The sequence below is a fragment of the Rhineura floridana genome, chromosome 4 (genome assembly GCF_030035675.1).
Source record: "Rhineura floridana isolate rRhiFlo1 chromosome 4, rRhiFlo1.hap2, whole genome shotgun sequence".
Lineage (NCBI taxonomy): Eukaryota > Metazoa > Chordata > Lepidosauria > Squamata > Rhineuridae > Rhineura > Rhineura floridana.
In genome coordinates, this window is record NC_084483.1 from 17,462,700 (window position 1) to 17,751,057 (window position 288,358).

General features: G+C 41.7%; 5 protein-coding genes across 19 annotated transcripts in view; 2 read left to right on the forward strand and 3 right to left on the reverse strand.

The window, feature by feature from the left end:
* Positions 1-25,528: 25,528 nt before the first annotated feature.
* On the reverse strand, positions 25,529-151,811 carry TASP1 (taspase 1). 9 transcript variants are annotated; one of them, XM_061622575.1, is made up of 15 exons: positions 151,045-151,747; positions 147,223-147,272; positions 143,262-143,478; positions 136,649-136,716; positions 131,869-131,937; positions 100,678-100,798; positions 99,548-99,632; positions 96,400-96,479; positions 83,226-83,332; positions 78,535-78,654; positions 76,958-77,036; positions 59,067-59,177; positions 42,283-42,393; positions 40,572-40,645; positions 25,529-26,919 (listed from the first exon to the last, which is right to left on the reverse strand). In XM_061622575.1, the coding sequence occupies exons 3-15, from the start codon at positions 143,404-143,406 to the stop codon at positions 26,827-26,829; spliced, it is 1,263 nt and encodes a 420-aa protein (XP_061478559.1). In that variant the 5' UTR covers positions 143,407-143,478; positions 147,223-147,272; positions 151,045-151,747; the 3' UTR covers positions 25,529-26,826. The 9 variants fall into 9 exon arrangements, with proteins under 9 accessions (XP_061478559.1, XP_061478556.1, XP_061478561.1 ...); XM_061622572.1 differs by lacking the exon at positions 151,045-151,747 and adding an exon at positions 149,485-151,036; XM_061622577.1 differs by lacking the exons at positions 147,223-147,272; positions 151,045-151,747 and adding an exon at positions 151,790-151,811.
* A 31,023-nt stretch (positions 151,812-182,834) lies between these two features.
* Positions 182,835-232,292, reverse strand: ESF1 (ESF1 nucleolar pre-rRNA processing protein homolog). Of its 4 annotated transcripts, none has more exons than XM_061622583.1 (14): positions 232,067-232,292; positions 229,374-229,993; positions 225,984-226,387; positions 224,443-224,556; positions 222,266-222,366; positions 218,719-218,871; positions 216,455-216,569; positions 214,068-214,209; positions 206,965-207,126; positions 197,300-197,421; positions 194,718-194,808; positions 189,224-189,291; positions 186,117-186,263; positions 182,835-183,699 (listed from the first exon to the last, which is right to left on the reverse strand). In XM_061622583.1, exons 2-14 carry the CDS (start codon positions 229,957-229,959, stop codon positions 183,418-183,420), a joined length of 2,487 nt encoding a protein of 828 aa, XP_061478567.1. In that variant the 5' UTR covers positions 229,960-229,993; positions 232,067-232,292; the 3' UTR covers positions 182,835-183,417. The 4 variants fall into 4 exon arrangements, with proteins under 4 accessions (XP_061478567.1, XP_061478566.1, XP_061478565.1 ...); XM_061622582.1 differs by lacking the exon at positions 232,067-232,292 and adding an exon at positions 231,612-232,020; XM_061622581.1 differs by lacking the exon at positions 232,067-232,292 and adding an exon at positions 231,557-232,019.
* Positions 231,930-247,076, forward strand: NDUFAF5 (NADH:ubiquinone oxidoreductase complex assembly factor 5). Of its 2 annotated transcripts, none has more exons than XM_061622586.1 (11): positions 231,930-232,007; positions 234,075-234,115; positions 235,764-235,827; positions 237,637-237,684; positions 237,788-237,891; positions 239,241-239,280; positions 241,448-241,645; positions 243,637-243,697; positions 245,613-245,696; positions 246,512-246,594; positions 246,747-247,076. In XM_061622586.1, the coding sequence occupies exons 7-11, from the start codon at positions 241,490-241,492 to the stop codon at positions 246,834-246,836; spliced, it is 474 nt and encodes a 157-aa protein (XP_061478570.1). In that variant the 5' UTR covers positions 231,930-232,007; positions 234,075-234,115; positions 235,764-235,827; positions 237,637-237,684; positions 237,788-237,891; positions 239,241-239,280; positions 241,448-241,489; the 3' UTR covers positions 246,837-247,076. The 2 variants fall into 2 exon arrangements, with proteins under 2 accessions (XP_061478570.1, XP_061478569.1); XM_061622585.1 differs by lacking the exon at positions 231,930-232,007 and adding an exon at positions 232,061-232,362.
* Positions 247,077-253,908: 6,832 nt separating this feature from the next.
* SEL1L2 (SEL1L2 adaptor subunit of SYVN1 ubiquitin ligase) overlaps positions 253,909-288,358 on the reverse strand; it is a 73,854-nt gene continuing 39,404 nt past the window's right edge. For 2 of the 3 annotated variants that reach the window (XM_061622589.1, XM_061622587.1), the window contains 10 exons: positions 287,800-287,868; positions 285,984-286,061; positions 273,343-273,405; positions 271,369-271,456; positions 271,119-271,267; positions 261,536-261,701; positions 261,374-261,448; positions 259,001-259,170; positions 256,446-256,574; positions 253,909-254,029 (listed from right to left, as the gene is read on the reverse strand). In XM_061622589.1, coding sequence (XP_061478573.1) covers positions 253,910-254,029; positions 256,446-256,574; positions 259,001-259,170; positions 261,374-261,448; positions 261,536-261,701; positions 271,119-271,267; positions 271,369-271,456; positions 273,343-273,405; positions 285,984-286,061; positions 287,800-287,868 — 1,107 coding nt within the window. In that variant the 3' untranslated portion in view covers position 253,909. The remainder of the gene's footprint in view (positions 254,030-256,445; positions 256,575-259,000; positions 259,171-261,373; positions 261,449-261,535; positions 261,702-271,118; positions 271,268-271,368; positions 271,457-273,342; positions 273,406-285,983; positions 286,062-287,799; positions 287,869-288,358) is intronic. The other variant, XM_061622588.1, reaches the window with a different exon arrangement.
* LOC133382922 (uncharacterized) lies at positions 265,296-270,316 on the forward strand. Its single transcript, XM_061622590.1, has 3 exons — positions 265,296-265,486; positions 266,551-266,882; positions 266,988-270,316. The coding sequence occupies exon 3, from the start codon at positions 267,060-267,062 to the stop codon at positions 267,891-267,893; it is 834 nt and encodes a 277-aa protein (XP_061478574.1). The 5' UTR covers positions 265,296-265,486; positions 266,551-266,882; positions 266,988-267,059; the 3' UTR covers positions 267,894-270,316.

Below are 288,358 nucleotides of genomic sequence, written 5' to 3' on the forward strand. Positions count from 1 at the left end.
TCCAAAAAAAGTCCAAACTGGGAAAGCTATAAAGCTTGTTTATTTTGCCTTACTACCAAAATGTTAAACCATATTGTCAATTACATTCCCCACACCTCCACTTTTTCTTTGTCAGCTGTAGGCTTAATTGACATGCCTTCCCTCACCCCTTCCCAGAGCTCAAAAGGGGGGCACAGGCACTGTCCAATCAAATTGCTATTTTAGCCCATTAGCAGGACAGTCAGTTATTGGATGTTTGAATCATTACAATTTTTTTTAATGACAAAACTTCTTAAATCAAAATAATGAATACCTCTACTTTAATAAGTAATAGATAAATTGGCAATGAGAACACAGCAATTTGAAAAATCACCAACACCCAAATATATTGTTTATTCAGAATTTAACATTACTCTCTTTGCCTAGAATTTGCTAGGGCCTCATGGAGAAGTCTCATCTTTCCAGTGTTTATTTCTTCTACCAAATATCACCACCACTCTTCTCTTTAAAATAAAGGCCCCTTCTAGCAAGAAGTGGTTCACAGTTGGACATGGGACTTGCATTCCTGACTGGCTAGTGCCTTTCAGAGATGTAATGTTTATTTTTCATAAAGAGAAAGCTTTTCCCCACCTCCACACAGATGTCCATCCGGACAAAGCAATGTGTAAGCAAAAGGTGCGACAGGGTAGTCTCCTCTAGCAATTGTCCTCTTGCCAAACGTTACAAGTAATACACAACCTGATGATTCAAAAGCTTTGGCCTAGTGCAACTTTGAAATAATTTACTGCCTAGATCTGTTTAACATTTTGGCTGGACATGAGATATTATGAAGACATGATATATGTCTATTCAGATGTAAGTTCTACTGATTTCAATGGGGCTTACTTCCAGATAGGTGGGTATAGGCTTGAAGCCTAGAACTGAGCACTCACATACTTACTTTCTGTCCCAGAAATCCTCCAAATCCCTCTCCCTACTTTCTGTGAGCGCTGGAAATTATGGGTTGTATACAGCGAGAACTTTGCGCTAGTGAAAAGTGATCTGGTCATACAAGGCAAGGCACCAAATTTACCCCAATACCTCCTCCACCTAATGCAGCCCTCTATGCATTCTGATCCAGAGGCCCACCCCCAACCCTCAGGAACAACTTTTCAGGAGACACAGGGGCTGCCATGGGTAAGAAGGATCAGTGAACACTGGATGCTCAGTCCCACGCAAGCAGAAATGCTTTGCATTAGTGAAAATCCAACACTGGATACAACCCTATGAAAGTAGATGGGGGGAAATACCAGGAGGGGTTTTCAGTCAAAAGCAAAGAAAGTATCCTTGGGCTCCTACTGGAAGGAAGGTTGGGATATAAATTAAATAAATATATAAAAATAATATCATCTCTTGCTTTTCCAGTATTACAGTATCGTTGTTCTTTTATATACCACACACAAAGAGAGACAGAGAGGCCACCATGTACAAAGGACCAACTACATCAAACCAGCAAGGAAGGGGTGAGTTATAAACACAAATGAAAGCAACCATTAACTTTCCTTGTCAATAGTAGTCCATTTTCAACTTGTTCTTGCTTATAAATTATTTACAAAGGAAGCTGTTTTAACCTCTGCTCTCTAAACTTTTTCATAATCTAAACCAGGTTGGCTAACACAATTTCTATGTTTTACCTTATTTTTAAAAAGGTAATAAGCAAGATGCACATCAATTTTCCAGTACAGACACATATATATCTTATTTTTGCTTATAATCAAATAGCCCATGATCATATCTACAATATGATTTTAATTATAACATGCCCCCTTTTCTACAAATACCCATCAATGCCCCCAGTGCTCACCACTTTACTGACACTTAATTTCATTTTGTTCCCCATCCACCCAGTTTGTCCATTGCTGCCTTCGTTATTTCACCACCATAAATTCAGTATTATCTGAAACCTTGACTATCGCTGACTCTAAATCATTTATGAATTTAAAATAGCTCCATTCCAAATACAGATCCAAGCATTGGTATTGCCAACTGGCCCCTGTCGGGAACAAGCCTCCCCACAGTGGTACTGCTAACTCCCTGCCATCAGTTGGGTGTTGCATCTTGGGGAATCTAACATGATGGCTGCCCACCACAGAGTGGAGTGTCTCAGCCAACGTTTACAGGGGGAGGAGAGGGGAACATGGTGGCAGCAGCTAGAAACTGTGTTGTGTTGTGTGGGGACTCTGATGGCACCAAGTGCAGCAGAGACATCAGGCAGGGGTCTGGCAACAGGCCCTTCTGAACCCCTTCTGCTTCCTTTCCCCCACTGTGAAAACTGTTTATTCCTGCTTCCTGTGTGTTAATTAATTACTAATCCATAAAGGAACTTGCCCTCATTCCAGGAACAGTCTTTGCAGAGGGACTTTGTCATTTTTTTTCAGCATCCAAGTAGGTTGTATCTACTGAATTGCTATTCTGGGAGTACTCCTGACCCTTCGGAGCAGATTTAGGGAAGGCAGGGGCATGCAGGAGGAGGAGAGGAAGGGAAATGCCCATTGCACACTAGCAGAAATCCTTTTGCTGGCTTTAGCTAGTACAAGTTGGTTGAGTATGTCCCCAGATATTTCACTGATCACCTTCCAATTCTCTGATGAGGATGACTGTGTGATCACGTGACAATGATCATTGTGTCATTTTAAACAGATCATAGAATTATCTTTTAGGTGTGGTAGAAGGGGATATCCTTGAGCCTTTTCTTTTTAATATGTACATAACTATGATGTACATATTTAAAACTGACCAGCCCGTCTATTTTCTGTTCCTATAATACTGCATTGTGGTGGATTAAGCATGAAGACACAGAGTGGTATCCACCTAAGTCTTACTCAGAGTAGATCCATTGAAATCAATGGACTTGACTATTATTATTTATTAAATTTATATCCTGCCCTTCCTTCCAGCAGAAGCCCAGGGCAGCAAACAAAACCACTAAAACACTCTAAACATCATAAAAACAAACATTAAAACATATTACAACAAACCATATTTTTAAAAATGCTTTAAAAACCTCTTAAAAAGCAATTCCAGCGCAGACGCAGACTGGGATAAGGTCTCTACTTAGAAGGCTTGTTGAAAGAGTAAGGTCTTCAGTAGGTGCCTAAAAGATAACAGAGATGGCACCTGTCTAATATGTTAGAAGAGGGAATTCCAAAGGGTAGGTGCCACAACACTAAAGGTTCACTTCCTATGTTATTTGTAACAGACCTCCTGATAAGATGGTATCTGCAGGAGGCCCTCATCTGCAGAGCATAGTGATCAACCGGGTATATAAAGGGTAAGATGGTCTTTCAGGTATCCTGCTCGCAAGCCGTATAGGGCTTTGTACACCAAACCAGAACCTTGAACTTAGCCTAGTAGCTAATATGTAGCAAGTGCAATTCTTTCAGCAGTGAGACGACATGTTGACAATACCTTGCCCCAGTGAGCAGTGGCACCATTGCATTTTTGCACCAGCTTCCAGACCAACCTCAAGGACAGCCCCACATAAAGCGTATCACAGTAATCCAACCTGGAGGTTACCAGTGCATAGACAACAGTGGTCAGGCTATCCTGTTCCAGAAATGGCCACAGCTGTCTTACTAGCCAAAGCTGGTGAAAGGCACTACTAGCCTACTGTTACCTGAGCCACTAGTGACAAAGATGGATCCAGGAGCACCCAGACTATGAACCTGCTCTTTCAGAGGGAGTACGACTCCATCCAGGCAACTGACCAATTATCTGAACTTGAGAACCACCAACCCACAGCGCCTCTGTCTTGCTAGTATTCAGTTTATTAGCCCACATCCAGCCCACCACCAAGTCCAGGCACTAGTCCAGGGCTTGAATGGCCTCTCCTAATTCAGATGTTACAGAGAAATAGAGCTGGGTATCACCAGTGTACTGCTGACACCTTGCTCCAAAGCTCCTGATGACCACTCCCAAGGATTTCATATAGATGTTAAACAGCATCAAGGACAAGATGGTACCCTGTGGCACCCCACAGCACAACTGCCAGGGTGCTGAAAGACAATCACCCAATGCTATTATCTGAACAAAACCCTGGAAACAGGATCAGAACCGCTGTAAAACAGTGCTCTCAATACCCATTTTACCAAGTTGGATCAAAAAGATACCATGGTCAATGGTATCAATAGCTGCTAAGAGATCAAGTAAGAGTAACAAGGTCGCACTCATTGTTCTCCTGTCAGATCACCGCCTCTTTTTATTTATTTATTTAAAATATTTCTATCCCACCCTATAACAGGGCACTTAGGGCGGCTTACAATAAAACTGAACATGTACATAATAAAATTGTACACAATAAAGATCACAAAAACGTTAAAATAAATTAAAATACATAAAATGCAATTAAAATACATAAAATACTATATATATATATATATATACACACACACACATATATAAAGGGAATGGTACTGAAGGGACTACAGAGGTAAAAATTAACATAGAAGACATAAAATCAGTGTCAGGCTCTACCCTTAGTCCCTCCCAAAGGCTCTCCGGAACAAGATCATTTTCAGAAGTCTCCAGAAAACCATCAGAGAGGGAGCAGAGCGGGCTTCTTGGGGTAGGGTATTCCAAAGCTTGGGATTTCAGGGTGGCTGGAACCACTCTCTCCCGCAACGACGTGTTGACCACATCCTGGATCCATTCGGTCAAATTCTCTCAGCAAGCTTTAGTAAGCCAAGAAGGGCAAGAGGACACGTTGCTGGTTGCATCGTAGCAAGCACCTTGTCCATATTATCAGACTGCATCAACTGAAACTCATCCCAAAAAGTTGCAGCAAACGTTGCACTGGATACCTCACTGGGGACTATAGTAGATGTGCATGGGGCATCAAGATTGCTACACAGGCAAGCAACTTTACCCTGAAAGTGCCTTGCAAACAATTCAGTGGGCCTTTGAAGGGTCTAAAACTCCATTTCATGGAGTTGATGTCAACAGACCCCTGACAATATGGAAAAGCTCCACTGGACAGTTACTTGAGAATGTGATGGTGGCAGAGAAGTGGGTCTTCATTGTTATCCTCACCACCACACAGTAGGCAACATTATGTTTTACTCGTGCCTGATTAGCCTCACAGCATGTCTTTCACCACTCTAGCCATCATCCAGACTTTTTCATTGCCCTTAGGCTCACTGGTATACCAAGGTGCAGACCAGGCTCCACAATGCTGGAGAGGGCGCTCAGGAGCAATCATGTCAAGAGCCCAACACATGTTGTCATTCCACAGCATGACAAGAGTTTCAATAGGGTCACCTAGGAAACTTAAGTTTGTTGATATCAATGAGTCTATTTCAACCCATACTTCTTGTTCTACCCACCAGTAATATAAGGCAGCTTTTATTAGCAACAAGAACTAGGCCTCAGTCACTTGAGAGAATGGGGTTCACTGACTAGTGGAAGATCATGAAGTTGGATCAGGTCATCCTGGGATAGGTGGTTCACTGTACCCTCAACTAGCATTACTACTGATCTTTGATGGTGATAAGAACTTACCATATGAAGATATGTTCTTTATGGTTGCAGCAAGACAACTGCTTTAATTAACAGAAGAGGGCCTGTCCTGGACAAAAAGGTACAGAAATGTTTGGCAAATTGAAGTGTTAGAGAACATACCAGGCAATTAAAAGAAATGTGTGGGATTGACGATGTCTTTGCAGAATAATGCTATTGTTTCATTATCTTTGTGGAAAAAGAAGACAGAACTATGGCGTCACCAGACATTCATAGGCTAATAATGCATAGTATGTTTGGAATGTATGATTATGCTTTGGGATGTACAGTATGTGTTTTCTTTGGTTGTTATTAATATTTATTAATGAAAATGCTTAAAAAAGAGAGGGAAGCATTACTTGACCTTTGTGAGATATTAAATGCTCTACTTTATATACCACTATAATCCAAATAGTTTCACATCATGTCAGGATCTATTAGCATTTTGGTCATTAGAATAATAGTTACCATAAAATAGAGAAGATTCACACAGCATTTCCAGAAAGAGAAACATGTAGATTTTCTTCTTCTTTTAAACAGCAACTGCAATTGAATCCTAATTAAAGCTACAGGTCATATTAGTCACATCCACACCATATATTGAAAGCACATGGCTTGTTCCCGAGAATCCTGGGAACTGTAGTTTACCTTCTCACAGAGCTATTCCCACTATCCTTAAACTACAGTTCCTAGAATTACTGGGGCAAGACATGTGCTTTAAATGTATGGTGTAGATGTGATCTAACCTATATAAAACACAAATGTGGCTAAGCAACAGAAACCAGACGAGTGTTTTGTCCTAAGTTTCATTAAAACTCTCTTTCCTCAATTTGTGAGCTAGGCAACTGCTCAAATCTAACTAAAATATGTATGTGGAAAGTATTGGATGGAGCCCCATTGTAACAAATCAGGACTGCAATCCTGCACAGCTGTAGCTCGGGCAGGGGAAATACATGCAAACAGACTTGTTTTGAAAATTTACACTGATTAATTTACACCTAAATATCTCTGTGAAAAGTGTCTCTATATAATTTTATCATGCTGATACAAAATGCATCACAGCCCATGCATGCTTTGAGAAGTTTGCTTGTATGCTTCATAATGCAATGAACTTCTCTCAGCAGTGCTTTGGGTTGCCATTCTAGAGAAATAAATTAGCATGTTTCAATGCGGTATAGAGTATTTCCGAGGGTGGCAGTTTTAGGCAACTATGTTATGCACATGTTGAGAAACCAAAATATGAGTGCCAAGAAAGACACTCTCAATCACCTCTTACATCGTCTTATATGCCCAAACTGGGTGTTTTAAGGATATGACTCCATTATACGGCTTTAAACATGAACAAGCCATCTGCTTGCATTGCCATTAGTCACACTCGTTGTGGAAATATATAGGTTACATTTTTAACCCATATGAAAATTCTATGGATTTCCTAAGTATGACTTTTCAGGACTAGTGAAAAGGCCAATGGCCAACTGGCAGTCAGTCATTATTGCTCTTGGCACTTGGCTTGAAACAGAAACCAAAAATGAGGTGGCAATGGATGTATGTTTATAAGAACTCAATTCACTGTCCAAGTTAATGTTTTGCTTATTTAATACTGATGAGAATTTTTTCAACATATATGCAGCCAGTAAGACACAATGAGTTTTGAAAGCTTAATTCAAATTCCCTATCATGCCAACTTATAGTTATCAATGTTTCTAGGCAAAATTTTATATTATTCTATTATATATTTTAATCATTTCTGTACCATATTTTTTTTAAGTGTCAAAGCAGTTTGCAACCTAAATTAAAGCATCAAATAAAGAATTACAAAACATCAAAATAAACCGTTACCAATGAAGGTCCAATAGAACATTAACAATACATGAAAAGGAAAATCAGCAAAACATCATGGAAGTAGAAGACAAAATAATTTATTGGAAAAACAGAATATATGTTTAAAGACAGTATATAACATAGAAGCTTCAAAAGGCAGCTTTTCCATGGAAATCATGTACCTTAATTTATTTATTTTTAAATTCTGAAGGAAAATGCTTTGTTGATTTTAGATAATCTTAGGTGTGGCATTTTTATTTGGCTGCTTTCATGAGAACACACACTTCAGGTGAAAGGAAGCGCCAACAAATTATCATGTCCATAGTCTGAAGCTAACATGGCCATCAGAATCCCGATCAACTCCCTGAATGCTTCAGCTGCAATCCTCTCTGGCAACTTGGGTGCAACAAGGCTTTCTTACATTGCCTCAACATCCTTTACATTGCCTCAAAAGCAGTGAAGAGCTGCCTTGCTTCAATATGGTAAAAATGTGCGACCTTCTTTGTACTCATTAGAAATTCTTCAAGTGATACATCAGTGTTGAGCCTCCGCTGCCCCATGAGGGCCAGGGAGGGGGGAGACATGAGTTCCAGGTTTCCCAGCTGTCAGAGGGTGCGGAAGACCAAGGAATTGTTAAGTCTGAGCAAAACCTTGGGAGGGGGAGTGAGTTTGACTCCGGGCCAATTCCCACGGATGGCACGGTCTCGGAAGCGGAGAGCATGCCGCCCCCAGTCAGGTTGGAGGAGCCGCTGGAAGATGTCACCCTTTACCAAGCGGTTCTCGAGATGCCCCGAGTGCATCACCACCCCCTGACCTCGAGCCAGTTGCTAAGGAGACGGTTCTTTCAGACGAGCTGTTGGAAGCACACACCCCATCACCCCGCTCTCGACGCCGTGAGAAGCTGACAGGACAGAGGCAGGACTTGCGAAGGAGTCAGAGATTACTATCTAAAACTTTCCCTACTTAACACTGCAGCTCTCTGGGTTACATTGCTGAGTCAACTTTCTACATGCGTTGCAGAGCATGTCTAGAGTGCAGTTAGGGACTTCTAGTGAGCTAGCTTAGAGATTTCTATGAAGTGCACTGCTTTTGATGTATCCATTACTTTAATAAAACAAGATTTGATTGCACCTGCGTCTCACCCTTGTGAATCCCGCTCTGAACAGGACAAACACTGGTGGACACAGTTATTATACATGCAAAGCTACCAACATGATTACACATTACTATCCAGTGCAGGACTAATAGGCACAAGCTTAGCTTCCTGCACCAGATCTAATCCATCAAAAGATTCCACTCCTATATATAAGGCACTATCCTAGATTATTCCTCTTGGTTGGCTTTGCTGCTTCCATGCTGGTGCTGTGTTTTGAAGACTTAACAGAGTTCAACTGGTCTTAGCAATGTCCTTAATAAGATACAATCTTTGTTCTTTTTATTAACAAAATCAGGAATTTTCCTTAAAGTTTTTAAAATTCATCTGATTATATCTTTGTGAGCAGGTCTCAAAGTGGATATGAAGACAAGGTGTTATTTTAAAGTGACGAGTGCACAATCACGTAGTGTTTTATGACTATGCTAAGCAATTTCAAAACATAACAATTAAATATTAAGAACCTAAGAACATCAGAAGAGCCTGCTGGATCAGGCCAGTGGCCCATCTAGTCCAGCATCCTGTTCTCAGTGGCCAACCAGGTGCCTGGGGGAAGCCCGCAAGCAGGACCCGAGTGCAACAACACTCTCCCCTCCTGAGGCTTCTGGCAACTGGTTTTCAGAAGCATGCTGCCTCTGACTAGGGTGGCACAGCACAGCCATCATGGCTAGTAGCCATTGATAGCCCTGTCCTCCATGAATTTGTCTAATCATCTTTTAAAGCCATCCAAGCTGGTGGCCATTACTGCATCTTGTGGGAGCAAATTCCATAGTTTAACTATGCGCTGAGAAAAGAAGTACTTCCTTTTGTCTGTCCTGAATCTTCCAACATTCAGCTTCTTTGAATGTCCACGAGTTCTAGTATGAGAGAGGGAGAAGAACTTTTCTCTATCCACTTTCTCAATGCCATGCATAATTTTATACACTTCTATCATGTCTCCTCTGACCCGCCTTTTCTCTAAACTAAAAAGCCCCAAATGCTGCAACCTTTCCTCGTAAGGGAGTCGCTCCATCCCCTTGATCATTCTGGTTGCCCTCTTCTGAACCTTTTCCAACTCTATAATATCCTTTTTGAGATGAGGCAACCAGAAGTGTACACAGTATTCCAAATGCGGCCGGACCATAGATTTATACAACGGCATTATGATATCGGCTGTTTTATTTTCAATACCTTTCCCAATTATCCCTAGCATGGAATTTGCCTTTTTCACAGCTGCCACACACTGGGTCGACATTTTAATTGTGCTGTCCACTACAACCCTGAGGTCTCTCTCCTGGTCGGTCACCGCCAGTTCAGACCCCATGAGCATATATGTGAAATTCAGATTTTTTGCTCCAATATGCATAATTTTACACTTGTTTATATTGAATTGCATTTACCATTTTGCCATTGCCATTGAAAACCCAAAGACAATTTGAGAGGCAAAGGTATATTGTTGGAATCCCTAACAGTTGTAGATGTCTACATTACAGAATGCTAGTTTGTCCAGGGCCTTGTAAAAGACTGCTGTCAATTACAACCCTGAGAAAACACAGATCTTTCAAGGCACAAAAAATGGCTAGCCTTCATTTAAACTAGCTTCCTTTACTATGGTTTCAGCAATTGCAGCTGGTTTCCCTCCCATTGTGGTCGCTTTCCTCTCACAGTCATTACACAATGGTCACAGAGAACCACGCTCAGCTTAGCTTTCTAGAGTACTGTAAACACTGACATTACAATCCTTCAGTGAGCTTCCTCGCCATTTTTTAAAAGAAAGTTTAAAGCTCCGAAACAGCTTTCATTCTCTGTATAAAACCGCAATAGGTAACTGTGTTTCATCATTGCTTATTCATTTGTTTTCCAATATTATGGGTTTTTTCTATTTTTTCCCTTCTCAGACTGGTATTAATCTTATTTCAAACTACTATCATATCTTTGCTCAAACTCATTATTTACTACTACATCACGCAATATTAAAAGTGTGCTATTTTGTTTTCCCCTCTCCATTCCTTACCTGTTCCCTCCCCTCCTCCACACCATTATTTTCCTTCATATTTTTTCTATCTTACTTCATTCCAGAGCAAATGGGTATTTACTGATCAGATCCCTCTACTCCTGAAAACAAATTGTGTTAAATTGAGTAATTCATAACAAAAAAAATGAAAAAAGGGGAAGAAACAATTTTCACATCTGCAAAACAAAATTATATTGTGCAAAATAAATTATATTATATTAATAAATTAAGGTGTTGGACTACGACCTGGGAGACCAGGGTTCGAATCCCCACATAGCCATGAAGCTCACTGGGTGACCTTGGGCCAGTCACTGCCTCTCTCAGCCTCATGAAAACCCTATTCACAGGGTCGCCATAAGTCGGAATCTACTTGAAGGCAGTACATTTACATTTTAAAGCAAATAGATTATAAAGAGGAATATTTCCTTCAATTTTCTCATCCCAAAAACTTATGAAAAGGGCCAACCTTTCAATTAACCAGTTCACTTGTAAGTTAATTAATGATCTCATTTGGTAGGTTACCTTGGTTAGTAAAGCAACTTCCCAATCTTTTTTTCAGCCATTCAACTGTAGTTGGAGCATTTTTACTTTGCCACAATTTTGCAATGCAGATCCTGGTTGCTGTTAATAAACTTATCTCAATTTCTGTTTTTAACATACCCAACAAAATAATTTCAGGATTTCTAGGTAAACTGTATCCTGTCTTCTCTAATATTATGTCAAGAACAGACTTCCAGAACTTACTTTATTTATTTATTTATTACATTTATTTATTTATTACATTTATGTACCGCCCCATAGCCGAAGCTCTCTGGGTGGTTTACAGCAATTAAAAGCATTAAAAACAAATATACAAATTTTAAAACACACACAAAAATTAAAAACACAATTTAAATTTTTTTAAAAACAATTTAAAAACACATACTAAAATGCCTGGGAGAAGAGGAAGGTCTTGACCTGACACCAAAAAGATAACAGTGTTGACACCAGGTGCACCTCGTCAGGGAGATCATTCCATAAATTGGGGGCCACCACTGAGAAGACCCTCTCCCTTGTTGCCAGACTCCCATCTACTCTCCGAGTAGGCACCAGGAGGAGGGCCTTCTTGTCGGGAGAGTTGTTCCATCAGGTATTGTGATCCCAAGCCGTGTAAGGCTTTATAGGTTAAAACCAGCACCTTGAATCGACCTTGGAAACATAGCCAATGCAAGTGGGCCAGAATCGAACCGTCTGGTCCCTGTTACCAATCTGGCCGCTGCATTTTGCACAAGCTGCAGCTTCCGAACCGTCTTCAAAGGCAGCCCCAAGTAGAGCTCCTATCCCTGTCCAGATAGGGGCACAGCTGGGCCACCAACCGAAATTGGTAAAAGGAACTCTGTGCCACCGAGGCTACCTGAGCCTCAAGTGACAAAGATGATTCCAGGAGAACTCCCAAGTTATGAACCTGTTCCTTCAAGGGGAGTGCAACCCCATCCAGGACAGGTTGGACATCCACCATCCTGTCAGAAGAACCACCCACTAGCAGCATCTCAGTCTTGTCTGGAGTGAGCCTCAGTTTATCAGCCCTCATCCAGTCCATTGTTGCAGCCAGGCACCGGTTCAGCACATTGAAGAAGATGAAAAGGAGAAATAGAGCTGCGTGTCATCAGCATACTGATGGCAACGCACTCCATAGCTCTGGATGACCGCACCCAAAGGTTTCATGTAGATGTTGAACAGCATGGGGGACAGAACTGACCCCTGCAGAACCCCATACTGGAGAGTCCAGGGTGCCAAGCAATATTCCCCAAGCACCACCTTCTGGAGCTGACCCAAGTAGGAGCGGAACCACCGCCATGCAGTGCCTCCCACTCCCAACTCAGCTAGTCTCCCCAGAAGGATACCATGGTCGATAGTATCAAAAGCCGCTGAGAGATCAAGGAGAATCAACAGAGTCATACTCTCCCTGTCTCTCTCCCGACAGAGGTCATCATACAGGATGACCAAGGCTGTTTCCGTGCAAAAACCAGGCCTGAAACCTGACTGAAATGGATCCAGATAATCTGTCTCATCCAAAAGGGTCTGGCGCTGGCCTGCCACCACTCGTTCAAGGACCTTGCCCAGGAATGGAACATTTGCTACCGGCCTATAGTTATTAAGATTTTCTGGGTCCAAGGAGGGTCTCTTCAGGAGTGGTCTCACTACCACCTCTTTCAGGCAGCCAGGGACCACCCCCTCTCGCAGAGAAGCATTAATCACTTCCCTGGCCCAGCCAGCTCTTCCATTCCTGCTAGCTTTGATTAGGCAAGAAGGGCAAGGAACCAGCACAGAAGTGGTTGCACGAACCTGTCCAAGCACCTTGTCAACGTCCTCAGGCTGTACCAACTGAAACTCATCCAAGAAACCAGGACAAGTCTGTGCTCTGGATACCCTACTTGATTCACCAGATATAACAATGGAGTCTAAGTCCTGGTGGATGCTAAAGATTTTATCCTGGAAGTGTCTAGCAAATTCATTACAGCAGGCCTCAGATGGTTCTACCATGTCCTTGGGGCCAGCGTGTAATAGCCCCCGGACAATTCTGAAGAGCTCCGCTGGGCGGCAGATGGATGATTTGATAGTGGCAGCAAAATATTGGTTTTTTTGCTGCCCTCACTGACCCTAAATACAGCACTTACTAATATAATATAATATAGGCACTTACCAGTGTGTAACTGCATCCACCAGGAGTTCGTCTCCATCTGCACTCAAGCGTCTCCTATATTGATTCATCGCTGTCGGCTCTGGGGTATACCATGGGGACGTATGAGCTCTACACAGGAGAGGGTGCTTGGGAGCCATCATGTCAACCGCCCAGGTCATTTCTGTATTCCACAGTTCAACCAAGGTTTCAACAGGAGTGCCAGCCCTATCAGCCAGAAAACTCCTCAGAGCCCTTTGGAAACCATCCGGATCCATTAGTCTCTGGGGGCAGAACAACTTAATAGGTCCCCCACCCTTGCAGAGGGGAAAAGCCGCTGATGGTCTAAACTTCAGCAAGCAGTGATCTGTCCATGACAGAGGGACTGATGGAAGGCCCCCCACATTCAGATCACCATCTCCATGTCCAGTTGCAAAACCCAAGTCTAGAGCATGCCCTGCTACATGAGTTGGGCCAATGGCGTGCTGGGACAGCCCCATGGTTGTCATGGAAACAATGAAATCCTGAGTTGCCCCAGATAAAGTGGCCTCAGCATGGATGTTGACATCCCCCAGAACCAACAGTCTGGGGGATCTCAACAGTACACCCGAGACCACCTCTGTCAGCTCAGCTAGGGAGTCTGTTGGGCAGTGGGGTGGGCAGTACACCAACAGAATTCCCAGTCTGTCCTGCTGACCCAACACAAGGTGCAAACACTCCAGACCAGTAGTCACATGGACAGGGTGCTTGCAGAGGGAGATGGAGCTCCTATAGACTACAGCAACACCCCCTCCCCAACCCTCAGGTCTACCCTGATGCTGAACCAGGTACCCTGGCGGACATAGCTGGGAGAGGCTGACTCCTCCCTACTCACTCACCCAGGTCTCGGTTATACATGCTAGATGGGTTGCCTCATCCAAAATTAAATCATGAATGAGGGAGATCTTATTATGTACCGATCTGGCATTTAGGAGCAGCATCCGGAGGTCTAAGAGCTGGCTGATAGGGCAACCGACAAAATTGCAGGTGTGGGGAGGACCGGAACAAGGCAGTCATTAACTGCCTGGGCCGCGTTCCCCTTACCTGGCAAGTCATCCTCACAACACCATATCTCCCTCTACCCGTCACTACGCCAATTGGGGCCCCTCAAGTCTCCCCACTTGGCTCTGAGTCCTCTCTCCCAGGCACATGACTCAAGACCTGCAAAAAGCCAGGCAATCTGCAAAGCAGGAGCCACCTCAGCCAGCAAGAGCTGGCTGAGTACCTAGGGGCCTGGTCCTGCAAGGCATGGCAACCTGCAGCACAGAATCCAACAGGGAGAGGGCAGTGGTGGTAGCTGAGCAGCAGCAGCAGCAGCAGCAAGCAGGCAGGCAGACAGCCGCAGCAGATAGCTCTCCCTCTTCCCTGGGCGATGGTAGTCCCCTTCTTCCTGCAGGCACTATTCTCCTTCAGCCCCAGAAAATATGGAGGTAATTTGCTCTTGGTTTACTACATCTCCAAAGGAGCTATTAGTGCAATATGTTTTACTTAATATATGTGATATAAGATACCACTGGAATATAGCTTGTCAGAAGTCATGACACTGTTTCAAAAAGCCAATCCCATTCAGTTTCTTGCATAGAAAGATTGAAACTGTTCACATCCTTGTCCTATTTCTTTTTATAAGAAGCTTGTAATCGAATTTAATTTTTGAAAGTATCTTGCAGATCTTACTGATTTCTGAGATGCAGAATTATAAAGAAGGTTTTCATAAGCAATCAAATTTCTAGGCTCATCATATTTGGACACTATTTGCTCGGCAATGTGCCATAATTGGTGAAACTGAAAAAAATTGCAGTCTAAACTCGTTAAATGTAAGTTTATAAGAAATTTAAGAAATTAAGTGTCCATTATCAAACCCATTTGAGAAATAGAGCATTAGTTCCCAACTCACAGTATTGATAGTATCATATTGGTCCAAATCTGCAAATTCTCATTTAAGGTTAATACGTGGAAATCTTGACATGTTCTTATCTGATCTATTCCAGATTTTTACAATAGCTTTGATTGAGGTTAACAACCCTGGAACCAAAAGGAGTTCTCTAGGTTTGTACCACAGCAAGTCCAAAAGGTGTGTCTGATTTAAATCTTGGTCTACTGAAATTAAGTGATCAGGCTATACCAATTTGTTATTAATGATAATTTTTTTGCAGTATAATACTGGGTGATGTTGGATACTCCCAAACCTCCTCTGCTTCTTTTCTGGTACAAGTTTTCTTATGTAGTCAATGTGTTCATTGCATAGTCAATGTGTTAATTTTCTTCTGCCATCCTGTTAAGATAATATGTTCTATGCCTAATGGAAAGGTAGTGAAGAAAAACAGAATCCTAGGAAGTATTTAATTGTTACAGCAGAAAGTCAACCAAGCCAAGATAATGCATAGTTATTCCACATATCAACTTCTTTATCTATTAAAGTTATCTGTTTGCAATTATATTCATTTGATGTTTTAGGTCTGGATGTATCCAGATACCTATATATCTCACTGGCATTTTCTCCCACTGCATCTTAGTTTTTCTTTCAATTCCCCTTTGTTTTTTTTAGAAGAAATATTAATTCTGAAGCCCTCAGATTTTGTAATATTAATTTTATGTCAGAGGCTTCACTGAACACATTGGAGGATATTAAACACTGTCTCAATGATTTGTCTAATTTATTCAGGAAAAATGCTATATTATCTACCTATAAAATTTTACATTCTGTATTACCATAATTAATTCCTGTAATCTGGTCACATTCCCATATTAATTTAGCAAGTGGTTCTAGACAAAGTGCAAATAACAATTTATTTATTTATTTGGGGACAAGCCTTGATGTCTTCCTCTTTCGATCTTAATTGCTTTAGGAAAATTGTTATTATATAGCCACAAGAATGGCTGCGTATACTATAGCCAGCATGGATTTTTCGCATTCTGCCATGCTAAATTAAAAATACCCCCATGCCATTCTGCTTCTTCCCATACACTCATTTCAAAACAAAATCTTGCAAAATTTATAGTCCTGAAATCAGAAATGCTTGCTTAACAACACTATGTTTTCATAGCGATACACAAAATACTTAGAGACAATCCAGATGTCAAAGTCTTTAAAAAAAGTAAAATAATCCAGACCCTTGTTGGACTTTTTTCTGTCAGCGGTCTTGTAATTTGTTGATATTAATTAAAAAAACACAGCCATGTTCACAGAGTACATGTAATCCTATTACTGACCTTGCCCCATACTCTGACCTTCATCTTCGGCAGTTTAAACGTTAAAAAAAAGCATAGCTGATTAATTTAATTTTAGAAATTTAACAGTGGAGTCTATGATAGCATAGGCATGCTCAGTAAGAACCAACTGTCAGTGTTTTAAAAGCCAGACTCACAGCTGTTTGGCTTGGCTTATCAGGGGTCATATCCAGGGCAGACATTTATTCCACTTTAAACAGTCATGGCTTCCCCCAAAGAATCCTCAGAAGTGTAGCTTATGAAGGGTGCTGAAGCTGTTAGGAGACTCGTATTCCCGTGACAGAGCTCCAGTGATCTCCAGAGTGGTTTAACAGTCAGCCCCTCTTCTGGGGATTGTAGCTCTGTGAGGACCTCTGAGCACATAATGAGCGGTGGCAACACTTGCAATCAGGACTGCATCTCCAAAGATGGAGAATTACATTTTTTGTATGTTTGTTGGCGTTCTTCTTTTCTTCTTTTCTGTGTTACTACTGCTTCTACAGAGAATATGACCTAGAAAATTATATTTCACTCATTCATCCTAGAAATCTGTGTCAAAGTTATTGTTATTATTTTCAAAGCGTTTTTATTGGTCAATGTCATATCATGGTGAAGACAGCTTTTTGTGTTTCAAACTGGAGGTTATGTTTTATTTCTATTTTGGGTACATAAACTGTTGAATCTAAAACTGCAGTTTGATGTAAAATTAGACTGATTACAATACATTACTACTTAAGCAATGAATCTAGCTGTTGGAAAAAACAACTTGGCCTGCCCAAGACGCATGTATTCAGCCTGCTATGCTTAAAGCACTCCACTTAAGGAAAGGTGTGCATGGTCAATTAAAAACATAGATCACACCTACAAATTTGCTAGAATATATTTCACCTCCTGCTGTTTTATCTTCTGAAAATTGAGACAATCCTCATGGAGTCTATTCTGCAGAATAGTCAGTGCATTATTGTACAACTGTTTTTGGAGCTTTTTTTAGTGAAAATTATGCAAAGTGTTACTGTAGTTCACATATTCACAGAAACAGAAGCAAAAGAAAATAATTTACCATAGGAAACTTCACTAAAATTGCAAAGTAAACCAAACATAGTTAAAGTGACTATCTGAACTATATCAACCGTTAATATTGTTGCTTCCTCCCTGATAACACAAGATCAGCACAGCCTATGTCTTGGTTCTGTTATTTGGGCTGATTGCAGGTGTTGCCACCATTCGCCTTATGCTCAGAGGCACATGTTACCAAATTCATCTGAACATTACAGGAAGTGGATTGGACTATGAAAGAGGAACCAAAACTGTGTTTGCATTTTTACAAATTTGTAGGGCAGTACAGTATCTCAGAGAGGAGGTCAGGTCTCTAGCTCCCCTGGTGGATCCACTATAGCTGCCTAATTTCCCTGCATTTAAAAGTTTGATAGATATGTATGTTGGCTATAGGTACATTCTTAAACCGCATGGGTTTTTTGCCTTTAGTGCATTTATATAAAAGTTGGGGTGTAATAAAGATCAATCCAAGTAGAAAATAATCCACCCAAGTTATTTGTTGTAATGTTTTCTTTAAGAAGCTCCATTTCACCCTATCAAAGGCTTTCTCTGCACCTAAAAAAGCAACCAGAGTAAGAGCACTAAGAATCCTATATATTAACTTATCTTTAATAACAACCAATTTTAAGGTATCTGTCCACATTTTGACAAAAGTTTGTCAAGAAATATGGAAAACTAAACAATGGCCCACAGACTAGAAGCGTTCAATATATATCCCGATTCCAAAGAAAGGGGATTCCAGGGAATGCAGTAATTATCAAACTATTGCCTTAATATCCCACACAAGTAAAGTAATGCTCAAGATCCTACAACAAAGGCTCTTACCATATATGAAACGAGAAATGCCAGATGTCCAAGCTTCATTTAGAAAGGGAAGAGGCACCAGAGATCATATTGCAAACACACATTGGATAATGGAACAGAGCAAGCAATTTCAGAAGAAAACCACAGATTACAGCAAAGCTTTGACTTAGATCATGAAAAACTATGGAATGCTTTAAAAGAAATGGGGGTGCCACAGCATCTGATTGTCCTGATGCACAACCTATACTCTGAGGCTACAGTAAGGACAGAATAAGGAAAAACCGACTGGTTCCCAATCGGAAAGGGTGTAAGACAGCGGTGTATTTTATCACCCTATTTGTTTAATCTGTACGCAGAACATATCATACGGAAAGCAGGATTGGACCAAGAGGAAGGAGGTGTGAAAATTGGAGGGAGAAATACCAATAATTTAAGATATGCAGATGATACCATACTACTAGCAGAAACCAGTAATGATTTGAAACAAATGCTGATAAAAGTTAGAGGAAAGCACAAAAGCAGGTTTACAACTGAACATCAAGAAGACTAAAGTAATGACAACAGAAGATTAATGTAACTTTAAAGTTGACAATGAGGACACTGAACTTGTCAAGGATTATCAATACCTTGGCACAGTCATTAACCCAAATGGAGACAATAGTCAAGAAATCAGAAGAAGGCTAGGACTGGGGAGGGCAGCTATAAGAGAACTAGAATAGGTCCTCAAATGCAAAGATGTATCACTGAACACTAAAGTCAGGATCATTCAGACCATGGTATTCCCAATCTCTAGGTATGGATGTGAAAGTTGGACAGTGAAAAAAGCAGATAAAAGAAAAATCAACTCATTTGAAATGTGGCATTGGAGGAGAGCTGCGAAAAAGACAAGTAATTGGGAGTTAGAACAAATTAGGACTTCCGGGAAGGGTGACTTAGCCTGTGCCTGCTTTTGGGACGGGCTCCCGCCGCAAAAGAAGCTTATTCAGATATAAATCAGTCAAAACTTTTTTTTTTGACTGATGAAACTTCTCCCGGGCAGGGAGAAACGAAGAGATTAACCTCAAAGCCTATTTTTGTTGGGAGGACTAGATTTCATTGATTTATGAGACGTGGTCCAGCCGACAAAGGAGGACGGATTTTCAACAAGCTCTATCTGATAAAGCGACACGTTCATCTTTTCTTTAGAGAGAGAACGGACTAACAGGCAAGCACCCTTCTTTCTATATTTTTTTACTTGACTTAAACTGTTGCAGTAAAAGGAGATTTGCCAGATTGATCGGCTTTGGACATCTTTCCGGTGAGCTATAACTCTTCTCTGCTATGCACTAATTAACAGCTTATCTCTGTTTTTGTTGCAAAAAGCTGTCCTGGATTTGCATTCTAAAGATATACACAGAAGAGAGATTTCTATTCCTGATTTCTATTCTGAAGAATATTATATTGTCTGAGACTACTCTCTTTTTGGTTTATTTTATTTTGACGAATCTGTTTCCTGACGACGCCATTAATTGTTTCGATCCTGGGAACTACATTTTGTTTTCCTAAGCATAGTGAGATAAGGCTGGCTGCTCTGTTTATACTGTGATGTCATCAAGTTTGGAGTATTAACCCAATTGTTGCTGAAATAAGAAGTGGTTCTCTTATATTTTTCTTTTAAAATGGCAATCAAGAAAGTGGCTGAGAATCTGGAAGTAACTAGGTTTCAGAAAATAATGGATGAGATTGAGATAACGAAACGAACCCTGCGACAGGGTTGTAAGGAGCTGAAAATTGAATTGTGCAAAATGATCCAGGAGTTTAAAGAAATAGGGGTCCCTGTGAGAGAGGAGACCCTGGAGCCTGGAACAAACGTGGAACAGGAAAAAGATTTGGAATTTATGGATTTTAGAAATAAAATCTACTGTTTGGAATTCAATGTTATCTCTGAAGAAATTAATGAAGATATTAGAGATAAAGTTATCAATGGCATGGACAATCTTCTGGACTGGAATGATGTGATGGAGCCTAATATAGAGAAAACCTATGGAATTAACTGCAGCCATGTGACAAGGGAAAAACTTTCAAGAGATGAGCCAGTACATTTTGTAAAAAAGAACAGAGATATGATTTTACTGCAGTATTCCAGCAACCTATTCAGAATGGATGGCAAGAAAATATTTGGGATAGAGGAAATTCCCATTAGACTCTTACTATATGACTATGGTTATGACAGCAAGATTATTACGGAATACTGATAATGGAAGATTGGACACTGAAATTACTGGAGTTAACAAGACTATTGAAGATGGAAGATGGAAGATGGAACTAATAGGGATAATAGAATAATGGCTATTGAAATTATTGAACCTAACAGATTCTGATGAGATGGATTAATCGAAATGTTTATTTTGACTATGGTTATGACAATAAGATTATTATAATTATTAATGAGATGGATTAATCGACATGCTTATCTGGAGAAAAATTGATAGATATATTTCTTAAAGAATTGAAACCTCTCTTTGACTTTTTGTGGAAAGAATAAAGTAATGTTTATGAGATTTGATGATTAAGTAAGATAACTACTGGAGGAAAGTGATTTTATAATATGATTTAAGAGACAGGATTGTTATATATTGTAGACCTATAACTGATTTGATCTGTGACAAATGGGAAGTTAATATTTCTATGGTTATGACAGCAAGATTATTACGGAATACTGATAATGGAAGATTGGACACTGAAATTACTGGACTTAACAAGACTATTGAAGATGGAAGATGGAAGATGGAACTAATAGGGATAATAGAATAATGGCTATTGAAATTATTGAACCTAACAGATTCTGATGAGATGGATTAATCGAAATGTTTATTTTGACTATGGTTATGACAATAAGATTATTATAATTATTAATGAGATGGATTAATCGACATGCTTTTCTGGAGAAAAATTGATAGATATATTTCTTAAAGAATTGAAACCTCTCTTTGACTTTTTGTGGAAAGAATAAAGTAATGTTTATGAGATTTGATGATTAAGTAAGATAACTACTGGAGGAAAGTGATTTTATAATATGATTTAAGAGACAGGATTGTTATACATTGTAGACCTATAACTGATTTGATCTGTGACAAATGGGAAGTCAATATTTTACTTTTTATTTTTTTTTTGTCTAACTATTTTTGATTTTGTTTTTTGTCTTTGAATGTTTTATGGTTTTGTTATGTATGTTTTATGAAAATCTGAATAAAAATTATTGTAAAAAAAAAAAAAAAAGGAGTTAGAACAAATTAAACCAGAACTGTCACCAGAAGCTAAAATGATGAAACTGAGGTTATCATACTTTGGACACAATCTGAACAGATGCTCTTGGAGGGCACTGATTCTTAGGGTCGCCATAAGTCGTAATCGACTTGAAGGCACATAACAACAAAATTTTAAGGCAAAAGAAGAAAAATAGAACAGAAGGAAAAAACAGCTGAAGAAATTAGAGAAGAAATAGGGGGAGGGGAAGAAAAGAATTGGGGAAAAATAAGAAATAAATTACTTATCTATAGGAGAGTCTACAGTCGGAAGTGTCATCTTTACTCTCCAACTCTGGTGGAGGGCTGATGCCCTTCAAGCATTGCTGCTAGCAACTCGCCCAGTTTCCTGTCCCTCCACACCTGCTCTCTTCCTTCCCTCACCCATTTTACATTTAATCCTTCTTCCTCTTGTAGGCTTTAGACCCGTGGCGCAGAGTGGTAGCTCTGCTCACGGTTGGAGTTCGATTCCAATGGAAGGAGGAAGTCGAATCTCCGGTAAAAGGGGTCGAGGTCCACTCAGCCTTCCATCCATCCGTGGTCGGTAAAATGAGTACCCGGCATATGCTGGGGGGTAAAGAAAGGCCGGGGAAGGAACTGGCAAACCCACCCCATATATACGGTCTGCCTAGTAAACGACGCAAGACGTCACCCTAAGAGTCGGAAACGACTTGCACTATAAGTGCGGGGACACCTTTACCTTTTTATGGAAAGGTCAAGGGGAAGGAAGTAAATTGGGTATTGAGGGAGTAAGTTAGCCTGATGGACTTTAACTACAGTAGGGCCCCGCTTTTCAGCATTCTGTTAATACAGCACCAGCGGGGTGATCAGCTGGAGGGGGCTGGAGCTCCCCGCACTCCAGCTGATTGCGCCCCAGGCAGGAAAGATCAGCTGCAGCTCGCTACAGCCGATCTTCTCCTCTTCTGGCGCGATCAGCTCAAGACTTCGGGGGTGGTCAGACTCACGCACTCCAGCTGATCGCGCCCGAGGAGGGAAAGATCAGCTGTAGCTCGCTACAGCCAATCTTCTCTTCTGGCGCGATCACACCCCTGCTCGAGCAGATTACACCCAAGGAGGGGAAGATCTGATCTTCTCTTCCTCTGGTGCAATCAGCAGGTTAGGTTCCAGACCCCCACACTACAGCTGATCCGCTTTCTGGCAGTTTTCGCTTTCCGGCAGGGGTCTGGAACCTAACCTGCCGTATGAGTGGGGCCCTACTGTACACTGTTATGAAAGTGAACCATCTTTTATAATTTCTTGTGCAGGAAAAAAGTCTCTGTGGTTTTTTGGGGAAAGGAAAACTAAATAATAGACTTTGGAACCCAGACATGCTGATGCAAAGTCACAGATTAAAAAAAAGATTTAGTTGACACAACAGCCATTAATATCAGTGCAGATTGTCTACAAGTACTCCTCAGTCTAGATAGAACTCATGAAAAATGCTAAGTCATCAAACTGCAGGTGATCAACTTACATACTGATGGTAATTTCAAGACTACAAACCCCATAAGCCATTACAATTTTAGAGCTGATGTTTTTTCCGTCACAGTATCAAGGACCAACTCACTGGTTAGGAACTCTCTGGTCATTCTACTTCATCTACCTCCAACCAACAGGGGTACACAGCTGAGATAAACGAACTGCAAAAAATATTCCCAGACTAATTTAAGGCAACACTATTTTTTAAAGAGTTTCTCAAGAGAATGTAGCGATCTTACATTTGCTGGAAAAAATATACATCAGCCCCCCCATCTGCATTTTTTCACAAGTAGCATACATTATCACAAACCTCAAGCACGATCTTAACTGCTATCTCCCTTTCATTCACATAATACAAAGATTAATATTAATCCTAAAATCCCCTTAACGTTCTATATTACTTCCTTTTTATATCTTACATTATTACTGAAGATGTAAAAACCAGTTGGAAATTATGGCTCCTATCTGTCTACTGCCAAATCGGTATAATTGTGTGTTTGATTAACATACATCAACAGATTACAAGCAATTTGTATTTACATGCACTTCATCTATTGCTCTTCCTTTATAATTTCAACCATCAAGTGTGTAATTTCTCCTTGGACACTAACAGTTACCGCCTAGAGTCAAAATTATACGATGCCAGGGACTTTGTGCCTCATTTCTGTTGGAATTCATTTATTTTTAATAATCCTTTTTTTCTTCTTAAAGTTAGAAGGCACACTCTGGGCCCACTTCTGAGGGAAAATGAAGCTAATGACAATTTACCCAATATTCTAGTAGGAGGGTGTAGGTGAGGAACCCTGGCCTACTCATTAAGTTTCTGTTAATCTCCACAGCCCCTTTGACATTCTGACAGTGGCTGTGAAATCATCAGACGCAAGACTCAAACATGTAGTCTTCAAATCCCGCTGTGCTAAAGATTTGGTTTTTATTTCTCAGAATGCTATACACGCCAGTTTTCAGTTGAGTGTGAAGTGGATCACTTAGAGGCTTATATAAAACTAAAATATTTTGCCCATCAGATCCAGACCTTCTATCAAAATCAAAGAGGACAAAATCTTGCTAATGCCAGGTTAACTTTGTGCTATCTTTATCTATTCTCTATGTATTGATCTTTATTAGGATCTTTATTAGGAAATAGTCTTATAAGATTATTGTAAGAATGAACAAAATTGTGGAGCACTTTGTACATTAGGAAGTGTAGCAATATAACTAACTTGTTTTATTACATATTACATGGCTTGATGAGACCAAATTATGTTCTCTCTCCTGTTGGGAATCTGACCACTAGAAATAAAGGGCATTTGGAATTATGAGGCAGAGAACAGATCTTACTCCTTTTGTCCAGAAACAGAGCAAATGTCGGCAATAAAAATACTAAGCCTACACAGATACACTTGGAAGAAAGGGTTATTTTTGCTGAACTGTGAGCTTCCCCCCATCTTTGCTTCTCAGTTGCCACAGTATCTGGCTCCAGACTGAAACGATTGTCACCCTTCTCTTTAAAACTTTAGGCAGGCTACTTGCTTTGCATTTTCTGTTTTGTTTTGATGTGTGTTTTATTTTTAAAAGGGTTTCCATCTCTCTCTCTCTTTGTAAAAAATACACTTTCAAGTTGGTTCCAGTGATCAACAAAAAACTCACCAATTAGCACCATGCATGGCTCTGATTTGACGAGGGAGAGTTAGCTTTGTGACTGACAGAACGTTTAGTGGAATCAGTGCTGTGAAAACCCAGCCTCTCCTCTGGCAACTTCTCAAACTGAAAAAAAAAATGGTGCATCCTAAACCCAATCTGGATGAGAAGGCTAATGTGTGGCATGGATGCAGTAAATGTGTGTGTGGAAGGATGCTGTGTTTGAGAGAGTCTGTGTGCTGCTGCAGCTGTGGCCACTTACTCCACTTACTCCACAACTCTACCATCCTGTTTTTTCTCTGCTCCAGGTATATAAAGGAGAGGGGCTGCCTGAGGCAGCGCCTCAGTGTGCGCCCCAGCATCGCACTTGGAGTCGCCTTGAAGTTACCTTGGAGAAGACGACCATGGAAGATTCTTTGTTTTTACTGCTTCGTTGTTTTGTTTTTATTATTATTTTTTGCTGACTGTTACATTATGATGCAGGAATCACCTTATTTTGTAGTTAGTTACTGCAAATGTTATTTGTTATTTAATTCTGAGAACTGTTATTTAATTTTGAGAACTGTATTATTTTATTGATGTATTATTTTATTGAAGTATTATGTTCATGTTTTTTTGTAAGCCGCCTTGAGGGCCTTTGGGCCATAAGGCGGGGTATAAATTTAATAAATAAATAAATAATGCACTTCCAAATAGGCTTAGTGCTGAAGTTTCATGCATCCAGACACAATCAACTACAGCTATTGTAGTACAACTTGAAGCCTTCTGTGTTTGAACTTAGAGAACCAGATGATGTCACACTCAAATGTATCACTGAAAGAATAAAAGATCAACAGATAGTTTCTTACCACTGAGAGTTCATACTTGACATCTAATAGAATGCATTTGATTAAAACCATTTTTTAATAATGTTTTAACTGTAATGTCAAACAAAGTAGCAATACATCACTTATGGAAGACAAGTTGGTTGTGGGATTAAGAATATGTTGCAAGATATCGAGCAGGTGTTTCTGCATACAAATTCTTTCAACACAACATAAAAAAAACCTTCAGATGAACATCCCTTAATCTATTTGGACAGTTCACAAAGTACTCAACAAGATTGTTCTACAGCCATTACATCCCTGTAAACATCAACACAATAAAAATGCTGAAGATCTTGAAACAATAAGAACAATTAATTCATAGCTAAAAATAAAGTACATAAAATTACATATCATCATAGATTTCGGCTGTATAAAATTATTTAAAAGGCCACTTATAATTCTACATGCATAACATGTGAATATAATTGCAAACATTTATACACCTTTGCTACAAAATTGGAATTTAAGGAACTAAAGAAGAAGGTTAGAATTAGGGTCCTTTTCATCGTCATCATCAGTTTAATACACTTTGCATTATTTATCCAATAACAGCATGTTTATTTCTACACCATTCTCTTAAAATATATATTTTAACCAAAGAATAATATTGACTCTTCCAATAAACTTTGTTCTTATTTACATTCCAATATACCATTATACACAAAAGACTTCTGGACTGCAAGTTATCTTTACAAAGCCTTTCATAATACATAACAGCTTGAAGTATGCAACACTTTAAGCCAGAAAAAGTACCATCAATTGAATAATTAAGAACAAAAACTCAGGCCATAACCCTCTCCTAGATTATTTCACTGAAACCAACCACTGTATATGTATGTTATATGAGAAAAGAGCATGTTTAAGTTACCACTGGACCCATTGAAACGATGAAATAATGTAAAGCACATTCAGTTGCTTTTGTATTCCAAGGAGTTCTGAATCCTCTACCTTCCTAATGTGAAACAATAACATTTGCTACTACCACACAATTTTCCCTTGGAATTTCAGGGCATTATTGTCTTACAGACTAATCAAGTAACACATAAAAATGTTCTGTAACATTAAATAATCCGTACATTATCTTCATTTGCACAACTGGGAACAGAGTTTCTATTCCACTGGGAGACAAATTCTTATATACATTCAAACCAAGTAAGAATATAAAGCTACAGCAGCACTTGTTTCAAGTTAGGGTTCACGTGGTTGCAATAAGGAGAATAAAATGAGAATACAATCTTCAACATCTGTTAAAACACAAAGGAGCTTAATATACGTCATGGTTTCATGCTCAGCTCGCTGACCAGACAAGTAGTGGTTCAGCTTGCTGGGCTCTCCAGCCGGCAGACTCCTCCTTCAATTGCCACTGACTGCCCTGCCACAGCTCCAGGGGGAAGTCTTGAAATGTGGGTCTGTAGAGAAATGGGTGAGAATTGAAGAAACACAAGGTAGACAAAAAAAGGCACTGGATAATAAAAACAAAAACCAACACAGAATAAAGCCTTAGGTGCCAATGTAAGAGAATAAGTTTAACTGAAAAATAACATGTCCAAGATGGCATATAACTGTGGTTATGAATGACATATATAAGACCATTTATGGTTTAATACAAGGGGTTCCCAACTGCAGTTTTTTCAGGGGGTCTGTGGAAAGTCTGTAAAACTAAAACTGAAAATCATACAGCATCTAGCAGAGTGCTTTACAATCGCTACAAGCTGAAAAATAATTCAGGGGTTCACCAAGACCCTTAGCAATCTTCAAGTGGTTGGGGGTGGGGTGAAGTTTAGTAAATGCACTGGTTTAGTAAATGCTATAATACTCAACTGAATTTGTATTGGAAAAATATAATCTATTTTTAATATTACAGTGATATACAATCATTATAATGTACCATTACAGTGATACAATGTCTACAAACACACACTCCACTGGCATAGGTTTATTAAATATTCATTAATATGAGGAAAAAAAACGTGCGGTTTAAGAACCTACCTATAGCCAACAGATATTTCTGTCAAACTTTAAAAAGCAGGGAAATTGGGCAGCTATAGTGAATGCACCAGGGGAGCAGGAGACCTGATATTCTCTCTGAGATATTGTACTGCTCTACAAATTTGTCCAAATGTAAACACAATATGGGTTGATCTTTCACAGTCTAATCCACTTCCTGTGTAGAATTGGAATAATTTGGTAACGAAGTTTTTCAGGAGCAGTCGGATCACTGCCTCTTTCAGGGCGGCTGGAACACTTCCTCCTGCAATGATGCACTGACCACACCCTGGATCCACTCGGTCAAACTTGAATAAGCCAAGAAGGGCAAGGGTCTAGAGGACACGTTGCTGGCCGCATCATCACAAGCACCTTGTTTACGTCATCAGGCCGCATCAACTGAAACTGTTCCCAAGAAGTTGCAGCAGTTGTTGCACTGGACACATCATTGGGGACTACAGCAGAGGTGGATGGGGCATCAAGACTGCTACGGAGGAAAACAACTTTACCCTCAAACAATTCACAGTGGGCCTCCAAAGGGCCCAAGACTCCATTTCCTGGAGCTGATGTCAACAGATCCCTGACAATACGGAAAAGCTCCACTGGATGGCTACTTGAGGATGCGATGGAGGCACAGAAGTGGGCCTTTTTCGCCGCCCTCACTGCCACACAGTGGGCACAGTTATGATGCTTTACTCGTGCCCGATCAGCCTCACAGCACGAATTTCACCACTTGTGCTCTAGCCGTTGTCCAGCCTATTGCATTGCCCTTAGCTCACTGGTGTACCAAGGTGCAAACTGAGCTCCACAATGCTGGAAAGGGTGCTCGGGGGCAACTGGGTCAAAAGCCCGGCGCACCTCACTGTTCCACAGTGTGACAAGGACTTCAACAGGTTCACCTGCTCTATCTACTGGGAACTTCCCCAGGGCATTCAGGAATCCAGTGGATTCCATTAGTCTCCAGGGGCGGACCATCTTAATCTGTCCACCACCCTTGCAAGGATGGACTGGAGTTACAAGTCTAAACTTCACCAGGAAGTGGTCTGACCATGACAATGGGGTGACATCCACCCCCCATGTCCAGACCACTCATTCCTCCATCTGGAGAAAAAAACAAGTGTGCCCTGCCCTATGCATCAAGCCAGTGACAACTTGAGACAGCCCCATGGTTGTCATGGAGGCTATGAAGTCCCAAGCCGGAACACTAGAGGCAGCCTCAGCATGGACATTGAAATCATCCAGGACTATCATTCTGGGCTCCTCCAATACCACAACCAAGATGGCCTACACCAGCTCAGTCAGAGAAGCTGCCGGGCAGCAGGGTGGACAGTACACCAGCAGCAACCCTAGTTTCCTATCTCCTTGGCCTGACATCAGGTGCAGGCCCTCACAGTCAGCTCCAAGACAGAGTGGTTGCCTGGTGACAGAGATGGAAGTTCTGTAGACCACAGCAACTCCTCCCCCCCATCCCTGCATTCTGTGCTGGTGATGCACTGAGTATCCAGGTGGGCAAAGCTGGGCCAGATCAACTCCTCCCAGCTCACCCACCCAGGTCTCAGTAACACACACCAAATCAGCACCTTTACCCACAATCAAATCATGGATGAGTATGGTCTTATTGTGTACCGATCTGGCATTAAACAACAACATACACAGACCAGTGGGCACAGCAGATGCACAACAAGGAACCCATCCATGAGAGGAGTGGGAGCAAGAACAAGGCATAGACAGCATTGCCCTCATGTTCTATGGTAATTCACCATCCCCCCATGGCTATATTTCCCTCTACCCATGATCACTGAAATTGGGGTGGCATCACCCATGTCCCTCCTTACTAAGACTCCTCCTAAACACCTGATATAGACCCAACAAGAGCCCACCAACAAAACCTGAGCCAATTATCCCAATAGGCCTCTGCGAGAATTGGGAACAGTCAGACCCACTGAATATTTATCACACAGGGCACATCTACTCCCCCTCTGTCTCACACCCAGGGTGGGCCAGCCTTCTGCCCGTTACAAACTCCCACACTGAAGGCGTCTGGAAACTTTCTCCTATCATTCAGTTCACTGCACAGGCTCTCACCCTGCGTAGGAACTACACATGAGCCATACGCCCTCTCCACTACCAACCTCCCCCAGATTGGTTAGGAAAGAAAGAAAGCAATAGAAGAGGATAGCGCCGTCACCCTCAGGACTCCCTAAGGGACTCTCCAAGGGGCAACCCTGGCGGCAGCAGACCCCGCCAAGGGCAGTCAGGCTTTTTTGCTTCCTAACTCAACCAGGAGCTAATGCAAGAGGCTGCAAGATTAACTGCAGCCTCTCTCTGGAGCCAGGGTGAGGCAGGGGGTCCCAGTCCTTGCAGCACTTACCAGGGATGTCAGCTGTCTCAAAAGACAGCAACCCAGAGGAGCAAGCAGCAAGCACCCAGATGCTCAGAGACTCACTCCTAGGGCAGGTCTTCTTCAGTCCCTCTAGTGCTACAGCTGTTCAATGTCACCTTACTATACAATAATTGATTTTGAGTTTCAGTGCTTCAAAATAAAATATCATACAGAAGAAAATTACAATGTACCATTTGTAATTCAGTAATATGAAAGCATTGGTCAGGGTTCTGAGTACTTGCAAGGCACTGTATATCAAACTATCCACCTAACACCACTGTATGCAAGGAGTAGCCAATGTGATGCCTTCCAGATGTTGTTGGATTATAACACCCATTATTCCCTGATCATTGAGCATGCTGTCTGAGGCTGACAGAGTCCAACGTCTGGAGGACACCATCTAGGCTACTGCTTGTTTACAGTGGGGGTAGGTGGATTCTCCTAGTAATCTTCACAATCAAACTCTCTACTTTAAGGCTAGAAAGGAGTCTAGAGATGTCTCAACACAATGAAAAAAATCAGGAGAATATATTACTCAAATCCTGCAAAAATTACACCTTTTGTCAGTAGTAGTGTTCTGGCTTTCACTACACTAAAATGGGGCATTTAGAGAGGAAATTTGTGCATAGAAGACATCTACACATTTATGGTCTGTTGAGGGATAAATAGAAGGTCACTCCAACCAATCAGTGATACAAATTATATACCAGGGAAAAGGTCATAGAATAGATCTGGATGATTACTGTAACATAAGGCTTTTGCTGTACCTTGGAGAAAGGAAAGTCTGCAGAACTGGAGACAGATCTGTGCTGCTCTCAGCCCACCACATTCTTCTCCACAGATCCCTAGCTATCCACACAGCCATCTTCCAGCCAGGTTCACACAATGCCTGCCACATTTGCACTCTTAATGACAACATAATTATGTACTAAGCACTTTCTCTGTAGTAGTTAGACTAGGAGCTAGGTTCAAATCCCCATTCATCCATGAAGCTCAATGGATGACCTTGGGCCAGTCACACACACTTGCCCAGTAAGAATTAGGAAAGGGGGGGGGGAAGAGGATTATATATGAGCTTCTTGGAAAAAAGGAGGGATATAAATGAAATAAATGAAAAATATTATCTGTAACACTTCCATTTCTCTCTACATGGTTTCTTGGACATTCAAAACATTTATACACATCACAGGAAGAGATGTGTAGCAATATGCTTGGTGATATTTAAAAGGCTGACATTTCCTCCCTTGCCTCCTTCCCAAATACACAATGGAAACAGTTCATTTTCTTCAAGTGAAGAAGACATTTAGGTTACCTCTACAAACACCGTTATGTATTTTCTACTGTGCTTGTTACACCTTTATGACACTTTAAAAACCCAATGCTTTATGAACACTTCACTACATGACTGATGTTTTTGTACTTGGTGTTATGGACATTCCAGTACAGCACGGGTCACCAACACAGTATCTGCGCATACCATGGCTTCTAGGAAGGCCTTCATTGGTACTCCCAGACACTTGCGGCAAGAGGCCCAGCCTCTGAGCTTTCCTTTTAAAAAATGTTTCTAGTCCTCCTAGAATGAATATCATGAAGCAAAATGTGCAGGTACACTTCTAAGCAATATTGTGGTCCTAAAGAGTTGCTGCTACTGCTTCTCCTTCCCCTTTAGTGGACTTTTCCTACTTCTGTCTTATTTTATAGTGGTCCTTGGAATTTCCATAGTTTGCCCTTCCTTTTTCCTAGCAATCAGAATGCGTATTTCTTGTGGGTTGGTCTGCGATCAGGTACTCCTTAGAGTTTATTTTTTTGAAATACTACTGCACATTACTTGCAGGTGGATGTTAAAGTATCCCTTTCCGAAATGGGTAAATGTAAAATGCGAAAAATGCAGAGAGACTTAGGAATGCCTCCTACTGTGCAGGACCAAAAGCCAGACACTAACTAAGAATTCACTGTACAGGTAATTTACAGTATAATGGTTTACATGTCTAATAGGTTTTTGTGTTTAATAGGGCTTACTTCCATGTAAGCAGGGACAGGATGGCAACCAAGACTCTGGTTTAGGATTAGCATTGGGGGGAAACAGTTATTATGCCTTTAACAGGCATAAGTCAACAGGTTAAGCCTTTTCTATAGTATGGAAATATTATTATGGAAAAAGTGTTACCTGTTCACATTCTGACTGCAGAATGTGACTGAAAAAAACACGTTATTTCATGAGTGTCCATTGATTTATTTTGCATACAACATAAACCATATGCAAATTTTATGCAAATCAGCATCCTCTTTTGCTAGTCAGTCAGAGGGTTCAATCCTGTGGGGGTTTGAGGGGTGTGGGATCACCTTGTATTTTTCCTGGTACTGATGAATGTTCTGTTATTAAACAGCAACACTTCTGTGGTGTGTGTGTGATTTCCACAATCAGGCCTCAGCTGACTTCCCATCGTAAGCATGAGTCTGTCCAGTGGGGGAGGGGCAGGGAGAAGCCGCAATGACTGTACTTTCTCTAATTTTGTGTTAGGCCATGCCCCCTATGACAGCCATGTTGTGTTATGCCCCTCACTGCAGCCATCTTGTGATTGCCCACAGTACTCTCTCAAGATGATGCCCACTGGTCCAAAAAGTTGGTGACCCCTGCAGTAGAGGTACCAGCAGGCCACAACCTGGCAACCTGGTTATCCAATTTTCATCCTGCTACCATAGTAGGCTCATGATCTAAATGGTGGGAAGAGGTGGTGATGTTGTGAAAACTGTTCGTGCTTAATTTTATTAAACAACTAGAAAGAACTACAAAGAACAGTATTGAAATGAAAAATCCATTATGCTTCTTTACAGCTGCAATAAAATAAATCACGGATATGTAGCAAGACAGTTGGGATCATTTTACCAGAGTAAATGGGTCACAAAGCTCATTGAAATCAAAGATGCACATAAGCGTCTCCAAAATGGAGATCTGAAGCTTTTAATTTTTAGACAATGATGTTTGTTATATATAAATACTGGCTCATTATTGACAGCATAAATACATTTTCAGACAATATGGAAAATAAGCTATAAGAAATGGAGCACTGCATAAACATATTACACAATAGTATATGCACATTTCAGCAGTCTAGTTGCCATTTGGCAGAAATGTGAACACCACATTCTACACATTTTCTTACAGTTGTTTACTACACAAAGATGCTGGGTTTCAGAAAAATATTTAGAGCATAAGAACAAAACATTCCTGCATAAACTAATGCCAGTACATTGCTTAGAGTTGGCATAGTGTCATCAAAAGAGAATCCAGAATAGAACAGGCGTATACTTTCTTTTAATTTAGAGATGAAAAATGTAGCCACACTGATGTATTTCACAAACACACATATAAATACCAGAAAATAATAAGGATGGAAAACTAAAAATGAACACACACCCTTGCATTTTAAGAAGTTTAGCAAGGGAAATGAATATATAAACTTGAAGGTTTATATTTGAAAAAGCTTAAGCCATCACAATATTAACTATCATGCAAATGATTATTTTGCCCAGTTTAAATTATCAGAGATAAGCGGGAATGTGGGTTGTGTCCCACCAAGTTGTCCCATTTGCACAAGGACTTCCGCTCGCACAATGGAACTTCCTTCCCCTCTCCTCCTCCACACCCTCCCAACCTGTTCTGGGTTTCCTCCCAACCCTTTGGAGGAGATTGGGGGGTGGGGGGATGAGAGGGAGGGGATGTTCCATTGCTCAAGTAGAAGTACTTGTGCGAACAGGGTGATTTCACTGGATACAACTCTATGTTGATATAAAAAGATTTATGACTCATAATTACCATTCTGTAGCCTAAAGTGAGAATATAAAACTAATAAGAAATCCTCAAGATCAGTCCTCAAGACCTGTTTATTTATTTATTACATTTGTATACCGCCCCATAGCCGAAGCTCTCTGGGCAGTTTACAACAATAAAAAACATTAAAAACAAATATACAAATTTAAAAACACTTTAAAAAATACAGTTTAAAAACACATGCTGAAACGCCTGGGAAAGTCTTGACCTGGCACCGAAAAGATAACAGTGATGGCGCCAGGCACACCTGTTATGCTTCTGAGAAATTTCCCATTTCTACAACCATTTAAAATAATGAAATATGTTATGTTATCCACAATGACACAAGTGTCAGAGCTACAATCTAACAAGAATTGCTAAAGCTCACACAAAAAAGTATTACATAGAGGCCTAGGAGCTGCATATACTCAGGATGTGCTTTTTTGCCTAGTTTCCCCCCAAAAGAGAATTAAAACAAAGTACTCATAAGAATGTTAGAATGCTCTGCTGGATCAGGCCAGTGGTGCATCTACCCCAGCTTCCTACTCTGCCAGTATCCAGCAAAATGCCTACGGAAAACCGAAAACGCACAACCAGAGCACAACAGCCCTCTCCCCATTTGTGAAGACAGAGAAAGATTCAGAAACCAAAGAAAGAGATGTATTGAATGCAGTACCAATGCAGGCATGCTCAGAGAGCCTGAAGAATGCCCACCCTTCCCCCTTTTAACCCCTGTGTAGATGTACAGAGGCTTCAGGCCCCCAATACATGACTGGCATCAAAGGAAGAGGAGGGAGCCAATGTCTCCTTTCTTCCCCCGGGAGGTGATCCAAAGCTTCACTCTGAAAATTGGCAATTGCAGTCTGCTGAGAGGTAACAAAACAGTACTGGAGCCCTGCACAGGGAAGGTCCTTGATGGATGTGGGAATTTCCTCCACGTCTGCCTTCTGCACTCATACTGCAGCTGCTCTTTCCCTGGAAACCTCTCTGCTGTCTATAGTCTCAAATATTTCTCCTGAGGGTACAAAATCCCTTAGGAGGGGGCAGGGTCACACAGGCATCCATTGCAAACAGAGTGGCAAACACATATTTCTTTATATGTTTTCTACCATTATTAGAAAATAGAAAAAAATTGCACATTTAGCAGTGTAATGTTGAAGTAAAGCCTAGGGAAGATTCAGGCTTCATGGCACAAATTCAAAGTAAAAGGAACAGGTTTAAAATTTGCAGTTGAATTTGTGGTGCCTTCACTGACTCACTCAGCATTCAAAAATTAGACTTCATACTAGACTCCTTTCAAACATAAATCCTCTTAGACTAGATTATATTCTAACCTTGGCTGTGTAAAAAATGTCAGATCCCTAACATCTCTGGAGAACAAACATTTGCAAATAAAGTTATCTGCATACCAGGTGTTAGATGTTATCATGTCAAAAACTGTCTTTTGCTCTACAACATAACAAAATTATTGTCTCTTTCCAAAACACATGCTCTGCATATTGGGGTGGGAGGACACACCCAACTCTAGGCTTCTTATGTTTTTAGATTTTAAACAAGCGCCAAGGTGTTTTATGGGGAGGGAGAAGGAAAGGGGCATGGAAGACAAATATTTTGGAAAACTGAATATTACAATCCAAAGAAGAATATTAGACATGATCATCATATACGTACTAATACTAATTTGAGTCTTCTCATACTCTGGCTTATGTAGACAAAACCACACCAGCCACATACATGAAAAAGGTATTGGCAGACTTGGGGTAACCACAAGGTATGCAGATGTGCAAAAAATCCTAAATGGGTGAATTCCTCTCCCCTGTCCCCAGCCCCGTAATAACTTAATGACATAGAATGCTGTGTTAGAAGGAAAAATACCTGATAACTGTGTGGGAGGGAGGAATAGAGTGGAGTAGCTGAAAAAGAAAACGATGGACATATTGAATTTCTCCATTGATGTTGGTGGGGAACTCCCCCTCATCTCTCAAGACTTTTTTTTTTAAAAAAAGGCAGTGTGACCTAGGAAATAATTATATATCTATATATAGGTATATACCATTTATATTTATATAAAAATAGAATCAGTCTCACTGACAAGCTTTTTTTTTTAAAAAAAAAGATCTAGAAATGGTAGACAGCGTTTTCCAGATACATCAATGGGGAAATTAAATAATTTAATATTGCTGAGTTTAGGCAAAATTAAGGCCACCCCCCCAAAAAAAGCCCCTCTTGAAATCTGAGTAAAACAAAATTAAGAGGAACCCTGCCTGCCAAAACAGCCCTATGAAGTCTAAGCATATTCAGCGGTCACAGAATTTTATTTGGGGGGCGGCATGGGGAGTGAAGGAAAACTGGTGTGAGGGGGAGGAATAGAATGGGAGAGGAGTTGCTAGAAATCTGAACAGTCCTTCCTGCAAGAAGTTTGCAACAAGACCCCACTTGTATATCCTTAAAATGTCTTTTCAGAAATCTCTCATCTCTTCAAACAAGAGAGCTTCAGCACACACAAAGGGTACAGTCCTAAGCATACACGCTTGGAAATAAGCACCACTGCAATGAACCTACAAACATGGGTAGGAGCAGACTGAAAGCGTTAAAGCTTTGATGAAGCTGAGCTAGGTCCACTACAAAATGCACAAAAGTAGGGTGTTTATTACATTTCTACTATTGGCAACCATGTAGTGCATTTAACACAAAGAACAAGAGCCCACCCCACAATAATAAGCACTTGCATTCCTACCACCCATGCATGAACCCACAGTGAAACTGCACCATGAATGCCTCCCTCAGGCACTCAAAGTCTCTCTATAATCTCCAAGAAGATATGAATCAGACTTCTTCTACATGCCTATTTCAATGCTGTCTTCAAAGAAACACAGCGCTAATTTTAGGAAGCATCACACTGAAGGGCAGAAATGGCACGAAAGAGAGCCGTACTGAATTGTGGCCCAAAATAACATTTCCACAGGCAAATAGGTTGTTTCCTCCTAACCAACCATTTCCCATCTTCCTCCTCAAAAGTGTATTTTAAGACACAACTAAATACGGTTGATGGAAAAGAGAGCAGTTACAAGCTCAGGGAGCTAGTATTTTTTAACCCAAACCCTGATCATAAGCCAGTTATGGCCAGCCAGTTCTTGCTGTCTACTTCTATTAAGCCTACCCAGAAATCAACAACTGCCACTGGACAAACAAGGTCCAATGTTTCTATTGTTAGGTGCTGAGTCAAAGGAAAAGACAGCAGGCCTATGGAAATACACCTCACAGGGGGAAATGCTTTTCTTGAAGGCAAGCCTCCAGATAAAAGGGGGAAATTCATCAACAAGATCTTGTAGCACAATTTGTTGCTTGTTTTAGCATAAACAAAAGTAACTAGACATTCTTTCAGACGTGTGGCAGCTAACGTCAGAGGGCATGTATGTTAAACAAGTTACATACTGAAGAGAAAAATGTTTTAGCAAATCCCAGTTATTATTTTAAGGACAGGTATCCTGGCAAAACAGATGCAAGAAGATGATAAGGGACACTAAAAAAGAATTTGAGGAGAACATTGCTAACAACATAAAAACGAACAAAAAAAATTATGTAAATACATTCAAAGCAGGAGACCGTCTAGGGAGGTGATTGGACCCTTAGATGATAAGGGAGTCCAATGCGTACTAAAGCAGGATGAGGAGACTGCAGAGAAGCTGAATGAATTTTTTGCATCTCCCTTCACAGTAGAGGACATAGGGCAGATCCCTGTGCCTGAACTAACATTTGCAGGAAGCGAGTTAGAGGAACTGAGACAAATAGAGGTGACGAGAGATGAAATTCTAGGCTTGACAGACAAAATAAAAACTGACAAATCGCTTCATTTGGATGGTATCCACCTGAGAGTTGTCAAAGAAATGTGAAATTGCTTATCTTCTAACAAAAATATGTACATTGTCCCTCAGATCTGCCTCCATACTTGAGGACTGGAAAGTGGCCAATGTAATGCCAATCTTTAAAAAGGGATCCGGGGGGATTCGGGAAATTGCAGGCCAGTTAGCTTAACGTCTGTCCCAGGAAAACTGGGAGAAACTATTATTAAAGACAAGTTAACCAGCCATATAGAAGAACAAGTCTTGCTGAAGCACAGCCAGCATGGCTTCTGAAAAGGAAAGTCTTGTCTCACTAATCTATTAGAATTCTTTGAGTGTGTTAACAAGCATATAGATGGAGGTGATCCAGTGGACATGGTGTACTTAGACTTTCAAAAAGCTTTTGGCGAGGTACCTCACCAAAGACTATTGAGTAAGCTTAGCAGTCATGGAATAAAAGGAGAGGTCCTCTTGTGGATCAAGAATTGGTTAAGAAGCATGAAGCAGAGAGTAGGAATAAATGGACAGTACTCCCAGCTGATGCTAAACTCTTTCCTAGTACCTGTTGGTTACAGGTGAAAATGGCATTTTAAAAATAATTGCTGAGCATATTTTCAGTACTCTTTATGGCATTTTCACTGGACTTGACCATAATTTTATAGATGCTTCTTTGAAAAATAAAGGCAGAGTGTAAGTTTTAAACAAAATGAAGTATATTTCATTTATACTGTTTCATGATGGCAATTATTCTGCTATTTGATCTGTAACAAAAGAGATGAACCTTCATCTATCTGCACATCATAAAGTGTTGTCCAGATACTCAGCTGCTAAATATAAGCACAAGAGAAGTTTTAAAATTATACATATTTTAAAAATATTTTAAATATTTTTAAAAAATATTTTAAATTTTAAAATATTTTAAATTTTAAAAAATAATTAAATAAATAGCCAGATTCCATCAATGGATGTGACCAACACAGTACATTTGCAGAGCCATGAGTTAAAGATGACTGAGAACGAAATCTCCTCCAGTCCTAGACTTTTCAGAATAGACTTAAATGCTCATTGCTGATGAAAGAGTAAAACAAATATTTAAGTTGGTACACTTTAAAGAAGGAGAAAACATATACCTGCTATCTTCTTTGTCCTACTTGATTTTTTGCAGAGTAGGGATTGTATAAATGGGCACTAGGTTCTTTTTCTTTCCCCAAGAATGCAGTGTTTGTCTGCTTTGTTTTATTATTTACTTGCCATCTTTAAGTTAGGCTGTCAGCACACTAGTCAACTATAGCAAAGCATTTCCACTGGCCACACCTGGAGGGAAAATGGGTTGATCTGCAGATCAGTTGTGAAATCTCTTTAAAGTGATTGTTAACAACACTCTCAAGCTGAGGTTTTCTTATCAGTTTTATAGTAACAAGGGGTATGACTAGCTGTATGTGTCCCCATTTTCAGAAAAGAGAGGTGGAGACGCACTGGAACCGGCAGAACAGTAAGTGTGTCTCTACCCTTACTCTCAACTTCCAAGAACACAGAATTCCACCTTTCACAACAGCAGTTGATTTCTTTAGCATTAGCAGTGAGCAGTCATGGCATTTGTGGTTACTTTCTGGAAAACATTTGCAGCCATAGACTCAAAAGAAAGAGAACGGGAGAATGATTAACTCTCCTAAAGGAAGGTCACAAAGATCATTTAAAGAGTGAACCAAGAAGAGCAGCTGTGTCTGTCAGCCCAATCAAGATTGCCAGCTAATTTTCCAGCATTATGAAAACAATGCACACCAGATGTTCAACAAAGGTTCTGCAAGTCGAAAAAGATCTCTGGGCATACTGAACTATTAGCCTTGTCTCATAGGTCACATCAGGCCACATAGAACACAAGTACTACATAACCCTTTGGATTATATTACTTCTCATCTAACATTTAACTTGCCTAGCAACAGAATATTAGTAGCACTCCTCTCTTCCAACATACTGACTCCATGGGAATGGGGGATAAGTCGTTTTTCTTGACGTAAAGACATTTGGATATAGTAAACTGGATACTAAGAGGTACCATAAGGAGCAAGGGTACAGAGTGCAAGCTAGAGGATTGCTGTTATCTGCTTTTTCTGGATTTAAGCCGAATGGCACAACACAAACCCAGAATACCAAGACATCTAAATGGCAGATGTCTGGATAAGGAATGTTTTTATTGTATTTTTTTTCACAATTCTATTGAGATGTTCACATATGACTAAATGAGTTAATCAGCAACTGAACTGTCCTAGCCTGAATTGCAATATGACTATTAAAATAAAAGCTTGCAACTCCACTGTCTCTTTAATCACACTCTCCCCAAAAAAATATCTGATAACAATAAGGAACACTTGCCATAATTGCCTTGTTTTTATCTTGGTCATTCAGTGGACAAGTTTATTCTACCACAGCTTTCTTAGAGCCAGGATTCACTTTCCCTCCACTGAAACCCCTTGACCTCACTTTCACCTCATTTGAACATCTACTGTTGATTAATTCCTTCACTCTGATCCATAAAGTATTTAGTGGTCAAAGTTCTGGGCACAACTTTCAACTTGACCAAATAGCAAATAGCAACACCAAAAGGAAATGCTCTTCTCAAAACTTTTTTGGTGGAATTGCTGAAGAACACTATTCTTTCTCTATTGTTTATTGTAGCTATTTCAGGTATACTACACCAGGAAAAAAAGCCCTCGAGACATCATGGCCAAACATGGTTTGGTAACTGGGAGCACCCCATGGGCTATGGTACAAGCAAACTAGAAAGGGAGGAAGGGGTGCCTGAGTACACTGCACACCTGCAATCAGCAAATAATGGCTTGGCCATGAGATCCAAAGTGGACCTAGGTTAGAGATGGACATGGGCAGTCCGATTCCAAATTCAACCATGAAATGTACTACACTTCAGGCACTCTTATTTTTGTTTTAATAGGAGAAAAGGGTAGGGAAGAAGTCTTAGTGATTAAAAAAAACCAGGGGTTACAATAAATATTGACAAGCTAAATATTCTTTGCTACTTACCTTAGCTTTGCCATCCTGTGCTGACATATATCCAACACACATGCTCTCTGTCGTATGACTCCACAGGAACTCTACTGCGGATTTAAACACAACAATAATACTTTATTTATAACTCTGAATGTAAAAGGGCCAAAGTTTGGGAATCAGAGATTAGTAGCAGGAGTTCCAAGTCTACACTGGAGTTGTGAACCAATGATTTCCCCCGTCTACCCGCCAAGCTTTTAAGCAAAAGTAGAGAACGCCCAACTACTCGCAAGAATCCATACTTGTGGGAATCCCTGGCCTACAAGTGGGCACTCAGAACTCCACTTTTCTCTTGATGCACCGCCTCTCCCTGAGAGAGCGCTCCAGACCTGCCTCCCCCTCTGAATCCTCCCATTCTGTCAGTACAGGTTGTGCTTCTGAGCCCTCCTTGTCCTCCATGGGGAAGAAGCAGCCCCTGGGTCTCCTGCCTTGTCAGTAGTTCTGGGGACAGCTTTAAGAAGAGGATTCTGCTGCATGTCCCCTTCCTCCCATTCAGAGTCCTCGACCCCAAATACCTTGTACTCCTGGTATGAATCAGGGTGTTCAGAGGGAACCATGCCAGTCTTATAGAGCTGTCACAACATTGCATTCCTCAGCATAAACCTGAGGCCAGTATTATACTACCAAAAAATGATAGTGCTTTGGGGACTACTAAATTCTCCAGTAAAACCAGGTCAAGTCCAAAGCCCCATGGTCAAAGTCTTCAACATTAAAGGTCCTCAGGTATCTAAGGATTTCAGTAAAGTATTGGCAAGTACAAAACAATCCGAGCTTTCAAAGGGAAAAATAGCCATGGCAGCAGTTGAATGCTCCATTGTGACAGCAAGGGCAATTTGTACCCATGAACAAGCCCATGTAAACTGCCATTCTACTTATTTTTTCATTTAAAAGTATATCTGCAGAAACAGATCCTCTTCCAGTCCACTTTCTGCAAGTTTTTTTCCAACTAATTTTTTGGTATAAGGGCTTCCAAAGCACAGATATTTGCAGAACAATTAATAAGTAAACTTATTTGCATTGAACTTGATTTAAGGGAACCCGGTTTGTCTTCAGAGATGGAGTCATGCTCGCTGATGGCAAGTGAAATCGATCTAAACTAGAGGCAGATAGCTAGGATTATCCATGCCTCCCCTTAAGTAGTTCCTAAACTTCAATACGTGGAACCTAATCACCTACTATCCCATATTCAATCTCCCCCTTTTAGCTTATTTTAGAACTGTCATTATTTTTGTTGCAAATTTAAAACAGTCTAAGCAGAAGCTTTAAGTGAATGGAAGGGGGAGAGAAGAGGCAATTTTCACTGATTCCCCCTTCAGTCCCCTGCACACATACACCAGCCACAATCTGCTCCAGGGGCTTGGGGAATCCTGTGAAACAGTCAGGAAGATGGCACTGAGGGGGCAGGGCTGCAGAAGAAAAGTGGAATTGGCAAAAATGGCTTCCATTCATGGAAACCTCTAGTGGAATAAAGAGCCTTCCTTGGGTGAAGGAACAAAACTGGATACAACCCATAGTAAATTCTGTTTTGCAACAGTTTTTCGGGCTATAATTGACTGATCTGAGTTTTAAATCTTGGTTGCCTGCCTTTAATTATTTTATGCTCTCAGAACCTGTAATTTATTTAATGTATCTAAATTAAAGAACTTTGAAATGACCTATTCATGCAGGGCTTTCTTCACACTCTCACCTAGTAGAGATGACTTATCCTGCGGAGAGTTGGGCTCTACAGAACACCTACAACATCGAAGAACTATCACACCTCCAAGAACACCATCCTCATTGGCTAAAAAAGGTGAACCTGAATAGAAATAGGGGGGTGGGGGTGGAGAGAGAACCATGAAAAATTAATACACAAACTGATTTTTTAAAAGTCTACTGCAATCTCTTTTTGAAGTGGATATTGGTTGTCCTCATTCCAAAGGCAATTACCAGAGTTACCAATAGATAAACCTTGATACAACGTGACAATATTGACTTATGTCTTCAGCCAATTTGATGTAAAGGTGAAGTATTCCTTATTTTTGTCATATAAGTAGAAGCACACGGACCTAAAATAAAATTATTGCTTTTCTTCTCTAACACACGTCTGCAAAACTACTCGAAGACAATGGGTTGTATTCAATACTCCTGAGAGTAGTCCCATTGAAGTTAATAGGCATGACTAACTTAGGTTCATTAATTTAATGGATGTACTCTGAGCAGGACTTAGTTGAATAGAACCCAAATAATTTGGTATCTTTTTTGTACATTCTTTGAATAACTTGCTAGTTTACTTACAATAAAAGAATATTCTGAATTATGTGATATGTTTTGCAACTTTGGGTAAATTGCAGGTGTAAGCCACACAGCAGCCCAATTCTGCCTTATCTAAAAGCAACTTGTGCTAACCTTTTCAAGGGCTGCTGTGATTTAGGGTCTCACGAAAGTAAAAACATTACAGTGCCTGTGAATTGTTCAGTAGAAGTATAGCACAGCATAACAATACAGATACTGGAAACAGATGCGGGAATTTGGCTAACATATACTCAGGGGTTTAAAATTTTTAAAAGCCTGAGGGCCCTCAAAGACCTACAAGAGCATCCCATACTCCCTTCTTCCCAAATCCAAATAAACTTTATTGCAGAGCCGTAGGCCATCGCAAATACAGCACAGCCCACATTAAAATAGTTAAAACCAATACTAAAAGGGCATTTAACAGAGTTATCACAGGGCATTTTAGTCATAACCCATTAATACAATCATTAGTAAAATCATTATAAAATGAGCAAACAGCTCAGCGAAGCGTACAAAATTTATCAAATCAAGGGCTTATACAAGAGCATCCCACACTCCCTTCTTCCCAGAAGGGATTGCTGGGGATGGAAAAAGTGCAGTGGTAGTGATGGTAGTGGTAGGACAGTGCATGTGGCCTCCATCCTGAGTACAGCACAGGAATGGGGGTTGAAGCCTGTTCCACATGCTGGATCAACAGCCCCAACACAGAGTACTAGAGCACTGTAGCAGTTTAGGGGGAGGAGCCTCAGGGGCAGCCATTCAGCAAGCTCCCAACCTGAGCAGTACAACTGGGGAAATCGTGTGTCGGTGCCCCTTATCACACCGTGTAGGAGATATCCTGTTTCCCGTGCATGTGTCTGGGGGTGGGGCAGGGCACGGCAATCCAGGGGAACAGCTCATTTTCTTTATTGAATCTGCGCAGGGAAATTGCCCCACACCCTCACTTTCATCATTGCTTTTAGCAGCTTCTAACATTCTATTCCTATTGGAGTGCCTTGTTCTTCATGCACCCTTATCAGAACTTTTCTTGGGTTTGTTCTATTTTTTTATCCAAGTAATACTTTTCTGCATACCTGCTGGTCAACATAGGGCTATTAAGTTTCCTGTTAGAGGAAATGATTAAGAAGTACAATTTATGTTTGGCCAGGAGTGCCAGGCACATGCCGTTACCTTCCCCAAGAGACCCCCGTGTGCCTCTTATATGTAGATCCAACCATCCCACTCCTCTCTCAGGCTGTGCAGTGCAGTGCAGCTTACTTGTTACACACTGACGGTTACAGCTTGGTTGTGTGCCAGTGTACTCTGCACCATATGCGATGGGGGGGTGTCCAATTAAGCTCTACAGCAGGGTAGGTAACCTTTTCCAGCCTGCGGGCCTGAGCAACCTTCTAGGGGCTGTGTTCAAGGACATATCACAGTCAAGCAAAAGCACATGGAGAGAATGGATCAGGGCTGTTGATAGGTGTGGCCCATATAGCTACAGCAGGTGTGGGCAGCTTTTGGCTCTCCAGATGTTAATGAACTACAACTCCCATCAGCCCCAACAAGCATGGCCAATGGCCAGGGATGCTGGGAGTTGTAGTTCAGCAACATCTAGAGGGCCAAATGTTCCTCCCACCCCCCACCTCCAGGCCTAGCCCTAGAGGAGCCATCCCACACTGGCAGAGGAATGGATCACGCACTCTTCAAAGCATTTTGAAGCATTATTTTTAAAGAAGAACAAGCACGCAACGACTAAAGTGACATTTCATTTGAAGTTAAACAGTGGATCATAAAATATTGAGCCTTCTAGAGTTACAGTACCCACTACTAAAGAAAGCTGGCCAAAGTTAGTGCTGTTTGTATCCTGTGTCTTTTGTGCTGAGAAGCCCGTTAGAAACATTGGCAAGAGAGCAGAAAACAACTGTCTAACAAATGTTTCCATTAAAATTCAAAACATACTTTTTAAAAAAGGTGCTATACCAGAAGCTGTAATTATTTTTAAATTAGCCAAATAAAACTTAAGCATTCCTTTTTTGAGTGACTTGAAATTAATGTCATACGTTTTAAAATGTGGAAAGTATTTAATGGTTTAAATATGACCTAAACATCTTAAGCCACAGGATTAAACGCAAATGTAACAAGTTAGTTAAGGCCAAAGAGTCTTTGATCACACATTTGCTAAATGTTTATTGTCCTACATATTGAGCAACAATGGTGGAAGACAACCATTCATTTTATTTGAGAAAAACGTATTTTTGACAATTTTTTAAAACCTCAAAAACATATTTTTTTCATCCTAAGAGCTCTGAGCACTTTGTACAAAGACGGTACAAAACAGAGAATGCTGCTCTCATACAAATACTATTAGAGACTAGAAGGACTTGAGTAATAGCAGTGCCCAAGACTGAGTTCATAGTCTTTACACCCATCCATGAAGGTACTCAAAGCTTATGGTATCCATTTCACAGACTGTCACGCTATGGAAGAAATGTTCCTGTGATTCCATAAATCAATTAGCAATTACAGATGGGGAATCTTGAGCAATCTAAATATTAATTCCATGTGATAGAAAAAAACAGCTAGAAATGTCTAGATAAAGGCCTCAATCCAACCTCAGTCCTATTAAAATCAACTTGTTTGACTAACTTGTCCATTTGATTTATAGGAAACTTCAAGCGCAACTAACCTGCATTGAGGCCAATGGACAAAACATTCCTAAAAGAGTGTTTTACACCTCACATTAGAATGCTGCACAAGAAAAGTAAAGCTTAGGGCCAAACTAAAAACAACTGTCATATGGTTAGTTCTAGAGTGTAGGCTTAAAAAAAAAAAAGACAGTACTTGTGGATTGGCATCAACCTTTTGCTCCCTGCTACAACTCCATTTGTATTGTATTTGCATTCTATTTGAAAGGGGAACAGAGCTCACATTGGAGCTAGTCCTAAACTTGTTGGAACAAATCACAGTTTAAACTAACTAGAGTTCCAGCTTTTGATCTCTTCCCCGTGATGGAGGAATTAGAGTTTTTAACTTCAAACCACCAACTAGAATAACCGAAATATGGCACAACACTCCATCATTCTAAGTCATTCTAAGCCACGTGTTATCTTCGGGAAACAAAGAAATTAAGCTTTAAGTGGCATGCCACCAAAAAGAAAACGAACATTTATTTCATGATTACTAGAACACATAGCTGCACAAAGCTGTAACTAAAGACATAAAGGTAACAGAACAGTAATTCTATGGATTTGTTTATTTATTTATTATTACATTTATACCCCACCTTTCTTTTCATGATAGAAACCCAAGGCGGCTTACCTATGGTTCCCAGGCAGTCTCCCATCCAGGCACTGACCAGACCTGCTGGCCTATTGTGTCTTCAGACCATAGCCTGGGATACAGTTCAGTCTATTCCACAAAGTCATGCGTTAATTACTACACTGAGTAATACCTACAATTAGTTTTGTGCAACACTGGTATTTAATTTTTGAAGAGCCCAGTAATCAATCAGTTAAACACAAAATATTTAACTGATAAACTATCTTTTCCAAAGCTGGTAAACAGAAGCTAAGAATCAATGCTAGACTGGCTCACAAACAGGAGCATAGAGGCTTAACATGACAAGCACTCCAGGCTCCATTATTTTTAAAAACTGGTGATGAATACCACCCACTGATTGATCAGTGAGCCCCCAGGAGCCCCCTGACCCTCTCAGAGAATATCAAAGAAACCTAGAGGGAATGTCTGCCATTTTAAGTAAGCTACCTGGCACTGTATTTCTAGCCAGCTTTATGAATCCCAGCGGCTGCCCATCCCTTCTCCAAAACTCTCAGAGGGGCTGCAGTAGCCTGCTCATGAGCTTTCCCCCCCCTTCCACTATACAAGCCACAGCAGGCGGTGAACTGGATTCCCCAATCTGAAACCAAACTGGAGGGGAGTCCACGGAGCCAAAAAATGTGCGCTACAAATAATTAGGCAGTTTCTCAAGCAGTTGGCAACCCGGTACAGGGGATGAAATGTGCTATTTTACTGAACGCATCTACCACCACCAAAATAGTCATCTCCCCTGGGAAGCGAGGAGATCCGTGATGAAGTCAAGAGTCACCATTTGCTATGGCCCCTTGGGCGTGGGAAGGGGCTCTAACAAGCCTGCGGCTTGTCCCTGCATATGTTTAGCCATTACACAAGTGGGACAGGATTTGACGTACCTCTCTACATTATGTTTAATTTTTGGCCATCAAAAGTCCCTTGTGACTGTCTGCAAGGTTTTAAAACCCCCAAAATGTCCAGCAGTGGGGGTGCCATGGCACTGGTGGAGGACTTTGGATAGCAACTCTCCAGAAGGCACGTACAAAGCCTCATAGCAGTAAAGCAGCCCTCCCCTCTTAGAGAATCCAGGTTCACAGTTCTGCGTTACTTGCTCCGATTCTCATATCCGCTCCTGAGCATACAGGTCTTTGTCTTCAGTGCTATACAACTCCTCACCCCAAGAGTCAGGACAACTGGCCACCACCAACTTATTCAAGGGTATAGTGTGATGTTCTGAAGTAGCAGGTTGCTCCTCCTTGAACTCTGGCTTGCGGGACAACGCATCCGCCCGATGGTTCTGTGCTTGAGAAATATAGTTAATGCCAAAGTGGAATCTAGCAAAGAACTGTGCCCAACGCATTTGACGCTGGTTCAGTTTCTGGGCTGTCTGAAGGCTCTCCAGGTTTTGATGATCTGTGTGGACTTCCACTTGGTGTCACGCCCCCTCCAGAAGATGACACCAGGTTTCAAAAGCATCCTGAATGGCCAGGAGTTTTTTCTCCCACACCATGTAGTTGCGCTCGGCACTTGTCAGCTTTCTGGAGAAGCAAGCGCGGGGTCACAAGCCCCCCCCCTTCTGGGCTGGCTGCAAAAGCTCCAATAACTATGTCTGATGCATCACTCTCCACCACAAAAGGTTGCTGTGGGTCGGTGTGCTGGAGTACTGGTTCTGAGGTGAATGTCTACTTCAGCTCTTCGAACACTTGTTGTGCAGAGTCAGTCCAATGAAGAGATCTCGAACCGTTTAAACAGTCAGTAAGGGGGGCTGTCTTGTTGGAAAAGGCAGTGATGAAATGGCAGTAGGAGTTAGCAAACCCCAAAAAGCACTAGAAATCCTTCTTGGTTTAAGGGGGGTGCCATGACAGCACACAGCGCACCTTCTCAGGATCCATCTCGACTTCTGCGGGGGAGATGTGATAGCCCAAGACATCCAAAGAGGTCAGGCCAAACCTGCACTTCTCCAGCTTGGCGTACAGGTGATGTTCTCTGAGTCTCTAGCACAGCCCTCACGTGTGCCTCATGCTGTTCGCAGGAGTCCAAGTAAATGGGAATGTCACCTAAATAAACTATCATGAAGCTGTCCAAATAGTCCTGGAAGATGTGATTCGTGAGAATGTGAATGACAGCTGGAGTGTTCGAGAGTCCGAATGGCATGACTAAGTATTCAAAGTGTTCATAACGTGTCTTGAAAAAAGTCTTCCACTCATCCCCATCCTTGATTCTGACCAAATTGTAAGCTCCGTGTAAATCCACTTTGGTGTAAATTTTAGCCAAATGCCAGCGCTCCAGCATTTCCCCAATTAAAGGGAAGGAGTACCAGTTGGGAATAGTGCTCTGACAGGAAGTAGATGTGTCCCAATGGAATACTAGCTCCCGGCAACAAGTCTATGGCGCAGTCATAGGGGTGGTGAGGGGACAGTTGGTCAGCTTCCTTTTTATCAAGTACATCCTTGAATTCCTGATACTTTGTGGGTAGGTGCATCTCTTCAGTTTGGGACGTAGCAGCCAGCGTTAAAGGTGTAGCATTCTTGGGGGGTTGACAATGCTGCTCGCAATAATCCGACTCACAGTTGCCTCCTTCTAGGAAATAACAGGATCATGTTCAGCCAGCCAGGTCATACCCAGCACCACCGTAAAATGTGGCAAGGTGGCTAGATAGAAGGACAGCCATTCCACATGCACAGGCACTTTCACCCTCAGCAGCTCTAGCTCTGGTGACCACTCCAGATTTCAGTGGCCACCCATCTATGGTCTCCACCGTGAGGGGTGACTCGAGCTCCACAATGGGCCCTTTGTACCTCCAGGCAAAGTCCAAGTCCATAAAATTACTGGAAGCTCCTGATTCCACCATGGCAAACACCTGAACCTCTCCCCCTGCTGGCAAGGCTAAGTGAACAGTAGATGTAAGGCTGATCTCAACGGGAGAGGCTTAACTTGAGGTCGCTGACTTGCAGACAATCCCAGCTCTTGGACCTCTACAAGGGCTGGGATTTGTACTTTTCCTGCACTGGCACCTTTTCCGACTTGGCAGAGCAAGATTTGGCCACATGCCCCACCTTCTTGCAATATACAACATAGGCCCTCCTTGCGCCTCTTCTCCTTCTCCTCCTCTGTCAGCTGTGGCCACGCCCCTCCTATTTGCATGGGCTCCACCCCCAACTGCAATAAGGTTCCTACGCTGGGTGGATTGTGGATGTGGGGGAGCAGTAAGGGGGGCAGGGTCAAGCTGTCTCAGCCCTGCATTCCTGGCGGTGACGCTCAAGCCTGCTGTCGATCTGTAGGCAAAGCTAAACAAGTTCTGAGAAAGTGCTCAGTGGAGGGGATTCAGCCAGCTCATCCAAAACCTCGAAGCTGAGCTCCTGCCTGTATAAACACATCAGCCCAAAGTCATTGAAATCTGTCTCTTGAGCCAGGATGCAAAAAGAGTTGTGTTGCAATTGAGTTTTTCCCTTGTTTCAAGTGCCCCAACTGCCTGGACACTGTTTCCTTGCACTGGGGGTCCCAAAAGATCTCGGCCACGGCATTAACTAAGGTGGTATACTGAGCCAAGACCGGATCATTTCAAAGCAGCAACGGGGTGGCCCACTGGGCAGCCTCTCCCTCCAACAGGCTGATGATGAATGCCACCTTCACACTGTTGTTAGAGAATTCCAACTGTTGCACTCTCATGTACAGTTCACACTGGACTAAGAAAGTCGAGAATAGCTTGACTTTTCCCCCATAGAAAAGGGTCCAAAAGGTTACAAGTGTCCAAAAAGGTACAGCATCTTGGAGACCCATTTGAGCAAAATGGCAAGGCAGAAATTTTGGGGCAAATAAAGCAAAACAAATCAGTAGTCCTAATGGCATCTCCACATCCTGATGGAGCTAGGTCTATGGATGGCAGCCAAAACATTGTTTTCCCTGATGGATCAATAGAACTGGCATTTTGTTTCATCTGATAAGTTTCCCCATCATATTAACAGAAAATTAGTTCTTCGTTTTGATGCAATTCTGCATGTATCATTTAGTGGGCGCACACATAAAACCAGTCAATTTATTACACTGGTCAACACTAATTTTATTGCCAATGATGTTTGATCGATTTTAGGGTAACTTTGTGTCGCTGATTCCGAATATGGCATCGGTTTTACTAGATTGGCTCTAATTTTTGAGATAATGGATGCCCCCATTGAAAAACATAACAAATTCAAAAAAATTAATGGTCAAACATAGCCTACCCACAAATGACATGGAAACTGTCTCAAATCATACAAAAGTAAACACATGAAATACCTAATGGTGTAGTATTTAGTACAATAACATTAAAACAAAGCAAGCTGATTCAGATAATCACAATTAATGCATAGAAAAACACTTTGTGTACAATTTTCTTCTATGTGGGGCATCAGGACAATCACGTTGGAGGTTCCAGCAGTAGTCTGCCATCATGTGTCTGTCCCATCTGCCTTGATACCTTTCCTCCATCACCTTTATATCCTGATGGAACCTCTCCCCTTGTTCCTCACTAAAATCACCAAGATTATCCGGAAATCTGTCTAAGTGGCTATGGAGATAGTGTACCTTTATGCTCATATTAGTACCCAAATGTTTAAAGTTACCGAGCATGTTTTGCACCAATTCTTCATAATTGTCTGCTTTGTGGTTACCCAAGAAGTTCTTGACAACTGCTTTTAGTTTTTCCATAGTCAGTCCAAGGAACGATCTACAAATGTATTTGCAGCAATCACCATCTCCGTCCAAGGCCTTAACAAATTGCTTCATCAGTCCAAGCTTGATATGGAGTGGTGGGAGAATTATTTTTTCTCTGTCAACCAATGGCTTGTTAATGATGTTCGCTGCACCTACAGTCATGTGTTCCCTTGAAGGCCATGTCACTTTTTTCCAATGATCTCGCTTTGCCCTACTATCCCACAAGCAGATGAAACAAGGGTACTTCGTGTATCCACTTTGCTGCCCAAGCAAGAATGTCACCATCTTTAGATCAACACAAATAAACCACAGGTGCTCATGATAGCAGAGCTTCTGCAAGACCATTTTGATATTTTCAAATTCTTCTTTAAGTTTTGTTGAGTGAGCAATTGGAAGAGATGCATAGCGGTTACCATTGTGCAATAAAACACATTTCAAGCTTCTGGTGGAGCTGTCTATAAAAAGCCGCCAATCTTCTGCTCGATATTCTGGTAGTCCCATTTGGAGAAGAAGTCCAGGAACGTTATTGCAGTATACAAGTTCTTCATCTTGGCTGAAGTATGGAAGAAGTCCCTCCTCTCTTGTCCGATAAGCTGTTATGTTAGCTTCCGGCTGTAGACAGTTCTTTTCCATTAGCCTGGATGCTAAAAGTTCAGATGCTTGCTTTGACAGACTGAGGTCTCGTATCAGATCATTGAGTTCTTTTTGGGAGAACTGCTCAGGTGTTGAAAAGCTTCTTCATATCCACTTCCAGGGCTACCACCTGTGCTACACTCCACGTCCAGCATTTCTTCAACATCTGACAATGGAAAGTCAGGCAGTGAGGTAAACACTGGTATGGGAACGTCTTCGCTGTGTGGCACAGGTCACCTTGCTGAGTCCAAATCAGGATACTCCCACTTACGTTTCTTGTAGTGATTGAAGCCTTTCACATTCGCAACACAAAAATAACAATCATCGTGATGGTTTTGCGGCTCTCTCCACACCATAGGCACATCAAAGTTTAAACATTTCCTTTCTCCATTTTTCCACTGTCGTAGGCACTCTACACAGGTTTTGCAAACCTTATGGGGAGCCCATGCTTGTTTTACAAAGTCAGTGATGTTTTTTCTTTGTTTTTGCAGACTGTATTTGTACAGTAGGGCCCTGCTTATCGGCGCTCCGCTTACCAGCGTTCCGCTAATGCGGTGGCTTTCGTTTTCAATTTTGAAGCCACTTTTGCGGCATTTTTGCATCATTTTCACTCGACGCGCCCCATTAAAGTCAATGGGGTTCCGCTTTACGGCGTTTTCCACTTTACGGCGGGGGTCCGGAACAGAACCTGCCGTATAAGCGGGGCCCTACTGCAGCAGAATGCATTAGGATTGTTTAAGCAGCTTCTTCGTGACGAACTCATATTCCTCTTCAAAAAAAAAGTATCAATATGATATTATATGCAATGGATAAACTTGCAAAACAATGTTCAAGAGTAAAAAGACAGACCAAACCCTGCTGCATATGTCAGCAGCTACAGGTCGTATTGGGGTACAATCGTCATTTGAGAGGTATCCATTATCTCAAAAACTAGAGCCAATTTGGCAAAACTAATGTCATTTTTGGATTTAGCACCCCCAAAATACCCTAAAGTCATTCAAACATCCTTGGCAACTAAAAAAATTTTTGTTGTTGTTGGGCTGTGTTATGTTATGTGACTCCTTGATATGTACAGTAGGCACAAACACCACCCCATTCAGTTTTGCAATTCTCACACACAAATCTTTTTTCCGATACCAAGTTTCTGTCTTGACTTCCCACACTTATGAAACATGAATGTAGATCAGCATACTTTAATATTAAAAGGTAGTAAAACAAATGCATGCATAAACAATGTTCTCTCACACATTTGTAGTCTCTTAAAGGCTAATTCATGTTGTATCTGCAAAGCACAACTATATCTGCAAAGCAGCGTTTGTACTAAAAACTGTTGGAAACTGTTTTAAAATGCGGAGCCCATTATAGCATCAATGGATCACTAGCAGTAGAGTAGTGGCAAATTCAGAGGGTCCCTTCATGATAGTCACAGCCACACCCCTTCTATTATTTATTTGATTTATATCTTGCCCTTTCTCCCAGTAGGAGCTCTAAGATAATAGAATTGTCTGGCCAGGTTTGAATACTGCTTTGTGCTTCTCTATCCTTGTAAATGCCTTTTCCCACCACAACAGATGTCCCTAGGAGATAATCAGCATGAAAGGGGAGTATGTTAGCTTCTGAGAAGAGTTTTCTCAGTGGCTGACTCACCTCTTTTCACTTTGATTGGCTCCGATCAGCGGGAAAGGACAAGGAAGCATGTAAGGAAGAATCTTCTCAGTGGCCAACACACTCCCCTTTCATGCTGATTGGCTCACGGAATGCTGGAGACATAGGGACCCTGCTGGGACCCAGCTCCCAAAAAAGTAAAGGGTCTAAGACCCTCTGAGACCCTGGATGACTTACACCCCTGATCACCAGGGTAGTTTTCACTCAACAGAATAGTGTACAAATGTTTTCTTTAAAATAAAAAGTGGTTGGCTAAGTGTTATCTATTATCACACATACCAAAGTATCCACACACACAGTAAGCTTTTATGCAACAGAAATATTTAGTTGGGACAATGCACTGTTTTGATGGCAAATGCTCAAGGGAGACAGAGGATCATGCCAATAATTTTGGTGCCAATTATATAGTTAAGTGTATTAATCAGATTCCAAGCTAAAACAAAATCAGCCTTTAACCCCAGTTAGATGGAAATCATCCAAAAATTCAATAGACCTTTGGCTCCACTTGCAAGGCAAGAAGGAATGGGATACAACAAGGAAGGTTGGTTATGGATTTGGAGATCTACTTCCCATTATGTAGAGGGGGGGGGGATTGGAACAGCTAGGTCTCCGCTGAAAAGGTTTTTCCTTTCCATGTTAATGATGTGAATGCATGTGTTAGTGTTTCTAGGTCACAAGTGGAAACAAAGTATACTTTTTAGTAGACTTTTATAGGGTTCTAACATTCCGTAATCAAACTAGCTAATGAGTTTCATGGGGGGAAATGAAGAAATTTCCATTTTCCTCTTTAAAAAAATTCACTTTCATGCCCATGATAATGTTGAAAAGGATGCCCACTTCTGCATACATGTTTCAGTATGCCCAAAGTTCTATATTTAGAATTTTAACACATTTTGTACTGGCAGAGTATATTGAAGAAATATAAGCATTTCTTCCAAGAAAAAAAGACTCAATTTCCTGTTAGCTATTGTTCTTCAAGTGTCCTCCACAATAACAAAAAACAACCACTTTCCCTGCCACTGAATCACATTTCCTCTTTTTCACATCATCAAGAAGGTAGACAACACAAAAAACAGAGTGAGCACTTTAGGACTGCACAGAGGCCAGGAAGAAGAGTTCTGAATGACAGACCACTAGGATCATATCCAAACCATACCTTTAAAGCACTCTCAAACCACTTTAATGGTTGTGATTTCCCCCAAAGATTCCTAAAAGCTGTAGTTTAAGGGTGCTGGGAATTATAGCTCTGTGAGAGATGTCTTAAGAACTCTCAGAACTCTTAACAAACTACAGTTCTCAGGGTTCTTTGGGAAAAGCCATGACTGTTAAAATGCTGTAGAACTATACAATGTAGAACTATACAGAAGACACTCTGAGGTCAAAAACCTAGCTCTCTGCTTCTTGGGCTCTGCCCATCTCATCTATGGGAGGCTATGTTACCCAGAGGTTCTTATGACAGCAGCATCCAATCTCCTTTGTTTGTATGACAAAGGCTGCAATGCTTCATAAATACTGACTTGAAAGACCAGGTGGTGGTCTTAGAAAGACTGATTAGAACACTTCTTCTCACCACCATGGAGGCCAGGTATATTCAAGTGGAATTAAATTGTTAGGGGTCCAGCAGATTTGCTGCTTTATTAAACTGAGTTATAATTAATACACTGACTGCCCCTAAACCCTTTCTTGAATGGCTGTTGTCAACAAATAAGTAATCACAGACCTGTTTTATTCAATCGAGAGAGACGGGGAATGCCTACATACATCTAAGTAGTGCAGGGATGATAAGGCCACTGATTTGAAGAAATTAGTGCTAATCATTATATTCAGCTGCCATTGATGCTGTGGAATAGCTGGAAGGTATCTGAACAATGAGTATTTTGGGATTGTTCAGTCTGGTAGCTTGGAATCCAATGGCAGGTGCAGTTTTCTGTTCCAAGCACACTTGTCTAGCCGCTTCAAATGAAGTTGGAGCTTTTCTGACAAGACTAATTCCCATTCTTAGAGTTCACATTGAAGTTTAAGTGGAAGTTTTCGCTGACTCTTCTTAGTAAATCTTTTTCTAATTGTGCAGATGGCTATGTTATAGGTAGGACCAGGCATAGGTAGTGAACATCTGATGAGAATATAACCTGCCAAGGCTCTCTTGAGTTACTGTGAAGTAACTTAAAGAGAATAACTTTGCTCCTTCTGAACTGCAAAGTACTTAGAGAAAACCTGAATGTGAAGGTATCTGCCACAATTCCTGTCTCATGGACAAACAGAGAAACATACCAGTGGGGTATCTTAAGCATGAGCATTCTCTCTTCTTGAAAAGTTTCCACAGTGTGATCTGTATAAGCATACACTGAAAGAAGGGACTCTGTAGTGGGTGGTGCCCATTGGAACTGGAGGAGTAGAGGGCAGAGCAACTAAAGTGGACAGGACTAGACATGCACATAGTCACACATCCTTACACACGTGTATGCATGCAGCACACAAGAGTGGGAGAGAGTGAGGTCAGGGTCAAGGAGGAAAGATAAATCCTGACTCTTCCCCTTCATAGCCCCTAGCCTCACTCTATCAGGCTGGGGGACAGGGAGTTTCTGCTGTGAGAAAGAGTACAACACAGAATCCAAAGGATTTGCTCAAGGGGAAGGTGAGGGATCTCCCTCTGTTTCCTTGTCAGCAAATGGCATTATTTTCTCTTCTGGGGTGTGGGAAAGGAAGCGTTTTTTTCAAGGGTGCAACACAAAAATCAAAGGATTTGCTTCTCGTAAGCAAATAGGATCATTTCTGTGCTGTACTGTGAGAAAGGTAGGCCCTTTTTTATGAGCAGCACAGAAGACAAAGGCCCAGCTCAAGAGAAACAGACAATGTTGACTACAATGGCCTTCTAATTGGGGTTCCCCCTGCACTTCCCAGAATATCATAATCAACTGCCAACACCCTGCCAAAGAAAGAAAGAAAGAAAGAAAGAAAGAAAGAAAGAAAGAAAGAAAGAAAGAAAGAAAGAAAGAAAGAAAGAAAGAAAGAAAGAAAGAAAGAAAGAAAGAAAGATTACTTGAGCTGATGTTTTTCCTTTTGTCTACTCACTTTGCCCAGGCCTAGGTGGTCTGACTGAAGCTGACCATCTTGCACTGGCACATAATGGATTAATGGGTGTTTGCAAAAGTTCTTGTAAGTGGACTGCTTGTGGGCAGGGGTCACCAATGCTTATCTTTATGCAAATAAAGGTGTCCTGACTGGCTAGGTGTTGCCAACCCTAAGGAAAGGAGGCTAGCTTGAAGCTCTGTGAAGATTTTATGGGTTTGTTGCCCTCCTCAAGGCTTCGCTATAGGAATTTGTTAGATCCCCTGCCCTGGAGATTTATGGGGTGGTTGTCTCTCAGTAAGAAAAGTATATTTAAAGGAACAGAACACTTTAAAAGACTTCCATTTGTCTGTGGCTGATGAATAATAATAGCATGGGGACAGGGAGATATTTTGGCTCATTCTGGAGGGATGCTGTTCTTCTCGTTCATAGGAATAGCCACCACTGATTAAAGTTCAAGGAAAGGATTAAATAGAAAACTTTTTTGCAAAATAACACATTTAAAAAAACACTATCTGTGGTTTCCAAGGTTCAAAAGTACTTTACATGCAATTGTACACATAGTTCTGTTGCTAGCCTCCCAATCTGCCTGCAAAACAGGATAAACATTCCATAAACTGCATTCCACAAACTTGGCTGATTTTGAAAGGACTAGATGAGTTATAAAATCTACTTTTTAAATGATAGATACTTATGTTTACAGAACACCATTTTCACTCCTGCATCAGACCATTGTGTACATCATTCTACATCTTCATCAAAATCACTGTGCTTACAAAAAGCAAACACGAATACAGGTATTCTACTAACTCAGGCATCATTTGTATAATCTATGGTTCTTGCTATAAATATCAGATGAAGAAATCATAACAAAGTCATATTTTCAGTTCTGACTATCCCTTTCTGTTCTTTCTTGCCATGCTATTATTTCTGGAAAGATCTGTACTGTTATATTAGACATTTTAATGATACCACAAACATGCTACTTTTTTATTTAAAAAATCAAGAGAACAAGTCATACTGTCATAAGCAGGCTATTACCCTACTTTATTCACAGTTATTTCATAGGAGAGGGAAAACCTACATCATACATTACAGCTCAAGCAAACTTTTGTATCATTTAAATCAACAGCAGGAAAGTTCTCAAGAAAAGAGCTATTCAGCATATGCCCAGTATTTTCGCAAAACTTCTTAGATGTACTTTTGCAAAAAGTTAGCTGTGCTGATTTCCAAGAAATGACGGTGTTTAGCAAACCGCATGGTGGGGTTTCAGGATCTTTGGGCCCAATACTGAAATATTCTATCTGTAAAAAGTTCCCTTTCAACAGAAACACAGGAGGGCTCCCACACACACACACACACACACACACACACACACATGATTATCAGCCTAGAAAGGCATGTGTTGTACTTTAATAAGTCTCTAAACAACCCTTTACAAACATTCTTATAAAAACACAGTAGTGTTTTGTAGCGTTTTGTGAAGTAGTTATTGCAGAGGGAAACTATTCAGGATGTTGTTAAAATTACATCAAGATCTTAATTAAGTTAAACAGCCATTCACTTTTCCATTGTTTGTTTTGGTGACTAACGTGACAGAAGATAAAACAAAGGTTAAAACTATCTGAGATTTTGCAAAGACTGCAGCTTTCAGTAAGAACCCTCACAACAAAAGAAAAGCATTAATGTCATTTTAATCATAAATTCAACACATATTTCCAGGAATAATGAGACTCAACCCAACAATAAATTTAGATAAGATCATTCTAATTTGAACAAGAAATCCCTTCATTTTGTCACTCTTTAATGACCCTTTTCTGCATGAAAAACTACTAGCAAACTTTCTACAGAAACATTGTCATTTACAACTTTCTGTAAAATTCCCTTTCTATTAAGAGGTTTTGTTATGAACCTCTTACATTCAGCCACATATACATTTGTATTTTCATACATACAGTACACACAACAAAGGGGGGGAGTCAAAGAAGCAGAAGAGTAGGACAGAAGGAAAAGAAAAAAGGGTGGGGAACACAAACCTCAACAAATGTTCCTCAATATTGCCTCACTCTTTTGCGGCATTTCTCTCTATAAAAGTTTATTTATACTTTTCTTCCATACCTTGTAGTACCAACAGATATGTTATCAAGATAATTTCTTGCCCCAGTAGTACTTGAGTTTTGCTGCCATTTTGATTATCTCCTTAGTACCGTGATTCCAAAATTTGCATTATTGTCTAGGAAGGTAGGCTAAGCTGCAACTTAGGTATCCAAAACAATACAGCAACAGATAAACACAACCTGGTCTCAATTAACAGACTTCAGGCGTGGCTTTCAATATCATGTAAGACCTCCAGAATTATACTGTCCTCCGTGCCTGCTTCCTAATGCAATCAAGTCATGTGGGCATATCCACTGATTCCCTGGAGAGAGAGCTCTATGCATGAGGCACAGCAAAACTCATTAGTGAAACATGCAACACCCATTAAAGTTAGGAACCTTCATCCCAAAGTGTGCACATAAACCCTCTTGAAACAGTGAAATAGCTTGCTCTGAAGATATGCATGAAAAAAGAAATGTGGACCAACACCTGTCTCAATCTAACACTGAAGGCCAAAATTTCTCCATTAACACCAATAACTAGCACAAGATTGGCTTCATGAAATGAGCATGGGAAAATTCTAAGAGTGCCCACTCGAAGCAAAGCTAGGAGGTTTGTCAGCTAGAACACTGATAAGAGTCATTTGGGGAAGGATGAGAAGACAGACAGAGAACTGGGGGGATAATGAAGCCAGCTCTTAGCCAATATCAGGGAAGACATTAGATATTTCATAACCAATTTTGTACTTACTAATAAACTTGTTTTGCATAGTTTCTAGTAGAGCTTGATGGGCATCTTCATTTTGCAAAGCACACGAACATTCTCTGGCCAATAAGGTCCGTACAAGGTGCTCTCCACAACCTACACAAAACATTAACAAGCATGATTAACATCTCTACAATGAAAAAATCAGTATCTTAAATAGGATTTGGGGAGGAGGGGAATAGTTATAATAGTCTTTTCTCTGTGTAAATCCCACAAACGTTTCTGTAAGTTAGACACATGCAGCAAAAGAATGCAGAGTAAAAGAACATTTAAAAAGTGAATATATGTTTTATTCTTTATTACCTTTATTACCACAGCATAGTGAAGGCTGTCGTTTCAAGTACAATCCATGGGCTTTACTTTCAAGATAATGTCAATACATTTAGCACTCAAGTGGCAACATGCAAAGTGCCTGACAACCCTTCTCTCATCCATGCTCACCCAAACCTCGTTATTATTTTTTTACAGATTAACCACCAAGGCCACTTTACTTAGGCACTCAAGAAACATATTGTGTATCAGTTAACGATATATTTTAGATAACATACATAACGTATTTTAGAAATACAGCAACAATTGTATGTATGAAGCTTCACAGATGGGTTGGGGGAAGGGTCAGTACAACTAGGTTTAAGGCAACATTTAAGTCTCTTCCATACATGTTATGGATTATACATGGGGCTGCCTTTGAAGATAGTTCAGAAACTCCAGCTAGTGCAGAATTCAGTAGCGGATACAGTAGGGTCCTGCTTTTCGGCATTCCACTAATATGGCGGCTTTCGATTAGAGTAATTAGAGTAAGGCCCAACTCATACAGCGCTTGTTTCGCTTTTACGGTGTTTTTCGGGCATCAGGTGCCATTTTATTGATGGAGTTCCGCTTTTCAGTGGGTTTCGCTTTTAGGCGGGGGTCTGGAATGTAACCCGCCGTATGAGTGGGGCCCTACTGTAACACCAATTCTGGTATGCGACAGAATTGTACAATGGCTACAGATTAGTTTCTGGACTCAATTAAAAGTGCTGGTCTTGATCTATAAAGCCTTATGTGGCTTCAGATCTTAATATTTCAAAGATTGACTCTCCCCGTATGAACCAATCAGGACCCTGTGTTCGTAGTCAGAGGCTCTTTTTTGTGTGCCCCCTGTATTGAAGGCTCGGAGGGTGGCAACACAAGAAGGGGCCTTTTCAGTGGTGCCCCCTGTGATGTTCCTGCTTATATTGTAAATATGGTAAGCGCTGGTTATATAGAAGACATATGGTAAGTGGAGTGAAAGAGGAGGGGGAGTACATGAGCGGTAGAATGCTAGATAATTGGCTGAGTGTTTGAATGGCTGGGAGTATAAATGGAAGAATGACAGTTGAAGCGGGGGGTGGATGTTGGAGGTTTAGAGAGGTGAAAGAGAGGTTTTGGTGCTGTTTGGAGGTTGGTGTTGTTGTTGAGAGTGAGTCGGAGTTCTGAGGCAATTAATGAGAAGTAAAGTACATGTCAGAACATATATGAAACCATAAACTTGTCAACAAAGTAATTAAGTAATCTTGTTATTTTTAGTGTTCAATAAATATTTCTTGGTTTGCAAAAAGCCTGATTCTTCAGCTGGGATACACAATCCAGGGGGGATGGAAGAGTAACCAAGGCTGAACAGTAATTGTATCAAATGGTGGCAGCGGCAGAGGAAGCTTCAATGCAAGAGGCTGCAGGGGGGGTTGGGAATTACCTATACCCATAGACACAAGGTATTGAGATAGCCTGGCAGAGACTAAGGCACAGTCTAAAGGATATAAGAGATACAGAGTGTTGGGTAGTAAGGCCTAGCAGGGGGATCTTCTGAGAACTGTGCTAGAGCTGTAAAGGGTAAGAACAAAACCTGACGTTCCTGTCTGCTGGTAGCCACAAGTGAGAGCTTCACAGGTGGTGCCGGGGAAGGACGTCACACACACACACACGGCTATGGCATGCTCTTCCCAGGGAGGCATGCCTGGTGTCTTCTTTATCCATCTTTAGGTGCCAGGCAAAGGCCTTTCTTTTCACTCAGGCCTCTGGCCCTTGGTGTATGCTGTCGTAGTTTCAGCTTTAAGTTTTCATATTGTATGTTTCTAAATTTGTTTATATTGTATATTTCATAATCTGCTGTAAGTCACCTGGAAACTGCTGCGTATGGGGTGATTAACAAATCACATCATCATCATCATCTCCTCCTCCACTCACCTCAACCAGATGCCAGGAAAGCCAATAACTAGAAAACCTCTAATATTATCCAACTATACAATGTCATTTTCAGGTAATCTTATATGATTTTTAATATTTTTTTGCCAAGGGCTCTGAGTCGCCTGAACTGAGATAGAAAACCACCCTTTCTGGTTATACTTTTCCTTGCTACACTTTTCTCAATTTCTGCTTCATCTGAGGGACTGAATGCAGCAGAGGCAAAAGAAATGGGCAGGTAGAGTGATCAGAGGTAAAACATCAGTAGGGCTCTTGTTCCTTTGACAGCTGTGGAGAAGAGGTCATTTTGGCAGGAAAAGCTTTTTCCCTCCTGCATGGCAAGATGAACCTGCCCATATTCCCTCTCCTATGCATATAAAAAGTTCCCAGTCATTATTAAAGTTATTTACAATATTACTGCAATATTACTATCCATGCTAAAACAGTATTTTACAGAGCAGTCCTATGTAGGGTGGGAAGTGAAGTGGCAGACAATCTGCCACTTCTGAAGTCCTGCTGGGTGTGTGTGTGTTTTATTAAGCCCTCCATTGGTTTCAACAGGTGGAATTTGCTATGCCAGCTTCAAACTAGACTAGCCCATGGGCCTGATTCTGGAGCCTCTTGGGGAATGGAGGCACTGTGGATCCAATGGGTCTTAGGCCACCTCCAGCCTGGAAAGTCACATTTTGGGGCCTGCCACATGCTTGTTTAGCTTTCTCTGGATCTACCAGGTGCCATGGAGGCAGAGGTTCCACACACAGAGAGACGTTGTTCTTCTCCACCAATGGAGGGGAATATCCAATTCATCCTCTCTCCAGCTAGCAGCCCTTGGAGTCAGAATTGTTCTGTTGTGTTAGCTTTGTTTTATTTTTTTCCTAATATGTCTGATCTTCTGTTTGACTAAAAAATGTTCTTCCTTAAGTATTCCCAAATTTCCCAAAATATTTTCTCCAAGATGCTTTGGCTAGCTAAAGTGGCTTATACTAGTGGTAACTTCCAATAGGAGCAAAAACACCAGTGTTAACTACTAAAGACATAAAGCTAGGTTGAGATACTCTGGTCCACATACTCAGGGAAAGCTACCTTCCCTGGTTGTATGTGGCTAAGATTGTGGCAGCCAGCCAAGACTGATATTGGGTCAGATTTGTCCTTTTAAAGGGTTAAAAAGTTACCCTAAATCTGTGCCTTAATGAAAGTAGAGCAGAACTTTTGCTTAGTCTCCGACTCAAGCACACCCCACAAACACTTCTGATTTGTCATTTTAATAATAATAATAATAATAATAATTAATGTTTGTCGCCTATCTGGCAATTAGCCACTCTAGGCGACGTACATTAAAAGAGATAAAATACAATAACAGATGTAATCACATTAATAACAATAGGTAAAATACTGGACAGTCATCAATACATATAAAAGCAATTATAATAACAACATACGATAAATGACAGAAATGGTGATTTACCCAATGACCTCAAAGGCTTGCTGGAATAGCCACGTCTTCAGGGCCTTGCGGAATACATCTAGGGAAGGGGCATGTCGAAGATCATATGGGAGGGAGTTCCAGAGAGTGGGGGCCACCACAGAAAAGGCCTTCTCCCTAGTACCCACCAACCTAGCTGTTTTGGTTGGAGGGATTGAGAGAAGGCCTTGTGTGGCTGATCTAGTTCGGCGGCATAATTGGTGGCGGTGGAGGCGCTCTTTCAGGTAAGCTGGGCCGAAACCGTACAGGGTTTTAAAGGTTAAAACCAACACCTTGAATCGGGCCCGGAAAACAACCGGCAGCCAGTGTAGGTCAAACAACACTGGCGTGATGTGATCCCATCGGCGGCTGTTGGTAAGTAAGCGCGCCGCTGCATTCTGTATAAGCTGTAATTTCCGGGTCGTTTTCAAGGGTAACCCCACGTAGAGCGCATTACAGTAGTCCAATCGAGAGGTGACCAGGGCATGCACCACGAGCGGGAGCTGTTGAACAGGGAGGTAGGGTTGCAGCCTACGTATAAGGTGTAATTGATACCAAGCTGCCCGGCTCACAGCCGAAATCTGAGCCTCCATGGACAGCTTGGAATCAAGAACAACCCCGAGGCTGCGGACCTGGTCCTGTAGGGGCAACTTCACCCCACCAAACACCAGGTCAACATCTCCTAACCCTCCCTTGTCTCCCACAAGTAGTACCTCGGTCTTATCAGGGTTCAACTTCAACCTGTTCCTGCCCATCCATCCACTCACGGATTCCAGGCACTTGGACATGGTCTCCACAGCCCTCTCTGGTGAAGATTTAAATGAGAGATAGAGCTGAGTGTCATCCGCATATTGGTGACACTGCAGCCCAAATCTCCTGATGATCTCTCCCAGCGGCTTTACATAGATGTTAAATAGCATGGGAGAGAGGATAGAACCCTGTGGCACACCACAATTGAGAGGCCAAGGGTCTGAAACCTCGTCACCCAATGCTACCTGTTGGCGCCTATCAGAGAGAAAGGACTGGAACCACCGTAAAACCGTGCCTCCCAATCCCAAACTCTCCAGGCGATCTAAAAGGATACCGTGGTCGACGGCATCAAAAGCCGCTGAGAGATCCAGGAGGACAAGGAAGGTGAATTCTCCCCTATCCAGTGCCCTCCTCATATCATCTACCAGAGCGACCAAGGCTGTTTCAGTTCCACGTCCAGTCCTGAAACCTGACTGGTATGGATCTAGATAATCCGTTTCATCCAAGTGTGTCTGCAACTGATTTGCCACCACTCTCTCAATGACCTTGCCCAAGAATGGTAAGTTTGAAATTGGGCGGAAGTTGTTTAAAATCTGGGGATCCAAGGAGGGCTTCTTTAAGATGGGTTTAATAATAGCCTCCTTGAGGGCTAGTGGCATAACACCCTCTTGCAAGGATGCATTAACCATTGCCTTGATCCCCTCACCCAATCTCTCTTTGCAGCTCATAAGGAGCCACGATGGGCAAGGGTCATTTAGACAAGTGGTAGGCTTTACAGATGAGAGCACCTTGTCCACATCCTCAGCAGGATTTGTCATTTTAACATGCTTTATTACTATTACTGTGGCCTTAGGTCCACAGATGCTCTTTCATCAACTTCATTCTCAATTCCTTTCTGAAGACACAACTTTCACTCAAGGAGACAGATATTTTCAGTATGAATGCTGGCAGCCACAATGATAGCCAACTAACATACTTAGTGCTTGTGGGGCTAATTCAACAGCGGGCTTGGACAGAGCAAAGGTAAGACTGTTTCTCAAACTAAACATCAGAGACAGGATCCCGGAAATTTAGCCAGTTGTAAGCCATGGATTCCAGAGTTAGGAATTTGCCAGCTGAGATACACTCTGTCCTTTTTACCTTCAAGGGATCCCAGAACACAGCTGGGCTTCAAGGACCACCCTCTGACCTTACCAGCAGATGACTGATAAATGGAAAACCCTTTTATGTTGATCATTTTTACACATTTATTAGCCAAATATAAGGCTAATAAATAAAAAAACCGTGTGCCACAGATAACAGATGCTGTAGCTTATTCCCTTGTAAATGCTCTATCTGTGCTTTGACTCACTTACGTTTTGACAACAAAAATGAACCTTGCATGATAGCTTCTTTCCACTGTACCCGATACCCAAAGAGCCAAAATACTGGCCTGGGTCTGACAAATTGTATCAAACCTGTGTCTGAGCTGTACCACTTTATATTGCAAGTGGGGGCTCACATAAGTGAACGTTCCCCCAGACAAAAAAGAAGTTCTCTCCACACAAAAAACTAGGGTTTTAGCTTACCCTTTCCTGATGTGTTTGTTTTCTTTGTGCAGTGAACTTTCTTTTGCATGGGGAAGAATTCATTCATGGGAGTCCCCATCTGTAGCCTGAAGTGTCTGCATAACTATACTGCCTATTTTCAGTACAGTCCTGAGTAATATAATAAAAATATGTTATTAAGCAAGAGACAAAAAAGAGAAAAGAAACACCTTCGAATTAATTCTGCTGAAAACATACAAGGCTAAAAGAATACACACCAGGCTATTTAATCCTCACAAATTTGGCCAAATCCTCATCATTCCAATTTAATTCTAGCCATTAAAACAGATTCAAATAAGGACTTGCACAATACCAGAAGAAAGGCTCTGGTTCTCTTTCCATAAATGATCATAATGTGCACATAAAAGCTAAGAAATCACAAGGAGAAGTCGTCTAGCTTTGAAAATGATCATATGCTTTTGGGAATGGTACCTGAATGAGATGTATTCACATTGCTCAGAAGTGCCAATTTTTATTTAGCTTTTCTTCCCCCCCCCGCTTACTATTCCAAGGGCTCTGGGCAGGTTGCCACCCTGGGCTCCTACTGGGAGGAAGGGCAAGATATAAATCTAATAAATAAATAACAAATAATATCATATAATTCTCTTATTTCAATCCACACAACAATCCCATGAATTCAGAATTTGGCCCTTCATCTCACCTGTTATTACTGCTTAACAAAGACAGCAATGCTAGGCACACATACCTGGTAATAAACCCCACTGAACATAATGGGACTTCCTTCTAAAAAATATGCTTAAGAGTGTGCTGAAAGTTACATTATCTTCAAATATGGTGGGTATATGAAAAAGGGAACAGATTGTGCAGAAGAGGGAATTTTAGCAAGTGTAGCATGTCATGCAGGTATCCTGCCTTTTTTCATCTGAACACTCTAACTTCAAATAACATGGAGGGTTTTGCTTGGATTTTAGTTTGTTATACTGCAAATGAATAATTTTGCTGTGAGGTGTGGGTGCATACATGCACTGTGTGTAATGTTACGCAATTCTATACATAATCCAGTCTGCACCAGTAAGGTATCATTTGGAAGCACACAGCACACTGCTTTAGATCAGAGTTGGGGAAGCCATAGCCCTCCAGATGTTGGAATCTGAACTCTCATTAGCCCCAGCCAACATAGCCAATGGTCAGGGATGGTGGGAGATAGAGACCATCATCTGGAGGTCCACAGGTTCCCTGTCTCTGGCTTGGATGAAGACATTTATTTTACCAAAAACTGCTCATAAACCTTTTAAGATCTCAACAACCCCTTAATGACTCAACTGCAAGGTGGATACAAATCAATTTTAATATATATATTGAAAAAAATGAAAATGGTCTGCATTCAATCCCGATTTATGGCGACCCTATGAATAGGGTTTTCATGGTAAGCGGTATTCAGAGGGGGTTTACCATTGCCTCCCTCTGAGGCTAGTCCTCCCCAGCTGGCTAGGGCCTGCTCAGCTTGCCACAGCTGCACAAGCCAGCCCCTTCCTTGTCCGCAAATGCCAGGTGGGGGACAAGTGGGCTCCTTGGGACTATGCAGCTTGCCCACGGCTGCACAGGTGGCAGGGCACATAACCCCTGAGCTACTCACTGTGGGGGTGATCTTTAAGCTGGCCCTTGACACCCAGGAGACACGAGCGGGGATTTGAACTCACAGACTCTGGACTCCCAGCCAGGCTCTCCTCCCCACTGTGCTATACCAGCTCTTCAATATATATAATGAGTTTTATTTTACTTGATTAAAAAAATATTTCAGTTACATTTCTTTTAAAAGTTTTAAAACAACCTGGTTCAAAATGGCATCTGAAAACAAATACATTGAAGGCTATATTCAGTATCTATTAAAAGAGTTGGACAGTTAATTTAAAATTAATGGTCTAAAAGGGCATTTATGGTGATTTAAATCAATTATTTCATCCATCCTGCTCAGCTGGTTGGCTCCAGACTACTCCATCCTCTTTTGAAGCCAAGGCAACTGGCCCCTGACGCTCCCTGACAATATAAGCTCTTTATGACATCACAAGCAGTTAGTCAACAACACAGAAGATGTGTGAGGCAGGCAGAGTGCTCAGAAGTCAGAGGGGAGACTGAAAGACTAAGAGGATAGAGATAAGGATGTAAGGACCATGAGGAAGTAAGTGTGATAACGCTTGCAGCCTGTTCTGTCAGGATCTTTTCTAGATATGCTTTACTAGATAGGCTTGTAAGAAACTTGTAAGATGAAAAGCAAATCTGTTTTTTTTTAAAACAACAAAGGCAGGCATAGGCTACAACTGAACTATGGCAGATATGAATGTGGGTATTGTCAAGCTCATTGAACCCCATCCAGGACAGGTTAGACATCCACCATCTGGTCAGAAGAGCCACCCACTAGCAGCATCTCAGTCTTGTCTGGAGTGAGCCTCAGTTTATTAGCCCTCATCTAGTCCATTGTTGCAGACAGGCACCGGTTCAGCACATTGACAGCCTCACCTGAAGATGATGAAAAGGAGAAATAGACCTGCGTGTCATCAGCATACTGATGGCAATGCACTCAAAGCTCTGGATGACCACACCCAACGGTTTCATGTAGATGTTGAACAGCATGGCGAACAGAACTGACCCCTGCAGAACCCCATACTGGAGAGTCCAGGGTGCCGAGCAATGTTCCCCAAGCACCACCTTCTGGAGCCGACCTGCCAAGTAGGAGCGGAACCACCGCCATGCAGTCCCTCCCACTCCCACCTCAGCCAGTCTCCCCAGAAGGATACCATGGTCGATGGTATCGAAAGCCACTGAGAGATCAAGGAGAATCAACAGAGTCACACTCCCCCTGTCTCTCTCCCGACAGAGGTCATCATATAGGGCAACCAAGACTGTTTCCGTGCAAAAACCAAGCCTGAAACCCGACTGAAATGGATCCAGATAATTGGTCTCATCCAAGAGGGTCTGGAGCTGGCCTGCCACCACTCGTTCAAGGACCTTGCCCAGGAATGGAACATTTGCTACCGGCCTATAGTTATTAAGATTTTCTGGGTCCAAGGAGGGTCTCTTCAGGAGTGGTCTCACTACTGCCTCTTTCAGGCAGCCAGAGACCACCCCCTCTCGCAGAGAGGCATTAATCACTTCCCTGGCCCAGCTGGCTGTTCAATTCCTGCTAGCTCTTATTAGCCAAAAAGGGCAAGGATCCAGCACAAAAGTGGTTGCACGAACCTGTCCAAGTGCCTTGTCAACATCCTCAAGCTGTACCAAACTGAAACTCATCCAAGAAACCGGGACAAGGCGGTGCTCTGGATACCCTACTTGATTCACCTGCTATAACACTGGAGTCTAAGTCCTGGTGGATGCTAAAGATTTTATCCTGGAAGTGTCTAGCAAATTCATTACGGCAGGCCTGAGATGGTTCTACCATGTCCTTGGGGCCAGCGTGTAATAGCCCCCGGACAATTCTGAAGAGCTCCGCTGGGTGGCAGATTGATGATCTGATAGTGGCAGCAAAACATTGATTTTTTTGCTGCCCTCACTGCCCCTAAATACAGCTTACCATAGGCACTTACCAGTGTGTAACTGCATCCACCAGGAGTTCGTCTCCATCTGCACTCAAGCGTCTCCTATATTGATTCATCGCTGTCGGCTCTGGGATATACCATGGGGACGTATGAGCTCTACACAGGAGAGGGTGCTTGGGAGCCATCATGTCAACCGCCCAGGTAATTTCTGTATTCCACAGTTCAACCAGGGTTTCAACAGGAGCGCCAGCCCTATCAGCCAGAAAACTCCCCAGAGCCCTTTGGAAACCATCCGGATCCATTAGTCTCTGGGGGCAGAACAACTTAATAGGTCCCCCACCCTTGCAGAGGGGAAAAGCCGCTGTAAGTCTAAACTTCAGCAAACAGTGATCTGTCCATGACAAAGGGACTGATGGAAGGCCCCCCACATTCAGATCACCATCTCCATGTCCAGTTGGAAAAACCAAGTCTAGAGTATGCCCTGCTACATGAGTTGGGCCAATGGCATGTTGGGACAGTCCCATGGTTGTCATGGAAACCATGACATCCCGAGCCGCCCCAGATAAGGTGGCCTCAGCATGGATGTTGACATCCCCCAGAACCAACAGTCTGGGGGATCTCAACAGTACATCCGAGACCACCTCTGTCAGCTCAGCTAGGGAGTCTGTTGGGCTGCGGGTGGGCGGTACACCAACAGAATCCCCAGTCTGTCCCGCTGACCCAACACAAGGTGCAAACACTCCAGACCAGTAGTCACATGGACAGGGTGCTTGCAGAGGGAGATGGAGCTCCTATAGACTACAGCAAAAAACCCTCCCCGACCCTCAGGTCTACCCTGATGCTGAAGCAGGTACCCTGGCAGACATAGCTGGGAGAGACTGACTCCTTCCTGCTCACCCACCCAGGTCTCGGTTATACATGCCAGATCGGCTGCCTCATCCACAATTAAATCATGAATATTAATGTCACCTTGAAAGGGAGCTGTCCTACCTACTTTCAACAGGTGGGTTAGGGACTGCTTCTAAATACGTTTTGGAATGGAAACTGCCTTGGTCAGCCTGCTAGATAACCTGTGCCAGAGAAAGGCAGGTGTACTATGACCCTCCTAATACTGAGACATTTTTCATATCATCAATACCTTTTGTAGACTTTGATATGGGAAACAAGAACACAATGCTTTGAGGTTTCTATTCCTGTTTCTCCAATTGCTCTATGCCATGGCATCTATGCTCTAATATATGATGCTGGATTACATCTACATAAAATTGCTGGAAGATGTAACCCAAGGTGCTGTCTCATTCATCTTCTCTATCTTTGATACTTCTCTATTTCAGGTGCCCTGGACTTTGACTCAGTGGCAAAAACGGAAACTATCTGTTCTGATCTCTCTTCCTCTTCTCTACCCTTCTCACCTTCGCCTCACTTGACCCTTTCCTGTTCCTCACTTGAGTTGACTTGAGTTGACTGCCCTGTTGTCTTCATCTAACTCCATGTGCCCCCTGGATCCAATCCTCTCCAATCTCCTGGTAGTCATCTCCTCTGTCATTATCCCTCATATCTGCCACATGAACAACCACTCCCTTCCTCCTAATGGTTCCTTTTGTACTACATTCAAAAATTACCTGTATGATGAATCGCCCTGTATGATGACCTCTGTCGGGAGAAAGACAGAGGGAGTGTAACTCTGTTGGTTCTCCTTGATCTCTCAGCGGCTTTTGATACCATCGACCATGGTATCCTTCTGGGACGTCTTGCGGACTTAGGAGTTGGAGGCACTGCTTGGCGGTGGCTGTGCTCCTACCTCAAGAATCGTCTCCAGAAGCTGGTGCTTGGGGAGCATTACTCGAGTCCCTGGATACTCCAATATGGGGTCCCACAGGGTTCAGTTCTGTCCCCCATGCTCTTTAATATCTATATGAAGCCGCTGGGCGAGGTCATTAGGAGATTTGGAGTGCGTTTCCAGCAATATGCTGATGATACGCAGCTCTACTTCTCCTTTTCATCTTCTTCAGGTGAGGCTGTTAATGTACTAAACCACTGCCTGGCCGCGATAATGGACTGGATGAGAGCTAATAAACTGAGACTCAATCCTGACAAGACTGAGATGCTGTTGGTGGGAGGGCTCTCTGCCCAGATGGTTGATGCCCGACCTGCCCTAGATGGGGTTACACTCCCCCTAAAGGAGCAGGTCCGTAGTTTGGGGGTCTTATTAGATCCGCTCCTGTCACTGGAGGCTCAAGTAGCCTCGGTGGCACGGAATGCGTTCTACCAGCTTCGGCTGGTAGCCCAACTACGACCCTATCTGGATAGGGAGAACCTTGCCACAGTTATCCATGCTCTGGTAACCTCTAGATTGGACTACTGTAATGCACTCTACGTAGGGTTACCTCTGAAGACGGTTCGGAAACTTCAGCTGGTGCAGAATGCTGCGGCCAGAGTTCTTACTGGGACAAAAAAAATTGATCATATAACACCTGTCCTGGCCCAGCTGCACTGGCTACCAATATGTTTCCGGGCCAGATTCAAAGTGTTGGTTCTTACTTATAAAGCCCTTAACGGCATCGGACCGCAATACCTGGCGGAACGCCTCTCCCACTATGTACCTACCCGGTCGCTGAGCTCGACGTCGAAGGCCCTTCTCCGTGTCCCAACGCATAGGGAGGCACGGAGAACGATAACTAGAGCTAGGGCCTTCTCAGTGGTGGCCCCCGAACTATGGAACGCCCTCCCTGATGAGATACGCCTGGCGCCTTCTTTGCTATCTTTTCGGCGCCAGGTAAAGACCTATCTCTTCGCCCAGGCATTTTAAAAATTTTAAAATTTGAATTTAAAATTGAAAATTTTTAATTATGTTTTATTGTGTTTTTGTATTTTAACCTGTTTTATTATGCTGTGCACCGCCCTGGGAGCTTATTGCTATAGGGCGGTTTAAAAATGTAATAAAATAAAATAAATAAATAAATTACCTCTTGATCCATGTCCAGCTATTACCCCATCTCTCTCTCTTACCCTTCACTTCCAAACTCTTGGGACATGCTGCCTTCTTCTCTCCCTGTCTCAAGGTTTTCTCCAATACAATTAGGTTTCCAGTTCTAAAACTACAAAACACCAATGCTGTAAGCACACAACTGGAAAATCTCTCTCTCTCTCTCTCTCTGAGTGTGTGTATCTCTGAGGCTGGTGTACAGCCTGCATTTCAGTGTACTGTATGTTAGGCTGCCTTTGAAGACTGTTTGAAAACTTCAATTAGTGCAGAATGAGAAAACCAAACTCTTGGTGTTAAGCCACAGGGAACATATCTCACTTGCAGTGAAAAAGCGTCACTAGTTTCCTATTTGTTTCTGGGCATCATTCAAAGTGCTGGTTTTAACCTATAAGACCCTTTATGGCTTGAAACCTGGGTATCTAAAGCACCACCACCTACTCCTATATAAACATGCCTAAACAAGAAGACCTTCACCCAAGGTTTATCTTCAGATTCCTGGCCTTCTGCCAGGTTAGGATCTCAGAAGAGGCTGGGCTGAAGCCAAGGCACTCGCAGTGTTTGGAGGACAGGGACACGGCAAGTCTGGTTGCCTAGTGAAGCCCAGTGGTAAACTCAAGTCCGGTAGTCCAGCTGAAGTAGGCAATGCCAGATATAAGGCAAGGCAAAGCAAGAAATAGCTGGTTAGGATCCTAGAGAGCTTCCTGTGGTCAATGGCTAGAACTCCAGAGAATTGTTCCTTCACTAGGATGCTGAAGCCTTCTGAGGCCAGACAGCTTATTAGCCTCCTCTGAGGTGTGTTCATTTAAGGGCCATTGCCCTATGCTAGCACCACTGGTTCCAATGGCATGAAATTGTTACATTGGAGTGGCATCCCCTTAGCATACAGAGGAATCAAGACAAGACCACATCCTCTGGCTGTATGGTCCAGGAGCAAGGCTGATGGCTCCCCAGGTGATTCCTCCTCTTTTACTGTCTGCCTTTGAGCCTTATTGCTCGAGGCTTCCATGAATTGTGAATATTTTATGCTATTATTGTTTTCCCATCTGTTGTCTTTATTGGCTGACTTACTGTGTTTTATTTTACTTTATCTGTTGCTGAATTAATTGCCTTATCTGATGCTTTCAGTATATCCCATGTACAAAATCCTCCAGATGATTTCACATTTCCCTCAGGGGCAAGCAACAGCTGAGTATCTGTCTGTCTGTCTGCAGTGTATTCAACATCTCCTCACCTAGGCACTGCTCAGACTGGCAGCCCCATGTGATTGCAACACAATAAAAGAAAAGAAAATATTGGGAGATCCAATCATGGATCTCCTGCATAACATGGAGTTTGGCTCTCATTTACTCATGAGTTTTCAAAGGGGCAGAACTTTTACAGATACAGTATACAGTACAGGAATCCTTAAAATATTTCCAATATTTTTTGTTTTGCCATTATTAATCCAGGAAATTGTTTAGAGGGCACACAATTCTTATGTTCTGGCAATATTTCAGGAATCTTACAATGAAACATTAAAAACATGCACACTAAGTGTTAGCATGCAACTCCCTTTATCAGTTTACATTACCTTTTACTACTATATGTATTGTTTCTCATTTGAGTTTGTCATAAAGCCCAGCACCTACACCATGGTCTGTCCTAAGTAGATTTGTGAAGTTTAAAGTAACCACCACAAGAGCCTTAAAAAAACTCAGCATAGGATAAAGTAAAACATTACTTATTATTCCAGCCTTGTATCTCAGAATAATCTAGCAATGGAACCAAGATGGCATAGCAAAGAACTTCTGTAAAGCAAAGAACAGTGTGTCACAGAAACTTTCTGCTTCTTTTTATGGGCTTGCCTTTCAAGTCAGGAAATTAGAAGCAGGTGTGTCAGAGGGCACCCACATTCATACACCACACTGAAACACACCCGTTTTCAATTTTCAAACTTGAAAGCAAGTCCTTATTAAACAGAGGAGAAACGAAAACCCAGCCCCTCTTTCTGCAAGCCATATGCAAAAGGCTATGAGAGAGAAAGTCAAGCAACATGTTAAAGCTCATGAGCTATTGTTAGATACTCTTGCTACAATAGTAAAATGGCTCTGAGATCTAAACAAAAATGGAACTTCTCACACAGACACTAGAATTGTTATCTGCAACACAACATTATAAAAAATAGCTTTGTTTGCTTCTCCCGAAGTGGTGTTCAATTAGTGTTACAAAACTTGCTCTGCAGTAACTATTTTGAAAAGCATTTTTCAACGTAGCATTTTAACTTACAGAAAATGACTCATCATACATAGTGATCCCTGTAGTTAAATAAATAAATAAAACCCACATATGTGTATATATTATCGTTTTTCCCAGTACTGACTGCTGTGTAGAAAAGAAAAGCAAAGACACCTCAATATACAAAACTTTGTCATTCACTCTAATTGCTTATGTGCCTAAAGTTTTGAAATTAAGTCTAGAATACAGAACCACGGCCTATAATTCTGAAGAGCTTTCAGAAAGACAAATTTCATAATAATGTAATGAAGAACTAGCATGCTAACTTTAAAACCCTGACAGGAAGACAGCATGGTTTAGATAATTCAACTGTCCTTTTATTCCACTGTGAGTTGCTCCAGAAAGGGTTTGCCTATCATTACTATTTATGCAGCATAAGGAAAAAAGACTGGTCACTGTCTTAACAAGTTTAAACTCTAGCGTTTGACAGTAAGGAGGGAAGCAAGGGAGGTGGGAGAGAGGTAACAAACAAGTGATTGATGCGAGTCCCAAATACTGTAGCCTTTCCTTGTAGGGAAGCAATTCCAATCATTTTAGTTGCTTTTATTAACATATAACATATTAACATATAACTCTCGTTGTGCATAGAGACTTAGAGAGTACAAGGGGACAGGTACCATCCTTTTTGAGAAGGAGTAACCAGAGCTATACATAGTATTTTAAATGTTTATATAAAGGCATTATGATATTGTCCTGTTCCTAGTAAACTCTAATACAGAATGTGCTTTTTCACTGTCACTGCATACCAAATTAAATTTGTTGAGGAGTTGCACACCACACTCACAAGATCTTTCCTGGGCAGACAGAGTCAATTCAGACCTCTCTAGCATATGCACAAAATTAGAATTATTGGCCCCAATGTGCATCACTTTGGACTTATTTAAGCTGAACTTAATTTTAAATTTTGTTGACCATTTATGTATGGAGAGCTCTTTAAAGTCTGCTCAACTTTTCACCATTCTGAAAAACTGAGTGTCATCTCACTACTCATCCCTAACTCCAGATCACTGATGTAATTAAATTAAGCAGCCTGGTCCAGGTGCTGGTCAGATACAAAGGCAATACAAGCTCTGCTAGCCAACACGGGGCAAGACAGAAACCAGGGTGTACTACTCAATCCAAACTGAATTTAACAGAGAAACCTAACAAGCAGAGTGAGATAACACATGCTCCGGGGGTTGCTCCCTATGAATGATATCCAGCCAAGTCAAAGAGCAGACCCATTGGCGTCAACAGACCCTTAAACATTACCTTAAGAAAATGGCAAACAGCAAAATGTCTCGAGCTGGCACTGTCCAGGAGCTCCACACAATTTTGACACTAGACTTAACTAAAGACCCAGCAACAATGTCTAAATCCACTATAGTTTATCAGCTTGAGGCAATGTCTGCTCTTGTCAACTTCTACATGCTGTGATATATGACCAGTTGAAGTAGCACAGTTTAACGTATAAAGTAAGAAGTCACCCACTTTCTATTCTAGTCTTGCTACTTAGAGAAAAAAAGCAAACATCTGCCAAATTTACAAGTTACAATGAAATGAAAAACAATAATAAAATTAACTTTAAAGGCAGTTTATGCAAGACCACAGAAATATTTAAAAATTGCTTCTTACTGATTCCAAACTTTTTATTTGATTTGGTAGATATGGTTTTTGTATATGTTAATAAGTGAGAAGACTGTTAAATAAGGAGACAACAGCCTACTTTTCAAAACACCCTCTAAATGTATCATTAAAATGTGCCTTTAAAAACTTTTTTGCCATGATTATTATTATCTTTATTTATACCCCACCCTTTTTCCAAGCTGGAACTCATAAGTAATCACAGCTAGTATTCTTTATTTTTACAATTTACAAACTACCCTTCATCCAAAAATGGATTTTAGTGTGGTGTAGAAACAATTTAAAATCTAAAAATATTATTTAACGTATTAAATCCCCTCCCCTGGTATATTACAAGGCATACCCTTTTCTTCACATGAGTTTTAAAGAATAAAACTTTGCCATGAAGAATAAAAACTACACATGAAGCCTCAAAAACAAAGAAGTTACTTGTCAGCAGTAGTTTAAGAAATGTAAATCCAGAACAGATTTTCTATCACACAACCTCCAAATTTTCAAACAAGCTTATTTGTAACTACAGATAAAGCTCTATAAATACTCAATGCATAAATAATTCTCATTGCATCATTGTTCCCTGAAATCTGGTTAGGACTCATAGAACGATCACATTTATACAATCATCCACAGCTTCATAAACCATGGTCATGGCTATTATCCTAGTTTGATATCCAGCATTAAACCATATTTCCCCAGTTGAGATGTAACAGGGACCTCTGGCTTAATATGAGTCAGTTTCTCTGCATTGAAGTCAGCACACAATAGGAGGAGAGAGGAGGAATGCATGGCCATGTTGCTCATTGATGGCTTTATAAACCATGGATGACCATCTGAACACAGTCAATGAACCCATGATGCAGCTCGACATGCCTAGACTAGCCTCTAAAGAGCATGCATAACAGTTTCCAATGAGACCTCTTTGAAGCATAATATGAATAAGCCTCAGGCTTGTGAGCTTCCCCTTCCCTTCTAAACTGCTGTCACAAAGAGAAGACTGGAAGAGTCTGCATCCATTTTAAATTAACTGTAGTTACACAGAAAAAATCATGGTAAGTATCTGTTATGTCATAGGGAAACAAGTCAACTTCCAACCATGGTTTACAATCCTAGCTTGTTTCCCTAAACCATAGTTAAGAATAACTAGTATGGGGTTCCGACATATCCAGAAAACGGAACGTTCCAATCTCCTTCTTATGGTCACACTTGAAGATGGGAAGAGTGGGGTGGAAGAGCTCATGAGCCCAGGCTTGTTCATTCTGTAGGTATCTGTATATCAAAGTTAAACTGTACATTTATGATTAGTGTAACAAGATAAGCTATCCATCAATATAAATCTGCTTATTTAAGATAATGGTAACAGCATAATCTCTCCTAGTAGTAGCTGAAATAAAGTACTTCAGATAGGGTCACACACATATAAGCATGCACAACAATGTACCTCAAGTAACTGTATATTATGGGGAAATAAACTCCAGTGAAATATTTAAAAGAACAGCAAATACCTGAGGTACTCACAGCTGTAGAATAAGGGTTCTGCATTCCCAAGTTTTCAGCCCAGCACCCACATCCATAAAGAGCTGCCTGACAGAAGAAGACGACGACGGTTTTACAAAAAAGGAGAGCTTTTGTATCAGGTAATGCACGAAAATGCATGCTATAACACAACAGATAAAAAGGGAACATCCTCCAAAGAAGCAAGAGGAGGGATACAATAAAATTTGAACATCTGTTGTACAATTTCAGAATAAAATCCACAATAAGAACACTGAGGAAATGCATTGTAAATGGGGCTACCTTTGAAGACAAGTTTGGAAGCTGCAGTTGGTACATAATACAGCTACTAGGTGGTGAAACAGTTCACCTAGTGCCCCAGGAAGGTTCACTTAGTGCCTATTTTGAAGTCATTTCAATGCCACGCAAAGTCTCTTATTTTCCCAGCCCTTTTTATTTTCTTAATGTTTTAGCCTTTTAAGCAGATGAGGCTTTATCCTGTTGTACTTTTGGAATATGAGTTTGACTGACTCATTGTGCTTGTACTTTAATGGTTGATGATTTTAGGTTTACTTTGATTTTTAATGCAATTTGTTCTAGGAACAATATGTATTGAGGGGCAGGTTACAAATCAAGGGGGGGAAATTCTTTCTACAGGTATATCAGCAAATATAGCTTCATTACACTTGCAATATTGGGATATGTCTTCCCTAAATAGACAGAGGAAGGTTTCTTTTCCAATGACGTCTGGAGGCACGTTCAATGCTCAAGAATGTTAGGTGAGAACTGAGGTAGACCTTACAGCACAGTACAGTATGGATTATCATGAACTTATCTTCTACACTGTTGGGCACGTTTGGAAGATTTTCCAGATAATATGATGAAGTTGGTAGGCACCATGAAAACATTTTTTGTCCTCTCGTTTGAACTCTTTCCAACAACTGATGTTTCAGTTTGGACTTTGCATAACAATTACAGTAGAGAAAGAAGATTTTTGTACATTTCCTTACTGCATTCACTATTGTCACATAGAAAAGTTAGAAACTTAGCCCAAACTACTTTAAAAAATATAAATCTAAAATTGTATCGGCAGGTGCCCCTAAAGCAGCACACACCATATAAACAGTAAAGGAAACAGTGGAAAACATAGTGCCCGCAGGAGGAGGTCAACACACACACTATTGGGATTTTTTTGGGGGGAGGGATAAGTTATCTCAAATCAAAGCCCTGCCTATATAAGGTGGTCTTCACTAACCTGATAAACAGAAAGGAAAGCAACTAAGTGGGCTTTCCAGGTGAGGGACTTTGGACACCACAGTCAAGAAAGCCCTGCTCCATGTAACCACAACAGCACATTTCTGACAGCAGCGGAATGTGACACATCTCAATAAGCAAGTTGCCAGCCCCTTCAAATATCCTTGAATCAGACCCAACTTTGACCCACTCAGAATGGTTTATCACATTTACAGCAATTTCTCATACACGCCAAGTTGTAAAATGCATCAAGCAGCCAGTTCTCTTTTTCACAATGAGTTTGGTAGAAGGAGGGTAAGATGCCATTGAATTTGTAAGCCCTAATCAGACCTACCTGACCAACTCTTCCAGGATGTTTCAAAGCTAAGCCTCCACTGGACACTGCAGCAGCAACATTTCCTTCTTGATCAACAACAACTGCTCCAACGGTATCCAGTGTTCCTGAGTCATTCTCCTATGCGGCAGGTAAAAAAAGGACTGAAAAAGTATAGAGTCGACAGCATGTTGATGTTTCCACAGATGAAGGCCTGCCTGGTTTACAGAGCCAATACCATATGAGACCATTTATACCTTTTTGCTCAATCTGTACACATTCCATACCCATTATTTAAAATCACCTGCCAAGGCGATTGCCATGTACCTCTTCTATCAGAGGTATGGAAATCTACAAGGAAGAGGATTTTTTCAAAAGTGGCACTGGTGTTAAGGAATGCCTGCCCTTTTATCTCTGCCCAATCCCTGAGGACCTCAAGGGAGTCATTGTTAGTGGTATCCCATAGCTCAAATGCATGGCTCATAACAACCAGGAGCAATGCCTTCAGTATTATGAGCCCAATTTTGTGGCCCTCCTTTCCAGCTGAGATCAAACAGGCCCCCTTCCTGTTAACCTTCCAGCACCTACTAAAGACTTTATTTCAGCAGGCATTTCTGATTTTAACTGATTCTATCACTGTTGTATTTGTTGAGCAAACCATACAATGCTTAGAGACAATTGTAATTAAGTCATATCTAAATTGCAAAAAAAATACAATAAAGAGGTTTACTTGGTGCCAACATTACTATCATTTTTCTTTATCCAATTATTAACAAATTTTACTGATTTTAATAGAGCAAGTTTTAATCTATTTCAATTTTTTGTGTCATTTTATGGTTCTTTTGTATTTGTTTTATGCTATATACCAGCCCCAAATCTGATATGATGTATAGTATAAATAAGATAATTTAAAGATAAATAAATAAAACAAATACCTAAGAGCTGTTGCCTTTATTTAGGGCTAAAGGAAGTGCATCAATTCACAAAAAACTATAGAGACATTCCCCTTTACTTGTCAAGCAGGCCCTCCTCAGAGACCTTCTGTTTTCCCACCGAAAGGCAACAATTCACCCATGTTCCCCATCCAAATTAATACACTCAGGAGAGTTGTGTATACCTTCCCCTGTCCCACTGTTTAATGTTAGAGTAGAGATGGGGAACCTGTAGCCTTCCAGATGTTATTGGACTACAGCTCCAATCAGCTCCAGCCATCATGGCCAACGGTCAAGGGAAACAGGAGCCCAGCAACATCTGGAGGACCGAAGGTTCCCCACTGGTCAAGCAGGCAACCCCCTGTTCTTGGTTGGCTTTAAGCTTATTAGAATAGAAACACTCCAAAAAGCAACCCAAGCTCACCACCTTTCTTTGATCTGAATGACATCAGTGCCAAGTGAGAATAAAAAAACCCTGTACAACTATACCATTCTATTTTGCCAGGAGATGGTTCAAATAGGTTTTTAAAAGTTAAAATGTTTATTATGAAATCATTTGTGAATCATCAACTGAGATTAAAGCTCTTATAGTCTGTGGGCATAATTACATTCCATTCAAAAGAATACACTCTGCCAATTAATTAATTAATCAATCCTGATCACTCAGAAATTCTGACCTCACAATCACTAACAAAAAATCAGGATCACCAATTTGCTCACCTACATTCTTTGAAAGCATGTAAAAAGAAGGTCTCCCATTTAGAACTGTTTAATCACTCTATGTGGACAAAAAGGATGAACTTGCATGATTTTCAGAATGTCCTCAAAGCAATAATTGTGACTAACCATTATTCAGTCTCACCATGATAGCTAATTAGGTTAAGTGGAGGAGGTTTTGGCTCTACAGATGGCTAATCTAGTTGATGCCAAAAGAGAAAAAAAAGACAGTTTTGGACATCATCTTATTCACAAACTAAGGAAAAACAAGTGGGTTAGATACAATGATACGTAGCACAAGTGAAAGGGGACTTGAATTTTAGTGGCAGCTCCTCATTTGCCCCAACCTGCACTGGTTCTAAGGCTCCCCCAACTCTCAAGAGTTGCTCTGTGGGAGGCACACAGAGAGAAGGGGTAGAAAAGCCATTCCATTTGCAGGAGAGCAACATTGGATCGAGCCCTGTATCAGTTCTGTAAGAGAAGGATTCTCCCCCACCCCATAGTCAGAAGAAATCACTAATATTTCAGAAGTTATGGAAGTCTAACTCACCCATTAAAAGATTCAGCTTTGATTGAATGTTACGAATTGTTTGATATACTAACAAAAACATTTGGAATCCAGTTACATTTAATCATCTAAATCACAGCTAGTAATAGAGCTATATATTTACAAGACAATATTAAAAGCTGGCTTCAATGTAAAAATCATTCTAATTGGAACATAATTATTTCACTATGTAAATGAATGTGTGTACACTCCAATTATTAAGCACTGGAGAAGCTATTGCACAATACAACAGAAGTTATTCTAGGCTTTGCTAGAAGTTGGTCCCGTTCGCACTTAATGGTAAGCCATAGTTAGAAACACACAATGGCTTATGGTGAGCAAAAAGTGTGCTGGTGCATGCTGCTCAAACTGAATCTGTTCTACTCCTCGCTTTGCCAAGCCTAGACCTCCTCTTTTTCAAATGGAAGGGAAGTTACAGAGATGCACATCACAAAACCCTCATGCTACCTCCCTTGCTCTTTTTTGCATTACTCAAATGAATGCTGCACTCAAACTCTACTACCTTTTCTGCAGCAGATGGAAGAATATCCTCACCTTGTTTCACACTATTCACTGGTCTGCACCCTCAGTTACTGATCTCTACTTCAGAGTATACACTAACATTTAAGCATTTATCAAATCAGAGATTTTAGAAATGGATTACAAGATATATTTCCATCACAACAAAAACTATTTTGCGTGAATCCTTGCTTTAAAAGTGGAAGATTTCATATTAAGAGCTGCATTAGAAATAAAAGTTGAAATTAGAAAATATACAGAAGAGATTTTAAATTTTGGTATCTACAGCATAAATATCTTTAAGTAGGCCTTCCCAACATAGGCAACTCAAGGAATGAAAAACTTTTAATTAAGATGTTCCTCTATGAGCAATAGGCTACTCATGAACAGTAGAACAAACCAACACACAACACACTCTTCTTGAGAAATGAAATTGGAACATATTTGATTAGCACTATGTTTGGTTTCTTCATGCCATAAGAAGTTTGAGATGCTGAATCTGACACTATGCAAATAAGAATATAATCCTCAACCCAGTTAACAGGAAATAAGTCTCACTGAACTCAGTGGGACCATCCCACATAAAAAAGTTTAGGGTCAGGCTAAGCTAGTCAGACTCACAAGAACATAGGAAGCGGCATTATACCATTGGTCCACTTGGTCAGCATTGTCTGCACTGACTGGCTGGAGCTCTTCAGAATTTCAGACAGGAGTGTTTTCCAACCCTATGTGGACATGTTAGGGACTGAACTAGAGACCACTGGGCTTCAGTTGCTCCCCTAAAAACATTTACTGTATTGATTTCTAAAACATTTGAAAATTATTCAGGGGGTTATTAGGATTTGCTATTAAATGTGATGATCAATATGAAACACTTCTCTTCCTAGTACCACTGGTCTTGGGTCATTTTTCTTCAGGTACTACGAAAAGACCCTCGAAATCTCAAATAGCAGGTTGGTAAGTCCATGTACTGGTACATGTAAGCATTGACTTGCCCTTTATATATGAGTAAATACCATGTACAGATGTCCTCCTTCCCTCAGACACATTTTGAATGCCCTAGACTTTTTAGACATAAAACTTAAGCATTACCAAAAAAGACATGCTTTTCTTATCCATGCTACTGCAGTTTCAATACAGGTTTTTTTGTTTTTGATTTTGCTGAGTGACCCTCTCCATAAAAGGAGGAATGGAGCACGTAGTTCTACAGTACACCACATTTTTTATTTTTAATTCTTGGTCTCAAAAACTACTCAAAATATTTTGCAGCACGGAAAAATGAGTGCTGAAATGATGCTTAGTAAAGAAAACCCCAACTGTGATTTTTCAATAAAGAACCATTTTGGGCCAGGTCAATGCGAGGTAAATGCCCAGACATGTTTACCTACCTGATATTTCAAATTTCATCCCCTTCCAGGTCCACAGAAAATGCTTTAAAGTGAGAAATGTTCACCAAAATCTTAAACTGGAGAAAATGTTTCAACAGATATTTATGTTTTCATGTTTGCATTTGTCATGCACATTCTGAAAAAGTGAAAACGAATAGTAAAATATCTAATCAAATCATAATAGTAAGGTACACTTATTTGTTCTGCAAACAAGACAGTATATTCTCAAATAGTTCCATTTTAATATTTTTTCCCCAAAAAATCAGAAAAATGGTTACACTTATTAAACATATTGGCTATGACTACATGTGATTCATCCTTTGTGCAGAGGGAATTTTTACATAGACACACCATAAAGATGCTCTCAAACATCACAAAACTCTCCAGGGAAGCCTTCAATTAGCCAGAAGGGGCAGCTGCTGGAAGGGACATACCACACACATGTATGTGCGCCTCTTTCCTGGCCATTAAATTATAAAAAATATTACAACATCTCATCTAGCATCAGTACACAAGAGAAATAAAGAGTTCCTAGAATTTCCAGTTCTTAAAATTGTTGGAACCATAGTAATTTAAAGGTAACCGATAGCTCTCTGAACAGGTACCAACCTTTTCACTTGATTGTCTTCTTTTCTTCAACTGAAAAAGATCAGTTTCCACCTTTTCTGCCAATTCCAGTTTCCTCTTGTTCCTCTTAAAAGCTGCTAAACTAAGTCCTATAAAATATTTAATAGCATTTACGTTACATAAAAATTAAACCATACACTAGCAATAGCTCCTACTTAGATCTATGTACTGATTATATATCATTTTTCTCCACTGAACAAGTGTGGATTCCTGAATATCAAACACCAATTATCTGTAACTGGCCTAGGTGACAAGTCACATTAAACCAGTTTATTTTTAACAATGGAGGAGGCGTTTATATTGTTGTAAGCGGTCTGCTCATTTGAATTTCTCGATAGCCTGCAATCCCCTGATGAAGCCCTAAAAACCTATAGGCTGAAACGAGTCGGGTATGAGCACACAATAAATTCCTATTTTTCTAGCATCTTGGCTTTTGCCCTCTATTTTTTCACATATAACACATGCCAGCTTCTGGTGACACAATGCCAGCTTCCTCTCCCAGTGCAGTGAAGGTTAGCAGGGGGAGCAGTGAAGTGGGAACTTTTGAGCAGCGTGCACTAGTGAGCTGTTCAGTTCCATTAAAGCCTAGTTTACAATGTGTCATTGATGAAATGCTGATAAAAGTATTCACTAATCTTATTCTCAAGGAACTCAAACTTGCTGTCTGTGATGTTGCTGGGGTCCCCATAAGGCCCTGGTTCTGAAGCATCACTTAGTAAGTCAAAGTAGCTAGTAGTTCAACCTAGTACACAGGGTTCAGGCTCGCTATAAACCTATCCAAAGTAAACCAGTTCCACTATCTACTGAAGTAGACAGGACTTCAGGGGAGTAGCAGGACTCCCTTTAAAATACAGCTGACTGTGCAGATAGAGGAAAGGAGGTGGGTTAGATTCAGTACCCTTGGATCCATCTAGACCAGAAGATCTTAAGTATTTGAGTGAATTATTGTATTTAGGGAACAACAAGGTTACTATAATCATTCCACAAAGAATAGGAATCATTTTTCTACTTAATAAACTGACCCAATGTATCTGACTCCCCTTTCCACCAGCTAAATCAACAGCCTCTTGTCATGGTCCCTTCAAGTGACTCTCCCCACTTAGAGTCAGCCCATAATTTCTTCTCATTTTGTTGCTATTCTTCCCTCATTTGCTCATCTGTGATACTATCCAGTGTTATTTGATAAAAAGACATTTCATGACTTACCTGGAGCGACTCCCTTATGAGGAAAGGTTGCAGCATTTGGGGCTTTTTAGTTTAGAGAAAAGGCGGGTCAGAGGAGAAATTATAGAAGTGTATAAAATTATGCATGGCATTGAGAAAGTGGATAGAGAAAAGTTCTTCTCCCTCTCTCATAATACTAGAACTCGTGGACATTCAAAGAAGCTGAATGTTGGAAGATTCAGAACAGACAAAAGGAAGTACTTCTTTACTCAGCGCATAGTTAAACTATGGAATTTGCTCCCACAAGACGCAGTAATGGCCACCAGCTTGGATGGCTTTAAAAGAAGATTAGACAAATTCATGGAGGACAGGGCTATCAATGGCTACTAGCCATGATGGCTGTGCTCTGCCACCCTAGTCAGAGGCAGCATGCTTCTGAAAACCAGTTGCCAGAAGCCTCAGGAGGGGAGAGTGTTCTTGCACTTGGGTCCTGCTTGCGGGCTTCCCCCAGGCACCTGGTTGGCCACTGTGAGAACAGGATGCTGGACTAGATGGGTCACTGGCCTGATCCAGCAGGCTCTTCTTATGTTCTTATGACTAAGAGTGCAATCCTATGCAAGATTAGTCAGAAGGAAGCTTTACTGTGTTCAATGTGATGTACTCTTGTGTGCATAGGACCACACACTCCAATTTACCGGATTTATGAACAAAATACTTGATATATGAATGTCAACTCTCAACAGTGTTTCCAAGCATGCAACAGCATCCACTAAATACTTCCACTAGCACATCCTTTTAGTTGTGCAATGAAATGTCTTCTCTCTGTGCAACCCCTAAATCTGTCCCCCAACTTTCCAGAGCAGATTTAAGGGTCAGAGAGAGAGAGAGACAGAGAGGATGGGGAAGTTCCATTGCACAGCTGAAAGCCCTTGCACAAGCAAAACTGTTTAGTTGGATACCACCCACATGGAAAGGCAGCAAACATTACATACTCTACTAGGGATGAGGGAGATACTTAGTTTGGGTTGGTTAATGGAAGGCTTCCAAATACACACATCCCAAAACAATATGTGAAACAAAGTGCAGCTATCCTGAAATATTTGCACATCTCAGAATCATATGTTGCACTTCCTCAACCAAACAATGTACACAAAAATGCATTATATTAAGGAAAAGTGTATATAAAGAAAGTATATGTCAGTGAAAACATACAAACTGTATTATATTAGGGCAGGGGTTCCCAAACTGTGGTCCATGGACCACCAGTAATCATGAGCTTCATTCAGGTGGTCCACAGTATGTCTGCATTAGATATATTGATTTTAATTGCATTTTTATTACTTCTTTTATTTCTCATATTGTATTTCTTTGTATTATAATTTGAATTCTATGGAATGCAACCTGTAAACAGTAAGATACAATATAATAAAAGAAGCAGAAAAAGAAATACAATTACAAAATACAAATTACAAAAACAAAAAAGAAATGCAATTAAAAATTGGATACCATCTAGCACAGCACATTACAATTGCTATAACAGGCAGACAAATAATTAACTGGACAGCCAAAAATCGATGGATATATTTCTCAAGGACTGGAAACCTCTCTTTGACTTTTTGCGGAAAGAATAAAGTGATGTTAATGAGATTTGATGATTAATTAAGATAACTACTGGAGGAAAGTGATTTTGTAATATATTAAGAGACAGGTTTGTTATATATTATAGACCTATAACTGATCTGCGACAAATCGGAAGTCAACATTTTATTTTATTGTATTAGTTATTAATTTGTTTTTGTTTTGTTTTGTTTTTTGAAACTTTGAATAAAAAATTAATGAGGAAAAAAAAAAAGTAACTCAAAGCCACAAGATGAAAGCAAAGTAACAATAAGGCAACACAGGTTTGATTTACATGTCAAACCCATGGTATCCAATTCTGGTTTGAAGGGAAAGTGCATACATCTGAATGGGCATATCAGGATTATAGCAAACTATGGTTTGTGCTCAGTAGGCATAGAGAGAAAATGTAGTAGAAAGAGGGAGCCTATGAACTTGACACTCTCATGTAACCAAACCATAGGCTGATGCATTTAGTAAAATGGAAATAAAAACCACCAGGTATCATAGAATCATAGAATGGTAGAGTTGGAAGGGGCCTATAAGGCAATCAAGTCCAATCGCCTGCTCAATGCAGGAATCCAAGTTAAACCATACCCGACAGATGGCTGTCCAGCTGCCTCTTGAATGCCTCCAGTGTTGGAGAGCTCACCACCTCCCTAGGTAATTGGTTCCATTGTCATACTGGTCTATTATTTATTTTACTATTTATTTATTAAATTTATATCCTACCCTTCCTCCCGGAAGTTAGGTTTTCCTGATGTTCATTCAAAATCTGGCTTCCTGTAACTTGAGCCTATTATTCTGTGTCCTGCACTCTGGGATGATCGAGAAGAGATCCTGGCCCTCCTCTGTGTGACAACCCCTCAATCTTCTCTTTTCAAGGCTAAACATGCCAAGTCCTTTCAATCTCTCCGCATAGGGCTTTATTTCCAGTCCCTTGATCATCCTTGTTGCCCTCCTCTGAACCTGTACCAGTGTGTCTGCATCCTTCTGAAAGTGTGGTGTCTAGAATTGGACACAGTACTCAAAGTGAGGCCTAGGCACTGCCAAATAGATGGGAACTAGTATTTCACATGACTTAGAAACTATATTTCTGTTAATGAAGCCTAAAATACCATTTGCCTTTTTTGAAGCCACATTGCACTGGCGGCTTATATTCAGCTTGTGATCAAGAACAACTCCAAGATCCTGTAATATTGTATGTAATATTGCTGAGCCAAGTATCCCCCATCTTATACCTGTTCATTTGGTTTCTTTTTCCTAGGTGTAGAAATTTGCACTTATCCCTGTTAAATTTCATTCTGTTGTTTTCAGCCCAATGCTCCAGCCTATTAAGATCACTTTGAATTTTGTTTCTGCCCTCCAGAGTATTAGCTATCCTTCCCAATTTTGTATCACCTTCAAATCGGATAAGCATTCCATTCACCTCCTCATCTAAGTCATTAATAAAAATGTTGAAAAGCGCTGGGCCCAGGATTTAGCACTGCGGTACCCTACTTGTTACCCCTCCATTTTGAGAAGTACTCTAGAATACGATTCCGTAGCCAACTGTGGATCCACCTGACAGTTGTTCCGTCCAGCCCACATATAGCTAGCTTGCTAATCAGCACATCATGGGGTACTTTGTCAAAAGCTTTGCTGAAGTCAAGATATATTATGTCCACAGCATTCCCACGGTCTACCAGTCAGGTTACCTGATCAAAAAATAAGATTAGTCTGGCAGGATTTGTTCTTGATAAATCCATGTTGGCTTCTAGTAATCACTGAATTGTTTTCAAGGTGCTTATAGAATGACCACTTTATAATCTGCTCTGGAATTTTCCCGGGGATTGATGTCAGACTGACTGGTCCGTAGCTCCCAGGTTCCTCCTTTTGACGATAGTGACATTAGCCCTCCTCCAGTTATCCAGCACTTCACCCATATTCCATGATTTCACAAATACAATAGACAGAGGTTCTGAGAGTTCTTCAGAAAAATTCCTTCGTTGTTCTAGGATGCAGTTCATCAGGCCCTGGAGATCTGAACTCGTTCAAAGTAATTAGGTATTCCTTAACCATATGTCTATAAATCTCAAACTGCAAGCCTGTCCTTTCAACTTGTACTTCACATTTGCCAGGAGGGTCACAATCCCTCTTTTGGGAGAAGACTGAGCCAAAGTAGGAATTGAGCACTTCTGCCTTTTCTTTCTCATCCATTCTCATTTTGCCATCCTCATTGAGTAGGTAACCAGTTTCTTTTTTCTGTCTTTTGCTATGCATGTACCTGAAGAAAGCTTTTTTGTTGCTTTTAGCATTCCTTGCTAACCTCATCTCATTCTCAGCTTTGGCATTCCTGACACCATCCCTCTAATTCTGTGCTACCCATCTGGACTCTTTGTGGCCTGGCCTTCCTTCCACTTCCTTTTTTGTTTTCAGGCCATCTCTTTGTGAAGCCACATTGGCTTCTTCTGCTATCTTCCTTGTTGGAACTGTTTGCAATTATGCCTTTAGAATTGCCTTTTTTAAAAACTCCCACCCATTTTGGACTCCTTTTCTCATTAGGGTTGCTTGCCATCAGACCTTAATTATCATTGTTTTGAGTTTATTAAAGTTGGCTTTCCTGAAGTCTAGGGTATGCGTATGGCTATACTCAGCTTTTGCTTCCTTCAAAATCAAGAACTTAAGTATAACATGGTGGCTTTTCTCCAGAGTTCCTGTAACTGCCATTTCATCCACTAAGTCATCTCTATTGGTTGGAATGAAGTCAAGGATGGATGATCCTCTAGTTCCTTCCTCCACTTTCTGTAAGAGGAACACAACTCAGGAATTACTTTAGAGGGGCCATGTTGGGCAGAATTTGTCTCCCAACAGATATGGGGATAACTGAAGTCCCCCCCTTACTACTACATCATGCCTCCTTGTAACTTTGGCAATTTGCTTTTCAAAAGTTTCATCCTTGTCTTCTCCTTGATCGGGTGGCTGGTGGTAGACTCCAACCACCATGTTCCTTTTAGTTTGTGCCCCATTTATTCTAATCCAGATGCTGTCAACTGAGTTACTAACCTCATCCTCCTGTATTTCTGTGCAAGGACATATATTTTTAACATGCAGTGCAACTTGCCTCCCTTTCTATTCCTTCTGTTCATTTTGAACAAGTTATATCCTTCAGTTGCTGTAGTTCAGTCAGAGGAATCATCCCACCAAGTTTCAGTTATCAATTCCTGTTTACCTTTCTGTACTAAGAGTTTAAGTTCATCCTGTTTCCCACACTCTGGGCATTAGTATACCAACAATGAAGACTATGTGATTTATGGTCTGGCTTCCTTCCTACATTTTTATTAAGACTATTATTGGGCCCCATTACAGCTGTTCTCTCAGTTCCTGTAACCATGCATTAGCCTTCATCAATGGTTACATCCAAGTTTACGTCTCCCTCCCCCTTAGGATTCAGTTTAAAGTCCTCCTGATGAAGTTCTCCATGCTGCAGCCAAACACATTCTTCCTAGTCATTGTGAGGTGCAACCTATCACTTGGCAACAGTCCATCTTTCAGGAAGAGTAGCCCGTGGCCCCAGAATCCAAATCTCTGGCTGCACCACTTTCGTAGCCAGTCATTCACCTAGAGAACTTTTCTTTCCCTTTCTACTCCTCTTCTAAGTACTGGAAGGATGGATGAGAAAACTATCTGGGTCTACAAGTCCTTGCATTTTCTTCTCACAGCTTCAAAGTTTGACATGATTTCCTTGTAGCTCCACTTGGCAGTATCATTTGTCCCCAACATGGATGAGAAGAAAGCAATACATGTCAGTGAGCTTAATAGGTGTAGGCAATGCTTTAGTCACATATCTAATCCATGCTCCAGGGAGACAGCATTACCTGGCAAGTCCATGGGTCCTCCCGGCATACTTGGGTTTCAATCCCACGCAGTAGGGAGTCTCCCACTACTGCTACTCTTCTCTTCTTGTTTTTGTAAGTTGTGGTTTCATTGCCTCTGCTTGACTGAGCCTCAGCCTCTCACTTGTTGTCCTGCAGGCTGTCCATCAGTCTCATCCTCAAGTACTTGAAAGTGGTTCCATAGTTGCATTGGTGCAGAGTATCTTCTAGCTCTTCTGCTTCTGCCACTCTTTACCACAGAGTTTTCTCCTTTTCATTGTTCCTCTCCACAACACTCACATCTTCTGCTTCAACTTGTTCATTCTTTCTTAAATTTATATCCCACCTTTCCTCCCAGAAGGAGCCTTTACTTCTCTTTGCTGTTGTTCTAGCATTCTGTCTAAGAACTCTCGTCTAAGAACTCTTCATCTTTTCTTATATCCTTGAGTGTGGCCACTTGCCACTCCAGGCCTCTCACTTTTTCTTCCAACAGCGCAACAGCTTGCACTTGTTGCACATGTATGCCCTGTTATTCTCAGGAAAGAAAACAAACCTTGCAGATTACCATCACTTGAATGTCCTTTCCGTCCCAAGTCACTATTACCTTCCGTTTCTATCTTCCCACTTGTATTAAAACGGCCTGTACTTTGTTCTGTCCTCCTTAACCGTTTACAGGAGAGAGGTAATAAAGAGAGGCAAGCTAGGATGCAAGTGTCCAGAAATTTAATAAGCTGGCTAGTGAGACTGAAAACCAGAGGAAAAGGGACCACAAAGATAATAACTTCTCAAAATGTTCTAGGTATAATATGTTGTGCTAGATGACTTGTGGCATTCCACCCAGTTCTGATCCTGGACCTTTCCTGCATTTTAATCAACTCTAAAATGTGACCTGTCCTAAACCTAATTGTTCTCAATTTCTCTATTTCATAAATCACAATGCAGTATGAGAATAATGCCAGCCAATATACAATCAAGAATCTGCAAAAATGCTGTGCTTTGCATAGGATTCACTTATAGGAATCCCTCTCAAGATTCAAGCTGCCACATCTATATCCATGTATCATTTCTATACCCCACCTTTCTTATTTATTAGATTTATATCCCACACTTCCTTCCAGTAGGAGCCCAAGGTGGCAAACAAAGGCACTAAATACACTCTAAAACCTAATAAAAACAGACTTTATAATATATTAAAACATCCTGAAAAACATATTAAACCAAACATGTTTAAAAACTTCTTTTTTAATAAAAGTTTTAAAAACATTTTTTTAAAAAAGCTTTAAAAAGTATTAAAAAGCAATTCCAACACAGACACAGACTGGGATAAGGTCTCTATTTAAAAGGTTTCCATAATGGAACTCAAAGAAGCATATATAGGACTCTGCAACAATCTCCTATCAAGGTACTAACCAGACCCCAGCCTGGTCAGCTTCATCATGTGCCTCCAGAACATGCACTGGGATCATGCCCCAGCCAGCACAGCCAATGCATAAAGGAAAAGGCTGCTATCTACCAAACTCCAAGCTTTGTGGCTGACTATAGGGTAGTGAAACTGGTGCCTTCCAGATTTTGTTGGATTACAACTCCCATTATTCCTGACCATTGGCTATGCTGGCTGAGGCTGACGAGAGTTAGCCAACAGGTGGAGGGTATTACACTGGCTAGCCCTGATGTTTCGACCTTGTATCTCAACACAATCTCGGCTTTCTTCTCACAAAAGTCTGGATCAGCAATCATGGCCACACTGTCTAGCGATGTTAACAAGATTCTTAAGATGCAATTCCCTTCGCATGGTATTTAAATATTACGTAAATGAATGCATAATTGCTTGTTTTTAAATATATTACCCCACACAGCCAAGAAGCTCACTGAGTGAGCCTGGGCCAGTCACTGCCTCTCAGCCTCAAAGGAAGGCAATGGTAAACCCCATCTGAATACCGCTTACCATGAAAACCCTATTCATAGGGTTGCCATAAGTCAGAATCGACTTGAAGGCAGTACATTTAACATTTACTGTCTTTAATAAATACTCAAAGCAACTTATAACCTAACAACATTTGTAGCAGCATTCATAAAACTGTAACATCCATAAAACAGTGAAGACTTCAAAGGATGCAAAGGATAATCTCTTTGTGAGCGATGTGATGTCACTCCATCTTCAAGGGAATGCTTCTCCTGATAAGAGACCTGTTCTGTTCAAAGTTTGGTGTTGACTGACTACTTTGTGGATGCATACTTCTTCTGAAAACATTGGCCAAGATCAGGAGGGCAATCTTTTTGCTCTCCACAATGGACAAGGTGCCTATCGATTCTCTATTAGTATGTCACCTTAATCTATTGCACATATTGTTTATGCAAAAGACAAAGTAAAAGGGTGAATGCTCTTTTTATGTTTCCTTTGATAAAGCTTGAAACAAGAAAGTCCCTAAATAAATCTCTTTGCCCCTAAATACTTCAGAACTGTCAAACTCCTTGCTTAATAGCTGGCATCTGCTGCAGTTGACATAACATTGGACAGAGACGTAGAAGGTGCAAAAGCTACCTGTATGCAGCAAAGAAGTGTGCACACACACATCAGCTGAATCTGACTGTTGTGGATAAGCAGGAACCACCTATATTTCTGGATACTTGTGAGGGGAGAATGGCAATTATAAACAGTAGGTCCTTAAGTGAAAACTGGCTGGTCTACGTCACAGGTATTATACAATCTTTCCATGAGTGATCTGAAAAATTAAATCTCAGGGAGTCACACAGAACATCCACAAAGTAGTCAGTCAACACCAAACTTTGAACAGAACAGGTCTCTTATCAGGAGAAGCATTCCCTTGAAGATGGAGTGACATCACATCGCTCACAAAGAGATTATCCTTTGCATCCTTTGAAGTCTTTCACCTTTGAAACATTTATATTTGGCTAATGAGAAGACAGCAATAGTATTATTATTAGTGTAGAGTAGCAAACTTTCTTGATCCATGAGGTTGGCCTCTGGTATATTCTTCCCAATGACTTATTTTATGCAAAAACAAGAATAAAAAAATCTCACTACTTCAGTTTGCGTGAAACTTTTTTTTTAAAGAGATCTTCAACTAATGTATAAATGGTATCTAATCCATACTTTTTTTAAAAATAAAAGAATTAGTTTTGGCTAGCTGTTGGAAATGTGATCCTGCAACTGATGATTACAATTTAACTTTCATATTTTAACTTTTTAAAAAACTTTTTTGCAACCCCAACATTCTTCTTCTCCTCTCCCCTGGTGCTCCCTACATGCTCCCAAAATCTGCTCCACAGCAGTCTGTGTTGTGCACGGACATTGTTAGATACAACCCTGTAAGTTAATGTTGCTATCAATATAGATATATTTAAAATATGTAATGAGGAGGGGTAGGTAAAGATTATATGTCTTTTATCTATGGTATTTTGGAGAGACAGTTCAGAAAGCAGGACTGAAGGACAATGCTTATCTTAGACCTCTAATTTTTGCTTAAACACATGCTGGATTCCTATTCCATTCCCTTTATCAAATTTAGCAGTGGATCTTTTGAGAAGAATTTACTATCAAGTCTATCCATGTTTCCCGGGCAATTGAGTATTCAGTTTAATTAATTACACTTCTAAATTTTTAGAAATGCTAATCAGATTCATTCTATCTGCAGTAAATTGAAATTTGGCAGAATAGGCTTTACTAGATAGCTAACAATTTCACAGGCTGTGAGCAGTCACCATGTCTATTTTACCATCAGCATTAACGCAAAAATATCTCTGCAGTCAGAAAACATACAAATTTAAACACATTATAAGTCCTAGAAAACAGTTTTTCTGTGGGCAAGAGAGAGAGACTGCACTTAACAGGATTATTACAGCACCCTCTAGCAGTCATTTCATGGAGTGCACTGAAAAAACACCAAGGATGACGAGCTACTGCAGTTTCCCTTCTAAAGCAGGTTGGTCAAAAATGATTAGCAAAAGGTTAGATTACAAATTGTTATTACTAGAAAGTTATCCCAGACAGAGTAAGCTTGTTTAGCACAGCAATCAGCTCAGCAGCTTATACATTGTTCTGTAACCAAGGAGAGAGACAGATGAAAAATAATTAAAACTAAGTATCTGAAAGTGAAACTGATATTACACCCATGTGATTCCCACCCTATTTCTAAGAATTAAATTTTAGATATCTCTATATATGGTTTACTTCAACAAGGACAGAATCATATTGAATCAGCATGCAGTTAATTCTTGTTTGTCAAAATGAATCAGTTTCATACACGAAAGGTACAGACTGTATAGTCTGCCTTAAAAAATGGAAGTCAGCTACAGCAGACAAAAAAACAGAGGAAATTATCTACCAATGTTTATGTAAAAGGGACAGAGGAGGCAGACAGTAATTATTTCCAATGCAACTCACATAAATCCAGGTACAAACTCTGCCCCACCTCACACATCATCTGGGTTACACATTTTAGGTTTTGGTGTCAAAGACTTTGCCATTGCTGCCCTGGGCTCCTGCCAGGAGGAAGGGCAGGATATAAATCAAATAATAAATAAATAAATAAATAAATAAATAAAAGCTCCGTTCAGACATCATGGTAAGCAATAAACCATGGCTTAGCATCCCAATTTGCTCCACTCTGTCTGGAGTTGAGAGAAACAAACCACAGAGCTTGGATTAGCGTTATATGCAAAGCAGTGCTTATGGCTTATTTCTCCCATAAAAAACCCAAGTGCTAAGGCCGGAATAAAACCATGGCTTCTGCTCATGGTTTATTTGGGGGGGAAACAAACCACATCTGCTGGTTAGCATGCAACACTAAGCCAAGCTGTATATTCTTTCTCCTACCTACAGACAGTGTGGAACAAAGTAGGAAGACTGAGCAGCATACACTTGCACACCACTCCTCATTCATGCTAAGCCATGGTTTATTGCTTACTGTGACATGCAAACCAGCTCAATGAGGACTTCAAAAACAAACATGCACCACCTCTTTATATTTAAAAACTAACTATAAACTATTTCCAGCTTTATGCTCCCAATACAGCTTACAAGAGGGATGAGGATCCTGAGGCCCTGCAGATGTTACTGGACCACAACTCCCATCAGACCTAGTCAATATGGCCAATGGCCAGGAATGATGGGAAGTAAAATATGGAGGGCAACAGATTCCCCATCCTCAGCTTTCAACAAACAAAACAATGTAAGTCTCTGTATTACTAAAAATGTGTAAAATCCACAAACAGCAAGAGTGGCAGACCATCAAAACAAAGAAACTACAGTATCAAAAGCACATTAGGATAACAGTCATGACAATGGCCTGTTTCGCACGTACACTAAGCCATGGTTTAGTGCGGGCATGGGGAACCTCTAGCCCATGGGGCCAAATTAAGCCCAGCACAAGTCTTAATTTGGCCTCCAAGGCTGGTTTCCACGCCATGCCTATCTGCCCCATACCTGTCATATATGATGGTGGGTGTGGGACAGGTAAAGACATGCAACGGAACTGTGAGCCTTAAATTGCACTTCCAGTCATTCCTAGGAAAGTGGGACTTGGGAACTCTTGAATGTAGCTAATCTCTGCTAAAAGTGGGGTTTGCAGTCAGTTAATCAGCACTGACAGCAAGCCCCTTTCCACAAGGATCTTACTATGCAGCCCAAGTTGAAATCCTTTGACGATGGGTCACTTGACATCATTGTGATGTCAGGTGAGTGACAGATGGGCAGCCCCTCCCACTCCTCCAAGTGTGGCAGCTGAACAATGATGAACCTGAACAAGTCCAAGCTAAATGTAAGGCTTCTATGTTCCTCTCCTGTTGTATAGCCAGGAGGATCTCTTGTCAAGTTTAGTCTTGCAATTAAATAGTCTCAGAATAATATTACATATGAACCAGGGATTCTTACTTAAAAACAAAACTCTGGCTAGTTTAATATACTGGTTTCATAACCTATATGGTTCGAAGTTGGCTTTTTATGCAACTGAAGGTGTCCCTTCCACTAGTGCTTTTTCTTTCCCAAGTTGAATCCTCCCCAACACAAGTACCAACGCCATTTCCATTGGTGTCATACATGTGCTGAAGGTTGTTCTACAAGACATTTTACTGGGCCTTTTACATCTGTAGCACATCAAAGTATCTGTACCAAGCTGCAACTCTTGCATGTTTCTTCCCTCTCCTTAACATCCTCAAATGCTTCTTGAATAGTACTAGCAGAAGCTTGTTGTGAATGCTCAAACCTATTATCAATTATTTTTTACCATTAGGTGTTAGCTGAAAATGAAGCTGAATGAAATTGAAGCTGTTGAATCTATTCAAATGCTACACCACCAGTCATAAAACCTTCTTGGAAACCAATTGCAGCATATCAGCTCTAGGCATAGAGTGTTATCCAGGAACAAAAACAGGGTGGCTATGATTCTTTAATTTGAACAGTGTCCAAGTGCTTAACTGCTTAAATTCTATTATTTTAATATTTTCTAGATTTTGTGCCTCACATATCTCAAAACAATAATTCCTTGCAACCGTTTACTTACTTGTTGCCATGACACCTGGAGGACAGGCTGGTATCCCATGATCCACTGCCCATCTGAAAGCTCCTTCACCAACTAAAAAACTAGCAACAGGGAAGGCAAAGACAGACTTTAAACAAAAGGCATTGATTTGGAACAAATATGTTAGCTGCAGTTTAATTGTAAGGTTTTATGAAAAGAAGTAATCAGTCAGTGGCAACTATATAAGTTTCTAGCATTTTAATGCTGTAATCATGTCAAAACAATATGTCAGAATACTACACAAGCATAATGTAATATACAGGTTCAGGTTAAGGGAATAAGCCAACACTTGAAAACATATGCAGTACAAGCCATGTATGTTTACTCAGAACTATGCCCCCTCTAAGTTGACTGGGACACTCTCTAATATGTCCTTCCCCAGCCTGGTGCCCTCCAGATGTTGCTGATTTTCAACATGAGCCCCAACCAGTATGAGCAGGGGTCAGGAATGATGGGAGTTGTAGTCCAACAACATCTGGAGAACATTAGGTTGAGGAAAGCTACTCTAATGGTTTGGATTATAGCGTAAGCCACACCTTTCATCAAGTTAAGAGACTCTGGCCTTTTCTTTTTTTTTAGAATACTTAAACCAAGACATAACCTAGAGATTAACAGTAAAGAATAACTTAAGAATTATTATGAGACCTTCTACTGTACAACAGGTATAACATGGCCCTAAGTAATGGGTTGAACATGTCTAAACTCTGAGATAGTTGGGGAAGGCCCACCTCCCAGTCTCACCACCCTCACAGGCACATCTGTTGGGAACATGGGAGAGGACCTTCTTGGTGGCTGCCCCCAGGCTCTGGAACCACTTTGGCGGTTGAAGACTTTTCTGTTCTGACAGGCTTTTGGGAACTGACTGCAAGGGCTTTTGATAGGATGCTGTTTTACTGATTTTTGTTTTTTCCATTGCTATGTTTTAAATGATTTAAATTTTATAGATAGCTTAATTATATTTTAATGATAACCTGTATGTTTTACTTATATGTTTTAACTGTATTTATTTTAATTTTTGTAAGCTGCCTTGAGTCCCAGGAGAGATATAAATGAATAAAGTGTTAGGAGGGGAGGAACAATATCAGCTCCCAGGATGGAAGGCTCCAGAAAGGAGACTAATGGGTCCTGGATATTGGATAAGTCCCCCCCCCCGCCTCTCCACCAACATGCCCTCGGAATGTCCCTTTTTGCAGGCCACCCTGAAGGCTGGGCTTCTCCAGTGGACCTCCAGCTGAGCCAGCTGGGTTCTAGCTTAACCATGGCTGAGCCAAGATGAGGGACTTGTGCGGCATAGCCCGGCCCAGGAAATCCACCATATCTAGCTCCCCTCAGCTCAACATAAACAGCAGTTGGATTGCACCCTTAAACAAATAAATTTAACACACACATTAACCTAAGTGCGCAACAGCTGGTATAGCACAGTGGGGAGGAGAGCCTGGCTGGGAGTCCAGAGTCTGTGAGTTCAAATCCCCACTCATGTCTCCTGGGTGTCAAGGGCCAGCTAAAGATCACCCCCACAGGGAATGGCTCAGGGTTTGCGTGCCCTGCAACTTGTGCAGCCGTGGGCAACTGCATAGTCCCAAGGAGCTCAGTTGCCCCCCAGCCGGCAGTTATGGACAAGGAAGGGGCTGGCTTGTGCAGCTGTGGCAAGCTGAGCAGGCCCTAGCCAGCTGGGGAGGACTAGCCTCAGAGGGAGGCAATGGTAAACCCCCTCTGAATACCGCTTACCATGAAAACCCTATTCATAGGGTAGCCATAAGTCAGGATCGACTTGAAGGCTGTCCATTTCCATTTTCAACCTAAGTGCAGCTACGTGAAAAAGCAGTCTTGGAAGTACACGACCACAGCCTGCATATGTCTTTTTTAAATATATATTTATTGATTTTACTGAATATGCAAGAACTCATTACTGAAATCACAATGAAACAAACACATATATTTGTTGTAAACTGCCCAGAGAGCTTCAGCTATGGGGTGGTATACAAATGCAATAAATAAATAAATAAATAAAAATATCCTTAAAGCACAATTTGTCTATGTCCATAATGGCAATTGTCCATTTATTTCTATTTTGTTTTTCCATGTAGTACTTATTTATTAACTTTAAAAGGCCCAAGGTATAATGAAAGCCCTAAGAATACATATAACACAGGCGGTCAAAATTTCTGTTTGCAGTAGCTGCCTTCCGCTTGAAGGCAGTCCATTTCCATTTTCCAATTGACTGCTTAAACCCATGCTCCTGCCGGCTCTTTTTGTGTTGCTCTGTTCTTGTTCTGCCTCTTCCCCCCAAGGCCACATAGTTCTTAAGCAACCTGCTGGCAGTAGTTAGGGGAGGAAGTGGCAACCTCAGTTGGAACTACCAAGAAATGGATCATACAGGATAAAAGATAAATGAATTTGGTGAGGAACTTGACCAAACTTTTCTTTAAAATCCAAGAAAACTATGCCTACACGGTGCCTTGGAACTAGTGAAGAATTCCATCAGGTTGATAAAGCACAGCCCATTTAAAGTCTTCTACTTACTTACATAATAAATATGGAACATATTTGTAGGTATGTGATATATCCTTTGAGTTAATACATTTGAACAGGATGTTCAGAACGTAATTTGGCAAATATAGTGTCCTTATTTTTCCACATTTGAAAATTATTACAACTGTAAAGAACAGGCATAATTATAGTTTATCTTCAACTCTATACAAACATTAAATCAACTTGGAAATATTTTTTCTCAAGAAAAATGAGAGCATATGCTGAAAGTTTAAAAATCTGGAAGGAAAAGCAGAGCACAAGTGTAAGATTTCTGAACAATGAACTATGTTTAGCTTTGAGGTCTGATTTATTGGGTTTTTTAATATTTCAAACCCCAAACATCAGAAATAAAAGCTTAGTAGTGTAAATATCTATATAAACAATGACAAAGAAGTTCAAACTCAGCATCTTTGCCTTTTATCGTTAATATTCCATTGTATTTACAGCTGTAGTAAGTACACAAGATGTTCCAAGATCAACCAACAAAGTCAGTCCTCATGTGCACTAAAAAGCTTCAGCATCTTTTAAATAAGAATAACTTTCAAATATTGCATGCATTACAGCCCCAAAAGAGAAACAAACAGAGTAAAGTAATTACCAAGGTGGAATTCTGCCAGCAGAGAGTTTTCCTTTCTGCCCTTCACACAACAATCTATTTGCCACAGAAACAGGATTTTTGATTCCTAGGAAGAGGGGGGGGAGTCATTTAAGCAAACAGCCAGACTACTACAGACAGTTTTGACTAGCTTGGATTTAAACTAGTTAATTTAACAAGGTATTCAGTTCTTCAATTTTTTTGGTTTCAACATTTTGGTAAAATATCTCCACTAAAGGACTGCTATACAATACCTAAGAAGTCAATAAAGAGTAAGTAGCCACTTTTCCCTCCCTCCCTCCTGCTCAAACATACCCTCATTCAAAGGGATGAGGTGAATTTTCAAAGTGCAGGCTCCTTCATTAAAAGGTAGAGTGGAGAATAGCAAAGCGAAGGAAGATTAAAAATGCACCTTTCCTAAATAAGGTCTGCAGTCCTACAAAGATTAAGTCCCACTCCCAGGATTGCACTGTAACAGACAATGCTGGATTTAATGTATCCTGGCCATACGTTATTTAGCACATCGCAAAGCCTGACAAAGCTATTCATGTTTGTTTTCAAAGTCATAAAAATAAGTGTTATATGTTACAATATCAGTGTGACACAGAAGGTAACAGTACTGACTCTGGACAAGGGAAATCTTATTGATCAGTTCATGAGACAACTCATAAGAATGCTTAAGATAGCGCTATACCCCAGCAACACATTTTTCAGTCCATGCTTATTGAGACAGTGTCCAACAAGCAGGGGGAACATTTATGTTATTTTAGTCTTTGGCTTTGCAATTAACATCTCAAAAATAAGCCATAGTATGGTAACCAAAACCCAGAAGATAACAAATTAATTCAAAATAGAACAGAGTCTAGAAAGATGGAAGCAAAAACCTCAAAATAATATCACAGAAGGGGTGAAAACAATAAATGGCTAATAGCAGTCAAAATATTATTTTGCACGATAATGGCGTGCTTGCTCTTTGCCCCGTGCAAGCATATCTATGCAACAGGAACTGAAGTATCAATGCGCATCATTTTTAAAGCCTTTCAGTGTGATGCAACACAATATTAATAATCTGTAACTACTCACATGTATTTTTGAATGTAAATGTTCCATCTTTTAGAGCTTGATCTACATACCACTGAGCGCGCCAACTGCTCCAAAAGTTAGCGACTTTCCATCCATAATACTGGCATCACATTCTATTTCACCCAAAAGGTTTAGATTAGACCCCATTCCTGCATTTGTAAAGGGTGAATCCTATAAAGAAATTGAAATAAAAAATGTATAAAGGCAAAGCCATCCATAATTACACCTAGCATAGCATAGCATAAGTGTTAAATGATGATGACTGAGACCAATTGGTAGCCCAACATGTGCTGCTCAGCCCATCAGCTGCAATTCAAGTTTCCTTACAGGAAAGAAGCCGTGTAGGGGGCCAGGGTGAATAGGAAAATGCAAAAGGCACAGAGGATGATTGGCAGTGTAAATGAGTAATATGAAAGTGGGGGAGACCTCTTCTGGGCAAAAGTACGGTAAATGTAACCTAAATAAATATGGGGAACAAAATATGCAAGTGCCTGTGAAGAGAGACAAAGAAATATGCATACAATTTACTACAGACAGAAATAACCGGATCACTGAAGCCAAAAAAAGATGACAACCGTTTATCAGTATAGCAACAATGACCCTTACGCTGCTTCATTTGGATTCTTATAAATGCACATAAGCTTTACATATATAAATAAAAAAGTAACATGCATATACACAACGTAAATATATATTTGATGCTGCGTAGCATGGGAAAGGCGGTTCCAAAGTGAACTGGCTAGATTAAGTTGTGCAACCAGAAACTAAATATGTGGCTAGAATAATAGAAATTAGCCACATCAGTCCATATTGCTCAAGATCCTAACTGTCACATGTGGTGTTCCATGTTCAGTTGGGGGCTTTTCAGCAGCAGGTAGTTGGCACCCTATGAAATACAAAGAGCTGCCCACCATAAGGAAATATTGTCCCTCCCCTCCTAACGCACGAGAAGTGCTTTCCACTACCACAGAGGGAGGCTTTGAACTCTCCCATTTAATCCAGCTGTGCAATTAATTTTGATGTTTTTACTGTATCAACCAGGGAAGAGCAAAGAAGTGTGTGAGAGAGGGGAAGTGTCTGGAAAGCAGACACGCCTCAGACCTGTACTATATGAAGGCCATTTCTTAGTGTACTGAACTAACTTGAATCTCCATTTAAGTATTCAGAAGTAACTATTCCCACATTTTCAGGTTTCTCTTTCTAAGCCACCAAGGTTAGACTGCAAGTTAAAAATCACAGGATTCTTCAAGAACTGATTCTGTGTTAGTGACTACATTCCATTGCAAGGCTGAGCCATTTCTTGACCTTAACACATACCTTCAATCAAAGGTATATTTTACACCATCTTCCTTGACAGCAATTCTCCTGAGCTAGTATTTACAATTATGAATATTTTACATCAAGGAAGAGAGATCTGACTGCCAGCTATGAATTGCCAAGAAGAATCTAAATAAAGAGCCAGTAAAGTGCACAGCTGAATGTAAGACTGCGTGAAATATTTGGGGACTTACAAGCCGGATGCTCTTTATTAAAGTCATGTACTTAATACCCCTAAAATAAAGGAATAAAGTGGTTTCTTCCAACTCTACACATTCACTACCCTAGTATCTTTCTTAGTTAGCTATTTTAGTGTCACATGTACACATCTTATAAAGGCAGTGTGGCTTGAGAAGTCTGTCAAACCACTCATATGGAAGAAATTCTCTGGTTTCCCCAGTAATACAAAGCTTCTTTGAAGTGTGGAAATAAAGGAGTATTCACCACCATAACCCTTGTGTGGACGAGCAGAAACTGAATAATCCACAGCTATGATTCAAGTACTTGGGCTAGATCCAGAGCAAGTTAGTTTAACTCTTCCTATTTAAATCAGTTGGACTTCACTTAGTGACGCCTAACTTTTTTCACAGATTTCTGTGGGACGGACTAATAGAACAAGCTTGCTGGTATTCCTTTTAGTACACAAGAGATTGATAATAAACTGAATTAGACAGAATAAGCAGCTTTAGGATGTTAATTATCTGGACTACAAACATTCAGTTGTACAAGAGAACTGCTAAAGCCTTGAAATCAAGGCTATTTTAAAGAAGTGGCCATCAATCTGCCATTTCTTTTCCTTCTCATACACAGGAATTAACATTTAAGGACATGAGTGACTTTATATTATTATAATAATTATTAAATTTATTACCTGCCCTTCACCAGCAGGTCCCAGGGTGGATTACAACAGCTTAAAATTCAATGTTAAAAACAATTAAAACAGATTACAATCACAAGAATACGGTGGGTCCTGAAAGCATACGCCTCAAGTGTCAAAGGCCAGAACAAAGAGGTATGTCTTTACCATTCACCAAAAACCATACCGTGAAGACGCCAGATGCACTGCTGTGGGGAGGGAAACCTACAACTTAGGGGCTGCCACAAAGACTGCCCTCTCCCAGGCCACCACTCTCAAAGCTTCCGAGCGTGGGAGAACGACCAAGAAGGCCCCCTGTGCTCTTCTTAACACCTGAGTGGGTCCGTAGGGAAAGAGATGGTCTCTCGTATATTTGGAGCTTATCTTGTTTAGGGCTTTAAACACTAGCATGAGCCCCTGGAATTGGGCCCAGAAACAAACTAGAAACCAATGCAACTGTTTTAGAATTAGCGTTATATGACTTATAATAGCAACCCTTGCCAGTGATCTGGCCGTTGCATTTTGGCCCAGTTGAAGTTTCCCAGTTGTCTTCAAGGGCAACCCCACGTAGAGTGCATTGCGATAATCCAATTTGGAATTTACCAAAGCATGGACTACTGTGACCAAGTCATCTCTGACCAGAAGGAGTCAACCACATCTCCCAATTCAGATGGAACAGAGAGACAGAGCTGGGTGTCATCCACATATTGGTGACACTTCACTCTAATATTCGTGATGACGCTCCCAGCAGCTTCATATAGATGTTAGATAGCATGGGGGACAAGAAGGAACCCTGCGGGACAGCACAAGAAAGTTCTCATGGTGTCAAACACTGCCTCCCGTAACTACTTTCTGGAAACATCCCTGGAGATAGGAGCAGAACCAATTCCCACCTCCCTGAGCTCTTTTTAAAGTCTTTTTTTAGCATTTCTTAAGCAGTTGCAAAGACACATACACACCAACAAAATCCAAAAATGATATCACCACAGGCTGTTCTGGTGAATGATCAAGACCAATCCATTACAATGAGAGAATAAAGATAAAAGAACATCTATCCAAAGCATTTGTCAACCAAGTCTGCATACCTAAAGTCAAAATGTAAAACACTGAGTGAATGAAAATTATGTTACCATTGACTTATTCCCATAGCAACTGGAGTTCGTAATTCTAATTATAGTGTCAAAATAATTTTCTCATTGAGGGTACTCACAATTTCACTTCAACATTTTACTTCCAAGATGCAAATATATTGGCAGTTTCACAAGCACACAGTATTTTCTAACTACGCTCAGTCACTGCTGAAACACCTCAAGAAGCTCCTGAATTCTGATGTTCCAGCACAGTTTTATATTGGTTACAATGCTCTGCTTTCAGTAGCTGCATTTGCATACCATTGTAAACCATAATTGTTTACAATGAGCACGGAGATTGCCTTCCCTAGTGCAAGTGGGAGCAAAAAACTATGATTCCTACTTTAGCGTTCTGTCTGAAATGGAGATGATGGTTTTTTTGCTTCAAGCAAACCATAACATGTAGCCAAGGTTTCTTCTTGGCTTCACCCTGTGGTTTGTTTGAAGGAACCCAAAACCACAATCCCTGGTTCAGACAGATTGCTAAGCCACAAATTGTATTTTGCTGCTTGCACTAGGGAAGGAGCAAGTGGGAGCAATCTCCACTTTCACAGAACCATTAACTACGGCTTACAATGATGTGGAAACTGAGCCAGTATGTGCTGAATAACTTTTCAGTGATCATGGATATAGTTTGATTAACAATGGCTTGCTCATACATGGGGCAAATATTTATGATGCAAGTGAGGCTGCCTGCAAGCCAACCATTACAGAATTATAGTTGTGTATGAGGAGGATTTTGATCGCCACTCCCTGTAAGCAGGGGAGTCACATAAACAATAGTGAAGAGAACTCCTATAGCACATTGCATGTTGCCAAGGATACCGATATCGCAGGAATGCACGGGGAGGGTGACTGGTACAGGGGGCAGAGCATCCCTGTAGCACAGAATAATTGGATGAGACTGTTACTATGGCCATGAAAAATGTAGAGGTATATATATGTCTGTATCTAACCACCATTTTAGTTATGTACTTTGCTCCAGTGTAGCTCTTTGCTGAATAAATAACCTTAAACCAGGCTTTGGCTTCGTTCTTAAGTCTCCTCAAAAAAGAACCTAGTTGTAAATTCCACGACATTTACTGGTGTCAGTAGTGGGATGTGAGGGTCTCCTGTCTGGGTCACCCCGAAGAGGGGAGGTTGGAGTGGCAGACTGCGTGCACCCCAAGAGGTAAGAGGACCTAATTTTGATCAAACCCTCCTTAGCTCCCACCTCCAACCCTGGGACTTCTAGTAAGAACTTCCCACAGTTTCTTGAAGCCCATGAATTAAGGTCCCTCCCTGGTCCCTGGTACAACGAAGGGTAAGTGGTCCAATTGTCACTGTTTTGAGTGTTAGGATTGGTTTGGCGGATGTCCTAATGAGCCACGACTGAAACTAATACTGTTCCAAATTTTTCTCTCTCTCTGTTGGGAAAGCCCAGCTTTCCAAACTGTTCTTTTCCACTGCTTGATCGGTTTCAGCTCTGGACAAAACACTGGTGTGTGTGTGTCTTGTCCCAATGAAAGAACCCCTTTGGGGTACATGTGCCAAAACTACAGAACCCGTGTGGGTCCAAAAACTGGTCAAAAGCTGGTGAAGCTGGCCCATTGGTGGAATGGGTACACCTTTGACCAGTCAGAGCTCCAGTTTCTGGAAAAAGGCACTATCGACATCTACAAGCTCACCTATTTATGGGGAATTCTGGAAACCACAAAGCCTAGGCAGATAGATTTCTGGTTCTTGTGGGAAGAAGAGGCAGAGCGCAGGAAACAGAAATCTATAGTTGCGAGTCTTCAAGACTCTAACAAAAAGTTAAAGCACAACTGGAGGAAAAGAAAAAGGAAATGAAGAAAGAAAAACAGAAAAACGCATGCCAACGCTCCTTGCAGTCTTTGTACCCAAGCTTGCCAGCTGCCGCCCACTTGCCACCATATTAGGAAGAACCGGAGGACATTTTGGACACAAAGGCCCCAACGCCAGAGCAGGCTCAGCCTCAAGCTCAAGCAACTGCCATTTTACAGCCAGAGCAGGCACTGCCCTCCTCAGCACGAGCTGGCGCCATTTTAAGCTCTGAAACGCCTAAACGCTCTGTAGAGAAACCGATGCCAATGTTAGAAACGCCCCTCCATTCGAGTTAGCTAACGAAATATGGCCATTGTCTTCTTAAGAATTAACTCATAAGGAACAGTTTTCCCAATTGTCGATGCAAAAGTTACAAAAAGGGCTTGTGCCAGAATTAAGTGCAAAGTTTGAAATTGTAGCTACTTCCACCGATTTCCACAAATTAAGTTGAAAAAAGACAGCGACAAAGGAGTTGCCTCTATCCATTTTAATCCAGAAAACTTCCCTGGGTTTTCCCCCCAAATTCAGCCGGCCAGCATGTATCTGCTTCGTCAATATCCTCCATCAATTGCGGGTGGGCAAACCACTTTTGTACATATCCCTTGGACAACCACAGACCTCCTTATGAACTGGTCCAATACCTCCCCAAAATTCCGAGAGGCTCCCAATGAGTTTAAAGAAAAACTCGAACAAATTATTAACATTTATAATCCAACTTGGGCTGATATGAATCAGCTGTTCTCCGGACTCCTGTCCCCAGAACAGAAGGCAGCCTTAGTAGCCCAAACGGGAGTAGGAGAGGGCAATGAGGCACTTGCATGGCCATCCGATTCCATGCAAGCAGAGAGGACACATTTAACCAACTTGCGCACCCGACTAGTTAATGCATGCCTGGAAGTACAGCCAACAAAATTAGATTGGACTCAGGTAAAACTCTGCAAACAGGGACAGAAAGAGAATCCTGGAGATTACTACACCCGCCTGTGTATGATCCTTTGGTGCCACAGGAGGTCAATACAACAAATGCAGACTTGAATGGCTTAGTGGTCGGTACCTTTGTAAATGGGCTCCAATCCGCTGTGCGCAAACATCTTGAGATTGTTATGTTGGAATGGGATTGGGATGCCCGCAACGGCAGTAGTTAATGCCACTACCCACATTTTTGATCAGCAGCAGGCTGATCAAAGTAAAAAGAAGAAATCCCTTTTAGCTCTCCAGCTCTATCAGCGCTCCAGCCGCAGCAGAGGGCAAATGGCTCAATGCAGAAATTACAACCAACCACCTTCTAGTGGGCAGGGACGGGGAAGAGGAAACATCCCCTCCACCCCTCCCGTGTGACACATGCGCATACTGTTGTCAACCAGATCACTGGGAAAATGAATGTCTGCTTCATCCAGCAGGTGGCGCTCCAACATCAAAATTCCCAAATATGGATGCTAAGCCATTCCAACCTCAGGAAATTCAACAGCAATGACGGGACGATGGGCAGAGCGTTGGTTCTTTTTAATGTCTTTCTATTTCCCCTGCTACTTCTGATGCTTTTATTAATTTAACTGTTGCTGGTAAAACTCTTCCTTTTCTCATTGATGCAGGTGCCTCCCTCTCAACTGTTCGTACTGCTGACTGCAATCTCCCTGCTTCTGGTGAAACAATTTCTGCTATTGGAATTTCTGGCAAACCTGATACTTACCAGCTCTCTGCCCCAACAGCTGTAACTTTGGGACCTCTTCTTGCTGATCATGTTTTTCTTCTATCTTCTAGCTTTCCAGCAAATTTGTTGGGATGAGATCTCCTTTGCAAACTTAGAGCTACTATTTACTGCTTCCCTGATGGGGTGTATCTGGACGTCCCTGCGCCCAATGTGCATTCTTTAGTTGCCCTCCTGACCACACCAGCTGAGATATCCATTTATACAGCTTTGGATAATGATGAATCTGTTCTTTTAACCTTACCACTTCTCTTTGGGCTACAGATGCCAATGATGTTGGGAAAGTCCTGTCTGCTGAACCATTTGTAATCCAATACACCCAAAACCAACCCTTTCCCTCAGTGAAGCAGTATCCCCTTTCTTTAGAAGCAATTTGATGGTATACGTCCAGTTATTGTATCTCTCAAGTACCAGGGTATTCTAGTCCCAACATCCTCTGCTTGTAATACCCCAATACTTCCTGTTCGCTTTGATGCCCAGGGGAAACCAGTCTTCCGCATTGTACAAGACTTGCGCATTATTAACTCCTTCATTATTCCTATTCACCCTGTCGACCCAAACCCTGCTACTATCCTAACCTCTATCCCTGCTTCAGCTACGACCTTTACAGTGGTAGATCTTTGTTCTGCTTTCTTTTCTATACCTCTGCACCCTAATTCCTGGTTCCTGTTTGCTTTTTCCTGGGAAAATTCTCAACTTAGTTGGACTAGGCTACATCAGGGGTACAGAGATAGTCCATCCTGGTTTGCTCAGGCATTAAAGGAGGATTTGGACACCCTTAATTTCCCCTCCAACTCTATGCTGATGCAGTATGTGGATGACTTGTTACTTGAGTCGCCAACGCAACAGGACTGCCTCAATGACTCTATCTCCTTCAGCAATTAGCAGCAAAAAGACAAAGTTTCACAGGCCAAGCTGCAATTCTGCCAACCTGAGGTTCTCTATTTGGGACATCACATCTCCCAGGGCCAGTATCAACTTGCTCAGGACCGCATCTCATCAGTTTTGGACATCTGCAGACCACAGACCAAACGTCAGCTTTGTGGGGTTTTGGGAGCTGCTAATTATTGTAGACACTGGATACCTAACTTTTCTGCCCTTACTAAACCTCTGACTGTTCTTACAGCAGGAGAACTTCATGGCCCCCTCAACTGGACTGCAGACTGTGAACTGGCTTTTACTTCCCTGAAGAAAGCACTGTCTCAAGCTCCTGCTTTGGGCTGCCCAGACTATGACAAACTTTTCTCCCTCTACAGCCACGAACGGGAGGGCTTTGCTTCTGGAGTACTCTGAAAAACCTTTTGGGTCTAAGTTACACCCTATTGCTTACTACAGCACTGAACTTGATCCTGTGGCAAAAGGCTTTCCTCCTTGTCTCCGAGCTCCTGCTGCAGCTGCTACTCTACTCCAGAAATCTGATGACTTAGTCTAATGCCATCCCCTTACCCTGCTGGTTCCTCATTCTGTGCATTCTCTTCTGCTACACAGAAAAACTCAGTTTCTTCTCAACACCAAACCTCCCATGAAACCATTCTGCTAACCCCTCCTAATCTGATCTTTGAACACTGTCCCCCTCTCAACCCTGCTACCCCTTCCTTCTGATGGAGAACCTCGTTCTCTCCCTCCCCATGATTGTTTGCAGGTCACTGAACACCTTTCCACCCCTCGCCCTGATCTTCGTGATGCTCCTCTAGATAACCCTGATCTTATCCTTTTCACAGATGGCTCCTGCTTCAGAGATGATACAGGAGTTCTCAGAGTTGGTTAAGCTGTATGCTCTCCGCATGAAGTCCTAGAAGCCTTTTCTCTGCCTGCTCTCTGGTCTGCCCAAGCTGCAAAGCTCATGGCTTTACAGAGGGCCTGCACTTTGGCATCCAGTTGCTCTGCTAACATCTATACAGACTCTTTCTATGCTTTCAAGACCTGTCACTTCGTGGGTCAGATCTGGTTGCACAGAGGATTCCTGACCTCAACTGGCACACAAATTTCCCATTCAGCTCTTATTTCTGCTTTACTGTCTGCTCTTCAACTTCCTGATTCTGTTGCCATTATGCACTGTACTGCTCACACCACTGCAACTGATCCTGTTAGCTGTAGCAATCACATGGTGGATGCTGCTGGTAACACTGCTGCCTTTAGTGCACCTTGTTCTCCCCACCTTTTCTCTCAACTGATTCTTCTCCCTTCATCTGTTCCTGAACTACCTGAACTTGCCTTGCTTCAAGAAGCTGCCCCAGAGCATGAGAAACATCTTTGGGTCTGCTTTGGCTGTTGCTTACATCCTGATTCTGTCTGGAGGGATGTCTCAGGCCGCCTTGTGGCTCCACAGGCATTTCTTTTCTCTCTTGCTCAGGCAACTCATCACTCTTCTCACCTGAGCAAAGGGGAGATCCTATTGCAGATTTCAACTTTCTGGTTTGCTTGTAAGATCACACAAGTTTTGGCCCAGGTAGCATCCACTTGCTCAGTGTGTTTACAGCGCAATGTCAGTAAGCCAGAACATCCTCTTACTGGCACCACACCTTGGGCCTATGGACCATTTCAACATGTTCAACTGGATTTCATTGAAATGCCAAAATGCCAGAACTACCGTTACGTATTAGTTACAATCTGTCACTTTTCTGCCTGGGTAGAAGCATTCCCATCACGACATGCAGATGCAGCAGCTGTTTCCAAGGCACTGCTTAAACACATCATTCCTCAATTTGGCTTACACGTCCAATTGGATTCTGATCAAGGTCCATGAAGCCGCTCCTGTTCCGCTAGATGTGCCTGCCCATCAGTTTCAACCTGGCGATTGGGTCCTGGTTCGGGAATTTCGGAGAAAAGATTGCCTACACCCTCGATGGGCAGGTCATTTCCAGATTCTCCTGACAACTCTCAAGGCTGTGCGCATTGCTGAGAGGACAGCTTGGATACACGCGTTCCACTGTCGAAAGGCCCAGCCGCCCCTAGAGAGTGAGGGAGGCCAGCCGGATCCTGACAGAGCATCAGAAGAAGAGGGCAAGAAGAAGGAATCCCTCCCCAAGGACCACCATCCCTACAATCTGAGGAAGGGCCCCCAACTTGCCAGAGGACTTCGTGAGTGAGATCCTACCTACTTGGGAGAAGACTACGAATCTGAAGCGTGCCTGAGAAGGCAAAACAAAAAATATCTATCCATTCTGGAGCCAATGAGGTGCAGCCCCTTTGGCAGACCAGCTCCCGAGGTTGATTTTGAGCTTGTCGAAGTAGGGCATGGCCCATTGGACTCTTTTGGACCTTCTCATACTGAGGTGGGGAGGCCAGGGACTTGTTTAAGTAGGGAAAAGTGAGGATTTATTGCTGTTTGCTTGCTATTCCTTATTAACAGTGCCATAATATGGGTCCTGAGGGACTTAGGCTTGTGCCCCTAGTACTGTGCAGCCTTTTTAGCATAGTGCACCCAGATTGGAGTCGGAACACGTATTTAAAGCTAATGATAGATCTTGCTAGAGGAATGAATAAGAGTACTTGCTGGGTTTGCATGCGCACACTTCAACTTATGAAAAAGAAGGTCTCCCACTGGTTGGGGTCCCTTTGAATTCAACTGGTCTTGTCTCAAATGCATGGCTTAAATGTGATGACTCCCTGAAAAGTCTTAACACTACTCAGTATGTGGCCCTGTCCGGATGGACAAAAGAGGAACTTTGTTTAAAGTTCATGGGAAAAACATTTGTTGGGAGTAGCCAATGTGACTGGGTCCTTCATCAAACCAAGGGTAAGTGGACTCTCAGCAATTCCACAGGGCAGGTCATGAAGGACAGGCAAAGGGTATGGGAGCCATGGTGTGCAGCTCTAAGGCCCCAATGGCAATCGTATTATAATGAAAACTGTACCCAAAAAGAAGCTACTTTAGCCATGCTCATGTATGGGGAGGAAGGGGTAAGACATGACAGACCTGCCCACTTCCTTCTTCCCCTACTGGGAACAACACATAGTTACTAGTGCATCTGTGGACAGAAGGCTTGAAAAAAATTACCTGTTAATGCAAAAGGAATTTATTATGTTGGACTCCTAGCCCCTGGAATCAGAATCATGGACACTTTTCCTAAGGGATTGATAAGAAATTATTGTAAGGCAGCCCCTAGTAATAAAATTCTGGAAGATTATAAAGATCTTAAAACTCCAGGGGAGTCCTGCCTATGAGGTATCTTCCCTTCTTATGGGGCAGAAGCCAACCATATGGATATTTTAAAGATTTGTACTCTGCTTGAGAACTTCATGAATGAAACTGCCAGCGCTCTAGCTATGGTTAACACTGAACTCCAACAAATCCAACAATTTGCTTTACAGAATCGCATAGCTTTGGACTACCTCCTCGCATCACAAAGGGAAGTCTGCAGCCATATTTGGCTAGAATGCTGCACCCACATTGTTGATGGTTCTGTGAATATCACTGGGTCAATCGAGAATATTTGCCTGTTAGCATCCAAGGTGTATGAGGTTAGGACTTCTGGGTGGCAGTGGAGTCCGGGAGATTGGTTCAGTGGGCTAAAAGGTTGGATAAAATCAATCCTCTTAGGGCTATTGTTGGGTATCTTATTTCTCTATGTTTTATATATCGTGATTAATTGCGTGTTACTTTGCTTAAAGAGCACCATGCAGAAGACCACCCAAATGCTAACACCCGCTGAAGTGAAGCATATGTACTTGGAATTTGATAGACAGCGGATGGAGGAGAAGGAGGAGGTGTTATCTATTATGCAAATTGGGATGGGACTTTAAAATTGTCCCAAAGGGTGGAATGAGGAGGATTTTGATCGCCATTCCCTGTAAGCAGGGGAGTCACATAGACAATAGTGAATAGAACTCCTATAGCACATGTTGCCAAGGATACCAATATCGCAGGAATGTACGGGGAGGGTGGCTGGTACAGGGGGCAGAGCATCCCTGTAGCGCAGAATAATTGGATGAGACCATTACTATGGCCATGACGAATGTAGAGGTATATATATATGTCCATATCTAACCACCATTTTAGTTATGTACTTTGCTCCAGTGAAGCTCTTTGCTGAATAAATAACCTTAAACCAGGCTTGGCTTCGTTCTTAAGTCTCTTCCAAAAAGAATCTAGTTGTAAATTCCACAACATGTATCTCCCTGTATATTAGGCAATCAAAATAGGTCCAAAGCAAAATTTCAAGCTTTTGGAACACACATAGGAGGAGGAGGAGGAAGAGGATATTATTATGCAAAAAATAAATTATGCAAAAAAAATTATTATGCAAATAATATTTATCCAACCTTCGCTATAAGGTCCTAGAGCATATAATAACCTTTTAAAATTCCATAATAAAAACAGTCACAGGAATAGGATGTGTGTCCTGCAAATGTACATCTCAAAGGCAAGGATAAAGAAGTACATCTTCAGCATACGACAGAAAGCATAGAACGAAGGTGCTAAATACACCTCTGTGGAGAGGGAATCCCACAGTCTAGGAGCTGCCACAAAGAATGTCCTCTCCTGGGCCGCACATACACACACACAAAAATTTCTGAGGATAGTCCAACTACCACGAGGGTACCCTCTCTGATCTTAACACCCAACACGGGCTATAGAGAAGACAACATATATTTGAAGCCTAAAGTAATTTAGGGCTTTAAATACTAATTTGAGCATCATGAATTGGGTCCAGAAATAAACTGGAAATCAGTGCAGATGTCTCAAAACAGAAGATCTAAATGGAACACCAGCCAATAATATGGCTACTGTATTTTGCAACTGTTGAAGTTTCTGAGTTGTCTTTGAGGGTAGAGTACATTGCAATAATCCAGGCTGGAAGTTACCAAAGCATGAAATACCATGGCCAAGTCACTTCTGTCCAAAAGGGCCAAAGCTGATGAACCAGGCAGAGATGGAAACAGGCATTCCTAGCCACCTGAGCCACCAGTGACACCATTGCAGAGCCTGGAAGTAACTTGTTATTTTTAACGAGTTACTTGTAATTAGTTACAATTTTAAATAACGAGTGGGTAATTCCATTACATTTGGCAAGTAAAGGAACGACTAGTAATTTCCCTACTTTTCAGCTGCAACTTTAACGTTTCCACGTTAGGTTGGATGTTACTTGGGGGCGGGAACAAGGGGAAGTCAGCTCCTGGCTGTGATTGGTTAACACAAGACATGTGCCTCACACTGATTGGACCTCTGCGCAGACTCTCTCTTCCCTCGTGATCTGTGTTAGGAGGCATGAGGGAAGAGGTGAATAGGCAGGGCCTGCTGCTAGCGTCTGAGAGGACAAAATGGACGCCGGAGGAAAAAGCCAGTTGAAGGACAACGGAGAAGGCAGCAGCAGAATGGCGAAGAGCTGTGGAGGTGAGTGATGATGATTTGTGTGTGTGTGTGTGCCCCGGTGTGTGTTTTCGGCTGGAGTCTCTGGTTTTGGGGGGGCCTCCGGCTCTCTGGCTACCACCCCTTACTCTCCGGACTCTCAGCTTCAATTTAAAAAAAAAAGTAAGTTTCTAGGTGGTCTAATTCCCGAGAAATACACCAAAACGTAAACCCCCCCACACACAACTTTTTCTTAAACAGATCCATGCTCTAGCTACAACTCCCATCAGCCCAATCCAGTGGCCATGCTGGCTGGGGCTGATGGGAGTTGTAGTTTAAAAAAGTAACTTTTCAAAGCTCTGGCTGTAACCCCGCCCTTTCATGATTGTAGCCAATGACACCAGAGTTGTGACTTGTTGATCCAGGCATGCCTAGGCTGAACGTCAGAATATGGTGGCTTTGAGTTTTTTGCAATTTGCGTAAGTAATATGGCTTAATGTTTTTTTTCCTCTTTTGTCCAAGAGTCAGACCCTGGGCTATGAAATATGAAAGTATTTAATCCAATATCTGCTTTTCTGGGAGTAAAGCCATTTCTGGGAGTAAAGCATGTACCTGGAGTAAACCCCACTGAACTCCATTAGGATTTGCTCTTGAGTAGACATGGTTAGGATTGTGCTGTAAATTAATGGGACTTGTGAGTAAACATAGTGCAGACTTGTGTTTGTGTTGTAAATCTCTCTCCCTCCAACCCTATTTTTAAAGAAATTAGGCAGGGTTTATCACAGTTTTTATTATGTAGGAAACTAATACTCATTTTTTTAAAAAATGAATGAAGTTTATGTATTTATTTATTTTTATTATTTGATGTATATCCCACCCTTCCTCCCAGTAGGAGCCCAGGGCAGCAAACAAAAACACTAAAAACACTTTAAAAATCATAAAAACAGACTTTAAAACATATTAAAACAAAACATCTTTAAAAACATTTTTAAAAGCTTTAAAAACATTTTTTAAGAAAAAGTTTAAAAACATATTAAAAAGCAATTTCAACAAAGACGCAGACTGGGATAAGGTCTCAACTTAAAGGACTTGTTAAAAGAACAAGTTCCTTATCACTTGAGGCTGCAGTTTTCCCTGGTTGAGTAAGCCCCATTGAATACATTAGGACTTGCTTCTGAGTAAACAAACATAGGATTGCACTATAAATATCTTTACAGGTTATATAATAATAATAATAATAATAATAATAATAATAATAATAATAATAATAAATTTAATTTCTTCGTCGCCTATCTGGCCGATGGCCACTCTAGGCGACTTACAAAATTGTTAAAATACAATTGATAAAATACAATAATACAATATAAAAACAATACATCTGCAGCAACAATATTAAAACTGGGCAGGAGGCATTACAATTATAACAATTAACCCTCCCCGGATACCCCGAAGGCCTGCTGAAAGAGCCAGGTCTTTAAGGCTTTCCGAAACACATTTAGGGAAGAGGCGTGCTGGAGATCTTGTGGGAGGGAGTTCCAAAGAGTGGGGGCCGCCACTGAGAATGCCCTCTCTCTAGTACCCGCCAATCTGGCTGTTTTTGTTGGCGGGATTGAGAGAAGGCCCTATGTGGCCGATCTTGTCAGGCGGCATAATTGGTGGCATTGAAGGCGCTCCGTGAGATAAACTGGGCCAAAACCATGTAGGGATTTAAAGGTCAATACCAACACCTTGAATTGGGCTCGGAAAACAACTGGTAGCCAGTGTAGGTCGAACAACACTGGTGTGATGTGATCTCGGCGGCGACTATTCGTAAGTAGTCGAGCCGCCGCATTTTGTATCAGTTGTAATTTCCGGACCGTTTTCAAGGGTAACCCCACGTACAGCGCATTACAGTAGTCCAAACGAGAGGTGACCAGGGCGTGTACCACTAGTGGGAGCTGGTGAACAGGAAGGTAGGGTTGCAGCCTTCGTATGAGGTGTAGTTGGTACAAGGCTGCCCGGCTCACTGCCGAAATCTGAGCCTCCATGGACAGCCTGGAATCAAGCACAACCCCAAGGCTGCGGACCTGGTCCTTTAGGGGTAGACTCACCCCGTTGAACTTCAGGTCAATGTCGCCCAACCTTCTCTTGTCCCCCACAAGTAGTACCTCGGTCTTATCAGGGTTCAACTTCAGCTTGTTCCTTCCCATCCATCCACTCCCGGATTCCAGGCACTTGGACAAGGTCTCCACAGCCAACTCTGGTGAAGATTTAAACGAGAGATAGAGCTGAGTGTCATCCGCATATTGATGACACTACAGCCCAAATCTCCTGATGATTATATAAATAAACATATTTGATAGTCATGCTTATATAAATATTTTCATAGAATCATAGAATAGTAGAGTTGGAAGGGGCCTATAAGGCCATCAAGTCCAACCCCCTGCTCAATGCAGGAATCCAAATCAAAGCATTCCCGACAGATGGCTGTCCAGCTGCCTCTTGAATGCCTCCAGTGTCGGAGATCCCACTAGCTCTCTAGTAATTAGTTCCATTGTTGTATGGCTCTAACAGTTAGGAAGCTTTTCCTGATGTCCAGTCGAAATCTGGGATCGAGAAGAGATCCCGGACCTCCTCTGTGTGACAACCTTTCAACTACTTGAAGAGCGCTATCATATCTCCCCTCAGTCTTCTCTTCTCCAGGTTAAATATGCCCAGTTCCTTCAGTCTCTCCTCATAGGGCGTTGTTTCCAGTCTCCTGATCATCCTTGTTGCCCTCTTTTGAACCTGTTCCAGTTTGTCTGCATCCTTCTTGAAGTGCAGAGACCAGAACTGGACACAGCACTCAAGATGAGGCCTAACCAGTGCTGAATAGAGGGGAACTAATACTTCACATGATTTGGAAACTATACTTCTGTTAATGCAGCCTGATATAGCATTTGCCTTTTTTGCAGCCACATCACACTGTTGGCTCATATTCAGCTTGTGATCAACAACAATTCCAAGATCCTTCTTGCATGTCGTACTGCTGAGCCAAGTATCCCCCATCTTATAACTATGCATTTGGTTTCTTTTTCCTAAGTGTAGAACTTTGCATTTATCCCTGTTGAATTTCATTCTGTTGTTTTCAGCCCAATGCTCCAGCCTATCAAGGTCCCTTTGAATTTTCTTTCTGTCTTCCACGGTATTAGCTATGCCCCCCAATTTTGTATCATCTGCAAATTTGATAAGCATGCTCTGTACCTCCTCATCCAAGTAGTTAATAAAAATGTTGAAAAGCACTGGGCCCAGGACCGAGCCCTGTGGTACCCCACTCATTACTTCCACCCAGTTTTGTCATGCTGTGTCCCTATAAGTATCCAATTGCATACTATGGTTGTACAATACTTCCTTTACATTTTAAGTATGCCTTGGGGTACTCATGGTTCTCCATTGTTTTCATCCTGAGGGGCAGATAGGCTGAGAAATGGTGAGTAGCCCATGGTCACCCACTACACTTTATAGCTTATTTCCATTTTGAAAAATTAATTAAAACAATTTACATGCAGGCGAAATTTATTAAGCGGATTCACACAATATGTGTAAAGCACATCCAACTCACATTTAAAGCGCATGACTTCCCCTAAAGAATTCTGGGAAGTGTCATTTCCCCCTCACAGTTATAGTTCTCACCACTCTTAACAAACTGCAGTTCCCATGATTCTGTGGTGGGATTCACGTGCTTCAAATGGGTGTTGAATGTGCTTTAAAGGAATGGTGTGGATCTGCCCTAGGTATGATGTGCATTCAAGAGTGAATTGAAAAGAACAATTTTAAAAGATACTTCTTACTCTTACTCATTTTTCAGACCTCTTTCTGAAGTAAAGGGTCAAATCTGTAAAAACATTTGGAGCAGCCACATTAAAAGATAAGGGCAGGGTATTCCAGGCAGGGGGTTGCCAACCCTGCTTGGATATGGATGTCTTTGCAGAAGAACCCTAGTCAAGGTTTACCAACAGCACAGTCCAAACTATATCTACTTAGAAGTCAGTCCTGTTGAGTTCTATGGGGCTTAATCCCTTAGTAAGTGTGTTTAGAATTGCAGCCTTCAGGAGCCTCCATCTTTACTCCCCAAAGCTCCCATCTAACATCTCCACAACACTAGGCTCCTTTGTCTCTGCTGTGGCCTTCTGGTGACTGCCCTAGCCTGAAGGCACTTAACCCTTCTTGCTGAAAGCAAGTAGGCTAGATTAAATGTTCCCTACCCAGGCTCATATATATAAAAGATAAACGGCATTTTGTCAAAAGTATTTTTGTCTACATTTTATACCTCATCCTTGGTTTTCCAAGCTTGACATGGAATGCTTCTCATACAGAATTAATTTGAAATGCTGCATATTTATTATCATAATCATCATATTCAAAATAAAAAATATGTGTACCGCCTTCAAGTTGATTCCAACTTATGGTGACCCTATGAATAGGGTTTTCATGAGGCTGAGAGGCAGTGACTGGCCCAAGGTCACCCAGTGAGCTTCATGGCTATGTGGGGATTTGAACCCTAGTCTCATTTTGTTCTCACAACAACCCTGTGAGATAGTAGGTTAGACTGGCCCAGGCAGGGTTATTTAGTGAGCAAAAATGATGCAAATAGGATCTCTTTTAATTGTGCTATCGACCTGCTTACTTCCACTCTGACTGGGGGATCTTGCAGCATGGGGAAGAGATGGGGGCACATCACAGCTGAAGTTCACCCATATAGGAGCATTATCTCTTGTTTATTACAGAGACGCCTGTTGCAGGTTTTGCTGCTGAGAGCAGCAGTCAGTTAGTGCGGCCACTTGAGTCACAGCTTGTTGATCCTGAGGAGGCAAAACTAGAAAGTGAGGTTCAGAAAGGAGGCCCTGTGCACGAGAAGGAGGAGGGCATGAAGCAGTGCCAGTTGCCCACAGCCACATCTGCAGAACAGCAAGTACCATGGTTTGGCTTTGAGAAAGCTTGTACATTTGTGAGCCAGAGTGGGAAAAATGTTGTTGTACGATGCAATTACTGCCTTCCAAGGATCAAAAATCTGAGATCAGCTGTTTCCTCCTCATCCAATGTGAGGAAACATTTTGAGGTAAGCCTTTGTCATGCTGGTCCTCAAAGAGTGTCCATTGTCTATTTATGTTTAAATTGTGACGTTTCTCTTCCATTTTTTCTTGGATTCATGCTTTGTTCTTCTTCCTCAGAGGGCACACCCTGAGAAGCTGAGAGCAATTGAAGAAGCAATAAAGGCAAGGAGACGTGGCCTTCCTGAACCAATGCATGACACCCCTCCTCCCAAAATGCTGAAGCAGCAGCAGACAACCCTTGAGAGGTGGGGATCTGGCAAGGAGCCTGTCACCCAGAGCAATCTCGACAGGGGAATCATTGATTTCATTGTAGAGGAGACATTACCACTTCAGACTGTGGACAAACCATCATTCATTAATCTGGTTCGCATTGGACTTCCCAAAGATCTCACCATCATATGTGCCAAGACTCTGAGAGACAGAATTGAGAAGAGAGCATGCCACATGAGAGAAACTCTTGCAAACCGAATGGGTGCTGTGGCATATATAATAACCACTGCAGATTGTTGGACCAATGGCAAGAAGAGTTACTTTGGGGTAACAGCCCACTGGATCAACCCAACTACCCTGAAATGTGAGATCGGGGCCTTGGCTTGTAAGCGTCTGAAGGGGCGCCATACATACCATGTCCTTTCAAAAGCACTGCATGATGTACATGTGCAGTACAGGATCCACAACAAAGTTATGTACACTACTACAGACAATGGCTCCAACTTTGTGAAAGCGTTCAGAGTTTTCATGGCCAAAGAACCAGTGGAAGCTGCAGGCACCAGTGACGATGATGGTGATAACCAGGAGGAGGAGGAGGCTGAGGTGGAGTTTGTGCCTATCTGTGAGATCCTGGACACAGGACCTGAGGCAGAGGAAGAAGCTGCAGACTCAGGAGAGGATTTTGTTTTACCACCGCACCAGAGATGTGCTAGCCACACCCTCAACCTTGTGGCAACACAAGACATAGAGGCCATGCTTTCTGACTCCTCCAAAAGTAGTCTTCTTGGTCCTTTCAAGAAACAGTTTCGTTCCTTGATGGGAAAGTGCAGCAAGTTGTGGTCCAAGCAGAACCAGTCAGCCCAGATTGCTGAGTATATCCATGCGCAATGTGGTGTGTATCTGAAGGTACCAAATAAGACCAGGTGGAATTCCACCTTTGATGCGTTGAAGCAACTACATGAGCTCCTGTCAACTGTGCCACTAAAAATGCATGCCATAATGGACCGCTGCTCCTTGTCCAGGATCACAGCTGCTGAGATTGAAGTGGTACAGGAATACACAGAGATTATGGAGCCACTAGCCCAGTCCCTAGATATCCTGCAACGGGAGAACGGCATGTTCATGGGGTATGTGCTACCAACGCTCTGCAATCTGGACCGCAAGTTAGAAGGACTGGAAAACAAACCTGAGAGGTACACATACTGTTTTCAGCTGCTGAGAGGTGTGCGTGAAGCCCTAAGAAAGCGGTTTGCAGCTATCTGGGAGGACAAGAGGCTTCTTCTGGCAGCCTGCCTACACCCTCGCTTCAAACTAGATCGGCTGGAATCGTGTCAGGCCGCCACCCATACCAACAAGTAAGAACATTAGGGAAGCCCTTTGGGTGGATTACTCCAAGGGAAATGTTGTCTCAAGGGAGGCATCAGAGGGCTTAAGGTGGTAGGCAGGGGCTGGGCCTTTTCTTCCTGGGGCTCCTCATCACAACCTTGGGTTGCTGCAGGTAATCCTTAAGGGTCTGCTGTGCTGCCCCATGAGTGTGGTGACTTGGTCACCTTCCTACCTTCCATGTCATCATCCACAGGCTCAGGCTGGACCCTGAACCAGGGGACATGACAAGCATCAGGAAATGAAGAGCAGATGATGGTTTCCTAACATATATGTGTTAACATATCCTCTCTCTTTCTTAGATACACAATGGAAGCCTTGTTGAAAGCTGAAATAAAGATGGGTGTACTTAATGAGGACAGTGATCAGTCTTCAGATAAAGACCAGGAAGGAGATGACTTAGAAGATGACTTCTTTAACTTTCTGCCCCAGGGCAAGAAGTCAGCAGTGGACACTGCTGAGGAGGAACTGGTGAGGTACCTGAGGTCTCCCAGCAGGGAAGTGTCATCACTCCATGGCTTTCCACGTGTGCTGTGGTGTTTTTTGCAGCACAACACAGGCATGCCTTCAAGCGCCGCAGTAGAACGCCTGTTCAGTACTGGTGGCAACGTAATGACTGTAAAAAGACATTCCTTGTCTGACATGCTCTTTGAGCATCTTGTTCTTTTGAGACATAACAGAAACATATTATAAAAGCATTTCAAGTGTAAAATTTGATTTCAAGAGTTGGGGTATCTTCATTGCTTGGGGGGATGTGAGATTCTGTTATGCCATTATGTTAATCTTATGGATAAATTTTTTTATTCTACTACCCCGTATGTGTGTGTTTATTTTTAATATTGTTTTAGGCTTCTTAGATGTGCAGCAGCCAAGGCCAGCACCTTGTAGGAGTTTTTTAAAAAAAGTAACTGAAATGTAATTGTAGTGATTACTTTTGAGAAAAAGTAACCAGTTACTTTCAGAGCAATTGTAATGGTAATGGTAATTACTACTTTTTGGGCCAAGTAATTGTAACTGTAATTTATTACTTTTTAAAAGTAATCTTCCAAGCTCTGCACCATGGACCCAGGAGTACTCCCAAGCAATGAATCTGCTCCTTCCAGGCGAGTACCACCCCATCCAGAACAGCCCATTTTCCCACCACCTGGACTCGATAACACATAACACCTCTGTCTTTTCAAGATTCAGTTTCAACTTGTTGGCCCACATTTGGCCCATCACTGCCTCCAAGCACAGGTCTAATACCTCAGCCCCCTCTTGTGATTCAGATGGAACAGAGATGACAGCTAAACAAGAGTGTGTATGTGAGAGATAAGACTAGAGAGGGGGGCAGGGGATGAGATTAGAGAGAATGAAAGCAGGCATTAAAAAGATAACATAGTTCTTATGGAGAAAAATTAGTTATGTGAGGATACTAGAACTATTCTCTATACAGTGATGCCTTGTTCTGGATATTATGTTCGTTAATTAAATAGATGATGTGTTGGACTGGATGGATTCTAAGGTTAACATATCTCACACCATGTGTTTTGTGTAAATGTGCTTGAGTAGGAAGATAAATGGACAGTTCTACTGCTCTCTGTAAATCATTAGGTAGCGGTAGCAGGCATTTTAAGTAAAGTCTGGACTAGGGATGTGCTAGAATACTGCCCAATTCAGATTTGGTACCAAATTTTTCATTAATTTGCTTATTTGCTATCATTGTAAATAGGATATGTAGTGATTTTCTGCAGCTATTTTCAGATTTTTTTAAAAAAATCCATGTCTAATGGTGATACTAATATAGATATTTCCTTCAAGTTATTGATATTTCCTCTACTTTGTCAATATTTCCTGTCAAAAGTTTGATATTTATATAAATATTTTTTCTGAGGGGAGAAAAACAGATCAGTAAAAGCAGCAGCTAGTGGACAAAGAATGGACTTAAATCCAGACCAACCTGTAAGACTGATGGATTGCTTCGAACCAGCACCGGCCAACATATCCCATTCCTAGTGTATACTCAGTAAAACAGCTGAGGAACAGACAAAGTGACTACCTGGGGACAGGCCCTGGATAACATCACCAATACGCTTTTAGGCTCAGCAACAACAATGCATTACAGCACCATACGAATGTCAGATCTCTTCCTGTTTCTCTTCTGCCCAAATTACCACTTTCAGTTATCTCTCTACTCCTGTTGAAAGCAAAACCTTCCAGAAAACCAGGATACCTTCTCAGAGAACCTAACTGCAAATCAAAGACTAAGTTCAATCACAGTATAACATGATTATTTTCCATGAATGCACTGATTGCTCCTTTTTTGCTTCTCCCCACCAGCGAGCAGGAGCAACAAACCAGGATCCTTGCCTTAGCATTCCATCCAAACCAGGTATTATGGTTTGTTTCACTTCAAGCAAACTACAATCAAAAGCCAAGATTTATTCTTGGCTCACCCCTTGTGGTTTGAACAAAACAAACCACAATCCCTAGGTTTTTTTCTAAGTCTAGGATTGTGGTTGTTGCTCCCACTCACTAGCATGGAGGAGCAAGGCCGGAGCAATTTCCATGTTCACAGTGAACCATTAACCGTGTGCCTTCTGATGTTATGTGAATGCAGTCTATGTCACTAAATTAGGCACTTGCATTATTCTGTCCGGATCACATCCACTGAACACCTGGAATCTGCCTCTTTCCTCTGATCGCTCTCTTCTCTCACAAGAGTTCCTATGCAATAGTGGTGATTTGCCCTTTCTACCGATAATGTCACCCCAGTAAAAGGCAATAATCTAGAAGCTGGATGCCTTATAATAATGAGCTGTTGTGGACAAACTGAGTAGCAGGCCTACTATACTCAACAAAATAGAATATTTTGGTACTTTTAGGCTATGCTTAAGTTTAGGCTATGCTTAGAAGCTACTGTGATTATCACACACTGGACGTGTAAGTGTTACAGCACAGTAGGAAAAACTGACAGACCTCATTCACACAATCCAAGATATTCAGAAAAGCAAATGCCTGGGAAAACTGGCCTTTTTTCTAACCTTTGTCTATCATTGGAAGAACAGACCCAAATGGTTAAGTATATTGCTTACAGTAAATACCAGTGATGTTAGTCTAATGTTGAGGAACTAGCTACGCCTGTGAAAAAGGGAAGAGAATGGTTTGCCACTCAGAGAGTGATGCAATTGTTAAAAGAAAAATCACATTTAAAACACAAAACATCTGCTAAGAACTTTGATTATTCTTTTACAACAGCCATGCATGTCACTGCTTTCTCTGTTTTTCAGGTTAGATTCCACAGTCATCCAAAATGTGTAAATTAAAATAGTCTGTTAAGAAAACAGATAGCGTGTTCTCTTTAGCTTAGAAAGAAGGAGGGAGGGAGAGCTAAGGGAAATTGCTAGCAATCTCCAAAACTTAGCTCAGAACATTTTTTTTCAAATAGGCTAAACAACGACCAAAACAACACACACTGCAATGGAGAGGATTTTTTAAAAAATCAAAGGTATTCCAACAGAGAAACGGTATAACCACAGTTTTCTTCAAAGTTAACAATACTTATCTGATTTAATACTGTATTCATTTGGTTTTTATTTCACTTGAAATTGTCTACAATTCCTCCATTTTAGCACTTCAACTACCGAAACATTTTGGTTGTAGTTAAGTAACAGCAGATAACTGCAAAACACTAACCATATTTATCTTCTCTAACCATTCTCCAAAATACCATGAGCAAGGCAAAAGCTGGTAAGTGATGCATGTGGGGTTCCCAAGAGAAGTGCCCAACTTACAGAGACTGTCCTGGGCATTTGCACTCTGGGAACAACACAGAGAAAACTGCATCTGCTCAAGGTCCAAGTAAATCAATAACCTAATACTTTGTTTCATGTCATAGAATCATAGGATAATAGAATTGGAAGGGGCCTATAAGGCCATCAAGTTCAACCTCCTGCTCAATGCAAGAATCCAAATCAAAGCATTCCCGACAGATGGCTGTCCAGCTGCCTCTTGAATGCCTCCAGTGTCGGAGAGCCCACTATCTCTCTAGGTCAGCCTTTCCCAACCAGTGTGCCTCCATATGTTGATGGACCACAATTTCCATCTTTCCTGACCATTGGCAATGCTGGCTGAGGCTGATGGGAGTTGTGGTCCAACAACATCTGGAGGCACACTGGTTGGGAAAGGCTGTTCTAGGTAATTGGTTCCATTGTCGTATGGCTCTTAACAGTTAAGAAGTTTTTCCTGATGTTCAGTCAAAATCCGGCTTCCTGCAACTTGAGCCCATTATTCCATGTCCTGCACTCTGGGACGATCGAGAAGAGATCCCGGCCCTCCTCTGTGTGACAACCTTTCATGTACTTGAAGAGAACTATCATATCTCCTCTCAGTCTTCTCTTCTCCAGGATAACATGTCCTTGTCAGCAGGACTTAAGACTTTACTTACCGACCAGTATGTTGGCTTTCTCATCCACAGTATTAATATTTGCAGTTTGAGGTGCCCTGTGAAGTTTCCATCACTAACGTTCAAGATTCCTTCATGCAGTATTTACAAATACTTGTCACACCTTCTGTCCACACAGAAGGAATAGAAAAAGACTGAAACTCAATTCCCATCTGGCAAACACCCACGATCAGCATCAGCCACCTTTTTCTATACTATCTTCTATACATGCAAACTGCTCTCTCTGATTCAGAGACAAAGTAGCTGGCAGCAATTCTAGGAAGCCACATCGTCTGGCAGAAGCAGCCTGCCTTTCCACACAGAAAATGAACAAAAAACAGCCAGCATATAACAAGCAAACTGTCCATTAGCTCATAAAAGTTCAATAGAAACTCCTGCTCCTTGACAAGTCTTTGAAGTGATGCCTCTTGGACTGACTGGAAACCTATGTACAGGCATACCCCGCTTAACGTCACTTCAATTAACGTCATCTCGCTATAACATACATGCTCCATACGCCACCATACCCTGCTTAACGTACGCGTGCTTCGCAATTACGGACACTTATGGCATGACGCTGCTGCCATCTAGTGGCGATTGCCATGCAGTACATGCATAGATAATTGCTTCACTTTAAGTACATTTTCACTTTACATACACGCTCCAGTCCCATTGCATATGTTAAAGGGGGGTATGCCTGTATTAAGCAGTGTGTAAATTTCAGCAGAACTGAGTGGGGAACAGATGGGAGGACACAACTGCCTGAAAAAGTACCTCTTCATTCCCCTTCACTGATGCACCCCAGCAAAATCAGATTATTTGCAGTCTATTCTGTAGATGCCTAGATATGAAAGGTTTTAAAAATTAACCTCATCCAGGAGCTTCAGAGCCTTTCTTATCAACATTACAGGTGTGTATGTGTGTTATGTGCCTTCAAGCCGATTACGACTTATGGCGACCCTATGTATCAGTGACCTCCAATAGCATCTGTCATGAACCACCCCGTTCAGATCTTGTAAGTTCAGGTCTGTGGCTTCCTTTATGGAATCAATCCATCTCTTGTTTCGCCTTCCTCTTTTTCCACTCCCTTCTGTTTTTGCCAACATTATTGTCTGTTCTAGTGAATCATGTCTTCTCATGATGTGTCCAAAGTATGATAACCTCAGTTTCATCATTTTACCTTCTAATGAAAGTTCTGGTTTAATTTGTTCTGACACCCAATAGTCTTTTTCGTGGTCCATGGTATCCGCAAAGCTCTCCTCCAACACCACATTTCAAACAAGTTGATTTTTCTCTTATCCACTTTTTTCACTGTCCAACTTTCACATCCGTACATACAGATAGGGAATACCATAATCTGAATGATTCTGACTTTAGTGTTCAGTGATACATCTTTGCATTTGATGACCTTTTCTAGTTCTCTCATAGCTGCCCTCCCCAGTCCTAGCCTTCTTCTGATTTCTTGACTATTGTCTCTCATTTGACTGTGCCAAGGTATTGATAATCCTTGACAAGTTCAGTGTCCTCATTGTCAACTTTAAAGTTACATTAATCTTCTGTTGTCATTACTTTAGTCTTCTTGACGTTCAGCTGTAGTCCTGCTTTTGTGCTTTCCTCTTTAACTTTCATCAGCATTCATTTCAAATCATTACTGGTTTCTGCTAGTAGTATGGCACTGTCCGCGTATCTTAAATTACTGATATTTCTCCCTCCAGTTTTCACACCTCCTTCATCTTGGTCTAATCCCGCTTTCCATATGATATGTTCTGCATATAGATTAAACAAGTAGGATGATAAAATATACCCCTCTCTCACACCCTTTGCTATTGGGAAATGATTGCTTTCTTCATATTCTGTCCTTACAGTAGCCTCTTGTCCACAGTATAGGTTGCGCAACAGGACAGTCAGATGCTGTGGCACCCCCATTTCTTTTAAAGCATTCCATAGTTTTTCATGATCTACACAATCAAAGGCTTTGCTGTAATCTATAAAGCACAGGATGATTTCCTTCTGAAATTCCTTGCTCCGTTCCATTATCCAACGTATGTTTGCGATATGATCTCTGGTGCCTCTTCCCTTTCTAAATCCAGCTTGGATGTCTGGCATTTTTCGCTCCATATAAGGTAAGAGCCTTAGTTGTAGAATTTTAAGCATTACTTTACTTGCATGGGATATTAAGGCAATAGTTCGATAATTACTGCATTCCCTGGGATCCCCTTTCTTTGGAATTGGGATCTATATTGAACGCTTCCAGTCTGTGGGCCATTGTTTGTTTTCCATATTTGTTGACAAATTTTGTCAAAACTTGGATAGATTCAGTCTCAGTAGCTTGTAGCAACTCTGTTGGTATGCTATCTGTTCCTGGTGATTTGTTACTTCCAATATTTTAAGAGCAGCTTTCATCTCACATTCTAAAATTTCTGGTTCTTCATCATACGGTTCCTCCGTGAATGAATCTGTCATCCGTGCATCTCTTTTGTAGAGTTCTTCAGTGTATTGCTTCCATCTTCCTTTTATTTCATCTCAGTCAGTCAGTGTGTTCCCCTGTTGATTATTCAACATCCCTACTCTCGGTTTTAATTTCCCTTTGAATTCTCTAATCTTTTGGAATAGGGCTCTTGTTCTACCATTTTTGTTGTCCTCTTCTATTTCTATTCAATACCTATTGTAATAGTTCTCTTTGTCCCTATGTACTAGTCGCTGTATTGTTGCATTTAAGGTTCTGACCATGTTTCTGTCTCCTTTTGCTTTTGCTTTCCTTCTCTCTTAACCATTTTAAGTGTTTTGTCAGTCATCCATAGAGGTCTTTGTCTCTTTTAATTAGAGGTATTGTCTTTTTGCATTCTTACCTGTTAATGTCTCTGACTTCACTCCATAGTTCTTCTGGTTCTCTATCAGCTAGGTTTAAAGCCTCAAATCTGTTCCTTATTTGACCTTTACATTCTTCTGGGATGTAATTTAGATTGGCATTATGATTGGTTTGTTGTTGTTCTTTAGCTTTACTCTGATTTTCAATATTACCAGTTTATGATCTGTACTGCACTCTGCTCCTGTTCTTATTTTCACAGAAACTATGGAACTTCATCTTCTGCTTCCAATTATATAATCGATTTGATTCCTATATTGACCATTTGGTGATGTCCACATGTACAGTCATCCTTTCAGTTGCTCAAAAAAAGTATTTGCAAGAAACAAATTATTAGCTTCACAGAATTCAGTAAGTCTCTCTCCTGCTTCATTTCTATCTCCTAAGCCCCATTTCCCCACAATTCCTAGTTTTTCTCTGTTCCCTACTTTTGCATTCTAGTCCCCCATGATTATCAGAGCATGCTGTTTTGGTGTGTGATCAATTTCTTCCTCTACTTCTGCATAAAATCTCTCAATTATCTCTTCTTCTGCATTTGCTGTTGGAGCATAGACTCGTATGATGCTTATGTTGATATGTTTCCCGTTAAGTCTCATTGATACCACACACTCAGACCTTATAGCTTCTAACTGCTTTTGCTATATCACTTCTCACTATTAAAGCAACCCTATTTCTTGTTAATTTCTCATTTCCTGCTTAAAATATTTTGTAGTTGCCCGACTGAAAGAGTCCCATTCCCTTCCATTTTAATTCACTCACGCCAAGTACTGCAATGTTGATACATTCCATTTCTTGCTTGACAATTTCTAACTTTCCCTGGTTCATGCTTCTCACATTCCATGTTCCTATTGTGTACGTTGTACAACTCTGGACTCTCCTTTCGCATCTGTGTGCATCAGCCTCTGGGCTTCCTTTCAGGTTTGACCCAGTTGCATCATTAGTCACAGCAATACTCGTACTTGTCTGTTGTTCTTCCCCAGTAGCTTGATGAGTGCCATCTGACCTGAGGGTCTCATCTTCCAGCACTATCTCATGTTGCATTTTGGATAGTCTATTTATAGGGTTTTCATGGCAAAAGGTATTCAGATGTGGTTTACCATTGCCTTCCTCTGAGACTGGATGCATCTTGGTCTGGTGCCTCAGCTTTGACCATTCCGCCTTGAGTGACCCTGCTAGGAGACTTGGTCTAGACTCTTGAATGGCACTGCTCTCAGCTTCTTCAACACTCTCAAACCCCCTCACCATGTTAAGGTGTGCATCCTAGAGAGGGGCATTACAAGTACCAGTAGCAAGATTGATAAAGGCCTGACCTGCTTCTATGCAGAGAAAGGTCCTTGCAGATTCAAGTCCGTTGAGAGGTCATAGGATATAGTTTGGCCAAAATGGGGAGGGGGGAGTCATAAACTGTTCTATTCAAAGCTTCCAAGATCCCTTTAGAACTTAGGCATTTGAGTTCTTTCAGTTTGTGATATTTTATCTGTATTGCTTTTCCCATGGTCTCAGATCTGTCTAAATTTTTCCAGCCTAAAATGTACTTTGAAGATAATCTTCAATCTGCTGGTTTTCACTATTTAAATTAATTTTCAACTTTGATGTTTCAACTTGTACAACCACCAAGCCTCCTTATTATGGATATCAAGCTATTTGTCACCCTAAATAGAAACATGAATCAGATGGGGGGGGATGACGATTATGATTAAATTACTTCTGAACAAGTTTAACACAGTTTATTTTTCTTGGTTCCAGTTTGAGAAAGCTCTCTCAGGTATCTTTCACAAATTTGCTGAAATCTCCTTGAGCTAGTCACTATCTCCCTGGCTATCTTGGTTTCCAGAGTCATAATAAAGATACTTTTAATTTTAATTAGGATAATAATCTCTTTAATAATGTTCCAGAACTCTGCACACCTGCTCCTCCCAAATGGTGTCACCATTACAAGCAGAAAAGACACTATCAGAAAGGTGAGAGCGGTAGATAGTGCTTAAGAAACCTGTCATTTGGGAGAGTACCACTTATGCTACAGCAAGAAAAAGAATGACAAGTTAGGAGCCACTGTGACACCAGCAGCCAGCTGCAGACTGTGATGTCCCTATAGTTTGATAACTGTAAATATGGTAAATGCGGGTTTATTAAGCGATATATGGTAAGAGAATGTTGGATGATGATTGGCTCAGTGTTTGAATGGCTGAAGGTATAAATGAGAGGATGACAGTTGAGTCAGGGGAGTTGATGGAGAGAGGGAGTGGAGTTGAGTTCTGGGGAGAGGAGAGTTGTTGAGAGGAGTGATTGGCAGAGTTCTGAGGGAGGTTTGGATTATATTTGGCTGGTACTTAGACAGAATATATATGACTGGAAACATAAAAAGTGACACTAAATGAAACTATACGCTAGTTAAACATTCCTAAAGTAATCTTGTTATTTCCTGGTGTTATCAAATAAATACTTTTATTGGTTTACCAAAAGCCGGATCCTTGGCTGGGGATACACAGACCAGAAGAGAGGGCAGGGTAATTACCAAGGCTGGAGGGAAACAGTATCAAATAAATGGTGGCAGCGGTGAAGGGAGATATTGTGACATCGTCAAGTATCCAGAGCAACCCAGGATTGTATGCTTTATAGACAAAGATACAAGGGGGTTGTGGACAGCAAGGGCACCCAGACACAAAGTAACAATAAGCCATAAGTAGACTAAGGCGAAGTTTCTAGCAGTATTGTTTACAGGGAGTGGCTGGTGGTGCTGCCTAGCAGTGGGATCTTGTGAGATCTGTGCTAGAGTGTGTGAGAGAACAAAAAAAAAACCCGAGATCCTGACAGGTGGTGGCCCTGGTGGGAGTATCACAGGTAGAGCCAGCTGTGGGATCGTTACACAGACCACTCCTCTCCCTGTATCCCCTCTCGTTATTTGGATGCTTAACAATTCAGAAGACTAAAGAGCAAGCTGGCGCATTGTGCATGTTTCAACTGTCACATTTCAGCATTCAACTGAGTTTTTAAAGGCTCAAAAGACTTGCGGGGGGAAAGGCAAAAAAAGGTAAAGGAAGCAGATTCCATAGGGAGTTTGGGACAAAAGCCTTTTTTATGTGATAGCTGATTGATAGGCCTACAAACAAATCTGCGATAAGACTTCTAGTATCAGTGGCTATTGCTTCCCCCCAGTTCTCTAACAAACATGGCCACAAAGGTGGGCTACTACTGAATAAGACGAAAGATGGAAGAACAGGATACAGGAGAGTAGATAAGGTGAGGCAGAACTATCAAGGGATGGAGACAGGGAGGAAGAGACCAATGAAAAGAAAGGTGGCTGGGAAAGGGAGCTATGTCTGGCACTCACCCATCCATTCAGATCAGCCCCTCATTAATGATATTACATTTCCATATACATTCCAACCATTTCATGGGATCTTGCACATAAAACAGATAAAGATTTACAATTTAAGATTTCAAATCATAAAATTTAAGTCAGGGAAGTACTTACAAACCCTATGAAACTGGAACTAAGCTAAGGACTGATGTCAGAAATCATCTGATTAGGGGCCGATTCACTATATATTTACCCTGCACACAATCACAGGGACCCAGCACATTTTCACTTTCAAATACAAGAACCTAACCTATGGGTCAATTTCAGCTACACTACTGTCATCTGTTGGTGTTTCTGAGTGACTTCAAAGGCATTCATAACCAAAGTGACATTCTAATGCCGTTTTTAAACTTGCCTATTGTTATTTTTATACCAATTTTTTAGAGTAGCAAAATTAGTTGTTGCAAGTCTTAACTAATGAGTCAATCTGGTGTTTTCATTTCATGAAAACAGATGCATGTCTTACTGAAAAAAATTACAGATCACTAATGAGTCCCCATGAGGATTAAAGTAGTCACTAAGGAAGCAAATGTTAACTGCCAAAGAGAAAAACAAAAGGCTGAAATGCACTTAGAGTTATCAGCTCAACTATCTTCTTTTCCCACAGAAGGTATAAAATCTGCAGCAGAGCAGAAACAAGTGAACAGAAAATAAGCTTTGTTAAAATATGCCTTTTAATATATGAAAGACTTCTAGTATGGGTTGCAAAGTTAAAACATTTAATATAGGACAGCTGAACAGAAAAATGTGGACAACACAATGCAACCAAAGGAGTGAATGCCTGAATAAACAGAAGTACCTCTAGTTCAACTAGCGCTGCAGTCACTGCATCTGTTACAAGAGCCCCAGCCTGTAGCTTTTCAATTGCCTAGAAGACAGAAGTTTTAGGGTATAAATTTTGCCTCTTAAATGTTTACATACTAAATCTTCTACACAATAAGAGAATCACTTGGTCCTGAAATAATAATAATAAAATATTAAGACATGTGTTGGGCATGGGTGGGGAACCTGTGGTCCTCCATGTGTTGCTAGATTCCATCAGCCCCAGACAGCATGACCAATAGGCAAGAAGGAAGGAGCTGTAGTCCAGCAACATCTAGTAGGTTCCCCATCCCTTGAATAGAAAGCACTCTGAGAAGCAAATAGAGGAAAAGCAAACTTACTTTGCCATTCTTAAATTATGGAGCCACATAAAACTAAGAGCTCTAACCACATCATGAACATTCATACCACACATATTAGGATAGCTCTAGGACTGTAAAAATACCAAAGCTAACATATACACACACAGAAAAAAGGAATTTCCCCCATGAAACAGGAAGCAAAGCAGAAAGTTATTTTCTCATCATTGACTAATTATGAGTTTTTAGAGAAAGCATACTCTATTCCTAAAACAGATTCCCTCAGCAAACACCCTGGACTAACCTAGCACCACACTTTGGAAAATAAGATGTTGTAAGGCTTGCCTTCAGACTGGCTATTTGTCCAGGAGACAGCACATTCCAAGCACAGAAACTAAAACCAACTAAGACATTTCATGGAATAGGAGGGAGGTCCCACAGTGAACAACTTACACTGGTGTTGTTTGCATTGACTTCCGAGAGCACAGAACTCACATTTGAAGATGCCAGCTTTGAGACTGATTTACAGATTACCTCCTATCTCATTTCCTATTGTGATTTCTACAGGCTATTGAGTGTAGCCTCCTATCAATATCACACAAGGAGATATTCCCAATTGTTGTTCCCCAGTTTAAGAATTTTTTCCCTCCAAAGGATTCAAGAAAGCCAAAGCCAGAAGCAACACAAGATCCTACTTTAATTCAGAAAAAAAACATTTTAATGGCTAGGTCTAAGCAGGTTGTAAATAAAGCTTAGACTTTAAAATATTTAAAACAGATTATGTTGTAACAAAAATGAAGTTGAAACACAGTCCAACAAACAAGCAAGCTGGCTATTCTTTAGTGCAACACCATCTTGGTCAGATACTGTACTTAGCACATGAAGAGGAAAAATGAAGTTAAAATGGTTAAATAGTGCAACTCTATGCAACAAAGGGCAAGTACGAGTAGCGCTGTGACTAATGACACAGTTGGGTCAAAGCCAAAAGGAAGCCCAGAGGCTGATGCACACAGATGCGAGAGTCCAGAGTTGTACGACTCACACAATAGGAACATGGAATGTGAGAAGCATGAACCAGGAAAAGTTAGAAATTGTCAAGCAAGAAATGGAACATATCAACATTACAATACTTGGCGTGAGTGAATTAAAATGGACAGGAATGGGTCATTTTCAATTGGGCAACTACAAAACATATTATGCAGGACATGAGAAATTAAGAAGAAACAGGGTTGCTTTAATAGTGAGAAGTGATGTAGCAAAAGCAATTAGGAGCTATAACGCAAGGTCTGAGCAAGTGATATCTATGAGATTTAGCGGGAAACCTATTAACATAACCAACATCCAAGTACAACGGCAACCACAAAAGAGGAATAGGAGAGATTTTATGCAGAAATTGATCACACACCAAAACAAGATGTGCTGATAATCATGGGGGACTGGAATGCAAAAGTAGGGAACAGAGAAAAACTAGGACTTGCGGGACAATGGGGCTTAGGAGATAAAAATGAAGAAAACCTTATTGAATTCTGTGAAGCCAATAATTTGTTTCTTGCAAACTCATTTTTTGAGCAACTGAAAAGACAGTACACATGGACATCACCAAATGGTCAATATAGGAATCAAATTGATTATATAATTGGTAGCAGAAGATGGAGAAGTTCCATACTTTCTGCAAAAACAAGCCCAGGAGCACACTGTGGTACAGATCATGAACTGGTCGTATCAAAAATCAGAGTAAAGCTAAAGAACAACAACAAAGCAATCATAATGCCAAAATACAATTTAAATAACATCCCAGAAGAATATAAAGATCAAATAAGGAACAGGTTTGAGGCTTTAACCTTATTTGACAGAGAACCAGATGAATTATGGAGTGAACCCGGAGACGTTATCAGGGAAGAATGCAAAAAGATAATACATCTAGTTAAAAGAGAGAAAGACCTCTATGGATGACTGACAAAACATTTACAATGGTTAAGAGAGAAGGAAAGCAAAAGCAAAAGGAGACAGAAACATGGTCAGAACCTTAAATGCAACAATACAGCGACTAGTACATAGGGACAAAGAGAACTATTACAATAGGTATTGTATAGAAATAGAAGAAGACAACAAAAATGGTAGAACAAGAGCCCTATTCCAAAAGATTAGAGAATTCAAAGGGAAATTAAAACCGAGAGTAGGGATGTTGAATAATCAACAGGGGAACACACTGACTGACTGAGATGAAATAAAAGGAAGATGGAAGCAATACACTGAAGAACTCTACAAAAGAGATGCACGGATGACAGATTCATTCACGGAGGAACCGTATGATGAAGAACCAGAAATTTTAGAATGTGAGATGAAAGCTGCTCTTAAAATATTGGAAGTAACAAATCACCAGGAACAGATAGCATACCAACAGAGTTGCTACAAGCTACTGAGACTGAATCTATCCAAGTTTTGACAAAATTTGTCAACAAATATGGAAAACAAACAATGGCCCACAGACTGGAAGCGTTCAATATAGATCCCAATTCCAAAGAAAGGGGATCCCAGGGAATGCAGTAATTATCGAACTATTGCCTTAATATCCCATGCAAATAAAGTAATGCTCAAGATTCTACAAGTAAAGCTCTTACCTTATATGGAGCGAAAAATGCCAGACGTCCAAGCTGGATTTAGAAAGGGAAGAGGCACCAGAGATCATATCGCAAACATACGTTGGATAATGGAACGGAGCAAGGAATTTCAGAAGGAAATCATCCTGTGCTTTATAGATTACAGCAAAGCCTTTGATTGTGTAGATCATGAAAAACTATGGAATGCTTTAAAAGAAATGGGGGTGCCACAGCATCTGACTGTCCTGATGCGCAACCTATACTCTGGACAAGAGGCTACTGTAAGGACAGAATATGAAGAAAGCAATCATTTCCCAATAGCAAAGGGTGTGAGAGAGGGGTGTATTTTATCATCCTACTTGTTTAATCTATACGCAGAACATATCATATGGAAAGCGGGATTAGACCAAGATGAAGGAGGTGTGAAAACTGGAGGGAGAAATATCAGTAATTTAAGATACGCAGACAGTGCCATACTACTAGCAGAAACCAGTAATGATTTGAAATGAATGCTGATGAAAGTTAAAGAGGAAAGCACAAAAGCAGGACTACAGCTGAACGTCAAGAAGACTAAAGTAATAACAGAAGATTAATGTAACTTTAAAGTTGACAATGAGGGCATTGAACTTGTCAAGGCACAGTCATTAACCAAAAGGGAGACAATAGTAAAGAATTCAGAAGAAGGCTAGGACTGGGGAGGGCAGCTATGAGAGAACTAGAAAAGGTCCTCAAATGCAAAGATGTATCACTGAACACTAAAGTCAGGATCATTCAGATTATGGTATTCCCGATCTCTATGTATGGATGTGAAAGTTGGACATTGAAGGGGATAAGAGAAAAATCAACTCATTTGAAATATGGTGTTGCAGGAGAGCTTTGCGCATACCATGGACTGCGAAAAAGACAAATAATTAGGTGTTAGAACAAATTAAACCACAACTATCATTAGAAACTAAAATGATGAAACTGAGGTTACCATACTTTTGACACATAATGAGAAGACATGGTGCACTAGAAAAGACAATGTTGGGAAAAACAGAAGGGAGTAGAAAAAGAGGAAGGCCAAAGAAGAGGTGGATTGATGCCATAAAGGAAGCCACAGATGTGAACTTACAAGATCTGAACAGGGTGGTTTATGACAGATGCTACTGGAGGCGATTCATAGAGTCGCCATATGTCGTAATTGACTTGAAGGCACATAACAAATGCATGGCTACTCAGAAGTACGTCTCACTGAAATCAGTAGAAATTACTCCCACGAAGCATGTAGAGGATTATAGCCTAAGTAAAGCTAGTAAGGTGCAGTTTGAAAAGCCTAAGCTTATCAAAACCATCTTCCAGAACTGAAAAAATTAAGAAGAGCAGAAAGATCAAGACATTTCAAGGCACTGAAGCAGATGCCTTAGCGGGCCTAACACCATATTCTGGACTTTCAGCATGGCTCAAGCACTGTACAAGTAACATTAGTATTTCAATTTTTTTCTTGCATTTTTAGAAACACAACTCACCCAAATTCGCAAGTTAATTTAAAAATGTTCAAAGTTGCTGTCATGCTGATGAGATTTTTGCATTTACTATGTATATATTTACTATACATATATGTGCATGTGCATGTATGCACAGAGAGAAAATTAACTAGTCTTGTATTCAATCAGCTATGCATTTCAATTTCTGAACTTTGAGACAAAATGCATTCACATATCCCAAAATATTAAGCACATCATATCTATGAAGATTGAAAACCACGTTCCACTAAAAAAAGACACCAAATAAACCATGTTCCAAAACTCCTCTTAAAGGTAAAGTAAAAGTAAAAAGGTAAATAAAAGTACTTGCAACAAATCTAGCAAACTCTTACCTTCCGACAGGCTCTTTTGCACACATGCTTATATTCTTTGGCTTTGGATTCAGAATGATACCCTGCACCTAATATTAATGATGATTGGGCAGAGGGAGGGAATGAGGAGAGGGAGGGGGGAAAGAGGGGGGGAGGGGGAGAGAGAGAGAGAGGATTAAGTCCAGTAGTTCAACACCCCCTCTTAACTAGAGTTAACAGAACTAACATTTCCCCCAAAAATAAACTATAGTCCAACCGCTTCTGGTAAAAAAAATCTGCTAATGAGCATCCATCTCATTAACACCCCTTTATGCACACTACTGGCAGTGGGGGAACTGCCTCCACATGATGCAACCCCACACTACAGAAACATGAATGTGCACAATGCAACCTCAAGGACAAGGGCTGATCATGTAGGTCTTTGGCACTCGATCAGCAGCCTGCCACGCAGTGGAGTGCCAACTGCATGAGAAATACCCACACACAATGTTCACATGCCTACTGCTAAAGTGTGAGATTGCACAAGGCAGAAGCAGCTCCCACACTGTGGGACACGTGTGTAACAAGGGCCCAGTATAGTTTTTGTTTTTAAATGGGGAAGGTAACTGCTGGGGAAGTCTCAACTGTGCTTTTCACATGGCAGATTCCTCTGCCTCCCCTATGACAACTCACAAGCTCCAACCAAAAAAGGTGACAGAAATCTATATAGCTATGCGCATTTCCCCCTTCTCACTGGTGCCTAATTTTTTATTTTGTTCTTTCAAGAATTCAGATTCTGCTGTTTAATGCAGAAAATGTAAAAACAGATCAGCATACAAGGAGCACAGAAGTAATTTGGAATTTGTCACTATGTGCTCTACGTGGGGCTTCCCACAAGATGATTCAGAAACTTCAACTGGTCCACAATGCAGCAGCCAGATTACTGGCTGGGGTTCCTTTTAGAACTCACATAGCTCCTGTTCTAGAATAGTTGCATTGGTTGCCAGTTTGTTTCCAGGCCCAATTCAAGGTGTTCACGTTTGTGTGTAAAGCCATAAACAACTAAGGCCCCGAATATCTCAGAGACGGTCTCCTTCCCTAAGGGCCAACATCAGGCATGACTGGGCCCTTGGGCACCAGACTGCCCCAGGCCTGCAGCGCTTGCACACATGTCCCACCTACCTTGTCTCACATCATGTCACATAAATGACTGCATACATAGCAAGTATGCCTGCCATCAATCAAGATGGTGGCAGGGGCATGAGCCCCTTAAGGAAGGCTCAGCCACCATCTTAGTTGATGGCAGGCATGCACACACAGCATTTTCCGGGACAAGAGAGGTAGGTGGGACCTGATGCTGCCTCAGATTGTGAAATGGGAGCACTACCGTCCGGAGGGGCCTTCAGGGACCTCTCTGGGCTGCAGGGGCCCTTGGCCAGGGGCTGGCTCCAGCCCTAACTTCGCTATCGACCAGCCCTTCCCAACCAGTGTGCCTCCAGATGTTGCTGGACCACAACTCCCATCAGCCTCAGCCAGCATTGCCAATGGTCAGGAAGATGGGAGTTGTGGTACAACAACATCTGGAGGCACACTGGTTGGGAAACACTGCTATAGACCCTCTCAGGGGTTAAGATCAGCAGAGGGGCCTTCTTGGTAGTTCCTCTACCCTCAGACCTATTGATGAAGGGCAGGCAATTACTACTAATAGTAATTGTAATAATATTTCCATGAAATGGGGAGCCCCAGCTGACTAAGTATCTCTTCCCCAGACACAAAGCAGTACGCTAAAAGATGAGTTAAGATACAAGTTGTGAGCGTGAGGTGGGTGCAATGAACTCCTGGCCCTCAGGGAATGGGTTTGTTCCCTTGAAGCCACCTTGGCTGACCTGGAGAAGCTCAGAGAGACAGGCAGGTTGGAGAATGAGGCCTTCCAATGGGTATCTGGTTGGCCACTGTGAGAACTAAGTACTGGACAAGCAAACTCTTTTTATGTTCTTATGCACTGTGTTATTCTTTAGTAAAATATTTTTCATTCTACAAAGTGGTGCAGCTTCAGTTGTAAGCCCCAACTGACTATAGTGTATATTCACTAATAGGCAAAAACCCTTGCAGTTCAAGAACGTACCTGTAGCCCACAGATATTTCTATCAAACTTTTAAATGCAGGGAAACTGGGCAGCTATAGTGAATGCACCAGGTGAGCAGGAGACCTGAACTCCTCTCTGTGATATTGGACTACCCTACAAATTTGTCAAAATGTAAACACAATTTGGGTTGGTCTTTCACAGTCCAATCCACTCGCCGTGTAGTTTGGAAGCATTTGGTAACATGTGCCTCTGAGCATATGGTGAGTGGTGGCAACACCTGCCATCTCCAAAGAAGGAGAATTAAATTTTTGTATGTTTGTGGGTGTTCTTCTTACATTGCTTCTTTCCTGTGTTACTAATGTTTCTACAGAGAATGTGAACTAGTAAATTTTATTTCCCTCATTATTCATCCCAGAAATCTGTGTCAAATTTATTTTTATTAATTTCAAAGCCTTTTTATTGGTCAGTGTCATATGATGGTGAAGACAGCCTTTTGTGTTTCAAATTGGAGGTTATGTTCTATTTCTATTTTGGGTGCTTTAACAGTTGAATCTGAAACTGCAGTTTGATGTAAAATCAGACTGATTACAATATGTTGCTACTTCAGCAATGACTCCAGCTGTTGGAAAGAAGAGGATGCATGTTTTCAGCCTGCTATGTTTAAACCATTTCATTTAAGGCAAGGTGGGCACGGTCAATTAAAAACATAGAACACACCTAGAATTTTGCTAGAATATATTTCACCTCCCACTGTTTTATCTTGTGCAATTTGAGACACAACTGAGGTCCACTGGAGACTATTTTGCAGAAGTCAGTGCCATTATTCCACAATTATTTTTGGAGTGTTTTTAGTGTAAATTTTGCAAAGTGTTGCTGTACTTCACATATTCACAGAAATAAAAGCAAAAGAATTCCTATAATGATTCCTATAATCCTAAAATGATTTCCTATAGGAAACTTCACTAAAATTGCAAAGGAAATCAGACATATTTAAAGTTACTATCTCAACTCCGTCAGCTGCCTTAATAATGTTGCTTCCGCCCTGCTAAAACAAGATCAGGACAGCATATGTCTTGTTTCTATTATTTGGGCTGATTGCAGGTGTTGCCGCCACTCACCATATGCTCAGAGGCACATGTTACCAAATGCTTCCAAGCTACACAGGAAGTGGATTGGACTGTGAAAGATCAACTCTAATTGTGTTTGCATTTTTTCAAATGTGTAGGGCAGTCCAATATCTCAGAGAGGAGGTCAGGTTTCCTGCTCCCCTGATGCATTCACTATAGCTGCCCAGTTTCCCTGCTTTTTAAAGTTTGATCAAAATATCTGTGAGCCATAGGTACGTTCTTAAACTGCAAGGGTTTTTGCCTATTAGTGAATTTCTCTGCTATTTAATCCGGGAGGTAAGAAATGGGATCCTGTGCAAGCTTGCTGAGAATGGATCAATCATTTGCATGCTTATTGAGTTCAGTGAGATTTACTCCCCTGTAACCATGCTTAGGAGAGGTGAAACTGACCACAGGGGATGGGGAGGGGAGGAGGGAGGGGAAGAAGGGCGGAGGGGGAGGGGAGTAGGAAGGAAGGGAAGGGGAGGAGAACAGGTTTGATCATTAGCATGCATATTGAGTTCAATGGGATTTACAGTCGGGCCCCACTTTACAATGCTTCGCTTTACGGTGCTTTGCTAATGTGGCAGTCTCATACCGCCCCACTCATATGGCGCTTGTTACGCTTTTATGGTGGTTTTCGGGCATCATGCGCCATTCTATTGAATGAGTTCCGCTTTTCAGGAGTTTTCGCTTTTTGGTGGAGGTCCGGAACGTAACCCACCGTATGAGTGGGACCCTACTATACTCCTATGTAATCATGGTTAGGATAGGTAAAATTGACCATGGGGAGAGGAGAGGGAAGGAGAAAGGAAGGGGAGAGGGGAGCAGAAGGAGAGGGGAGGAAGGGATTGGAGGGGGAGGGGCAAAGGAAGGGGCAGGGGAGAGCAGGTTTGATCATTTGCATGCTTATTGAGTTCAATGGTATTTACTCCCGTGCAATCATGCTTAAGATACCTGCCATGGGGAGGGGATTGGAGGGGCAAGAGGGAGGGGATAGGAGGGAGGAGAAGGAAGGGTGGGTTAGATCAGTGGCATACGTTTTGAGTTCAATGGGATTTATTTATGTGGAATCATGTTTGAAAATGGAAATGGACTGCCTTCAAGTTGATCCCAAATTATGGCGACCCTACAAATAGGATTTTCATGGTAAACGGTATTCAGAGGGGGTTTTACCATTGCCTTCCTCTGAGGCTGAGAGACAGTGACTGGCCCACGGTCACCCAGTGAGCTTTATGGCTGTGTGGGGATTCCAACCCTGGTCTCCCAGGTTGCAGTCCAACACCTTAACCACTACACCTCACTAGCTCACATAGACATTTAAAAATGGCATCTTGGGGTGAATAAAAAAACTACCTACCTATCTAGAGAATGAAAGGGTTCTCACATTTTTATATATCTGTGGTACATTGCTTTCAATTAGACAAACAAGTGATTTGACTTCTTGGAAGAGTATGGCTATGTTGGACTTTCTGGACAAAATTCCACTTGCATCTCTGTTAAATTTGATAACGTATCTCAGAGCTAATCGTAGTCCAACAATGAGCTGGGAGAGGGGCAGGGAGGATAGGAGATTGGGTGGGTGGGCACTGGGCAGAGAGGAAGCCCCTTCCTTTCCAAAAAGAAAATCCTGTGAACAGTATCATTGCTTTTCAGGGTTTCCCCCTCCTTTTTATTCTACAGCAGGCACATGTAGCCTCCCACCCAAATTTAAACCAAAGCTGTCCCTGGCCACATCCACACCAGGCCTTTATTTCACTTTGGACAGTAATGGCTTCTCTCAAAGAATCCTGGGAAGTGTAGTTAGTGAAGGGTGCTGACAGTTGCTAGGAGATGCCCTGTTCCCCTCACAGAGCTTCAGTCAGAGTGGCTGACTGTTACACCACTCTGGCCATTGGAGCTCTGTCAGGGGAATAGCAGTCTTCTCTCAGCACCCTTCACAAACTACACTTCCCAGGATTCTCTGAAGGAAGCCATGACTGTCTCACGTGAAATCAAAGTCTGGTGTAGGTGTGGCCCCCAGATTAGGCAAAGCCAGCTGCTGTAAGTCTGGCTTTTAGAACACTGACAGCTGGTTCTTACTGAGCATGCCCGACATTATCATTCAGTTCAATGCAAAATTTATTAAATTACTTAAAAATCAGCCAGGCATTTTTTAAACTTTTAAACTGCAGAAGATGAGGTCAGAGTATGGGGCAAGGTCAGTAACATGATTACAGGTACTCTTGTGGCTGTATAATTATTTCAGTCAATCCAGCCATAACCTACGAATAACTCAAACTGTTAACATTTACCTAAACTTCCAGGCTCCTATCAAGAACACTAAAAGCATGGGGGTTCCACTGCCAAATAGACTTGCCTAACTACATTAAGCTGTGTTCCTGCTGTGCCTGGCAATAGGTAAACACCACTTGCACCTGATGGACTCCCTCACTGGACTGTGGCCTTAGGAAGCATACTAGAAATCTTACTGCCAATGTCCATTGTGATCCTTGGTTATTTGTAACACAAGGTGATGATGGCACCTAAAATTGCAATTTTTTATAAATCTGGAAGGTTCTTCTCTCTGTCCAAGTCCCCACCACTTGTCCCACTGCTTTATAACAAAAAGACTACCAAAAGTTATTTTAGTATTTGTATTTATGCACGTCATACTGCACACATGAGATAATGCAGATTATAAAAATTCATGGAAAAACAATAGATTAGAATGTTTTGATCTAGGCACATCTTGCTTAGCTTTCTGGCAAAAGAACTAATTAATAAGAAAATCTGCTAAACAGAGCAGCTAGATAGATCTAACGTGAAGCAGAACATGAAACTAGATCTGAGCTATCTAGAGACTTTAAATTAACATGCAAGCAAGATGCAAAATTAATGAATGTGCACATTAGTTTAATTAATATGCAAACAAGCTGCAAAGTTTGTTCAGCTTGCCATAAACTTTGCAGCTAAGCTGAGCTGTCCTTAGTCAGGGTCTTAGTCAACTACCTTCATTCTCAGTGAATGGGCAATGGGCAACAACCAACTGACATAGAATAGATTCAGTGAAATCAATCGACTTTGATTTCAGTTGGTCTGCTCCAAGTATGACTTAGCTGGGCATCATTCAATGTTATTATCAATTAGAGTAAAGGTGAAAATAGGCATCACAAAGGCAAAGGCAAGGGAACACTTTTCAAAAGGAGAAGACCATATTACACTTAGATGAGATGACTCCTGCCCAAATGAGAAGTGCAAAGATCTATGCATTGTACTTCTTATCCTTCACTGAGATGCTTGGATAAAGGATAATCATGAACAGGCTACAATTCAAACCAACAGCCCATTGCAAGTTTGAAAACATGTCCCATGATAGATTGCTGCTTATCCACCTCTTCCTTATTCCCAATTTTTCCTTAAAATACGACACAGAAATATGCTATGGCACATACCACATACTGTTAACATGTTGTGTCTTTACCTGCATGGACAAGTACAAATCCCACTCGTCTCCCTTTCTGAGCTTGCTTTGCTTCATGTTCTTTCACCATCTCCCTTACTACAGTGGCATGAGAAGATCTGGAGGGTAGAACTTCTACTGAACTTATCCCCTTTTCCATGATCATACTTCAAGGTTACCATCTTCTATAGAAATGAGCATGCTTCCATCCAAGGGAAAACACAGTACAGGACTCTCCCTGAAAAGATAATCATATACATATACTATAACTTTTTTTTTGTCCATGAGAGATTTCACGCAAGTTATTTTTGTGTAGGTTTCACCACTGCTGCTCTACTCAAGAGAAGCCACCCAACTCCACATTATCCAGGTCTACATGATCACGCTCCCCTCAGTATAAAAAGCGTAACAGGAAACTCTAGATAACAGTACATTTTTGTATATATGGCAAAACTGTACAGTATAGTCATTTCATATACCTAGTCTATTGTGCCAATCAGTTGATCTTTAAGTAAAAATAGAAAAACAAGGAGAGAGCAGTCAGCTTTTTAAAACCTCCACAAAAAGCTCTGAGGAGTCTTTTACTTGGACAATTCTAAGGGGAGGGCAACCTTTTGCAAGGGGAGCATCACCATTCCCTCTAATAGCAAGCACAGGTGATTGAGTACCTATCAATTTCCAAATGGGTCATTCCAAAAATAGGGGTCTCCCCCTTCTGAAACTTCCCCTCTCCCACAAGATCTGAACAGTACTACAAGATTACTGCTCCAGTATGTCTTTTTAGGGACTCAAGATCTATTGCAACATTTTGTTAATAAAGTGCAGCAAAACATTACTAATGCATAAACACCAGCAAATTTTATTTAAACATTTATATACCACTTTCTATATTAAATCTCACGTTTCTTCCCACTATGAGCAACACCAAGTTCCAGATTAAGGCAAAAATCACATATGCACGTTTACTTGTTAGCAAGTCCATCTCCTCCACAGAAAATAGACACAGGGTTAGAAAAAGTGATGGTAAGTGGGGCAACAACACTGCACTGCCAAAGTCTCATACCGAAGGCAACAGACAAGTAAACCCTTAACTCATTTGCAGCAACTTGTCTTACTCAAATTCAGAAAAGCAGCAGGATGAAGCTGGATTCTAATCAGTAAGCACAGGCTCAAAAGGTGATGGTTGTTCCACATTAATCATGACACACAAGACAAGGTTCCTTAGTCACATAGTAGGAGAAGTGCCAGCAGTCATCTCTGCCGAGACGGTAATGACAAGAAGTAGGCAAGGGGAAGGCTCATCCACACATCACTATAGATACAAGCAAGATGATGGGCTGGGACAACAGAATCTCTATCTTGGCTCTGTTATCCAAGGGAATACCCGGTGTGAAGGGGTGACCCAAAGTTTCACGGCTGTGGCCACCTTTTTGACATTCTCTAGGAAAGGTCGACTCTTGGCACAAGGCCCCAGAATCAAAAGGGAAAACTATTTTTTGCTTGGCTTAAAAGGTTTCCCTATTATTTCTCAGCCTTCACTCACAGCCAGGCTCTGCCCCTTGACGAACCAGGTAAGGTCCTCTACCCCGACCTAACCCTACTAAACTCCATCCTTCAGCTCCCAAACTCTATCCTCCTCCACCAACGTTTGAAAACACAAGCGCCCCAGCTGCAGCTCTACAAAGGAGCGCCGAGGAAACCAATGTGATGAAGTCGCATTCTCATGGCGTCACGAACACGCATCTAGCGTCAACTTATGACATCACATGAACCACACCACTGGCACCTAAGGGGTGCATTGAGAAATCTGTGAAGCCTCCAGCGCGAGCCACTCACTCACTCACTCACCAGCCAGCTCTGATCAGGTGCCGTTAATAAGCTCGTGTTTTTTCTGGCGCGCGCATGGGCGCGCACCTACCACACATATTTGTCATCACCCAGGCGCCTGCCTCGGAGGGAAGAGGAAAACGCAGAGAGATGCGGGCAGTAAAACTACACCAAGGCTTTAACACTACCTTAAGTTCCGGTTCCTATTAGAATGTTTACACCATGTGCGGGGCCAAGAGTGGCGGAAGCGCCGGGTAAATCAATGTACAACAAAATAATAGCAGCAGGGTTGTTGTTTTTTAAGGGAGGGGCTCTCTTTCATTACACGAACTCTGAAAAAACGTTCCTTCTCTTCCAAAAGGCAAAAAGAGGGGAACTTTTTCTCATTGGATAAACCTGTTCCCTCATTAGCTGATAAGGTAGAGCTGGAGGGGGTTGTTTTGGGGGGAAAGTAGTTGGGCTTTTGTTGTTTGTGAAAAGGAAGAAAGCAAAGATTAAAAACTGACAGGTTTATATGCAGAGGAGCTCAGTTTCAATATCCCACGTCTCCAGGGAGGGCTGGGAAAAGCTCCTGCCGCTAGAGCCTCGTTGGGTGTAAAAGTCAGAATGCGCCATTTATAAAAGAAAGCGATGCAGAAAACAGTGGAATGCGTTAGAGATTCTTGAGAACAACTTTTAAGAACCAAAACCATTTTGGTATTATACCTTATTAACCCTTTAACAACCAAAATGTCATATGGAACAGAACAGAATGGCCCGGAACACAACTTCTGAGCAAGCCAGGCCTACCAAATTCACCAGATGCACGTGGCTAGGTGGGAGTCATGCAGTAAGCCACAAAAGTTCCATGCAAACAATGTTCTGATACAGTTTTGGGCTATAATATGTTTTACGGGAAACAGCTGGGAACAGCAACTACCCAGCGAGCTAGATCTACCAAATTCACCAGTCACACATGCCTAGATTGGATTCATGCAATAAGCCCCAAAACTTCCACATAAACCATCTAGACATAGGTGACTAGTGAAATTAGTAGGTTTGGATCACTGGGAAGTTGCCATTCAGGGGTGTATTCCCATTTGCGGCCTATTGCCGAAATAAAACACAAACACCATTCATTGGGTTAAATCATGGGCCACTTTATTAAACGGAATCAATTAGAATAATGAACCTGCAGAGGGGAAATCAAGTGCGGGAGCATTCTGATGATCCAGGCAAAGCCTGCTTGCAGCCATAGGGTGACCAAACCTTGCCTGAGCCCGGGGCTGCCCTGTGCCAGACCCCCAGCTCAGGCCACACCCAGAAGATGTGTAGGGGGTCCAACCCGCATCACCGCCCTCCGGAGCCGTGAAACTCCGAGCGGATGAGGCACGTTGGCCCCAAAGGCGGCCCGTGTTCTGCCCCCCGGGCCGTATAGCCCTGAGCTGCAGGCCCCCGGACCGCCAATCGCCCCCAAAGGTGCCTAAAGGTGTCACCTAGCTGCCCTTTCCCTTTAAACCTTTTCCCGCACTTCTTTGCCACAAAAGGGGGACAAGCCTCTGCTTAGTCTCCCTTTACCCCACACCCGATAAGAATCTCATGCAGACCCCTCTGCAGGTCCATCAGGAGGATGGCATCGTTGCCTCCCGAACTGCATGTCCAAGCATGTCTGCCACTGAGGGCCTTGCCCTCCATGTCCGACCACAGCAGACAACCCAAGGCTACCGAGGCCTCAACTGCATGTCCTCACATGCCTGCCACTGAGGGCCTTGCCCTCCATGTCTGACCACAGCAGATGACCCAAGGCTACCGTGGCCTCAACTGCATGTCCTCACATGCCTGCCACTGAGGGCCTTGCCCTCCATGTCTGACCACAGCAGACGACCCGAGGCTACCGAGGCCTCAGCTGCATGTCCTCACATGCCTGCCACTGAGGGCCTTGCCCTTCCTGTCTGACCATAGCAGACGACCAGAGGCTATTGTGGCCTCAACTGCATGTCCTCACATGTCTTGCCCTTCAGTAACCTTCTGCCCTGAACCCTGCTGGAACGACATGGGTAGGAGACCATTCCAGCGCATACTCTGTCGACCCAGCCACCAAACCGTGGCCCACCATCAGAGGCCCAGCTGTGAACCAATGTGCGTTTGCGGCCCCAAGGCCAGCCTATGAGCTCACACCATGGCTGCAGAGTAGACTGCGCATCTGCTCCATCCCCGTCCAGCAACCTGCCAAAAACAGAAACAATCGTGAACAGTTGGGTCCCAGACCTTCAGACTCGCCCCTGGGGTGAATGTATTCCATGCGCCCCCTACTTCCACCTCCCGACGGCCTGCACCTGCATATACAAAAACCAAATAGACCGTCCCAGGTAGGCAATTCCACTGCCGGGTAGGCAACCCCAATTCCGGAGGGGCATGACCCTCAAACCCCCATGGGTCCGCTCCCAGGCATCGCGACACTAGACCGAAACTTTATGAGGGAAGATCCCTCCCCCTGAATATCAGGCAACCAGGCCTATAGCTTCTGGCCAAAAACACTATGTCGCCGTCATAGGGAAGTGTCCAGTCCAGGGGAGGGTAAAATAATGTGGAATGACTCTTGTACCCCTGGTCTGCCTGGAAACAAACCTTGGACCCCAGGATGGCTCGAAGGGAAGTCTGACCTGGCCCCAAACACCCCCACCCCCCATCCGGAAGGCTCCAAAATTAAGTGTGAGGGGTGCTACATGTAACTGCTGAGCTTTGAAGCATGATGGTCACAGGGCACCTCCCTGATCAACAATCCCTGGCGGGTCAGGTGAACATGGAGGGTGAGGATAAGGGGTATGGGGGTGTGCATGGGCCAGCTGGCCAGCACATGACATATCCCAAGACATGTGAATGGTCCTAAAGGCCCCCTGCAAGCCTACCTTGCGACACACTGACAGACAAGTTTTACTCCTACCATCTGTGATGAATTCCAAGACGTGATTCCTAGGAATAGGCCACACTTTGCATAGCCCCTGCCATCCCCCAACTCCCAGGAATCCCCTCCTGCCCTGACCATCTCTGACTCTCCTCCCCCATCTCCCAGTATGCGGTATGGGACTAGCAGAGTCGGTCCTTCCTCTAACTGAAACACCATTGACGCACTGCAGGAACGGAGGGGGCCACACCGCAGGTTGGCGCATAAGGCAGCCAAAACCCTGAACCTGTGGTAAGGCTGTGAAATCCCTGTTATGGCACTATAAACCCCACCGCAGAAGGCCCCCAATACCTGAAGGGCAGAAAGCAAACACTTTCCCAGCCCCTGAAAACTTCAGGATCTTGATCTGCAACAATTCAAGCTTTTCCCAGGCAGCCTGCAGCCCTGGGTCCAAAAGTCAATTTTAATACCCTGGAAGGTGAACACTGGGGCAGGATCCTCCACTTTCCCAGCTGCCAAAAGAACTCCCCAGTTCATAGCTACGCTATAAACTGTGCCATCAAGCGCTAACATGCACCCAAAGTCTGCCCTACCCGAGAACTGTAAATCATGAAAATAGTGCCCCACCGCTTCTGGGGCCTCTCGTCTCCTGGCTGTCCCTTCCAAGAAGGGGCTGAAGTGCTCCATGCAAGAATACAGCAGCCCATAGGTAATGCTCTGCTGCATAGTTGACCTAAAAGGCAAAACTCAGCAGCTCAAAATCCACCATGTGTAACAGCTGGCAACGCAGGCAGATTAGCTGCCACACTTGCCCATAAGGCATCTCTGCCACAGGTGCGCACTATATTGAATGAAGTGTAGTGCACTGTGCATAGACTATCTGGTATGAAGCCATCACTGACTGACCCCACTTGTATGACGGATGGTGAATCAGGTAGACTTTGTCCACTGCCACTTTGGGCACTATACGGGGGGGCACTGAGAGAGCAGAGGTAGGGGATGATGGGAAGGGGCCAATAACCCTGCCCAACTGTATGTCTTCATCAATTGTCCCCTGGACCAGTGCGTCCATAGGATCCGGAAAACCGCATAATAAAGAAAAACCACATCATAAAATGAGTCTCCCCATAACTGGGCAGTCTGCAAGCAAGGTCCATAGCCCTCGAGCGTAGCTGGGAAGGGACACTTTTCTCAAGCAGCCTCTGCTGGGGGCTGCTTCCCACTCCTTTGGGGGGTCCTGGCCCCACATATCCTTCTGGCTTGTTGTTGTGCCTTTAATAGCAGGTTCGTATTCAGCAGTTATTAGATGGCATGGAGTTAAGCAATGTCATCTTCTAATGTCTGCAGATCAAATGACTCTTAAAAGCACAGGACTAGAGGCCTGTAAAAAAGGTGGGCACCTTATCTACAGACCAGTTTGTAAACTAGCTAAAGAGAAGATGCAAGCAAATGTGCAGCCTGCACGTGATTAATTCCATTATGTTTAAATTTACTCAGAGAAATATGAATTGGACCAATTCTATGCATACTTACTTATGAGAAAATCCCCGAGTGTATCGTTACTTCTTCCCCCGGAAGGGTGCATGTGATTGCACACATACAGCAGAATCCTATGTGTGTTTACTCAGAATACCACAGATTAAATGGGTCTTAGGACAGAGGTTTATGGGACTTAACTGATGGAAAGGTTCATATATTTTTACCTGGGTTTTGAAGAACGTATTTGGGGGGGGGGAGAAGCTTGACAGTGAAAAAAGGGGGGATGAGTTCCCTTTGCATTTGGAGTTGAGGTAGTTTTGGAGGTGAGGTTGCAGCACTAACTGGGGGTCCCTACTGGCTCCTGCAGCCTCCTTTCTGTCTCCAGCTGCCCCCCACCCTCATCAAAAAGCCTCTGCTCTTTGTAATTACATTGCATTGCTCCAATCCAAATGGCCGCTACGTTATGACAGAGCATCTTTCTAGGTTATTCTGCAAAAGAAGTGGCGGCCACAGGCAGCAGGAGGGTGTGGGAGTGCAGGCAATTTTTTTTGGCCCTCTCATCTCAAGTTCTCCCTAATTGACTAACCCCTTCTCTGAACTTTCCTGGTTTGCAAAACAGTGAGGAAGTGGAATGGCCTTCTCAGTACATCCCTTAATAAAAGCATCCCCTCTCCAGCTGCCCCTGGAATGCCCCCAGTGTCAGATAGCCCACTACCTCTCTAGGTAATTGGTAACTGAAAAGTAACATTTAGTTTAAACTAAAAATACACTTCAGTATCAAGAAAAGGAGTCTATTCCTATTTTGCTTTCTGTAATGGGAAGGGGACCCCAATAGAAGTATCTCCTGGCCCTAACTGGAGGTTTGCCACCCATTACAGCATTGTGAGAGACATGTAGTGAGCAAGCGGCAATGTCAATTGCCACATAAAGTGTGGAACTGGACCTAAATACATAAAAGAGGAGAGAGACAGCTCTTCGTCTATGCATCATCCCTTTACCTGCTGCATTACTACGCTTAGAGAAACAGACAGGAGCTCTCCATGAATACTTGCCTCTATGTTCTGCGCAGAAGCCTGCCTGCATAAATATTTTGTTTAGTTTAAATAGAAAATCCTTAAAATAACCTTTTCCCCTACTGTTCTTTTCAAATTATATTTAATCCATAAAAATGCTGACTGTAATTCACCTTCAGCTAAAGTAAACATTTCTCTCTGCATACTTAAAACACACACACACATGCCCTGGGTTGCAAGACATATTTGGCCTTTTCAATCTCTCTTTTACTATCAGCATAGAATTAAATTTTAAACATTGTCTCTCCCCCTACTCCACATATTCCAGGTTTATGATAGAAAGTCTAGGGTACTATTTAACTAGAAGTAGCTTGTTGTGTTTCCCTTAATCCCAAACATTATTTCTATGATAAATGATGGAATCAGAAGGTGATAGTTTGAAGGAAAGAAACAGGAGAGAGCAGAAGAGAATCAAAGGTGCCCCCACAGCAGTGCAGTTTGTTTAGGCCTGACATGTTCTGAATTAAAGATTCTTCCTCAGGGGTAACTGAAACTGAAACTGGAAAGCCACCCGTGCCCCGCCGCGGCTAAAAGTCCTCACGCGTCTCGTCGCAGCCGCAAGGCCGGCCCATCAAAGGCCTTGCCGCGGCTGAAAGTCCTCCCGTGCCTCGCCGCCGCTGGAAGTCCCCATGTGCTTCGTCGCAGCCGCAAGGCCGGCCCATCAAAGGCCTCGCCGTGGCCGGAAGGCCTCCCGAGCCTCGCCGCGGCCCGAAGGCCCCTCGCGTCCCGCCGCCGCCGCTGCCCCCGCTAGGCCGGAGCACCAAAGGGCCCGCCGCGGCCGGAAGGCTCCCCGCGGCGCGCAGCAGCCGCCGCCACAAGGCCTCCGCCGCCAAAATTCAAAGGAGGGTGGGAGGCCCTCGCGTCCCGCTGCCGCCGCTGCCCCCGCCAGGCCGGCGCACCAAAGGGCCTGCCGTGGCCGGAAGGCTCCCCGCAGTGCGCAGCAGCCGCTGCCACAAGGCCTCCGCCGCCAAAATTCAAAGGAGGGCGGGAGGCTGGTGGAGTGAGTGAGTAGGTTTCCCTATTATTTCTCAGCCTTCACTCACAGCCAGGCTCTGCCCCTTGACGAACCAGGTAAGGTCCTCTACCCCGACCTAACCCTACTAAACTCCATCCTTTAGCTCCCAAACTCTATCCTCCTCCACCAACGTTTGAAAACACAAGCGCCCCAGCTGCAGCTCTACAAAGGAGCGCCGAGGAAACCAATGTGATGAAGTCGCATTCTCATGGCGTCACGAACACGCATCTAGCGTCAACTTATGACATCACATGAACCACACCACTGGCACCTAAGGGGTGTATTGAGAAATCTGTGAAGCCTCCAGCGCGAGCCACTCACTCACTCACTCACCAGCCAGCTCTGATCAGGTGCCGTTAATAAGCTCGTGTTTTTTCTGGCGCGCGCATGGGCGCGCACCTACCACACATATTTGTCATCACCCAGGCGCCTGCCTCGGAGGGAAGAGGAAAACGCAGAGAGATGCGGGCAGTAAAACTACACCAAGGCTTTAACACTACCTTAAGTTCCGGTTCCTATTAGAATGTTTACACCATGTGCGGGGCCAAGAGTGGCGGAAGCGCCGGGTAAATCAATGTACAACAAAATAATAGCAGCAGGGTTGTTGTTTTTTAAGGGAGGGGCTCTCTTTCATTACACGAACTCTGAAAAAACGTTCCTTCTCTTCCAAAAGGCAAAAAGAGGGGAACTTTTTCTCATTGGATAAACCTGTTCCCTCATTAGCTGATAAGGTAGAGCTGGAGGGGGTTGTTTTGGGGGGAAAGTAGTTGGGCTTTTGTTGTTTGTGAAAAGGAAGAAAGCAAAGATTAAAAACTGACAGGTTTATATGCAGAGGAGCTCAGTTTCAATATCCCACGTCTCCAGGGAGGGCTGGGAAAAGCTCCTGCCGCTAGAGCCTCGTTGGGTGTAAAAGTCAGAATGCGCCATTTATAAAAGAAAGTGATGCAGAAAACAGTGGAATGCGTTAGAGATTCTTGAGAACAACTTTTAAGAACCAAAACCATTTTGGTATTATACCTTATTAACCCTTTAACAACCAAAATGTCATATGGAACAGAACAGAATGGCCCGGAACACAACTTCTGAGCAAGCCAGGCCTACCAAATTCACCAGATGCACGTGGCTAGGTGGGAGTCATGCAGTAAGCCACAAAAGTTCCATGCAAACAATGTTCTGATACAGTTTTGGGCTATAATATGTTTTACGGGAAACAGCTGGGAACGGCAACTACCCAGCAAGCTAGATCTACCAAATTCACCAGTCACACATGCCTAGATTGGATTCATGCAATAAGCCCCAAAACTTCCACATAAACCATCTAGACATAGGTGACTAGTGAAATTAGTAGGTTTGGATCACTGGGAAGTTGCCATTCAGGGGTGTATTCCCATTTCCCTAAAATACGTATTATAGCCCAGAATGGGTATTAGAATGTGGTTTGGGTAGAGATGTTGCAGCTTACTACATGAATCCCATCTAGTCATGTGTGACTGGTGAATTTGGTAGGTCAGACTCACTAGGAAGTTACTGGTCCAGGCTGTTTTCTGTAAAAACATACTATAGCCCAGAATGGCTATCGGAAAGTGGTTTGCTTGGAAGTTTTGTTGCTTACTCCACCAATCCCATCCCATGTATGAGTGGTGAATTTGGTAGGCCTGGTTTGCTTGGAAGTTGCCATTCTGGACCATTCCATTCCATATGGCATTTTGGTTGTTAAAGGGTTAATAAAATAGAATATCTGAATGGTTTTGGTTCTTGAATGTTGTTCTCAAGTGCTTCTAACACATCCGAGAGTTTTTGCATCAATTTTATTTATAAATGGTCCATGATGGCCCATTCAAGTTTTTACACCATCCCAAAGTACTTGGCCACAAAAATGAAAGACCAGTGGCAATTGAAAGGCTGTCTGGGAAGTAAGTCCCATTTAACTTAACAGGACTTACTTCCTAATTCCTAGTACACGTGCATCAGAGCGATCTGAAAGGTGGGGTATGTGTTTGCCAGGATGGGCCCACCAAGAGTTTCTTAGAATGTATTTGACTTGACAGATACAAGAGTCAGACCTCTACTCGGGAAACCTCCTGTAGTTCAAAAAGGCTACATAAATTCAGTGCGTGCGGCTATCCATAAAAGGGAGGGCTGTACTTGAGGAACTCCTGCCTCTCAGGTTTTAAATTTTAAAACATAGTTGCACTAAGTACGTTGCTTGCAAAGCATAGCGACAAAAGGGAGCTTGCAAATTACTACTGTGACATTAAAACCTCGATGAGTGCTGGAAAGTCAGCCAGCAGTCTTTTTCAGCGCTGCATCTCCACCTGTTGAATTTCTGCTAGTCGTGAGGCGAATCGAGTCCTTCCTGCGTCGAGTTTTCGCATTATCATCTCAGTCTGAACTTTCACCTCTCTCTTGCCCCGCAGTTGAAAAATTCTATTAACTGCAAACAAGAACCCGAAGTCCTATTGGACGAACCTGTAAGGTCTCAACCCCTTGGGGGAAAATGCCTTGTGTCTTTCGCATTGGCGAAAAAGACGGTCACGGGATCGGAAGTATATGTGCACAGTTAATTACATCCCCCAGCAATATGAAAGGGTTACAGAGAATTCTACAGAGAGTTTGCGATGTGAATATAGTTATTTATTTATATCTCGCACGGTGGAAGTTAATGCAGCCAATAAAAACCAAAGGAGCAATCAGAATTTTTGGTGTATTTGTGAGTGGCCGGTAGGTGTCTCCCCTAAAAACAAAACCGAGCAAAGATAGTCGCCCTCGCTCACGCTAACTCGAGTGTTCCTTCCTGAGAGCTTCATTTTATTTTCGTGTTTAGTGTTTTTTTGTGTTTAAAACGACCTCTTTGCATGTATGCATGCAAGTTATAGAACGTGAGTCCTTCGCATGCAAATAACAAACGATTTTGGTCTGAGAGGAAGTCTGATGGAGCTGTTTAAATAGATCATACTCTGTATGGAGACAGAGGAGACTTTTGGCTGGGAATCCAGCCACTTGTGACCTACAAAATAAACGGTCTATATTGCAGGGCTGTGGTAAGCTACACACTTAACACAACCCGGTCCTCAGGGTGTAAGCAGGCCCTTTCTTAGCATGTGTGGTGCCCGGGGCAAAAGCATAGTTGCCTCCCCACACACATTCTCTCTCTCTCTCTCTCTCTCTCACTTTCTATTTCTTTTTTCTTCTCAGCCTTTTTTCTCTTATGAGCACCACTTTCGTATTTTCTGTTTTTATCTCAATCTCCACTTGCATTCATTATAAATATCTAAAATAATATTAATAAATTATAGATAGATCTACAAAATTAAAATGAAATTATCACAACATAAACAAAAAATGAAATAAGAAAAAAGGAGATGCAGTGGTACGTACGTTTTTAATACTGTGTTTTTATACTGTTGTAACAATATATTATTGTAACCCTGGATATGAAATCCTAATCGCAACAACAACAACAACAACAATAATAATAATGGCAACAAGAGTAGATGCACAAAGATTACTTCAAGTACAGCCCTGTAATTTACCCTAGAATAGACATTGGCAGAGTAGCTAACAGCACAGAGTCTGAGCTGTGTGTATGGAAGGAGGAAAGATGGGGAAACCAGAGTCAATGATGGGTGGAGCTAGAGCCAATGACAGGCAGAGCCAACTCATTCGAGTTTTGTCCCTATTGCCTTTCCTGCTTAGTTCAACAAGGGCAAAAATGACACGCAGCTCTACTTCTCCTTTTCATCTTCTTCAGGTGAGGCTGTCGATTTGCTAAACCGTTGCCTGGCCTCGACAATGGACTGGATGAGAGTTAACAAACTGAAGCTCAATCCAGACAAGACTGAGATGCTGTTGGTGGACGGGTTCTCTGATCGGATGGTGGATATATACCCTGTCCTGGACGGGGTTACACTCCCCCTAAAGGACCGGGTTCGTAGTCTGGGAGTCTTTTTAGACTCTTCCCTCTCACTTGAGGCTCAAGTAGCCTCGGTGGTTAGGAATGCGTTTTACCAACTTCGGTTGGTAGCCCAGCTACGTCCCTATTTGAGTAAAGAGGACCTTACATCAGTGGTACATGCTCTGGTAACCTCACGTTTGGATTACTGTAATGCGCTTTACGTAGGGCTACCTTTGAAGACAGTTCGGAAGCTACAACTAGTGCAAAATGCGGCGGCCAGATTGCTGACAAGGACCAAGCGGTCCGAGCATATAACACCTGTTCTGGCCAGCTTGCACTGGTTGCCAATATGTTTCCGGGCTAGATTCAAAGTGTTGGTATTAACCTATAAAGCCTTATACGGTGCGGGACCACGATACCTTGCGGAACGCCTCTTCCGATATGAACCGGCCCGTGCACTACGTTCTGCTACGAAGGCCCTCCTCCGGGTTCCAACTCACAGGGAGGCCCGGAGGGTGATGACAAGATCTAGGGCCTTCTCAGTGGTGGCCCCCGAACTATGGAACAGTCTCCCTGAGGAAGTACGCCTGGCGCCGACTCTGCTTTCCTTCCGGCGCCAGGTCAAAACCTTCCTATTCTCTGAAGCATTTTAAGTTACATTGATCTAATTTTAATAATGTTTATTGTATTGTTGATTGTATTTTAATATTATTTTGTTATTCATTGTATTTTTATACTATTTTATGTTCACCGCCCAGAGAGCTATCGCTAGTCGGGCGGTATATAAATTTAATAAATAAATAAATAAATAAATAAAAATGAGATTGAGGAGGAAGCTGACAGGCAGGTCCACCCATTGGGCTAGTTTAGTAAGTAAGAGGACAGGCAGCTGGGGACTGGCTGAGGACAGACTGAGGATGGTGGGGCAGTGCCCCATTCACTCAAATGTACCAGCCTTCACTCTTCAACCTCCCAGGACTCTTTGCCACTAACCTTAAGGTAGCCATTCTTAAACAACAAGACTTCAGTGGAACGCTACAACATGAAACCGGTGAATTGCAATTTATGGAGGGAATGAATGCTATCAGTTGTGGTTTGAATCGGAATAGTGATTTCTTATCACAGTACTGTGAGTTAATTAACTTACCAATGCTAGGATGTTTGTGTTATCAATATCACCTACACTGTGACTGGTTGCTTCCAGACCTGTTTATTGAGCCTTTATCCTCATCTGCTTACACAAAGCTTCTGGCAAAGTTACATCTCACATTTAACTGAGCATTCATTCGGATTTGTTTGCCAGGAGCCTACATCATTTATTTATTTATTTCATTTATATACCATGTCAAACAATTGCTTCCAGGGCATTTACCCCTCACTTTCCTTACTGCAAAGATTCCATTTCTTTAAAAGTGAGCTTGTTCCACAAGGGTGCCAAGTCCATTTCAACCTCACCTCTTCAATCTGCCTGCAACAAATGAGCTCCAGTTGCAAAACAACGGCCTGGAAGTGGCCGCTGTTAACACCAAAATTGTGGCAGTCCATAGGACTTGTGTGCCTTTCACTTCCCTCAGTTTTACAACACCCCCTCCCCAAGTGCTATTTACACCACCAACTCAGGACAAAACTTGACGCATCGGATAAAGTGGACTTTAGTCCTGTCAGGCCATAATAAATTGGTTCGCCTTTACTGTGCCACAAGCGGTTTTTCCCAGTAAAGAAGTCACACACAGCCTGTGGGTCCTCTTCCAATTTGGCAGTTACAAAACTCTCAAGCCTCCGCTGCTGAGTGGACATGGTGCCCACACTCAGCTCCCTTGCGATTAAAAGAAAGAAAGACACAGTTCCTCCTTTCTTTTGGGTGGAGGGCTAGGATAATCTCACATGACATAATCTGCAGGAGCCAAATTCTGCTTTTGCAGCCCGGAGCACCTGCGATCCGGCAAGCACAGTTTACCTGGGCAGAAGCCACCACTGAAGAGACTTTCTCAGGCTGCGATCCAGTGTGTGCCATTTCCCTGGGAGTAAGCCCCCATTGAACAGAGTGGGGCTTCACTTACAGGGATAAGAAAATATTGCACTGCAAGAAGGGCACGTTCGCATCCGAGGATGCAGATCTCACCCCCACCCCAACCCCCTTGGCAAACTTTGCCTTTGCAAGGGACTGGAAACGTAAAAGGAGATGGTTTCTCTGCCACCTCCCCATTTTCCTTCCTTCCCTGTCGTAGATGAGCTCATCGTCATATGACAAGTAAACCCTTAACTCATACAGACAAGTAAACCCTTAACTCATTTGCAGCAACTTGTCTTACTCAAATTCAGAAAAGCAGCAGGATGAAGCTGGATTCTAATCAGTAAGCACAGGCTCAAAAGGTGATGGTTGTTCCACATTAATCATGACACACAAGACAAGGTTCCTTAGTCACGTAGTAGGAGAAGTGCCAGCAGTCATCTCTGCCGAGACGGTAATGACAAGAAGTAGGCAAGGAGAAGGCTCATCCACACATCACTATAGATACAAGCAAGATGATGGGCTGGGACAACAGAATCTCTATCTTGGCTCTGTTATCCAAGGGAATACCCGGTGTGAAGGGGTGACCCAAAGTTTCACGGCTGTGGCCACCTTTTTGACATTCTCTAGGAAAGGTCGACTCTTGGCACAAGGCCCCAGAATCAAAAGGGAAAACTATTTTTTGCTTGGCTTAAAAGGTTTCCCTATTATTTCTCAGCCTTCACTCACAGCCAGGCTCTGCCCCTTGACGAACCAGGTAAGGTCCTCTACCCCGACCTAACCCTACTAAACTCCATCCTTCAGCTCCCAAACTCTATCCTCCTCCACTAACGTTTGAAAACACAAGCGCCCCAGCTGCAGCTCTACAAAGGAGCGCCGAGGAAACCAATGTGATGAAGTCGCATTCTCATGGCGTCACGAACACGCATCTAGCGTCAACTTATGACATCACATGAACCACACCACTGGCACCTAAGGGGTGTATTGAGAAATCTGTGAAGCCTCCAGCGCGAGCCACTCACTCACTCACTCACCAGCCAGCTCTGATCAGGTGCCGTTAATAAGCTCGTGTTTTTTCTGGCGCGCGCATGGGCGCGCACCTACCACACATATTTGTCATCACCCAGGCGCCTGCCTCGGAGGGAAGAGGAAAACGCAGAGAGATGCGGGCAGTAAAACTACACCAAGGCTTTAACACTACCTTAAGTTCCGGTTCCTATTAGAATGTTTACACCATGTGCGGGGCCAAGAGTGGCGGAAGCGCCGGGTAAATCAATGTACAACAAAATAATAGCAGCAGGGTTGTTGTTTTTTAAGGGAGGGGCTCTCTTTCATTACACGAACTCTGAAAAAACGTTCCTTCTCTTCCAAAAGGCAAAAAGAGGGGAACTTTTTCTCATTGGATAAACCTGTTCCCTCATTAGCTGATAAGGTAGAGCTGGAGGGGGTTGTTTTGGGGGGAAAGTAGTTGGGCTTTTGTTGTTTGTGAAAAGGAAGAAAGCAAAGATTAAAAACTGACAGGTTTATATGCAGAGGAGCTCAGTTTCAATATCCCACGTCTCCAGGGAGGGCTGGGAAAAGCTCCTGCCGCTAGAGCCTCGTTGGGTGTAAAAGTCAGAATGCGCCATTTATAAAAGAAAGCGATGCAGAAAACAGTGGAATGCGTTAGAGATTCTTGAGAACAACTTTTAAGAACCAAAACCATTTTGGTATTATACCTTATTAACCCTTTAACAACCAAAATGTCATATGGAACAGAACAGAATGGCCCGGAACACAACTTCTGAGCAAGCCAGGCCTACCAAATTCACCAGATGCACGTGGCTAGGTGGGAGTCATGCAGTAAGCCACAAAAGTTCCATGCAAACAATGTTCTGATACAGTTTTGGGCTATAATATGTTTTACGGGAAACAGCTGGGAACGGCAACTACCCAGCGAGCTAGATCTACCAAATTCACCAGTCACACATGCCTAGATTGGATTCATGCAATAAGCCCCAAAACTTCCACATAAACCATCTAGACATAGGTGACTAGTGAAATTAGTAGGTTTGGATCACTGGGAAGTTGCCATTCAGGGGTGTATTCCCATTTCCCTAAAATACGTATTATAGCCCAGAATGGGTATTAGAATGTGGTTTGGGTAGAGATGTTGCAGCTTACTACATGAATCCCATCTAGTCATGTGTGACTGGTGAATTTGGTAGGTCAGACTCACTAGGAAGTTACTGGTCCAGGCTGTTTTCTGTAAAAACATACTATAGCCCAGAATGGCTATCGGAAAGTGGTTTGCTTGGAAGTTTTGTTGCTTACTCCACCAATCCCATCCCATGTATGAGTGGTGAATTTGGTAGGCCTGGTTTGCTTGGAAGTTGCCATTCTGGACCATTCCATTCCATATGGCATTTTGGTTGTTAAAGGGTTAATAAAATAGAATATCTGAATGGTTTTGGTTCTTAAATGTTGTTCTCAAGTGCTTCTAACACATCCGAGGGTTTTTGCATCAATTTTATTTATAAATGGTCCATGATGGCCCATTCAAGTTTCTACACCATCCCAAAGTACTTGGCCACAAAAATGAAAGACCAGTGGCAATTGAAAGGCTGTCTGGGGAGCAAGCCCCATTTAACTTAACAGGACTTACTTCCTAATTCCTAGTACACGTTCTTTCCAGGACCACTCTGTGGCAGTTCCACCCATGCTCCCTGAATCCCGGGTCTCCCACTTCCATTCCATCTTTGGAAGTACCACACACACCCTCTCGGCTCCACCTGGTGACCTTTCTTCCGCCCCTCCCTGGCCCCCCGTCACCACCTCAGACATAGGGGATTTAATTCTGTCTCTTCGCCCCGGCAAGGCCCCAGGGGAAGACATGATCCCCCCTGAGCTCTGTCTGTTGGATCGCATTTGGTGGGCTCCTATTTTAGCTATTTTATTTACACACATCAATTTGACTGGGGACATTCTGCCAGGATGGCACTCCAGTATTGTTGTGCCTATTTTTAAAAAAGAAGATGCATCAGACCCATGAAACTACAGACCTATAAGCCTTCTAGATGTTTCATCCAAACTATATGGGCGTTACCTCCTAAATAAGCTTCTTGCATGGGACTCTACCCACTCCATCCTCCATGAGGAGCAAGCCGGGTTTAGGAAGGGTAGGAGCACCATTGATCATGTGTATGTCCTACACCACTTACTGCAAAAGTCTGTCATGGGCCCTAACAAGTCCCTTTTTGTGGCCTTCATAGCCTTCACCGCGGCCTTCGACCTAATAGATAGGGACTTACTGTGGTGGAAACTGAGCCAGACTAATATTGACAAAAGGCTGCTCTGGCTCATCCAGTCTCTCCACCAGGTCAACACCTTGCAGGTACTGTTAGGCCCACAGGGCACTCTATCTCAACCAATCCAGATCACGAGAGGAGTAAAGCAAAGCTCCATTTTGACCCCCTTTCTATTCAATTTTTATATCAATGACATTATTCCAGAGTTGGCTTCCCCTTCCTTTTTCCCACCATCGGCTGGGAATCGTAAGATCTCGTCCTTTATGCCGACGATCTGGTTTTACTCTCTCTGAATAAAATCGGTCTAAAAAAGGATGCTCACCAGGCTGGGGAATTTCTGTAAAGAGCAGCACCTGACCATTAACCATTCCAAATCTAAGATTATGATCTTTGGCAAGAAGAGCCCCAAGTCGACCTGGTCTCTGAATGGGCACAAATTAGAGCAAGCGCACTCATTCAAATACCTGGGCGTGCATTTCAGCGAGAAACTTTCATGGAAACACCACCTGGTGGCAACTAAACTCTCTTGCTCCAGATCAATCGGCCAAATTAGAAGTTTCTTTTATACTCGAGGTGGGCAACTAATTAACCCCATGCTTAAAGTCTACGTGGCAAAAATCCTACCCCAAATCCTTTATGGGGCCGAACTGTGGGGGGAGTCGGTAAAGCAGGTAGTGGAAGTCCTCCAAAATAAGTTCTTACGGCAGATCTTGGGTTTGCCTCAGGGGGTCCCAGCAGCCCATCTGAGAGCGGAGCTTGGCTTACCCTCCCTCACACCAAGAATAGACCTAGCACATTTCAGATTCTGGTGGAAACTACTTAGGTTGGATGAATGCTCCTTACCCAAACTTTGTTGGACGGAGCAACATAAGACCAGGGGATGGGCACACATGATCCAAAACTAGAGATCTATAATCTCTCCATGGAGAAATATCTGAGCCTCAGCCCGCACGCGCTCAGAAACTGGGTCTTCAATCATGACACGAGTCAGGATCAGGCAGTAATTGCAGTAGCCCCTTTCTCCCCCTGGTTCCCCCTAGTCAAACTCAATCATGCTAGACCCTTTTATTCTGAAGTCTTGACGCAAGCCCATCTGCGCAAGGCGTTCACGGAACTCAGGTTCCAACTGATGCCCTCGGCCTATTTGGGTGGGAGATACCTGGGCATCCCAGTTAAGGAGCGGAGATGCATCATTGGATGCAACTGGTTAGAGGACATCACCCACTACTTGCTATTCTGCCCCCTATATGAGGACCCAAGAAGGAAATTCCTAGCTTACCATATCCACTTGCTTATGCGCGCAGGGAAAAGCCCCCGAGATATGGTCGTTGAATTACTGGCCGATAGCAGTAAACAAACAACAGTTGCAGCAGCCAACTTCACCTTTGCTGCTAGGAAATTACGGGCGAACCACATTAAGACTTATAACATCTTGTAATCATTTTAAATTTGTACAAACCTTTTAGCCTTTCGATGTGTATTTGTGTTATGTCGTATTTTGCAAAGGCCTATGGCCATACACAATAAAGTTTTGTTGTTGTTGAATATGGCTATGTTGGAGTTTCTGGACAAAATTCCACTTGCATCTCTGTTAAATTTGATAACACATCTCAGAGCTAATCCTGGGCACCACCCCTTTAGCCTTCTCTCGTTCTAAGGGCATAGCCATTTGTTGCACCTAGACATCTTGTCACCTATATGTACGTGTATTCAGCCAATGTGAGGGTAGCTGAAGTCGCCTGTTATAACATTATCTGCTTTGGTACCTCCCTGATTTCTTTTTTCATGTGCCAACATCACCCTTAGCATTTTGGTCAGGGAAGTGATAGTATGGCTCCACAGAGCATTGTTACAGGGACGTTTATTGTTGGGCATACGTTGTTGTTGTTGTTACTGTATAGTAGTAGTCGTAGCAGCAGCAGCAGCAATCATTATCATCGTGTCCTGCCTTGCAGTGGCAGTGATTCTATGAAGAAAGTTGTTCCTGTCAAATCCTCAGGCAGCTACACTGGATTCAATCCTAGGAAGACGGAGGCACAGTGGGTTGGTGCTTCCCAAGTTCGAACAATTGATGAGTTGTATGCTTTGGATGGGGGTCATGCTCCTCTGAAAGAGCAAGTTCGTAGTCTGGGGGTGCTCTTTGATCCATCTCTGTCGCTAGAGGCCCAGGTGACCTCAGGTGAAGGCCTGCTGCAGATACCATCTTATCAGGAGGTCCATTTCACACAACTTAGGAAGAGGACCTTTAGTGTTGTGGCACTGCCACACTGGAATTCCTTCCCTTTAATTGTTAGACCAGCACCATCTCTATTGTTTGTTTTTGGTGCCTACTGAAGACTTTCCTCTTTCAACAAGCCTTTTAAGTAGAGACCTTATCCCAGTCTGCGTCTGTGCTGGAATAGCTTTTTATGATGTTTTTAAAGCTGTTTAAAAAAAAAAAGATGTTTTAAAATATGTTTTGTTTTAATCATAGAATCATAGAATAGTAGGGTTGGAAGGGGCCTACAAGGTCATCGAGTCCAACCCCCTGCTCGATGCAGGAATCCAAATCAAAGCATTCCCAACAGATGGCTGTCCAGCTGCCTCTTGAATGCCTCCAGTGTCAGAGAGCCCACTACCTCTCTAGGTAATTGGTTCCATTGTCTATGGCTCTAACAGTTAGGAAGGAAGTTTTTCCTGATGTCCAATCGGAATCTGGCTTCCTGAACTTGAGCCCATTATTCCGTGTCCTGCACTCTGGGACGATCGAGAAGAGATTGCGGCCCTCCTCTATGTGACAACCTTTCATGTACTTGAAGAGTGCTATCACATCTCCCCTCAGTCTTCTCTTCTCCAGGCTAAACATGCCCAGTTCTTTCACTCTCTCCTCATAGGGCTTTGTTTCCAGTCTCCTGATCATCCTTGTTGCCCTCCTCTGAACCCGTTCCAGTTTGTCAGCATCCTTCTTGAAGTGCGGAGACCAGAACTGGACGCAGTATTCAAGATGAGGCCTAACCAGTGCTGAATAGAGGGGAACTAATACTTCATGCGATTTGGAAACTATACTTCTGTTAATGCAGCCTAATATAGCATTTGCCTTTTTTGCAGCCGCATTGCACTGTTGGCTCATGTTCAGCTTGTGATCAACAACAATTCCAAGATCCTTCTCACCTGTCGTACTGCTGAGCCAAGTATCCCCCATCTAATAACGGTGCATTTGGTTTCTTTTTCCTAAGTGTGGAACTTTGCATTTATCCCTGTTGACTTTCATTTTGTTGTTTTCACCCCAATGCTCCAGCCTATCAAGGTCCCTTTGAAATTTGTTTGTGTCTTCCACGGTATTAGCTATGCCCCCCTTTAATATGTTTTAAAGTCTTTTATTTTTAAGATGCTTGAGTGCTTTTAGTATTTTTGTTTAGATGTTTTAGAGTGCTTTTAGTGTTTTTGTTTCCTATTTCTGGGAGGAAGGGCAGGATATAAATTTAATAAATAAATAAATAATACACGAACTGGGGCACCTTTTGTATGTGAAACAAAACCACCAATGCTAACGAGCTCACAACTGGAGAATGATGTATACACAAATACATAGTTTGTAAAATATGGGGAAAAGTAAACAACCAACAAAGTACTGGACTAGTACATGGCAGATGCTGGTGGAAATTTCACAATTAGGCAACAAGATTATAACATGCTATTACAATAATTAAATATGCTATATACAGAGATGTAAACAAAGACTCCTGTCCGAAACCCTGCAGAGCTGCAATCAGTCATTGACTTCAGACAATAGTGAGCTAGATGGGCCAATAGCCTGACTTAGTACAAGGCAACTTCCTGTATTCCTAAGTGACGAACTTCTCTTTGGTACAAGTTCAGCTTGCTCGTAAATGTTCCTAAGTCTAAACATATCTTAATCATTTCTTCAGTGTCTTCCTACTGACAAATTAAGGATTTGGGAGCTGTATATATGAAACAGTCATCATGGGGTGATTGCTTTACATTGCACCCTAGGCTTAGTGCCTTCATAAAAGGAAAACATTAGCGTGCAGTAGTTCACTATGCAGATGGAGCAGTATTTTTCCCCATATTTCTTCTGTTGCAATGGTGCGGAGAAAAATAATCTCACTTGCTTTACAGAAATGTGAAACTGCCATGGAGGGTTTGCTTTGTTTAATCCTGGCAAGGGAAGAGCCACAAAAATTTCCGAAGAACTTCAGCAAATGCTGGTTGATCCTCCACACTCTAGTACTGTAGGCACTCTGGGACAGGGTGCAAGGAAGACAGAGCCAGATAATCTGAATCACATGGTTCAGTGAAGTTTGCAAAGAAGTAGATTAGCAGAGAAATTAAACTCTCATGGTGAGAAGGTGAGTGAGGGGAGGGCACAGAAGAAAGATCATGCATGCTGCTGTAATCATAACACTTACTGAAAAAAATGCAGAAGAGCACTATAGTTCCAAACAGCTGTGTGTGCGTGCGTGCGTGAGAGAGAGAGAGATGAATGCTGGCAGAAGCTGAATTGTAACAGGATCCCTGTTGAAGGAGCACACTTTACCCTGGATGCAATCACAGTTTGACTCTGGCTTTAGGAAAACAATAAAATGGCATTTATTAAAAGAAATACATGTTTGATATGAAAGATCCCTTTTTCTGGCTAACTAAAAATATGAGAGCCAGTGTGGTGTAGTGGTTGAGGTGTTTGACTACGATGTGGGAGACCAGGGTTTGAATCCCCACACAGCCACGAAGCTCACTGGGTGACCTTGGGCCAGTTACTGCCTCTCAGCCTCAGAGGAAGGCAATAGTAAACCCCCTCTGAATACCACTTACCACGAAAATCCTATTCATAGGGTCGCCATAAGTCGGGATCGACTTGAAGGCAGTCCATTTCCATTTTCAAAATTGGAGATGCAAAGAGCCATGCTTACGCTTTCATCTCTGTAGGAGAGAGAGGCCCAAAATGTCTCCTCTTGAAGGGGGGAGTGAAGAAGAGAAGAGGGGAGCAGGAAATGAGGTCATCAACCTTAAGAGTATCAGTCTAGCACCTGAAGGAAGATCAGCACAGGTTGGGTCAGAAAAACAGTCTAGTAAGCATGGAGGTTTCCCTCTCTATCTACTCTTCCCCATGCAACCAGCAGGTTGAGCTGTAAGCCCACACTTCCAACAGAGATGTCTCCAATGCAACATCTACATCTCAAGACCTGTTTGTGATAGGCACTGTATTTCTGGGTTCCTTTTCAGATATTAGGGTGAGTGTTAGGTTAATTTCTTTAATGCAGATGTTAATCACCCCCACAAATGTTTGGACAGACACTCTGAGGAACATAACTACATCAGCTCATTGAGTCATTTTCTCACAAGTAGCTATGACAATGTGCTGCTGGAGCAGCAAAGCTATCTAGAATGGCCATATGTCATACTTAACAGAAGACAGACCTCTACTTGAAGGGCTGCCAGAGGACCTCTGTTTGAAGGACTGCCAAGTCTAAGTCCAGTTTAAAGATAAAGAACCATAAGAAAGGAGAGCAAGGGCCTTGAAGTTGCCCATCAACAGCACCCTGGCAGCAGACTGAGCAGGCACACAGATAAACTAGTCCTAGTTCTCCCACCACCACACTGAGATTATTATATATTATTATACATCTATTTGAATTACAACAATTAGTTCTAAATTTGCTTCTATACATATAAATATAAACATGTGCAAATGTCATGCAAATATGTGCCTCTTTTATCTTCCTTTCTGTTGCTCATTTCTTCTTTTGGCAAAGCATAAGTGGCCACCCTAAAGCTATTAAGCCTAACCAAACAAGCACTTTCATATGTAGCTTCAGCAGTGTGCCTTTTCAAGAGGTATACTGCCAAAACCATTTGCAGGTAAATTTACTCATAGCTACATGTGGCAGGATACTGCTTGAGGAGCAATGGCTTACCCTCTGTCCTTTGTTGCTCCCTCCCTCTCTCCCTCCTCCTCTTTACTATTTTTAAGCTTGGTTGTGTGCACAGTTCAGTGTGATATGGCTGCAAAAACAGCAAATGCTATTTTAGGCTGCATTAACAAAGGTATAGTTTACAAATTTTGTGAAGTATTGGTTTCCCTCTTTCGGCACTGCTTAGGCCTCATCTTGAGTGCTGTGGCCAGTTCTAGACACTGCGCTTTAAGAAAGATGCAGACAACCTGGAAAGTGGTTCAGTGGAGGGCAACAAGGTTGATCAGGGGACTGGAAACCAAGCCCTATGGGGAGAGACTGAAAGAACTAGGCATGTTTACCCTTGAGAAGAGAAGACTGGGGGGAGATATAGCATTCTTCAAGTACTTAAAAGGTTGCCTCACAGAGGAGGCCAAGATCTCTTCTCAATCATCCTAGAGTGCAGGACACGGAAGAATGGCTCAAGTTACAGGAAGCCAGATTTCAACTGAACATCAGAAAAAAGCTTCCTAATTGTTAGAGTGGTATGACAATGGAACCAATTACCTAGGGAGGTGGTGGGCTCTCCAAAACTGGAGACATTCAAGAGACAGCTGAACAGCCACCTGTCAGGTATTCTTTATCTTGGATTCCCGCATTTAGCAGGGGGTTGGATTCGATGCTTTTACAGGCCCCTTCCAACTCTACTATTCTGTGATTCTATGGAACATCCTGACCCTGGTCATTGCAAGGGCCTAAGTGTCAGTGACGTTGTTAACCTGCAAGCAGGGACTGATGTGATTCCATGCTCTTCCATACAAAAACATTATCTTGATATGGAAAACTACATCTTCAAGATAAGGGTTCTAGCCTCACCTTTTCCTTGGCATGCTCATTGTCTGAGTACAGGATTCATTCATTTCTTTGTTTATATATTTGTAGAGAGGAGTATGAACTCATACAATGATGGGACTTTATTGTATATTTTCTCTCTTTCGCAGACTAGATTGATTTGATATTTCAGCCTGTTTTGTGATATTTTGTGGTGTTATTTATTGATACTTTTGTAGTTTTTTTATTATGTTCTGAATTATTTTTATAATATTGCTTTGTTCTTGCTATGGAAGCTGCTTTGAGGTCACCTGGTGATGGAAAGCAGCATACAAATATACTAAATAAATAAATAAATGTGAGCTTCCCCCTTCAGTGTGAAGTGGTACAGCCCAGACACAGACTGATCACATCATCACATACGTACAGGATATATACAAATGGGGGCTTTAGCTCTCAAACAATGAGAAATACTGCTAGTGGTACTGGTGTGGCCATAGTCTGTTGGCCTTGGGATGAGTGTGAGTTTAATAAAAAAAACACATATGGACATTTTTTGCATATTAATTTTAAATTGGAACCCACTAGAGATGGGGCAAGCTGGAAAGACAATGAACTGAAGACAGCAACACACAAATGCAGCTGGAAAGGGGGGGAAGTGGCCCACTTGTTAACTAAAGCAAAAGTTGATCCTCCCCAGCAGCTTTAAAAAGTCTGGAGGGCATGTTCTTTCTCTACATGAAAGGGTCCCTTTCCTGATATTCCGCCAGCACAACATGCTTTCTTTAGCTAGTCGCCTTCTTGACATGACCAAAACACTTCAGCCTGCTTCCCTGGATCAGTCTAAACAGCATTCTTTAGATGTTGTTTAACACCCACTCACTAGTCCTTCCAGTGCACGAACCGCAGCATGGCAATGAGTTTCTAAGTAAAATGTAATCTTGCTCTACCCTTGCTTTCACAACTCTACCTCTTCTATACATAGGCCAAAAAAACAAAAAGAAAAATTCAAAATGCTTGAGGCTGGAGTTCTCCTTTATTTCCATCCACTGACATTAGCAAAAATGGCTGCATGCATGAGACATCTAACCACAGAATGTCTGACAGTCCAGTGCTCAATTTTCATGCTACTATTTTTGTTCATGAGAATGCTCCCGCAAATCACTTTCTTTCATGAGAGCCATAGCAAGGGAAGGATTTATGCTCTCATGTATCAGGTACACCAAGCCACCCTCTTTATCTCAACATGCCAACATAACGATTCTTCGTTTTTGAAATATTTTGTAGGAGCAGGAATTAAAATGGTGGGAAGGGCTGTAGCTTAGTGGCAGAGCATTTGCTTTGCATGCAGAAAGTCCCAGGTTCAATCCTTGGCATCTCCACGTAGTGCTGGGAGAGACCCTTGTCTGAAATCCTGGTGAGCCACTGCTGCTCAATGTAGGCAATACTAAGCCAGAGAGACCAAGGCTGTCACTCAGTATAAGGCTGCTTCCTACGATTGTAAGGTTTCAGGAAAGTACATCAAGGTGGCTTACAACTTAAACAAAAATTAAAAACCAATAAAAACGTAATTAAAAACAATGATAAAAGCACCAGCAAATACTGCATTGGTGTGTGTGGGGGGGGAATAATGTTAAAAAGCCTGTTCAAAAAGTTTGGTTCTCAAGAGACACATGAAAGAAAGAAGGGATGGTTCTTGCCAGAGCTCTATTGGTAGGGAGTTCCACAAGGCAGGGCCTGCCATACTAAAGGCTTGGTTCCTGGTGGAGGCCAAACGAACCTCAGGGGCATGGGGAACCACCAAAGTGCCCTTTAAAAAGATCTCAGTGATCCAGATGGAATGTAGGGAGTCAGGCGGAGGTCCTTACGGTACTTTGGGCCCAAGTTGTTTCAGGCTTTGTGAATTAACACAAGTACCTTAAACCTGGCCCGGTAGCAAATTGGCAACCAGTGCAGCTCTTCCAGTGGCTGGGTAACATGCCAGTAATCTGCTCCTGTGAGCAGTCTGGCTGCCGCATTCTGCACTTCTTGCAGCTTCCAGACTAGATGCAAGGGCAGCACATTACAGTAATCTAGTATTGAGGTTACATATTCATTAGACCACTGTAGTCAGGCTATCATGGTCCAGGAATGGTTGCAATTGGCATATCAGCCAAAGCTGGCAGAAAGCACTCCTGGCCACAGAGCTCACTTGAGCCTCTAGTGACAGGGGTGGACCAAACTGTATACCTGCTCCTTCAGAGGGAGTGCAACCCCATCCAGGGCAGGCAATTGACCTATTGCCCTGACACAGGACCCACCATCAGGCCTCCATCTTTCGAGGATTCAAGTTCAGTTTATTTGCCTTCATCCATGCCACCACTGCATCCAGACACTGGTCCAAGACTTGCACAGCCTCTCCCTGAATCAGGTGTAATGGAGAAATAGAGCTAGGTAGTATGAGCGTACTGATGGTACCTTGCTCCCAGTCTCCTGATGACAACTCCCAATGGTTTCATGTAGATGTTAAAATGTATTGGAGACAAGACAGTACCCTCACATTCCATAACGTAAACACCAACTGAAGAACACTCTCCCAATACTACACTCTGGGCATGATCCTGCAGGTACGAACAGAGCCACTGCAGCACGGTGCCACCATTTTCATCCTGCAGAGCCAGTTTAGAAGGATACCATGGTTGATGGTATCAAAAGCCACTGAGAGGTTGAGCAGGAAGAGCATGGTTGCACTCCCCATCCTCTCTATAAAGGTCATCCATCAGGGAGACCAAGGCTGATTTGGTCCCAAACATATAGACCTGATTCCAGACCAGAATGGATCCAAATAATCAGTCTCATCCAGGAATGCCTGCAGCTGTTCTGTCACTTTTCCCAGGAAAGGAGTATTTGCAACCAGGCAATAGTGGTTACAATCCATTGGGTCCACTACTGTTTTTTTTTTCAGTAATGGCTGCACTACCACCTCTTTTAAGGTGGCAGGCACTAGTCCCTCATACAAAGAGGCATTTACTGGACCGACCCAGTCAGCCCTCCTTGGCTTGATTTCAATAGACATGATGGGTAGGGATCGAGAGGAAATATAGTGGATGCATCCCTGCAAACACCCTGCCCGTGTCATCAGGCCTTATAAACTTAAATTGATCCCAGAAAGTCAGAGAAGACATAGCATTGGACACCTCAGCTGGAACTGTAGCCATAACAGTAGCATCAAAATCGCTGTAGAGTTGAGCAACTTTATTTCCAAAATGATGGACCAAATGGTCACAGCAGGCTTTCATTGCCTCCAGTGGTTGAGACCAGATTCTAGACAACCCGGATTACTTGGACACAATAGTGGTCGTGAAGTAATCTTTCTTTGCTGCTCTTGATGTCGTTATTAGGTCTAACCAGTGTTCAGTCATCCTCAGAGTGAGTTCTACTCCATTGGCACTCTACCCATTGACCAGCCTGTTTGATTGCAGGCAGTTCCCTAGAGTGCCAGGGGGCATTGCCACAGCACCAGAGAGGGTGCTCAGGAGTGATCATGTTGATAATAGCCCTCTGCATCACACCATTACACAGTGAGACAAGAGCCTTGACAGGGTCATCTGCTCTAACCACTGGAAAGTCTCCCAGAGCATTCAGGATCCATACATCTTGGATGAAGGACCATCTTAATTGGTCCCCCACCCTTACAGCAGGAGATATTTATCCAGCACTATCTCCTTGTCTTCACTTTAAAAGCAACCCATGAACTTTGCTTCCAGTTATATCCTCCCTACAGATATGCTCCAACTGTACTACCCTAATGATTTCTTGCTTTCTAAGATGACTCGGCCCATTCCCTTGCTTCCCCTATGCATGGAACAGTTTCCCTCAAGAGTTATGTGGTGCCACTCTCCTTTCCCCCCTCAAATTCCTCCATAAAACCTTTCCTTTCATCGTGATATTTGGTTTTAATTCTCCTTCCCAACTATAGCAAAGTAGTAAGTGTAATTGCACTTGCCCAAATTCCACACTCCTTATGGTTGTCTCTCCTTCCTTCCTCTGTTTCCCCATTGTGTATTTTAAATTGTAAACTCCTTTGAGGAGGGATCTGTCTATTTTTGTCTATGTAATTCTGGAAGCATTAAAGGGTCCTGTACATGCATAGTATGCACTGTAGGTGCATTGTGGCTTCTATACAATCTGGAACCTTGCACAACTGGCATTCCAGATCATTGTCAGCTCTGCACCAAGACAGCAGTGCAGGCGGGGCTGGAAATTCCTGGGTATTTACCAGGGCAAGAAAGTCCTTAGCTGGCAGCCTGGTCGTAAATCTGCCAGGCTAACAAGGATGAAGCATGATAAGGGCAAGGCCCTTTCCAAGCTTACGTGCCAAGCCAGGAGTCCAGAAGCGAGGTCAGTAGAGGTCCGGGTTCAAGTGCCAAGGGGTCAGTCCAAGATATGGTTCAGGGAATCTGGAAACACACGAAGCCACGCCTGATGTTGTAGTCAGCAACAAGCTGAAGCCAAGGTTTGTCTTTTAAGGAGCAGGTTTGTCAGCAGGTGTGAGCCATCAGCGTTTTGGCCTTAAGTGGACAGGCCTGCCCCTCTTCTGCTTGACCTTCTGCTGTCTACGTTCTGCAGGTGAGGGGGGAGTATCCTGTTCACTCTCTGCGTCTGGCTGAAGGGCTTCAGCCGTGTCTGGGGTGCTCTGCAGCTGAGGGGGAGAAGGAGCTGGGTTCTCAGGAGTTTCCTCCGTTTCTCCTTCTGGGTCTGCTGCTTCTGGGTCTGCTGCTTCTGGGTCTGCTGCTTCTGGGTCTGCTGCTGTTACTCCCGAGTCATCCTCGTCTGATGAGTCCTCCGACGGGTCCATGACAATCATGTGACAGGGGCCTCTGTGCATATACTATATATGTGTGGGAGCAACTTTCATGCATTTAGCTCAATGCACAGATGCCAGGGGTGTGGCCATTGGGCACACAGACATTGAGGCAGAGGCGTTCCCCCAAAGCATTAACTGTAGGGGTTTGTCTGATGAGGCCTATAGTATTCACTCTCCATCATAGCATGAAAAGACGCTTGGAAAGAACCAAAATAATGTATATACAAGGGTTTTTAATGTGTCATATATATGACCTAGTACCCATAGCTGTGCATATCATTAGTAAATCTTAATTATATATCATCAACAATGAGAAAAGTAAATATGGAGTGGGTATTTGTCCATTGACAAATTTCTCATCCAGTCTTGTGGCTCCACAGGGAAACTCTTAACACGCACAAGAGATTATCGCTTAACTCTTTTAAGGTCAACTTACCATAGTGTCAAATATTTTGAATCCCATTCGGTTGTTCTAGTAGCCATCCTGATTACAATCACAGTTACATTTTTTTAAATGAAGTGTGAACATTTAAAGTGAATATAAAACAGTTCTAGTAATTTAAAGTAAAACTATAGCTAAACATAAATGCAGGTTGCCTGGTACTGTAACATTTTTAGCTGCTTGTGGGGTTTTTTAATATCTTCAATAGCACTGTTTATTTAAACTATGTGTCCGCATGGCTTAGCTATGTTATTTTTGGAGGTTATAGGAATATGAAAGGGAATAAAAACCAACTGTCACTGTTGATTGGAAATAATAAATTTAATTCTGGAGGGCAGAAATAATAAAAAAACATGTGTTCCTGTTTATCTCTGCTCGTCTGATCTTTTTCTTTGTGTTATTAAACAAATCAAAACCTCTTGTGGTTCGAACCTGTAACAAGATCTTTAAATGTCTGACTTACACATTCAGTAATCACCATAATGGCTGCCAACCTTGGAAATGGCTTGATACTAAATTGTCTTTTAAATGTGTGCGCACACGCATGATTACTTTGTACTGAGTTTTTATAATATTTATTCATAGGGCCATGTAGCCACTGCCTGACTTATAAAAAAAAACAAGAGTCCACTTTTTATAGTGTGGGGCAAAGGTGTGTGTAGCTTTCTTGTTTAAAAAAATGTCACCTGTCTGGACCATTCCTGTCAGGATCCCACCTCAGGCCACCACCTGCTAGGATCCTGCCTGTGGCTACTGCCTTGTCACAGTCCCACACCTCAGGGTCCTGGTTTTTAAATGGTTCTCTCATAGGCTCTAGCAAAGATCTCTCAAGATCCTACTGCTAGGCAGCACCACCAGTCACTCCCAGTAATTCAATATTGTCTTGAGACTGTGCCTTAGTCTCCTCCAGGCCTATTGATACTTTGTGTCTGGGTGCACTTGCAGGCCACAACCCCCCTGTATCTTTGTGCCTATAAAGCATACAGCCCTGGGTTGCTCTGGATACCTGATGATGTTACACTATCTATTCACCGCTGCCACCATTGATACTTGGTTTATGCCCTGCCCACCCTTCTGGTCTGTGTAAACCCAGCCAAGGATCAGGTGTTAGGTAAACCAAGAAATATTTATTTATATACACAGGAATAACAAGATTACTTAAAGTTATAGTTAACAAGCATATGGTTTCATCAGATGCATTTCTCTTTATGTTTCTAGTCGTCAATAACCTGCCTCACTACCAGCCTAATCCAATCCAACCCACAAAACCAACTCCAACCTCCCTCAGAACTCTCACCAACAGAACTTCCCTCATCACCTCTGTCATCCTCTCATTTATACCTTCAGACACTCAAACGCTCAGCCAATCACAACGTTCTCCAGCCTTCCAGCCCATGTACTTCCCCTCTCACTCAGTCTACTTACCATATATACTCTAATAAACCTGCACTTACCATATTTACAGTATTATAAATACAGGGGCATCACATCACCTACCTTGTTGACTTAATGACAAGAAACTCATCTATGCCAGGGTCAATAGGATTTTGAGGCTGTAAACAGATCCTGCAGAAGAATAACAAGGGATTTGAAGAACAGATCTTCCATCTATGGAAGACAACAGCTCCTGAGCCCAAATGACTCGAGAACAACTTTTTCTCTCACTTGTTATGTGGTCTACTTGGGGTCAGACCTCCTGGGATTCTGTTCAATGTCTTACATCACAGTGATCTCTAAGGGTGTATCTACACCGTAAACTTAGATCACTGTGATGTAAGATGTGAGATATACTGAGGTATCTTTAGTTGTTGTTATGTGCCTTCTTAAACACACACACACACACACACATTTCTTAAGGTCTCTGGGGAGAGGGAAAGAGACGACTGTGGTGGAGATACAACCCAATAATTTATTCCATTGATAACATTGTTGTGTGACTTAACACAGTACTTATAAACAAATACAAGCTGCCCGTATAAGGGTGAGTATAATGTAGAGTAATAAGTATGCCAGTTTGCTGAATGCTGGAATGATAAAGAAACAATGTGAAATAAATAAATCTACACATACTCAGAGGGGATAATCACCAGCACAGGCTGCAGGGACAGGGGGGAGGAGTTGCTGTGGTCTACAAAACTTCCATCTCTGTCACCAGGAAACCACTCGACTCTTGGAGCTGGCTGTGAGGGCTTGTACCTGGTGTCGGGTCGAGGAGACAGTAAACTAGGCTTGCTGCTGGTCTGTCATCCATCCTGCTGCCCGGCAGCTTCTCTGACCGAGCTGGCGGAGGTCATCTCGGCTGTGGTGTTGGAGGAGCCCAGAACAATAGTGCTGGGTGATTTCAATGTCCATGCTGAGGCTGCCTCGTGTTCTGGCTCAGGACTTCATGGCCTCCATGACGACCATGGGGCTGTCTCAATTTGTTACTGGTCCAACACATAGGGCAGGGCACACCCTCGACTTGGTTTTTGCTCCAGATGGAGGAAGGGGTGGTCTGGAGATGGGGGTGTGGATGTCACCCCATTGTCATGGTCAGATCACTTCCTGGTGAACTTTAGACTTATGGCTCCGATCCTTCCCTGCAGGGGTGGTGGACAGATTAAGATAGTCCATCCCCAGAGACTAAGGGAATCCACAGGATTCCTGAATGCCCTGGGGGAGTTCCCAGTAGATAGAGCAGGTGACCCTTTTGAAGCCCTTGTCACACTGTGTAACAGCGAGGCGCATCAGGCTCTTGACACGGTTGCCTCTGAGCCCCCTCTCCGGCATTGTGGAGCCCGGCTTGCACCTTGGTACACCAGCGAGCTAAGGGCAATGAAACAGGCTGGATGACAGCTAGAGCACAAGTGGCGAAAGTCGTGCTGTGAGGTTGATCAGGCACAAGTAAAACATCATAACCGTGGCTACTGCGTGGCGGTGAGAGCGGCAAAGAAGGCCCACTTCTCTGCCTCTATCGCATCCTCAAGTAGCTCTCCGGTGGAGCTTTTCTGTATTGTCAGGGGTCTGTTGATATCAACTCCAAGAAATTGAGTTTTAGACCTTTTGGAGGCCCACCATGAATTTTTTGCAAGGCACTTTGAGGGTAAAGTTGCTCACCTCTGTAGCAGTCTTGATGCCCCATCCACATCTACTGTAGTCCCCAATGAGGTGTCCAGTGCAACGTCTGCTGCAACTTCTTGGGAACGGTTTCAGTTGATGCGGCCTGATGACGTAGACAAGGTGCTTGCAATGATGCGGCCAGCAACATGTCCTCTTGACCCTTGCCCTTCTTGGCTTATTAAAGCTTGCCGAGGGGGTCTGACCAAGTCGATCCAGGGTGTGGTCAACACATCATTGCAGGAGGGAGTGGTTCCAGCTGCCTTGAAAGAGGAGGTGATCCGACCTCTCCTGAAAAAGCCCACCCTGGACCCATTGGTTTGTGACAACTACCGACTGGTTGCAAATACCCTCTTTTTAGGGAAGGTGATTGAGAGGGCTGTGGTGCAGCAATTGCAAGTACTCTTGGATGAAACAGATTATCTTGACCCATCCCAGTCTGAGTTCAGGCCTGGTTATGGGACTGAATCAGCCTTGGTCGCCCTGATGGATGACCTTTATCAGGAGGACAGGGGGCATGTGACCCTGTTATTCTTACTTGATCTCTCAGCGGCTTTTGATACCATTGACCATGGTATCCTTCTGGGCCAACTTGGTGAGATGGTTATTGGAGGCACTGTTTTACAGTGGTTCCAATCCTATCTCCAGGGTCACTCTCAGAGAATAGCATTGGGTGACTGGCAGTTGTGCTGTGGGGTGCTGCAGGGTACCATCTTGTCCCCCATGCTGTTTAACATCTATATGAAGCCCTTGGGAGCAGTCATCAGGAGCTTTGTGGTGAGGTGTCAGCAGTATGCTGATGGTGCCCAGCTCTGTTTCTCCATAACATCTGAATCAGGAGAGGCCGTGCAAGCCCAGGACCGCTGCCTGGACTGGGTGGTTTGCTGGATGAGGACCAATAAACTGACTCTGAATCCTAGCAAGCTGGAGACGCTGTGGGTTGGTGGTTCCTGAGTTCGGATAATTGGTCAGTTGCCTGCTTTGGATGGGGTTGTACTCCCTCTGAAAGAGCAGGTCTGTAGTCTGAGGGGTGCTCCTGGATCCATCTTTTTCACAATAGGCCCATGTGACCTCAGTGGCTAGGAGTGCCTTTTATCAGCTTTGGCTGGTAAGACTGCTGTGGCCATTTCTGGACTGGGATACCCTGACTCTGTTGTCTATGAGCTGGTAACCTCCAGGCTGGAATACTGTAATGCGCTCTATGTGGGGCTGCCCTTGCCCGGAAGCTGCAGCTGATGCAAAATGTGGCGGCGAGACTGCTCACTGGGGCAGGGTATTGCCAAGATGTCACCCCGCTCCTGAAAAAATTGCACTGGCTGCCCATTTGCTACTGGGCCAAGTTCAAGGTTCTAGTTCTGGTGTACAAAGCCCTATACAGCTTGGGACCAGGATACCTGAAAAACCGTCTTACCCCTTATATACCCAGTCGATCACTGCACTCTGCAGGTGAGGGCCTCCTGCAGATACCATGTTATCAGGAGGTTTGTTCTGCACAATATAGCAAATGGCACCTTTAGTGTGGCAGCACCTACCCTGTGGAATTCCCTCCCCTTGATTATTAGGCAGGCACCGTCTCTGCTATCTTTTCAGCGCCTTTTGAAGACTTTCCTCCTTCAACTTTTTTTAAAGTTGAGACCTACCCCAGTCTACGTCTGTGTTAGAATTGCTTGTTAATGTTTTTCAAATAATGTTTTTAACCCTTTTTTAAAAGATGTTTTTAAAGCTTTTTTTAAAAAAAGTTTTACGTTTTGTTTCAATGTATTTTAAGGTCTGTTTTTATGTTTTAAAGTGTTTTTAGCACTTACGTTTGCCGCCCTGGGCTCCTGCTGGGAGGAAGGGTGGGATATAAATCAAATAATAAATAAATAAATAAAATAATCAGGCCCAGTACAAAGACAAAGCAGTAGAGGGAGAGGTAACAAGTTTTCCTTCACCCAAAGTTTTTCTCCCCCTAGCCTTGGATCCACCAGATGTTGTTGAATGACATCTCCCATCAGCCCCAAACAGCATGGCCAATGGTCAGGAATGATGGAAATTGTATTCCAGCAACATCTGGGCACCCAAAAGTTGGGGAAGGCTGCAGGCCCAGACTGTTCAAAGCTCTAGCAGCAACTATTTTCAAGTAAATTTTCTATTGGAATAAACATATGCATGCCAGACTAACAGTAACAGGGAATTTTGAAACCAAGTAGCTGCTTATTTCTGCTAAATATTTCTGTCCCAAATCCAAGTACAATGATGCAGATAATCTGAGCCCAATCCCCACTCCCCAAAAGGAAATCCAGAGAGGAGGTCCTTCTCCCCCGTAAAGTGAACATGAAACTGACATCTATCAGCTGCCTTAAACTTGAATGGGAAGGAACCAAATCTCTTGACACAAAAAAATGATTGCCAGTTCAAAATAAGTGATTCAATAATCCTTCAGCTCGAGAGAGATGAGCAAAACCACTGGAGAGAAATTGAAAGAGGAGCTTTGAGAGTCTGGTAGTTCTCTTGTCTGCTGCAGTGATTCGATCCCAAGTACAAATTACTTATTTGATCCCAAATACGAATTGGAGAAGGGCCATCATTCAGTAGGAGAGCCTCCCAGGTTTGATTGCCAGCACTGCCAGGTAGGGCTGGGAGAGACCCCTGCCTGAAATCCTGCTGAGCTGCTGTCATGCCAGTCAGTGTAGACCAGCCTTTCCCAACCAGTGTGCCTCCAGATGTTGTTGGACCACAACTCCCATCAGCCTCAGCCAGCATTGCCAATGGTCAGGAAGATGGGAGTTGTGGTCCAACAACATCTGGAGGCACACTGGTTGGGAAAGGCTGGTGTAGACAATACTGAGCTAGCTGGACCAATGGCCTTACTCAGTATTAGGCAGATTCTTATGTTCCTCTCTAATGAGGACAGAGAAAAGGCCAATGTAAGTAAATGGTGGGTTAATTTGGAATTTCTAAGTCCACATTTGCAGCTTGCATTTAAAGTAGTAGTATACCACTTTAAACAGCCATTGATTCTCCCGAAGAATCCTGGGAATCCTGGGAAAGTTATGCCCCTCGCTAAGCTACAGTTTCCAGAGTGGTTTTTTAACAATCAATCCCTCTTCCTGGGGTACCTTGGTAACTGTAGCTCTATAAGTTGAATAGGGGTTTCCTAACAACTCTCAGCACCCTTAAACTACAGTTCCCATGATTCTTTGGGGGAGGCCATGACTATTTAAAGTGGTATAACACTGCTTTAAATGTAAGGTGCAGGTGGGGCCTTATATTCCAGAAGATCAGGGTCACCCCCAAAACATTTTGCTGCCTGAGGCGGTGCAGCAAATGGTGTTCTCCAATCCCCAAAGTCAAGCAGCACAGTATCCATGGCTAGCAGTTATTTTAGCACCGAAAGCAGAAAATCACACAAGCATCTCTCCCCTGCACTGTCAATAATAATAAAACAACAAAATAACAACAAATTAAATAATCATTTGCTGCTCTGCCACACCCCAAAGCAGCTGCTTAACCTTAGGGCCAGCTCTATGTGATGAACCATGTGTGGCTGAGAAGTGGCTGAGTAGTTCAGATTATGAACTTGAGCAGGACATGGTAGATCACAGTATCATCAGGAGCCTTCAAGTTTTTATGGTTCTGGTGGTTGGTTTTCTTGTAGGTGGTTCCCACGATATGGAAATGGCTCAATTTACAAAAAATAGATTAAAGTTCTAAATCTCGTAACAGTAAACGGCAGCATTTTCAGGAAAGCTGCAAAATTGGATGGGTGAATGAAAAGTAGTAAGCAGGAGACACTTGCGCATCAGGAACACCCAGTGGAAAGCCCAGGAAGAAAATCCAGGTCTTATAATGGCACTTTTACTAATTTATTCTGATCTTCTTCATGGTACATTCACAACAGGTCAAGACTTTCCTCTTCTCCCAGGCATTTTAGCATGTGTTTTTAAATTGTTTTAAATTTTTAAATTGTTTTAAATTGTTTTTAAAAAATGTGTTTTAAATTTGTGTATTTGTTTTTAATGTTTTTAGTTACTGTAAACTGCCCAGAGAGCTTCAGCTATGGGGCGGTATATAAATACAATAAATAAATAAACTGAAAGCTATACAGGCAGGCCCCGCTTATATGGCAGGTTCTGTTCCGGACTGCCGCCGTAAAGTGGAAATCGCCGTAAAGTGGAACCCATTGAGGATAATGGGGCGCGTTGTGCAAAAATGATGCAAAAATGGCGCAAAAGCGCAAAACTGCCTTTAAAACAGGGAATTTCCCCTAATTGAAAGCCACCGCATTAGTGGAGCACTGGAAAGTGAAGCGCCGGTAAGTGGGGCCCTACTGTACTCAAAATGAAGACAACTGCACAGCTAGTGTTGAGATTAGATAGTTTCCAGGCTCACTTCAAAGTGCTGGTTTTGACCTCCATAGCTTGACTGAAGTGTATTTCAAGAACCACTTCCTGTAGCTGAGGCTGTGCAAGAATTTCATTCCATCTCCAATTTCCTGTCATCAGATATATCAGGGGCTGCTCATGAGCACATTATCTTGAGACAGGGCGCTGTCACAAAATGGTTGTTGGGTGTGTGTGTGTTGCACTGCCCATTCATAGCTACCATCTGGTAGGTGAGCACTAGAGATGGTATATTTTGGGTTGGGAAACCCAGAATGTGGAATACCCTTCTAAGACAGAGATGGCTAGCCCAAACACACTCACTATTAAACTAGCAGTAAAGATGACTGTATTTCAGCAGGCCTTTTGAGGATCCTGCTTAAGGTTTTTGCAGCTGCTGAATAGTAAACTTTTACAGATTATTTGAACTCTTATTCTATTGTTGTTGATTGCTTTATTATTTGTAAGCCACTCCAATCCTGTTTAATGCAGAAAAGTAGGGGAGACGTGTGGAAAAAATCAATAGTGCAAGACAGCTTGACTATAAAGTGACCTCTTCAAATTTCCAAGAGGAAAAGGACTTTTTATAGCATGTGGAATGTAACTTGAGTGTTTTATGTGTTTCCTCATAATAATGTTTCTTCCTAAAGCTTTGCCATGAAAATATTCCAAATAAATTCTAAGCTGGCCAAGTCCAAATATCTGTGGTTGCTCCATCATCCTCTTATTTCAGATATGAATGATTAAACCTTGCCCAGAATTTCCACAAGCTAGTGCTTTTAAAATGAAATCTTCCAAGTGCTTTGCTATGTACTGTAAAAGGTGTGATTTCAGAGCACACTTGAAACCAAATCGCATCCTATGTGGCCATTTGCCGTGACCCCCCACCCCCCACACTTAGTTGCATACACACACATAAACACCCCTACCTCTTAATATAGGCCAAAACAAATATACCATGAACAGAAGGTTCAGCTCCAGTTGGGATGCCCATCTGGGCAATGTCAGAACAAGTTAGGTAATGAAGAAAGCCTGGATGGAAGCAACTCTGCTATCAAGTAACAAAAATGCAACATTGCAACTTACCTGTGCATATATAGACAATAATTCCAAAAGTGTGAGTTGGGTCTCTGCAGAAAAGTGTGATTAATGGAGAGACAAAAACCCAGGCTCTCTTCTACCTGGGACTGTTCTTAAGGGCAGGAGAGCTAATATATCAATGTTACACTGTAGAATGAGCCCCCCTCCTTCCATTCTTTTTAAGTACAGGGCTATCCTTAACCTATTATTCTCTCACACAAGTTGCTTTGAAGCTACACTCCTATTTCCCTTTGATCCACTACCTGTAGCCTGAGGATAAGAACTAGCGCAGTTGTTCCCAGTACAACAGAATGTTGGGGTACTCTGCACTCCCCCTAAATCTGTTCCAGAGGTTCCCCTAGAGAAACTGCTGAAAATCAACGAACAGATTCCCTTCTGTGAACAGTAATCCCAAATAAAAAAAATAATCCAGTTTGGTCCTGAGCACTATAGTAAACTGAACCCTCAAGTATGGGGGTTCAGAGAAGATCCAGGCAAAAAAAACCTCTTAAATTATTTATTTATTAAATTTGCATCCCGGCCTTTCTCCCAGTAGGAGCCCAGGGAGAAAAACAAAACACTAAAAACACTCTAAAACATCTTAAAAAGAGACTTTAAAATGTATTAAAACATATTAAAACAAAGCATCTTTAAAAATATCTTTTAAAATATCTTTAAAAACATTATGCCAACCCAGACAGACTGGGATAAGGTCTCCAGTTAAGAGGCTTGTTGAAAGCGGAATGCCTTCAGTAGGCACCGAACAGTAACACAGATGGTGCCTGTCTAATATTTAAGGGGAGGGAATTCCAAAGAGTAGGTGCCACAACACCTAAATGCCTGCCATGTTTAGCTAAATTGTTGCGTAGCTCACTTACAAGTACCCTCTCTGGTTATGACTTATGTGGAAACAGGAGACAATTACAGCTGTGAACACCTGCTCTATCAGGACCTGAGAACAGCAGATGCCATTTATTTACCTGAAGAGGGGAAAGTGGAAGACAAAATAGACAAAAGGATAGTGTAGCCTGAACCTTTTTAGCTGGCAGTCAAGTCTGTTAGGGGGATTGGGGGTCAATTAGACGTTCCAATTCCACCAATGGATTCAGGATTCAGCCAATTACATGTGGTAGTACAATCAAGTCCCTTCAGTGGAGACATGTATCCAGTGAGTCTCAGCCAAGGGAAAATTTAACTCTTTAAACTTGGAAGGGTATTCCCTTTCTTTCATGCTATGTCATGAGCCAGTCACCCATCCCTGTAGAATCCCAGAGTAGCATAAGCTCTACAGATCTTATCTGTGTATTAAAAGTAGAGTCTTCCTTGAAGCACAAATCATTCTGTCCTCATACAATTTTTATCTGGCACTGTCAAAGTATTAAAGGTCGTGTGTGTGTGTGTGTTTAAAAAAAGACTGGATTAAAATATTATGTGATAAAACACGTCATCCCAATTTTAGCCTTTCAAGTTTACAAATGTCAAAAAGGATATAATATAGAAAGATTACAAGCTATCCTAAATCTTAAAACACACAAAACAGGTGAAATTAAAATGAAATAAAATGATAGACTGTTTTTTTTATTTATAGTAGTACAAATCACATATTCATGGTAGTCATACAATGTTTTCAGTTAATCCATTTTGCTGACATGCTTGCAGATCTCCAAAATATGAAGTACATCATATGAAGAAAAATCTTGTCTGAAGCTTTTACCATCTCAGTATCAGTTGCATATTATAAAAATGACAAACACTTGGGGCCCTATCTGAGAATTCTGTCAATATGTTTGATAAACAATCCCATGAGGGACAGCAGAAGTGCGCTGCCATGCCCCCACTCCCATCTTCTGACGAGTTGGAGGGCAAATGTGTGACATGAGCAGCCTCCTCTACTTGTGGAGGCTCCCCATGTGATCTAAAACCCTGCTCTCTCACACAGGTATGGACAGATTGCCCAAATAAGGATTTTTTTTTATTAAACCAAACTCCGTCAACAATCTTCACAGCATGTTACATTTGTTTTTAGGGTGAAATTTCTGAAAATCATCGGTCAACTATTTTTTGCAAGGACGTAAGCTTGAATTAGCAAGTAAATTAACATTAACTCTGATTTCTTTAGAAGCCCAGAGTTTTCATCTTCACTAAAAGAAAGCTGCTTATTTGACTTTCTGTTTTTTCCTTGCTTGAAATTGTTCCGTTTTATTCTTGACAGATTTAATCAACATTGACAATGCAGAATCCACAGATTTCCTGGCTGCAGTCTCTGCCATACTGTCCTCCCTCCCAATTGCCTCAGTAAAGCCCTTCTCTCTCCGGCGAGCTTTCTCCTCCAAAATCTTTTCCACTGCTTTTGTTTTCTTAAAGTTCGGATCTGAAGGATCCAAATTAAACAGATGGGAAGTGTACATGGCTTGGAATCTGGCATCAGCAACATTAACCTGAGAACAGCAACAAAGGATGCTTTAATTGCAGCAGCAAAAAATTATAATTTTTTAAAGCTATATAATGCAGGATAGTTGTTCATCCAGAATCTGGATCTTAATAAGGGAATATGAAAATGCAACAGCCTGTTTTGAACCGTAGTTTCCAGCCCACTTAAGGTAAATTAAAAGAAACCAACGTATATAATTTACGGTAGAGGCAGGGAACCTCCAGCCCGTAGACCAGGTGCGGCCCACCACCTAACATGATCCAGCCCACACTGGCCTGCTGTAGCAGAGAGAAAGCAGAAAATGATGGCCAACAACCAGATTTCCAAAGCTCTCTTCAGCTGCCCAGCATTTGGCAACATCCCTTCCCCTACCTGAGCAGAGACACCCTTGAAAGCATGGATCAGGCAGCTGACAGCTGGCCAATCAACAGCTTCAAATCTCTTTTTGCAGAGGTGGGATACCTTAAAAAGAGTGGATAGGGGAACTCTTGGGCAACTCACCCGCAGGGGAAAAGTTGTTTCTTGCTCATATCTAAAGATGAAAAGCTTCTAGAAATGTTCCCCCCCCCTATGGCTTCAACATTTTCCCCCCAGGGTTTGTAAGAAAAAAACAGAAATTTTGGGGAAAATATGCAATAGAGGATTTTTTAGCACCCTTTACAGAACAAAACCCACTTCGTTACTTTACTAACATAAAATGTATTATATATAAGCTTGGTTTGCCATGAAATTCTCATGTTTAGTATATTAAAAGTTGCTGCCCTGGGCAGGGCCGTCTCCAGGAATGCAGGGGCCCTTGGGCATTAGCTGCCCCAGGCCCCTCTGCTTCCCTTCCGCGATCCCATGGATCGCAAGACGAGCTTCCAAACCGCCCGCCATCCTCCGCGCTTCACCTACCTTTCTCTGCTGTTCGCACAGGGTTGCCATCAATAAAGATGGCGGCCGAGGTTTCCGTAAGGGACTGAAGCCTTTGTCGCCATCTTGGTTGATGGCATGCAGCGCGCACATTGCTGCCATCAACCAAGATAGCGGCAGAGGCTTCAGTCCCTTACGGAAACCTCGGCCGCCATCTTTATTGATGGCAACCCTGCGCGAACAGCAGAGAAAGGTAGGTGAAGCGCAGGGGATGGCGGGCGGCTCAGAAGCTTGTGTTGCGACCCACAGGATCGCAGAAGGGGAGTGGAGGGCCCCTCAGCGGCTCCTAGAGCTGCGGGGCCCTCGGGCCAGTGCCCAACCTGGCCGCCCTTTGGAACTGGCCCTGACCCTGGGCTCCTGCTGGAAGGAAGGGTGGGATATAAATCAAATAATAACTAACTAAATAAAAGTACAGTTTATTCAGACTGCAATTACAAAATGAATTTAGTTTTAATTTTTTTTGTTACAAATTCAGCCAAAAGCTGTTGAACTGTAAGGGACCTAGCATCTCTTTGTTTTTGCCAATTAATGAACAGGCAAAAAACAATAAATTGTTTGGATTGAAACAAACCCTTTTATATGTCACAGCCCAACGTTTTTCCAGGTTTTTTTGGGGTGGTGATGGAGAGGCTTTGGGAAAAAATGGAAAAACTTTTTTAAAAAAAATTCTGGTGATTTCCCCCCCACAGACCTTCACAGCTCTACTTTTATCCCACTTTTCCTTCATGAGGAAAGCCCAACGTTACTAAAAATCAGTTGGGAAAGGGTGTGTATGTGCAATTACGTAGCTCCAAATGAATTTATTTTCTGTGAGTCAATGGTCTATAATAGGAAATTGCCATAGTGTGCTATGGTTACTTCAGAATTGAACAACATGAAGATAATCTCCATACATCATCATGTACAGTATGCAATGAACATGTTTATTGTGCTTTACTTTGCTTGCCTAATACATGTACTCACAGAAAATATATACTTCTGCTGTGTCATGCTTTCCTATAGAGAGATCACCACATTGAAAGAAAATGGATAACAAATGAATAAATATGCAGAAGGACAGCTGTGCAATTCTCCTTGCACTGAGAAACAACCTCTCGTTACAAAGTGGTACTTCTCATTGGAAGCTTACTAATCTTTTCGTGCCACACTCCTTTGGAGATGAGTGTTCCTTAAAAATAGCAAGGTTAAGTGTAAAAAAATCACCAGGCAAAGTGGCTACATGAAAGGCCATATATTATAACAGTGATAGAAGGAAGACTCACATGTAAGGATCTTTGTGGCTGTGCGTGTAAGTAGACAAAACCAAGTGGAATGAAAATTGGAGTCAAAGAAGAGAAAGAATAATCTCACATAACAAAAAATTTGCAACTCAATCCTTTAAGTGTCGCTTTTGAAAGAACTGTAAAAATGTGCTTTTGTGTAAATGATAATGTAGTTGTTGATCTACTTTATCTCCAAATGGCCAGAATTTTTTATTACATTTCAGAAGGAGGAAGCCCATAGCGTTACCTGGAAATCGTCTGTCAGCAGTTCCTTCTTTTTCATTAATAGCTTCTTTTTCTTTTTGCTCAGGTTCTGCTGTTCCACTATCTTGTCATAATTGAAGTGTCTCCTTTCATCTTCCTCATCATCCATCACCAGCAGAGCCATTTCAGCCTGTTACAATCAGAATTGATAGGATCTGTTTGCACAACATTTAACAAAATATGGGTTGCAGATGTTTCTGTGTCTCATCTACAGACTGAGTTGCTAATGCACAACAGGACAGCTATAACTGCCTATCTATTTGCAAAACATTTTTATTGGCAAGAATGAGAATACTTCATAATAAAAGCAAAGGCAATTCAGTGTATCACTCTCACTCCAATAAGGCTAGACTAAGTATTCTTGGGTTAATCACTATGGTTTGTTTGTTAAACTTTTATCCCATTCTCTTTGGAAAGCTTAGCATGACTTAAGTGGAACTCCCAAGGCAGTCTCCCACCAGACTGAGAACTCTCAGCTTTAACAGTGTAACTTTCATTATATGGCCCTAAGACCTTCCTTTGAGTGGTGATTGTTAGGGTCGTATCCAACAATGTCACCCCACATGCGCCAGGACTTTGCTTGTGCAGCAGAATTCCCCTCCTTTTCCTTTCCCCATGTGCCCTTCCCCAAAGTGCAATGTAGGGTTGCAATCCCCCCCCCAGAACAGATTTGGGAGAGGAAGGTGAAATTCCTTTGTTCAAGTGGATGTCTTTGCACAAATGGGATGACTTTGCTGGATACAACCCACAGATTCTACACATGGTGAAGCCAAGGAGTGGCTCTTGGGCACACGTGTGTGCAATATTACATGTGACCAGATTATGTGTATTCCCTAGGTCACGTGTGGCATTACACATATGGAGGGGGATGCATATGCAAGCCCAAGAATAGCCCCCCCCAATGCATGGAGTCTCCATGATGTGGGGGGTGGGTCAGTTTAAACCAGCCCAGAAATTATACTCATAAGGGGTAAGAAAGGCAGGGGTTTACGGCATAGTGGGAGTAAGATCGCATTGCACCAGTGGATGTTTAAAGCAAGTGTCTAATTTTCCATTGTGCAGGTCTCATTAATTCCCAAGGTCTTAAAAAGGAAAACAATGAGCCATTTTTATTTTAGAAATGTGAAAGTGGCATGTATTTAGTATCACATGTTCACTGATCAAGCAGCTGAGCTTGCTCACAGTAGATCCAAACTTGCATTCCAAAGGATTTTCCAGTTCAGCTTTTGAACTCTGTATTAAAAAAGAAATAATTAAAAACAAGGTTCCTAGAAACTAGCTCTGTAGCTAAACAGAATCTGATTTACTGCCATCTTATTCTCAGCTGAAGGTGATCAAAAAGGAGTTTTGTTTTACAACAAGCATAAAAAGATTCATGCCATTATGGTAAAAATGGTGGTAACAGACAGGGGAGATAAAAGTATGACAAATTCATGTATAGAAAATGCAGCTGCAGAATAATTTTTAATTGGATAAACAATCTGGTCCTGCACTGAGCAGGAATTCCAAGAATTCCATATACCCTGTACATAAAGCTCAAAGCACACAATTTTGAGCACAGCTGACCTTGAATAAATCCCACTGAAGCTTATTCACAGGTTTGGCAAAGTGAGCATACCACCACCTCCATGCACTCAAGTTGGTAAGCAAATCTACATTCCAATGCATGGCACACTCAATATATGCAATATTTATTGTCCCTTGTTCATTACACTTATTTTACACAGTCTGCCAAAGGCATGAAAACATTTTGAAATAAAACTTGAATGGGGAGACCTGTATATGACCATAGCAGCAGGTTATTCATTTTGATAGACATCCTTCACAAAACTACCACAAAAGCTTGAAGAGGCTCCACTAATTTGTAGTACTACGTGCAAAGTGAACTCTCCAAAAGCATGCCTTGCCTAGAAATGAGGACAAGAAAGCTGATACTGATGTAGTTCTGATGGGGGGTTAAGGGTTGATTTAAACATGAGAGCCAACATGCGGAAACTGCAAAAAAAAAGCAGCAATTGCTTGTAAAGCATAATTTACAAGCTGCTGATTCTGCATTGTCCCAAACATATGCAGCATCTCCCCATCAGCAACACACCAAGCGGAGTGTCATTATGGGGAAGCACTTATTCAGTGGCCTCTAAATGAAGGTTGTGATGTTTAAACTTATTCATATGGTTTGGTAGAGTCCTTGGAACATTTGCAAGTGTTGAAATTTCAGAGTTGTTAAGGAGGCTGATGAGTTTCCTAAAAAGGTTGTCCAGATGTAGCCCCATCTAATATTCATTAATAAGACTTGCCCATATTGCATGATTCAATAGCGTAGTGGCACGTGAGTGGGCTAACCTTGGATCAGCTGAGGAACTGCTTACACTTTTTTGTTCTGCTGCCTGAGTAGATGTGTCCCATATAAGGTGGGGTAAGAATAAAGTTTGATGGATGATTAATATGCCAGATCCATTAAGACTGTCAACTGAAACATGGCATTAACATGCATGAGTATGTGAGAAAATGCAAATACCCCTCTACTGTGATTGTGGTGCTACCAGGGAATGCTCTGGCCTGGCAAGATCAGTTTAGTGAGGAGCAGGTCAGTTTTACACAATCCAGTCTGAGTCAGGCCATCTGCTTCTGCACAAATATATGGGAAGACAGCAATATTAGCCATGCTGTGATCTGACCATATGCCTTGTGCTTCTTTCCAAGAGATCTGTGCAGCAACAGCATAGAATAGAGTAAGCATAGCCAATGAGGTGCCCTCCATATTGTTGGACTTCAGTTCTCATGAATGGGAGACTACCAGCAAACTCCATGCAAGCCACTCTGAGCTTTCCAAGGGAAGACGAGTATATAAGCATCATCAATAAATGTCAACAATAAAAGATACTTCAAAACTGGATAGCTTATTTAAAGTTTGTTTTTCCAACTCATTGTTTTTTGCAGAGGGATTTAACACGTGGTTTTCGTTTTTCAGTTTAAGTGCCACATATTCTGTATCACCCCAGATAACTCTCAAATAATGTCAACATACACCCCTGCAGGATTTCATTACTATGCCGAATCTAAATACTACTTCAGCATGCTCTCTACTACCTTATGTTTTTCTGTGTCATCTTTCTTATCTTGGTTGTTTTCTTCTTTCTTAAGCTTCTTATTCAAACCTAATCATAAGCACAATGCAAATAAAAGCCAAGTATTAAAATATCCAGGAATAACCAAATCAGGAACATTACAAGGAAGGCTGCGCGCTTGCTCGCTCTCGTTCTCTCTGAATGCCAGCTGCAAAAAGATGCAATGAAACTTATTTGACAAAAATCACCCTTTCATCCAAAAAAAAATGTCCACAAGAAACTTGCCAGAGCCTATTTCAGCTATGAGTGAGAAGAGGGAGATGTTAGAGTATGAAGGTCTTCTCTCCAAATGTTAGCTCTGAGAACCATGAAAACGATGTGAACATCACTGCTCAGTTCTTCTCCCATTTAAGCATATTAATAATAATATGCTTTAATTTAAGCATGTTAATAATAACGCATGGGTTTTTTTTGCCTGCCTTTCCCTTCCAGCAGCAGCCTCCTGGGGGCCCCTCTGAAGTGGCATAGCTATCCAAACAAAATCCCCCAACTTCCCCATGCGCACATTGACACCATCTTCCACGCAATCCCTTCTGCTAGTGCTTCCTGGGATCCAAATCAAATATTTATATAATATTTACTGGCTGCTCTTCAGCAATGGCTCCAGAATGGCTTACAATAAAAGAATAAAATCACAATTTAAACACAATCATGTTTTTTAAAAACAACAAAACAGGACACAGTAGAGCACTAAAAAAAAAGAGAAGACACCAAGATAAATGCTATCTCAGACACTTAGAAGGCATAAACAAATAAAGCTTTCATGTGATGCCAAAAAATAAGAATGGCACTAGGCAGATCTGTCGGAGAAGTGAAGTCCATGGGGCTGGTTTAAACATTCGTTATAGATCAAAAAAGGTGTAGCAACAACAAGACCACAAAAGATCCATCTTTTTCAATTAGGCCAACGAGGGAGTGGAGTGGGTAACTGATGCAGGTGATAACACTCAAACACAGCTGCACCATCTCTACAGTTGCATTTAGTGCTACCTACGGCGTCCTCCCACAGGCCAGTGGGGTGGAAGGAGAAGTAGGCAACTGTTCTCTGTACCAGTTCTAGACGAGCTGGGAAGAATTAGTAATGATAAACATGAGAACAGAAATCCCCCAGGAAGAGAGATTGCATTCTGCTCACAAAGTATTTTACTTACAGAAAACTTGCATGTTTTTATCTCTAAGATCTATATCCAAAGGATATATACTATTATACAAGTTCCCAAAAGATGCTTGCTGGGATAAGAAAAACTGTTTTCCTCTGAAAGAATCAAGCTCTCTTTTTTAATGAAATTATTTTGTGTGCTATACATACATTGTGTGTAACAACATGCTATACTTTCTGGAGTATTGTGGGTTATCTGGAATAAACAGTGTGCAGCCTGCCCAACTGCTGCTGTTTTGATCCTCCCCTGATGCAAGCAGGATGAGCAATCCAAGATGTTCTGACTTCCCACTACGTCCCCTAACAAGCCACAATCTCCAACCATGGATTCAGGTTGGCTAGTAATCATGGCTCATTAGGGTGAAACAAACCATGATCCCTTGTTCAGACGAAACAGGAATCCAAGGCTTCCTTGTTTATGCCTCTTATGCCAGGAGATAACTAAAGCTTGAGTGAGTGGGTAGTGTGCACAAGTCCATCTGGCTAATCATTACATGCAAACACAGCCATCCTCTGAAGAAGAACCCAGAACACGTTCCAGGAAGCATACGAAATGGGCACATCTCTAAAATAATGTGCAGTATCCATTATGTAAAAGCCGCTCTTTTTTTGCCCAGTGTACAGAACTCATTCTAATTCCCCCAAGAAATCTGTTTTTCTATCAAACAAGTATAAGATTGTCTAAGGCATGAAACATTTTGAAACTATTCAGGTATAATAAAACAGAATATACTGAGTGTACATAACAATTCCAATCCTCTGTAGTTTGTATGAACTTTGTTTTATAGGCCTCTCAGTCCCAATTAATCTCAATTTGTCTTCCATCGTCAACCAGTAGGAAATAGCCATTCTGTCTTCTGCTGAAAAAATAAATTTACTACTGAAAAGTTAATAATCAAGTTGGAACAGTCATGAAAGAATTTTATGGCAGTACCTTCAAGCAGGGCTCAGTTGTAGCAATTCTCTTATATTTTACTTGATGTTCCACAGCCAAATGATTACTAAAATGTATCTAAACATTAAATGAAACTTTTCAATGTTAGAAGCTCAAAATGCATTGCCTGACTTGAATGTGCATGAGTTCTAGCTACAAAACTCAGTGCTGCAAAACCAAATACAGTAGCGGTTCAGTTGATGAATCCTCCAGGAACAAAGCTCCTTTCAACTAAAGCTTTTTTAGGCATGGGTGGTGGCGGCAGGTCAGAATGTGATTCCTAGCCTGCTGGACTGCAGCTGCTGCAGGTGTCTCTCACACATGCAGCTAGCATCACAGTCCTTGCCGGGTCCCGCACGTGTGAGAGCCGCCTGCAACAGCCGCAGTCCATTAGTCCTCCTTGCCTGGTAGGAGAGGAAGAGGGATGAGGGTGCTGCCTCTGGACTAGGGGCTGACTCTGAGTGTTGCAGCCACATCAGCAAAGAGATGAGGCTAGTCAATTTCTCCTCCTCCTCTGATGGATGCGTCCTTCCTTTGCCTGCCCACTCAGCCTAGCACAATGAATCTCTGACTCCTCTCCCCCTTTCTGTCTCTTGTTCCCCTCTCTCCATGAGTGAGTGAGTGAATGAGTGTGTGTGTAAAAGCAGCTCAACTGCTGTGCTGGAAGAAAGACAGCTGCCGTGATGGTAGTTTGATAAAGCTTTATGTGCAAGAGAGACAGACATAGACACTTCATGGGAGGAAAAGATACTCCAGAGATAAAGAGGGGAGAGATAAATGTAGAAGAAATCAGCCTTTACAAGAGCAATGCACAGCTCTCTCAGTTCCTACCTGCCCACTTTAGCGAAAGACAACTTTCAAGAACTGCTGTGACTTGAGGTCAGGTTACTATGTTATCATTCTTCCCTTTGTCAACTCAAAACAGCATCTTCCCCCCCCCCAGTCCTCCTCCTCCGTTCCCTGCTTGAGTCCAAGGGAGCATGGGGGGACGGAAGAGAGACCCGAGCATGGAAGTGATGGCGATATTAGCTGCCCCTTGCCTGCCTGCTCGAGTGTACAGGATGATGGCAGAGAGAGAGAGAGAGAGAGAGAGAGAAGCATGAAATGTAGACTTAGAAGGTTATGATTTTGAGGAGTATCAGGGCAGGGGTTGACTTTTAAACTTTCCCTCTGCAGTTCTTTTTCAACTTAAATACCATGCCCCAGTTCAAAATGCATGACGCCTCTTAAAGCGCCCACCAACGTCTTCCTCTATCTGTGTACAGTGAGAACTGTGCTCAGAGCTTTAGATTGCTACAGCGAGATGCCACACAATATAAGAAAAAAACAAAGCAGGTATCCCTGGATGCATTTTGAAAGAAACCTTCAAGTGGTCTGTCGAAGATTCAAAATGTTTTTGTTTACTTATGCAAGGCTTACCTGACCTGGTTGTTTCATTTCAGACATGCGTATTGTTAGTTTTGAACAAAAAGTTTGCTGAAACATGTTGAACTGCTCTTCTTTTTTGTGGTATAGGAATCTATCTGTATTCTTTCCATGTTATTCCTACCTCTGGTACCAAAGTTTCTGTTAAAGAAGCCATGTCCAGGAACGCATCTACTTTGTCAACTGAGTTATTACTGTAGATGTTGCTTTGGGCATTTAAGAGCATATTAATCAAAAGGGTTACAATTGTCCCAAAACTTCCAGGCATGATCTAGAGAGCTGCCAGACTCAGCTTTGCTGCTCAACAGGGCTTTGACATTTTATATTGCAAGCTTCCCTATGGCATAGCAAATTGCTTTAGCAGCTTGGGAGGAATTTCTAAAGAGGTTTTGGAGGCAGCATGGATGGATGCTATACAAAAGGCAGATTAAGAATCTTGCTGGCCACATCAGAAATAATCCTGTGAATTACTGCAGCCTTCATTGTCATGAACTATTTCAATAAAAATCAGTGCTGAACTTTGTTACTTGAATGTAACAAAATTCAATTCCTGGATTACCTAAATTTAGGGTAGACGGCCAGTATGATTAGTTCCTGGTCTGTAGAGAACTATACAGGAACATAGGAAGCTGCCTTACACTGAGACCAGTGATCCATCTACCTCAGTTCCATCTACACTGACTGGCAGCAGTTCTCCAAAATTTCAGACAGGGATTCCCTCCGATCTAGCTGGAAGTGCCTGTGGGCAAATGACAGCTGCTCAACTTCCCTGCTCCTCCAGTGATATTCCTTCTTGCATGCTTCACCAGGCACCCACTCTAGCAGGCCCTGTTACAGAGGAAGTAACTTCCAACTATTTTTTGCATCTATCCTACTAAGGGTCAAGAGAGTGCTAGACTCTCAAGAATTTTCCTTGCCTAGTTTCTCTAGCTCTTTTCAGTTGAGAATTCCTTGTAAAAGCCCCCATTTCTAAAGCATTTCCTTATAAAAAAATATGGTCCACCCACCGATCATTTTAATTGCCCTTTCTTATAACTTATTGAGCTTTTCATTATCCTTTCCAACAAAGAGTGGCCAAAATTTTATATAATGGAATTATATTTGCCGTTTCTTTAAAAGTTTTTCATCGCCACTGTACACTGAGAGTGAACTTTCACTGAGCTTCCTAAAATGAGCCAAGATTTCTATCCTTCATGGCTGCAATACATTTAGATCCCCATTAGCAAGGATGGTTAGATTCTTTCCCACTACCACTAATGTACATCACTTTGTACTTACAATTAATCTGTCTTCCCATTATCCTGTCACCGTTTTTAGCTTCTGGGAACTTTACGGTCCATCATCATATCTAATGACTGTGAAGGTTCCTTTGGAACCTTTGGTGAAGGAATTTGTGAATTTATGAAAATTGAAGTATGTAATACCTACTGGACCATCCTTAATTCCACTTTAGATTTTACTATTCTGATTTATCTGGTAAAACCTGCAACCCCACTCCCACTGCTGAGCCAGCTTATTATTTCTATACATTAAGTAGCATACATTACACATTGGATCCCACTATATATTGTCCTCTGTTGTGAAAAATTATTATTATTAATTACATTTATATCCCGCCTTTCTTTTCATGATAGAAACCCAATGAGGCTTACATATGGTTCCCAGGCAGTCTCCCATCCAGGCACTGACCAGACCTGACCCTGCTTAGCTTCAGCAGGGAGCTGGCCTCATGTGCCTTCAGACCATAGCCTGGGACCATGTCCATTTATTCCTACTCTATCCAGTAAGTAGTTGGTAATATGGTCCATCATCATATCTAATGACTGAAGGTTCCTTTGGAACCTTTGGTGAAGGGATTTGTGAATTTATGAAAATCGAAGTATGCAATACCTACTGGACCATCCTTAATTCTGCAGGAGAACAAGAACAACCTCTAACCTGCTTTCCCAAGTTCCTCGGCAAAATATGGGTCATTTAAATTAACATCCGGTGGGCATTCATCTTCATTCAGCGTTTCCTCAGCAGCAGCCTGAAACAACACATTGCATTTCAGTTAATAAACACCAGCAATGCATTAGTAATACAAATAAATATAATATAAAAACACCAAGTTGACAAACACAAGGTTCAAGAAGTAACCCCAAGGCAGATATTTGTAACACAGAAGTAAAGTAATTTAAAATGAGTGCTTTCACTGAAAACAAAGAACCTATAGGACTGTAAGCATAATATGGGCTTCATAAACAATTCCATGAATACATATCACACACACACAAATCTCAATGCTTTATCAACTTTTGAATGATTGGTACCACTGAGACTGGCCCTAAACAAATGGCACCCCCTCCCGCTTTTCTGTTCAGATGCCAACACTCCAGGCCTTAAAGGGAGAAGTGCTGCTAGGTGGGTAGAGGGTGGAAGACAAATATGCCCCAACCTGAGAGCTGCAACAATAGTTTCCCTGTAGAAAGCAGCTGCAGCGGAACCTTTCTTTAGACAGTAGTTGGAGATGTACATTCCATTCATTATGTTTGTGGTAATCATAGAGACAGTATATGGGAAAGTAAAACAATGCAGAGCAGTGGTTATGTTATCAAGTATGGATCTGGAAAATTCAGGTGCAATTCCACACTTGACCTTCAAGCTCAGTGAGTAGCCTCAAAAGCAAGGGCGGTATTCAACTAAATAATCGCACAGGCAGAACAACTTGTGCAGTGGGATTTCCCCCTCTTCCTCCCCCCTGCATGTGTCCTGCATTGTCCCAAACCTTGCTCTGGAGAGTTGGGGGAATACCCCAGAACAGACATGGGGGAAGGGGGGGAATTGTTTCATTGCACAAGGAGAAATCTTTGCACCTATAGGAATGTGGAACATTCACTTTACTGCTACATTGAATATATCCTCGCAAATCACAATCTCTCAGCCCAATCTTTCTCTCAAGACAGTTATGGGGATAACATCTCTCTGTTTTATCCAAGAGCTTCCTTGAAGGGCATGGTATGAATGCATAAAGTAAATAATAATCTAGGATGCAATATGACAAAACAACAAAAATAGGAGCAAGTTCATAACAACTCCTAATACAGGTGTTGAACCTGAAGTCATAAACATGTGCACGATGTTTGGGGCATATGCTGCAATTTCAATAGTTGCTCATCCAATAAGCAAAATGTCCTAACAAGAATTACCTGTTAGGCTTGCAAAATCAACATTTCCAAAATAAAATGTACTCCAAAGCAGTTATCTGTTCTACAGAGTCCCTTGGCTGACATATTCTGAAATAATGGGACTCTATATGGTATCAACACACTCTTAAAGACTAACGAAAGACTAGCCTTAAAATAAAGCAATGTCTCGCACCCCTATTGTTCACTTTAGAGAAACAATGAAGAAAGTCAATCATCATGGAGACACTGTCATCAATTTTCCTAAAGAAACCCAAAATGTATATTTCCTTGAAGACTTTCCCAGTGTTAAAGATGCACTTCTAAATTTCTGCAGGCAAAATTTGCTCACCATTTAAGAGTTGGGACAAAGCTATAATTCTCATCCAAGGCTTGGCAGCTCCAACATGATATTTCAGCAACAAGAATGACCATTCCCTTTAGCAATGCAGAACTTATCAAGGACACAGGATCAAAGGAGGATTTTCTGGACAAGTTAATACACTTCTTTTCCTTTAATCACGTCTTTTTTTTAAAAAAAAATCACATGGCAGCCAAAGGCAGATGAAAAGTACTGAGGCTTGTTATGACTTAGTGCTACCTTGATCAATCACTTGCCTACTCTCATGCTTTCTGTTAAAGCACTTTGAAAATAAGATTTCTAAGACGAATAGAACCCAGGTTTTCAAGCTGTACTTCAGGGAGCTCTAGGCTCCTTTGAAACTTATCATGGGTTCCTCAGCAACAAGATCAGTAATGGTGGGAAACATTCCACATCAACCTGCGTGTAAACTAAAACATTCTTGGAGGCTCTTCTCCACATGCCTGTCTCCACTGGCTCATATGTGGCAAGTGGTGGCTGGAGGAAAGAGCCTTTTCAGTGATGGCCACCTGCTTATGGAATACTCTTCTCAGAGAGGCTCACCTGGCACTTACATTGAATTGGCACTTACACCATTTTTTCTTTTAAGTCCGCTGCTTTTACTTTATTTTATGATGTCACTTTTTGATGCACAATGTTGCAAGCCACCTTAGAAATAATTTTTGAAGGGCATGATATAGGTTAATAATAAATTAAATTAAGTTCCCCACTACTGTTCTTCTCCTGCAATGAGCAGCCCCAGGGGTATACTGGGCATGTTCTGGAGCACTCTCAGTTGATGTATGGTGATAAGACTGTACAGGCCAGGCCAGTGTTTTGCATGAAGTGACTGCATGTCCTAAAACATTCCAGAGTGGTTTGCAAGAGAGTGGTATTCCATGGTATATATGCAGGAGTTCCTTGACATATGAGTCAACCTGGAAAAGGGTTCCTGTAGGAAAGTTTTAAAGTCTCTTGATTAAAGCCTTCACTACCTTCTGTTTTTTCTTCAGTTTCCTTTTCTCTTTCTTCTTTTCTAGAAATTGTTCCCACGGTGTCAGTTTATCCTTTCCTTCCATCTTGTTTCTTACCATTTCTTCAGCACTTTCTTTAAGTCCTACAGTCAGCCAGAAAAATACATGTAGCAAAGTTAGCTCTTCAATCAAAGCCTGTATGTAAAAATCTAGAGACAAAGCCACACTGCAAATAAGAGATCAGAAAATACCACTAGTGAACCAAGAGAGGGATTAGACAGAATGAGTGGCTGTCAAGGGACTCCACTCTTACCTAGCAGTCACATCATAGAGGGAGGTGACAGGCAACACCTGTCTCCCTGGGACAGTCTCCTGTGAAATACTGCAAGATCCCGTGTCATCACCTTGTTTATTCAATACATATTTGAGGCCATTAGGCAAGACTGGAGTCTTGATATGGAGATAACAGCTAGTACACACTTTTTTCTTCCCTCCACCCCAGGTCTTGCAGTTGTAGTACTGAAGAACAGATGGGGCAATGGATTTGGCAAGGATAGGGGCACCCCTAATAGCTGGGATTCAGCCTCCTCTTATTTTCCATCAACAGTCCTGAGGTGCTCCTGGATATGTAGCTGTACTTTGAAACCCAAGCTGGAGTTGTAGCTAAGGCTGGCTTTCACCTACTTCAATTGTAAAAAAAGGCCCCAATCCTTTTAGCTTGTTCAAGATCTAGAAACTGCCATTTATATATTTTTCATTTCAAGGCTAGATAATGGACTCTACTTTGAAACTGTGGCAGTCCCCTTCTCACTGGTTTGCCAAAAATACAAGTGCTCTAGCATGTGCACTGATCGACACCTGCCCCATATCTTCCCGGCACAATGTAAGGAGATGCTCAATAGTTAACAACAAATCTGTATGCTGCTATAGTTGTTTAACCTGCTCTGTTGCTTTTAACTTGCCAATTTGTTTGTTGGTGTATTTTAGAGTGTACTGTTAATTTTATCATTTGGCTTGTTGCTTTTCTTTTTTGTTCTATACCCCTCCCTTATTTCTGTATAAAATGAATGGTAGGATATATTTTAAATAAATAAATAAAATGTGTGCATTAGGCAGCATCCTAAAAGTTTCTAGTCCTAATGATTGCAAAGAAAAGTGAGTTGTAAATACCTCGTGAAATATCAGAAGTCAGAGGCAGACTGAGCAGGATGCTCAATGATGCTGAGCATACATCTGTGTACATAGATTTAAAACCCCTATTTAAAATTACTCAAGCAATGTATTGTACAGGTGCCTGTGGAGACTTTCCCTGGTGCCTGCAGGGTGCCCCTCCCCTCGACAAAATTAGGCTTGAAAGCAGCATTCTATGGAAGCCAACAGAAAAGGCTGTGGTGTATATGGCACCTGCGACAGTTTCTCTGATTCGCAGATGTGCCCACAAGCCCTAAACGTTGGTAACCCCTGACGTTATATAGCATATTCCTTTGAAGTTATGCTACATCTCTGCAATATTTTATTATTTATTTATATACTTTGGTTACATTAGGGCATTTGCTAAATTAGAAACAAAAGGCTCCGGATATAACAGGAAATCCAAGATTCAACGCAGTAATATGATTTTTAAAAAAGCAGAAAAATCAAAGCAATTTGTTCTAACAAATCACTCTAAAGTGGCTATTACAAAAATGTAGTGTAAATTAGACATGTGTGTGTTTTGTTTGGCTAAATTTATCAGTTTGTTCTTATACTAGTTTATATTAGCAGCTACAAGAATTGAAAGAACCAAAGAAGAAGAGGTCACTATCATCTACCAGTTACACTTGCGCAGGGAGCTGAAATCATCAGCCCATAATTTAGGATTGTCATCTCTCTGGTTTCCTTTTGTCATGTTTGTGCACAAGAAGCAATCTTAAAAGCTAGCATTCCCAGACCTGTCAACAGTTGAATATCATATTAAATGTTTGGTTGAAAAAAACATCCTATTTTCCTCCCACAGCAAACAACTTCATAAGGCCAAGAGAAAACACACGTTTCATAGAATAGCTTACTCCCTGATCCAAGTCTCCCAGTTACAAGAGGCTGGACAGGAGCATGAACCAATTTCTTTTAAAATTCCGAGCCACCTACCTATTAGCAAGGATGTTGTTTTCTATATGCGTTCTAGAGCTTCCTTGCCCAGTTTCCTGCTACAGCCCTATGTGCCCCTGAAAATCTGCTCCTGAGGGTTGAGAGAGCCTGTAAAATGGTACAGAGAGCTGCAGATGGGCACAGGAAGGCCTGGTAGAATGTGGCAACTTTTGATCCAAGCGATACAGGGACTATTTTATATTTAAATTTATACACTCTGTGTTCAGACAGAATGCCAAACCATGGTTTGGTGCTGTGAGAGCAAGCCTTGTGCTTACTGGCTCCAGTTCAAGTAGTTATATCCACCTTTAAGGCAAACAATGGTTTGGCATTACATATGAACCAACACACACCTTTGTGTGTGTGTACGCACGGAGAGAGGGAGGGAGAGGGAAAGGTGGGGGGAGAGGGAGAGGGGGAGAGGGAGAGAGAGGGAGGGAGAGAGAGGGAGAGAGAGGGAGAGAGAGAGAACATTTCTAAGGTTTAGCTTAGAAACAAATACATCTTTTAAACCTTAGTGGGATTCAAAGTGAGGATGGAACTCAACACACTGCCAGAGCTTTCTTATCAGAATGTATCTACGATAGCTCCAGTTCCTGTTTTATAAACTGAACCTTAAAAGGACAAGGGGAGTGCCATGTCGTGTGCTAGGACTATACTGGGCCACATTCACATCATACATTTATTCCACTATTATTCCACTTTAAACAATCCTGGCTTCCCCCAAAGAATCCTGGGAACTGTAGTTTGTAAAGGGTGCTGAGAGTTATAAGAAGACTCATATTCTCCTCACAGAGGTATAATTCCCTGAGTGGCTTAACAGCAGTGTCTCGTCCCACAGAACTCTGAGAATTGTAGCTCTATGAGGGTAATAGGAATCTCGTAGCAACTCTCAGCACCTTTCACAAACTACACTTCCCAAGATTCTTTGGGGGAAGCCAGGATTGTTTAAAGTGGAATAAAAGTGAAATAAATGTATGGTGTAAATGTAGTCTGGTCTTTCCAGCATAGAAAAAAATAATTCTGTCACCTAAGAGAAAAGCTTGGGACCCTTCAAATATATTTGTACTGAATGGACATCACGTGAGAAAGAGCTCCATTGAGACCATGTACTATCCTTACACATAATATTTCTGGTAACTGGAGATATTCAAGGTTCAAGGTTCTAGTCTTGGTGTACAAAGCCCTACACAGCTTGGGACCAGGATACCTGAAAGACCGTCTTATCCCTTATATACCCAGTCGATCACTGCACTCTGCAGGTGAGGGACTCCTGCAGATACCATGTTATCAGGAGGTCCGTTCTGCATAACATAAGAAATGGACCTTTAGTGTGGCGGCACCTGCCCTGTGGAACTCCCTACCCTTAAATATTAGACAGGCGCCATCTCTGTTATCTTTGCAGTGCCTATTGAAGACCTTCCTCTTTCAACAAGCCTTTTAAGTTGAGACCTTATCCCAGTCTGCTTCTGTGTTGGAACTGCTTTTTAATATCTTTTCAAACCTTTTTTTATAAAAAAGAACACAGCATGTTTTTAACCTTTTTTTAAAAGATGTCTTGAAAGCTTTTTAAAAATGTTTTAAAAGGTGTTTTGTTTTAATGTAGTTTAATGTCTGTTTTTATGATGTTTTAAAGCGTTTTTTGTGCTTTTGTTTGCCACCTTGGGCTCCTGCTGGGAGGAGATGTAAATATAATAATAAATGAATAAAATAAATAAATATTCTATTTCTACTACCATCACCTCCTGCCCTTTATCATGAGGTCCCAGGGCAGATTTCAACAATACAATAGTAAAATCAGTTAAAAGAAATGACAGGAGAATAGGGTGGGTCCTAAAAAGGTATCTCTGGTGTCAAGGGCCAAGATAAAGAGGTGCATCTTCAGCATACAACAAAAAAGAGCGCAATGAAGGTATATACATCACACTCATAGACCTGACAAGGCAGTAAAAAAAGCTACTTTTTTCTATTTGCACACTTTCCAGCAGGAAGAGTACTATGACAAGATGATTCCAACACAGCTGTAGTTTGTAGCAAAGACAACCATAGTTCCTGCAAATATACTGTACCCTGACAGCAGAACCACAAAAATAAATACACCTTTTACATGTTGACAGCTGCCTCACAGGTTTCTCCTAAAGAGATAAAGTTAGGTGTTGAACCAGACTATTCCACAGCAGGGGAAGTCCTAAAGTCCAGCATCCTCCCTGCTTGCGCTGGTTGTGCTGGAAAACCCCAGGACAATGGTTCTGGGGGATTTTACCATTCCTGCTGGAGCCACCTTAAGTGTGCTTGCTCACACCTTCATGGTCTCCATCGGGCTGATTCAGTTCATCTCCAGCTGTGTGGAGTCTGGCAGGCTCCTTGGTTTACCAAGGTCCTCTAGGCGCCAAAGCAGGCTGGACATCAGCTAAAGTGTAGGTGGTGCAGGTTTCAGCACAAATCTGACCAAATAGAAGTACGAATGCATAGTGTTCCTACCACATGGCACTGGTGATGGCAAGGACAGCATACATCTCAGCCTCTATTGTGTCCTCAGTGAATTGCCCAGCACAGCTGTTTCCAGACCAGTGTAGCATAATTAACAACAGACCACTCAGTAGCTTGCTGCGAGAGATTTGCAAATCAAGATTACTCTGATCCATGCTGAACGTTATGCTGTAATTGGTTCAGGCATGCTGTAAGTCTCTGGAGCACCATCAAATTACAGCTTGTGGGGTTAGTTTCAGTTGTTAAAGCTTGTGGACAGGAGGCCTGCAGCAGTGAGGCCGACTATATGTCCTCTTGATCATGGCTCATAAAATGTAGTAGGACAAGACTGACTGGATGGGTCCAGTGAGTAATCAATGCCTCACTACAGCAGGGAGCTGTGCTCACTGCCTTGAAAAAGGTGAGGGTGCAACCCTCTTGAAGAAGCCCTCCCTGGATCCACAGGTTTTAGAAAATTAATGTCTGCTCTCTAATGTTCTCTTTCTGGGCAAGGTGATCGAACAGGTGGTGGCCAGTCAGCTGCAGGTATGCCTGGAGGAAGCAGATTATCCATTCTAGTGTGATTTCAGACCCACCTCTGGCACAAAAACAGCCTTATTCACCCTAACCGATGACAGGGGATTGTGACCCTGTTGGTTCTTGACTTCCCAGCAGCTTCTGACACCATTGACCATGGTCTCCTTCTGGAGCAGCTCAATGAAGTGGGAGCTGGAAACATTATGTTCCAGTTGTTCTGCTCCTATGTGCAGGGTCGCTACCAGGAAGCACTATTAGGAGATTGTTGCTCAGCTCCACTGTTTTTGGGCTGTTGTGTCCCACAAGGATGTATTCTGTCTCCTATGCTATTCATCTATATGAAACCACTGGAAGCTATCCTCAGGAGATGTGAAGCATGGTGCCATTAGTATGCTGATAACACACAGCTCTGTCTCTCAATTCCATCAGAATCAGAAGAGGCTGTGAAGGTATTGGACTGGTGTCTGGAGACAGTAATGAGGGCCAATAAACAGAGGCTGAATCATGGTCAAACAGGAAATGTTGTTCCTGTATCCAGGAATTAGGTGTACAACCTGTTCTGGGAGGGGTTGCACTACCCTTAAAGCAACAGGATCATAGTCTGGGAGTACTCCTGCATTTCAGCTTGTCAATGGAGTCTCAAGTGGCTTCTTTGGCAAGGAGTGCTTAAGCCTAGCTTAGACCGATTCACCAGCTATGGCCCTTCCTGGGCCAAGATACCCTAGCCTCGGTTGTTCATGCTCTGGTCACCTCCCCTCTGTAATATGCTGCATGGGAGGCTGCCTTTGAAAACGGTCTGGAGGCTGCAGCTAGTGCAGAATGCAACTGCTTAGGCTGGTGAGGCAGCCTGATGTGACCATGTGTCACCAGTCCTGAAAACACTACACTGGCTACCAGTGAGCTACTGAGCCAAATTCAGTTAGTACTCACATATAAAGCCCTAAATGGCTTTGAACCCAAGTACCTAAAAGAGTGCGTTCCCCACTATCAACCATCTTGGACCCCACAATCCGCAGGTGAGGTCTTGTTGGGTGCTGCTGTAATTGAAGGCTGCTCGGTTGACAAAGACCCATGACAGGGCCTTTTCAGTGGTGGCTTCCCATTTGTAGAATGCCCTACCTGGTGAAGTACATTTGTCTCACTCATTAGCGAATTTTAAAAACATTCCTGTTTACCCAGGCATTCGAGGGTGACACTGTTCCTGGCAACCTTGAGATCACTGGTTGTGACAGTACTAGGTATTCAACACTAGTCCTACTCAGAGTAGACCTACTGAAGCCAAAGGATATTCTGTTCCCAATACATCTCTATGAAGCTGGTGGATGAAGTCATCAGGGTATTTGGAGTTGAGTACCATAAGGATGTGGATGACAACCAGTTCTCTTTCTTCATGACACAGAAAGCAGGGGAGGTCAGGCAGGTTCTGAATTGGTGTCTGGCCACTTCAAGGGGCTGGATTAGGGTCAAGAAATGAAAATAAATCTTGATAAGATGGAGATGCTGTGGCTAGGTGACTCTTTGGTCCAAGAATTAGCTGTTCTTGGTGGTGTTTCACTCCCTTTGAAGGAGCAGGTGCTTAGTCTTGGGGCAGGGCGTCACTCCTTGATTTCACCTGTCACTGCAGCCCCAAGTGAATACGATACTGTAGAGCACCTTTACCCAGCTACAGCTGTTCCTGGACAGGGATAGACTGGCCACAGTAATCCCTACTCTGATAACCTCGTGTTTGGATTACTGTAATGTACTCTATGTAGTGATGGCCTTGAAGACAACTTGGAAATTGCAGCTAGTGCAAAATTCACAACCCAGCCACAGCCATATTATGCCAGTTCTTAGTCTGCAGCAGCTGCCAGTAACCTGCCACGTTCAAGGTTTTATAGTTGACTTACACAGCCCTGAATGACTCGGGACCTAATACATGAAGGAGCACTTCTCCTCAGCATCCCACTATTAGGAACTACACATGATGTGATGATGCAGAGGGAGGCCTTCTCCATGGTGACTCTCTGGCTTTAGAACTCCCTGCCTATTGAAATTCAGCAGGCATCTACACCTGTCATTTAGACACCAGCTCAAAACCTGATTGTTGACACTTTTGGAAACTAATTGATGTGTATGTTTATCTAAGAGATGTGCAATAAACAGGTTTTTAAAAATGTATTCTTGTGATTTTATTACTTTGTGGTGGCTGTTTTATTGGATGATTATCCAAACTGAGATTTTTGGAGCAAAGGATCAGATATAAATACTTTAAACAAAAAATAATGAACTGAACAACTTTTCCAAATTTCTTATTCAGCTGCCTAGAAAATTAAATCAATTGCTCCATCTGGAAAAGTTGGGACTTAGAAATAGCAGCTTTTTCAGGAAGCAAGAAATGAATTGAACTTCTTCCACAAATTTAGATCGTCTTACAAATTGCTAGCCAAACTACTTCCCAAGAATGAAAGTGATTGTCTAAGGGGTCACATAATACAAATCTTAAGAAAGAAAAAGAACTGGTTAGAGCAAATATAGCATATGGTTAGAAGCTGGAGGATGCACCATATATGCCTATGTTCGTTGATCTAAAAATACACACATAGAGCCCCACAACATTATTGTTCAGCTGTCAGAAAATTTGATGCTGCAAGCTCAATGGAACAGCTAAAGATAATGAACTGATAATGAATCCCCCCAATATGTGTAGAACTTGGTCACTTTATACAGAATTGCAAAATGTTCTTCTACCACTGAAGAGGACATTGTGGGCTCATTTTTATTGTTTGTGAGCCACCACAGGAACAGAAATACTTTTGCTGAAGGATGGGATATAAAACTCTCAGTAAATAAACAAGAAAAGAATATAGACAGAACCCAGATCAGAAGAAAAATGGAAATAAGTGGAGAACAAGCAGGCATCATTCATTTCTTTTCCATATTTCCCCGCACAAAATAGTCCTCTATATGAGACTGATGAGGAAGTCCTCATATTAAGACTGTACCCCTCACATGGAAACTGTTCTTATCCAGAAGTTGCTTTCAACAGTTGCCATGTACTGGTTACTCTACAAGGCAAGGCATTTATTGCAGTAACTTCCCATGGGATTTTTTCATGGGTGGGGGGGGAAGGTGTACAGAGAGATTTTATTCACATCATTGCAAACTTTTGGTTTGGAGGTTTGCAGTGGCACATTTCCTCATTCAAGTCACAGCAGAAGAATGGCATCCTATACTGAAGTACCTGCCAAAGGGAAGCAGCTGAAAGTGACCTATGCTGAAAGTGGCCCTGAATCAGAAGACATGAATTAAAACTGGGTGTGTATGCAACACTAAATTGTCACCTTCCACAGGAGGTGGAGTGAAGAGTGGTAAGGAGGTAGAAAAAAAGCAAAGAGCTGCATTTTATATATGGTGACATTCTGCAGCTGCCAAGCCCTAATGGGACACACAATTTTTCAAAAATGGCCTTGATTGTGCATGCAAGCCAGAATAAGCCAGAAGGAAATAAAGCTTAGCCTTCAATAAATATTTTAGTTATCTTTTGAAGGGGCAGCTTGAATAGAAAATAAAATACCAAGTTTGTGTTGATGCAATTAACATATTTCTGCCACTGAATTTAAGTTGGACAGTACTAAAAAGGGAACAGGGATTAACTACTACTGCTGATGCTTATTATTATTATTATTAATATTTATTAATTTTTTTAGTTGCTTGATACCTGAAGGTCCCCAAGCGGCTTACACAGCCCCACGTAAAACACATTGCAATAATCCAACCTTGAGATTACCAAAACATAGATTACTGTAGCCAGGTTATCTCTATCCAGGTAGCGTCGCAGTTGGCCCACCAGCCTAAACTGATGGAAGGCACTCCGAGCCACTGAGGCCACCTGTGCCTCAAGTGACAGCAGTGAATCTAGGAGAACCCTGAAACTATGAATCCGCTCCTTCACAGGGAGTGTGACCCATCTAGAGCAGGCTGCACACCACTCAGCCAGTCAGAAGAACCACCCACCAACTGCATCTCAGTTTTGTCTGGATTAAGCTTCAGTTTATTGGCCCTCATCCAGTCCATTATTGCAACCAAGCACTTTCAGCACATCCACTGCCTCACCTGCAGAAGATGAGAAATAGAGCTGTGTGTCATCAGCATACTGGTGATAATGCACTCCAACACTCCGTATGACCCTATTCATCAGTTTCATGTAGATGTTAAACAACATGGGAGACAGAAATGACTCCTATGGGACCCCATACTGGAGAGCCCACAGAGCCGAGCAATGCTCCCCAAGAACCACCTTCTGAAGTTAGCCATCCAAGTAAGAAAGGAACCATCACAATGCGGTGTCCCCAATACCAACTCAGACAGTCGCTCCAGAAGGATACCATGACTGATGGTATCAAAAGCTGCTGAAAGATCACGGAGGAACAACAAAGTCACACTCCCTGTCTCTCTCCGGAGACAGGTCATCATACAGGGTGGCCAAGGCAGTTTCTGTACCCAACCCAGGCCTGAATCCCAATTGAAATGGATCTAGAAAATAAATACTGCAAATAGTATAAACCATTTACCTGGAACCCACTTAATCTCCATTTCCATCTCAGTTTCTTGATGCTTCTTTTCTTTTTCCTGGATACTCCGAAGGAGCTCTCTGTACTTTGCTATTTGTTCTTCATCATCCTTGGGGTGGTGCTTATGTTTATCACTGTCTGTCATGTGCTTTACACCACAATCTTTAAAGAAAAGAGAGCAAAAAAAGAGAAACATCCAATAAGTATTTATAAAACTCTAAAAAGGAGATATGGTTGCTCTTAAACATAATACATGAGACAGAAAAACAAAACACAAACCAATCCAGGGAAGAGCTGAGGTGATATATTAAATGCCAGGCCGGCAAATAATCAATGACGTGGAAGGTACTTCAAAGTTCACCTAATCCAGCCTGTTGCCAATTAGGAAACCAATTATAAATAGTATCCCTGATCGGTGGCTGCTTAGCCTCTGCACAACCTTCCCAGGCAGTTTGTTCCATTGTCAAATACTTCATGCCATCAGGAAGTCCTATCAATGTTTAGTCTAAATCCTTTTGCTTTTCATTTGAATCCTTTGGTTCAGGTCTACCCACTGGAGCAACAGAAAATAAATTTATATCACTTACGTGACAGCAAATATTTGAAGATGGATATCATAATGCCTCTTAATCATCACTTGTCCACCTTTCTACCTATCTTGGCATGCAACCTTTTCCTTTCAATATTTGATATTTTCTTACCAGACAGAGCACAGCTGCAGTTGTGGGAGAAGACTGAGGCAAAGGAGGAGTTGAGCAGGTTCCCCATCTCTCTATCATCCACTAATATTTGTTCTTCCTCTTGCGCCATGCACACTCACACAAAGATTTCTAAAGTCTCTTGCAAGCCTTGATTTATCTTGAGCTTTAGTCCTCCTGACATTCTTCTTACAAGCTTTGGCTACTCCTTTGAACTCATCCTTGGCCATTCGCCCCTCCATTTCCTATGTCTGTCCCTTTTAAATCTGAGCTCATCAGAGAGCTTCTTATGCCTCCTGTTGTTCTTGTGCATTGCAATGGTTTCCAGTTAACTCCTATCTATCTAGAACTACTTTCTCTTAGAGCATTATTGCCCATAGGACTGTACCTGGAATTATTTGATATTTGTTGAAATCAGCTTTCCAAATGTACAGGATGTACATCAACCTATGCTCAGCTTTCCCTTTCCTTATTATCACAAATCCCAAGATGATGTAGTCATTTCCACCTAAGACAACGTCTGCATATTAAGAACATAACAGTAGCAAGTACAGTGGCTTGTGAGCCAAGGGAGGAGAACTACCTTTCCTGGTATTTGAAAGCTGCCTTATACCAAGTCACATCATTGGCTTACCTAGGTCAGTATTGCCTACACCAGGGATGGGGAACCTGTGACCAGATGTCACTGGACTTCAACTCCCATCAACTCCAGTCAGCATGGTCAATGGTCAGGATGATGGAGGTTGTAGTCCAGCAACATATGGAGGACCAAAGGTTCCCCATACCTGGTCTACACTGACCAGGAGTGGCTCTTCAGGATTTTAGACAGGGGTTGTTCCCAGCCCAACCTGGAGATGTGTGGAATTGAAACTGGGACACAAGGAACCATTGACATGGACCCTGAACTTGGGGTCCCTGTGAGAGAGGAGATCCCGGAGATTGGAACAAACGTGGAACAGGAACAAGATTTGGAGTCTATGGACTTTAGAAATAAAATCTATTGTTTGGAACTCAATGTTATCTCTGAAGAAATTAATGAAGATTCTAGAGATAAAGTTATCAATGGCATGGATAATCTTCTGGACTGGAATGATGTGATGGAGCCCAATATAGAGAAAATCTATGGAATTAACTGCAGCCATGTGACAATGGAAAAACTTTCAAGAGATGACCCAGTGTATTTTGAAAAAAAGAACAGAGATATGATTTTACAGCAGTATTTCAGCAACCTATTCAGAATGGATGGCAAGAAAATATTTGGGATAGAGGTAATTCCCATCAGACTCTTACTATATGACTATGGCTTTGACAGCAAGATTATTATGGAATACTGATAATGGAAGATTGGATACTGAAATTACTGGACTTAACAAGACTACTGAAGATGGAAGATGGAAAATGGAACTAATAGGGATAATAGAACAATGGCTACTGAAATTACTGAACCTAACAGATTCTGATGTGATGGATTAATTGAAATGTTTATTTTGACTATGGTTATGACAACAAGATTATCATAATTAGTAATGAGATGGATTAATCGATATGCTTATCTGGAAAAAAAAAATTGATAGATATATTTCTTAAAGAATTGAAACCTCTCTTTGACTTTTTGTGGAAAGAATAAAGTAATGTTTATGAGATTTGATGATTAAGTAAGATAACTACTGGAGGAAAGTGATTTTATAATATGACTTAAGAGACAGGATTGTTATATATTATAGACTTATAACTGATTTGATCTTTGACAAATGGGAAGTCAATATTTTACTCTTTATTTTTTATTTTTGTTTTTTTTTCTTTTTTTCTTTTTGTTTAACTATTTTTGATTTTGTTTTTTGTCTTTGAATGTTTTATGATTTTGTCTTGTATGTTTTATGAAAATCTGAATAAAAATTATTGAAAAAAAAAAAAAAAAGACATGGACCCTGAACTTAAGTAAGTCATGCAAGTTCAGTTTTCTTCTGGATCTATTCTTCTGTTTGGAAATGAATAGTAGCCAAGAACACTTTTCACCAACTCCACCTGGTGGAAAGCTAACATAGATTTTGCTCAATAATTGCATTCTTAAATTCAATTAAAACTAAGTTTAGCTTAAAGACAGCTATATAAAGCACAAACCAGGATGTGACAGAATGACTGCTTTTTTACATATAAACACCTTTCTTAATAAATATATAGAAGAAAATGAGAAATACAGAACATTCTTTCCATTTGATCACACTTTTTACATTACTACTCTAACAGCTGAAAGTCATTTTTTCCTGTTTGTGCTTACTGCCACAATAAACATGCTGGCTACAATTCTGTCATGTATCCTGTAAATCAATGAATAAAACATTGGGATCATGTTAAGGAAATGGCTGTGTATTTCTATTAAAAGCTTATTTCTGAAAACATAATTAAATTCAAGAACTTTCCAGGCTGGAAATACACCAGAAAGTCTTTGGTCTGGTGACACAACTTAAACCACGGTTCTTAACTGTAGCTAGCAGTGCACTTTCATGTCATCTGACAGGCTACAATGAATGTATAGTAAAAGACAATTAAGACCTTTTCTGGAGCAATAATCAACAATGGTAAACTGAAACTATTCCTTCTGTATTCTGATGCAGCTGCACTAAATTGTATGGAATAAATGGAAAGGTGATGCTTGGTTCCTTTTGCATACCATAGATGAATACAGCCAAACTCACTGAAACAACTGGGAACAAATATATAGAGAAATAGTGATTTAGAAATCTCATGAAAATGCTTTAAAGGGTTGTATGGACACAATCCAGTCAAACTAAGCACTTCTCATTTCCATTCATTTCACAGGGGGAGTTAATATACCCCTAGTTATTTTACAGATGAAAATAGGGACCTGTTTTAAACACCAATTCTAATTCCATGGATCGTTATCCAAGCTGCCACCTCCCAACACACACCGTCCAAACAAATCATTGTACATTGCTTAGGTCCCAGGGTATGGTCTGAGGGCACATGATGCAGCATTATTGCTGAAGCTAAGCAGGCTTGTGTCTGGTCAGTGCCTAGATGAGAGACCACCTGTGAACCTAACGCATGCCATCTTTAAGTTCTATAACTGAAGAATGGTGGGATACAAATACACTAAATACATTTTTTAAAGGCTCAGTTCCATCTACCAAATGCTCAACTTCTTCACTGATTTAAAAGCCACTTGAGTCAGGGTCGAAGAGCTGCAAGAGAGAGTAAGGGCTGAAATACGTTTAGAGAGATAGAACACTGGGAAGTGCTACAGTGCACACATGGCACTGCAGGAGAAAGGAGCCAAGAAAAGGCCACAAAGGAACCCAGAATTTGAACTGCAAATTTACGTATTTCCTTGGCTTGGGAAACATCTAGAATAGGCATTGCTTGACACTTTGCTTTTTTCCTCAAGAACCTATTTTGTTGCCTTACTAAATCTTTAAGTAAAGGCATAATTTGTTTTGGAAAAATTGAGTCCAAGACCTTGCTATTCACCCTCATGCCTAACTGCCTTACTCCTTCAATTAGTATGGAGAGTAGGCTGGGCCAATTAAAAGTCCAAAATGTTTTAGAAGAGTCAATGAGGCAGCTAGAGGAAAAAATAGCATCACTGCTGCCACCAAGTGAATGAGGAAAAAGAAAGGTTGGATGGGCTGGTTTTCTTGCCACCTTCCCTCTCACAGTGGAGGCTACAGAATAAAAGATAACTTTGAGAAGCTTTAATTGTCTACAATAGCTACCATTTAAAAAGATATCTCAGCAACAACCCTAGTAGTGTGTGAGATGTCAGACTGTGCACTTCCTAGTGACTATGCACATGCTTTACAAGCATCCATTCCCCACTCAGAAGTTTACCTTTTAGAAAGCTTTGTGTGTGGTGGGATGCATGTCAAGTCCTGATCCAGAAACTCCTAAGAAAGATTTTACCAAAGACAGGGACTAGAAAATATGCACAGCTGTAGCATACAAGCTAATTATGTGCTTAAATCTCACTCTGAAACACATGAACTTAAAAGGGTTTAACTTTGGGATGACCATACCATATATGTGAAGTGGTGACAAAATGGATTTTGTTTTTAATAAAAGTAAATGTGAAGGGTGCTGCCAAAGGACTTCTCAGAACAGCAACACAGGAAACTGGCTGCATCAGATCTGACTATTAGTGGGCAGAGCCCATTATTGCCTAATCTGACTGGTGGTGACTCTCCAGGGTCTCAGAGGAAGAGATCCCTTGCCCATCACCTGCCACCCAATCCTTTAAACTAGAAATTCCAAGGATCAAATCTGGGTCCATTTGCATATAAAGCTTCTGCTCTACCACTGAGCTATTATGGCACCTCCTCTGCCCATAAACTGGAATAACTGCTGAAAACGTGAAGATCTATGTCCCATTTTGTTCCTGTAATTCATGTACAATTATGTCAACTGCTAAAGTGCAAACTTTCCATGCCAATCACTATTAGAACTGGTGCGAGCTTTATGTCACTTAATGTTCCGTCAAACTGACATTGGGCATCCTCACCCCCAAAATGTTTATGACAAACACAAGAAACTGAAAAACATACAAAATGGCAAAGAGATTAATGTAATAGAGGGCAAAGGTAACTCCAGATGTTATCGGAATCCAACTCCTATCACCCTCAACCAACAGTCAGGTATTTTGAGAGTTGTAGTCCAAAAACATTTGGAGGGCACCACATTAGATACTCCTGTAAAAGGGATTGCTGGAGGTATAGCAAACGACACTTTTATTATATTATTGAGTGGACAGGGCCATTGCACACTGTAAATTGTTTTGGAGAATCTGTGGTCCTCTAGGTGTTACTGATCTAGAACTCCCAGGACATAGCACCAGCAGTGCTAGCTGGGGCTGAAGGGAGTTGGAGTCCAACAACATCTGAGGGGCACCAGGTTCCTCATACTTGCTTCAAAGCATGTATGGCAAAGGTGTCAAGTCATTTTATGTGGAGAAATCCTTCTGCGAGTGAACTGTCCTTTCATTTGTGGAACATAAAGTGAGGATCCAAGGCAGTATCTTGTGTAACTGTCACTTTTATTTTCATACAAAAAACAAAAAACAGTACAACACATCTCATGCCAAAAGATTTAAAATTCATACCATGTCTTCCCTGTCATCCCCGAGGAAGTAGAGGAAGATAGCAATGGTTCCAGAGATCTCAATGCTGCATCAATGTCTCTGTCACTAATATTACTTCAACTGTTAACAGGGCCAAACAGCTCAAGCCCATAAGATGCACACCAAACATTATCCACAAATGCTCATGTCAATGGGCAAGACTCAGCAACCCACAGGATATTACGTTTCTCTACAGCTGCACAATTTCATGAGCCTGATTCCAAGGAAAAGAACAATAGCACTAGCTAGCAGAGCAGCAATTCAATTTTTCCAAAGCTCAAAGAAAACTTATTCCAACCACATACCTGACTTTGGGGCCTGTCTACACAGTAACGGTTAATAACAATTGTTCTAGCTTAACTTGAACTGCTCCAGTTTAAAACTCTAATTGTACATACGTACAAAAATTGATGCTTTAAGATACCTGAGAAGATACCAGAAATAATAAACCATTCATTTGCTCAAAGTTGACAAATTACTGACAGGTCAAGTGAACTATTTTTATCATTATAGTTCTCATTCCAATATGTTTACACAGAATCATTAACACCTTTTTTTATTCTAAATGGAAATGCACTGAATAGATAGTGAATTTCAACACACACTCCCCTGCAAAAAAATCCTACTTGTAGTTAAGACTAAAATAAAAAGCTCTCTTACAAGCAGTGCTGTTTTAGAATAGCTTTAGCAAGTACATATTCCAAGGAAGAAATATTATTTGTTGTATAAACTATCTTTAAAAATGGGATTAGCTGATCAGTAGCCCTTAGAGGCTTTGTAAATGAGATGCCATCTGCCAACTATACAAAGGCTGCATATGCTGCATTCCAAAGTCTCCTGGTGAAATTATTTGTACTCACCAAGCTCTGTGTAGGTACAAACATGACAAAATGTAAGCTATTTTCCTTATTCCAAATAAGGAAACTGTAGGTTTAATTTTTTTTTTTAAAAAAGGAAGCAAACACTTCCAGGCTCCTCATTCTGCAAATCACAAGGATTGTGCAGGCTTGCTCACATAGTGGGAAACTTAGTCTAAACCAAGCCCTTTCTCTTGCTGGTATGACATTAGTCCAAGTGATTCCCCCCCCACTTAGATTGTCATTTTATTAAAGAAGAGACAATGGGTTAAAAAAATGCTTGATTTGCTAAAGACTACCACTTACTAGTCAATCTTTCCTTAAAATGGAGAACTAGGGAAGTAACCTTGAAAACCTTTATAAAAATGGCTTTGAAATCCTGAATTATTTCCACAGAATCTTAACAATTAAAAGTACCTTGCTGTTCTTCTTCCTCCTCTTCCTCGCTTGATGAAGCCAAGTATGCTTGGAATTCCATGTCCAGAAGTTCATCTTTTTTAAACGTTTTGCTGAGGTAAGTCATTCTTTCATGATCCATCTCATCCCATGTGATGTCTACCTTAAGGTGGAACAAAATACTGTGTCTTGTTCCTTTTTTAAAAAAATCATATAATTAAGGCTGTGTGCACTCATTTGTTTGAGCTTAAAACAAACCCAAACCTGATCCTGGACTATAAAAAAGACTCAATCTTCATATATTAATTAGAATGTATGACTGTCAGCTTTTCTTGCTGCACTCTAAAGGACTCCAGTACAGCCTAGTTCTGCAGCATCTGCATCATTTTACAGAAGTGAAAAACCTGAAGTTAAGGCACTGGGGAGGCAGAAGAAAATCTGTAAAGAGAAGGACCAAGGCTGGAGAGATTTGTCCCACTTGTCTGACAGGATGTCGTTAAAGTTTTAGCCTCTGCACAAATATCAAAAGCTGCTTATGGGAAATGAAGACATTAAGTGTGCATTGATTTGCTAAAGACTACCACTTGCTAGTCAGTCTCTCCTTAAAATGGAGAACTAGGGAAGTAACCTTGAAAAACTTTATAAATTATCTACATTGTCAAAAATCCTTGGGGACTGGGGTACATCAGAAGTGGAAGAGTCCTCAGGTTCCCAAGCCTACCTCTTATCTAACAGGACCCTTATCACAAGACTCTTCTACAAGCAGTCAAAGTAGTTTTTCTACTGTCTACTTTCCAGAGAGTTCAGGGTCCCCAGGCCCTTGCTACTGAATACCTCTGATGCTGTCCTCCAAATGCTGGCTCCCCACTAGGAAAAAGGACCCAGGCTCAACTGCCAGCTTTTTTCTCTGCTGAGGGTGGGATGGACTCCAATGCTGGCTCTGCTGCTTGCCCTCTTTTCCCGGTACCAGCCGAATCTGCTCTTGAAGCTTCCATGGGAAATGGGAGTGAGTATGACAGACAGCAGCCATGCCATGTCACTTCTGACCCAACCATGTTTACTTTCTGTTTGTCCAGAATGTGAAGGCCAGTGCCCAGCACCCCATATATACATATTTGCTTATTCTTTATACCTCAACTATATCAAGCTGGGCAAGACTTCTGTATTCATTAGCTATAACTGGAAAAGCATAGCAATTGGGATTGGAACGCTGGACAGGAGAGCAGAGGGATGGGAAACCCATGCACCTATGCTAACTCATGGTTTGGCTTAGCATGACGTGGGAACCAGACCAGTCTCTAGTTCTCAAAACATGGTTTACACCTACCTTATAAGGTCGTTGCAACCCATATGAAGTGACAACATAATGCACTATGTAAATGCAAAGTATTATTATACTCTTGGTTTCTACTCAATATACAGAATTATTTCCTTTAATTACACATATGATTGGAGTATGCTCAGTGATACTAAAATGTATGAGGAGATAACAATTGGAGGCAAAGGGCCTCCAGTTCTAAAAGGGCCAGCATGGCAACAGGTCTAGAGAGTTGGGCGTAAGACCCTGAGCATACAAATAGCAAATAGGTAGAATACAAATGTAAGAATTTCTTTAGAACATGCTTTTCAACAACCATCAGCTACCTGCCATTTTTGTTTCAGAATTTATATCCCACCTTTGTGTATACATGCATACTTAAGGCGATTTACAAAATTTAAAACAAATACATCCTTTACGATAACAAAATATACTTGTACCATATATTTGGCACATAAATAATTGTATCATTACACCAGATATATGCAAAGACCGAAGTGTGTAACAAATTATTAGTTACACAGACATGATTGAATCTTTTTTGTAGCTACCCTATTAATAAATTTACTTAAATTGTTTGAAAAAATGTTTGTAACTGCAAAGAGTAAGCAGGTTTGGGGAAGCCAACTGTACAGATCATTACAATTGAAGCATCTATAACAAGGGATTAAATTATTTTGTTATGAAGTGCAGGAACATGTTAATCACATGCTTAGAAGATATGCCTAATGTCTTTGGAGTAATACAAATTCAACAGGCATATTAAAAAGCATATTAAAAGCAGCTAGCACAAGAATTTTAAAAAGGCTATACAAAAATTGTTTTTAAGCTCTATCCCCAGTCAGCACTGCCAAAAGCACACATGCACATATGTAGCAAGGTCATGAACCCATTGAAATCCAGAGCACAAGTCCCCAGGACTATAATGGATCAGAACTGCACTTCTGGCTTTTAACAACTGCATGAACACAAAACAGATCATTCTCCCCCTCTATCTACAGTGCGATCACTGTTGTTTACAAAATTTACAAATTAAGAACACAGAAAACTAAACAAGTTCCAAAGGGCTAAAAAAACACTATTAAGGTACCTTTGATGTTGCCACAGCAGCAGATGTAAAATACTTTGGTTTATAAGCAGCTCCGTCCATTTCTGAGGCCACATCCTTTGGCTCATCATCAAATGTCACATCATCTGGAATAAATCTTAAAAGCCAAAAAAAAAAAAAAAAAGATTTGTTATTAAAGCAGATATGATGAGGCTTCAAAGGAGCAAACGTTGATAGGCCCAGCCTCTCTCTAATTAATATTAGCTGCGAGAAAAACATTGTTCAGTCCATGCTCAGGAAAAGGGCAGACAAAGGTGTTACCTTTCGCTCAGCACAGTACCTGTTTGGCCAGCTCCAATTTAACTTCACTGAAAAATGATGGCATTCCTAACACTGCTGCTGAAGCCAAGGAACCTGGAGGATAACCTTGACAAACCTATGATTTGCAACAAGGCCCCAGAGCAGGGGATCCCAACACAGTTTCCTCCAGGCATTATTGGACTACAAACTCCCATCATCCTTAACTATTGGCCATTGTGACTGAGGCTGATGGAAGTAGTAGTTCTTTTTTTAATATTTCCCCTCCAAAATCGTATTATTTTATTTTGCTATTTCAACATTACAATTGGTAACAAATTAAATTTTTAAAAAAGGAAAAAAATTTAAAAGGAAAAAACAAACAGAACTAAGTTACATTAATCTGCCAACTATAAATTACAATCAGGAGTGGGTAAAAGCATATCTCCATGTACAAAATCAAAATACTTTTTTCAGTGTTATTCATTTAGAACATTACAGATGTGCTAAATTACCTTACTGATTTATTCCATGTATTTGGGGAATCAGACTTTACAACTGATTATCTGACCTCATTATCTTCTTTCCCTTCTCCATTTACCCAGTTACCATAAAGTTCTATTCATCTGCACCACATTTCTATGTAGACTGAAGGCATTGGGTACCTGTGTGTATCATCATCTGTATAAGAATTAAAGTCCTGCCATATTGCTAAGATTGGATCTTGTGTAGTTTGTCCCCCAGATGTAGTTCCACAACATCTGGAGGCCACCCCATTGGCTATCCCTGCCTCAGAGGGTAGGACGCTAGCAAAGAAGCAACAGCTTAGTGATAGAGCACAGCTGTTGCAAACAGCAGATCCCACATTCAATCCCTGGAATCTCTAGTTAAAGGATCTGGGGTAGCAGAGCTAGAAAAGACCTCTGCATGAGATCCTGGAGACATACTGTGAGAAAGAAGAGTGGACCATGCTGGGATGAAACAGACCAATACTGTGATTCCCTATAAAAAGGTAGCTTCATATGTTTAAGATGAAGTTCACCGTTGTCAGAGCAAGGACTGGCTAACATCAGCACTGACAGCTGCAAACTAACCATAATGTAGTCATACTGTTCACAATTTCATCCTTTTTTTAAACCCAATTACTCACTTTTCCAGATTATTTTCCCTGGCTTCCTGTAAATCATCATCCATCCCACTGATGAGTGAGAGAAAGTTAGGAGGAACACACTTAGTGCCCCCTTGTAGCACTGAGATGGACAATGCTAGAATATGACATTCTAAAATTGTAAATTCAATTTTGGATGCAACATCACAAGAGATGAGTACTATTTGAACCAGATATTACAGAGTTCAGAAGGGTAGCAAAATCCAGTGTTGAAAGTCAGTGGCGCTGTCCATATGATATCATAACTGGGGACCCCCACATTACAAGAGTGGGTAATTAGGTTATGGGATATAATAAATGTAGCAAAATTAACCAATTTTTGTCAGAGTCAGAGAAGGATGACAGCTCTATAACTGGTGTAACAAAGTACAAGAAAACCTAAACTTATACATACTCTTAACTATAAGCTAGCTACTGAAGTAAATGTGATTATAGTTACATTACTATTAGTAATGCAATTTTTTAAAAAGGGGAGAAGAAATGCATGTATATCTTCTTTCTCTTTTTAACTACTATATATATATATATATATGTATACAAATCTTTTTGGCACTGCATATAGATTCCATTGCTATTACATATTTTTTCTGTTTTTACTGATACTGTACATATGTGAACATATAAAAAAAAATTAAGTCAGTGATTTTAATGTTAAGTCTGCCTTATGATATGCCATACAAGAGCACCTAACATCCAAAGGATGTGAATCACAGAATAGGGCCTGGTGTGGGGAAGGCAGCTTCAAAACTTAAAAGCAAGGTAAGAGAGACAGAGTGTACCAGACATTTTAATTTCTGCACAAAGCTGCTGAAAGAGAAAAAAAAGAAAAAAATAACAATACCTCAGGTCCACAAAAGAACAACTGCTTTCAAATTCTAATCCATCACATTCTTCATAAATTTTATTGGCTGTTTCGGGAGAGTCACATTCTATAACCGCATAGAAATATTTCAGTCGCTTGAACTGATAGTCCCTCAGTTTTTCCTTAAAAATGCTTTAAAAAAGTTAGATAAGGCAAGTTAGAGAAATAAAGGAACAGTGAAGCAATATACTACAATCCAGTTCTCTAATTGTTCACAGGTTGTGTATGATAATCTAAGAGTATATGCCAATGTATGACTCTTTTATGGGGTTCAGAGTCATGATAAAAGGATTAGGTCCAAATACCAGACACTAATAAAATGCTTTATGGCTAACCTACAACTCCATTTCTGCCTGCTGTAATGATGCTGGAATCAGAGAGCTAACAAGGTACCTTGTAGCTTACATACCAAGCTGCAGATATGCAGGCACACAGATTCCAAAGCGCAACTATGGGCCAGCCTTCCCCAGCTTGATGCCTCCTGATATTGTTGGACTCCACCAGCATGGGCAATGGTCAGGGTTGATGGGAGCTGGAGTCCAACAACATCTGGAGGGCACCAGATTGGGGAAACCTGATCAAGAGCAATGTCATGGGCCAGGATATAAAAAGAGTTGTTTTTAGCTGCACCCAAGGGTTTGCGTGCACCCAGAAGGATTTCTGCTGTTCCACTTTGCACAGCAGCTGCTTAGGCACTATCTTTTGAAATTCCATTGATTTTCAAAAACAACTTGCCTTGTGGCATCAGGAGTGACTGTTTGAGAAATAAAAATAAAAGTGAAATATTTATTTATTTATTATTTATATCCCTCCCTTCCTCCCAGCAGGAGTCCAGGGTGGCAAACAAAAGCAGTAAAAACACTTTAAAACATAAAAACAGACTTTAAAATACATTAAAACAAAACAACTTTAAAAACATTCTTTAAAAAAAGCTTTAAAAACATCTTAAATAAAAAGGGTTAAAAAACATATTGTTTAGGAAAAAATGTTTTAAAAAAAACATATTAAAAGCAATTCCAACACAGACTGGGATAGGTCTCAACTTAAAAGGCTTGTTGAAAGAGGAAAGTCTTCAATAGGTGCTGAAAAGATAACAGAGATGGCACCTACCTAATATTTAAGGGGAGGGAATTCCACAGGGTAGGTGCTACCACACTAAATGTCAATTTCCTATGTTGTGCAGAACGGACCTCCTGATAAGATGGTATTTGCAGGAGGCCCTCACCTGCAGAGTGCAGTAATCGATTGGGTATATAAGGGGTAAGACGGTCTTTCAAGTATCCTGGTCCCAAGCTGTATACGGCTTTGTACACCAGAACTAGAACCCTGAACTTGGCCCAGTAGCAAATGGGCAGCCAGTGCAATTCTTTCAGCAGCAGGGTGACATGCTGGCGATACCCTGCCCCACTGAGCAGTCTCGCCGCTGCATTTTGCACCAGCTGCAACTTTCGGACCAACCTCAAGGGCAGCCCTACATAGATCGCATTACAGTAATCCAGCCTGGAGGTTATCTGCACAAATGCTGTGTGCAAGAGTCGGCATGCCCTAAAACTCATCAGCTGGTGAAGAACTTAGCTCAAACTTAGACTAAGACAGTATTCTTCAACTTTGGGTTCCCAGATGTTGTTGAACTACAACTCCCAGCACCTCTGACCATTGGCTAGACTGGGTGGGAATGATGGGAATTGTAAGCCAACAGAATCTGGAGACCCAAGGCTGAAAAATTCTGGACTAAAACAAGCTTTTTTTAAAAAAAAAAATAGTGTTTTTCTTGCTGTACAGCTTTGCTGACAACTGTTCACACAGATAGCCAGTCCTATCTCTGCTTTAAGAAATGTATGGATTAATATGGACACATTTTCCCAATTATACTATTTCTATAAACGACATTTTACAAAGAATGAAAGAACATGTCCTTATTCCAAGGGACATACAATATGAAAATAAAAAAGCAAGGGGCCATGACATTTGTGTTATCTGAGGCACCTAATATGCTGAAAATGCAGAACAAAGGTAAAACTAGTAGTGCTAACAAGTAAACACAATTTTTCCTGTTTCACATGTTTAGCACTGACCACATATGTCTATAGTATAGTAGCAAAGTGGAGATGTTCACCTACTGATGGAGAAAGGTTCCATCTAGTGGTGAAAATTCAATGTACAATATCATGTCATTACTTGTTCCTTTGACATCCCAGGGTCATTTTGTTCATTATGCAGCATCAAGAATACAGACAGGTACTCCTTAATAAGTGTAACCTGATTGATACATGGGCTTGTAGTGTTCACCCTGAATATTTTAGGTATACATTTAAAAAAAAAATGTTTAAGTTTACCCTTATTAAACAGTTCAAATAAAATAGAAAAGCATGGTCTTCCACTATATAAACAAGCTGCCATGATCCTCAAGTTTGTGCGCTCCCTGCTTCCTTTTTTCTCCTCTATAGTCCATCTGGAAAAGGAGATTGGATGCTTTTGCTTTCAGTTCTAAATAAACCAGAGTTCCCTGTTATGTTTGGACAGGGGTACTATGGCTTGTTTAAACTGTAGTTAGTAAGAACAAACCAGAATTAAAGCATGGTTTCTTATCCTGGATTGTTCTCAATAGTTATAATTTAAACAAAGCACAGGATTAATTCTGCTCAAAGTTGGTTTTATCTGGACAAACGAGTTGTCTCTTAGGATACACTTGTAACACTGACATTTTATTAGTAATGTTATTTTGAAGGAGAAAAAACTGTTAGGCTATTAAGGTACCTTGTACCTCTTCCATTATTTAGTAAGAGTCCAGTATTTAACCTCAGCATTTTTGGTATCTGTTTTGTTTTCTCTTCTGTTATGATCTCAGGATTTCACTTACACATCTTTTCTGTTTTATCCTCCTCCATGGCTTCCTGATAGCATAACGATGAAATTAAGTTAACAGTGGCTTGGTCCACATACAATGATAAGCTGCAGTCAAAAATAAACCATAGCTTACCATGAACAAGCACTGTGGAAGTACAAGTCGCTCAACTGTTCCCCCTTTGCTCCATCCCACCTGTGTTTGTAAGAAACAAACCATCAGGCTTAATGTTATGTGCAAACCAGTACATGTAGTTTCTTTCTCCCCAAACAAACTATATGTGGAAGCTAAGGAGAAAAACAAATGATGAGTGCCAATTTGCACATAACACTAAGCTAAGCTTCGTTGTTTGTTTCTCCCAAAGACAGGCAGGGTATAGCAGAGCAGGAGCAATAGAGCAGCAAAGCCATGCTTTATTTAAGCCATGATTTATTTCTGGCCATTGCTTACTGTTACATATGAACCAGACTAATGTGAGGTCCAATGTATCTCAATCACTTTTGTGTTGAGACTAGGTTTTTGGACTGGGAGATTACTACTAACTCCCCCTCCCCCCGAAAAAAACACTAGAATCATTTTGAAATCAATCCCTACCTTTATTTTCAGCTAGAATGTCAAAGCAGCCTATTGCACCTCAATAGCAGATAACGATCATAAAAAATGTGTATGAGGATTAAATACCTGTCCTTCTCTGTGACATCTTCAGGAAGGCTTAATAGTTCTGTCGGGCCATTCATTTCCTCTTCTTTCATTCTCTCTTTTCCAAACTCTGAAGGATAAATCTAGAAACAATAAAAAGGGTTCACACTGATTATATCAAGTGACTTTAAGCAGCATTGGATTAGATTTTAAAGAAGAAATGTCCCCTATCTTTCCCTAACACCTAAACTATAGAGTGAAATCCACTACCCACATTGCACTATGAATAAGTATTTTGATAATTTTTTATGTTCACTTGTTTTTAAAGTGTGTTGCTTTTATTAGCATTTTTGAATGAACATTTTATACTATTTTAGGTAAACAGCCATCTATAAACATTGTTAAATAAATTAAATTCTGTATCACTAATCTAAACCCATGGTGTGGGGGAAAAATAAAAAGTCTTTTTTTACTCAACTCTTTAGGAACAAGGCCAAATTCACATGTGAAATGGATGGCAGTGAATTTAACAGCAGCAATGTTTCAACTGTTGTTCTTCTGCTTCCATGCCTCTTCTCTTCTATCTCTTCACAAAAGACCAAAGACAGACACACCAGAATTTTCATTTTCTGCAGAGTTTCATGCTATAACATTCCTTATGGATTCCACAGAAACGAAATTTGAATTTACTGTCTGCTTAACAACCACTTAGTGTCTTTGTGTACAACGGAGAGTTATTATGTCAATCACAAAAGGAATGTGAGAGTAAAAAGCAGAAAGCAATGTAACAGTTGTCCATATATCTGATTTTGCCAACTTGGTGCTCGCAAAGAGCGACAGACACAATTTCTCATTTCCTTCTTCTCTTCCAACTCTGCTTTAAATTCCATAATAGAAGGAAGACCAACAGCCACCATGCTACAGTCTTTAACTTTCTCAGTTTTGGGGGAGGGTGGGGTGGGGAGAGAAGACAAAAGAGAAGTTTGGGAAGCTTCATTACATTTCAGAAGCCTTGGCCCTTTTCTTTCTTATTTTAGTTAAGGTGGGCTACCTGCAAAAGCAGTAAGTTAAAATGTTGGATTAAGACCTTGAAGAATAGGAACTTCACTGAATAACCTTGGGGCAGTCACTATCTCTTAGCCCAACCTACCTCACAGGGTTGTTGTGAGTAAAAACTGGGGAAGAGAACCATGTACACCACCTGAGCTCCTTGAGATGGGATATAAATGGAAATAAAAAGTTAAGAACCTATCTTTTCTCTCACCCACACTTAAGAAGTTGCCCGAATCCAAATTAATTAATTACAGGGCAAGTTGAGTTCTTCTAGTACTATTTTGATGTATACTGCCCATGTTTTCTGCAGAGACCCTAACTATGCCATGCAATCATAGCCCATAACAACATGAGAATTCACACAGAATTCTACAGACACACTGCCCCAAAGAGTTAGAGCCCCGAGTCTGATCTATTAGTCTCTAGGCACTGAGCTCCACCAATAGATTCTGGTGGTTTCCTTATTACTGGAAGTTTGTTATTCCATAATAGCTAAGGACTTTCTCCAGATGACTCACAAGGATGCAGCTACTTCAAGTCAAACAGCTTTGATCCAACAGTTAATTCAGATGCAGGCAGAAAAAAAAATAAATGGCCTCTCAGGTAGATGTGCCTTCTGAAAGATCAGGTATTGAGACACTTTGAGTAGAGATGTTTCTGCTCACTTGGAACCAGAACCCACCTCCAGCCTCCTGCTCTCTCTCTGAATTATTGCTGGATTTGAGGCATGCCCTGGAAATACCCATCCAGGTGCACCCTATTTACTCCTCAGGTGCACTTAACTGTGCTGCAGAAATGCTAGCTTGCTCTAAACTAGGGGCAGCTAACCTGCTGAACTCCAGACGATGTTGTATTCCACCACCCCCATCAGCTTCAGCTATTATGGCCAATGGCCAGGGATGATGGGAGTTACAGTTCAGCAACATATGGATGGCTACAGGTTTACCACCTCTACACTGAGAGCTGCAATGCTTCCCACAGCTTTAGTGCAAACCTGCCCAAATATTTCCACTAAACCACCACTCTTCCTCTCCAGCACGCTTTCACTTGCCTCACAACCCATGCTAGTCTCACAGTTGCAAATATTTGCAAGAGGCAAGGTGGATTTCCCCTCCCACAATCCCATGCGCATTATTTGTATTTTGCTGCTGAAAACAAGAGCTTACCTTAACAGAAAAGATAACACCACCTTTAGGTGTAAATGAATTAAATAAAGCCAGTAGGTCCTTTGCTTTCAGTCGATCCCAGTCCATGTTGCAAACCGCCAATCTGCACGTGATCTGTATTTAAAAATGCTATTTGTAACAGTTGCCTAGACTTTAAGGGTAACGCAAATGGATCAAACTATTATCACTCAGCACATCACCCTAAGTAACACAAAAATTCCGTCATAAAATTAGATTTGTGCACAAAGAGGACTCACAGTACAGCATGAGCACAGCTGCGAAGTTTCCTGCCTTGGAGAAGAACTGGAAAATATGATCACATCTTGACCTTGCTCCTCCAGCAAAGATCAAATACCTGAGGTCTTTTCCTCTTGGTATACCAACAGACAGGCTCACTGTTCTAGGCCAATCCAGGGGAGGATAAGACCCAAGATAGCAAGTATAAACTGCTAGACCCAAAAAAGAGAGGAAAAAAGGCTGAGGGTTCAGAACCAGAGTTTCAGTTGAGGTTCTGCAGGTGTTTTGAATGACCCATGCTTCAGTTTTAGCCTGGGTGACTGTAAAACTGCAAAAGCTGCTGCAGAGCAAAGCACAAACATGCGGTTTCCATTTTTGCATGGATCAGCTAGTGACACACTGGTGCTCAGGAATCACCTTTTTCTCAACTGAAACGTACAGCCACATGACAGAGCTCTTCAAGATGAATTTCTACAATGTAGGGACTGTCTTGTACTAATGTTCAGGTTATCATAATGAAGCTAACGTGGCACAGCTACTATATTATCCATCTGTACACTAGCCAGATGATCATGAATGAGATCCTATGACATGGGAAAGCCAAAGGGCTTCCCATCAAGCAAGATATAATTTTAAATCATGTTTTAAAGCATTTCACTAACGTACAATATTGCACAGTACAGACACTGTCTACTGAAAAAGACAGCTGTTTTCTCCTAGTATAGTTCCAGAAAATCATTCTATTATCATTCATAACATGGAGGGTCTTTGATTTTTCTTACCATTTTTGCAAATTAGAACTTTCATTTGTTGCAATTTACATTGTGTACTTCTATACATTTTGCATCATTCACATGCGCCTTTTTTCTCTTGGAACTATCTTTTTCATGCTATGCGGTGTGATCTTTTTTTGCATTCTAAGTATTTATCCATGCAAAAACAAACCTAATCATAACTGTTCAGAGAATTCCTTCCTGTATCTACCAGCATGATATAAACACTGAGATTTTAAATGTGTTTTTTATAAATACTAGAGAAACCCTTTCAGCTGATAAGGTTTTCTTCTACCTACTAAAAAACAAGTGAGCTGTAAATTTGCTTTTTTGGGGGCAAGACACAAGCCAAGGTACTGGGCTTGTGCGTGGGAGGCTGCAATCCTATGAACCACTTATTGAACTCAGATGGACTTGTTGTTCATGAAAAGGACTAGCTTAGAAGGGAGGTAAGAAACGAAAAGCACTTGCCATACTGGAAGAGCTATTTTAGTGATAAATTATGTGGTTATGTCTTTCAAGATCCCTTACCTTATCTCCACGAGGGGCATCTTTAGCCAGTTCTCCCCATTCATGTACAACTTCAGGCTCCTTTGGAAATATCTCAGTCAAATCCTCCTCCTCTTCATCCTCCGAGCTGCTTTCTATATTGCCTTTTCCCCTTGCCAAATCAGGCCCACTGTCACTTTCACCATCATCTGTCTCACTTTGATTTCCTTCTACTTCATTTTCTGAATCACTTTCTTCTCTCATTCCTCCGTCATGTCCCAAATTGCTTTCCTCTTCCAGATCCCCACCATCTTCAGACGCGCTTTCCTCTTCAATTTCCTCGCTGCTTTCCATTTCTTCAAGATCAAAGCTCTCCTCATTTTTACAACTTTCATTTTCTAAACAATTTTCATTAATATGACTGCCTGAAGAATCATCTTCGTTTGCTAAACAAATGAAAGCAATATATTTAACACACACATGTATAATAGTGTATACAGATAATTTTTAAAGGAGAAAAAAGACTAATTGTCTGTTCCCCCCCCCCAAAAAAATATGACACCTCACCGGACAGGCTGTGTGTAAAGGACAATGGAATGCGATTAAATGTTCGTGGTGATTAAGATGTCCATTCACCATGCAGTAGCTCACAATAGCATGCATATAACCACATGGGAAGCCAAATGTCCAAGATTACTTGTCAAGCGGCAAGAAGAATTTTATCAGACACAAATGTGGTCCAAATGTTACTGGACTACAACTTCCATTATCCCTGACTACTGGCCTTGCTAGCTGGGAGTGACTGGAATTGGAGCACAACAATATCAGAAGAGCCATAGATTCATTGTCCTGCTCTAAGCAAGGAAGTTCATAAACTCAGAACTTCAAGGTGAAAAAACATCAAAGCTTGGATCTGGACTTCATAGAAGCTGAGTTTGCTCGCAGATGCGTCTAATGGAGGAAAAGAAGGAAATTTTTGACAATTCCTCCTTTCCCCTACAATACTCTGAAAAGCTGCTCCTCAGGGTTGGAGGACTCTTCATAAGAGTGTACAAGGTGGTGTGGAGGGCTGTAAGGAGAACTGTCAAAAACTCTCTAATGGAAAAACACCACTAAATCCCTTCCCAAAACAAAAGTACTCCAAATCCAGCCACAACAATTTTTAAAAATTGGATTAATACATTTTAAATTGGATTCATTTCATTTTTAATTACTGTAGTCCTCCCCTACAAATAGCCTGAATAAATGATAAGATCATTCACTGTGCTGCTCCTCAGGCAATCCTCTATACTCCTATTTTTTATATACTCCTATTTTTATATCCTTTAATGTTAAATTATTTTGCTGATGTGTTTGCTGCCCTGGACTCCTTTAGGAGAGATATACATTCAAATCATAACAACAACAACAATAATTGATATTTATCCAGTTCCCAGATTATGAATATATCTTCTGTAAACAAATAAGGCCACTTTTTAATTTTACAAAAATAAACTGCTCTGCCCAATAACTACCAACCCTCACTTCTGAAAAATTATAAATTCTTAGTTGTTGCTTTCTAAACAAAGACACCTGTACAAAGACAGATGTGCCCCAATGAGTTTTGGATGGTTAACTAAAATCATATATATATATTCTCCCAGATTGTGCAAATGCTCTGTTTAGTTACAAATTAACATGGTAGGCTAACCTATTAGTATGCATCATTGTTTAGGAAACATACAAAGGAGCAACAGAAACTTGATTTAAACCAGCTGACCCTGACTTCAAACTAAAACTGGCACCCAACATTTGTAATTAAAAATCTAATGTGAATATAAAATAGTTCAATGTCTTGGAACCGCAGCCCTCATATGTGCAAAGCAGGGAGTGAAACAGCTTCTTAAAATAAGCCAGTGCACTCTCCCCTTTAAGGAAAGCAAGGATACCTCCCTGCTGGGTACTGTTGTGCAGAGAAGGGTACATCTCAGTAGGCCTTCCCCTCGAAGTCACAGGTGAGCAACCACTACATGCAGCCTTCAGCCCTCAGCCCAATTTCATGCTACCCTTGGCCTAAATTCTTGTGGGTGACAAGGAGGGGAAAGCAGGGGCATTTGGATAGCAGAAAAAGAGAAATGATAGTGGCAGCAAGGAAGTGAGAAGAAAGGAGGTAAAGGCAGTAGCCACCAATATGTAACCCCTGAAAGATTACCCCCCACCAAGGACAGCCACCACTCAAAATGAAGGCCCCTCTGCAACTTACCTTAGGGCCGCTAAAGCCAGCTCTTGCCCAAACCATGTGCAACTCCTCTTGTGCTTGTATTGGGAACAGCTGTGTGCCTAAAGTCTGGGAGAGATGCAGGCTGCTGGATGCCCAAAAATGAGGTATAAGCATGGGGAGTTGAGATCCTGTTTATAGGGACAGGCCAACCAAGATGCAGTGGTGCTCTGATGGGGGAGAGGAGATTACCTGGACTCCTTATGAGAGGCTGAACTGCACCCAGCTCCACTGATACATGGTGCAGAATTGCAGCCTTCATCCCCAGTGAGATTCTACCATCTATTTCAGGTGTGGAGAATCTGAAGGCCTCCAGGTTCTACACATCTGAGGCCATACTACTCCTATCAGCCCCAGCCAGAATGCCCAATCATCAGGGGTGCTGCAAGGTGTAGTCCAGCAACATCTGAAGGGCACAAGTTCCCCACCCTGCTCTGTTTAAAAGTATAGATCTAAGACAGTTTTCTTTGTTGATTTTAATGCACATTATTACCACAGATTTTCTCACCGTGCATTTTGGGTAAGAGCATAATCCTTTCAAAAGCATGTTTGGAAAATCTATTTTTCTGTGATACTACAAAAGCAATTGTTGTGCTAGTTTTGGTAAAAAAAATCACGCATCCAAGAAAATGAAGATTTGCATGCAGAAAACTTACTAAAGCACAAAGGAGATTATTCATTGGGGCTATGATCATAAGGACACTTATTTGTAAGTAAGATCCACTGAAACCCACATCAGTGTTCGGATGAGCATATTTCAGTTTATTAACCCAGGATACACATTAAGTTTTTGACTGTGCACACAGCCCATTAACTTCTCCCTTCACAGCAAGGCATTTTATCTGAACTGGGAAACTACAGTTGCTAGCTACAGAACAAGCCAGGGTCCTAAGCCACTTTCAAACTATTATGGCTTGTTTTGAAGTTGATAACCATAGTTTCCCAATTCAAATGAAATGGGAAACTACAGTTCATTAGACTTCCTGCTTTGATTGCTCCACTCCACAAAGGGAGGACCAAAAGGACTTGCATGCGCAAGTGAAAGGCTTAATATCTTAGTTTAATAAACTGAGATAAAATTGTCCAAACTGAGCCAATGATTACTTACTTCCAAGGAAAGCTAGATAAAATCCAGATACAAGAGACATATAATCAATGAATTGGATCCAACCAACCTAATTCAGTTCTTTTATGGGTTACATAACTTTCTATGCTGTGACCTTTCACTGCTTTCTTTTTTACAGTTTTCTGTTTCTCTGCAGAATTTCCACCTTGCTTGTTTTGCTGTTTTGGTTCAAGTTCCTTTTCTGGTGGAGATTCAAACACCTGTATGCCTCTTACAGTCTTTTTGGACTTGGACGATTTGCTTTTGTGGCTTTCATTTTTTAAAATACTTTTACCTGTCCCTTTTCTTTCTCCCCCAGAGCTACTGTCAACAGAGGACTTCTCAGAGCCTCTCTTTTCTTCAGCCTTAGTCTTTTCCCTCTCAGGTTTCTTCTCAGTTAGTTTATGGCTAGAATCTGAAAGATCGGAATCGGAAAGGTCATAAAAGCGTTTCAGGTCCTCTGTAGAGCTGTGATAAACAGGTCGTCCTCGTTTATCCACAGTGTATTTCAACTTGAATTTCTTATCATGAAACATAGCCTGAAATCTTCTGTCAATTTTGATTTTGCGTTCTTTTTCTGGCATTTCCCAAAATCTTGGGTCTTTTGTAATGCGGGAAAACCGCTGGTCACTCATGAGCTCCTTCTTAGACTCCATTTCCACGCTCTTTAAAAAATCCAAACTTGAACAACTGAGAAGACAGAAAGAAAGGTTACAGCATAATAAAAGAAATGCTTCAATCTGAAATTACTGATAGGTCTTACAAAGTAGCAAAGCATCATCAAGCATTACAGTAGTAATTAAAGTAGGGGTAGCCCGCACAGTCCCCTCCAGATGTTGGACTTCAGCTCCCATCATCCCTGGTTACTGCCCATGCTGGATGCAGTTAATGAGGGTTACCAACAACATCTGGAGGGCACCATGTTGGCTACCCCTGAGTAAAGGGAAAAGGTACACACCCAGTTCAAAGAAGCATATAGCACAGTCTAGACAACCAGGAAGATCTATTCAACCTTCCGCCCCACTTTCCAAGTTTCAATAACACCAGCATAATCTAACCTGGATGAGGCAATGGCATGTGTGATTCTAGTGGCCTGATCCATCTTCTCTTGAAAAAGCCTCAACTGGCATACCAGTCATAGCTCTACAAAAGTATTTCTGCCCTCAGTTGCCACCTGTCGAGCCCCAGGTCTTTCAGGAGAATCAAGGAAGGGGGGTGGAGGAGCTTCAGCTCCCTCAGCTAGAGCAGCAAGGGGCAGAGCCAGAGGGATTTGAGACTTTCGAGGACACTGGGGGAAGGAGTGTGCTTGACACTGTACCAGTTCCCACGGACAGTCCTCCTGGTGAAGACGACACACCAACAGAATTGTTGGAGGAATCTCTGGCACGCACGCCAATTCCAACCCCCCTGGATCCCCCTCTTAACACTTCCAATGCTTCCCCGCCTCCTGACCTCCAGCCTGCACCTATCCAGTCGGTACAGTATTGTCTTGAGTGACATACAAAATAACACTCTCCCTCCTTTTATTCCCACACACACAAAGGAAACAGTGACATAAGTTGCCAAAAAATATCTGAGATACTTTTAAAAGCTAGATTTGCCTGTTGCTGATCAGCTTTTGTAGCAATAAAAGTTGCAGGCTATGTGTACCTACATGGGAATGACTCCTACTGAACTTGGTGAAGCTTAATTCCAAGAAAAATATACAGATCTGAATTGAAAGCAAGGAGCAATTCATACATGTAAAGCATATATTGCTATCTTCCATTTCACCCATCTCTGTCATTACATGATCATATAATTGTCACAGTTTAAATTACCTATTGGACAGGTTGGAAAGGTTGTGCTGAAGTAGAAAATATACACCTATTGTATAGCTTTTATTCTCAAATAAAAAGCTACTATTATGAATTGTTCACACACAAATAGTAATATACAATAAAGTTTAAACTCACTGCAAGATAGGAAGCTGCCTTACATTGAGTCAGACCATCAGTCCATCTAGCTCAATACTATCTACATTAACTGGCAGCGACTCTCCAGAGTTTCGGGCAGGAGTGTCTCCCAGCCCTACCTGGAGATGCCAGGGATTGAACTTGGGGCCTTCTGCATGCAAGGCAGATGCTCTGCCGCTGAGATATACCCCTTCCCCTGAAGACTTCTAACCTCTGTAGACCCCACAAGCTCGAAGTCTGCCCTCGGCCTAAAAAACCAAAATACATTTTATTAACCCAATGAGAAGGCAACAGGTACCTTTAGTTAGCTAACATAGAACAGCCTCCGGTACCACGTTTCTTTTAATATTCACCTCGCAGCTCCTGGACCACCCAACGCGCATGCACGGCCCTGCAAGGAACTTCCGCGCGCAGAAGATCTAAGTCACTTCCGGATCACGCGCAACGCACAATTGCTGTTCTTGGAAACTAAAGCCCTGCGCATGCGCGCGCACCTCTGAAAGGACACTTTACCCCGTCCGTCAGAAAAGATCTCTTTAGCATTCACTCTTGTTTTTGGCACTCGTTTTGAGTTATCTGCAGAAACAAATAAATACAAAACAAAAATCCCCTCCCAAGATCAACTAATAGTTTGCGCCATGGGTGAGGCTAGTCCAGTCTAAAACCAGTGTACAAACGACGCCTGTTATTTCATTGACTTCCACGCGGACGGAGACCCCGTTATCAGAAAGGAAGCTCGCGAAGTGGGGGTGCGTGCTTTACTCTACACTTTCTATCTCTGCGGTTGGGGCAGGCTCGCCTTTCTCACCCTCGCGCTCTCTTCGCTGCCTTTGAAGGGAAATGGGCGCGCGGGCCCTTCTGAGGGGCCCGCGCCTTTTCTGCCCGCAGCCCGCGGTGGTTGCAAAGAGTGTTAGTTCGAGATCTTCGTCCCGCCGCCGTTGCCTCCTTTTCTTCCCTTCAGCGGCGGCGCTCAAGGCTGCGGCGTCTCGCTGTGCTACAGGTCCCGGCGCCCTCAATCTTTTCGATCGGCAACTGAAGAGGAAGCAGAAGAACTGGGCGGCGGCACAGCCAGAGCCGGAGCGTTGCGAGTATCTGCGGCAAGAGGTAGAGGCGGGGAACGTGACAGCCTGACCGTTCCCGGCTTCCATTCCACACCAACCCCGGCCGAGAATGTCAAGGGAAGGGATGTGGAGGAGGCATCACTCTAACTCGTGTTATGCATTTGAACTGCCAATTTTAGTATTCAGTTTTGTGCACTTGAATTTGGTGAAACAGGGTTTTTTGGTGGGGAGATTTAGCATTTGGCAGTCGAGCATCATTCGATAGAAAAGCGGGCCATAACTCTTCCAAATAGGTGTTCGCTTATTTATTTATTTGTTATATTTCTATACCGCCCAATAGCCGAAGCTCTCTGGGCGGTTTACAGCATAAAAACATCCAGTATACGATTAAAAACATATATCAAACACATTGAAACAATATAACAAAATAACTAAACATAGTTAAACACATGGACACGACAGACACAATCCTAAAATGTTAAGTATAAAAACATATTAAATCAGTTAAAATATGAAGCTGTTTAAGATGTTAATGTTAAAATTACTACAATTAAGATTGTGAGTGATAGATGTAGGTGTTAAAAGTAGATATTAAAATGTTAAAATGCCTGGGAGAACAAGAAGGTTATCTCCAGCTCGCCTGGTCTGATCCAGTAAGTTTAGCCCCCGTCCAACAACATCAGTCATGGTGCATATGTTTAGTTAGTACCACATTGAGAGTACCAATAGATAAACATAGTATCAAATTTGCAAAGTATGTAAATAATGGATTATTCTCTTCCCCTTCTTTTTGATGATGTGCTAAATTTGATGCTGTATTTTATATTAAAGGGATTCCAGTGAGAAGCTGTTAAAACTGTATTTGTATACTGTATTAATACTTGATTCATGTATAGCCTAATACCAAAGCATGATTTGGCTATTGGGTACACCCTTGTGAGATTCGCTCTGTAACATGCAAACTGACAAGCTATGATTAGTGCAACCCCCCAAACTGCTGTTTACAAACACATTTCAAATTCAGGTTTCAAGGCAAGGTGCTTGATTACCTTTCCTGGCCTCATAAAACATGGCTTATTCTGGTTAGGTAATTATGATTAAACCAGTGTTTGCTGATTTGGGCATAACTGGGAACTCATCTAGTTTGTGAGGGTTGGGAATAGAAGCAGTTGGCCCCAATACTTGTTCCTGGCTTAATAAACCATGGTTTGTAAAGGCAGGAAAGATCATATGAAGCTGGGTGTAGTTTGCCTTTCACATCTGAACTGGCAAATTATGGTTAGTGAAAACCAGAAATGGTGCCCTTTTGCAAGAGGGGGGCAGAGGGCTAACCCTACTGTAAAGCTGCCTCAAACAGCTGGTTTTTATGTGTCTTGAAAGGAAAGGAAATTGTTCATTATTTAATTTATTGCTATATTTTTACTCCTATGAAAAGGCACTTATGGGATTTTCTGTCTCTGGTACCAGCATAATTTGGCCATCCTTTCATTACAGCATGCCTAGATTTGTGGAGGGGGTGGTGGTTGTTCTGCCCCAGACAGCAAAATGTCTTGGAGCAGTTTCCGTTAGGAGAGAATGTATTACCCTCTTGATCACCAAACAATGGTTTGACATTATGTCTAAATTGAGCCAGTACTTCAACATACCTTTCAATTAAATGTATCAAAAATGAAGTGATTCCTGAGATCAAAAGTGGTAACAATACCAGTTAACCAGTAGTAGTAGTAGAGTAAATGTTAATCTTCTGTATTACAGGTTGCTGGTAGGATAGCTGACCGTGTGTTTGACATAACCAGGTAGGATACCGGCTTATTTAATGTGGGTGTCTACTACCTGTTATTCACAAAATCATATGCTAATTCAACTATAATGTTAAGTTTTAAAATAATTTAAGAGTTTTTTTTTTTAAAAAAAGCTTCATGCTAACTTTGGACAACAAAATCTTAATGTTTCTATGCAGTTGAAGGAGTGGGATTGGGGGTTGGATTTGAATCACAATAAAGAATATACTATTTTTTCCCTTGAAATTCCATTCTTTGTTTATTGATGTTGTAAATGAACTGTTATCTATTTCTACCTTGAAAAAAGTGAGGATTTTAATAGGACTTCTCATTCTTTCCCTAACAATGTGCTGCTCTCGTCCCCGCAACAGGGCATATTCTTCTCTGAAAGAAGTCAGCCATAGTGAAAGAAAATTATCTTGGGAATACAGTGTTTCAATGCTGCTGTAGCAGCTACTGCGAAACTAAGCAATACCTTGTACAATACTGGTAGTGAGAAACAGCAAGCGGGCATAATTGTAAAAATTTAATAGATGACTAAATGTAATCATATTTAGAAGTACCATTGTGTTTTTTTAGTAAAACTTTGAGATAAGGTGCGTAGTGTTGAAGCATTCTTTCCATAGATTTGACAACATAATGGATTATAAACCTGCGAATTCACAATACTTCCAAACAACCATATGCAGGTGGGACAACTAATTTGTGGAAGCTGTGTTCATCTTGCATGTTTTAACTTCTAAAATCTTAAATTTATGTATTTAACTTGCATACCACTTCAATTTTGTATTTCAAGAATTCTCAAAGTGGTTTACATTCAACAGAAATCAATATATATTTGACATTCAATACAGCTGCCAACAATAACAGTAATCCACATTTTAAGTAACATAATTAAATCTCTAAACAATGTAAAGTGAGATGAAAACAAAAGTGAATCACATAAAAACAAAAATACAGCAATAGAATACAGCATAATTACAATATATTTTGAGGGAACATCTTTGAAGATATGTTGTGTGTACTTCTGAGTTAGAACTTGTGAATGTAATAATGAAAACTCTTACAATTGCTATTAAAGCAGATGATCTCCTGACCAAAGCTGCAGTCCTAAACACACTAACTAGAGAGTAAGCTGCACTGAACACAGAGGGTTGCATTAATGTAGCATTAAATTGAACGTTCCATCAGCGCAAGGATTTTTCATTGCACAACAGAACGTTCTTCCCATCTCTTCCACCCTAAATCTGTTCTGGGTTTTCCCCCAACCCCAAGGAGTAGATTTGGAATGGCGGAAGAGGGGGGAGGAATATCTTTGCGCTAGTTGAAGTCATTCTACTAGTGCAAGCGTTTAGTTGAATACTATCCAGAGAGACTTATGAGTAAATATGGAAAGTATTGTGACCATAAATCAGGTAACATACAAGTCACAAATACTTCTGAGGAAGAGACTTGAGCAATAATGTTAAATATACATTATCAGATCAAGCCTATATATCAAGCCTAATGTTCACTGTTAAGTTCCACTGAGTTCCCAGATAAGCACATACAAGATAACAGCCTGTGTCTAACTGGAAAAGTAAGTATTTCACCAAAGCATTGTATATTAAACAGCTGACTGAGTTGCATCTTTGCAAATTAGCCCCATTTATTTTTCTTAAAGGACTTTTCCCCTTGCCTTGGATCTTGGCTGTGGACGAAGTTACATAGCTCAGTATATAAACAAGGTACGATTTCTCTATAGCTTAGCCCTGAATTTGAGTTACATAGACTGAACTAAGCACTAAATAAACCTTGGGTTTTCTTTGCTGCGGCAGAAATAAACTTGATGTTAAAAATTGGAGCAACAGTGGGTTGGATCCAGATTTGCCCTTTCAAAGCCAATTCTGTTTAATCCTGTTATCTCAAAAAATCTGAGTGTTACCACAGACAATGCCATATTAATAGCCCAGTGCTATGCTTCATTACTCAGAACTAAATTACATTGAATTTAGTAGGATTTACATCTACGTAAGTATGCCTAGGATTGCAGTTTAATAACAGACTGGATTATAAGTTTTGTCAAAAAAAAGTTAAAATAATAAACAGTGTAATCAGTACATGTCTGCTCAGAAGTAACTCCCATTAAGTTCATTGGGGCTTATTCCCAGGTAAATGGGTATAGAGTTTCAGCCTGTGGTTAAAGTTACCTACAGGGTCAGGAATAATATTTGATGTTGTTTCATATATACTACCTCTCAGGGTTGCTGTGAGAATAACATGGGAAGGGGAAGAACCATGTACTTGGGCTCCTTGGAGGAAAGATGGTATATAAATGTAATAAATAAACGAATAAATGTGTGGCCTAAATAGTCTGGCATCAGTAACCCGGTCTGGAAGCTGCCAGTAGTGCAGAATGCTGCTGGCTAGCTATTAACTGTGGCATTGGGATGGGAGCATGTAACATTGATTCTAAAAGAGCTGCTCTGGCAGCTTTTGTGCTACTGGACCCTATTCTTGAGGCACAGGTATCAGCAGAAATTCCTCCAATACCACCCAACTCAGTCCCTAAGATCGGTGGAGGGTGGAGTGTTTACAGTCCCCACAAGGATTTTTGGCTCAGGAATGTGCAACAGGAACCTTCCTCTTTCAACAAGCCTTTTAAGTTGAGGCCTTATCCCAGTCTGCTTCTGTGTTGGAATTGCTTTTTAATATGTTTTTAAACCTTTTTTTTAACAATGTTTTTTAACCTTTTTTTTAAGATGTCTTCAGAGCTTTTTAAAAAAAGGTTTTTAAAGTTGTTTTGTTTTAATGTATTTTAAAGTCTGTTTTTATGATGTTTTAAAGTGTTTGTAGTGCTTTTGTTTGCCACCCTGGGTTCAAATAAATAAATAAATAAATTGTGGTTGTTTGTGATAGATAAAAATGCATCATAAATATACAATAAAATGGAATATACATTGCAGCGAACCCAACAGTATCTAAGGTAATACATTTTCTTGCTTTGTTATTCCAGTACATAATGAACATACTCCTTTTTCAATAAAAACATTGCACTCTCTCTGATCCTTACCATGTTCATTAATTTAACCATGTAAAAACTGTGTCCCAAAGTCTTAAGATCCAATCTTCAACTATTAGAATTCTTATTTTTTGGTTATTTGCATGTGCTTCATTAATGATGTATTTTCTTGCTTTATTTCTTATTGTACATCCTCCTGGGCTCTTTTTGAAGAAAGGGTGATTTGTAAATGCAATTAATTAATTAATTAATGTCTGAAGGTAGCTTTGATAATAAACAATTGTATTGTTTGTGGTCTCATTGATCAATATTTATAACTTGCTGCTTCAGAAGTATTTTTCTCATAAATTTCTATGTGCTGTAAGAAACTAATAATTATGGCATATGTCACAGAATATTATCTTCTAGCTGAATAAAACCCTTTTTCTCTCTCCACTTTTTTCTCTCTCCACTTAAACCAACACCCCCAGCCCACCAACCCCAAATAAAATCAGCAAAACAGTTGATGACAACTTGTGATCCATTTTTGTTTCAGGATGTCATTGAAAGGCTTTTTCAAGCAGATGTTGCCGAAAATGCTTTGGTAAGTGGCTGTCTTCTGCTTGCCAGCTGTTTAATCCACAATATCGAACAGTGAAACAGCCTTGACTGCAGTTCTAAACCATTTCTATTCTAATCTGATTTAGAAAAACACAATAGCATCGGAAATACCCAGAGTCAGTGTTATAGCTGATGAAGAATTTCTTCCTTTCAAAGAAAATTCATTTGATCTTGTTGTCAGTGGACTGAGGTAATTAACAACTGAACTAAAGTATACAAAACAATTTATAGTGATTGTGGCTGGGATCTGAAAAGGTTTTTGGATGTGCATAAAGCAATCCTATGCACACTTACTTGGAAGTAAATCCCATTTAACTCAGTTGGGCTTATTTCTAAGTAGGCATGCATGGTGTTGCACTGTTGGTCTCTAAAACATACATGTAGTCCTTTTATTGTTAAGGCTTCCTAGTTGGTTTCAGAAATGTTTCTTATTTTTCTAGTGTTAGTTTACATATTGGCTGCATTTGAATGTAATGCTAACCCATACCTTAGTGGTATGGGAACAAACTGCGGCAAGCCTTGGGGTCATGTGCTACCTCCTTTCCCGCAGCTGTGTGTGCAGAGGGAAGACTCAGCAGTATTTACTTCCATAGCTCAGTGAAAGAGCATCTGTTTTGCATGCAGAAGATCCCAGGTTCAATCCCTGGCATCTCCAGGTAGGGCTGGGAGAGAACTCTGTCTGAACCATGGGAAGGCCACTGCTACTCAATGCAGCTAATATTGAGCTAGATGGGGCACTGGTCTGACTCATAAGCAGCTTCCAATGTTCTCCCTGAACTCAGGCTGTTGTTTCTTCCAAACTTGGCATTGTTGTTATTGTTAACAACAACTAGTTTTAAAAGCAAGGCATCATTAAATCATAGGTTATGAAGATGGCTTGTTTAGATTATCATAGTTCAAACAAAATGACAAGTTGAGTTTAAAACTGCCAGTCATCATCCTGGCTGCATCAGAGAAAGCGGGGGGGGGGGAGAAACACGAGAAACCAAGCTCATCTTGGTTCTTTCCAGATGTTGAACTTCAACTCCTAGCGGCCCCAGCCAGCATGGCCAATAGTCAGGGATGATGTACATTGTAGTCTAGAAAAATCTATAGGGCACCAGGTTGGGGAAGGCTGTCCTAAACCGTGACTTAGTGTTACTTTCAAACACAGCCATGCTTTTGTACATCTGATTCAGCAAATACAATTGCTGAACAGCAGACAGTTCTAACATAACTTTCCCAATATATTTTTAAAAGCCTAGCCAATTTAAGTGGATATTTTGAGTAGATGTGCAGAAAAGTCAGATTCTAATGCTGCCATCTTATGCATGCTTACCAAGATGTAAGCCCCATTGAACTCAATGGGACTTATTTCTGAGTAACCGTGCATAGGACTGCAGTGTAAGCATGTCTCACACCCAGTGTCTTAGCACTTTATGTTTCACGTTTGTGTTCAACACACTTGCCTTTGTGCCAATCACCCAACTTGTACTGCCTAAAACCTGCGAGAGAGTTCTGTACCTTTTATTAACTTATTTTTCACTTAATTTTTTTTAGCTTGCACTGGGTAAATGATCTTCCCAAAGCATTGCATGAGGTAAGTACAAGTGTTACTATCCCTATAAGGACGCTGATAATGGTCCATGTTTTACTGCTGTTCAATATTCTCTTTAGAATAGATAAGAATCTGGCTGAGGGTCTATGACTGCAGGTGAGAGCAACATTTAATCCTACAGTTTTGTTCGATTTGCAATACAAATTCCAAGATACTGTGTACTAAGACAGTATTACAGCTGCTGTATGATTGCCATACCTTTATCTTTTCCATTTGGAAACTGGGATTATCACTTTATTATTCTTTTTAAAAAAGATTACCGGGTATATTGGGGTGAAAATCGCAACTTGTATATCTGCCTGGGCATAGAGGTATCCTGTGTGTTGATTTTTTTAGAAAGCTGATAAGCATTCAGGTGTTCTGCATTGCTATCTTTTAATCAGATGCTTTTGTTCATGATGTTCTGTCATCCTGTATTCCAATTCATTTCTCTTTGTGCTGGTACTTATGTATCAAAAGAGCAACATCCATGCATAAGTGTATCAACATGCTTAAGATAGCCCAGAGGTTTGCAGAGGTACAACAATATTTAGGGTGTGGTGGGGACCCTGAAAACAGCCCAATGAGGAGTGTGCAGGCCCAGTGACCGTGGAATGCTAACTGGTGGGGGTAGGATGGAGGAAGAGACACGTAGGCCACATTCACAGGTTTATTGTGGTTTATTGGGAACAAGCAGTGTGCTAGTGCTGCTGCCTGACTGCTTGTGCTTCATTCCTCCCTGGCTGCAAACAGGAGAAACAAATTAGGAAGCTACAATTAAGCCTGGCTTCCCGTAATGTCCAAACCAGGGATTGTTTTTGTTTCTCTCCAACAAGCCTGTATTGCCTAGTCAGCCTTAAGCCATTTTTTTTTTTGTTGGCTTATGAATCCTACTTCTAATGCATTAGTCATACTTACCTTCGCTAATATGGTATAGTGAGTAGGGCTTGGTTTAGATTATCGCCAACCTTTTTGGGTGCAGTTATGCACACTAACTCTCTCCCTGCCAGCTATTAGGCTTGGGGGGAAAAACTGCTGGCTGCAGCTGTGGACATCAGGGAAAGCCTCTGTGGGCAAGTGTGTGCCTGCGGGCGCTCTTTTGGTGACCTATGAGACCTGGGTTAAAATCCTTCTTCATAAAGTTCACTAGCCAGTTTTGTTGAAGTCATTGCCTAACTCAACCAACAGGTATTTTCTCAGGATTATTTACATGCTTTGAGCAACTTGGACAAGTAAATATGAATGAATGAATTTATTCTTACGGTCAGAGACCAGTACAAAACATCAGAATACAAAATTGATACAAGACAAATTAAAACAGCAAGCATTTACTAAACAAGGGCCGGGAGTAGCTAAAAGACCAACGCTCAAGACTCTGCAGATGGTTGGGCTAGCAATGCTCTACGATGGGTAATTGCTGTGGCACAGAATCTCGCGACCCTGTTTGTAATTTGGGGGTTTTGGTCCGATAAAAGGTAGCTGGCATAAAATGTGGGATCCCTACCTGGAATTGTTTGGATAATCGGGGTTATGGTTAAAAGACGAAGATCATGATAAAAAGGACAAGCTAAAAGTACATGGGCAACAGTTTCCACTACACCCGCACCGCAAGGGCATAGGCGCTCAGCAAAAGGAATCTTATGATATCTGTCATCTAGGAGAGCGACAAGTAAGGAAATGTTAGCTGTGGTTGTTAAAAATTTCTTATGTTTTAAATCCAGTGAGGTGGTGTGTGATTAAAGGATGATGAAGAAATATTTATGTGGAAATTCTTAAAAGCTTCCTATTTGCCTTAGAAAGTAACTATAATCAGAAAATTGCAGTGGCACACTGTTTAATATCCATTAACATTGTGCTGAAATAAATGAGACTAACTCTGAAGTAATGTTTTAGGATCAGTGATGATGATGATATAATTAAAATTTATTACCCGCCCTTCACCTGAGGTCCCAGGGCAAATTACAACAATTTAGAATACATTATTAAAAGCAACTTATAATCAGAATCACAAAAAATATACATTTCAGGTATCAAAAGCCAGGGTAAAGGGGTGAGTCTTTAGCATTCACCAGAAACTGTACGTTGAAGTTGCCAGATCCCCACCCCCTCCCCGCCGCCGATCTAAGACTCTGTTGCTACTCCATGACTCAATAATGGTGATTTATTTTAGATACATCGAGTCCTTAAACCAGATGGAGTATTTATTGGTGCCATGTTTGGGGGAGACACCCTCTATGAGCTTCGTTGCTCTTTACAGCTGGCAGAACTGGAAAGAGAAGGTGGATTTTCTCCACATGTATCTCCTTTTACTGCTGTCAGTGATTTAGGACATCTACTGGGAAGAGCTGGCTTCAACACACTGACTGTGGTAAGTATCAGTTAGAAAAGAAGGAACAGCCCTGAAAACAATACCTAATCAAGTCTAATTATTTTGTTTTGGTGCAAAGACATCTGCAAGCCCTAAGTTGCCAGTGAGTTTTTCCATAAATTAGAATGCTCATTGAACCAAATTAATAGATGCTCATGAGCTATATAGAAGAATTTTATTTCACAACTGATGTTGAATTGGAATTATAGATACACAAAAACTAAAAAAAGGATGAGTTGCAAAAAATCCACAAAACCTCAATTCATTTTTTCATATTCCCCTGATTATGTAAAGGAGTCCATAATGCATATGAAAATGGTGATTAAATTAGCACATGATTTAAACAATGCTTATGTGGCAACAGTTTTGTAAATATTGGGGAGGGGAGAATGAGCAGCTATACCAAAAAGCATGGGGGGGTGGGGAAGAAGGGAAGATTTGCTTTCAGATTTTGCCTCTTGCATCGAAGGGTCCTTGTTCCATATGCTGTGGATTTAAACAAAGATAATTCAAGAAACATTTTTCTTAGCTCATAATCTCACTATGTTGTGGAACATGATTCAAGGCAAGTGTTCAGCTGTGAGTCTGAAGTCATTGTAAAAACATTTTGGTTAGTTGGGCTGAACTGAGATCTTCTGTGAAATAAGATCTTAAAAGGAGGGCTGCAGTTGAAAATATATCTGGTTCAAATAATGTGATGTTCATCTACTAGGCTCCCTAGCTCACAGCCTCCCATATGCAGTACCCTGACTGTGCACTCCTCCCTCATCCATCCTCTGTTGCTGTTGCATGTCGCAGATATTGTAGCATACATTAAGCTGGCTGCCCATTAGTTACTGGGCCAAGTTCAAGGTTCTGGTTTTGGTGTACAAAGCCCTGTACAGCTTGGGACCAGGATGCCTGAAAGACTGTCTTATCCCTTATATACCCAGTTGATCACTGTGCTCTGCAGGTGAGGGCTCCTGCAGATACCATCTTATCAGGAGGTCAGTTGCACACAACAGGAAACAGACCTCTAGTGTGGTGGCACCTACCCTGTGGAATTCCCTCCCTTTAAATATTAGGCAGGCGCCATCTCTGTTATCTTTTCAGCGCCTACTGAAGACCTTCCTCTTTCAACATGTCTTTTAAGTAGAGACCTTATCCCAGTTTGTGTTGGAATTGCTTTTTAAGATTTTTTTAAAGCTTTTTAAAAAAAGGTTTTCAAAGATGTTTTGTTTTAATATGTGTTTAAATCTTTTATTTTTAAGATGTTTTAGGATATTTTAGTGTTTTTGTTTGCTGTCCTGGGCTCCTTCTGGGAGGAAGAGCGGGATATAAATTAAATAACAAAAAAAATACTAAGCTAGAATTCCCTTGTTTGGGAATAACTAGGAACTCAGGCTTAATGCAAGCCAGGATCTTTGGACTAAAACCAGCAGATAACAGGAAAAAGAATGGGCTGAAGAATGAGCTCTTACCCACAGCTCCATAAATCATGTCTTATGAAGTCATTGAAAATATACGGACATTTATGTGTGTGCTTCTCCATAACCATAGCTCACTTCTTCCAGGCTATTCCCACAGGTTGCTGCCTCCTCCACTCACTGAGTCTACTCTTTCCCTTCTCCCTTCAGAGACTCTGCCTCTGGGTCTTCTTGCTAGTTAGGCATCTAGTTGTGAGCCATTCTTCTTTCTTATTTCTCTACTTCATAAAAGTAGCACAAAGTCTTCCTATTGCTGGCTTGGTGTATTGTTGTTTTGCTTACCTCAGTGGGCTCTTCTTGCCTCAGTATATGCTGTCAGCATTCTACTGTTGAATGTATTCTCTAAACGTATACTCTCCTTCAGTTCTTGATGTACACAACCACAGCAATGGTGTGTGGGATGGAGTTTAAGTAATAAGTCATGGTTAGCTTTAAGTCTTGTAATGGTATTTCTGCTGCCCCACCATTAAATCTTTCAAAGTGCATTTTTTTTATGTTTAAAAACCTAAATTTTACTATTTTTAGGATACTGATGAAATCCAAGTTAACTATCCAGGGATGTTTGAAATTATGAATGATCTACAAGGCAAGTCCACTTTTTAAAAATAGTAAATTATCAGAATAGCCTCCTGTTCTGTATATCATCACCAGGGGGCGGTTGCTGCATCATTTTAAAAAAAATCCAAATATAGATATATATCATTCCTACCCGTATTGAGACACCAAAAACACAGTTCAAAAATGTTATGTGGGCAGCCCTGATTTACATGGAGGTCAGGAAGTGGGGGAGGTCATCTGAAAAATGGCACTGTAAGGGTTTGCACTTTCTTCAGTTCCTCTGCTTCTATAAATGATGTCAATTTCAACCAAAAAAAGTTTTATACACCATAGTCTGGATGTCATTTTTACATAGTTGTTAACTACTGTACACCAAATACTGGGTGAGTAGCAAGCAAGTAAAAATAGAAAAAGAATTGTAGCTTTTGCTAACTTTGACCTCTACATAAGACCTTAATTTCAACATCACCGGTGCCATTATTTTTTTTACTATTTCCCTACAAAAAGGAAAGATAAACCCCACAGAATTTAATTTAAATTTCTTCTTCTAAGGAGGAAAAGTCCTAAAGTTGACTGTTGTGAAAATTGTCAATAACTTGAGTTACTGTATCTCAAAAGGAGGTTAATTTTAAAAATCTGACATTTTGCTCACAGAAAACCTCAGTCACTGCAAGCATCACCACCAATTTTCATCATGGTGTTTTGCCTTGTTTGTAAGTGTTTTCCCCCCATTTTTGGTACATTTGCCATTGGGGCTGGTTTGTTATTGTCAATATTACTGAAATAAAGCTTATATCAGATATCTGAGGCTTTAATTTCATGTTATTAATACAGTAAATTCATTACCTATCAATGTAACATACAATTAAACCCTTAGACTAGTGTTGATAGATCTGGAGTCCAACAACATCTGGAGGACCACAGGTTCCTTATCCCCATCCTGCAGATTTGTCAAAGGAGAATTTTTGGTACCATTTAGGTTAATGTCAGATGTTGGGTATTGGGCAAGCAAATGTCTGTTAGTCTCTGAAGATAAGATGGAACACTAGTATAATACATTTGACTGGTAGTGTGCATCTTAAGTAAGCAACACGCCACCTCTGTTTAGTTGTGAATCTCCAGTTTAATTTTAGACCAAGCTGAAGAGCCATTTCTGTTTTTGCCTTAATGTAAAGAATTCAAGGAGTCACTTTAACAGCTGGGGCAGGTGATATGTCTATCAAAGGGCAGAACTCTGGTTTTAAATCACCCTTAATTAAATTTTACACAAAAATATAAATTTAAGCTACAGTCCTATACGCAGTTCCCTAGTGGCGCTTACTTCTAAGTAGACTTACAGAATATTGTCCTGTGTTAGAAAGGAAGAATACTACTGGCATGTTTTCTCTACAACTGTTGGATGGCATTGTCATCTAAGGTGGTTTATCCAAGTATCTAGTAGTCTGCACTGACTACTCAAATATATACAGTACTGCTTTGTAAAGAATATATAGAGGTGAAGGTTTTGTTTACAGTGGGTGGTATTTAGCTAACTTGTCCCATCAGTGCAAGGATTTCTGCTTGCACAGTGGGACTTATACATCATCTCCCCCTGCTCGGGCCCATGCCTTCCCCAAATCTGCTCTGGAGGGTTAGAGGACACGGGGGGAGCAGAGGGAGGTAAGTCCGTTGGGCAAATAGAAATCCTTGCATTGACAGGACCGTGACTTAGCACTACATTGGATACAACCCACTAACTGCAATCCTGTACACACCTGGGAGGCAGCCTCATTGAACACCACTGAACATCCCTCTGAGTACACATGCACATGATCAGGCTGCACATAATATTTTTGAGTTGTATATCTTGTCTCTTGCTGTTGTATTATTGATCTGAAATTCACATAGTGTGAAACTCATGGTGTATGCTATATCTTCTTTTAAAGCCTGAAAACTGTTTTTAGGTATGGGAGAGAGTAATTGCTCTTGGAGCAGAAAACCTGTGCTACACAGGGCAACTATGTTGGCGGCAGCAGCAGTGTACACAGGTAAGTGAGCTTGCCATTCAAACTGACTTATCTTGACTTGCTGAGATGGATATCTTTTGATAGAGATGCATTGACTTAAATAGTCAAAATTTTTCTGTACGCTGGAATTTTGAGCTATAGTTGTCTCTGAACATGCTTGTGCCATATAGTTTCATCAGCCTTGCTTGCAAATAAGTATTTTCAAGTCTGGCTGCCCAACCTTTTCTGTTTTCTCTCGTCTTCCTCTTTTCCACTATAACACACACAGCTTTCTGATGTTAACACATATTTAACTTTCCTTTGTGCCAAGAAAGAGTGGGCACTCACAGCTGCTTCACCTATCTGGGGAAACACAACCATGATACAAAGTTTGCCTTTCTTTGCTTTCTTCTGTCAAAAGGGCCAGTAGAGAAGGAGGTGCAGGGAGTCACCATACCCAGGGAAATGCCACACGCTAGGATGGCAATTACACAAGTGTCCTTTTCCCTTGTCCTTAAAGAATTAAACGGTAGATATTGGCCAGAAAGTCTCCTGGTACAGAAGTGGGTGGGTACATTTGGCCACTTGGATGACTGACTAGTGCTGCCAATCCGAGACAGTTTGCTCATTTTGTGCCTGAGTGGTGCAATCCAGTGACTACATAGCTCATCAGTATCTAAAAATAGAATAAATTTACTTGTACATTATGCAGAACAGAAATTAAGACTGTCTGCTTGAGTAATTCAATCTGTGTTCCATTCTCCTTAAAAGCTAAAGACTTAGATTCTATAACAGATTAAACTTGTTTCTTCAATATTTCTTTAGTATTCTGTAAAATACGTATGCTTTTTCCATAGAAATGTATGGAAATGATGATGGAACCATACCTGCAACATTTCAAATATATTACATGATAGGTTGGAAATTTCATGAATCACAGGTAACGTGCGTTACACATGGAATGCCTAAATAAGCATATTCTATATATTGCAAGTTAATTTTATGATAATTCCTTTATCACCTTTTATTTAACCTGATTAAATAATTCTTTGCTCTGCGTACATAAAATGATCACATCTGTCTTCTTTTCAGGCAAGACCAGCACAGAGAGGTTCTGCAACAACGTCATTTGGAGATCTGAGAAAAATTAATGAATTAATTCCTGGAGGGAAAAAACTCTGAGATGTGGTATAATAGTGGCAGATATATTGGCAGATATATTAGGACTTCGGATATTCAGCAGTTGTCACATTGCCATGTGCTTTTCAAAATTATTTCCCATCATACTTTTCCTTAGTGCCAGGAAAAAATACAATATATGCATGTGTACCACTCCACTGACTTTATGTATGTAAACAGTGTTCACATAGAGCTGTGAATTTTTATTCTATAATTCCAAATAAAACAATCGGATTGTTTATTTCTACTGGGAGAAAGGGTAGGATATAAATCAAATAAATAAATATTATGTATTTCTGTACATAATCTGTCTAAACATGTAAAAATACATAATCTACGTAGCATCAGGGTGTGGTCTAAAATAGGAGGTAGCTGAGAATCAGGCTTTCATGCAACTTTCTGGACCTCCAAGACCCTACTAAGTTTGGTGGTGGTAAAAAGATGGGGTGGGGGAAGTAGTCACAGCACTGAGGGGGCAGAGATGTTTAAATTTCTCTGCTTAGCACAGCACCCTGAAGGGTCATCAGATTGATCATTTAATGATTGGAAAGGAACAACAACACTCTACCATTCAGCGGATCTGCACAGAACAGCTGAGGGATGCTGTGTCTGCAAGTGAGAGTATGGGGTGGCTGCACCCACTGCTGCTATTCAGATCCCAGAGTGCAGGCAATGGATGAATATGGCTCTTGGGCAAGAAAAGATTAGCGGTCCTTGCATCTTGCTGAAGCTAAACAGGGTCTGGGTCTGGTCAGTGCCTAGATAGGGAGACCTCCTGGGAAATAACACGCATACTACTTTGCATTTGTTGATGGAAGAAAGAGAGAATATAAATTCACTAATAGGCAAAAAACCTTGCGGTTTAAGAACGTACCTGTTGGCTATAGGTACACTCTTAAATCACAGGGTTTTTTGCCTATTAATGAATTTCTTTGCTTTTTAATGCAGGAGGTAAGAAATGGGATCCTGTGCAAGTTTGCTGAGAGTGGATTGATCATTTGCATGCCTAGTGCATTCAGTGGGATTTACTCCCATGCAATCACATTTAGAATAGGTAAAACTGACTGTGGGGAAGGCCTGGAGTGGGCAGGGGAGGAGGAAGATGGAAGAGGGGAAAGGCAGGTATCATTTGTGTGCTTATTAAGTTCAGTGGTATTTACTCCTGTGCAATCATAGCTAGGATAGGTAAAACTGACCAAAGGGAAGGGGAGAGTAGAGGGAAGAAGGAAGGGGGAGAGGGGAGCAGAAGGAGGGAGAGGGGTGAAGGAAGGGGCAAAAGGGAGGTGATGGGAGGGAGGATGAGGGGAGGTTTGATCATTTCCATGCTTATTGAGTTCAATGGGATTTACTCCCATGCAAACATGCTTAGGATAGGTAAAACTGACTGAGGGGGTAGAAGGGAGGAGAGGAGGGCAGGTTTGATCATTTGCATGCTTTTTGACTTAAATGGGGTTTACTCCTATGCAGTCATGCTTACGATAGGTGACACTGACCTGGGGGAAAGGAAGAGATTGGATAGGTGGGCACTAGGCAGAGAGGAAGCACCTTTACAAAAGGAAAACATGAACAGTATTCTTTTTCAGAGTTTCCCCTTTTTATTCTACAACAGGGACGTGTAGCCTCCCACCCAAATTTAAACCAAGCTGTCCCTGGCCCCATCCACAACAGACCTTTATTATACTTTAGACAGTCATGGCTTCTCCCAAAGAATCCTGGGAAGTGTAGTTAGTGAAGGGTGCTGAGAGTTGCTAGGAGACGCCCTGTTCCCGTCACAGACCTTCAATCAGAGTGGCTGACTATTAAATCACTCTGGCCACTGGAGCTCTCTCAGGGGAATAGTAGTCTCCTCTCAGCACCCTTCATAAACTACACTTCCCAGGATTCTTTGGGGGAAGCCATGACTGTCTAAAGTAACATAAAGGTCTGGTGTGGGTTTGGCCCCCTGATTAGTCAAGCAGTGTCGAGTCTGGCGTTTAGAACACTGAGAGTTGGTTCTTACTGAGCATGCCCAACGTTGTCATTGAGTTGAATGCTAAATTTCTTAATTAAAAATCAGCCAGGCATTTTTTTAACTTTTAAACTGCAGAAGATAGTCAGCATATGGGGCAAGGTCAGTAACAAGGTTACAGGTAATTTTTAATTTCAGCAAATTATTTTTTTTTTATTAGATTTATTAGTCGCCCATCTGGCTGGTTGTCCAGCCACTCTGGGCGACGTACAGAATAAAAACATATATTAGAACATTAAAAATCTCAACAACAATAATAAAACCAAAGGTAAAGATGTCCCCGTACTTATAGTGCAAATCGTTTCTGACTCTTAGGGTGACATCTTACGACGTTTACTAGGCAGACCATATATATGGGGTGGGATTGCCAGTTCCGTCCCCGGCCTTTCTCTCAACTAATTTCCTTAATGGCTTCGATGAGATGACTTGTAGAGCCTGCCATTAGTTAAATATGCCGGGTACTCATTTTACCGACCACGGATGGATGGAAGGCTGAGTGGACCTCGACCCCTTTTACCGGAGATTCGACTTCCTCCTTCCGTTGGAATCGAACTCCGGCCGTGAGCAGAGCTTCGGCTGTGTTACCGCCGCTTACCTCTCTGTGCCACAGAGGGTCCTAAATAAAACCTAACCCACCCCAAAAGCCTATCTGAACAGCCAGGTCTTCAAGGCCCGGTGGAAGCTCATCACAGAGGAGGCATGGCGGAGATCATTTGGGAGGGAATTCCACAGAGTGGGGGCCACAATGGAAAAAGCCCTCTCCCTAGTCACCAGTAGCTGTTTTAACTGGTGGGATGGAGAGGAGGTCTTTTGAGGCTGATCTTGTTGAGCGGCATCGCTGATGATGCTGGAGGCATTCTTTTAGATAGACTGGGCTGAAACTGTATAGGGTTTTAAAGGTCAAAACCAACATCTTGAATTGGGGCTGGAAAATAACTGGAAACCAGTGTAATTCCTTTAAAACAGAACTCTTGACAGAAAAACGTACAAAAGGAGTGTTTTTTTTCTCCTTTTTATACATTGAACTCTCAATTCTCTGACTTTTGTGTATCACCAAGAAAATTTAGAGGGTTGTTAAGCAAGTGTTTCTGAGTTCAGGACTATAGGTTTTGTAAGGTTTTGTTTAGAAATGAGCTTATGGGACGCATCGGAATGGCATGTGGGGGTATTTGCAGAATGTAAAAAATCCATGCTTATAGTATACAGCCACTCTCATGGCTGTATAATGTAGGAAAACCAATAAGAATTGGAAGGATGGCAAGCAAGGAATTGCACTGAATTATGTTTGTGCTTCTTTCAGTGGAATGAAACAAACCACATTAGTCAGTGGAGTGACTGAAAGGAAGGACCTTTAATTTCACCAAGCAATGTTTTAAAACAGCATACCTTCATTAAAATCAGTATGATACATTTCCCAACAACAAACTAACCATCTGGCTTCTGGTATAAAGCTTGGGCAACTGTTTATCACTATAACAGTGCAAACTCAGCTAATTTCCTTAATGGCTTCGATGAGATGACTTGTAGAGCCTGCCATGAATTAAATATAGGGTAAAATATGGATATGGAGAAAAATCATTTGTAAAAGAGAAGTCATGCTTTTCACCCAATTTCAAAGAAGGCTCCCTCCTGTAACTTTGGATGAGCATAGCAAAGTTCTGGCTGGCTGGCTTGTTTGTATTTATATTGGTTTGTTTATACTCCATGACCTGTTCAATTCTATAGATTTCTAGGGCAAGCTGGAGAAACAGATGTGTGGCTGGGCAGTACCTGAACATAGCTGGCAACAAGTCATGTCAACAGTTTTCTAGCCCCCAAAATCATTGGAGTTGCTAGACGTTTGAACTCATTTCAGTTTCTTCTTGGGAGGGCTCACAGAAACATCTCCATGCTTTCAAAGAATAGACAGAGGGGATGAGCCCCGACCCCTGCTGCCACACTTCCCTGACATCTACACATTCAACAAACATACAAATGTACATGTGTAGAGCTCTTCCACATGAGGAAGGGCCCTGCCATACTAGGGCCCCTTGCATGGAGGTGCTCTACCTCTGTATGTATGTCGAACTCCTTCCAATGGATGGGAATGTTGTCAAGCTGAGGCAAAAATCATTTGTGCAATTAGTGTCCCCCCCCCAACTTTCTATGCTATCTGTCTTCAAATCATAATTTGATGTCTTGTTCAGTCTTTTTACCCCTTTCCTCCTTTCAGTGATTTACACACAGCTATGTTTCTCTCTGCCTCGATATGCTTCCAGTTCACTGAACAGTGAACTGGAGCTTGTGGAAAAATGGAACATGAAAGTAATGTAGCTGTATGAAAATCACAGGCATTTCCTGTGGTACATGTTGACAGTGAGTTTGATCAGTTAAGTGCATAAATGTTATCCTATCTTTCCACAAAGGTTAGAATAGCAGACTTGCTTCCTTCGTCCTCCTAGTAGGCTGACTGACCCAAAGTCACCCAGTATGTTTCCATAGTTGAGGGAGAGAGTCAAACCTGAATTCTTGGTGTCTTATTCAGACTTGTCTGCTATACTACACTGCCTCTTTTTCAACTTTACTTATGATATTGACAAAAGATAGTTTGTGTACAAAAAAGAATTAGTGTTTTTCTTATATTTTCAAAGAGAGTCACTCTAGCCTATAAATCATAAAAAGGTTACCACCTGCAGGGAATGAACTTGAGTGTTTTAGGAGATTAGGTGGACTAGAGCAAAAGTGGGACGAATCCCAGCCTGCAACTTGAATTTTTACAGCCGTGTAAAATGGTCAGAACTATATATTATGGTATAAAACTAAAATTCTGGGACAAAAGTGGAATTGTGACTTAACAAATGTACATACTTTTGTTTCTGCTAATCATGGAGGACAGCAAGGAACTATGCAGGAACCTGAAGACATGACATCACCAAAGGACATCTTATCCATGCCTCTACGTAGGACATTTCAGCATGTGTTACCTACACAATTTCAAGCACTTTTTTTGAAACAGTGAAAGCTGGTCTCAGAAAGCTGAATTCTCCACCTACAATCACAATTTGTGTTTCATCTATATTCCTGCAGAATCACAATACACAGCCATATAAACCATTATGAGATTATATTGCAGAAGGGAGGGGGTAAATGGGGCCACTTAATCAGTTCTGCTGAGAGTAGATCCATTAGTTTCTCACCTTTTTTGTATTCTAGCTGCTCATTATAGTACCTTTGTAATTTTAAGACTGCCTTTTAGATTGTAAGCCTACAACCAGGGCTTAATTTGTGTCTTACTTATTTTACATAAGCCACTCTGCAGCCTTTTTAGTTCAGGAGCAGTGTAAAAAAAATGCTTGAGGTCAAAAATCAGGTTTTCCACAATAGGCTAATTGAATATTGGAAACTACTCATCTGAAAATTTAGCATTTGGTTCACTTTGAAAAGGATTTTTACTGCAGCCTCAGTGAGAAGCAAACAGCAGTTTGGCTGTACAGTAGCATTTACAGCCTTGATGCCATCCTGTGGGACATCTCCCATAGAACTTATTAAAGGCAAGGAACAAACTGGTTTATAGTATATTAGGATGTCCTGCTGCATAGTTCTTCCTTTAGCGGAAATGAGTGCCTATTCCTGCTTGTAGGTTATGCCTTAAAACAATTGCCCCCTCACAAACGGTGCCCTTCTTAGTACCATGACTTAGTTTTGTACACAATTTTTGTAGGGACTTTTCCAAAGATGTCTAGAAAGCAGATAATTTTATCCGTTTGGATGCATCTGTATCCAACTTATACTTGATATGTGTGAGTCGTCTTGGATGACATGCTAGAGTTGCAAATACTGGGCATTTGCTTAGAGTTTATTCTTATTTTCTTACATTTATATCCTGCCTTTCTTTCATGAAGGCAGCATATATATGGTTCCTAAGCGGCCTCCCATCCAGGCACTGACCAGGCCCAGTCCTGCTTAGCTTCAGCAAGGGGGTGGCCTCATGTGCCTTCAGACCAAAGCCTGGTCTGAAAAATTATGTAATATAACAGGCATGTTTCACACATGAGCCCAGCACTAGCTTCCAATCCAAAAGCTGGGATCAAAAGAGATTCCTGTGTCTGTGCAAAGCCTTCCACATGCACATAGGGAAGATTATGATTTTATCTTTGGCCTCCACATCCCCTAAAAAATGCTACTCTGGAAGAGGATTGTAGCAAGCCCAAGTGCATGGCACATGTGGATTACTACACACAGCCCTTTGTGCTCTTGCCTGAGACTGACAACCCAAGTTGCTTCCACAAATTGTTTATAGTTAATGCAATTTTTTTTACCTATACACACATCCCTTATTAACACAGGAATTACTTAACCAAACCACCCACTTGAAGAAGCATATAATCAAATGGAGTTGAGGGTTTAAACCCACAACTTCTGAATCATCTTAAACATGTACCCTACCTTCCCATAAATGATGAAAGCCATGCTGAGGGGCAAGCGTAAAAAATTAGGTGCCAGTATCATATCTTGATAAAATTGCCATGGGTGCCAGCACAAAATAGTTGACATGGGCAACAACAACAAAAGTTGTCAGCCCTCCATACTGGTATGTACCATGACAAAAAAAGCAAAAGCATTGCTGAAGAGTGATAAATACTATTTACCACAGGTAGGGAAACGCTGGCCTGGCCTGACACAGGTCCCAATTTAGCGTGCAATACCATTTCCCCTAAAACATGCCCACCTGCCCCACATCTGATGTCCTATGTGACATTAGATACGGGGCAAGCAGAGACATGCCTGGATTGGCTGTGCAACTGAGTTCCCTGTGGGGAACCTAATGACACAACTGATCCTTGCAGAAAGCAGACCAAGTCCTCACCCATCATAATAAGCAATATTAATGAACAGCCATCTCAAAAATGCAGCCTCATTAAAACTAACTTAAAACTCATTTTCAGTTTTAAGCTGCAATCATAGGCTTATCTGGGAGTGAGCTCCACTGAAGTCAAGGGGACTTCTCAATAGATGACATACACAGGATTGCACTGTAAGTTTTGGAAATCTGAAAAAAAAATGAGTAGGGCTTTCATGCTGCTACTATTTAATTTTGCCTTCCATTTATTAACAGTATGAGTAACATAACAATGACTATCATCACAAACATATCCCAGTGTAGTCTTAGCATGCGGTCCAGTGCTGGTAGTTTCCAGTTTCCAGTAAGCTATTGAAGAGAAGGAAAAATAATAAATTTTTAAAATGAAAAGCTTCATTTTGTAAATATGGCTTGCAGACTCTGAGAAACACCATTCTTTCTAAATAACCCATTTTCTAAATTATCCACTTTTCTCTCTAACTACTCTCATACAATGTTTTTCTTCCTTGCTTGGAATTCCATGAGAGCTTTGTTGATGACATGGAAGCCTACCTTGTATCTCAGACCTCCCTTTTGCACTCTACCTCCATGGCTCTAACTGGCTAGCAATTCTTCCTGGAAGTTCCACAAACATCTCAAGGACAACAAAAAGCCACCAATAACCCTTCCATCCAAATTCTCCCCAACCTTCAGTTCTGTGTATGAGAGAGACAACTGCCCTGGTTCAAAGGTCTTAGGAGTTACCTTCAGGTCCTTTTCCCATACCCATGTGCCACTTTTTCTTTGCAACCCCTCTTTATTCCTGTGACTAAAAGCTTGGCTTGTATTTTGATAATTTCTTGTGGAATCTCCTTTGTTCCTGGATCTCCCTCTGCCAAAGTAGTGTAGTGGCAAATTCAGAAGTGCAGGGTCCCCTCATGATAGTCACAGCCACATACCCCTTTGTTGCTGCTGGGTTAAGAATGAGATCTTTGTTAATGCCTTCTCCCACAACAACAGACATCCCTAGGAGTCACTAAGCATGAAAGAGGAGAGTGTTAGCTACTGAAAGAGTCTTCTCAGTGGCTGATTCACTTCCTTTCACTCCGATTGGCTCCAATCAGCAGGAAATGACAAGGAAGCGTGTTAGAAGACTTCTCAGTGGCTAATACACTCCCCTTTCATGCTGATTGGCTCATAGGATGTCAGAGACTTAAGGACCCTGTTGGGACCCTGCTCCCAAAAGATTAAGGGGTCTAAGACCACTCAAGCCCCCAGATGACTACACCCCTGCCCTGCCCTCATTCAGAATGCCTCTGCTAAAGCCATCTCTCTCCCCACTTCCACTCTCCTTAAACTGAGTCCCTGTTGTATGCCACAACATTAAACTTTCTAGCTGTTGTCAAATGACTCTTTTCTCTTTTTGCCATTGACTTGTGGCATAGAAGCCATTGCAGCATGCTTCCTTCCTGTGCTGTAAATGTAATGTCAGATACCCTGAGCCACATGGGATGATCCTGTGGTGCAGCTCCTCCCCACATCAGCATTGCTCATTTCCAGAAATGTGACACATAGACAGGGAAGAGCTGCAACATGGATGACCTCTATGTGGCCCAGAGCTTCAAATTGTTACCCCAGAGAGCACAGAAAGGAGTGAAGCTATTCACATGATGATCTTAAATGTATGGAGGGAGTCACAATATTGCTCCCCTAGGTGCCTCTAAACAGCTTTACTCAACCCCCCCCCGGCATGAAATTAATATCCTGATAGCCTCCTTTATATTATTCTTCTCATTCTTTTGTGAGAAACTAGCTTGCTCCCCCCCTTACAATGTTTTATTTCCCCCTCCCCATGGGAAAAATTCCTGCAGACACTTATGGTAATAACTGAAACAATATTAACATTCTCAGAATAAGTCACCATATAAGGAGCATGCATATGCTGAGTTTGTTAAGTGGCTCTTAAAGTAGGCATCGATCCGCTACCACTTTGAGGGAGGTGTTACAAAAAAAACCTGTTTGCAGAAAAACCATCCATCTATCCATCTATGAGTAAACAAATGCCTCCTCCACCCCAAGCTAGGAGACGAGAACAAAATGGAAGGTGGCCTTTACCAATCCCAGCGACTCCAATCCACCTAGGAAAATAGTGTAGCATGTAAGGAGTCCTCCATGCCTGTCCCCAAGAACACAAGCCATTTTATTTATTTATTTTTGTGGGTGCACACTTAAGGTTTCTATTCCCAGTTACCAAAACAAACTGGTGGGCAGATACTGATCTCACCATTTTTGGCAGTGGATATTGAATAATTATTGTAAGAATGATCTGTGTTAATGGCACAGGATCCTCAGTCTGGTAAAGAGTACATGCATATTTTATTCTTGAACTGTCCTTCACTTGAAGAAAGTATGTAGAATGACAGTCCCACTCAAGGAAAGACAACAATTGCCATTGGGCTTAGTAGAGACACAGTTAAATGCATATTTGCTTTTGTACATCTAGACTTAAAATCACACTTCTGTGGATTAAGAGGCAAGAATTCCCTTTTGTAAGGATTCTGCATCTAAGGAAATCATTCTAGTGTGAAATTTCAATTAGCAATGACATTTACATGTTTGGCGCACCTTAGGTGGCCTGAATGTTAAAACTGGTTTAACAGCTCTTTAGGTTTGACAACTACAAAAAGTACAAGTATAAATGAACAGCAATTTCACGAAGTGGGTATCTTGGAACAGCAGCCCTAACAATATTACAACAGATTGAGTTTGTGTAAATCATACTTACATTGAGAAGCTGCAGATCCGTGAGCAGGTGCATCACTTCTAGTTTTATATATGCTAGGAACACTGGTATAAAAGCATCTGGGCTTGTTTCAGCTGCCAGGTCATACCATCTTCTAGCTAAATGTATGTCCTAAAGATAGAAATAATTTCCTAATATTTGCAGGGGGCTCTATGAAAGTATCTAAGATTAAGGCACCTTCCAGAAGCGGTGTAATTGCAGAGCTTAAAATCATTTTGATTGATACTATAAGGGACAATCCAAATTGTAAAGTTCTGTTGACTTGCTTGTCTGTATAATTAACATGATTGAGAATAAAGCCTTAGGGCTTTTTCGTGAATTATAAACATCAGTCGGCCTAGGATTCTAATGATGGAAATAAGTGCTTTTTCCTCAAAGGCAGTTCAGAAAAAAAAGATTGGGTTCCAGAGCTCTGCAGGGGGCATTCCCCTTTTGTAGGGAGGTTTTTCAGCAGCCCCTTCCAATGGCAGCTCTCCACACCCTCTGAACAAAACCAAATGACTGAAGGAAAAGGATTGCCCTGTTGAAGGAAATACTACCCCAGGCAGGGTGTAGAACTACATTCTACTTGCGCATGGTATGGGTGATATGGATCTAAGCCACTGGGTCTCATCTTACTATTTGTGCATTCCTAGTTTCCCATGTCAAAATAAGACTAATTTGTGTGTGTGTGTTATGTGTCTTCCAGTTGATTACGGCTTATGGCGACCCTATGAATCAGCAACCTCCAAGAGCATCTGTCATGAACCACCCTGTTCAGATCTTGTAAGTTCAGGGCTGTGGCTTCCTTTAGGGAATCAATCCATCTCTTGTTTGGTCTTCTACTCCCTTCTGTTTTTCCCAGCATTATTGTCTTTTCTAGTGAATCATGTCTTCTTGTGATGTGTCCAAAGTATAATAACCTCAGTTTCATCATTTTAGCTTCTAGTGATAGTTCTGGTTTAGTTTGTTCTAACACCCAATTATTTGTCTTTTTCACAGTCCATGGTATGCGCAAAGCTCTCCTCCAACAACACATTTCAAATGAGTTTATTTTTATCCTATCCAATTTTTTCACTGTCCAACTTTCACATCGATACATAGAGATTGGGAATACCATGGTCTGAATGATCCTGACTTTGGTGTTCAGTGATACATCTTTGCATTTGAGGACCTTTTCTAGTTCTCTCTTAGCTGCCTCCCTAGTCAGAGCCTTCTTCTGATTTCTTGACTGTTGTCTCCATTTTGGTTAAAGACTGTGCCAAGGTATTGGCAATACTTGATAAGTTCAATGTCCTCATTGTTGACTTTAAAGTTACATAAATCTTCTGTTGTCGTTACTTTAGTCTTTTTGACATTCAGCTGTAGCCCTGCATTTGTGCTTTCCTCTTTAACTTTTATCAGCATTTGTTTCAAATCATTACTGGTTTCTGCTAGTGGTATGGTATCATCTGCCTATCTTAAGTTATTGATATTTCTCCCTCCAATTTTCACACCTCCCTCATTGGACCAATCCCACTTTCCGTATGGTATGTTCTGCATATAAATTAAACAAATAGGATGATAAAATACACCCCTCTTTCACACCCTTTCCGGTTGGGAACCAGTCGGTTTCTCCATATTCTGTCATAGTAGCCTCTTGTCCAGAGTATAGTTTGCACATCACAACAATCAGATGCTGTAGCACCCCCATTTCTTTTAAAGCATTACATAGTTTTTCGTGATCTACACAATCAAAGGCTCTGCTGTAATCTATAAAGCATAGGGTGATTTTCATCTGAAATTCCTCGGTCCGTTCCATTATCCAACGTATATCTGCAATATGATCTCGAGTACCTCTTCCCTTTTCTAAATCCAGCTTGGACATCTGACATTTCTGGCTCCATATATGGTAAGAGCCTTTGTTGTAGAATATTGAGCATTACTTTACTTGCATGGGATATTAAGGCAATAGTTTGATAATTACTGCATTCCCTGGGATCCCCTTTGTTTGGAATTGGGATGTATACTGAAAGCTTCCAGTCTGTGGGCCATTGTTTTATTTTCCATATTTGTTGACAAATTTTTAACAAAATTTGGACAGATTCAGTCTCAGTAACTTGTAGCAATTCTATTGGTATGCCATCTATTCCTGGTGATTTGTTTCTTCCAAGTATTTTAAGAGCAGCTTCCACCTCACCTACTAAAATTTCTGGTTCTTCATCATACAGTTCCTCCGTGAATGAACCTGTCACCCTTGCATTTCTTTGCAAAATCTCATGATCTCTGATTTCTCAATTCTTCAGCTATTTAAGCTATGCTCATTATCCTGCTATTATATGTTGCAGTTCAAATCAGGGTATTTGTTGTTCCTAACATGCTGATAGATTACAAAATTGCTTAGTCAATCAGTACTTGATCACTTCACCACAGTTTTGAACAAGTCAAATACCCTACTAGGTAGGGCCTACCAAAATGAAAATTTTATTTCTCCTTCATTCTTTAACTAGAATATGTACAATAAAAAGTTTACTTGCAGCTTTAATGTTTGATACAGCACCAGATGTATATTTTATTACCTTAGAAATGCCTAAACCATGTTCATACATATATGCCAGATTGAACATGGCTTGAGCACTCTGCTGATCAGCAGCAAGGTTGTAATGAACTGCTGCTGTAATGTAATCTCTCTTTGTTCCAAAGCCGTAGAAGTGATAATCTCCAATTTTAACTCGGGCAAATATATTGCCTGGAAGAGAAATAGTTGAAAAAGTATTATTATTGTTATTATTTTATTTATATATTCCTGCATATATCATTGCAAGGTGGTTGATGAAGAATTCTTAGCCATAGTTATTTGTGTCACCCACCAGCTGTGAAGATAGTTCTGAAAAGTGTGTTTGGTTTCAAACAAGGAGGCCTACCTATTTTATTTTATTTATATATTACATTTATATCCTGCCCTTCTTCCTAGAAGAAGCCGAAACAGGTGTGTGGATATGTTTAGAATGAGCCTTGTCAACACATGACATTTGGGCTTTCCAGCACTAGTGCTGGCTTACAGTATTTTCAGAAGTGTGACTCAAGGCTCTAGTTTGGATCCTATTTATTTTGGTCAAGTTTATCATTTTATTTTAAATGCTTTTTAGGCCAATTAAACTTCTGAGGCAGCTGACAACTTAGTAATAAAATGAGAGAGACAGTGATATATAAATAAAACAGCACTTAAAAAACAAACCATAACATTCAGACCTACTGTCTTAGCTCCCAACCAACATAATTGGATGTGGGATTCTCGGCTTGATTATCACAAAGGGCTTTAATCCACAGGTGAGCACATGACTTGAACACAGGTCAGGAAAATACTGTTTACAAGACCTAACATCTCTTCAAGGCATTCGGTGGCATGGCTATGCAAGCAAAGATGTTGTCACAACATTTTATACAGCCCCTGAATTCCTGTAATACAGGACAGGGCAGACACAGATGCTTTCGCAGGGCTTTTCTCTCAGCACAGGACTGGGCAAACAAGTGAGCGCTCCAGTGGATTGGCTAATGAGCTCAGTTTGTTTGTACCTATGCCACCAACAACATGCCCATGGTGATGGGGGTTGAAATGACTCTCCCAGATTTTACACTGGCACTGCCTCTGAAACCCCCTCCTGAGTTGCGGATGGACCCGCTGCAGAATGCAGTCTCAGCTGCAAATCAGCTACTGGCACCTCAAGCCTTCATCCACATCGGTATCTACCTCAGGGGCGGGGCTATAAATGGGCAGACTACTAGGCACCTCCCCAACATCCTCATCCACAGTGTCCCGATTACTGGGCTCCTCCCTGGATCCCAAGCCTCCTCCTCCTCAGACCAGGCTTCCAAGAGTTCTCCAGGGAGCTCATGACACCTACACCCATACTGTAGATGAAAACACCAGACAAATAAAGTCTTTGCCTTGTGCTAAAATGGTATTCACTAATAGGCAAAAACCCTTGCGGTTGAAGAACGTACCTATAGCCCACAGGTATTTCTATCAAACTTTAAAAAACAGGGAAATCGGGCAGCTATAGTGAATGCACCAGGGGAGCAGGAGACCCGACCTCCTCTCTGAGATATTGCACTGCCCTACAAATTTGTCAAAATGCAGACACAATTTGGGTTGGCCTTTCACAGTTCAATCCACTTCCTGTGTAGCTTGGAAGAATTTGGTAACATGTGCCTAAGAGAGTGTGGCAAGATGAGAGCACTCTTCATCTTGACATCTAGAAAATTCAGCCACCTTCAGGGCATGAAGGACAAGGCACAGCTAGTTGCTTTGCTTGAAAAGAAATTAAAAGTTCATGGTAGCTAAGTCTTTACTGTTCAGTGAGTTTATTTCTGTGCTCTGGACATCACCTAGAGATCTTGCTAGGCATGACAAAGAACTGAAAAAAGGCTCTAACAAATATGAGGTGGCTTTTTTCAAATTATCTTTCTTTTTCCCTAATAGAATGGATGGCTCATATGAAATAACAATAAAGTAAAATAGTATAAGGCATTAATTACTACTTTATATGTCCCAAAATTAAGTGAAGGATAGTAAAATAAGCAAGACTGACTAGGAATAAACAGGCATTTCCCCCTCAACCTATTTTGAAGGTTAAAGTTCTATAATCATGCATAAGGATCGATGAAACTAGGGCAAGTGGAAAGGAATGATAAAAAAAATGTGCACAGCATTCATTTTTAACATTTTAGTATTCAATACTTTAAAAGAAATGCCCACGGGAATGACATCTTAATAAATTAAATGGAGGAAGGAAAATAGCATCTAAATATTCATGATTTTTAATGAATTATTGGGATTGTTGAATGAATATAATATTTTCTTGCTATTTTACCGCAGGATTCAAAACAGAGAATATCATATTAATAAGAGTGGACAGGTAGGTGCAGGTTATTTTTAACTCTGTTCATACCTTGCTTTGCAGCCCGCTTCCACAAAAGAAGAGCCAATGGATATATCTGGTCTTTATGGAGAAGTTTAGCATTTTCTGTAACAAGATATTGGCATCACTTATCTTAACACAATAACTGTGTTTAAGAATACCAATAGCAGCATAATAGGAGGTTTCACTTACCAGATTCCATAATGTGACCTAAATTGATCTGAGCTACCTCATAGCCCATTTCTGCTAGATATGCATACTGAACAAGAGATGAATCAATATTACCAGCCTGGTAAGCAAAGTATGCTGTTAGAAATTTTTCTGACCATCTTCCTAATTCACATACAGTTCTGTAAAGCTGAACAGCAAAAAAGTTGGTATTGAACACATATGAATATCATCAGAACTTTGTAATTTATCTTGCCTTAATAGCACAATTAACTGAAGAAGAGAAGATTAAGGGGAGAGAGGATAGCAGTTTTCAAATATCTAAGGCAGCCTTTCCCAACCGGTGTGCCTCCAGATGTTGTTGGACCACAACTCCCATCAGCCTCAGCCAATGGCTGAGGCTGATGGGAGTTGTGGTCCAACAACATCTGGAGGCACACCGGTTGGGAAAGGCTGATCTAAGGGATGCTGTGCAGAAGATGGAGCAGCCCTGTTGTTCCAAACAGCAGGACTAGAAGAAACGGGTAGAAACTGCAAGGAAGCAGATCTCAGCTAAACACTAGGAGAAAGCTCCCACTTATAAGAGATGTTCAGCAGTAGAGCAGAGTGATGTGCAGCCTCTGCTTAAATACCTCCAGTGAAGGAAAGCCCATAATTCCCTGAAGCAAACTGTCAGCAACAGGTGGGAATGCTATAGTTGCATCCAGCAATGCAGATCCTACATTAAGCAGGGGGTTGGACTAGGTGACCTACAAGGTCCTTTCCAAATCTACGATTTGTTATTCTGTTCCTCACATTTGTGTCTCACCATTCCTCCAAGGAGCTCAGGGTAGCATGCATAGATGGGGTTACCCCATTTTATCCTCTAAGCAGCCCTGCGAGTGGGTTAGGTTGAGAAAATGTTTGTATGATAGTCACCCAGTGACCTTCATTACTCAAGTAGCAAACCCATATGGCGGAACATCTGCTTTGCACGCAGAAGATCCCAGGATCAATCCTTTACTGAAACCCTGGAGAGCTGCTGCCAGTCAGTGTAGACAATACTATGTTCCCAAGTGCAGATTCAAACCCAGGACTCCCCAGTCCATCCAGCATTCTAACCACCACACCACAATGATTAGTTAAAGTTAAAAACATGTTTATCACTTTTGTTAAACAGCTCCTTGAAATGGTAATTCAATTGCATTAGCTAAACCTTGTGTGTGTGTGTTTAAAAAACTATTTATTTGATTTTTATACAGCTCTTCTACCCAGTTTTGAATCTCAAAGTCCTGCACAATATTGTTATGGGGTTGGGGTTGAGACAGATGATTTCTATGAGTCCCCTTCAGCCTCTGATTTGGAACCCTGCTCCTGGAGGTGAGAAATCTGCTCTGCTGGCCAGATCTCCCTTTGTTAGTCTAATAAAGTGGCCAGGTGAGTTAATGGACCTATCAAGTCCCATTAACTGGCGGATGAGTCAGAGAACTCCTATTGTTATTGAAACTCCTCAGGAGAGCCCCCCTTCCTCAGGCCAAGGAGAGGCTTGAGTTTGGAGCTGAGTCTGAGGAAGGGCTGGGGTTGGAGGCAGGCAGAGAGACTGGCTCTCTGCACCATGGCTTTGGGGTGCCTCCTGTAACCCTGATAGAAAAGCTGGATATTGTACTGCTGATGCCTTAAACCCCTCCACCCTAAGTTCAGGTTGGAATGTATGGAAATAAATAAACCATATTTCATAAAGACACCACAGTCTCCACGGTCTTCCCAAGGAAACCAAACCCTGGGCGAGCGCAGGGATCCCCTGGAAATCTCACCGCTTGCAGACTGGGGTAGTGCACGACAATATAAATTAAAACTATTCACATAAATTACATTCATAGCACCATTTAAAACCAAAACGGCAATCTTATACTACTGTTCTCATACATTACAGCTATTGGGTCCCTGGGCATTTAGGGTTTTAAACAGTGCTGGGCATGCAGAGTTCTATTTGCACAACAGAACTTCCCCTTCCTCTCCCCACCTTGCACGTCCCCAAAATCTGCTCCAGAGGGTTCCCCCAATACTCCAGAGCAGATTTTGGCAAGGGGGACTGCAGGGGAGAGGAGGGAAAAGTTCCACTGCACTGCTGAACAGTAGCAACCATTAATTGCCAAAAGCCTGTGTGAATAATTATGTTCTGTATGCTGGGCCTTTCCTTTTCTCAGATAGAATGCATGTTAATGGCAAAGAATGGCTGGTTGATGTTGATGCAATGGTTGGGAGCTATCTGGAGATCTCCTTGAGTGTTAGCTGTCAGAGCTTAGAAGCTGACACTCTTGCCTCCCAAGATGAGGGGGTTGATGTAAGGCTAGGTGTTTGGTGCAGAAACTACAGTTTGGGCATGGAATAGATTGAGAGGGAGGTAGAGGCTTCAGTTAGCTGTCCTCTGAAAGATGCTAAATCCAGGTAGTGCTGCCCATGGAACTTCTCAGCACTTGGGGAAACTAGTTTCTAATAAGAACACCTTGACTGATTTGTACATATGTGTATGTGGGTGGGAAGAAAGTCCTCAAAAATGAAATTGGCAGTTGAAATATTGACTCCCTCTGCTCTAACAGAGATATGGCAAAAAGGTGCTATTGTTATCTAGTGTTTCAAAAACACCAATCCTGATGAGAGTATTCCTTCTGCAGTGAGAGGAAAAGAGAGGGCCATCTCCCAGGTGCAAAGAAGCCTTTATCTACTCTCCTGATTCACCTCTCATTAGTAAAAAATATGGCTTGCCCAGAGCTTGGAATTATTTCGTTACAAATAATGAATTACTGTAATTTATTACTTTTTTCAGTAACAAGTGGGTAACTTCGTTACATTTTTCTGGTAACAGAATTAGTAGTAATTTCATTACATTTGAGCTGTAACTTTAACGTTTCCAGCATTACTTTTGGGCGTCACTTGAGGGGGGAGCAGGGGAAGTCTTCTGCTCCTCTGATTGGTGGATGAAAGTAATGTGCCTCATAATGGGCTTCTGCACAGCCCTGGTGCTCTGTGGGTGTTAGGAGGCGACAAGGGAGGAGGTGGAAAGCGAGACCATTGTGCAGCGGAGGATGAAAAAAAATGCTTCAAAAATGGATAGTGGTGAAGAAAGGAGTGGAGGGAGAAAGCCGGAGGGCAAGGATGTGGATGAAGGAGGCAGCAGCAGCAGAATGAAGATGAAGAACTGTGGAGATCAGTAACGATGGGGTGTGTGTGTGAGTGTGAGTGTGAGTGTGAGTGTGTGTGTGTGTGTGTGTGTGTGTGTGTGTGTGTGTGTGTGTGTGTGTGTGTGTGTGTGTGTGTGTGTGTGTGTGTGTGAGAGAGAGAGAGAGAGAGAGAGAGAGAGAGAGAGAGAGAGAGAGAGAGAGAGAGAGAGAGAGAGAGAGAGAGAGAGAGAGAGAGAGAGAATACTTTCTGGTCCGCCGCCCTGCATGGCTACTTTGCTCCATCTGAAATGCTTAAACTTTTTTGCATGTAGGGTGCTTGGGCGCGTGTGAGCCACAATGCTACCTAGCTGGAAGAGTGTGTGTATCATGGCCCCTTCAGATGACTCCTCAGAGGAGGACAACTCGGGAGCAGCAGCAGCAGATCCAGGAGAAGGAACAAGCAGAATCCCCGAGGCCGCAGCTCCAGCTTTCACTCAGCTGGAGAGTGTCCAGAACACGGCTGAAGCCCCTCAGTCGGATTCAGGGAATGAACAGGAGGCTCCCCTCCCCCCTGCAGAGCAAAGACGCCAGCGAGTATTGCAACAACGCAGCTGGTCTGTCTGTTTAAGACAAGCAAGCTCTTAGAAGCTGGGAGGCTGATTACCTGCACCTGTCTGAGGGAGTGGGATTTAAAAGGCAGTTTGTGACTGCAGTAGGCTGCTGACTACAATGTTGGTCATGATCTCCACACGAGACCTAGCTTCCAGAACCCAGACTGAACTCTTGGCTCACTGGACCCAGCTTTCCTTGACCGCGCTTTTGGACGCTGATTTTGGTATGTTGCTTGGAAACTCTCCTCTGACCTTCCCTTGTCGTGTTCCTGTTATCTGCCTAGCCTTGGCAGATTTATGACCCAGCTAACTGCCAGCTAATTAGTTTAGGGTCCAGCTATCACCTCTCCGAAGCTGACAGTGTGTGTGTGCTTGCACCGAGTGAGGTTGTGAGGGAAGCTGCTCCTGCTGCCCTTTTTTGCATCGCAGGGGGAAATGTTGGCCTGGGCACATGTGAGCCACAATGCTGGCTGGCTGGAAAAGAGAGTGAGAGGAGGTTGCATTTGGTTTGGCACGCGAAGCTATGAATGGTGGCCTGTGTGTCCCTCCCCTTCTCCCTTGGACAGGCAAGCCCCACAAGTGTCTTAGTAGCTGGCAGGGGAAGTTTGTTCCATATGGTTCCTTCCTTCCAAAGTTCCAAAGTAAACCCATTTCAAACCACCCATGCACCCCCCTACTATAGGCAATTTTGTAATAGCGCATAGAGGCTTGTGCAGAATTAATAAATTATCATTATTATTAATATTTTTAAAATAATGATTATTAAGGAAAAGAAAATTAGTATTACAATAATAAAAAAGAAAAGGGAAAGAGAAAAAATGCTTTACATACATCATTCAGCTTTATTAGATATATATAGATATAAAGGATAAATGGCATTTTGTCAAAAGTAGTTTGCCTACATGTTATACCTCCTCCTTGGTGTTCCAAGCTTGGCATGAAATGCTTCTCATACAGAATTAATTTGAAATGGTGCATATTTATTATCATCATAATCATCATCTTCAAATCCTACCTCAATTCACTGTATATGGCTCTCCCTCCTCTTCATTTTATTCTCACAGCAACCCTGTGAGGTAGTAGGTTAGGCTGAGCAACTGTCTCAGGCAGGGTTAATCGGTGAGCAAAAATTATGCAAAGCGTATCTCTTTTAATTGTGCTATCGGCCTGCTTACTTCTACTCTGACTGGGGGGATCTTGCAGGATGGGGAAGAGATGGGGGCACACTTCACATGGCGTCACAGCTGAAGTTCACCCATATAGCAGCATTATCTCTTATTTATTACAGATAAGGCTGTTGCAGTTGTTGCTGCTGAGAGCAACAGCCAGTTGGTGCAGCCACTTGAGTCACAGCTTGTTGATCCTGAGGAGGCGAAATGAGAGAGTGAAGTTCACAAAGGAGGCCCTGTGCACGAGGAGGAGGAGGGCATGAAGCAGTGCCAGTTGCCCACAGCCACATCTGCAGAACAGCAAGTACCATGGTTTGGCTTTGAGAAAGCTTGTACATTTGTGAGCCAGAGTGGGAGAAATGTTATTATATGATGCAATTACTGCCTTCCAAGGAGCAAAACTCTAAGATCAGCTATTTCCTCCTCATCCAATGTGAAGAAGCATTTAGAGGTGAGCGTTTGTCATGCTGGTCCTCAAAGAGTGCCCATTGTCTAAATTGTGAAGTGCCTCTTCCATTTTTTCTTGGATTCATGCTTTGTTCATCTTCTTCCACAGAGGGTACATCCTGAGAAGCTGAGAGCAATTGAAGAAGCAATAAAGGCAAGGAGACGTGGCCATCCTGAACCAATGCATGACAGCCCTCCTTCCAAAATGCTGAAGCAGCAGCAGACAACCTTTGAGAGGTGGGGATCTGGCAGGGAGCCTGTCACCCAGAGCAATCTCGACAGGAGAATCATTGATTTCATTGTAGAGGAGACATTACCACTTCAAACTGTGGACAAACCATCATTCATTAGTCTGGTTCACATTGGACTCCCAAAAGATCTCACCATCATATGTGCCAAGACTCTGAGAGACAGAGTTGAGGAGAGAGCATGCTACATGAGAAAAAACCTTGCACACCAAATGGGTGCTGTGGCATATACAGCAACCACTGCAGATTGTTGGACCAATGGCAAGAAGAGTTACTTTGGGGTAACAGCCCACTGGATCAACCCAACTACCCTGAAACGTGAGGTCGGGGCCTTGGCTTGTAAGCGTCTGAAGGGGCGCCATACATACGATGTCCTTTCAAAAGCACTGCATGATGTACATGTGCAGTACAGGATCCACAACAAAGTTATGTGCACTACTACAGACAATGGCTCCAACTTTGTGAAAGCGTTCAGAGTTTTCATGGCCAAAGAACCAGTGGAAGCTGCAGGCACCAGTGATGATGATGGTGATAACCAGGAGGAGGAGGAGGCTGAGGTGGAGTTTGTGCCCATCTGTGAGATCCTGGACACAGGACCTGAGGCAGAGGAAGAAGCTGCAGACTCAGGAGAAGATTTTGTTTTACCACCACACCAGAGATGTGCTAGCCACACCCTCAACCTTGTGGCAACACAAGACATAGAGGCCATGCTTTCTGACTCCTCCAAAAGCAGTCTTCTTGGTTCTTTCAAGAAACACGTTCCTTGATGGGAAAGTGCAGCAAGTTGTGGTCCAAGCAGAACCAGTCAGCCCAGATTGCTGAGTATATCCGTGCGCAATGTGGTGTGTATCTGAAGGTACCGAATAAGACCAGGTAGAATTCCACCTTTGATGCGTTGAAGCAACTACATGAACTCCTGTCAACTGTGCCACTAAAAATGCATGCCATAATGGACCGCTGCTCCTTGTCCAGTTTCTCAGCTGCTGAGACTGTAGTGGTGCAGGAATATACAGAGATCATGGGGCCACTAGCCCAGTCCTAGACATCCTGCAACAGAGAATGGCACATTCATGGGGTATTTGCTACCAATGCTCTACAATCTGGACTGCAAGTTAGAAAGGCTGGAAAACAAACCTGTGAGGTACACATACTGTTTTCAGCTGTTGAGAGGTGTGTGCGAAGCCCTGAGAAAGCGGTTTGCAGCTATCTGAGAGGACAAAAGGCTTCTTCTGGCAGCCTGCCTACACCCTCGCTTCAAACTAGAGTGGCTGGAATCATGCCAGGGAACCACTCATACCAACAAGTAAGAACATTAGGGAAGCCCTTTGGGTGGATTACTCCAAGGGAAATGTTGTCTCAAGGGAGGCATCAGAGGGCTTAAGGTGGTAGGCAGGGGCTGGGCCTTTTCTTCGGGGCTCCTCATCACAACCTTGTGTGCTGCAGGTAATCCTTAAGGGTCTGCTGTGCTGCCCCATGAGTGTGGTGACTTGGTCACCTTCCTACCTTCTGTATCATCATCCATAGGCTCAGGCTGACAGTTGGACTCTGAATCAGGGGACATGACAAGCATCAGGAAAGCAAGAGCAGATGGTGGTTTCCTGACATATATGTGTTAACATATCCTCTCTCTTTCTGAGATACACAATGGAAGCCTTGTTGAAAGCTGAAATAAAGATGGGTGCACTTAATGAGGACAGTGATCAGTCTTCAGACAAAGACCAGAAAGGAGATGATTTGGAAAATGACTTTCATTTTCAGCCCCAGGGCAAGACGTAGCAGTGGACACTGCTGATGAGGAATTGTTGAGGTACCTGAGGTCTCCCAGCAGGGAAGTGTCACCACTCCATGGCTTTCCACGTGTGCTCTGGGGTGTTTTGTAGCACAACACAGGCATGCCTTCAAGCGCCACAGTAGAACGCCTGTTCAGTACTGGTGGCAACGTAATGACTATAAAGATACATTCCTCGTCTGACGTGCTCTTTGAGCACCTTGTTCTTTTGAGACATAACAGAAATGTATTGTAAAAGCAGCATTTATTTTCTTTTTTTATTTATTTATTACATTTATTTACCGCCTCATAGACGAAGCTCTCTGGGCGGTTTACAGCAATTAAAAACATTAAAAACAAATATACAAATTTTAAAACAGAAAAAACAATTTAAAAACACAATTTAAAATTTTTTAAAAACAATTTCAAGTGTTATATTTGATTTCACGTGTTGAGGTATCATCATTGCTGGGGTGGGTGGGGGATATGAGATTTTGTTATGCCATTCTGTTAATCTTATGGATAAAAAAAATTATTCTACTACCCCCTGTGTGTGTGTGATTATTTTTAATGTTGTTTTAGGCTACTTAGATGTGCAGCAGCCAAGGCCAGCACCTTGTAGGCGTTTTTTAAAAAAAGTAACTGAAATGTAATTGTACTGATTACTTTTGAGAAAAAATAAAATAATCAGTTACTTTCAGAGCAGTTGGAATTGTAATGGTAATAACTACTTTTTTGGGCCATGTAATTGTACATGTAATTTATTACTTTTTAAAAGTAATCTCTTGCCAACCTCCTGAAAAGATCCAAACTAGCAGGCACTCACACACTCTGCAAGATAAGGGATGTTATTCCAAAGTGATAAATTAATTTTTTTTAAATGGTGGTTGTTTTTCAAAATCAAAGTGATAATTTCATTGGACAGTGAAGAAGCTGGATTCCAGGTTCAATTCAAAAGGGAATAATTCTGTAGAGTGTTCTGTACAAGACTTGCAGCCTAATCCTATATATGTTTATTCAGGAGTAACTTCAATAGTAAGTCCTATGTCTAAGTAAATGTGCTTACGAGTGTACTCTTTCTGTTTCATAAGGAAATATGCGCTATGAAAAAATAATGTCATGCACCTACATACACATCTTTTAAAAGGCAGCTAGTAATTTTTGTAAGGTCAGGAAAAGTCAACTAGTTTGGCAACCCTTGAACCAAACTTTAAAAAGTGCTAGAACTAAGTCTGTCTATAGTACTGGGGAAATCAAGGATTCACAATGAAATCTAAATTGTGTTTCAAAAATGCATAGAAAGTCATAGGATAGAGGCAAGAGGAACAGAAATGCTGAATAAAAAAATTATATAAAAGGATATATATTTTATGGTGGTGTTTTATCATGTGTGTTTGAGATGTTTTTAAGAAAGATCCCTTTGTCATTTCAAAGAACAGTTCAACTCACCAACAATGAGGTGCCATTTTTCACCTCATTTTTGGAATAACAAGTATGGGCACAATGCGTCAGGCTGTACAGACTTATACACACTTACCTGAGAGTAAGCCCACTTGAACACAATGGGACTAATGAATTTCTGAGTAAAAAAAAAAACTGGTTTTTTTTGCAGTTGTAAAACAAGCATGTGCTGTGCTTAAATTTCTTCTTCCTTTGATGTCAATGCAATGTGACATCACTTAGTTTTTGTTGGATCGTGCCCCATGTATTTCATGTTTGCAAAATATTTCTTAACACTCAGGACAAAATTGACACAAGATGCAAAAAAAAGAAAAGCAACAGCAGCAATAATCCATCTACAAATTGGGAACAGTGTAATCACATTAGAAAATTCCCTACAAAAACAGGAGCTGTCTCCTAAAATTTTAATATTTTGTGGCTTATTAAGTGGAAGCCTAACTTGGGGTGGGGGGATGGGAGCTTTTCTCTAAGCTAAATTGTAGCACAAGGGAACATTTTTGCCATGAAAGAGAGAAGGCTTATAAACCTCTCCTCCACACAAGATGTGTTCCTGTTCATGTGTCTGTAATTAAAGAAAGAAACCCCCCCGGAGTGCCTCTGAGCTATGCATTTAGCATAAAATGTAGCTTGTCTCTTGTGTGTGTTGCCACTGGGCCGTTGTTTTTTTGAACAGTTGTTGATATTGGACAGCAAACGTTACTGTAAGAAAAGCCATCAACAGTATTATCTCTATGCACAGACTTTCAAACAGGGTGTTACTTACTTCAACTGCGTTTTGGCATGATCTGAACACTCCAGTTCCTGTAGCGTACATTTGAGCCAAATAATAAACAGCAAGGGGTTGCCCATTTTGAGATGCCAAGTAAAAATATTGGAAGGCAAGTTTATAATCTCTCCTGACTCCTGACCCATCTGCAAATCAAATTTCATTTTGAAGTCTTTGAATTTTCATCAAACGAGATAGCTGAATGATGGCAGCTTTTAGGAAAGGAAGAATCATGACCAGGACTTACTGTGATACATGACTCCTAGTTGAAATTGGGCATTGGCAAATCCTTTCTCTGCTGCTTTTTGAAAGTATTTAAAAGCTTCACTGTAATTCTGTAATTTACAAAAAATAATAATCAATTTCTGGTTTTGTGGAACACTGCTATGTCAACGGGTTGCAGCTCAGAAGTATTATTAGACAAGAGGCAATGATGACTTAGGGCACAATTCTGTACTTGAGATCTGTTGGCTGAGGAGTCATAGGATGTGGCAGAAGCCCCACTATAACAGACACAAGGTACACCACCACTATTACAGATACCCTGGCAGAACACCCCTTGTGGGACCCAGGGTGTTGGCCCATGCACTGCTCCTCCTGATTGGCTCAGGGGTGCTTGGGCATGGAGGGCCCTCCCCACCCTGCCTAAAGTGGGGTGGTAGCCTGCAGAGGCAGCGCAGAGGCAGCGCAGAGGCAGCGCAGAGGGGGCCAGCCCCCCCAAACAAGACCTTACACCCCAAACTAGTATATTTTGCCCACCTAGAAATATACATTGCCCCTTCTGTGCCCCATTTTTTCCTGGTGTCTGTGCCCCCTCCCCCAACTTTTTTTCTGGTGCCATTGCTGGTACCCTAAGTCCAAACCTAGGACCCCTTGTTTGTTGCAAACCATAAGATGTTAAACCTGTCTAAGGTTCCTGCAGCCCCTAAGGTCCTCCTAATGTGTCTGATTGCTGTCTGCTGCTTAGACTGAGCAGCTAGGCCAATGTGCTGTGAAACACGCAGCCACAGGTGTCTGAGTGAGTCCCAGGTGAGTGGGTGCATTTCCCCCCTCCTCGCTGGTGTGCTGAAAGTCCCATCTCCTGTTTCCAATTCCATGTCTTGTGCAGGGAGCCTCTGGAAGCTGCAGCTGTCAGTGTGTATCTGTGGTTGCCATTGTTGCATTATCTTCTGATCCTTCCCCTTGGCTGCTTGGCAAAATAGTGTTTCACTCTCTGCACAGTTGTTGAAACTGTATCCCGAGAGGGTTGTGTGTGTACTCTGCAGGTGCCTGGTCAAGAGTGCTTTGCTGTGTGTGCTCTCCCTTTTCCCCTTTATGTGTTGGGTTTCAAAATGGAGCTTGTGAGCAACATACAGGGATTTGAACTCCTGCCTGTATGGGTGGCTACGGCTGGTACTAGTACCCCTGGGGCTCAGAGATGAGAGCACATAGGGTTATGTGCAGAGGAATTGCTTGGATTCAAAGTGCAGCTACTACCTCTGTAGAGGGGGAAATGCTCCATTTAAGAAGGAAGCATTCTCCCTCTCTCAAGTTTCTTTGAAGATACACTTAAGCGGGTCTTCAAAGGAGGTTGATGTAACCTACAGTGACCTCCGTTGAACTTCGACACATGTCAATCATCTGACATCATTAAGATGTCAGGTGATTGCCAGTTGGGTGGTTCCACCCACCAGTCAAAGCTGGCTGACAGGGGGTAAGGGATTTTGGAATCTGGCTCACTGGCCAGCTCTGGTTCCCTACTCCTGACTTTTAGTCATATCCTGCCTTTCTCCCATTATGGAATTCAAGGCAGCATACATCAAGTTCCCAAGCTATCCCCAATCCAGGCACTTACTAGATCCAGGCCCCCTCAGCTTCAGCAGAGTTGCTGCATCATCTGCCTTTGCACTGTGCCTTGTATGAATGTCATCAGTGGCTCAGTTCCCAGCTGTAGTTTCTTGGTATTGTGTGTGTGCGTGTGCAGTTGTGTGTGTTGTTTCTACACTGCCTTTTGTATGTTTTGGTAGCATGTGCTTCCGCACCCCCTGCCCCAGCATAACCGGAGTATAGGATTGTTCTGCCCAAGACTAATGAGAAAGTTACTATAAATGTATGTTTCCTTGTATATACTACCTATTTTTGAATTCTCATGGGATGTTAAAGCCAGATTAGGTGAAATTTCTTAGGATTTTACTGGCTAGTATACAGATTATGAAAAAGATCTAACAAAACAAAGACTTACCAGTGGGACACCTTTTCCACGAAAATAAAGAAGTCCTAGTCCCCACAGTCCAACAGAATTGCCCTGAATAACATATTAATTGAGAATGTTTCATTTAGACATGTTACCTTTTAGGGGGAAAAACTGTAAAAGAATCAAAGAACAGATTTAGGGGATGAGTGGTGAAAGGGAAGGTGGGGGAAGTTCTTTTGCACAATCGACATTCTTCTGGCTCATGGCATAAGTTAATTGGCAACCACCCCCTGGTTTTGCTTGAAGTAACTTTTTAGACTGCAAAAATAATGTGATGGCAAAAAATAAAAATAAAAAATAAAATTATTCCTGCATTTAATATCATTTTGTGATGCTTCACAGGAAGTCACTACGGGATGCCTCATGGGAAGCGATTCATAGATGAAATAAATAAATAAAACAATGAGGCAGATAAAGTTCTCATGGGTTATTTTAGAGGTTTACATCAGCTTTTTCAAGGGCTGACTTTTCATAACAGAAGGCAATAATTTCCAACTATAAGCCTGAAGCTATCAGAATTTACTGGTTGGTAGAAATTAATAGGTGAAATTTGGCTGCCACCACCACCTCCCTTTTCTTGATCCATGGTGACTACTTAGGATTGGCAGGACTCAAGAGACAATGCTGAAGAAACAGCAGAAGACACACTCACTGTTCTGCTGGTCTATCTCTCTCTTCTGAAAACGAAGGTACACGGTTTTAGTCAAATCCCACCCTTTTTACTGTAAAAACTGGTGGGAGAAGCTCAAATGCTGTTTTTTTAAAAAATTCAGCTTCAAAGATCAACCAGTTCAGCTTTTGGTAGATCAACCAGTTCCTCCTCCAGGTGGGGCTAATGGAAACACTTTGATCTGGCGACTTGTGTATTTACAGCCAAAAAAAAAAAAAGAGTTGTCTGTGCTTTTAGCTGCCTTGTCTCTGAACTCCTTGGCCTTTGTTCCTTCACCTTGCACAACTTCTTCGCACTCTTCATTCTGCCCCACAAAGCTACCTTGCCTCTTAAGGCCTGTGTGAGGTTTTAATCCCAGCCACAACTTTTCTTTCCCTCACTAAAAGCTGGACTGCAAACTTTCTGAAATTTGCTCAGGGAGTACTTGGAGTGTTCAGGAACATTCAGCGTCACTATATCAGCTCAGCTTGTTATCAAGGGCTTCACCTGACACTACAACACAATACAGACAGGCTAATTATTATTAGGATAAGGGCAACCTTTACAATTGCAAGTTAATGCCTATAAGATTAATGAAAGTTATATGCAAAAGTTTGGGGTTTTTCCCCCCTATGTTGCTCATATAAAAAAGCTGCATGTGGCCCTTGCAGTTCTTCCTATGTTTTTGGTATATCCTTTAGTGTTCAACAAGTTAGCCATCTCTTAGCTGGCACCAATGCATATGGTGTTTTAAAAGATTATATGAAAAAGTCAGATGCTAAATGCAAGCAGTCTAAAAATACAGGCAAAATGAACAGTAGAAGAGGAATGAAGGCACAATGTACTTTGACACATGACATCCCTGATATAACCACAACTCGATTCTCAACTGAATATTCAATGTGAAGTCATCATGAAGCAACACTTCTATAATATTTGTGTGTGTGAGTTAAGTGCTTTCAAGTCGGTATGTGTTTCGAATACAGTGCCTTGAAAAAGTAATTAGACCTCTTACCGGTGCTCTCATATTACTAAATCACAAACGGTACATTGTAATTTCATTCTGTATGATATTTTATTTTGAAACACTGAAACTCAACATCAATTATTGTACAGTAAGTGACATTGTTTTATGTTGGGAAATGTTTGTAAGAAACATAAAAAATTGAAACATGTTGCTCACATAAGTATTCAGCCCCTGTGCTGTGGAAGCTCCTAGTTTACACAGATGAAACAAATTGCCCTATCGAGGACACAGTTACCTTACCATTGGCCTCCATCTGTGAACCATTAAAGTTGATGTCGCATTGTCAGGATAAAACCCCACTGTTGAAGGATCATTGGTCAGGCTGTGGATCTGAAGGAAAATGAAGACCAAAGAGCATTCTACAGAAGTGAGAGATTATGTAATACAAATGCATAGATTAGAAAAGGGTACAAAATAATATCCAAGTGTTTGGATATCCCAGTGAGCACAAGAGATCAATAATTGGGAAGTGGAAGCTGCATCACACCACCCTGGCACTGCCAAGAAAAGGCAGTCCCTCAAAACTCAGCACTCGAACAAGAAGGAAATTTGTGAGAGAAGCCACAGAGAGGCTAACACTTTGAAGGAGCTACAGAGTTCAGTGGCTGGGAGTGGAGTAATGGTGCACCAGTCAACCATATCAAGAGCTCTGCGTAACACTGGGCTGTATGGGAGCGTGGCAAGAAAGAAGCTGTTATTCAAAAAGTACCATCTGAAAGCACATCTGAAGTTTGCCAGAAAACATGAGAGTACCCCAGCTGCGATGTGGGAAAAGGTTTTGTGGTCAGATGAGACCAAGATAGAGCTTTTGGGCCAAAACTCAAAGCATTGTGTGGTGCAAACGTAACGCTGCCCATGCCTCAAGACACAGCATCCCTACAATGAAGTATGGTGGTGGCAGCATCACGCTGTGGAGATGCTTTTCATCAGCAGGGACTGGGCATCTTGTTGAAATTGAAGGAAGAATGGATGGAGCAAAATACAGGGAAATACTGCCAGAGAACTTGCTTCAGTCCACTAAAAAACTGAAGCTTGGGAGGAAATTCACTTTTCAGCAGGACAATGACCCCAAGCACAAGGCCAAAGCAACACTGGAGTGGCTCAAGAACAAAAAGGTGAATGTCCTACAGTGGCCCAGTCAAAGTCCTCATCTCAATCCCATTGAGAACCTGTGGCGCTCTTTGAAAATTGTGGTCCACAAGTGACATCCAATGAACCTAAACGACCTGGAGAGAATCTGCCAAGAAGAATGGGCCAAAATCCCTCCAACACTGGTACAAACCTGGTACATACCTACCCCAAAAGACTTAAAGCTGTTATTGCAGTGAAATGTGGCTCTACTAAATATTAATGTGTGTGGGTTGAATACTTATGCAAGCAACATGTTTCAGATTTTTATGTTTCTTACAAACATTTCTCAACATAAAATCAATGTCACTTTACAATAATTGATTTTGGGTTTCAGTGTTTCAAAATAAAATATCACACAGAATGAAATTACAATGTACCATTTGTAATTCAGTAATATGAGAGCATTGGTCAGGGGTCTGATTACTTTTGCAAGGCACTGTATAACCTTGAGTTGTTAGATCCGGCGACTTCCGGTTCCGGAATAGTACAGGGTGAGTCGCCGACTTTCCCTGCTCTTGTTTGTTTTTTGTTTTAATATATAACTCAGGTCTTTTAACCTTTTAACTCGCTCACTCCCTCACCATAGTGTCTATTAGCACTGACCTGGTCAGTGATTTATTCTGGTGAGGATGTTTTAATTAAAGTTTTGCTAGTATCTTAACTCCCGGCCGCAGCCAAGAGGAAACCCCCACACATCCTTACTTGTACACTGGACAGAAGAACACAGTGCTGTCTAAATACTCAATTTCTGTGTGTGTTTTTATAAAAAATAAACCGGAACATTTTACAACTTTTATAGATTATAATTATCCGCATAAATGGTTTTGACTAGGAAGGCTCGGAGAATGTTAGACGTCAGCTCACCACCTAAAGATATATCTTCTGGGAACAACAGGCAGAGAAAGAAGATGGCCTTGAGCCCCTCACTCTCCTCTGAGAATGATATTAGAGAAAACCAGCAAAAGATTACCCATTTTTTCCCTGTCCTTTCAAACAGCCAGCAGGAGGACCCGCCTATACAAACTTTTTCGGCAACTCCGACGCCCAGTGATTGGTCTTTTACAACTAAAGACCTCATACATTCGAAAGAGGATTTGTCCTCAACCGCGAACCTGGCTTCTGAAACAGCGAGGGTAGAGATTGAGGAGCTGGAAAGAGCTTTACAACTCCCTCTTGATGCAGGAGTTCTGGAGAATGAGAGCTCTCTCATGGAAAGTGGCAGATCTACGGAGCCAAGAAAATCAGAGGAGAGGCCGAAGAGACACGTCACTAATATTCATAAGACATTAGAACTACAAAACTGTGGAACATAAGCAAGTGTGATAGATTGTAATCAGCATTCCCCTACATTTGAGGGTGTGTGTAAATTGGCTGCTGAGTTAGTTCACATAAAAGCCTTTCTTGCTGAATGTAATCAGCTTTTAACGACCCTCGTGGAGTTTCACTTAAAATCATCTGTTCAATCCCAGAGGGAAGCCTCGGCTTCTGTATGGGTGATCCCTTCAGTAAAAGCTCCTTCAGAAGTTGCCCCCTTAGCCCCACCTTCTTTTACCAGTGAGGCTACTAAGAAGGAAAAGAAAAAGAAAAAGATTCCACCCAAGGCAAAAAAACCTAAGAATTTGAAAAACTTAAAGACGATAAGAGGCAATAAGATGAACTTTCAGAAATTATTTGCACTTTTGGGTCAACCTCAGCCGCAGGCTAAGAGTAAAGAGGATGTCCCCACCCAAGAAATTTTAAAGAAGGACTCTCCGACACAGCAAGAGGTCGTTATATCAAAGATGGATTTTTCTGCGCTGGCCATGCCGCAACAAAGAATCAGCAAGGGGCCAAGAAAGAAATTTCAGTGGAGAGGTAGCGGAACATGAGGACCTATCTATGGAGGCTTTACCTATTGACCAGCCAGACCCATTATATCCTTACAAGTGGAAGTTAGTTTGGGTCCAACGTAAGATTGTCCTCGAAAACTTCCCCAAGCCACCTGGCCTATTGTCCCAACTTGATCGGAAACTACATTTATTGGAGTTTTTATCATTCTGCGTCCCAATTTCCCTCCAAATGAGGGACATAACAGAGGTGGAATATCTATATTTTAACGGAATTAACGCACGAGCAGTAGTTTCCTTCTCTTCGACGAAGCTGCCCAAAGACCTTCTCTATTTTAAACAGACTTTAATAAGGCAAGGTGTTGTCATTAGCCGATATTTTGAAAACAAAGCATCTCCTCACCTTTTGATTCCTTGAAAGACGCAACGTGAGCCCCACTTGCAAGCTCCAAAACCAAATTCAAAGAGCTTGAGTGTTCAGCCCGCATTGGATCCTGCTGAACTTTATATCTCAGGTGATAAAGACATTCCACAAGTAACTGACAGTTTATTGGCCTCAGCCTTACAGGGCGTGCAACAGCCAACCATTTGGCCTTTCGATCCCCTTGACAAGTACGAAAAGGCCTTGCTACATTCGTTTTCCTCCCTCCCATCTAGAGGCAGACTGGAGATCTTATCCAGATTGGATCAAATGAAGCTCCACCTCGAGAATATCCATCTGCAGTCATCTATGCCTCTATCCTCATCAGGTGGGGAAAAAAATGGAAAGGGGTACGAACCTTCCCCCTTTACCAATGGCCGCCCAGAAGCAGGATCCAGTTTGGGGCAAAGTGGCCAAGCTGGGCATAACTTTTGCCCGGCAGGGTCTGTGGAAACTACCCCTCCCCCTTTTTTAAAGAGAGTGCAGGTCAACTCTATTTCTCCAGACGCCTGGCAAAAGATGAGGCACTTAGAGGAAGGCGAATTGGGCAACACCCCCCCTCCGGCTGTGCTCCAGGTGGAGAGACGCCACCCTGTTCCTATATCCATCAAGGCGAAGGCATTAAGCTCTGCAAAGCTGGCTGAGCCACGAGGAAGAATGGATGAGGGAGTGGAGGGATCCCTGTGCGCTGCTGGAACAAACTTGGGGGAATGTGGTACACCGAGCCAGAAACACCCAACTTCCCATATTAAGGCGAATGGTTGCATCTACTTTCCTGAGGATGATGACATCACCGCGTTCCAAGATTGACTTCTTTCAATTCTTTCTTGGAACATAATGGGATGGGACAATAAATTTTACGACACAGAATGGGTATCTTATTTGCAAAAATATAAGATCATTTGCCTCCAGGAAACATAGGTGTCCTCTGAGAAAGTTCCGTTCCTCCAAGGATATCGAGCTTTTTCCAGCCCTGCAATTAAATATCGTTCTACAGGTCGAGCCAGTGGTGGCCTTTGTACATTTATTTCTGTGGATCTTCTGATAGAAGCGGAGGTTTTGTCCCTTGGCTGTCCTCAATATATGCAAGTTGTTAGACTGGAGGATAATCATTTTGGCCCACTTATTTGCATTAATGTTTACTTTCCTCCAGCTATAGCTAGATCTGTGATAGTGGACTCCATTTGGGACCAATTGTCTGATACATTGACGGAAGTGGGGCGCCTATTTCCCGGTACGAATATAATCTTATGTGGTGATTTTAATGCTAGATTGGGAACTAGCAGCTCCTTGGTTGAGGCCTCTTCGAATCAGGGCCCATGTTTTACACCGCAGTTGGATGCTAGGGTCTCTCAGGATACGCAGTCCAACAAACAGGGACGTAGGTTAGCCGAGATAATCAATTTGCTCCACCTGGAGTGCCTTCATGGCTCCCAGCTGGATATATCCCATGGAGCATATACTTATTTGACCAATAGAGGAGCTAGCGTGATTGACTATATATTTGTTTCGGGGGCTTTATTTTCAGAGGTACTAAGTTTCGATGTAGGCAATAGGGTTGAAAGTGATCACTTTCCTCTTTTGCTATTTCTTAAGATCCCCCATTCTCTTTTACCCTCTCACCGGTTTATCCATGAGGGTCACCTGCCAACAGAAAGAAGAATCCGCTGGTCTCCAACCACATATGCTTCAATATCACAATTATTGGTTAGTGCTCCCCTCCAATTATGTCGGCAAAACTTTATAACAGGGAAGGGAGAACCCCTAACTCAATATCAAGACATTATCAATGCTCTGAGACCCTGGTTAACCCAGTCTCCTTTACAGGGACCTATCAATCATCAGGCCAAGAGTTGGTTTGATAAAGAGTGCAAAAGGCCAGGAAATACCTAATGAATTATGCCAGGAGGGCTATTAGAGACCTACTAAATTTTTCCCGGGAGAACTTAATAGTTTTAAGATCAAACTATAAGGCTCTGCTTAAACATAAAAAGGAGTCCTTTGTTAGAACTGGCTGGCAATCTCTGTCACAAGCAGTCAAGGATAAAAACGACAATTTTGGGAGCTGGTTGCCAGAGGGTCTCACTCTAATTTCCCCCTGACCCCATGTCTGATCCCTGCAAGAGTGTGGTACGATCACTTTGCTGAAAGCCATCAAACTCAGCAGTTAGCCCGAGAGCCCCTCCTCCCGCGAAGTGAGCCCTCATCTCCATTTTGGCCTCCACTCACACCCAGCCACATTAAAGAACTTATTGCCTCCCTTAGTTCTGGGAAGGCACTTGGTGAGGACATGCTGCCCCCTGAAATTTTTATAAACTTTCCCGATTGGTGGGCACCGGTCCTCGCCAGATTGTTTACCCTAATAAACAATACAGGTGTGCTCCCCAACAAGTGGAACCAAAGTATTATTGTTCCAATTTATAAAAAGGGGGAGCGGCAAGATCCAAATAATTATCGCCCTATCAGCCTGTTGGATATTGGAGCCAAACTTTACGCCAAATTTCTTTTGCAGAAACTGGAGGACTGGGAGGAGGAAAACCAAATTATCTTTCCAGAACAAGCAGGGTTCAGAAAAGGCCAAAGCACAATAGATCATTGCACCACTCTTTCCTTTATAGCCAGACAATCAATTAGCAGCCCAACTAAAACATCTATACACAGCATTTGTTGATTTGGCAGCCGCCTTTGATTCTGTAGATAGAGCTAGGCTCTGGGAGAAACTGGCCAAATCTAATATTGATAGACGCCTATTGCTTTTGCTACAGGCATTATATACCGATAACTCTGCTAGAGTTAGGGTGGGTATTAAAGGCTCCCTAACAGACCCTTTCTCAGTCACAGCAGGGGTAAAACAGGGCTATCTTTTGGCCCTTTTTTAATTTAATTTTTATCTAAATGATATTGTCAAAGCGATTTCGGGCCCAGATCTCTTTCCCCCCTCATTGGGTGCTAGGAAAGTAGCGCTACTCCTCTACGCGGATGATATGATTTTATTATCTATCACCCGCGTCGGACTGAGACGGGGCCTGACAAGACTGGCCAGCTATTGCGATTCCGAAAATCTTCGAGTAAATTGTGCCAAAACCAAGATTATGGTTTTCGGCAAAAGGTCTCCTATCCATAAATGGTCACTCAATGGTCAGTCAATTGAACAATGTAGGACCTTCAAATATCTAGGTGTCCATTTTACCCACTTCCTCTCTTGGAAGAAGCACATTGAATTTACAAAAACAGCCGCCTTGAGAACGTGTGGTTCAATACTCACCTTTTCTCATTCAGTGGGGGGTAATTTGATCACCCCAGCATTGAAAATCTACCAGAGTAAGGTACTTGCACAGATACTGTATGGGGCCCCAGTTTGGGGATGGGAGGACTCATATTTAGATATATTAGAGTCAATTCAAAATAATTTTTTTAAAAAACTCCTATTCTTACCATCAAGCACCCCGGCGGCCCTTTTAAGATCAGAGGTAGGCTTTCCTTCCATTAGAGCCAGAATTCATCTGGCCCTACTAAACTACTGGAGGGCCAGCTCACATCCTCCCTCTTCCAAGTCAACCCTAAAAATAGGCGTTGAAACCGCTTTGCTGGACAAGTTTTGGTCTTCTCAACTGGCTAAGATCTGTCAGTTATACCATATTCCTCAACAGATTCTATTAGACCAAACCAGCAAGTTAAGCCTCAAGGAGGCCATTTTTCATCATAGTGCTTGGCTTGATAGACTGACAATAATGAATTCTAAGTTCTCAAAGTGGTATGGCCTTTTCAAATATGATCATTGCAGAGCAAACTATCTGGACCAGATCTCAGTTTTGAAATTACAACAGGCATTTACAGCTCTCAGGTTCCAGACAATGCCAACTGCATCTTTGTCTGGCCGATATAATAGCATTCCATGGACCCAGCGGTTATGTATCTGTGGAGCCCCCGAGGTGGAAGACCTTTCTCATTATTTGTTAAAATGTCCACTTTACAAACACCCTCGGGCCAAATTTCTGGATGGGCTTTTGCCTTGTGGGGGCCCAGAGCAGTTAGTTCCTTCTATTGTGTTTCTTGTGTCAAATACTGACCCGGAGATTTTGTACCGCGTGGCTCTCTTTGCCCTACCGGCCTCGAAGCTTCGGATAAAGTATCTAGCCGACAAGCAGTCGGCCTGACAGCTGCTGTTATGTACATGTTTTAATCCCTGCTTTTGGTGGGTAATGATAGCGCGTTTTGTATTTATAAATTTGTATAAATTTTATGCTTATTTACATTGCCTTCTGTACTGGCATCTCCTGCTAAGGCCTATGGCCAGGCAGTAAACAATAAACTGAAACTGTTAGATCTGGTACTTTACCTCATTAAGTAAAACAGCTTGTATTGTTTTGCATTTTGGCAGTGAAACATTTTATTTATCCAGTTTATTTTCATAATTTAAAACACCCTCTAAGTGGTTAAGGTAAAATAGTGCAAAATATTCATTTTAAAAAGCTATAAAAGAAGATGTTAAAAAAGTAGATGTAATAAGATTGTCAAAACAGATAAAATATAGAGTTTGTCAAAATATAAAATCTGTTTTAAACAGATTTAAAAACAAATATGCATAATAAAATTTCCTGTTTAGGTAAGCCTGCCTAAACAAAAATGTTTTTAGTCGGCATCAAAAACATCTGAAACTGATTGGCTGAACTGGTTTAAGAACATTCAAATTGCTCAGGGAACAAAGCTGTTGGAATATTTGCAGTTTACCTTCTGTGACGGAAGACAAATTGTCTATTCAGCTAGGATTAAAATCTCACATAGGCTGTAAATGCAGAGTACTTTGCCAGGTAGTCTGAGGATTGGGAACATGTAAATTCATTCATTTATTGCATTTTTACCCCACTCTTTCTCTAAGCAGCTCAGGGTAATGTAATGTAAATACCCCCTTTCTACTTCCAAAAAACTAGAGATAGCTTAGGCCTCAATGACTACAAGGAAGGATGCAGAGTAGCCACTGAATTAAGAAACAGGAATCAGGGAAGGAGAAAAGAGATTTGGGGATAAGATCAGAGGAGGCATAAAAATATTAATCAGAAAGAGGCTGAAGAAACCATTTCTGGTTGGAGACACACATGCAGGGCCTAGGTGCAATGTTGGGATGAAAACGGACCAACAGCAGGAGCAGGGTGTACTCACAAACTGACTTGTTCTTTGGCTGTAGGCTTCTAGTTGAAAACTAAAGGTCCAGATCTCACCAGAAGACAGTTTTCAAACAAGAGATTTAGGGTTTATCCACATGGGAGCATAACCGTGCTAAAGAAGCTGTTTTTGCCTCCATTTTCTGTTCGCACTGTCCACAGTAAGGGCTCAATGCCAGCTGCAAATAGTGTTTTCTAGTCACACTTGAGGGGAAGCATCAATCATGCAGTTTCCTAAAGACCATGCCCTCTAATTTAACATTTCCACTCCCTCTGCTTACCTAGCAACTGAGCATGCTCAGTTTGTTCTACCAGTAAGTTTCATTAAAAAAAAAACACAACTTGGTAGTTTTGTTACAATTGCTTGGCTAACCCCATTGTGGTTCAAGTGGAACCCAGGAGGTGCAAGGCCAGGAACTATACTCGCACCCCCACTCTCACACACCCCCACCTAATGGTATGGCTGGTGATGTGTTCCAGAGGTTTTGTGCGAAGGGTAACAAGGACAGCTGTTGAGACACAAAAAGTAACTAATTGCATAAATGTTCTGCATAAATGTTATCTCTTCCTTTGGCAGACTTCCCTCACCCATAGTGAATCCCATTGTTCGTTAGGAGCCTTAGTTTTCAGGGTCAGAAATATACATTTTGATACACACACACATACACACAGACTTTCAGACCTTGACAGGAGGGGGAGAGAGGAAAAAGTCTTTTAAAACCGAGACTTGAATCTAGTGGAGAAGAAAGAAAGAGGAAGGGGGCCCGAGGAACATCAGAGCTCCCACACACGTATATGATACTCTCAAGGAACGCATCAAGGACTGCAGGGACAGAACCGGGGAGACTCTGGGTCTTGGTGCAAAACCTTGAGACCAAGAGATTCCTTCCTGGTTTTGGATCAGAGCTCTTCCACATAGCTTCAGCTGTATTCAGCCGCCCACTACGGGCATAGGATAGGTAATCTCTCCTACCTTTCACCTCTTATAGTAATAGGGTCCTTTGATCTCTTTAGTTAAAAGTTATGAATGGGTTAGGATATTAATGATTAATGCTGCCACGCACCCAAGTAATTCTGTAATGCTTTTCTACTCTTTCTCTCAATAAAAGAAAGCTTTGCTTTATTTTGGTTTGGACCTGCATTTCTTGGGGAAAATATAGATACACCATTTAGGCACATTTCAGGGCAAAGTGCTTGTTCTTATCCCTAGCGAAAGATCTCCTCCTCTCAAGGAGGTGTGTTTCATGGGACATGAGGGTAGCAAATTCACACACTCAGGTTCCCAAGAGCACGTGTTGCAACAGTGTGATTATTTGTATTTCACTGGTACAATACAGATGAAATACAAACCTTTATTTGAGCAGTGTTATGCTTTTGTGCGCAAGTTAGGGGGAAAAGAAAAATAAGGCATCGTTTGCAGCAACATAAAAAAGGCATGCAGAACAGGACAGAGCAGGGGAGTTTCTCTTCAGCCCACAGGAAATGAAATGAAAGAAGGGAGGAGGAGGGAGTGGGTGTGGAGAGGGGAACGATTGACACACCCACCTAAAAGCATTGGAGCAAAGCATCTGCAAGCCCTAGAGATACGGAGTGAAGACTTTTTTCCTTCCCTTTTAGGATTATCAGAGGATTGGGTTAGTACGGATTTATGGGGGGAAACTGCGTGATAGCTTCTGTTTGCCAGTAACATCATGTGAACCATGTGAATTAAAAAGGGATGTGAATAGCACCAGACACACAGCTACATCTACGGTGTAGATGAGCCCTTGCAGTGCCAACATTATGGGGAAAACATACTTAGTAGTGATTTTATCACATCAACATTTAAAATCAAATGTAGTCCTAACACAGTAGTGTATGAAAGTAGAATAACAGGAGGGCAACAGTAAAGCTATATGTATATCTTGAATTCTGTACAGTGGGAACGTTTCTAGCTCTGTACCCACTCTCTGGGAAATAAAGCTGCCCTTGGTCCTTCATCACACCATACAACACAGGCCCCCAGCTTCTGCTCTTCACTGCTTTTCCCCTGCTTGACTCTCCTATGCTGCTTATATCACATTAGCTGTGGCTTTGCTGTGCTGCTCATGTCTAGTGTCTTGCCAACCCCATTTCTAAAATGCCAAGATCATGTTCTGGTGAAACAACATTGGGACTGAGTCCTATAGAGTATCCAGCCTTGCACAATCCCTCACATTTCGTTTTGTATAAAGGTTAAGTATATTTTAAAGAGGTGCTATGGAATTTTAATATTGGTGTTGTATAGATTAGTGATTGTAATATAGACAGTTAAAAGTTGCTTTGAAGCTGTGATTGTTCTAAGCTTTAACTGTAGGACAAATATATTTATAAGGAAAATGTATTAATTTTGATTAAATAAATCTATTAAATTTTTAAAAAGAAAATACAATACCTTATCTGCTGCCATTTTGAAATACTTCAAGGCTGTTATATTACTCTGAGGCACTGTAGCACTTCCTTCTAAATGCATCTAGAGTATTAAAAGGGGATATTTCTTTAAGCAATGATGGCTATGTGTGGAAATACCTCCATTTACCATTATAATTTGCAATATGAACTGATGTAGTTCTTCTCTAAATCTTACTCTGCTTTGCAGCTTTTCTTCCTGTTTCCTGTTCAGTATAATGAAGCTTATTATGACTGTTGGGCTTTGGGGAGTTACTTTAAAACTACATGTATAAAAAACAAACAGCTGAAAAAAATCTGAATTTGTTCCCAAAAGAAATCCCCACAAGGATACCCATAAATTACAGTAATGCAACTAAAATCTTTAATGTTGTTTAATTTACCTATACTTCCATGTTTAGGGGACAGAGCAGCAGCAGCACCCTCCTAGCAGTGGTGGTGCTGAGTTTGCCGGGTTGGGGTGAAGTGAAGATGAAGTTTGGGGAGCTCCCTTGGCCTTGTCTCCGCTTTACCCCACCCAGTCCTGGGGCATGCAGCATCTCTGCTGCTCTGCCCACCATGCACTGCTGCTGATTAAAACAATATTAGGGTTGAGAAATATGTTTTAAAATACTGAAGGTCTAGGTGTAGCAACAGATCTTCAGGATCACTGCTGTCTCAACAGTACCAGCTTAGTCCAGCCAAGTAATCCTGGTTTATTCAATGCCCTTATTCTTAGGCATCTGAACCAATAGATTGGTTGATTGTTCAGAAAAAAAAATAGCATCTTGAAAAGTAACTCCCTTTAAGATATTTCAAGACTTGCAAATTCTTGCAAATATAATCTGCTGTGATATACATAATGATCACTGAAGAACGTGGACAAAAAGGGCTGGTTCATAATGACTGATATTTTCCTTCATGAAACCATGACTGTTGGTCTAAGATCATAAGGAGAAATTATCATTGAGGACTATACATTTTCCCCAGCAGCTGTGATCATAGAAAAGGCTGCTGGCTCACTGCACTTACCATTCTGTTGACACCATGGATTCAGGTACCCACATATCTGACTGGCAATTAGCAGTATGAACAGCCATGGCATTTCTTACATTGGCTTGGACCTGAATAGTCCTTTTGCAAAATGAAGGGGTCCTTCTATTCATGGAAGGGACTTGAATACAGTGAAGGCTTCCATTGGCAGAAGGAGAGAGGCGGGTTTTTCTGATTTCCCCCTTTCCAGCCTGTGGTGTCACCTTCCCAGTCCTCTAAAACAGATTTTTGGGGAGTTGGAGGCGAATGGAAGAATCATCTAAATTCTCCTCCCCTTCTGCCAGCAGGACATCACGATAATTCAGAGAAGCACTTTTCCCCCATAGGCCAATCAGGAAATGTCTGGAGGCTGGAGGGGGGAAGAAATGTCACGTCCCCCTCAAAACTGTTTATGCCTCTTCAGAGTCTTTCTTAAGTTTGTCACTCTGTTTCAAAACACATCACTTCCAAGTCAATCACAATATTCCTATGATTTTGCATACAGAGATACAGGATAGTCAATCTCTTTGGCAGTGCCTCAGTGGAATGCCATGATCACACAGGATAGGTGAGTACTGTTGTTTCATGTACTCTTAAACATAGGACTGGAGACTGTTTCTAGCCATTCCTTCCTCCACTCTGCTTTGAGCTCATCACACCAGCCATATATGTACTTGAGAATGGCTTCAACCCACTGTAGCCTGACTCTGCTAGAATGTGAAAAAACTACAAAGGGTCATAGATAGGGGTCTCAAACTATTAAATGAATCCCAAGAAGCAAAGATAGGTACCTTTCCCAGGAATGCCATACCATGTGCATCCCCTGCATTTGCTGCCTTTAGGAAATAGTAGAAGGCTTTCTAAAGGAAAATAGCAGAAGAAAGTTATCATTTATACAACAATGTTTCCAAATATGGTTTTTAAAGCTATTGGTGACTTCTAATCAAGGCACATACAGTATTCTCTTGCCTTGACATCTGTTCATAATTAGACGGACCAGTATATATTGGTAGGTACACAATAACCCGAGCTGTCACCTTTACATTCTAGACTGTGCAAACTGTTGGGGAAAGGCCACTGCTCAGTGGCAGAGCACATGCTTTGCATGCAAAAAATCCCAGGTTCAGTCCCTGATGTGTCTATGTAGTGCTGGGAAAGATTCCTGCCTGAAACCATTCCCAGTGTTGACAAGACTGAATTAGATGGACCAGTGGTCTGACTTGGTATAAGACGGCTTGCTATGTTGTTGCTAACCTTTGTATGAGTGAGTCCTGAGCTAGTTCTCATGTTATTAAAGACATGGGTAGACCATACATGAACGTATGAAAACAAAGTGTAACACAACTGAAA

Excerpts from the sequence above, each read along its gene's own strand:
- ESF1 (XM_061622583.1), bottom strand. The coding sequence starts at position 229,959 with ATGGAGTCTAAGAAGGAGCTCATGAGTGACCAGCGGTTTTCCCGCATT. Across the intron at positions 194,809-197,299 it reads AACTGAAGAAAAAACAGAAG|GCTGCTGCTGAGGAAACGCT; the intron begins GTAGTGAAGGCT and ends GTGTTGTTTCAG. Across the intron at positions 183,700-186,116 it reads TGCTGACAGACGATTTCCAG|GTTAATGTTGCTGATGCCAG; the intron begins GTAACGCTATGG and ends TGCTGTTCTCAG.
- TASP1 (XM_061622577.1), bottom strand. The coding sequence starts at position 143,406 with ATGATCATGGAAAAGGGGATAAGTTCAGTAGAAGTTCTACCCTCCAGA. Across the intron at positions 100,799-131,868 it reads CAGCGCTAGTTGAACTAGAG|GATTCACCCTTTACAAATGC; the intron begins GTACTTCTGTTT and ends ATTTCTTTATAG. Across the intron at positions 99,633-100,677 it reads AGCAGTTGGCGCGCTCAGTG|GAATCAAAAATCCTGTTTCT; the intron begins GTATGTAGATCA and ends CCCTCTTCCTAG.
- LOC133382922 (XM_061622590.1), top strand. The coding sequence starts at position 267,060 with ATGCATGACAGCCCTCCTTCCAAAATGCTGAAGCAGCAGCAGACAACC.
- NDUFAF5 (XM_061622585.1), top strand. The coding sequence starts at position 232,099 with ATGGGCGCGCGGGCCCTTCTGAGGGGCCCGCGCCTTTTCTGCCCGCAG. Across the intron at positions 234,116-235,763 it reads CGTGTGTTTGACATAACCAG|GACTTTTCCCCTTGCCTTGG; the intron begins GTAGGATACCGG and ends TTTTTCTTAAAG. Across the intron at positions 235,828-237,636 it reads TAGCTCAGTATATAAACAAG|GATGTCATTGAAAGGCTTTT; the intron begins GTACGATTTCTC and ends TTTTTGTTTCAG.